We start from the raw sequence: 211629 nt of genomic DNA on the forward strand, positions 1-211629 counted from the left end.
AATTGTTTTTCAGTAAAAATGCCAAAGCTTTCAAAATGATTTGATATCTGGTCTAGCATTATGGCCTTGAATACTTTGGATAGCACTGGTACAATTGATAATGGTCTGAAATTCTTCAAGTTTTTTTTAATGCATTTTTATGTATAAATTTTACCTTAATGTTTTTCAATACACTTGGCAAAATGCCCTTGCAAACCAAACAGTCATTAAAAAGGTACCTAACTGAAAACTTCACATATATAAGTTGCCTTTTTCTTGTTTCAATAGTTTTTCCAGTGTTGTAAATTAGTTATAGATATTATTCGTTATAAAAATTATTCGTTTTTTTCTGTTAATTAGTTTTAATTGGGTATATATAATAGGTAGCTTAATAAGAAACTCATGGAAAAAACATTAAGTGGAAAAACGTTTAGAGGGACTAGAGGGAGCCTCTGCATATATGTGAACAGTTCTGATTGATGTAATAGAATTTTTTCTTTTAATATTATTGATTGTAAGAAGACATATTATTCAAATAAATTAAAAGAGTTGGAGTGGTTGAAAATAGGAAGCAAATTCAACAATATTTTAATAAACTACTTACTGCCTAATGAATTAGCTAACTAACTTATAACTAATTCGAAAAAATATCAAAATAATCAACTGAGTATTTAACAACAATTGAAATGACAATACATTAGTGTGTGACCTTAACATTCAGCTCTCTACGATTGCAGTACACAGAAACACGACAGTAGGTAGTGCAATCTAAAACATTTTTCAGGTTATAATCGCCTGTTTTCGAAGGCTGACCGACCAAACTTGGCCGGTCAGTTTGAACTGGAGTTTTCGAAGTCACGTGACCCTAAACGGGTGTGGTGAAATTCGATTCTGTCAGTTACGGCCAAACAGCAGTTTTCATTTCGTTAAACTGTTGGTTTGGTGTTTGGTGAAATCAGGCCTATGAAGTTCTAATGCTATCTTAGATCTAATAATATTCATATTTACAACACGAAATCAAAATTAGTGGTGATGGATGCTCGTCGTAGGACATACTGAGCAATCAGTTCAGAGCGTTGTTGGCACTCTATAATGTCCAAAAGGTAAAGTGTCTACACCGTTCTCAGCAATATATCTCTTATCGTCATAAGGACTCAAACAGATTTTTGCACATTCAATCTGATACATGGTGTGATTATAGGACCTCATCTTATTAAATTTTTCAATGTGTTCACAACGTTCAATCAGCGATTTCTTATATAAATTAAAATTAAGTTTTCTACATTTCACTCCGGTCTGTACACCCTTTGCTACACATTTATTTACAGGTTCTTCATTCTTGTTACATACTAAATAAGAGTAAACTTTTGATCGAAGCCCTACAAATTTATGGACGGGTTTTGAGGCAGTCTCATCCTTGAACTTTCCTACAACTTTATTTCTCTCCATGGAAAAGCATGGGTGGTAAGGAGGGTAATTACTAGTGTCGAAAAGGTTCAAATTTTCTTTAATCAACTGATACACGTCTTCGACTTTTACGTTTAAAAGAAAACTATCGGTATCGGTCATACAGAGTTCTACGTGATCCCACGGTATAATTTTTTGTAATTTACAATAGAAAAAATCGTACATATGGAATTTACTCAACTCCAGTACGGAAAACCCGGAATAGACAGGCTTGTTCATTTTTAGTTCCAACTTGCGAGAGAAAACCGCGATCACGTTCAGACTAATTATTTGCCAGCATTTGCATAACGGATTTGATAAGTACCTAACCGTTTTTTATCCGTGATAATTTTAACATTGATATGCTTGCGAACAGATTGTATCGTCTTGCCAAAAATCAAATTACAACAGGCCTTAAAGAAGGATATTTCAAATTTATTTTTCGCTTTCTGCCTATTCCGGATATTGAAGTTGATGTAGCTTTTCAGCCAGGGAGATTGGGAAAAGCTAATGACGCTATGTACTTTCGATAATTGCAACCCGAGCTGAAGGTAGAGCTTTAAATTGAGGTAATGGACAATGTACTTTTCACGGTCAAAAAGTGTGTTCATGAGCTTTTTGGTTCCAGTTTGACCGTTCTCATTTGTTTGATAGTTTGACAGCAATTCGTGTGGAGGTGTTTGGTGGAGAGGCGCGAGTGGGAAGCTGGCATGCTTATCATGTAACTCTTTCGGATACTTGAGATCACATTCTATTATATATCCAGTTTCTGAAATGGTGTCCAAATTCGCGAAATCAAGCTTGGAAATTTCTTCCTCTGAGAGGAATTTGAAATTTCCAACAGGTAAGTTTCAGCTCATAGCTTCCGAGTATAAACTGTTTGCATCGATATAAAGGAGATAATTACTTGGTTTTGAAGGGTCGTATGTCTCGGGTAGATGTTTGTTATTCGCCTCACAATAACGTTTACCGATAAATGACACCCCACCCCTCATCACTGCCTCAAACATGAGATGCATATCAGGATGAGTAATCAAGTCTAGTTCGACTTTAGTGTGTTTCAACATACAATTCCAAATTAATGTAAAGGTAACAGACCAGAACAGATCATTTATTGATTTCCGTGGAGATACAATTACAATTAGGTTGCACATATGTGAAAAACAAAAGTAAACATAATGGGTTATCTTGTTTTCAATGCACGTTCGAATAAGATGTGTACACACAATGTCATTAGAGAGACAAACGTGAGAGCGTCAACACCTAAAAACAAACGTGCTTTGTCAGCTAAAAGTGCGAGAATATTAGAAAAGTTAGGTTTTATAGTTGATTGGCGGAATGTTAGGAGGAGGAGCGGCCACAATTAGTGAAATTCTGGACGTGGAGACAGACCTTCAGTTTTATAATGATATAACCAAATTCCAATTTCACACTCATACAGTTTATTCGGGACAGGAAATAAAAAACTCTGACGAGGCATGTATTGGCATAAATTCTTTAGATGTCTATTCTTTACTTTGCAAATCATTTATATTTATTGAGGGAACAGTTAACTGTACAAAACCGGGAACAGAGCCGGCTGATGCACCAGTTGCGGCAGACTATAAATTAAGCAGTAACGTAATCGGCAACCTTTTTGACGAAATATGATATGAATTAGCAGGTCAGCAAATTTCTAAATCAAGGTTGATTGGATTAACATCCACAATTGAAGCTATACTAGTGAAGAATACGCTTGATAAGAACACATATCACTTGGCTGGTTTTGACAGAGCCGGATATGAGCTAACGGATAATAAAATCACTTTCTGTGTACCGCTGAAATTAATCCTCCCGTTTTTTGAACATTTTCAAAGAATAATTTTAAATTTGAAACAGGAACTCGTCTTATTGAGGTCACCGACAGACCTAAATTGTGTTGAGTCCGCAAGTGGAACAAGCGTTAGTGTGAAAATTACAAAACTGCAATGGAGAATGCCTTACATAACTTTAGAAGATCATGTAAGACTGAAATTTTTGAGACTGCTCGATGCTGACACTCCACTGAAATTAGGTTTCCGGCATTGGGAAATTTGTGAATTACCAAATTTGCAAAATTCACTTAACCATTCTTGGGCAGTTCTCACCACATCGAGTTTTGATAGTCCAAAATACGTTATAATTGCATTTCAAACCAATCGTAAGAATAAAATTAAAAAATCAATATCTAATTTCGATAGCTGTGGTATTTACAATGTTAAAGTATATTTGAACAGCGAGTATTATCCATATGAAAATCTGCTAGGTAAAAAGGAGGTATTATACCGGATGTTTTTGGATTTCGCACCCTCGTATTATAATCGTTCAATCAATAGCGAACTCGGAACAGAAATTGACTTTAAAACGTTTTGTGAATCAACACCGCTGATTGTTGTGGACTGTTCGCACCAAGTGACTCATTTGAAATCATCGACAGATGTTCGTATTGAAATGGAATTTAATAGTGCAGTACCTGCAAATACTTCTGCCCATTGCGTTTTAATTAGCGATCATGTGATGGAGTACACACCTCTGACGAGCATGGTGAAAGAAGTTCAGTAATTTTATTGATAGAGCACACCGGCTGCAATATTATATAAGGTGTGCACTCTGACAAATTTGGTTCATTATCAGTTTCACCTTTGAACAGGTAACATCTAAAATGTCCTATTCTTTGTGTTCTGATATTTTGGACAAAGCGCAAACTCAGTCTATTGGTATCCAGTGTGATCTTGATTCCGATAGTTTCTATTATGAACCAAGGTGCAGTACACCGATCCAGAAGCCGCTGCAGGTGGGGGAGGAGCAGAAACGGGAGGAGGAGGAGAGGGAGAAAGACAGAGGATTCGACGAGCCCGCCGAAGAGAAAGAAGTGGACAAGCAAGCGAGTACAAAAATTGCTACAGTTGATCTTCACTGGTTTAAACAAGATTGTAATCAAATTATTGTGAAAGAACTTGCCATAATTGATCAGTTTAATAATTATATTGTATTCCATTTCAAATCACCATTTGCAAAGACAGAATTGAGTGCAAAATTGTATAACGATGTAACATGGTTAGAACGTCACTATCATAAAATAAAATGGGAGGATGGAGATTTAGAATACACTGACTCATTAATACGTGATTACCTTGTAGGTTATGGAAAAAATTTTCACAAAAGGAACTGAGAAAGCAAAGTTTTTAAGAAGATTACATACTAACATTCAATATATACCAGAGGATTTTGTAAAACCCGATTTCAGCTTTTTCACCAGTTCATGGTGTTATGGTGTGTGCAACATTCATAAAAATAGACCAGATGGATGCTGTGCTTTGTTCTCTGCTCAACATTATAATTCTTTGTTGTTTAAAAATATGTATCAAACAAATAATTTCATGTGTGAAAACAATCGAATGAAAGTATGAAAATGGCCGCGATGTACACGAATTCGCAGAAAAGAAACTTTGCTCGTTATGGATTCTTCTACAATGGAAAAGAGATTCAGTGTGTTTATTGCATGCATGCATTGAGACTGCATAAAGCGTGTACATGTTGTCTGTCTGCAATTAATGAAGAAAGACCACTTAATTACTCTATAATAGTGCCAGCCTACACTTAGTTTTGTTCATTCGCTTATCATGGATCCGAGAAAGTGGTTGGTTGCTGACAACGAGTTGGAAGTGAGGTTAAAAAACTGTATTGATTGGTATGATGAGTGTGAAAGTGCAATTAGGAAATCAACTCGTGAAAATTATAGTTTGGCGAAACAATTAAAAGACATTTTTCTAAGCATGGTTAATTCAAATGACATAAGAGACCATCTATGTTATTATCGTCCTCATAATTTGTGTATAGATAAGTTAATTAAAATTGAAGATGAAATTATGAATAGTTGTGGTGGTGAAATGTGTAAATAAACTTTTTCTGTGTTCAAATGATTTTTCATTCCAATATTCCCACTCACTTTTTAGTTTAGTAGCTGGTCAGAGCTAGACCTGTCAACAGCAATGCGTGTGGTGTGATCTTTTTGCTAAGAATATTAAATTTTCAACAGGATGTCAAGATGCTGATTTACCGTTAACAAAAACAGAAAATATACACTTTCCAATTTTATCTGAGATATTCGAACTGCTCGATATACTAGACAGCGGCCATCTAAATTATGATTGTACAAATGATCCACCATTATCTGTTGTTAAAAATTCCGATGAACTTTGGAAATTCTTGTACAATATTGCAGATAAAAAATGTAAAAGAACTTAGATCATTGACCTCTCTCTCTGGATTCACTTTAATCTGACAGTATAGCATTAGGTGTGAGAGAGAGAGAGAGAGAGAGAGAGAGAGAGAGAGAGGGAATTTCTCAATTCACTTTAATATGACAGTATAGATGTAGAGTGATAGGGAATTTCTCAATTCACTTTAATCTGTCAGTATAGATGTAGAGAGAGTCATTGACCTCTCTCTGGATTCACTTTAATCTGACAGTATAGCATTAGATATGAGAGAGAGAGAGAGAGAGAGGGAATTTCTCAATTCACTTTAATATGACAGTATAGATGTAGAGTGATAGGGAATTTCTCAATTCACTTCAATCTGTCAGTATAGCATTAGATGTAGAGAGAAGGATTCACTTTAATCTGTCAGTATAGCAATAGATGTAGAGAGAAGGATTCACTTTAATCTGTCAGTATAGCATTAGGGAATTTTTCCCCCTCAAAGGGAAATTATTTTTTCCCTCACTTTCTTCATCCCCCTCATCTATACTGGGCTAGGTGAAGGGGAAATCTATTTGAGAGAGAGAGATATATATCTTCCTCTCTTTTCATCCCCCTCATCACCACTGGACAAGGGGAAGGGGAAATCTATTTTTAGAAAGAGAGAGAGAAAGAGATATATCTTTTCGAGCAAAAAAGTCAGTCCAAAGTATCATTTTATATCTACTGATGGGTGAGCTCATTAAGCTTACTACATCCTAACAAGAATTTCTTTCCTACTGTAATCACAACTTACAAAATTTCATTCAGTTGGCAGTGTCAAAAGGGAAATCTTTATACAGTTTTTGGATATCTCATATTGTAAGTGGATTTTATTGTAGTAGTTTTTTTCTGTGTTTCTTATATTCTTTTGCAGGTTATTGAACTGAATTAACTTTGATTTTTACCTTGTGTTGAACCTTGAGTTTTTAGTGTGAGAATTGACCATGTTTTTATTGAATTTGCTAACTTGTGGCTTAGTTGTCGAAATTAAAGCAATTTTCATGCATTTTTCAAATGCAGTTTCAATTTCATGTCAGAAAAGCTATTGTATTTGAGAATTGTACAAACGTTGACCCTTCTGCAGCTTTGGCTTTTCCACTGAAAGTAATGCTCAATGCTAGTGGAAGGGGAATAATTTTCAGTGAAAAGGCCACAGTCTGAATTGAGATGTAACCGGAAAAACATCATGTAACGGTGTGCGAGCCTCGGTCCTCTGAATGGGTCAATTTCCCATTCAGAGGGACAAATTGACAAATTTCAGTTATCAGTAATTTTTATCTATTTAAATAGGAAATCAAATTTTATAGATTTAGTAGGAGAAGAATCAGGAAATTATTTGTGCGTGTGAGTTCAAATATAGTGAGTTTTCTTAAATCGTATGTGAGTGTTTCTGAAGAGTCCAAGTTTGAATATTGTTAAAATGATTAGTGCCAACCTCTTTTTGTTCTCTTGTATAGCTCAAAATTCAGTTTCATAGAATGAACGAGGCCCAAACCTACAGTAGTTGCTGCAAGTTAGCAAGTTCCCAAGTATTGAAATAAAAAATTGAATATGCCTTCTTGACCTGAATTGATTGCTGAATATCTTTGTTTTGTTTAAAAATTCGAAATGTGACATGATTTTATTTATTAGTTTTGATTAGTTTAATAAGCCTGAAGTTAAATTTTATTATTATTTCTCATTGTAGTTCCTGGCTCGTAGTTGCTAGTTGCTAAACTAGGTGACAATTGAATAATGATAATAATCTGTGCATTTGAATGAGCAAACCCACTATAAGCTCCCAAACCAATCAAGGATTCAAAAGAGATTTCATAGCAGTATAATTTTAGCAAATATTATTGAAGAGAAGAAACATCCCCTCGATATACCACGCACAGCAGTAATATAATGTCTATCGAACCACATGTATTTTTATATATTTCATATTTTGGAAAATTAACTCATAAAACCCTCCACCAGTTACAAGAAATTTCATATATTAATATTTCATATTCAATATTTAATAATTTCAGCACTTATATGCCTTGTAATGAAGTAATAACAAATTTCATTAAAAGCTTATTATTCCTTGGTATTTTGCTGTTGTTTCTACTCGCTTTTTTCTCCTGTTTCAGTTGAACTGGTTTGTCGCCGCTTCAACGGAACTTGCTATAATACCACACAACCTAGAACATCACCATCTAGTGATGTCCATCACCATCATCATACACCAGGCTCCATCATAGATTACTTCTGCTCAGACTTGGATCACCATGCTATAATAAGTCAATTGATAACATCTCCAATATGTCAATAATCCTCATTTTATAGTAAACCCTTGAGATTGAAGTGCTGAATGAATTACTTGAAAAGGTGACGGTCAACCCGAAAATATGTTTCTTGAATTATCGTTGTCCGGTTGTGAATCACCCAGAATTGTGCATGGGTTTTTGCCAGATCAATGCGAATGAAGTTTACCATGAAAATATTTTAAGGGATGGTTTCCGAGCTCGAGATATAGCTAAGTTCTAGACTTTAAACAGCTGGAGTCACAAAACTGGCTTTCCGAAATGGGGCCTCATTGTAGTCCACGTTTAAATTAAATTTCGAAAAACTAGAAAGTTGAACACAAAGTAAAATAACAAGTGAATTTTGTAAAGCTTCAGCTATTTTAATTATTTAGGAATGCTTCATTTTGTCAAGAAAAAACGTTACCAATATTTTAGAAATGAGAAAATAAATATCTTAAAAACCATGACTATGCTCCATTTCGGAAAGCCAATTTTCTGACTCCAGCTGTTTAAAGTCTAGAGCTTAGCTAATTCCCGAGCTAGAGCTAGTCTAAGCTAAATCTCGAGCTCAGAAGCCGGCCCTATATTATGTCTCCTAGTTGCTTTACTTTCAAGTTACTTAAACATAAATTTGAATTGAACATCTAATAATTTTATTTTATACAGTGATGAAAAATCGTTAGCGATCTATACCAATATTTCCACCAGTCAATAAATGAAATTAATATTCATGTAATAGGAAAAAAGACTTACCACTTCTGAATTAACTTATTGCTAACAAGATAGCTGACAAACAAGGCTATCTGGGCCGCTTTTGGTAAAGTGAGGAAGTTGTTTTTCAAATTCATAATTTCCCATTCTACTGGAAGTGGCTGGAGAGGTATCTACACAAAGAAACTATTATTCTACACATTTCATATACGGTAGTTAAGTTAGTTGAGTTGAAAATGTATTTATACACTGCAGCCTCAAGCTGCAGTGCTTGTAGTTCACCAATAGTACTCGTGAAAAAAGTGAATGGGAAGATCAGATTTTGTATCAACTTCAGGCAACTTAATGGAGTGACACATCGTGATGCATATCCCCTACCAAACATGACGGGTATTTTGGATAGACTCCGCAACGCTTGTTACATCTCTTCATTAGATCTAAAAAGTGGATATTGTATCCAAGTAGGAGTGGGGAGTCACAAAGTAAAATTGTGACGAGAAAATAATAAATAATATTATTGGAAGACGCTCGGCTATCAGCAAAGCTAGCTGACCGCAGAGATAAAGAGGGTACCGATGATGCACAATCTTCCATGCATCGGGAGGATTCTTACTGCCTCTGGTGGCAGCACATCTCCATCCCCTCCACTTTAGGAGAGTATTTAAACGCCGGACGAGCCCCAGACCACAGCATTCCGCTCCCAACCTTCCTGTCCTTGTACAGTGGCCCGTTGGCTGCCATAAGACCCTGACCTCCTGTCCTTGTACAGCGGCCCGTTGGCTGCTGTATGTCCCTGACCTCCTGACCTTGTACAGCGGCCCGTTGGCTGCCATACAAACCTGACCTCCTGTCCTTGTACAGCGGCCCGTTGGCTGCCGTACGTTCCTAACTTTCTATTCTCCACAGGGCACAGCGGACCATTGTCTGCCGTCCCTATCCTTCCATCTCCCCAGGGCACAGTGGACCATCGTCTGCCGTCCCTATCCTTCCATCTCCCCAGGGCACAGCGGACCGTCTTCTGCCGTCCCTATCCTTCCATTTCCCTAGGGCACAGTGGACCATTGTCTGTCATTCCTATCCTTCCATTTCCCCAGGGCACAGCAGACCGTTGTCTGCCATCCCTGTCCTTCCATCTCCCCAGGGCACAGCGGACTGTTGTCTGCCATCCCTATCCTTCTATCCTCTCCGGGCACAGCGGCCCATTGGCTGCCATCCCTCCTGTCCATCCTTCCTCTTCCTACTATACTGGAGTGGAACCGAGGCTGTCAGGCCAATACAAAATTTCCTCAAAGTGGTGTCATCAGAGAAGAGAGTGACTTTCACGCCGTCAGAAGCACCAGGAGGTGCTATCCATGCCAGCTGAGGCACAAAGACGAAAGAAGAGGAACTTCGACTTGCCTCCTTTCCCCGCCCACATTACAACTGAGATTAGTCATCCAGGAGCAACACCTGGGTATCAATCAGCCACCTCTGAAGCTACTCAGGGTGTACGTGATAACAAACAGAACCGAGTGCAGAGACAATTAGGTGGGTATCATAAGATGCTGAATTGTGTAGAAAAACTGTGATGAATGTTTGACATTGTCTTTGTAAGTTACATGCATTGCAAAGAGCAGTCCTGTAGTATCCAGTGAGATGACAATGATCATAAACTTTATTAATTTCAAAAGGCTTTTCGCATGCATCGCAAAATTTTGCATCAGAATGCATTTGCTCTTGTTCTCTGGTTAATGGAAACATTCCAATATGATGTTCATCTATTGATTCTATAATCTGGGTAGCATATTCAGTTAAAGTGGTTAGAAAATGTAAACAATAGAATCTTCCTATGTCTGTGAGTAAATTTTGATAGCAGTCACCTAAAATTCGTTCAGATGTGGGTGTGCTCATTCATGAGGACGAAGAAGAAGAAAGAAGAAAAAGAAAAAAATGCTTTATTGAACAGTATTTTCATACAATGCAATGAAATTTGTAACACACATTTACGGCTTGATACTTTTTGATCGTCAGCCGGAAAGTCGGTAAAATGTTGAAACTAGTGACAATAACAATGAAAATAAATCAATATCAAGCAATAGAGATGACTATAACTTGTAATAATCGAAAACACAACAAAAATCTGAGAAAAAAAGCATAAAATACCTCGAGAAATAAAACAATAAGAAAAATAATAAATTTCAAATAATGCTAGCACTGAACTTATTCTAACAAATAAAATCTAACTTTTTCTTTATTTTGTTAAACTAAATTCAACAGTTTGTTTGCTCTCAAATAAAACCTCTGGAAGGTAGAGGACTCATGAATTTGACCTATTGTAGATAAATATTTTTCCCCAGAGCATGACAAAAATACCCTACCAGTTGAAATCCTGGACTAGTTTTTGCCTATATCTCCAAGCGTCCCTACAATAAGAAGCTAATCTCTTCCAATCTAGGCCATTCATATAAGACATAAATACTTCTCTAGAGAGTACCGCTGCCCCTAACCATTTAATTCTCCATTCCTTCAAAAATGGGCATCGCCCAACAAAGTGGAAAACGTTCTCAATTTCTTTTAAATTACACATTGAACAAGTATAGTTCCTATCTGACACCCATGGCTTATAGTTCAAATCGATCAGCTCGCCTCTCGCTTTAAACTCCCATCTCATCACCCACAAATCACAATTATTCCTCTTTATGTAATTGTTCTCACCCAGTTGTAGGTTCAATGATCTATACAATGAATGGAAATGGCCTGCTTGTGCGTCCTGTAAGAATTTATCCCTGTGAATTATGCCCAAGCCTGAGAGAATTTTCTTAAATTCATTACTCCAATTAATATTGTCATTATAACTTATCCCTATATCATTACACAATTTTCTCCAATCTTAAAACCAGAAGACTCTCTTTTTTATTACTTCTTCCACTAGAAATCTTGGAAGTCGACCTTCTTTCATTTCCATAACTTTTGTAATATAGTTGTAATACAACCTGAGACAGTACTCAAAAAGAGGTGACAGTTCTGTCTCAATAAACAACATGTAGTTTGGGGTGTTTATAGGAAGCGAGAACACTTTCTTAATGACAAATCTCTGAAATTTTTCTACAGTATCATACTGTCTATAGCCCCATACTTGAGCTCCGTAACACAGAACTGCCCTTGCGCAAGCTTTGAACCATTTACATTTAGCTGTGAAATCTATATTATCACTATTTAAAAGACCTCTCCAAGCCAAATTCACCGCAAGTTTAGCCTTATCTGATTTTCCTTTCAAATGAGCTTCAAAATTCAATGTTGGTGTAAGAACTACCCCCAAATATTTGTATCTATTTACACATTCAATCTGCTCATTTTTAAATGTCCATTTCTCACACCCAGCTAGTTTTCCTCCATTCCTAAAGACCATTATTTTTGACTTATCTAGATTTACTTTTAAATTCCACATTTCACAGTACCTTTCTAAATTATTTATCATGTACTGAAGCCCTACTGGAGAGTCAGAAAACAAAGCTATGTCATCAGCGTACAATAAGACCCGAATCCTCTCACCATTTATCAATAGTCCTCCACCCAGTTCATCATTTAAATCATTTAAAAACAAAGAAAATAGCAAGGGACTCATTAAGCAGCCCTGTCTCAATCCTGATTTAGTTTGAAAACGTTGTGAGAGACCACCCTCTCCAGACCGTTGAGTGCACCATACTCTAGCAGAAGTATCCTCATTCAACGCTCTCAAAATAGCCAACATTTTTGTTGAGAGGCCCATATTACTAAGCTTATATAATAGAGATTTTCTGTCTATTGAGTCAAATGCGGCTGAATAATCCACGAAAAAACAGTATAATTTACCTCTTTCTTTAGCTAACTGAAGACTAGCGATAGATGTTAAGGAAAATATATTATCAATAGTAGAGTATCCCCTACGAAATCCCGCCTGAAACTCGTTTAGTACGTTATTTTCCTCCACCCAGTGATTAAGTCTATTTAGTATTAACCCTGCAAAAATTTTGAAGAATGCTGTTAAAAAACTGATACCTCTGTAATTACCTACTACGTTGCTCTCACCTTTTTTAAAAATCGGAAAAATAATGGAAGACTTGAAACTACTTGGGACCCTACCTATTGTAAATATTGTATTGTAAATATTCAGTAATCTATCTAGCATATTGGGCGGCGCATTCTTATAGAACTCAAAGGGAATTTGATCTTCTCCTGGCGCCTCCCTCATCTGCGTTTTGCAACAGTAAATTATTGATTTCATAAAATTCTCTCTCCCAATTATTACAGTTAATGTACACTGGCAATACATTCAAGCAAACGGAATTATACAATTTTACAACAATTACACTCACATTATCAATATTTCTAAAACAAAGTTTTTCTTTAAATGCTGAATTTTTATTAATACCTAATAGCAAACCCCCACTAGCACGACCAAAGTGAGAGTTTTTCTTTGCATAACACCAGACCAGTTCAAAATCAATGAAATAATCACCTATCCACTCTACATCTTCTTGCACTATGTGTGTTTCAGAAATAGAAATGATATCATAATCTTTTAAAAAATTTACAAAATTAAAATTTCTCACCTTGTCTTTCAAACCACACACATTGTAATATAACAACTTAAGGTGTTCATCTCTTTCTCTCACAACTACAGACTGCACATTCGGCTCCTCGAACAGCAGATGCGCAGTGGGAGTTCCCTAGTTGGCTGGCTGCTCCGCTAGACCCGCTAGAAAGCGACTCATATCCACATGTAGCATTGATTTGAGTTTTTCGACGCCATCCTCCGCCCCCGCCATCAACTTGTTATCCGTCGACCAGTGGAAGTGAGTCCCCTCGATTTTTAGAAAGTCGAAACCGAGGTGTACATCAATGTCCGGCACCATTTTTGACAGTTCTTTTTTCAAAGCCAGAAGTTTCCCACGTTTGAATCTCACCTCACGAGAATAGTCTCGATGAATGACAATGTTTGTATTTTTCAGTTTTTTCACATTACCAAAGATTTTATTAATATCTTCATCCCTCGGAATGTGTGCTATTACGGTTTTATTTCCTTTACCAAGAAAATGAGCATAATTCACCAAAATTTCCCCATGTAGGCTATTCCTAAAATATCAGAGCACAGTTTTTTCACTTTAGCAATACAGTCTTCACCACCTAAATTTTCTATTCCCTTGAAAATTAGATTATTTCTGCGAGAGCGACTTTCCAAGTCAATAAGTTTGAGATCATGTTTTTCACTCAGTTTCTCCAACAAATCAACTTTGTCCCTGAGGCATGCATTCTCTATCTCTAATGCACTAACTTTGTCCGAAAGTGATTCGATATCTTTTTTCATAGCCACATTACTTAACTTTGAATCTAGAATCTCACTAAATGAAAGCATTAGTTGTTCTAACAACATATCACCCACTTTCCCAGACATTTTTTCACTATTAAATTTTTTCAAATCACTTTTTTCATCAGGTGATCCTCTAGGTCGTTTTTTATTTGAAAATTCCGAATTATTCATGAGCGAAAAGACTAGCACAGAAACTTTCGACTATTTCGCGTTTGAACAGAGAGCACGATAAGATACGACCGTTCGGCACCGCAGTCAAGCTCCGACTCATTCGTGAGGATGGAAAAAGTCCAGACCACCACCATCTAAAATTCACAAATGATGGTGAATTTAGTGTGTATTTATGAGTGATATATGAGTCCAAGTGGTATAATCGAAAAGTTAATTTTATACAATTGCAATACCAGATTTCACTATCCATGGCTAGAATATGCTCGAAAGAGCATGGAGGTATGTGCAACAATCTAAATGGGAGATACCAACCATTATTAGCAATCCTTTTAGCATTATTCAATGCTAAACTATAAGATGAATAGGTTATTTTCATATTTCTAACTAAATTACACAAACTTTCCATATCTTTTCATAATTTGACACAGGTCCATCATTCATTTGGTGTCATTATTATTTTTTTTTACACTAGAAACAAAAAAATGCTATGATAATATTTACTTTAGTACGTTAGTGTGTGTGTGAACAGTCATTCATACTTCATTTTTTTTCTCTTGTTATCATTATTAGTGTCCACTACCTATAGTGGAAATACATTAGGTTTCTCATAATGTAATCAAAAGTATACTCTTTGGGTTTTCTGACAAATGAACAATATTTTTCCGGGTTAATTTCTCTCAAAATGAATGGATTGATATATCTATTTTTATTTTGAAATTTAAACATTTGCGATGTAATGTCAAAGAATTCCTGACAACGACATTTGTACGTTGGACACAAACTCTGATGGTCTAAACATGATGGGAGATGAAAATCTTTTGTTAAATCTATATGCTGTTGTTTATCAAACGATATGTAATCGGCATCTTCTTCTTCTTCTTCTTCTTCTTCTTCTTGGAAGTCTAGATTTTGCAGATACAATGCTGTAACATCTTCACACGTCAAGTGTTCAGCTGCAATCATGTTCATGAGGTCTTTAATATCGAGTCTTTTGCATATAGCATATAATTTAGAAAGAAGGCTGCTGCTGCTGCTGCTGCTAGTTGTACGTTGTAATTCATGATTTTCACGATATTCTAAAATCTGAGATTGCATTGATTTGGGTATGCTGTACAAATCAGCTCCATAGGAAATTGCATTCATGCTAGCCCCTTTGGATAAAGTCAGTAGGGAGAGTGGTGATTTTAGTTCATTTAAACCCATTTTCTTTTTTGATATGTTTGGCATGTGTCTTCTCTTAGAGGAGAATATCTGCAAATGAAAAAACAAAATATGTTTGTATGTCTCTCTCTCTCTCTCTCTCTCTCTCAATATGAAAGAGGTATTTTAGATTTTTACTTTGAAATTAATTTAATGAAGAAGAAAAAGAAGAAGAAGAAGATAGAAACATAATATGATATAGTAGAGTTGTGAAACATACCTTTGAATTTTGTTAATGGAGAACAATATGTGTGTGTAGAATATTACAACAATATCTCTCTGTGTGTGTGTGTCTGACAAAGTCACCACTTTCAATTGTTATTCTCAATCAATGCGTGTGCGCATGAAGGCTGCTGGAAAATGCTTTTAATGAAGTTTAGAGAGTGAGAAGTGTTTTGTATGAGTTTTCAGGCAGCAATAAACATTCTGGTCAAATTGACCCTGTTTTATGGTGTTTACAAACAGAACAAAGTGTGGGGTGGAGGTAAGTCTCAAATCAACAGAAGGGAGGGAGAAGGGATGATGATAATAATAGGGGTAAGTACTTTGCTTCTTGTCATCATCATCATTATCACATCAATTATTCAAATGTTTGAGTCTTGCATATTTTTTCTGATGATGCAAGAACTCCACCCCCTAGACACAGCGACAACAGACAACTTATTTTGTGGTGTGGAAGGGACGCAAATAACACAGACACACAACAGTTAATTACGGTTGGGCACCAAATTGAAGTGCGTGTGGTGTGTAATTATGTGTTGAGATTTGTGTGGTGCAACAGGCATGTTTTGTGACACTCGATAATTACACACACACAAATTAGGGGGTATTGTTCTCACTACTACTACTACTACTACTACTACTACTACTACTCATGCCTGTGTGTGTGTTGCCATTATTAAAAAAAAATAATTGTAGGTTGTTGACGATATAGTCACCCGCCCAACCCCTGCCCCACAACCCTCTCTGTCACCACCACCACATGCCCCCTCAGCTTAGACAATATTCTATAAAATGGGATAATACTTTGTCACTTGTTCACACAATCGTCTTTTCTCTCTTTGTGTGTAGTACACATTCGTGTGAATTATATTCAGTGAACTCAGACCAGTCTCTCTTGACAAAGTAAGAAAGAGTCGTCTTATTGATTTTTTGTTGCTGGTGAGTAGTAGTAGTTTTTTTTATGTGTTGCACTCTGTTTTTTAATAAATTTCTATCATTGAAAAAAAATGAAAAGACAATTAGATTTTGGCTTTATAGCCTTTTTGGTTTATCATCAAATGGTTATTTCAAACAACATGTGTTGTTTACAGAAAAAACATGAGTGATGAGAATAGTGAGAGAAAAAAGAAATTTCCAAAGAAAATAAAATTATGTGCATGTGTGCGTGCGTGCGTGTGTGCGTGTGTGTGTGTGTGTGTGTGTGTGTGTGTGTGTGTGTGTGTGTGTGTGTGTGTGTGTGTGTGTGTGTGTGTGTGTGTGTGTCTGTGTATGTGTGTGTGTGGGGATAGAACCTTTGTCATTGATAGTGATGAAGTCATTTTTCAGAAATGAGCGGCAGCAGTTTTGACAATCAGGAGCACCCAACTCACCATCCCCCCTATGATGAAGAAATAGATCCCAGACCCTATTCACATCCCCCACCCCCACTATACAGCTTCCAACCATCATCCCTGACACACCCAAACATCTGACCCTCAATCCTTGATATTGATGACACTGATTCACTGCCTTCATCCCCCACATTCGAAAGTAGCAGACCTCAATCCTCAACCCCAGCCCAATCCCCAGCCCCTGACAGCAGCTATGAAGAGAGGAGGATGATGACATTTTTACGGAGCAATGTCCACATCCAGAGACAACTCAACATACAGAACATGAGCCTACAAGTTGATGGCGATGATTACAGTGATGATGATGAAGAGCCAGATCATCGTCATCATCTTGTGAGTGTATGTTCTGTATGCAGAGAACTGCATACTCCTGTCTACTCTTGCCCTGCATGCACCTAGCATGCAAAATATGCATGCAAGGAACAAGAAAATGCAGGTATTGCCGCAGATGGATCAATGGATGGCTTCTGAGTAGATTTTTGCCCACCTCTTTCTCTATCAGAGTTCCCAGTGTCGCTCTGGGCCGGCTAAACTCAGTCGGCAACTGGGGTGGGCCGCAGCAGGGGACAGGAGTCTGGGTGGGGCGTCCGTCAACCACCCTCGTTCAAGTTGGGGGTTGAAACAGGGTTTTTAGTGTTTTGGAGAAATGTTTCCCTCTTTTAGGAAAGAGGGGCCGTGCTTTCGCACTGCCAAACAGGGTTGGTCGCGGAATGAAGGGAATAGGAACCTTGCGGTGTTAGTCGTGAGAAAGGGCTTCGTGCCAGGACTAAGTCTTAGTCCTTGGGCACCGGGTGTCTTCCCGGGGTCCGGGTTGGACGCGGAGCTCTGGTAAAGGCTTTCCCTGGCCTTCCCAGAGGTCCTCTTTCGCTTCCGCACTGGATCAGTGCGCTGCGGCGGCTCGCGCTCTGGACTTCCCTAAGTCCTACTTGCCGGGCACCAGCTGTCCTCCTGGGGTCTGGATCGGCCGCGGAGTTGCGGGAAAGGTCTTTCCACACCTTCCTAGATGTCCTTTCTCGATCCTGCACTGGATTAGTGCGCTGCGGCGGCCAGCACTCTGGACTTTCCTAAGTCCCACTTGCCGGGCACCAGCTGTCCTCCTGGGGTCCGGATCGGCCGCGGAGTTGCGGGAAAGGTTTTTCCACACCTTCCTAGATGTCCTTTCTCGATCCCGCACTGGATTAGTGCGCTGCGGCGGCCGGCACTCTGGACTTTCCTAAGTCCCACTTGCCGGGCACCAGCTGTCCTCCTGGGGTCCGGATCGGCCGCGGAGTCGCGGGAAAGGTTTTTCCACACCTTCCCAGATGTCCTTTCTCGATCCCGCACTGGATTAGTGCGCTGTGGCGGCCAGCACTCTGGACTTTCCTAAGTCCCACTTGCCGGGCACCAGCTGTCCTCCTGGGGTCCGGATCGGCCGCGGAGTCGCGGGAAAGGTTTTTCCACACCTTCCCAGATGTCCTTTCTCGATCCCGCACTGGATTAGTGCGCTGCGGCGGCCAGCACTCTGGACTTTCCTAAGTCCCACTTGCCGGGCACCAGCTGTCCTCCTGGGGTCCGGATCGGCCGCGGAGTTGCGGGAAAGGTTTTTCCACACCTTCCCAGATGTCCTCTTGCGCCTCGATGTCCCACTGGTGGTCTACCAATGGGGAGTCAGGTTTCGACCAAACCTGACGTGTCGCCGTTGGTCGAAACTGGTAGCCCGTCGTCCAAACAGGTTAAATGCCGTTCAACACTCGCCCAAACGAGTGTAGAGCAGTGGAGTTCACCGTGTTGGAGGCTAAACGTCTTTAGCCTCAACACAACTCCCGGTCGCTGAAGAAATCGGAGTTCACTTAGTACAAGACGTACTGTGACGTTGCTAGCTGCTCGCTGCTTCCTTCTCACCTCTCTCGACCGCTCGACTTGGCTCTCCGAACTCAACTGCCACCTGCTGGCCTTTCTCGAGCCTCCCTCAGTGACCGAGAGGGAGGGGAGAGAGGATGCGCAGCATCGCTGAGTGGTAGGCCAGTGGCTGGCTTGAACGTTGACCCCTCAGATTCTATGAAAGATAGCCGAGCGTCAAATAAATGAGCCCTAAATTCAATTCCTTTCTCTAGTTACGATATACATCGTGACAGGCTTAACATCAGGCAATCTCTTCATTAGCTTCCAATTCCTACCCGAACCTAGCCTAGCTTAACCAAACCAAGCCTAATCCATCTTAACCTTTTCTACCAAACACCATTACGTATGCGGCCTGGATGAAGGATTTTCCATCACCATCATAATCATCATGTAATTAAACTAATATACCAATATTATAATCTCACTTTATATAAAATACACACACTCTCACACACACTCTCTCTCTTTACCTCCTTCTACTCACCTACTACTATAACTACTTTCATTCACTGAATAGCTGGTTCGATAAATAAAAAAAAGACAATTAGATTTGGCTTTATAGCCTTTTTTGGTTTTATTAGCAACACAAAGTTACACAATTTTCATTTTTTTTTAGTCACATAGTTTGTGTTTTTCAATATTTCTCAAATCACATTATATTAAATTTAAATAATCTCAAAGTTCTCTTATTTTAATAATCTTCTTCTTTATTACTGTTTTTCTTCTTCTTTGATCATGTCAATTAGACTGGATGAACTGTTCTGGTCAAGGGTCGATACTCCTTGATTACATTGTAGATTATGAGACAATAGGCATGTGTATATTCTGGTATATTTTCATTTGCTTCAAATTTGATCCTAATGTCAATGCTTCTGGTTTTCAGCGTTTCTGTTTGTCATGAACAGTCAAAAACAAATAACGGCAATGTTTGAAGAGCAGATTATTGTTAGTAGCGGAGTTCCGGCATGAGAAATTGGTTCAATTGAAATTGCAGGTGACAGAGATCATGTTGATGATGTATTGTATGTTAAATTTAGTGCTATTGTAATTTCGGATGTGTGGCTGCTGCTGCTGCTGCTGTTGCTGTTATGTGTGACCCTCTTGATCAATTTGGCTATGTCATCCTTACTATATAATTTGTCCAAGATTATAATCTGTGGAAAATAAAGAAAACACTGTTATGATTTTCTTATATCACACATCATATAGGTAAAAAATCACCTTACTTTACTTTCTGCGATGCAATTTCAGCGACTCCCACTCCTCCCCCTATCAAGTGACCTTGGCTCCACCCATCACTGCTCTTAGCCTGGATGACGTCACATTGGATTACAACCTTCTCTGCTCACATTGTACAACATTATGCAGCAATCTAGTATAGTTATGTTTGTGCATTACCTACTGCACCTAGTGCACACCTACTGCAATTAGTGCACACCTACTGCACCTAGTGCACATCCACTGCACTAGTGTCTTACAAGGTGGCTTGGAGTCCACCTAAAATTGTAGGGTCCATGTATCCAATGTCATGGCTCATATGGCAAAGTGGATCCACCTTTAAGGGGCTCTCCACCAATAAAAGCTCTTATGCTTATTATTATTATTGCAGTTACTGCATTACATTTGTCTTAACCTATTCTACAGAAAACTTCCACTCAGCAGCACTGGCTGCTAGATAGGTCTCATGCTGACTTAGCACTCACTCTAGTCACGCGATAGGGGGAGGAGTGGGGGTCACTGAAATTGCATCGCCAAAAGTAAAGTAAGGTGATTTTTTACCTATATGATGGGAAATCTATGGCAGTAATCTTTTAGATAGAAAATTAATTCCATCTAAATGTGTGAATCTTGGAATCTTACCATCTTACCTAGACACAGTTTGAAGTAGTAACTTCAATCCAATAATTATGAGATAAAGAAAAATAGAGGCTCTTCCAGCCTGGATATCATTCAGAGTCATTATTCTGCTCCATTTTTCCAAGATTGGTTATCATAGTTGCGAATTTAACCTTTCATTTGTTTAAAAGATAGAAGGCTGAACACTGACTGAACACTGACTGATCACTCACTGCACTCTCTATCACTCTTTCTCTTCCCCTCTCTCTACTGATCACTCACTGAACAGTCACTGAACACTGATACATCACTCACTGTTCACTCTCTATCACTCTTTCTCTTCCCCTCTCACTACTGATCACTCACTGAAAAGTCACTGAATACTGACACATCACTCACTGTTCACTCTTTATCACTCTTTCTCTCTTCCTCTCACTACTGATTACTCACTGACTGAACACTCACGGTTTACTCTCTATCACTCTTTCTCTCTCTACTGATCACTCACTGAACAGTGACTGAATAGTGACAAATCATTTAGTGAACTTGTAATTGGTAAAAGTCAATCAAAAACGCCAAGTACAAGAGATACAGACTATTACTTGTGTCATTAGAGCCTTAACTGTGTAGCGTGATATTTCCACCAATTCAATAGGAAATATGATTAATTTAAACTGAGAATTACTGACAAAGAGAGTGTAACTCTGCTTGTAGACTTGTACATAATGATCCATTTAACATAGACTGTGACAAGAATTGTAGTAGTAAGAATAATAATATAAATATTAGCTCTGCCAATTTTGATATGGAAGTTGATCAGCCAACTGAATTCAACTTCTTGTCATGGAATGTTCAGAGGTTAGGGAACGAAATTTTTGTCCACATTAAGACTCTTCTAAGAATAGAAAGTGTTTGTACATTTTCAGATCAAAATAGGATTAAGTAAAATTGTTTATATTGCTCTCTCGGATCACATGACTCTAACCCTTGAAGTGAGAATTATTAATAATGAATATGGTGCCAAGAAGAAAAACCGGGGAATACACACTTATTGAGAATGATTAGTGATTATGGTACTTACATTTATTTGTAGCATCACAATATGACATAGAAATTGGTTAGCCGCCACCGTTCATGAATTGTTAGACATTGAAAGGAAACAAAAGTTGTCTCTCTCTTTTCGGATATCTTGAGCCAGTCTTTCTCACACAATAGAGTGGAAGACTTATTGATCTTTGCTGTTGTTGGTGAGTAGAGTAGTAGTTTATGTGTTGCACTTCTTCTTATAGATTTCTACCAGAGTTTGTAAACCTTCTCTCTTTTTAAATTTGATCCAATAACGGTGTGTGTTGGAGTCTGCAATGTTGTCTGCATGTAAAACACACAAAAACATATCCGGTAATAGAAGTTCAAACTGAATATCGCCTTCTGAGTCAGGGTCCACTAATTTTAGCACAATCTTTAAACCCTGTTGACTGAGAATAGTTTTTGCTCTATAAATTCGAAATATCTCCTGTGGCCACCAATTTACTACTAGTGTTAGAGGAAGTGTAAAAATCTCTTATTTAGCTTTCAAGTTGAAAGCTTCCAAACAGAAAGAAGAAGAAGAAGAAGAAGATGTTGTTCCTTGTGAATCCATTTTTCCACCACCCTTCCTATTCTGCAACAATGTGTCTATACACACACAGGTGAGCACACACACACACACACACGCACACACACACACACACTCACAAAAGAACAAGTGCGCAGCAGCTGCAGCTCAGAATGAATAGTTAAGCAAGTGAGTACTGAGTTACATAAGCTTTCCCCCTCCCTCTTTGCCACCACACACACGTGTGTGTGTGTGTGTGTGTGTGTGTGTGTGTGTGTGTGTGTGTGTGTGTGTGTGTGTGTGGTGTGTGTGTGTGTGTGTGTGTGTGTGTGTGTGTGTGTGTGTGTGTGTGTGTGTGTGGTGTGTGTGTGTGTGTGTGTGTGTGTGTGTGTGTGTGTGTGTGTGTGTGTGGTGTGTGTGTGTGTGTCTGTGTGTGTGTGTATGTGTGTGAAAAATACGTTTTAAGAAAATGGTGTTTGACATTCAATCATTCAGTAACAATCATAATAATGGCTTAGAATATAAACATGGCCTGAGGTGGGGAGGTGTTCTAGTTGGTCAACAGCAACTACTACCCTACACTAGTTTTAAAAAAATTATTGTTGACACAATTGGAGCATGATTGTTCAATCCAAACAATAGGCATATGGGTGGAATAACAATATATGTTTATGGGTTTGAAATATTGTCTCTTCTGTACAAACAATTGAGTGATGATTTGTATCTCTCAAACACAATCAATGACTATGTTCAGATTATAGACATTTTGTGTGAATATGCTTCTGACTTTAGCCCACCAAACCTTAATCGCTGCTGAAGAAATGTAGTAGCTCAGTTTCGCAAGTCTATTGTGAAGAACATTATCTAGAGAATCATTATGAAGAGACAGGGGTAGATTATGCAACCTGCTTCACATAATAATTTTTCACTAGCTGAGCATTCCAAAGAGAGACACTCTTCAAAGTTTCATAATTAACTACTATGTTAATAATAGTCTAATATTGCAATATTGTTATAGTTAATGGTGCAATTAGAAAATACCATTAACACTGCCAATTCTCAACTGAACTGTGGTATTCCACTTGTTAGAAGAACAATAGTAGGTTTGTCTAGACAGTAGGCATGCCTGAGGGGTGTTGTGTCAGAGCAATGTAATCTATTGTGCCAGTTACAACTGCTTTGAGGTGTTCCTCTTTCTAGGAGAAAATCAATAGCAAGTTTGTCTTGTCAGTTTTGCGTGCCTACCCCAATGGGTTAGTAGTAGGCCACCAGAGCAATTTAATCTATAGTGTCAATTACAATTGACTGAGATATGCCACCACTCCCTTCATCCCTGCTTGTTAGCCAAGGGGGGGAAATCAATATAATGAATGCTTGACTGGTCAGTAAGTGTGCACCTGTAATATAGTGTCTGAACAATGTACTAAACACTGATACTTAACAACAGAACTGGCGGTTGCTTCACATATGTCTGTAGACAGTAGGCATACTATAAAGTTATAGCCTTGGGCAATGAACTAGTCACTGACAATTATCAACTGAACTGGCGTTTGTTGTTTCTCTCTTTCTAAGAAGGAAAGTCAATATAATGACTGCTTGACTAGGCAGTAAGTGTGCACCTGAAATTGAGTGCCAGAGCAGTGTAATTGATAGTGACAAGTGTCAACTGAACTTACAATTGTTGTTTACCTACTCTTAACACTACAATAATAGATAATAGAGATAATATTAGGAAGAACTACAATAGGGAAGAAAATCAATTCAATTACAATTGAACTAAGCTATGCCACCACCGCCCCCCTCCCTTCCTCCCAGCTTGTTAGCCAAAGGAGAAAAATCAATAGCTCTTATTGTCATGTTAACCCAATCAGGGTAAGCATGTGGCGTCCCTGTCTTCATCATCATTGTTAGGTTTTGATAGACATAACTATAGATGTTCATTGCAGATTGTCCATGCTTTGCATGGCTACATCAAAAAATCAATGTTGAAATTAAATTAATATGAATATGTAATTGATTTATGTAATAACTATCATATATATAAATATACTTTGTGTGTGTGTGTGTGTGTGTGTTTAACCAATATATATTATTTTATTTTCTCTCTCTCTCTCTCTCTCTTCTCTTTTCCTACTCCACCTACTTACCTGTAGAATTTATTAGTATAGTGAGGTCCATGTTATAATGACAGTGGATAAAAATAGAAGAATAGTGATGCCAATTCTCTGCATTAATTAATTATATTTCTACACTGTAAAAAACATAATTGGCATCATTGTGAACCTAGAAAAGGATAGTACCACCGGCTTTGTTGAATAATAGACGAGGATAGCAAAACCAAAGTTGATCAAATACTGTCATTATAGCGTGGACCTCACTATAGCTGGTATTTCTTGATAAAAGAAGCAGGGGTTTGTTTATGCAACCCTGCTTCACATTACCATCATCATATTATAATATTCTCTATCTTAGAATTTCAATAGGAGAGAAGATACTCTCACAAAGTGTTACAAAATTGAATACTAGTCAATGTTGTTTTAATGTCTGAAAACAAAAAACAAATAGAATTTACACTGTCAATTTTGTTTGAACTGTTGCACCCCCCTTACTACTAACTAAGGGTGAGTGTGGTGGAAATCAAATCAATAGTTGGTCGGGGTGGCACCATGCGTGCGCATGCATGCTTGCTTATGGTGGGACGGGAAAAATCAAGTTTGAGGTTAGAAAAAAAGGAGAGCAATTTTGGTGGCGGGAAATTTCGAGGTCAAGTGATGTCACTGATCAGCTTATGACGTCACAAACCAGCTGATACGTGACGTCACAGCTCAGCTAAGAGGTGTGGTGGGGGGGATGATGCTGAGGGGAGGGGGTGGGGTGGTTTGAGATAGATTCAAATCAGCTGATTTGAATCAGGATCTGTCATTTTTATCCTACTTCCTGGCATGTATGATAAATCTAAATTATATTTCAACAGTTTTAATTTCATTCTTTGAAGCCTCACAGATCCAATGTTACTTATATTCTTATTATCCAAAATTGGTAGAAGAGGCTTATGGTCAGTAATAATTTGTATTTTAGTTCTTCCATAAATAAAATCATGATACTTTTTACAAGCAGTGTCAATACTTAGCAATTCCTTCTCTGATTGAGAGTAGTTTTTTCACAGTCAGTTAACCTACAAGATGCAAAACATACTGGTCGCCTATTTTGCAAGAGAAGTCTGCCCAAACCATCTTTAGAAGCATCACACTGAATGGTAATATCCAAACTCTCACTAAAGTTAGCCAAAACAGGTGCAGTTGTTAATGCATTTTTGATGTTATTCAACTCAGTTGTATGGCAAGGCAGCCATAGGAATCCAAGGTAGCCATAGGCAATGACTTTTATTTTAAAACAGGAAGACTAAATGTTGAAGATTCACCCACAACACTCAAAAAAATGCAATTGATATGCACCATGTTTGCACAAGAAGAACCGCTCTCTACTGTTATGAACAAATTTTGGGAAACCGAAGACGTCTGCTCAGATGTGAAAATTTCATCGCCTGCTGATGAACTATGTGAAAGATTGTATAAAGCCACCACCTACCGCAATGATGAAGGAAGATATGTAGTCGCGCTTCCATTCAAACCTGAAGCACCCCCTCTTGCCTCAAACCGCAAACAAGCTTACTGAAGTCATCTTGGTCTGTTGAAGCGTCTGGATAAATCCTTAAAGCTAGAGGAGAAATACTCCAATTTCATGCATGAATATCAAGAACTTGGGCACTTAGCACTTTCTGATTCTGCTGTCAACTATGTAATTCTGCATCACACCATCTTCAAAAACAATGATGCTAGTCAGAAAATTCATGTTGTCTGCTCTCTTGCTCTCTTGCTGCACCACTGATTCACTCGCCTCCAGTGATGAGATCGCTGCCAATCATTGCCTGCTTACCCCTAGGTGGATTGAAAACTGTCTGTTTTCAGGGGGGGGGGGAGTATGTTACCACCAACCAGTTGCAGTAAGTAACCACTACGAGCGCTGCCTCTAGTTCCTACAGAGCTATTTGAACTATCGTTCACCGAGGAACCATTCTTTTTGAAGGAGTCGCTCCCGAGTCATCATTCACTCTGTACACAGTGAAAAGTCGATCCCGCTTCCTGCTACATCTTGTGTTATTTTCCCGCTCCAAGTTACATTCATGTTGATTCTCTACAAGATTAATCCGCTCAAAGTGTTTTATTACTGTGATATCACTTCAATATCAATCTGAGACTTATTATTGTTGAGTATAATTCATAAAGACAGTATAGAACTAAGCAAGTTGTGCTTCCACCTCGTGTAGTGAGATTCCCACCTTTGAAAGACTTTGTTTTACACCGCTTTGTTGTATTGAACTTGATTTATTGGTTTGAGTAATTCATTTGATCAACTTATTGTTGGTCTGGTCCTCCGATTATTAATAAAAATGTATTCGTTTCAATTTGTGTTCACTCAGTCAAACCTGGCTCCACCAGTAGAAGCTACTAAGTAATTTGTTATTGCGCCCACCTCGGTGGCCATAACAAAAATGACTATTTCAACCAGTTTTAAAAACTCAAAAATTGCATGAAACATGCCTTTAAGGGGTGAAGAATGTAGTTGGAAGTTGTAGCTAGGTCATAAAAGTTAGTAAAATTACCATTATTTGTTTTTGATTAGTCAAAACTCTTCTTAAACTCTCCTACATCATTTATCTGAATAGATCAAGATTAATTTGTTATAACTACCTATTAATCACATTAATTCCCGGTTGCAGAGTCAACAAATAGCATCGCCCATAGTTAACAGCACATACCTTGCAGAGACGTTCTGTTAGCTATTGCTCTGCCGATAGGTAACAGCACGCCAACAAACACGTTTTTCCATTGCAGAGACGAAAAACCTACAGACAGATGACGTCATCTAAGGCTACCAATAACTAAAAGTGCTCTTTATTTAAATGCCCAAAATCATGCTTATAAATCCTCTATACATTCGCGCCAAGTGTATTCTAAGTTTATGTTGACTGTTTGCATGTTTAAAAAGACAGACGAAAATGGTCCAAAACATTACATTATTACTATTTGAAACTGTAGATAAAGTGTAAATAAACTGAATCAACTATCATTGACTAATCAAGTAGCTTGAACAAAGATGTAATACAGTTTTTAATAAATTGTATAATTTAATAAATTTGAATAATCAATTATTATTACTATTATTATTAATTTTAATAATAAGCACATAAGCATTTTTAATTATGCAGAGTCAGTAGAAATATATCTTGTAAACTGGCTGCTTTGTTTCCAAGATATATCAAAATGCCAGAAGACAATGAAATCATTCTGGTCAAATTTTTTTTATTAATATTATACAATAAAGCCTTGTACACACGTCCATACAGATTTGCGCAAACAATCGTACACATGCCTTGGCATTCACTGTACGTCCTTGTGGACGCATTCCATGTATGCCTCGGCATTCAAAAAGACACCACGGTACCGTAGATGTAAATTTTCCACATCATGATAACAATGGCATGATTCCATCATTGAAGATAATTATTACAAAATGCAGCTGTATCATTTATTTCAATGACTTGTATAATAAAATTGAAAATAAAACTTAACAAACAATGTTGGTGGGTTGAATGATTGTAGGTTGAAGTAAGGAAATAAATTGCTACATGACATAAGATATGAGATTGTCAATTAAAACTTTATTAGGATGTCAAAACATTATTTTATTAAAATACTGAATCTAATTCAACTAGTAAAGTTATCCAAACAAATGATACCATCATTAGGGAAGCAGTAACTTTACGAGAACGATTGACCCTAACTTTGAGATTCTTGGCATTAGGCGATTCATTTGTTGGTTTCCAATATCTATTCTGAATCTCAAAAAAAAATTTCCATAATAATTCCAGAAGTTTTGATGTCCTAATCAAAGTAATTAACACTGACCTACAAAATTGACAGACTTCCTTAACAAAATTAGCCATAAATTGAATCAAATACTGAATTGCTGCCCATTTTAAACTAACTCTGCTCATACACATGACAAAACAAGATTCTCCTTAACTGTGAACTTATGATTATTTGTTATCCAATGTACTGCAAAGTTAGATTCCCCATTTTGTTTATTCCAATCTCTGATGTGTTCTTTAATTCTACTTTTGAGACTTCTACCAGTCTGACCCACATAGCAAGCATTACAATCATCACATTTAAGTTTGTACACCCCACTTTTATCCCAAATATCAATTTTGTCTTTACTCCAGCTAAATAGACTATTTAAAATCGGTTTTGTCTTGAAAGCAACATGAAATCCATTCCTCTTCAATTACCTACCTATCTTATCAGATACAAGGTCTAAATATGGGATTGTTATCCAAGTCTTCTCCTCACAGTTTGAGCCTACAAAGCTAGAATTGATTGAAATTTGTCTATTAATTTTACTCAATAATCTGTCCACCATACTTTCTTCATACCCATTTGTGACAGCTATCTGTTTAATTTTTGTGATCTCAATATCAAAATCATGGTGGCTCATAGGTATTGTTAGTGATCTATAGACCATGCTATTGAAAGCAGCAAGTTTGTGAGAAATAGGATGACAATCAATAAATCAGTGGTTTTTTGACAATTTCTTAGTCTTTTTCATTCAAGATTAGCTTCAAGATTTACCTTTAAGGAATACTAGTTCAAAGTTTGAATAAATCTCTCTATGGATAGCCTAGCTATCTAAAACATATAATATCATATTGAAGATTACAATTTTAATTACCAACTCTGATTGATAACATAAAACAAACATAAGATGATTTGATAGCCACAGTAAGATAATATGTGAGCTATACTTTTTTGTAGAAACCCTGTAGAGAAGCTATTTTCACTCAAATTATGCAGTTCTAAATTTGTTAATAGAAACATACTCCATGCATGTTTCTATTTAAAAATTTGACAATCCACATATCCTACAAAATTACAAGAATCCTACAATTTACAATTAGTTATTGGATCACAATTTGATTTGTCATTCTTAACCTAATTCATTGGAATTAGGTTATGACGCCTTCAATGTTTACGTTTTGCCTCACCCGTATGGCAAAAACGCGTCCACACGTACATTCAATGCTCGCCCGAGGCACCTTTGAGCACGCAAAAATACCGACAGGGTTCCGGTTCGCACACATGCCTCAGCGAACAGTGTCCAGACGTGCAAATGCAAGCCCATACACGTATGCTCACCCGAGGCAAACGTACGTGTGTACACCGTTTAATAGATACACCGGTCACTTATTTTACTTCTACCTTTGCTTACGAAACTACAAGGCTAGAACCATCAGGTGATCAGCTGTTCAAAAGCGTACACTTCAACCCGTGTTTACATTGAAAACCCTATGTTGAATGGAATTTTTCGTGAATAAACGCTAATAATTCAACTGATATCACTTTTTTGAAATAATGACTTGTTATTTTATTTTTCCAATTCAAATTTTAACCTACATCATAAATTTCAAGGGTAGTAATCATTGAATTATATTGATATTTTTAGTTATTGGTTAACCAATTTTTAGGTTACATGTTTCAAGATAGCTTATTCAAATTCAAACTTACTTCTTTTACAAAAGTATTAAGTTTAGCCGAGTCATGGTTTATAAATAAGAATTATCATGTTATTGATCAACAATAAATTATAAAAACATTGTTGATAAACTAAATTAGTTTCTTTTTAAACGAATTTAAGTACGATGTATTTACGGGTGCGCTCAACTCTATTCTGGAGTTTAAGACTAAATTCATTATTTTTTCAAAACTTTCAAGTAAAAAAGTGTTGATTTTGAATCGTGTAGGATAAATATTACATATATATATATATATATATTATATATATATATATAATATATATATATATATATATATTATCAAAGCTTTTTTAGACTTAATATGATTCATAGCTGGCATACATTTAATAGAGAATGAGTTACAATTTATAAAATAGCGTACCCTGGTAGGTCTACAAAATTAACTGTATAGTTTAACACCGTAATTTTTTTATTGACATTATGACATTTACAATCATGAATAATATTTCAATTGAACTACTGTATATACCTATACTTTCTTCAAAGTTTAGAATCATTAAAACTGCTAGTAGTGTTTTGAATTACGGTATGTGTTTCCTCTGATCCCACAACCATGGCTAATTAATAAAGCAGAAGTTATTAAAGATCGTGCTGTAATTCGAATAGCAGAGCTTCAAAACTGAATGAAGTATAAACATATCAGTTTTTTGACATTATATTTTATATTAATATATATTAGGTAGAAGTAAAATGACACTCATTCTTTTACCCATTAATCTATTTACTCACCCAGATAAGTAAGAAAGTCGTGTTTCAGTTGATTCGTTGTTGATTATCCATATTTTTTACCAATATTATTACAAATTATATTGTATTTTCATAACTTTAAACTGAAAAAACACATTCTTTTGGTGTAACGACGACCGTTTAGTGCTGGTGTGTTGTACATTCTCAAGCCGAACAGAAACTCGAAACGGTAGTCGCCACACCAAAAGAATATGAGTGTTTTTTCACTTTAAAGTTATCAAAATCAAATATAGTTAATATTCAACCTTCTAGAGGCGCACTAAGACACTACCTCCGTAAACACGGAGGTGTAGTGACTGAGACCGTAATTGAAAAAAAAATCAAAGATGGCCAATACAGTATGCGCTTTTTCAAGAATTGACAGAAAAATGTTGAATACAAGTTCAGTTATAGGGTCTAGAAATTCAAAATAGCTAAACCTTATTGACTTTTATATCGCCCAGAATAGACGATTTTTTTTGCTCTTACCAGCGTTTTCTTAGCTTTTTAAAAATTCAAGAGAGAATTCTTACGTTTGGTACAAAATTTCAGGTAACTTGAGGTGTATTAGTTATGTAGGCTATTGCAGGGCGTAGAAGGTGTGCTAGATATTGGCGTTTCCAGTGTTTATCTGTGTTTTATCAGCATTTTCAAAACCTAATGAGCAGAAAATGTTCAAATTTTATACAATTTTTCAGCATAATATGAAATAACAGTTCAAGGAATGAAATGACAAATTTATAGCAACACTGAATTGGATTATTAATTGTGCTATAATGATACCCCTGCCATTTAGCATATAATCTTAACTCAGCTGGGGGACTCTAGCCTTTGCATGTTAGAAGAGACCATCATAAATATTAATATAATTTGTGCAAGAGTGCGCTTAATTATGTATAACCAAGCTTGCAGATGAGAAACGTACAATATCTGAAAAGAGCAAGAGGAACACTCACACTGTAAGTGTGCACTTGTGCGTGCGTTCAGTGTGAACAGCGTGTTTCAATAGCATTTTTCAAATTTTGTTTTTCGGGTCATGCATGATTCGACGAAAATTTGCACATACCCATTCAATGTGATCATACCCTTATTTTCATGTTTCAGGATATTATTCATATTATTACTTTTGTGACCAAGAATGAATCTTTCAAGTAGTATCCTACCAGAGCGTCAATAAACATAGCATTGGTTCATTAGCACTATTGAAGAATATACATAGATTTTTCATGATACGACATGGTCTTACATATGATATAAATACAAGAACTCTGATATCTCACTCCGCAACAAATTATTATTTACTCTGTATCGATCAGCCATAACCCATAAAGAACACTACTTACCGGTACTTACTTCCGATGAGTAAGATGTATTCCTCACTGTCTTGGATCGGGGAATCGTCAAATTTCAAATTGTGTCAAACTCTGTTAAGAGTAGAAACAGATTAGATAAAAATGATATGTAAGTTACTGGATCAGGCTGAATATTAAAATCCTTTACTGAGTAAGCTAGCAGTATAATCATTGATCACATATTTTCGTTTATAATAATATTGTTAGAAATACCTTACTATATGTTCTGTTTCAATACTAAAGATAACCAACACTGCAAAAGTTTTCTATTTCAAGCTATTCTTGTTATGATTTGAGAAGAATTCTTATTCCAATAGTGAATATAATAAAATGAGTGATAGCCTACCTATTTACCTTTGCAAAAAAATTATGTTTTATCTAAAAACTCCTTAAATCTAATAAAGCTATAAATATTAGCATACTACAAAAGCCGTGATTGTAATTCCTCTCGTAGAAATTGAGCAATACTGTAATCAAAATTGAAAAAACAATAGGTAGACCTAATTCAAAGCTCAAGCAACTCAACTTTACACTATATTTTTTGACAATAATTGAAATACGTGTTTGAATTTGAAAAATCTAATTTAAAACAAGGCTAACCTACAAATTGGTTAACCAATAACTAAGAATATTAAGATAACTCAATCATTACTACCTTTGAAATTCATGATGAAGGACAAAAATTGTATTGGTAAAATAAAATAAGAACCCTTTTTTCGAAAAAGTAGTTATCAGTTGAATTTATTAGCGTTTATTCATGAAAAATTCCACTCGACATAGGGATTTCAATGTAAACACGGGTTGAAGTGTACGCTTTTGAACAGCTGATCGGCTGTATGTTCTGGCCATGTAGATCTTTAGTAGGCACTGCTTCTACCTCTAATTTTATTTTACTTAATTCATTCATTGCTATCAAAAAATCAAACTAACTGAAAATAATTACAAATTAGTTTGCAGTTTACGATCTTGATTCGTAACCTCCAAACATAACACAATAAGCAGACAGCAGTTTTGTGATAGTGATAAAAAAGCGCCATGTTGTGACGTCATCCGACTGGAGGTTTGGAAGAACTGTTCACAGTGATTCTCTTCCCGTTGCCAATACATTAGTTGGATAGAAGCATACCAGGCAAAAAGTGGTATGAGCAGCAGTGTGACTTATCAGAGCCATAGTTAAAACGGGTCTGGCAAACGACTCTGCAACGAACATCTATTTATGGGCGAGTTGTTAACTAATGGCTCTGTTAACTATGGGTGACTTTATGTAGCGACTTTGCAACCGGGCATTAGTGATTACAATATATGTGTAATGCTTACAAGCATTACAGTTCTAGTGTAGATTTGAATTTCGCTCCTTCAGTAAAGGAACAAAATGTCGACTGCGTGTACCTAGTATTTATAGAGCCCTAATCTTGATTTTATACTCCCTAAGTCCCTATAGCTACGTCATCGTATTTTTCTTCATGTGGTTATTGTACACTTCTGTGAACAGCATAGAGAAAGAAATACCTTTACTTTGTGGAGACAGTTTACATTTACAGTGTTTAGTTGTTTTCTTGTTTAGTGTTGAATCGTGGTTCAAATGATGAGTTTTCAAAATTTGTTGTTTAATTTTCATTCACTTGGTGTTCAGTACTTTAGACTTTTTGTCAAGTGTGAGATGATACTATTTAAATGGGTATATTATTTAAATTGAAAAGAAGACGAGTAACTATTATTATGATTAACAAATTTTTACTATACAAAAATCAATAATATTCTGTTCGTGAGTTCGTGATACAACAAGATTGGGCTGAAATGTCTGCACTATTTTCTAGAGCCAAAAGTGATATTAGTGGACATAGAATAGTGGACATTGTTCATTTCATAGAACAATTGAAAAAAGCTGGTGAACATTCTCCACAATTTGGTTGTTCTTTCACCAATTTGAACTTGGTGAATGAAAGCAAGCATGGCTTGAGATCTGGATTTTGGTTTGATTTCAACATGTGTGGCATAAAAAAGACTACCACGGTACTTGGTCTGACAAAATGAATAGCCTACTGTAGTGAACAGCATATGAACATCAATTCTGCAGCAGTGGCAGGTACAATCAACTTAGGAGGAGGATTCAGTAGCCTCGAAAAACTGCTGGGTGCAATGAATAGGTGGTACTCGTTGCATGAGCCAGATAACTTTTGTAAAATACTAAGAAATAATTTCAAAGGCCTGGGATGAGTCATCATTGGTAGAGATGAAGAAAGCTGTCAAAGAGGAAATTGTCTTGGCAATAAGAGCTCGCGGTGATGTGGACAAAGGATGGAGTGCCATTGCTGACCGTGGTTGCAGATGGCAGCTGGGCCAAACGCTCTAACAGAACCAACTACAATTCACTCTCTGAAGTGGTAAGTAAATAACATCAATAAGTTCATATTATGTCACTATTCAACTATGAAACTACACTTATGGAAGTACTTTAGATAGATTACTTTTTTCATAGATGAAGTAGACTGGATAAAGTAGTCAATTTCACTAACATAGTCACATGGAAAACAAGTAAGACGCATGTATTCTGGTCATTTTGTCTTCCATAAAAAGTAGACATTTCAGAAAAAATTAAAGAAACCCCTGCTTTTATGTGATTTAATATGTTTATATTATGTGACTATTCAACTATGAAAGTACTTTAGATAGATACTTATACTCTAAGATAGATTACTTTTTTGAAGTTTTTGCATAGACGAAGTAGACTGGATAAAGTAGCCTAGTCAATTTCACTAGCATAGTCACATGGAAATCAATAAGACGCTTGTATTCTGGTCATATTATCTCCCTTGAGTAGCCTAGGCATTTCAGAAAAAAATTCTAAAAATTAAAGAATTTATGAATTGTAACAATTCTTTATTACCTACATATAGAAATGAATAGAATGAAATGAATATATATATATATATATATATATATATATATATATATATATATATATATATATATATATATTAATTAGCATTTGAAAAAATGCTATTTCTATTCATTTCTATATGTAGGTAATAAAGAATTGTTACAATTCATAAATTCTTTAATTTTTAGAATTTTTTTCTGAAATGCCTGGGCTACTTAAGGGAGATAATATGACCAGAATACAAGCGTCTTATTGGTTTCCATGTGACTATGCTAGTGAAATTGATCAGGCTACTTTATCCAGTCTACTTCGTCTATGCAAAAACTTCAAAAAAAGTAAACTATCTTAAAGTATAAGTATCTATCTAAAGTACTTTCATAGTTGAATAGTCACATAATATAAACATATTAAATCACATAAAAGCAGGGGCTTCTTTAATTTTTTCTGAAATGTCTACTTTTTATGGAAGACAAAATGACCAGAATACATGCATCTTACTTGTTTTCCATGTGACTATGTTAGTGAAATTGACTACTTTATCCAGTCTACTTCATCTATGAAAAAAGTAATCTATCTAAAGTACTTCCATAAGTGTAGTTTCATAGTTGAATAGTGACATAATATGAACTTATTGATGTTATTTACTTACCACTTCAGAGAGTGAATTGTAGTTGGTTCTGTTAGAGCGTTTGGCCCAGCTGCCATCTGCAACCACGGTCAGCAATGGCACTCCATCCTTTGTCCACATCACCGCGAGCTCTTATTGCCAAGACAATTTCCTCTTTGACAGCTTTCTTCATCTCTACCAATGATGACTCATCCCAGGCCTTTGAAATTATTATAAATAAATATATATATATATATATTATATATATATATATATATATATATATATATATTATATATCTATATATTATCTATATATATTATATATATCTATATATTATATATATATATATATTATTACTTTATATATAATAATTATATATATATAATTATTCAACGAGAATCCAAATCGAATGCTTTCAATTCATAGAAATTTCTTCTAGCTTTTGATTCTGTTGTCAATACTTTGCAGAAGCAGAAGCCTTTGTTGTGATTGAAATCATTCAATTTGGTTTTTCGTATGGTAATTATTCTATAATGAATAAAAAAAATCCACTTTAGGTCCTGAAAAGAATAAATGAACTTAAGGTTACATAAGTTTCAAAAGTTACCTATTTGGAAGTAACTGACATGGAAGTGACTCACGCTCACTCAGCATTGTAGCGAAATGCTATCAAGAGAATCATGTATATTCAAAAATCATTCAACTCTCAATTAGGATATCTCATTTTGAAATTCTAAAAATTACATAATTTCAAACTTTTAATAAATCCATATTGGATAGCAAAGCTTCTCCTTTAAAAAAAATGTTTTTTATTGTTTGTTTCAGCAATTGTTGGCTACTACACAAAAAAAAGTTATTTATTTTCTGGTGAAAAATAAATATTGTGTGACCTGTGCACGAACTTCGAATTCACCAAAAGAGCACGTGTGCTTCTTGAACTGGTCGGGCAGCTCCAGCAGCATGGAAGCAAGACCATACAAGAACTTGACTGTGATCAAGATAGAGTGTAGAAATCGTTTGATGAGACACTTTTGTAACAAACTTCGGGAAATTTCAATTAAATAAATCTTAACAATTTATTATAATAATACCAAGACTTCCATAATGACTTCTGTTAAATAAAAAACTTTTTAAATTTAAATGTTTGACTTCAGTTCTCTTGAAGAGTGCAGTCATTATGCAATTATCTTTAATAGTGAATGCAGTGGTTTTATTCTGTGTATAATGCACACGTCAAGTTTTCAGTATGTCAAAATTTCAGTTTGTCATGTTTTTTAGTCTTGTTTTCAGTAGGTACGTCAGGTTTTCAGTTTGCCAATTTTTCAACACGACGATTTTTCAGTTTACAGTTTCACTCTCCCGGAGTAGTTTTCCATCTAATGTTATTTCAAACTTTTTACCATAGGCTAGTGGAACGATTTCTAACTTAACAAGTTAGCAATGTGATACTTGAGTGGTCCTAGATAAAATAGTGTATGCAGTGCAATAGTTTTATTCGGTCTATAAAGCACTCGCAAAGTGTTTAAATAGTCGCTCATGTTTAACTCGCTCATGTTTTAACTTACATCCAACTTAGTACTTTAAAAACCCTCATGATAAAACCGTTGCAAGAACGTTACTATTTGATCACTTTTGTACGTTTTTATAATACATTTGAATAATAAGTAATGGTGAATGTGGGGTGTTAGTAGTGAATACAATTTTTTTTGTAAAAATGTTGGAAATATATTCAAAATTTATCTTAAAACAGTAGGTACTCAATTGACAAGAATTGCAAAAGCGAAATTATTCGTTGTAAAGGTGAAATTTCAAATTGCTATCCACAGATCATCTTATTTAACATTTTTTTTTTTTAGTTTATCAGAGATTGACAATGGTGTAATAACCGAAACCGGTCTTTCTAATTATCAATAAATCAGTGGTTTTTTGACAATTTCTTAGTCTTTTTCATTCATTATTTAACAAATTTCAAATATCACTGGACAAAACACCTTATATGGTATATATATAATATATATATAATACCTTATTGGTATTATATAAACCCAAGTTTCAATCATTCAATAATAGCAATTACTAATACAATCGAATTCCAGTTAAGTATCCACAATTTCTCTCATTAAATACATTACAAATTTCACTAGGCAAAGCAGTTAGGATTCAATTCAAACTGATTTCTATAATGAAATCAGAAATAATCATTAATCCAAATTCCAGTTTGGTATTCAAAATTACTCATATTTTACAGGTTTCAAATTTTACTACAAAGAACAGTTCATATTCAATTCACAATGATTCAAGAATACCGATACATAATTTTCCCTATCTCTAATTGAGTATCAACAATTTCTGATATTTAATAGATTTGAAATTTCACTAGACAATAATCCTGATTTAACTCACACTGATTCAATAATATCAATGAATAATTGGGAAAAATCCCAGTCAGGTATCTGAATACTGATTCTCTGAATATGGTAACAATATTACAAAAGTCTATGGCCAATGAACTAATAAAAATATATACTAAATGAGAAACAATAACTAATAGAACTAGAAACAACAATCCATGAAAACCGATGTCGACATAAATAAGATGATATCCATCAAATCAGCAGGAGTGGCATGTGAAACTCTTGATAGCAAAAATGAACGCACCTGAAATGTGAGAATAGAATAATTTATTTATAAATTTATATAAAGATATCATACAATATCTATACAATAAAGAAAAACAACAAAGATTTTATACAATAGAGTGCAACTGGCAGAATCCTCAGCACTGCACACAAAATAATAGTAAAATCAATACAAAAGAAAGTGTAATAGTAATACAGTAAGTTAAAAAGTTGAAATTAAATTAATATAACAAATTTAAAAGCATTTGTTTAAAAACAATCTCACTTCACCGGCAGAGGTAGATGGAATTTTGAATAGCGATACTGGCTGATAACAGAGTAGTAGTGTAGTAGATAACAGAGAAGTATAGTAGTGAACGCACACCTCCTACTGTGTCTACTACACCGTCTCCCCTACCCTCCAAGAATAGAGCATGAGTCCACTTCGCCAGCTTTCCTGACCTCCGAAACGTCTTCAACCACCTCAATCTCGGGGTCCTCGACCAAGGATCGCATTTACAGACTGCCAGCTGTACTACTGCAGTTGCAGACTAGCAAAATGCTCAACCTCATCCTGTAACCCAGAGGTCTTGGTAACAGGCTGCCTACCATTAAATTCAACTCCGGACCATCTAATCATCTTCAACTGGCAACACACATGTTTGGTGTTCGTCCAGAGTTTCGTAATACAAGTGAATACGAATCATTTGTAAAGTTTTTTTTGACAATGATGTAATTCTGCTCTTGGTGATTTGTGGAAGCATAAACATTAGGAGCGTTCAAGATAGATACAAAAGGTCTCGTGATGCAGCTGAAACTGATGCAGATGAAATCAAGGCTCTACTGGGATTATTATTAATGGCAGAAGTTTTTAGAACATCTCATACCAATTCGAAAGATTTGTGGGGGAAAGAAGGTCCACCAGTTTTAAATTTTTTGCTACGCAACATGAGACTTGACGATATAGAAACTCGCTCTGACAGGAGACTTGATAAATTGGCTCCAATCCGAGATCTGATAACACTGATTATGGTAAGTTTGTTGTACATGCAATTAGCAAGCGCATACATGCATATGGTAAGTGCATATATACATCATGAATATTTGACTATTGATGAGCAGCTTGTTGGCTTTCGTGGTCGATGTTCCTTTCGACAGTATGGACAAAGGTATGGACTGAAAGTTTATGCCATTGTGATGAAAAAACATTTTACCTTCTTGAATTATTTGAGATCTATGTTGGGACTCAAGCCCAAGGACCATACAAGATGAGGAATAGTACTAGTGAAATCTTTCACCGCTTGAATGAACCAGTGAAAAACAGTGGAAGGAACATTACGACAGAGGTACACAAGTACCTCTGGTACACAAGTGTACAGTTAGCCGAATCTTTGCTAAAGAAGTGACTAACTTTGGTTGGGACATTTGCTTTTCAACCTTCATTTCATTCTTCAGTGTTTGGTTTCAAAAAGATAATACTTTGGTTTCGTATGCTTTCTACTCTTCATCACAATGTTGGAATTGACAGCAGCACAGGAGGTGATAAGAAGCCAGAGATTATCACGTACTACAATTCAACAAAAGATGGAGTTGATAGAAGTGACCAATTATGCTCCAACTAGAATACAGGAAGAGAAACCAATAGATGGCATTTGGCTTTGTTCTTCTAACATTTTAAAAATTACTGGCATAAACTCGTATGTGATTCACAAAACAAAAAGTTACATCAGTTTGTACAGAGCTGCGTTTCTTAGAGAGCTAGCTCGCCAGTTTGTGCGAATTCACGTTGTCAGACGCTCTCAAAACACACATATTATTTTGAAACCACTGAGACAAAAAATAAATCCTTATTTGAATGGAGAGCAAGTTGTTATTCTTAAAGTTCCAAATGGTCGTTAAGCAACTGTAGTGCCTCTCACTGTAGGTCCGTGCAAAAAGGGAAAGAGGTGTCATTTTTATACCAATACCAAGGATTTGAAGCATTCACAAGTTAGCTCAAAATGTCAACAAAATATTTGCAAACCGCATTCAAAAATGATCTGTGTGGAGTGCAAAGACTGATTTTTATGTGAGTAATGAATTATATCAATATTCATCTATGATTATATCTTATTTTATATAAATACTAGAAATAATAATGATATGACAGACTGATGAATTGACTGTTGAATTATTCAACATATACATAGTCCAATATTTAGATATTTTATGTATTTGTAATGGTGATAATATTTATAAGAAAAATTATCATGGGTTTGTTTTTTCTTCAAATCAAATCAAATCAAATCGTTTATTGCACAAAAATATATACAGAATACAACTAAAAGGAAATTGACAACTTTGTGCTACACGTCGGCAAAAGAAAACTTGTACGCCGACGTGGAGTCTTAATATAACTTATTCACTTATACATTAATATTAATATATAAAATGATCCCACAATATTATAATATAGGCTAACAGTAATTAACATTCAACCAACTAAATATTCTATTCTAAGAAATAACAATAAATTAAAGATATACATAAAGCTGAATTTAAGATTCATACAACATCAATCAATATTAAACCAAATCATTAATTGAATAAAAATAATTTTCTTTCACCCAGGTATGGAAATCTTTTATTTTAGGCTTCTTTATCAACCATCCTCTTGGAACTTTATTATAGAGTTTATTTCTCAAATATGAAATACTTCTACGGGATAGGGTGCTATCAACTCTTTCAATTGTGATTAAGTTTTGAGCGACTTGTCTAGTTACTCTTTGAAAATTTTGAATATTTTTTAATTTGAGCACATGTTTCTTAATAGTCTTTAAAATGAATAATTGTCTTATAGTGAACAGATTGGAATTTTGAAACAATGTGACACTTGGGAAATCTCTCGGATACCTCATTATTGTTTTGATAACTAACTTTTGTAAAACAAATAGAGGTTTTAAAGTTGAATCAAAAGTTCCTCCCCATATAGAATTACCATACTGAACTAAGGATTGGAATAGAGCAAAATAAACAGATTTTAGTAATTTTAGACTCAAAGATTTACAGTATTTATTGATTGAATTTTTATCGTGAAAATTCATTTTCCTACAGTTACACTTAAAATAGCAATTAAAGCACTGAATTGCGTGCCTAAAATGGTCTATTCCTAAACTACTGTGTGAAGTAATAAATCACAGAGTGTAAATAGTTATTTGTGCAACTAGTGCGCAAAGTGACAGTTTGCTGCACCGAAAGAAACGTTTACGCTCGAGCCGTATGCGAGTTTCTTGAGTGCAGCAAAGGAACTTTGCTCACGCATTTCACATTAAATTTTTCCTACAGTTACCATTGAAAATGAAAAGTGGTTGATTATGGGTAAAATGATGGGTGAAATCCATCAAATGTTTGTCTGTATAATTTTGTTATTAATAACAACTTTAATTTATTTTAAACTTGACAAACCAATTGAAAATTAATAATCGATAATTTATTCAAATTAAAAATTAAATTAATCCCATCAATTTGAAAATTTGAATAATTTTGAGTAAATCTTAATTTCTAAATAATTTTTCAACCAATCAATTTATGAATGAAAAAAATATTATTTAAAATAATGAATAATTAATAATATTCAAAATGTATAATTTAATGAGTTATCATTTTTATTTATTTGAAAATCAGGAAAAATATAGATAGAACAAATTCACATTCAAAATACACGCCAACAATATCAACAGCTGATTGGGATGGCTGCAAGATAATACGCAAAGTAATACTTTGCACACTAGAGCGGAAAAGTGATTCTTTGCGTCTGTAATCAGTGCAGGAATGGTCACTTTTCAAGGTAACTGTAGGAAAATAAATTTTTCTTCCACCTACTGTCTAAAGTACTTACTTTACTTCCTGAAACATAATACTAAAGTGTCACTTTTTCGCAGAAAAACAGAAAAACTCCCTAGGGAGTAAACGTAACTCCATTTAAATAACATGGAAAGCAACTCTATATTAAAAAAATTATTGGACATAGGTTGGACGGTCAAAGCTTAGATGAGAAAACATAATAGAGTTTTCTGTTTTTTTTTTTGAGCCAACTGAATTAATTCAATACCTCAACCAGAAATTTGTTCAATTCATGAAATATATGATTGTATGATATTACATAGGTACTTAATATTAGTAGACGATCAAAATGAATAAATATTTTATTCTATTCAAAATACCAGCCAACAAATATTTGTCATTTGTGATTCAAAACTGAAACCCGATAACTGGAGTCAACCATTGTTGATAGTTGGCCAGCTGATAATTGTTAAAACTTTTACCGATAGACAGCGCAATCGGCAATGCCAGCCAGACGACCGATTTATACTTTTTAGTTTTTAGATTTTAGGTTATGTTGTAAAAGAAAACATTGTCACCAATAACGTGAGTTGTTAAAATTATTTGATTTGCAGTTTCTATAATGTAGGTGGAGGAAAAATGTTGTGTACATCACGAGTGAAAAATGTTTTTTCTCCCTCAGGGAAATTGTATCAAAAACTTTCCCCCCCCCCAGGGAGAAAAATTTTCACTCAGGGAGAGTATTTTTCACTCTAGATATACAAATAACTATTAGCGTGCGTAAAATATTTTACACACTCCAGATTTGGAACATAACACAAAATAGTTGGTTGGCTATATTATAATAGATTCAGTGTGCGAGCATTGAAATTTGTTGGCAAAACTGACTGTGTTTCGATAAGAATAATTCAATGGCTGCATACGATAAGAGCCCCATTAAGCGTTTCCTAAGAGCGTAGCACTGTATTTGTAAGGTAGATGTGGTTGGTGGTTCAAGCCCCAGCAGGCAAGTCACTTTTTTGAGAATTTTCAAGTCTGTATTCATTTCATTTATGTGTTTGATGGAAAATACTTACATATTGTCCCGATTTTTATCCCAGATACAGGAGATGTGCGAAACGTCAAAGCAAAGGTCATTCATTCGGGAAATAGGACACAAAAACGGCATCACCACTCACATTGACTAGACATTGAGCCTGAAACACAAACAAAATACACTACCTGTTTAGTATTCATAGGCCCGATCACACAAAAGCCGGTTAAATTTTAACCATGATTCCACGAGAACCAATCACAGAAGGCGTTTTTGAAAAGATGTTTTCTCATGGAATTAATCACGGTTAAAATTAACCAGCTTTTGTGCAACCGGCACACAGTAAGTTGGATTCAAGTCATTCAATTTAGAATTGTTCAAATGTAACCGCGTCAATTGTCATAAATTTTATGTTAGCTCTTGGAAGCCTTGACTTCTTATCTAGCTAGTACTGTAACTGCTACACCCGGGCATTCACTCACCACCCTCCCCTCGTATTCTCTCACAACCCTCCTCCCAGGCATTCGCTTTGCTTGCTGGAACTCGAGTCGTGTACTTCCATGTCTGCTTTGTTGCAATCCTCAACCCGCTCTAGTTTACCCCGCTATGCTATAAACCTCAACTGAATACCTCTTCTAGTTACCAATTCCCTCAATCTCGATTACTTTCACCCTTGCTCCGTGAAATCGTGAAAGTGCGTCGAAAGCCTCTGGAAAAACATGATGGTTTGGCCACACCTCTACAGGGCGTCATCAACTTGGTTCACTCAATACGGACTATTCCAGGTATTTAATTTATAATTATTATTAAACGAAAATCTAAATTAATTCAGGTATTTAATTTGTTTTTACTAATTTTTTATTGTTATCCCTCAGATCCTCCTTAGTTCGTACAACCTCCCGACTCCTTCATTACCACCCCCTAAACTTCAAAGTACCAATAATATATATTTTTTCAATTGAATAAACTAGTACTCAATTTCTGTGTTATTTTTTAAAGAAAAGACACGTTTCTGCCAATGCCATAAATAGTGACTTTCAAACAAAAGAAAAGAAGTACTTGTTTATTCAATTGGAAAAGTATTGAAACATAAATAATATATATCAAATTAATATCATAATGATAATCTCAAGAATAACAGCGTAGAGTGCAAGAAAAATCCAAGGGCGGATCCAGGAGGCTGTATCAGTATTATGGCGAGACCTATCTGTAACACTAAGGGGGGAGGATAGGATATACCCCTGCACAAAGTTAACTACTACATGTTTCTACAGTAATATTACGAACTATATGAAATTTTACTTTGAACCTAGATTCCTCATTGATTTTGAATACAATATATCAGTACGTCAGTCTGATATAGTACTCCAGATTTGCAGCATGACAACGCAAAATAGTTAGTAGGTTATATGGAGCACCAGTGCAGGAAAATCAAAATTAAGTTGGTAACAATGTCTGTAGTTAGATAAGAATCTTCAATGGATGTATAGCTACATATTTATTATAAAATCCCAATCTAGAAATCCAAAACAATAATAATGTTTATCTAAATCATAATTAAATAATAACTTCTCATCATTTAATAATAAATAATGTTTCTTTTCTATTGACAGTAATAATTATTTCAACTCCAAGCAATGAGAAATGTAGCAAACACACATTATGAAATTCGAATTTTGAGGTTAAATAATTACCGTTTGAAATCCATGTAAATAAAATTAATAAAATAACATTAGAATATACTACAATAAAATATTTTCTGTTGTCTATGTCATTTTATATTTTTTTTAGTTTACTTATAGTATTTTTCGGTAATTCAAGTTAACCATAAGTCTAAATATCTGAATCCTGTTTTTAGCTGGATGAAACAAAGTTAGGTACAATTCTTTCCACTAGGTCGCGCGCTTGTCGGTTCAGCCATTTTGCAGCCATCCCAATCAGCTATCAACATTGTTGTTGACTGTGTATTTTGAATGCGAATTTGTTCTATCTGTTTTCTTTTCTGATTTTTGTATTATTATAAAAAATGAGAATTTTTGCTGAGAATTTTCAACTTCAATAACAATTATTCATGTAATTTTGACAAACTAAATATTTGAAATAAATTATTAAAATTGGAAATTAAAATTTTATGAATTATTAATTGATGAATTAATAATAAATAAATTACTTATTCTTTTCATTTGAAATAATTTATAAAAATATTAAATATTGAAATGAAAATTAATGATAGAATAATTAATAAACCAATTTCATAATTCAATAAATGATGAATAAATAAATTGATATAATGATTTTACTTTGCACATATTACTTAAAATGAATAATTGACGAAAGATTTTCATTTACTTTAGAAAATCGATTTTAATGTCAATTATAATATAAATCTCAATAAATCTTAAACTGTACAAATATGAACATTCAATGATTCTCTCATCAGCTCTGCTGTTAGTTTGATAAACAACATTAGTAAATTATTAACAAGTCATATGGTTCATATGATTAGAAAGAAGAAGCGTGAATGTAGAGCAACCAGCTTCTTACATCTCCCCCCCTTGAACGAGAAACTTCCTCGAAGGTGTCAATTTGCTTGAGTGACAGATGATTGGTTCACTCCCATTGATTCCGCAGGCCACTTCATACATTGAGTTTGATATTCTTCTTATAATGGGGAACGGTCCACTTCTAACTTCATCTAATTTATTTCTATTCAACTTGTTCCCTTTTTCTATATACACTAGTTCTTTTTCCTTGAAACCATATATATTCTTCTGTTCTTATCACATCTCAGTTTGTTCCGTTTGTGGTTTGAATTGGAATTTTTTATTGCTTCTTCTCTGTCTATTTGTAAGTTTCGTTTTTTCCTCAGTTGTGATGGTATTATTTCCAAATCCTCTCCCAATAGCAGATATCTCGGTGTAAATTTAGTAGTGCTATGGATAGTCTTGTTGTATTCTGATGTGCAACTTTCCGCTATTTTCGACCACGTCTGCGTTCTTCCTTCTGGACTATTCACTTTGCATCTAATACCGATTCACCAATGTCTGGTTTAGCCGCTCATTAAGACCATTTGATTGTGGGCAATCTACCGATGTGAACACCATTGTAACACCTTTTTCGAGTAGGTAATCTCTAAACTTTTTTGATTTGATAGACGCATATTGATCAGCTAATAGGATCTTGACAGAATGGTTTTGTAAGATAGGATCTAGCAAACGAATGTATTCTTTAGTAGTTTGACCGCTAGAGCTTGAAGTGAATGCATATCTAGAGAAGTGATCGACCAATATGTGTAGGTATCGTTTTGTTGAGTTGTTTCCACCAAACCCTCCAACAGTATCTATCGACATGATCTCATACGGTTCACTAGCTGGACCCAATTATTGTGAAAGTAATCCTAATGAGCGACCTCTTCTTGTTTTATTCTTCTTACATATATGACACGAATCACAATAGCGCTTGACCATTTCATCCATGTTGGAAAAGTAGTAATGTGGACGTATGTGTAATAGTGTGAGGTGAGTTCCGATATGTCCTAGTTGAAAATGAATTTTCTCAATCAATTCTTTACCCTTTTCTTGAGAAAGGAAGATTCTTTTGTTTCCTTTCATACATTTGTAGAATATTTCCTCTTTATATTCAACATTCCTATTATTCATTATTGCTTCTTTGTTTTTTTCTTGAACGTCTTTTATTTCTTGTATAGATATCAAATTCACAACTGTTAAAATGTCTTCATTTCCTTCAAAGTGCTCTAAAACTGGATTTCTTGATAAAGTATCTGCTTCAACATTTCCTTTTCCTGGGCTATATATCAATGTGAAATCATATTGCGATAGGTAGTATACAAGATCTCCCAATTCTTCATCGGTTCGTGCTTTCACTCTGAGATTCTCCAATGGTTTGTGGTCTGTGATCACTGTAAACTTCCGTCCTATCAACCAATATTGCCAATACACAATTGTCTCTTTTATAGCCATACATTCCAGATAAATAGCTTTTTTCTTCTTTTGAGCAGGGCTCAGTTTTTTTGAAAAATATGCTACTGGATGAAGCTCATTATTTTCTTTTGGTTGTTTCAGTACAGCTCCAAATCCCTCTCCACTGGCATCGGTGAAAATGAATACTGGTTTTTCATAATCATAAATTTGTAATACGGGACTAGAACATAAGTATTTCTTCACGTTTTGGAAAGCTTTATCACATGTCTCTGACCAGATGTCAGGTATGTCCTTCCTCAGTAGATTGTGCTGTAAAGGTTCTAGAACTTTCACTGCATTCTCTATGTATTTATAATAGACATTTATTTTGCCCTTAGACTGGCGTACATTCTTCTTGGTTTTCGGTTGTTTGTCTCTTTTCAATTGTTTTGAGATTGTCAGTGAGTGGACGGACTGAGTTATTTTCAATTATGTGTCCCAAATATTTAATTGAACTCCTTGCAAAGTTACATTTTTCCAATTTCAGCTTGAACCCTTCTTTATAAACCGCATCAAGTACGAGGTTTATATGTTTCAAGTGTTCCTCAAATGTCTTTGAAAATATTAAAATATCATCAATGTAGCAAGTAAAAAAATCAGTCAACTTATTTTTTTGTAAAGTGTTACCCAATATTCTTTGAAAAATTGCAGGCGCGGTCTTCAAACCAAATGGTATCCGTAACCATTGTAATATTACATTTTTCTTCTCACATTTAAATCGAATCTTCAATTCGAGATCTATGGAACTTTATAGTAAATGTCAGAGTTATCAATAGACGGATAAACTTTTTGACGGAGAATTTATTATCGTAAATGTTTGTTGCATTGTTCCATGGTGTCACCGAGGCTGGGTTGACAGAATTAAAAAGATAAATGGTTTAGTTAAATAGAGATGATATATATATAAAAATTTAAAATAACATTTTCAAATTAAAGTTTTATTGAGAACAGATGTAGAATGTGAATTCTAAACTTATAAGTTATAATTTTTTGATGACGTGTCTGTGGAGATCGATATTGAAGAGGGCGTTGGTTTCGTGACTTTCAACTTGGCTTTTCCTGTTCAGCCCTTCCTTCTTCTGAAAAATGGCTTGCTACAAGTATTGTTGTCGTAGAGTTTTGCTCTAAATCATTTTCATTTATTAATGTTTTAAATTGAGTTTTATATAAAATTTTGTGCTGTTTTGGTCAAATTTAGTTGTTAGTGTAGTAAAGCCAATAGCCACTGTGTTTCAACTGTAAACTAGATAAGTATTTTTAGTTCGTAATAACTCTTGAAATAATTAGGATTAAGATATTTTCTCTTTCTGTATTTTGTGTATTTTCATCTGAAGATTATAAGTTAATTTGCTCTGAAAACTGGATTTCTCATTCATAGGCAATAGATCCATTCACAGTTTATCAAGAATCTATTTTATTGGAGCCGACAACTATTCTTAGGTTGATAGGTGTTAAATGCTATTCCAACCGTTTAAGGAAAAATTGGTAGCACGGCAAATGGTACGCCCTGGTGTGGGACTCAAACTACAAAATATATCCCTGGTTATAAAAAATTATTGGTAGGATAGATATCTTGATGAATTGTGAATGGGAGATTCTGCTGAGTGGGAAATCGGTTCAAGAAAGTTCAGGTTCTAATGAGTAAATATTTTTTACGCAGTAGCAAGATGGAGAGCAATAAAAATAATGAAGTTTTATCCAGTGAAAACATTCAAAACTTAGATGAAGAATCACAAGATTTAGACCTAACCTTAAACAATGACTCAAATGATAGTGTAGCTGTAAGTGAAAACGTTTCAAATGTAACAAGTCATGAGAAAGTAGTAGAAATATCAAATGAAACAAGTATGGTAGGAGCTAAAAATGATACAAATCTTATAGCATTCCTAACACAAAGATTTGATAATTTGAAACAAGAGCAAAATGCTAGGTTTGATGAGATGAAGCAAGAATTTGCTAGCATTAGACTAGAGCAGGTTAGTATAAACCTTCTATTGAAAAATGCACATGAAACATTGAGTGAAAATCATAAAGATGAAAGCAAATTGAAGCATGATAATAGTAGTGTTAAGATACAAGATCAACTCATTCAAGTTTCTGACAATGTAGGCCTAGTTACTGTTGTTGAAAAAGTCAACCCTAGTGAGATAGTAGAATTGAATAAAGAAGTAGGTAGGGAGTTGTCTTCACTGAAAGTCAACTATCATGAAAGTAATATTGCTACATTGAAGGTTAGGAAAACTATTAACAAAGTGAATGATTACATGAGACAGGTTTCTGTAGAGGTTAGGAAAAATGTAAACAAAATGAATCTTGCTTTGAGTCAAGTTGATGAGTTCAACTTTCAACTGAGAATTGAAAAGGTGTATGCTATGCATTCTCAAGTGAACATGACCAACTTTTGCAAGCAAAATGGCTTTGTTAAATCAAATGAACCCATGAATAATATCATGTTCTTGAAGAAAACAAAACGCAAAGTCTCCATTGATGTGTTAGTATTCAAAGGTTGTTTCAAGTTGCTTATTTACAAGATGATGACAATGAATCACATGATGAAAGGGTATTCCCCAACACACAATGATTAGGAATCCTGTGTCATGCCGGGATTCAGAATAGCAATGACCGTAAATACTACGTATGGTAAGAGTCCATAATTGTATCTTTTTTCTTTCCTGTAGCCTATTTTCTTGGCCCTTAATCTTTTCAATTTTCGATTCTTTCCTGTCTTTGTGTAATATTCAGTAAATTTCTTCTATGAAGCATATCTTAACCAATCTTGTCCATAGTCATTTAAATTTGTATTTTTTTCTGAAATAATTTTAGAAGTTGAAATAGTAGCTTATTTTCCTAATCTTTAAATTGTTGATAAAACCTAACTTTTCCAAAATCTATCCATTGTTGTGTAAATAATTGTTTGCTTGCGGTATATTTTTTCATCATGTATTACATATTTTAATCATGTCTATTTTTTTTTTAGGTATCATATTAGGTAATTAGGTTTTTCAGAGCAATTTTGTCCCATGTTCTCATCTTTCATTGCATATTGTGCCATAAGCCATATGTAATTAGGTTATAGTTTTCTTCTGGGCTTTTAACCCATTTTGCATTTTATTTTTTCTTTGTGGTCCAATACTTTGGATTTTTGGTAGACAAGTAGGTGTGATTTTTTTTTAGAGGTGTGGGCGTGAACCACATACGGCTGGACTCGATTATCTGACCTACTTGTTTGCGATATAAAAACCTTATGACTGCAACAACAAATGTTTGTAAAACCTTTTGCATACTTTTGTTTTTGTGGTCCGATACTAGAGTCTGCTATCACATTGCCTTACAGACATCTAGGAACTTTCCACCCAGTCACAATAGTCAACACATTTTTTCCTTCACCAGTTGTTTTTGTGGGAGTGATAGCTCACAATTATAACAAATTAGAGTCATACTTGGAATTTACAAAATTCCATAGTAGTATATTTTATTAAATATACTTCCTCATGAAAGTTCAGTACTGACATGTAGGATAGGCTCTAATTAATCTTTCTCTTCTTTGTATTGTTTTAGGGAATTTATTTACCCAGTTTTCTTTTTCTCTTGTTTGTATTTTTTTAGGGAACTTATTTACCCAGTATTTCATCTTGATCATCTTTGTATCATAATCTTGAAATGTTTATACTTATTATACAGTCTTTAAATTTTAAATTATTTTAAAAAATAATTGGTTTAATTTAAAACGTTGTGTTATATTATCAATTGAAATGAGTTAAAGGCTAAAATTTTTCTAAAGTGTTTTGTAATTGATATTTTTTTTTAAATTTTAAAACTGTTTGTTCTATAAATTTTGATATGATTGATTATCGTTTGAAATGGATGCTGGAGTGTATGTAGAATTTTTAGTGGGGTTTGTTGATTAGAATTTTGCTGGTATGTGATTGTTTTTTGAGATGGAAACCCATTATTGCCTAAAGAAGGAATAACAGAGGTTATGACTTAGAGAGGCAGTAATGAGATAATATTTTTTGTGTTGATTACTTATGTTGATTGCCATAGATGCAAAAATAATGATTAATAATGTTGATTGCCATAGATGCAAAATGATGATTAATTATGAATATTGTTTGCCTTTGAAGCAAAATATTATTGATGTTTTGAATGATTTCTTGTTTAATGTTTGATAGTAAAGTTTTGTCATGAAATGTAGTTTGTGTTTAGAACATTGAAGAGTCGAAATAAACTATAGTATCCAACAAACGATGATTAATAATATTAAATAATTTGCTTTTTATACAATTTTTGAACAAAATTAAAACTAAATAATTTTGAAACCCTGAATGATAAATCATAAATGTGAAATGAACATGCTATAAATGAAATGTTATATTAAATAATAATGAAATGCAAATATATTATGAAATGATTGAATAGAAGACCAAATGTCTGAAATTATTGAAATATGTATTGAAATTAAATTTTTGTTGTGTTGTTATGATGTTTGTTTTTTACAATTTTGATAATGATACAGGGTGTTATGAAATTATATTTCTATTTTGAAGAATGGATTAAAATGTTGATATTTGAACAGTGAATAAATGAATGATTTTTTTTAAATTTATCATTGATATGTCCATATTTCACAATTTATGTATTGCTGACTGTATAATAAGATGTTAACAAATTTCAATTTTATATATATTTAAAATTAATTTTATGTGTATTAGATTGTATGGATAGCCTAATCAAGTTTTTCTTCTTAGTTTATAAGCATTTTAAGATAACAGGTACAGCACAGACATTAACATTGAAATAGTTATCATGTGAATCTCGAAATCAGCAACAAGTGAACGCCATGAAGAGTGTTAAGAACATTTGGGTGATTTTCAAACTAGTGTGACATATCTACGCCTAAATCTACGCTGCGGCCTAAACCAATAACTACGCTAATGTCAACGCCAATGTCAACGCCAATAGCTACACCAATGCCTGCGCCAACGCTGATGCCAACAACAAAAATCAATGCCAATGCCTGCGCCAACACTAATAACTACGCCAAAATGCCAAAATCTGCGCCAACGCTGATGCCAACAACAAAAATCAATGCCAAATGCCTGCGCCAACACTAATAACTACGCCAAAATGCCAAAATCTGCGCCAATGCCAACAACAAAAATCAATGCCAATAGCTACGCCAATGCCAAAATCTGCGCCAATGCCAACAACAAAAATCAATGCCAATAGCTACGCCAATGCCTGCGCCAATGCTGATGCCAACACCAAAATCAACGCCGATGCCTGTGCTGATGTCAATAGCTACGCCAACGCCAATGCCAATATCAACGCCGATGCCAAAGCCGACACCAAAGAATACGCCAATAGCAATGCCAACGCCTATTGCTGACCAAGTATCTCAAACTTCAACACTACTGCATTACCTGGAGGTAATTGCCATCCATGTTCACATTCACAACTTTGAATTCAGAAGAACAGTCACAGTATCATGAAAGAATTGATTCAAAAAATCCTCTCCTAAATTATTCCTGTATGCAGAACTCTAAACCTTGAAAGCTGAAAATATCAAAAAACCAAACCTTACCTAAATTAATCCTCACCTAACTTAATCCTGTATGCAGCGTCTATCTCTTTTCCAAAAAATGAATTACATTGTCATTTCAAGCCTGAAATGTACATTGTATAATTACAAATATGATACAAAATTTATGTGACTCTGTATTGAATTTGGTATGCAGCCGTCTACCACAAGCATGAGGCAATGCTAACTGAGATGTCACCTGTATCGAGTTTGATATGCATCAGTCGACTACAAGTATCAGCCCAACACTACGTGCATCCAGATCAGCCCAACACTAACGTCATCACATTGGAGTCACACTTAACTGAAAATCATACTGAGTGCCTTAACGGACTGTTTTCCAAAATGTGCATCAATAAAATCAACTGCGTAAATAGTGAAAGAAATGAACATTTTTTGATTTATTGAAATTTTATGTGAAAATTAAATGTAACAATTCATCAATTCATTTAAAAAAAAAAATAATAATAATAATAATTTTTTTATTCAACATACTAAAATTTTTTTTATGCAATAAAAATTAAATTTTTCTATCTATTAAATTTATGTGCAATTTCAAAAAACTATTCTTTACATATTAAACTTTCTGTTGAGATATTTTTCTTTAAATTATAAAGCTAAATCAAAAGTAATATTGATATTCTATATTTTGAGATATTGTTTGGAAACATATAACAAACGCTATTGATGAATTTTTATAATAATTTTCAATATTTTTGGATGACATGTATTGTTTTTTTTTCTAGAAAAAATTGTTACTGTTCTCAAATTTAAATTTCAACAATTTTCATTGGGGTCAATGTAAATTTTTTCTTTAAATTTTCAAACAGTAAAATTTTTTTTATGTCAAGAGGGGGGTATTTGTAATATTACATTTTTCTTCTCACATTTAAATCGAATCTTCAATTCGAGATCTATGGAACTTTATAGTAAATGTCAGAGTTATCAATAGACGGATAAACTTTTTGACGGAGAATTTATTATCGTAAATGTTTGTTGCATTGTTCCATGGTGTCACCGAGGCTGGGTTGACAGAATTAAAAAGATAAATGGTTTAGTTAAATGGAGATGATATATATATAAAAATTTAAAATAACATTTTCAAATTAAAGTTTTATTGAGAACAGATGTAGAATGTGAATTCTAAACTTATAAGTTATAATTTTTTGATGACATGTCTGTGGAGATCGATATTGAAGAGGGCGTTGGTTTCGTGACTTTCAACTTGGCTTTTCCTGTTCAGCCCTTCCTTCTTCTGAAAAATGGCTTGCTACAAGTATTGTTGTCGTAGAGTTTTGCTCTAAATCATTTTCATTTATTAATGTTTTAAATTGAGTTTTATATAAAATTTTGTGCTGTTTTGGTCAAATTTAGTTGTTAGTGTAGTAAAGCCAATAGCCACTGTGTTTCAACTGTAAACTAGATAAGTATTTTTAGTTCGTAATAACTCTTGAAATAATTAGGATTAAGATATTTTCTCTTTCTGTATTTTGTGTATTTTCATCTGAAGATTATAAGTTAATTTGCTCTGAAAACTGGATTTCTCATTCATAGGCAATAGATCCATTCACAGTTTATCAAGAATCTATTTTATTGGAGCCGACAACTATTCTTAGGTTGATAGGTGTTAAATGCTATTCCAACCGTTTAAGGAAAAATTGGTAGCACGGCACCATTGATAATGGCCTTCGTGGGTCACAAATGCAGTTTTCATTCTGTCTTCTTTTTTTATTGGTATTGTCCAGAATGCTGAATTAACATCAAGTACTGTGTACCATTTACAATTACCAGCCTTCACTGTTATATCTTCTATTCTTGGGAATGGTTGTGGCTCTGGTATTACAATTTTGTTCAGTTCCCGGAAGTCAATACATAGCCGTGATTTTTTTTTCTTCTCGTTTGAAGGCAAGTGTAACAGGAGATGCAAATGGTGAAGTTGAATATTCAATCAATCCTGCCTCTAAAAGTTTTGAAATTTGTTGTTCTATTTCTTTTTTATCTGGGATACACGTTCTGTATGGCTTCTTAATAATATATCTATCTTCTGAAAGTTTGATTACTGCCTCTGCATGTTTTACCTCACCTACATCATATTTGTGTTTTGCAAATAGTGATTCATAACCTTCAATCAGCCTTGTTATTGTTTGTCTCTTTTCAGTATCAAGATAATTCAGATTGCTTTCCATATTTACAGAGAAGACAGATGACTCATAATTCAATCTTTCAACATCTGTTTTGTCATCAACCTTCTGTAAAATTTCTTAATTTTCATTCTGTATCAATTTGAACTTTTTTATTGCATCCAATCCAAGAAGTAAGTCATAAGAGAAATTATTGTTCTTCACAACATATACATCTAATATTTCTTCGATTTTATTGATTTTCATTGGAATTTTGGCCCGGCGATTTGTAAAATTCACACCACTAATAGTTCGAAAAAGGTTATGGTCGTTCATAAGTTTTGTCTTCAGCTCATCAACAATTTTCTGATTTATTAGAGTGATATTTGAGCCACTGTCATAAACCCCTTTTACAATCTTCTTTTTATCAACTAGTACATTAACTGTAATCAATGGAATGAACTTAGATGCCGGCTTATTCAGTTTTTTGAGTTATCAACATCGAGTGTATTTTCCTCACAGGTTGTGAAATTCACTGTTTTATTTTTATTCCTACAGATCTCTGCAGGATGAAAGCGATTTGGTTTTCCCAAGGCTGTACATACAGAACAAGGAGTTTTCTTTCTTCTTATCTCTTCCATCTTGGTTGAGTCTTTTTTCTGGCTATTTATATGACTATGTCCGTTTGAGTTTGTGAATGAATCATATTTTTGAATCTCATTCATCTTCTGTGGTCTTCTGTGGTCTCGATATTTTCCTTATCTAATCTATTCTGAATATGAACTGGTAGTCCCACAACAATATGTGAGATTCTAGATTCATCTGTCATAGTTCTCTCACATTCAAGCAATAATCGTTCCTTCTTCAAAGCATAATCAAGCATAGATCCAAAATTTTCAATGTATTTGAATGAATATGCATATCTCACATTTGACCAGCCTTTATTAGAAAAAGTTTGGAGAAATGTTTTTGACCACAAATTCCAATTTTTCAATCCTAATTTATATTTGTTGGAAGTATACCAATCTTCAAAACTCCCTTCTAAAAATAGTCTTAAACATTTTATTTTTTCTTCATCGTTGTGGATATTGTATTCTTTCTCAAAATCTTTCAGCCAGAATTTTGCATTTTGTCCAATTTTCCCCGAGAATTTTTCCAAAACAAATTTCCTATCAATATCAATTGAAAATTCACTCTTACCTTTTTTCGGCATGTTGAACAAAAAAATCGATTTATAATGATCTTACTTCGCACATATTACTTAAAATGAATAATTGACGAAAGATTTTCATTTACTTTAGAAAATCGATTTTAATGTCAATTATAATATAAATCTCAATAAATCTTAAACTGTACAAATATGAACATTCAATGATTCTCTCATCAGCTCTGCTGTTAGTTTGATAAACAACATTAGTAAATTATTAACAAGTCATATGGTTCATATGATTAGAAAGAAGAAGCGTGAATGTAGAGCAACCAGCTTCTTACATTGATATTATTATAAATACTAATACTGAATATAAAATATTGAAATATATTCAATTATACATTTTGAATTTTATTTATCATTCATTATTTTAGATTATATATTTTTTTATTTATGAATTATTGATTGAAATAAATTTTCAATTGAATTACTAATCATTATAATTTACATGCGCTAAGTTCGTTTGCTGTACTCAAGAAACCTTTATTCCGCACTCACCTACGGCTCGTGCGTAAACGTTTCTTTCGGTGCAGCAAACTGTCACTTTGCGCATTAGTTGCACAAATAACTATTGTTTCAATTTTTTTTATGTAAAAACTGTGATTTGCTGTTTATTTTTGCAGAACATTTTCAAAATGTTGTAATCACAAGACAACAATATATTAGAAACTTGATCCTATCTATTAATAAAGCCAAACACTTACCACAACCCCGTGCACTCAGCTACAATTCAATTTATTTTATTCACGTATCATACAATTTTAACAACACAATTACAATTATAAAATGAATATTAGAACCCACATAGACTATTACGTCCGTGTGTGGGAGCAGTTCTTAAGATTAGCTGTGTTACAATAAAAAATATTGGGCTATAAGCATAAGATACATACGGTAAATGAAATAAAAATATATTATATTTAATATATTTTAGGATTAATTATATAAAAAAAATCAATTTAAATTTGAGAAGGAAGAAAAGATAGATCCATTGGAAGAAAATTAGGCAATCGGCTTGTAATAATACCTATTTTTATAATTTATTAATAATTATCATTTTCATCACACCAGAACAGCCGGAATCGCTTTTTGCAAAATGTATTTGGTAAGAAAAACAAATTAAAATTTGAATTTCAAACATAAGTTGATTTGATTAAATTCTCTGCATCCTGCCATCCAACATGCATTAACCATTCAGAAATTCTGCGCTTTAACACTAGGCTACAGTGACTCGGCCCGCCCCAGCCTCAACTATCTCTGGAGGAAGGTTTCTATACAGCCATTGGGAAATGTAAAAAAATGAATTGTGCCTTTGCAAACTGATACTAATAGTAGGATTAAATAAACGTGACATTGTTTGGTTTCTGGTTAGATGACTGTGTTGAATCTCTCAGAAAAAAGTGTCCTTATTATTGAAAATGTAAATTACTAAAGTTTTTATGAAAATCTGCCTAACATTCATTACTGGAAATAAATTGAATAGTAGATTGGTGGGAAAACGCTGTTTTTTTTGTAATATGGTTTTAATTATCAACCTGTGGGCGACCGACAGAGGCTCCAAGACCGCCAATGATGCACCTCCCCACGCCAGAATGCCATACTGCAGCAAAGACTGCACATACGCAAAGCACACTGTCCTGCAGCGATGCACAGTAAGCACTTGGCCCAGCCGTCAGAAGGCATACATTAATTCTCTCAAACAGTTCTTCAGCCCCTGAACATGAGGGACCCAGCTTAATTCACAATCCACGATGACTCCTAAATATTTATAATGAGTAACCCGTTCAATTATGCCACAGCCGACTGAGGATCGTCACAAGTGTGCATCCTTAACACATAGCGATCACAGTCAACCAATCTTGTCGACCAATAAATGGAATATGTTTGGTTTTTTCAATATTAACTGTAAGAGAGTTATGGTCAAACCAATTTCTAATTTTGGCAAGGTCATGGGATGCGTGCTTGTATGCCTCACCCCACGTGCAGCCCTCAGATACCACAGCCGTATCATCCGCAAACAAGAACAGTTTCCCTTTAATTTTCAATTTGCTTATATTATTAATATAAATCAAGAACAATAGAGGGCCCAATGTACTGTCCTGGACTACTCCGTACGCTATTGGTAATAGTTTGCTAAGAGATCCATTGATTGAGACAATAATAATTTAATAATAATAATTAATAATTTATTTAATAATTTATTTATTCTCAATAAGCTCAATACAAGAAAATGTAAAATACATGCATATAAAAAACAAATAAACAAGTTTATAATATACATAACTGCATAGTAACGAATCAAACCAAATTTAATATTACTTATTGAGAAAAATACAATCCAGCACGTAAGATGCAACTTACGGACCGCTGGAGGGAGTCTAACACACTATTTTACTAAAGCAATAGAATGGACTGAAAAAAAAGAAAAAAGAGAGATAAAAAAAACATTTATGGGCTGTAATCAAAATAGGATATTAGTATTTAATTATTAAAGAGATGATGCTAATTAGAGAAAGCAAAAGAAAATCATTAAAAATAGAGATTCAAATTGTGTGAAAAGATTAATTTATTGATTTATGTTGCAAAAAAAAACGGTAAGAAGAGCAGGGAAAATACAAAAAAATAAAGAGGAGAAAAAATAAAAAGAAAAGCAAGATAACAGAATGGAAAGAAAAATAGACGGATTAAACAATAATTATGAACAAAAACTCTAGAGCTTCGGGAGTGAGTGACAAAAGCCAAATTTTAATTAATCTCTTAATCTTATTTCCACAATTACATGCAGCAATGGCATTCTTGACCTCATGCGGCAAAGCATTATAAAATCTAGGTGCCAGGAAAATGAACGTTTTACGAAAAAGAGTGCAATTGGGTTTAGGACATCTGACTTGGGAAGCCGCAGTCCGCCTGGTCTGTCGAAGTGCGGTAACAGGCTGACAGTAATCAATTGTCACACCTCTATTTCCACTTATATTGAAGAACAATGACAAAACCTTGAATACATATAGGAACCTAACAGGCAAAATTCTAAGATGACAGAACAGTGGAAATGTATGATCATCAAACCTACTGCCCGTTATCAATCTTATAAAAGCTTTTTGAAGTTTAATAATTGGATCCTGGTTAGCGTAATAGGAGCTTCCCCAACATGTGATTCCATATTCAATTTTGGAATGTACAAATGAAAAATAAAGTTCCTTCATTACATTAAAATCGCACAAATATTTGATGCGATGGAAAATCATCAAATAGAACCTTAAAGACTTCTTTAGAGTTTCAATTTGTTGCCTCCAATTCAGATTTTCATCCAGTGAAAGACCCAAATATTTGATAGTCTTTGCTGGACTGATACTGGGACAGTCACAGCTAGAATAGGAACAAACCGGAGAGTGAAAGCGCAGTGGAGCAGGCAAGTCAGCACTTCCAGAGAGACTGAACATCATATAATTAGTTTTGGCTACATTAATTTTAAGTTTGTTACATGTAAACCATAGAGATATTTTGTTCAAGTCAGACTGCATTTTCTGATGTAAATCTTGAAGGTTATTACTTTTATATGAAAGAGCAGTGTCGTCCGCAAAAGCAGTTATCCGTCCATTCAATTCACCATTATACAAATCATTTACAAAAATTAAGAAGAGAATAGGGCCAAGAACCGAACCTTGCGGCACACCACAAGTTATGGGTAATACTTCACTTGCAACGTTTCTGATCCTTACATACTGTTTCCTACCCTGTAGGAAGGACTTAAACCAATCTAGTGGAATTCCCCTTACACCAGCACTCTCCAGCTTGCGGAACAGCAGACTATGATTAACTGTATCGAATGCTTTACTAATATCCAGGAAGATTCCCGCTGTTTTGCCACTACAGCCACTGTTTAATCCTGAATAGACATATTCCAAAAGATGCTGTAAGGCAATTTCTGTACAAAGATTTTCCCTGAAACCGAACTGTCAGGCCGAAAAAAAGTTGCAGCTATTGAGGAATGAAAGTAATCTAGTTTTTATAATTTTTTCAAATAGTTTTGACATGACTGGTAATAATGAGATGGGTCTGTAGTTTTCTTTACTGAGTTTATTTCCTTTTTTGAAGATGGGAACAACAGTAGCCGACTTCAGTATTTCAGGAAAACAACCAGATACCAACGACAAGTTAAACAAATATAAAAGAACTGAAGAAATAGAAGAGAAGTTATCTTTAAGGATTCTAGCAGTCACAACATCGTCACCCGAACTTTTACGAGTAGAAAGAGAGTCAACAAATGTTTTGAGTTCAACAAGTGTAACAGGGCTGAAAAAAATAGATTTATGGCTAGTTTTAATTCTGAAGGACTCTGAAGATTGTGCCTGAATATGGGTGGGTAAAGCAGGAAAAGAATCAGAAAGATTCTTAGGCATTTCAATAAAGTATTTATTCATTACGTCAGAAACTAGGCGGTTGTCATCAATTAAAATACCATTCTCCTGCAACACAATATCCGTATCTTTATTATTGTCTTTTACTGGCAAAAGTGTTTTTATTGTTTTCCATTTTTCTCGGGGGTTATGTTTTTGAATGAGTAACTGTGAAGAGTAAAATAGAAGTTTGGCCTCTTTCACCCATACTTTTATTTTATCTTTCATATTTACGAATTTTCTTTTGAGGATCAAATTGTTTGGATCATTTTTATGCATCTTATGCAATTTGTCTCTTACATAAATGGCATTGGACAAACCAGGAGTCATCCAGGGCTTTAACATTTTTATGTTCTGTTTGTATTTAATATTTTTTTGTGATTCTACAATACAGTTATTTAAGATTTGATAAAAAATATCAAATGCTTTGTTAGTTTCGGGTTCTTCAAAGACAGGTTCCCAATTTTCATATTTTAATAAGGTACTCAAACGCTTGTGGTCCAATTTTTTAAATTCAGACTGCTGAATCCTTCTCTTTTCAATAACTATAGGCAAAATACAAGCCACCGCCCGGTGATCCGTGATTAGGGTTTCAATGACAGCAACTTTGTCAATGACAAAAAGATTTGAACGATATGATAAGTGGTCAATACAGGTTGAAGATGACCCCACTACCCTCGTCCCTATATCTATTAACTGCTGCATACCATTTCCATTGAGACAATTTAGATACGAATCACTATAAACATCCGAAACACTAACATTTAGGTTAACATCCCCTAGACAATATAAATCTGAGCTCCTGGTGGTAGCCAAGAATCTATCAAAACTGGCAATAAATGTATGCCGATCACCTAGGTGAAATCTGTACAAACCTAACACATTAAATAAATAATTCTTGTATTTACAAAAAAGTAACAGTGAGTCACAGTCAGCAATGCAACAATCCTTTTTAGTGGCAGTAATAGAAGAATGAACAAAGATCACAACACCGCCCGCCCTCGTCACAGAACCAGCAGCAGCAAAGCTTTCATATCCGACAATATTATATAAATTTAATTTAATTAATTATATACAATTTGTGAGCGATTCCCTAGATAACTAGTGAACTACTCCAATTCTCTATTTCTCACTCCTATTGTTTCTAGTTTTTTTTGTAAAGCTTTGTCCTATCAATCGCATCAAAAGCTTTCGCTATGTCTAAAAATTTAATCAAAACCTTCTTCTTATTTCCTAATTTTGTAGCTATTTCTTTGGTTAGGTCAAACAAAGCATCTGAGGTGCTTTTCTTGGTAATGAATCCATATTGTTCGTCTGCAATAATATTTTCCCTAACAAGGTATCTTGTGAGCTGAAACACATTTTTCTATTATTTTACTAACAACTGTAAGAAGAGAGATTGGCCTATAATTGCTTATTGTTGACTTTGGTCCTGCTTTGTAGATAGGGATAATTTTTGCTGTTTTTAATGATGTTGGAAATTTTCCTGTATTGATACTCAGGTTTATGATGTGCATTAAGGGTTGTTCTAGTTCATTAAAGTTATTTTTAATAATTTTAGTAGGTATATTATCTAACCCGGGTGATGAGTTACCCCTAATACTGTTTATAACACCATAAAGTTCTTCTGGACTGATCAGCTGTAGCTTGAATACAGACTGAGTAGCATGATCAGCATCATCCAATCATCCACCTCGGCAGGTCCTACTAGGTTCAGAGCCTCCGTCAGTTGTTTTCCCACAGAGGAGAAATATTCGTTAAAAGAGTCGCTTAAAGTTTCGAGCGCTGTGGCAGCCGAATCACCAGTTTTGTGCCCAAAACCCCCCACTGGGAATACATCCTTGCCAACTGGACGCCCTGAAATCCCATTGACGATTTTCCAGAATTTTCTTGGATCGCCAGCTGCGGAATCTATTTTCTTTTTATAAAAGAAAATACTTTTATACATTTTTTATAAATACTCGACCACTAATTACTAGTAGTTCTGTGAACAGTAGACCTCGCGCAGTTATAAACAGCAGCCTCCTCTTATACTGTTCATCAAAGTAAATCCTGTCTGTATGTCGTGTCGGCGAGATATCGGTGTGAAAACGGCTAATGGCTGTTGGGATTGGTGTATCAAAAATTTAACATCAAAAGCTAATCTCCTTCAAGACATACTGTCAACAGGACAGCCCGAGTTCAAAGCACAGAACGTTCGAGAGACAATGCTATGTTATTTTAGTTATTAATTGCATGCGTTATTGCACGCAATCAATAGTTCATTTATTTATTCACAAGGGAGACAACGGGTTTCCCCAAATATGTCTCATTAACAGTAAAAATTGTAGAAATACAAATGAGAAAAGAAAATAATGATAAAAATAATACGAACTTATGCAATAATAAATAATCCAAACAACAAAAATACCACCTAATTCAAAAATGAAAATTACAAAGATTTCAAGACTTATGAAAAAAGTAAAAATAAAACAAATTGAGAATTCAAAATACCAAAACTTATGAAAAAATTAAAGAATATAATAACAAATAATGAACAAAAATTTTATCACTAGAATAAATAACATTTATAAGTGAACGACGTCCCAAACCATATGCACATCCACACTGATACACCAACTATTTATTTGATCAGATCAAGCTTACATAAGATTTAATTATCATATAACGCTTTCCGGAATTTAGCGCGAGAAAACCAGAAGACATCTAGGCGCCCAGACAAGCTGTTATAAGTCCTTTGCATCCTATTTAATAGTGCATAAAAATAGCATTCAATGAGGCATGCAATTTATAGTCTACAGAGCTGCTTAATTTTTACCAAGTAACATTGAGATATTGAATTGCATGCGTCATGGCATGCGTTTTTTAATCTACTCGACAGCTGATTTATGATGAATAATTCTATAGTCTGATTTTCACTCTAATATTGGCGTATGAAGGAGGCTCCTTTTTCCTTTTATATTATCCTTGAAATACAAAATTTCCGGAAACCTTGTATATACGTCGACGCGCAATTTAAAAAAGGAACATACCTGTCAAATTTCATGAAAATCTATTACCGCGTTTCGCTGTAAATGCGCAACATATAAACATTTAATCATTAAGAGAAATGCCAAACCGTGGACTTGAATCTTAGACCTCACTTCGCTCGGTCAACAAATCAATTTATAATATGATTTTCCAGACTCTCAGTAAGTAGAAGGCAATATGATCACAACTGCAATATTCTCATAGATAAAATTCCTAGAAATATGTTAACAAATAAAATAAATAAAAAATGTATTAATCTAATCGATGACTGGGTTAGATCTAACATTTTTTTTCAAAACATCGTTTTAATTTTGTGTTTAAGTAATGTACACAAATTTTTTTAGCAATTTAAATGAAATTGTTTATAGAAAACTAATATAATGAAGATGAAATTTTTTACTTTCTCATCTGTGGTCTAGGGATTTAGAAAATAAAGATGAAAGCTCCATATTAAATGTTGCAAAATGTGAGAACATAATTATTTATTTTTTTGAATATATTACTTTATTATTATTATTATTATTATTATTATTATTTTAATCTCAACTCATTGCTAGCGAACAGACTGTCTATGCTAGCAATGCCATTAAAAAAAATATATAATTGAAAATGAAATAAATTGACATTTCCTCAAATTTTTATGTATGTATTTTAGTTAAGTGCAGTAGCATATACTTATTAATTTTTTGTAAAGTTTTTTGTATTTTGTTTTTTTTTGCAATAAAATTGTTCATTATTCATTATATACTGTATGAAGCAATAAATTATGTTATTTTATGTTAATATAAAACTAAACTAAAATCAAAATCAATAAATCGAAATTATTTATTTGCCAATTATAAAGATAACAATAATGAATAAAACAAATACTTCATACTTATACAGAATAAAAATAAAATTTTAACTTAAAATTTAATTGGCGCTGCCAGCAAAACCAGCAAAAGTTTGTGTGCTAGCAACGAGTACCGGTACCAAAAGATTTCATTAAATTTAACATAAACATAAAAGATGATTAAACATTTTATTTGAATGGTAGTAATAATAAATAAGTTAAATAATAATAATAATTATAGTAATATAATATCTGAAAAAAATTTAACTTAGTGAAAATAATATCAAAGAAAAAAGTTTTTTTTTAATAAAGTAGATTCTAACTGTACATGAGGCGAAAAACATTGTTACTTCTGATCCATCTCTCTATATTTTTAATGGCAGATTTATTAAATCTATCTGAAATTAATTGGTCTGGCAAAATATTCATCAATCTATTACTCATGTATATGACCTGTCTGCGGCATAATGTTAAATTTGTTCTAGGAATGCGGTAATGAGATGATGAACGGAAATTATACGACGGAACGTTAGTTTCACAGAGATTTTTATACTTATGAACGGCTAGAATTAAGTTTTTCACGTAAAGTTGTCTCACTGTTAAAGCTGGAAACTCTGCAAGAAGGCTATGGCTGGGATATCGTCTTGGTCTTCCAAGTGCAGCTTTTAAAATATATCTTTGAATTACGGAGATTTTATTAAAATGGATGTCCAATGCTCCACCCCATACCCTAATACCATATTGCAATATGGACTGGGCATATTGAAGAGTGTATTCTGATACCAGTATTCAGAATATCTCTGGGGAGAGAGCTCACTGCTGGTGAGAATATCATATATAAACTCTTATTGGCATTCAGTGTAAGAATTGTGTTGGTCAAGCCATGATTTAACACGTGTGAGACCAGACTCTGCCAAGCGCTTAGCTTCATCCCAACTTGAACCAGTAAAGACCAATGCCGTGTCATCAGCAAAAGAGATCGAGTGACAACCAGCTATATCAAGTCTCAATAGGTCATTAATAATAATAATAATATCGAGTGACCTGGCTGGCTCAGGTCTGGTGTCAGAGTTTTCAGGTTGCAGCTGATCAATTTCAGGGCCTCTGACATGACCTAACGACTGCTTTTTAGGCAGCCGGGACCGACGGCTTAACGTGTCCATCCGAAACACGGGAGTGGCCCGAGATAAATATCTTGCCCGGGCCGGGATTTGAACCCGGGCCTCTGAATCATAAAGCCAGCATCTGATCCACTCGACTACGGCCACTCCTAATCAGGCCCGGCCCCAGGGGTGGGCGGACCGGGCGGCCGCCCAGGGCGGCAGGTTTTGGGGGCGGCAAATTTTAAGGAACGGAAAATTTCAAAATACAAATAAATAAATTTATAATATCAAATGTGAATGGTAAAATTATATAAGAAGCTTTTCCAACCTCGAGCTAATAAAGACTCTTCTAAGATCAACAATGTCCCAGGAACGTCTGAGTGGTCTAGCGAACATAAAATAGTTCAGTCCCCAGATTTTGAAGAATTGGTGAAGGAATTTTCCCATGCAAAGGTCAGACGAGTTCTACTTAATTAAACAGGTGTGTTAAACAAACTTGTAGAAATTGTAGTTTTAATTACTTAGCAAGTTAAGTATAGGCCTAATAGGCCTACTATGTTGCAGTCTACGTCTTAGGCTAGGGCCACACGAGCGCATAAAGTGCGTCCGTTGGAACTTACTTTTTGACGTCCGTTGTAGAAATACATAGAAGTGAATTGGTGACAACACACGAGGTACGTGCGTACCAAGTAACGGAAGTCGTAACGGACGGTGATTTTTGAACTGCGCAGAAATGCAAAAGTTATTGCTTCGTCTGGTTCCATTGTGTAAAGCCAACTGACTTTGGCGACGTACTTTGTGCGCTCGTGTGGCCCTCGCCTTAAGGCTGTGCAAAGACTATAGATAAACTTTCTTTTACTGGTGATATTTTTCAAAGTTTTTTGATTTGTATATATCACAATGAAGAAGTTTTCTAAAGGTGCGTACAGACTTTCGCTCTGCTCCGCAATCGAACGTCAGTCACTCGAGCAGATCGATTGATGATCGACCGGGGAGCAAGAGTGGAACAAGAGAAGATCTAACATCTCCTGTAACGTTCATGATCGGAGCGATTGCAGAGCGAGTGCGGAGCGTGCGTGGAGCGATTGCGGAGCGAGTGCGGAGCGTGCGGGGAGTGTGTTGGAGGCGCGTATATCTGTACGCACCTTTAGGAAAAAATTTTTTCCGATCCTTTTTGATATATGAACGCATAAAGTTTAAATTTTTGGGACAGAACATTTCAAATTTGGTACGAGATAAATCCATGAAATTCAAAGGATAAATTCTTCATGGTATTGTTGATTGAATAAAACAAGAAAATTTTAAAACATTTTCTGAAAATATCAATTTTTGAGAAAGTTATTCAACTTACAAAAAAACTCAACTAAACGTTATTTTTGGTCATTTTTAGTAAATTGAATAACTTTCTCGAAAATTGATATTCTCAGAAAATGTTTTGTTCTATACCACGGAGAATTTATCCTTTGAATTTCATGGATTTATCTCGTACCGAATTTGAAATTTTCTGTCCCAAAAATTTGAACTTTGAGCGCTCATGTCTCGGAAAGTAATGATTGGGAAAAATGTTTTCTTAAGAAAACTTTTTCATTTTCATAGCATGATCCTTAAGCGATCCTTGATCGTATCCTTAAGCGCGCCTCTCCACTAGGAAATACTGAAATGAAGGGCATCTAACGGGTGATTCTCTTTGAACATAATCTCATGAACTTATGTTCCGTAAATTCCACTGTGAGGACAATATAGATGGTGATGATGGTTGAAGCTAAAAATGAGGTGTTTTTCACAATACAAGGAGCTTTGTTGTCAGGTGTACCTGGAAATCTATATGAGATAGAGCGCTCTACCTAGTCTCAGATTGTAGAGCACAAAATTACGGCCAGAGGGATTTTAAATTTTGAATCTAGATTGTAACAATCGGGATATATTGTTGATCAAATACGAAATATGATCAAAATTGATTTTTTCCTTGAAATATCACTCATTTTTGAAAAATCATAGCTCAGTACTCATTGGAGATAGAGAGTTCCGAATGTTCTCATTCCATTCAGAATTTTATAATCTTAAAAAAGCAGGAGCAAATTATTCTGTCCGATCACTGATTTTGCCGGAAATAGCTGAAAACTGGAAAATAAACCGAAAATACGAGTTTTTTGGGCCACTCTGTATATAGCTCAAGGGAATTTTGCATGAAGTATTTGGTTCTGAACTTCTCTCATGTATCCGATAAAATATTAAAAAATCAGAACTACAATATAAATTGCAAGCATACCCCCTTTTTTATGTCTATATTGACTGGACTTTACTGTTCCCCAATATTTATATTTTTGGTCAAATATTTGTTTAAATGTCAATAAATATTGTTAAACATAATTATTTAGAGTTTACTGAGACTCTATTGTGTGAATGGAGCGATCGCATCACAGCGGAGACACAATAGTAAGGCGATCGCTCAAGGAAGGGGTGGAGCCCGGGATTAAAAATTAGACGGAATACTTGTGGGGGGCGGCGGTTGCCGACCTCGCCCTGGGCGGCAAAGTCCCTAGGGCCGTGCCTGCTCCTAATAGGTCATTAATATAGAGGAGAAATAGAATTGGTGACAGAACCGTTCCCTGTGGAAAGCCGAACTCAGTTAAAGTTAGTTTACTTGTTTTTCCATCTATAGTTAGAATTTGTGATCTGTCTATCAAATAATTCTCAAAAAATTTCAAAACTGTGCCACGAAAACCTATACCCTCCAACTTTCTCAAGAGAAATATGTGAGGAATAGTATCAAAGGCCTTGGCTAAGTCCAAATAGACAGCCAAGGTCCTTTTGTTCATCTGAAAATTATTTGTCACAATCCTCACCAGCTCTGATATTGCATCCTCAGTGCATTTTCCCTTGAAAACCAAATTGATTTTCTGCTATTAAATTATGCCTTTGAAGATATTTCATTATACGTATCTTCATCAATTTTTCAAAAATCTTAGACAGGTTACTTATTAGACTAATAGGGCGGTAATTTTCAGGAGCTTGTCTCTCTCCTGATTTAAATAGTGGAATTATATTTGCAATCTTAAAGTGTGAAGGAAAATGACCTGTTTCGAAACATTTGTTAAACAAAATTGATAGAGGCTGAGATATGTATTCTGATATATTTTTCAAACAAACATTGCTTATATTATCAATACCAGGAGATGAATTAGTTTTTAATGTATTTATCATGGCAGCAACTTCATCGGAATTTGTAGGGAAAATGAAAAACGAATCTCGAAAATGTTGAGTAAGTGGAACTAAAGTTGGTACTGGGTGACTTGAGCTCAAACTATTATTCAGATTTTCTGCATAACTTCTACCTACTTGCGAGAAATAATTATTTAATATTATAGGGTCGATGTCAGAAGCTTTTCTATTTCGTTTTATATCTAAAATTTCCTCTATACAGAGCCACGTCTTTTTGTTGTTCCCTTTACAAGTTGAGATTTTATTTTTAAAGTAGTCTAGTTTAGCTTTCTTAATTAGTGTGTTAAGTAGATTTCTATAGTTTTTGTATCTAACTTTCAATGTAGCATTAAATGGTTGGATTTTCAGTTTTTATGTAGTTTGTCCCTCTCTCTTATGGATTTTATTAGCCCTGAAGTTATCCATTTTTTTAATGGTCTATTTTTATTTGTCATTTTAATTTGTTCGGTAGCAGAATGAATCTGTGGTCCATCAGTCTCTTAAAGAAAGCATTTAGTTTGTCATCCAAATCAAGATTAGCCTCATTAAAAGTAGTTTCATTCTTCCAACTTTCCTGTCTCAACTTGTCCGTAAGGTTCTTATAGTTTATTCGTTTAATAATATTCTCCTTTACATCAATATAGACTGGTTTTGAATTTCCTATGTGTAGTGTAGTACAGAAGTGGTCAATAATACAGGTCCTTTGAACAGAGCTTATTATGTTTTCATATTTAAAATTATAATTTTTATAAAAAATGTGGTCTATGCATGTACCTGTATTGTGTGTTACTCTAGCAGGTATATTAATAAGAGATCTCAGGCCATACATTTGCATTAGACCGCTATATTCGTAACTACTGTTACGTAAGATATCAATGTTTATATCTCCTATTAAAACCGCATTCTCATTCTTATCAATATTTCTCAGGATAACATCTTACTCGTTAAAGAAAACTCCAATATTAGCAGAGGGTGATCTGTACACGGCAATCAACGATACGAAGCAGTCGAATGCTTGTAATCTAATCGAGACGATATCAGCCTCCGAGTTCTCACAATTGACACAGTCAAATTTTATGCCATCCCTCACAAATAAACACAGACCGTTACTTTTGTTCAGCTGGCCTGGATTATCAATAACCGAGTAACCGTCTATTCCGTAATCAAAAGATCTGTTTTCAGTCATCCACGTCTCGGTTAATACTATTAAATCGTACTTAATCTTGCAGTTTTGTACAGTGTAAATGAATTCATCGAAATGTTTACTAATACTGCGGATATTCATGTGTAAAATATTTAGGAAATTTGTATTACCCATCTCATGCCCATCCACATAAACCACTGAATCAAAACCGAAGATATCATCACTTTCAATTGCATTAAAACATTCCAAATCAATCACCTCATCAAAATTATACTCATGAATCATTAATATATATATGCTTAAAAAACAAAACAAAAACAAAAATAACAAATTGAAAAATGTTAGAGACAGAAAAATTGCAAATATATAGAACAAAACAAAATCAAATAACCAGTTCACTGCGCATCGATGAATATTAATTCAGAAATTACGGTTTCTCATAATAATTATTATTCACTTATTATATTCGTCCGAATCATCACACATAATTTTCCTTATTCGCGAATTTTCAGTTTGTTTTACGAAGATCTTGCAATCACGAACCCAGACAAACGCGAGTTTCTTCTTCATTCTCAAGTCCTTAGCTCTACCCAGTAAACGTTTGAAGAATGGAGATAAATGTTGATTGACGTACACCGTTGCGGGTTGCGGTAGGTAGTTTACTGCATATATCGCTGCATTTAATGACTCTCTTCTTTCGCGAAGCTGTGATCCTCTCAATCTTCTTAGATCTTGAAGTAAATTTTGCGACAATTGAAGTAGACCCTTTAGCATTGGGAACTCTATGAACGATGGATAAGTCCTCCTTCTTGAAGCTCACATTTATCGTTTTAGCTACCAATTCCATGATGAGCGGCAAATTCTCTTCTTTAGTTTCGGGAATCCCCACTATTTGCAAGCCCATCTTCGGCCATTGATGAGTGTAACTACGATTTGATCCGGCATAGGGTAGAATAAGATATTTCGGTGGTTGCTGTGCTAACGGGTGGTTGATACCCAGAGCAGACAGTTTATCCCTGGTTTATACATATCATTGTCACATTCGACTATTATATATGAAAGAAAGCTAAGAATCTAATTTACAGCAAACCTATTCCATCTAGTTTGCCAAAGCTATTCTAGGTGATAAAGGGATGAGGGTAGTTGAAAATATCATTTTTTGCCTACACGCTTATATCTTGGAAAGAATGCGTTCAACCGAAATGACTAATACTGAAATGAAGCCTGATAAAAAATTCTCTACAAGTTTTGACCAGTCGAGTTTTTGATATATCCAATAGTTTTCGAGAGGTGTGAAATTAAAAAAAGGTTTTCATCCAACATTTTGCTCTCTTAGAGCCTAAAACTCTCAAACATTGCATCGAAAAATAAATGCTCTAAAACCCTACTATGATTGTCGGCAAAAAGTATGGTTAGCATTTATTTTCTCGATGCATTGTTGGTGAGTTCAAAGCCCGAATATAGCAAATAATTGAATGACTAATATAAAACAAAAATAATTGAACGATTTTTTTTCAATTTCACACTTCAAAGAGCGGATAACTCGAAAACTATCAGAGGTATCACAAAACCCTACTGGACAAAACTTGTACGAATTCAATAATTTCAATCAATCATTATTATTTATCAATACAATTATTAAAATGATCTATTATAATCTGAAAGAGGAAAATTAAGCTTAGCTTGTACTATTAATCTTTCAGATTTTGATGGTAATGAAGTCCAAAAGGTTATGAGTGTGTCACGCACTTCACATTATCTTCTCCTTGAAAATAATTGACAAGTGATAACAATTTTGAATTTTATAGCTAATGTTATTAGAAAGCCGAAAAATCACTTGAAAGCTTAAAAAATTCATCAAGATTTATTTAAGCATCAATCCCCATCTGGATCCGCCACTGGTGAAAGCGCTGCTTGTTTTGTAGAATCACTTTTAAAACCATGCAAATTCTATCAACACCTCAAGATTTTTAAATGATTTTATAGTTTCACAAATACAGTATTTCAAATGAAAATACTTTTTGTATTAAATTTAGCTGAATAGTAATTCTGACATGTTGACATTTATCATGACAATGACACTTCTCTATGTAATGAATTAATAAAAAAAAAACATGAATTTGAAAAAAGCATTCATGAAATAAATCAATAAGAGAAAGAAATGTATTACTTTGTCATAAATATGTAAGTGATGTTCAATATAATTCACGTGAAAATACTCCACAATCAAGTTTTGAACAACAAACCTTTAGCATAGCAGACAGGCACTTTTTTACTGCGCCACTTCAGCCTATTTCATAAATTACATTTTTTAGCATATTCAAGTGAGCTCAAGACACTCTTAACAGCAAAGCAGCTTATACAGGAATTGATGATTCTTCAACCCTTCAATGATATTGTTTGATTGAGGTAAGCAGCAGTTAATCAATTAAAACATAAATGTTTAAACTGTCTTATTTGAAAACTAGTGTTAACGGTTCTTACTTTCGACATAGTGCTCAACCTCATGAACAAGGCTCGTATTACACTAGAACATTAGTGAGACACCAGGAAGAACACAGCCTCACTTCCCCAATATTGGTGCTTCAGCGGTGTTCGTGCTAGTGTCCAGAAATTTGGTGTCTCGACTAGCGACCCTAGCCTAATAAACGCCATGAGGAATAATGCCTAGCGACTCGCTCAGATACAAAGATTGTGTGAGCGAGGCAACGTTCTTCCTCATTCCTAGTGCCTCACTGGTGTCCTATTGTCATACGAGCCTAAGACATTTTCACTCAACATTCTTCTAAAAATAAAACGTAATAAAATACACACAGAGAATCAACTAAAGTGCATTTCATGACTGAATATCTCAAGTCAGCTAGTAATGACATAATACACGATAGCATAAAATTAGATGGCTTTTGTAGTTACATGATTTTTGGCTGGGTAGTTGAGGAGAGTACAGTCAGACATGGTGTAAGCAACCATCGCGTTTCCTCCCAAAGCTGTCACATGAGCTCTCACGATGGCTAATACTTCCGCTAGGAAACTGTGAACGAATCCACTTTGTCCTCCACTCTGCAATACAATCATTAAATCAGTTATTGAAAATCTTATTTAGAAGCTTTACTTGACAATCAAAATTAGAAAACAATAGGGAAAATATAATATTACAACTATTCTCAAGCGAATTTCGATGTTGAATATGTAATGTGAATTCTCATTTTGTGGGAGTAACGAGAAGTTTTATTCAACATTTCAATTCAAACTAATATCAAGGTAGTCACAAAAATGAATAAATTAATAAGTAAAACAATCAATGAAAGATAAGTTTTAAGCTTCACGATATAACTTGAATGAATGATAGAGAACCCCTTAGGAGGGGACTCAAATCACAAATTGGAGGCTGCAAAATGTTTGTAGGATGATTAATAAATGTGTATTTTATATTATTGTTTTAAAAGAAGCAATTGTAGACCTACATCACTTATAAAAGATGGATGAATTCAATTTTTAAAACAATGAAACAGAAAAAAATCAATGGAAAGTGAACTCAGTTACAAGCATTTTTCCTATTTATCAATTTATGTATATCTTCATTTTTGTAGGTGAGATGCAATTTTGATGTGCATTAACTGGAAATGAAGTAAAACAAAATAGAAGGCTACTCCCGTTGGAAAGGTGACCAACCAATTCACTCAGCCAACTCCTCTGAATATTATTCAATGGAAAACTATTTGCCATTTCTTATTTGGATACCACAGGGATATGTTCTCGGACCACTGTTGTTCCTTGTAATGATAAATGATCTTCTCAGGTGTTCAACATCTTCTAAAACCATGTTTGCTGAAGATACTTTTTTTCTAACTCTTGATAGATATTTTCAAAATCTCAAAAGAGTTACTATTGAAACAATAGACAAGGCTACTTTATGGTTCAAGGAAAATGGTTTTCACATATATGAGTCCAAGACGCAAAATGCAATATTTTAATTCAATAGGCATGAGTTGTCAAACAATTTTGTAAAAAAATTGTTAGGTTACAAATGGATTACCATCTGACGTGGAGTGATCATATGATTTATGTTTATGTGCATTAGACTATTTAAGTCCATATATTTGTTGAAGACTCTTAAATATCATATTCCATTCAACTATGTTTCAAATGTGCATAATGCTTCATTTCATTCCAACTTGTGTTACAGTATTATTCTATATGGGAACGCGTCAACTAGTCTCCCCGACAGTAAAACTCCTTTTAAAACCACCTTCGAGGGGATTTACTGACGGCGTCAACTAAGCTCCTGAGAGAGGAGCTTTACTGACGGGGAGACTAGTTGTCGTTAGCGTACGAGGAGCTTAGTTGTCATCTACGGTCCCGACAACTAGTCCTCTCTGAACCAGTAGGGGATTTACTGTCGGGGAGACTAGTTGACTAGTCTCCTTGCTAGCGTGCAAGGAGCTTGGTTGTTGTCACCGAACCCGACAACCAAACTCCTCGCTCGCTCTGAGTGCCGGAGTTTTCGCAAGTAAACTGACATCTATATTTCATGCACTTACTCTATGGATTTCCTCAAATTTATAGCTTTTTTAAGAGTTATATCACATTTTTCAAGAACCAATAGTTCAAACTTCATAATGAGGTTCAGCTTAGGTATTGGTTCATATTTTTATGTTCTTATCCAAGAGCCACATTTCAAAACAACAAGCGAGTGAAGCAAGTTCAAAATACCCTTTTGACTGATATGATGTACAAGAGAGATCCGTTTCAATGTGATCTGCAGGCGAGCGAAGCGAGTCCCATTGACACTGCCGGGGTCCTGGGGGTCATGGAATTACATGCAGTGGCGGATCAAGGAGGATCCAGCAGCAATAATATAAAAAACTGAAGTGAATTGAAAAATTTCAAAGTACAATATTATAGGTTTTATCGATGGAAACTTTTTGAGAATAGTCGGCAGGCACGCTTCGCTCGTCTACATTTTTCATATGGGCATGCTCCTTTCCGTCGAAAAGTCAAAAGAGCTTTTCAGGAACCGTTTGATTCGAATTATGTGATGCCGGATGAAAAAAATCGTGTTTCTATTGGTATGAATAAATATATCTCTGTAGAGACTTTGTTAGGATATTATGAAAATTATTGTATTCAGTGCAGGTCTTTAAAATTGGAAATAGGAATGACGTGGTTAACTTACTCTCTCAAGTATGAATTTTCCGAGAAATGAAGAAAATTTCTTTTTTAATATGCATAGAAAACTAAATGAAAAACTGGAGAAAAGAATCCCTCTGATTTATCACCGCCAATACCTCAAGTTTACACTTTCAAATTCAGTTGTTCCTGAAACCCCTGGAAAAACAACACTTAAGTAGGTGTGTTTAGATACTTTAGACTGACTTTTTTGCTCGAAAACCCCCTCCCCCCTCTCCCCCATCGTCCATCCCGCCTCCCCTTCCCCCCGCCCACAGGGTGGGGGGGTGTTCTAAAAATAGATTTCCCCTTCCCCTTGTCCAGTGGAGATGAGGGGGATGAAAAGAGAGAGATATATCTCTTTCTCTATCTCTCTCTTTCTAAAAATAGATTTCCCCTTCCCCTTGCCCAGTGGTGATGAGGGGGATGAAAAGAGAGAGATATATCTCTTTCTCTCTCTCTCTTTCTAAAAATAGATTTCCCCTTCCCCTTGCCCAGTGGAGATGAGGGGGATGAAAAGAGAGAGATATATCTTTCTCTCTCTCTCTCTTTCTAAAAATAGATTTCCCCTTCCCCCTGCCCAGTGGAGATGAGGGGGATGAAAAGAGAGAAAGATATATCTCTCTCTCTCTCAAATGGATTTTCCCTTCCCCTTGCCCAGTATAGATGAGGGGGATGAAGAAAGTGAGGGAAAAAATAATTTCCCTTTGAGGAGGAAAAATTCCCTAATGCTATACTGACAGATTAAAGTGAATCCTTCTCTCTACATCTATACTGACAGATTAAAGTGAATCCTTCTCTCTACATCTAATGCTATACTGACAGATTAAAGTGAATTGAGAAATTCCCTCTCTCTCTCTCTATTTGGTAGAGAGTTAGTGGGGAGGATATTTTTAATATTCTTCCCAAAGAATGGACATTGATATGTCCAAAGCTCCACCAATTTATGTAGACGCATAACAATATGATTATTATCTATAGTTATTATATTACAAATTGCTTTTTCATATCATATACAGTTCAATAGTTATTTTCCTAGTCTATATTATGTAAATTCATCTATAAGTTTGCTGTATTGTAAGCTATTGTATATAAGTGTATAAGCCAGTATATATTGTAATCTACATAAATAAAGTACTCAATCAATCAATCAATCAATCAATCTCTCTCTCTCATCTAATGCTATACTGACAGATTAAAGTGAATCCAGAGAGAGGTCAATGATCTAAGTCTTTTACATTTTTTATCTGCAATATCGTACAAGAATTTTCAAAGTTCATCGGAATTTTTAACAACAGATAATGGTGAATCATTTGTACAATCATAATGTAGATGGCCGCTGTCTAGTATATCAAGCAATTCGAATATCTCAGATAAAATTGGAAAGTGCACATTTTCTGTTTTTGTTAATGGTAAATCAGCATCTTGACATCCTGTTGAAAATTTAATATTCTTCGCAATTGAATCAAATTTGTTAAATGAAATTCCCATCAAGAGACGAGTTAATTTTTTGAATTTTGAAAAACCATAACACTGCATGTTAACGGCTTCCCAGATGTTTGACATGTGTCTCTGTTCTATAAATTAACAATGTGCACGTGTTGTACCTACAACAGTTGCTTGAAGACAGTCGTGTCTCGCCTGTATAAAAAAGATCACACCACACACGTTGCTGTTGACAGGTCTAGCTCTGACCGAGTACTAAACTAAAAAGTGAGTGGGATATTGGAATGAAAAATCATTTGAACACAGAAAAAGTTTATTTACACATTTCACCACCACAACAACTATTCATAATTTCATCTTCAATTTTAATTAACTTATCTATACACAAATTATGAGGACGATAATAACATAGATAGTCTCTTATGTCATTTAAATTAACCGTGCTTAGAAAAATGTCTTTTAATTGTTTCGCCAAACTATAATTTACACGAGTTGATTTCCTAATTGCACTTTCACACTCATCATACCAATCAATACAGTTTTTTAACCTCACTTCCAACTCGTTGTCAGCAGTCAACCACTTTCTCAGATCCATGATAAGCGAATGAACAAAACTAAGTGTAGGCTGGCACTATTATAGAGTAATTAAGTGGTCTTTCTTCATTAATTGCAGACAGACAACATGTAAGTGCTTTATGCAGTCTCAATGCATGCATGCAATAAACACACTGAATCTCTTTTCCGTTGTAGAAGAATCCATAACGAGCAAAGTTTCTTTTCTGCGAATTCGTGTACATCGCAGCCATTTTCATACTTTGCATTCGATTGTTTTCACACATGAAATTATTTGTTTGATACATATTTTTAAACAACAAAGAATTATAATGTTGGGCAGAGAACAAAGCACAGCGTCCATCTGGTCTATTTTTATGAATGTTACACACACCATAACACCATGAACTAGTGAAAAAGCTGAAATCGGGTTTTGCAAAATCCTCTGGTATACATTGAACGTTATTATGTAATCTTCTTAAAAACTTTGCTTTCTCAGTTCCTTTTGTGAAAATTTTCTCATAACCTACAAGGTAATCATGTATTAATGAGTCAGTGTATTCTAAATCTCCATCCTCCCATTTTATTTTATGATAGTGATGTTCTAACCATGTTACATTGTTATACAATTTTGCACTCAATTCTGTCTTTGCAAATGGTGATTTGAAATGGAATACAATATAATTATTAAACTGATCAATTATGGCAAGTTCTTTCACAATAATTTGATTACAATCTTGTTTAAACCAGTGAAGATCAACTGTAGCAATTTTCGTACTTGCTTGCTTGTCCACTTCTTTCTCTTCGGCAGGCTCGTCGAATCCTCCATCTTTCTCCTCCTCCTCCTCCTCCCGTTTCTGCTCCTCCTCCACCTGCAGCGTCTTCTGGATCGGTGTACTGCACCTTGGTTCATAATAGAAACTATCGGAATCAAGATCACACTGGATACCAATAGACTGAGTTTGCGCTTTGTCCAAAATATCAGAACACAAAGAATAGGACATTTTAGATGTTACCTGTTCAAAGGTGAAACTGATAATGAACCAAATTTGTCAGAGTGCACACCTTATATAATATTGCAGCTGGTGCGCTCTATCAATAAAATTACTGAACTTCTTTCACCATGCTCGTCAGAGGTGTGTACTCCATCACATGATTGCTAATTAAAACACAATAGGCAGAAGTATTTGCAGGTACTGCACTATTAAATTCCATTTCAATACGAACATCTGTCGATGATTTCAAATGAGTCGCTTGGTGTGAACAGTCCACAACAATCAGCGGTGTTGATTCACAAAACGTTTCAAAGTCAATTTCTGTTCCGAGTTCACTATTGATTGAATGATTATAATACGAGGGCGCGAAATCCAAAAACATCTGGTATAATACCTCCTTTTTACCTAGCAGATTTTCATATGGATAATACTCGCTGTTCAAATATACTTTAACATTGTAAATACTGCAGCTATCGGAATTAGATATTGATTTTTTAATTTTATTCTTACGATCAGTTTGAAATGCAATTATAACGTATTTTGGACTATCAAAACTTGATGTGGTGCGAACTGCCCAAGAATGGTTAAGTGAATTTTGCAAATTTGGTAATTCACAAATTTCCCAATGCCGGAAACCTAATTTCAGTAGAGTGTCAGCATCGAGCAGTCTCAAAAATTTCAGTCTTACGTGATCTTCTAAAGTTATGTAGGGCATTCTCCATTGCAGTATTGTAATTTTCACACTAACACTTGTTCCACTTGCGGACTCAACACAATTTAGGTCTGTCGGTGACCTCAATAAGATGAGTTCCTGTTTCAAATTTAAAATTATTCTTTGAATATCTTCAAAAAACGGGAGGATTAATTTCAGCGGTACACAGAAAGTGAATTTATTATCTGTTAGCTCATATCCTGCTCTGTCAAAACCAGCCAAATGATATGTGTTCTTATCTAGCGTATTCTTCACTAGTATAGCTTTAATTGTGGATGTTAATCCAATCAATCTTGATTTAGAAATTTGCTGACCTGCTAATTCATATCGTATTTCGTCAAAAAGGTTCCCGATTATGTTACTGCTTAATTTATAGTCTGCTGTAACTGGTGGATCAGCCAGGTCTGTTCCCGGTTTTGTACAGTTAACTGTTCCCTCAATAAATATAAATGATTTGCAAGGTAAAGAATAGACATCTAAAGAATTTATGCCAATATGTGCCTCGTCAGAGTTTTTTATTTCCTGTCCCGAATAAACTGTATGAGTGTGAAATTGGAATTTGGTTATATCATTATAAAACTGAAGGTCTGTCTCCACGTCCAGAATTTCACTAATTGCGGCTGCTCCTCCTCCTAACATTCCGCCAATCAACTATAAAACCTAACTTTTCTAATATTCTCGCACAATTAGCCGACAAAGCACGTTTGTTTTTAGGTGTTGATGCTCTCACGTTCGTCTCTCTAATGACATTGCGTGTACACGTCTTATTTGAACATGGATTGAAAACAAGATAACCCATTACGTTTACTTTTGTTTTTCATGTATGTTCAACCTAATTGTAATTGTATCTCCACAGAAATCAATAAATGATCCATTCTGGTCTGTTACCTTTACATTAATAGTTTGAATTCTATGCATATTCAAAGGTACATAAATAATCGGCGATGGTACTTCATTTATTAAATAGCCGCAGGGAACCTTTGGTAAAAATTTGTAGATTATATGTTTTTGTTTTCCGTCAGAGTAACTACCACATGCTAAATTACACTCGAGTACAATACTACCAATGATTGTTATGTTAACCAAATGCTGAGAATAATGCCATTTATTTGGTTGCAAAACAACATTATCAAAACCAAGTATCTTACCAATCAAATCAGTATGTGTTAAATCAATGGCTTTATCAGAATGAATTTCAATCTTCATAGTATTTACGTTTGCTCGTATAATAAGTTTATTCTTCTTCTTCTCATCAATATTCAATTTATTCTTTAAAGATTTTATAATATCCTCAACTTCATATGCACCCGTATCCAGCTCAATTAATCTATCACCATATTTGAAGCTGGAATTTGTTCCTTTATTAATGTTTGCAATACTATTGTAGCTACAAAAATTAATCAATCCAATTCCCCATTCACGATTTTTATCAAATTCTATAATTTCTTGTAAATGTTCGTAGAGGTTACTTGTGTTAGATCTTAATGTAATAACAACCATCTTGTAATGTGTGTTCAGCACAAACACTTAATTACAACTGATTTGCAAGAAACAATAATATAAGATGACCACAAAAATTGCTATTTAATGGTTGCATGTGCTTTACATTATAAAATATATTTACTCCAATTTCTTTTTTCCAATATTTGTCCAATTCGTATGGTGGTTGTAAATTTCCAATTGGATCAAAATACCAAACATTGGAGCCGACTTTTTTATATCCAACCCAATGTGTACCATCCTCGCTTTCCCTTGCTAAATTCACAATGGCATTCTCGTTTTTTAGAATTTTTTTGGGTAATGCATCTAACATATATATACCTCTTAGCCGAATCTGTAATAATTTCGACCAATCAATCAAATCATAATTACTCAATTCTCCTTCAATATTCATGTCTTCTTCTTCTTCTTCTTCTTCTTCTTCTTCTTCCTACTCTTCTTTGTTGTTCTACGTTTCTTAACTTGTTTTTGAGGGAATAAACTCACTCCATATGATGATGGGGGTGGTGGAGGGGGTGGAATTAAAACTATCCCCCCACTAGTTATTTGAGGAAAAGGCTTCAAAAAATACCCTTTTCCTGCAATATGCTTTTTCAACTGAGCTATAGCTTTGCATCTAATATCATTACTATAACTTCTCCTCTCATTCTTCTTCTTCTTCTTTCTCAAAGACCCACCAAATGCCGCTTTAGCTTTCATGACGTTTGTAACAAGATAGCTAAGTGCTTTCTCGGCAGGAGGTGTTTGTGGATTTTTGAAAATGTCCCACGCAGCGTTTGCTAGAGCTCTGTCAGCTACCGCTCGAGTTTTATTATCACTATTTTGCATATACGCTATATCATGTACCTTACAGGCTCTATCTAATGAATTTATACCTTGATCACCTCTCTTTAACCTTTCATTAACCTTTGTGCCAGGGCCACACCACTGGTATCTGGGAATATGAATTTCATCTTGCAGATTATCAATTACCTTATTTAGAATAGTTGATGTGACATTACCTGCCAAACCTGACACAACCTTAAAATGTTTTGCCGCTGAACTCAAGATTCCTTTACCTTGTTTCCTCGAACTCTGCTTTCTCCTACATACCATTTTCTTACCTTTCAACTCAATGGTTGAACATTAACTGAGGTTAATTAATTAATTAATCATTACACCAACTTAATCAAAAGAAAATCGAATTGGTTTAATTTTCAATTGAGTTGGAAATGAATTCACACACTATTGCTATGTGCTTATAACATTGCTTGAATGATAAGAATATTATTTCAAATAACAAATAATCTGAAAAGGTGAAGGCAATTTGAAAAGGGGGAAATGACGCCGCCATCGTGCCCACCCACATCTGCAGGAACACGTGCCAAAACAGATGTGGGAGGGAGCGAGTCACCGAAGCCAGAGCTTGGCTGTACGGCTGTGTGTGTGTGTGTGTGTGTGTGTGTGTGTGTGTGTGTGTGTGTGTGTGTGTGTGTGTGTGTGTGTGTGTGTGTGTGTGTGTCTGTGTAGCAGTAAAGACTACTGAGCATGCTCACAACAAACTATAAAAGGGGAGCTCACCTTATTTAAATATCATTCACAACAGAGTGTAAGCAGGTGAACCATTTCTTCTGTGTTTCTACTATTCATTGTGAACTTATCAACAACAGGTAAGAATTGAAAACAATTTTTATAAAAACAATATTACAATTTATTCACTACTAATACTACTTTTACACACACATACATCTATACAATTCGTATCACATAAGTCGACGAATTGTATAGATATAAAAATTGTTAATGCTTAACAATTTTATATCGGTCCCATTCCCCGACTTATGTGTTACCATCATTACAAAATTTTTACAATTAGCGTTAAATTGCTCTATTTTCTCTGTGCTAATGCAGGAAGCAAATCGTTGCGGTAAATATACCTCACTCACAGATTTGCTTCCTGCATTGGTAATTTTTAAAATAACCCGTCGTCCATGCATATTTGTTTGCTCCCTCGCTGCAATAATGGGGAAGGGAGTGTGCTCCTTTAATTCCCTCAGCGGGATCCAGGGTTTGGCTACAGGCTGGTTGATTAGTTGCACAAAGTCCAATTCATCCCCCGCTCGCCGCACCTCCTCTACTAGTGGAACCATGGATGAGTTGTGCTCCATAGCAGCACAGAAAAATATTTGATTAGTGTCTTATTTGTTTCAGATTATCATCATACTAGAGAACTTGATCAATAGATTATTGATCTCTACATCAGATTATTGTCATAATCTCAACTTGACATCATCGGATTGGCATTCTCTGAATAAAGTGAGTAATATCAGTTATTGAAATAATATTTCCTTGCTATCAAATAATTTATGCATGATCGAGTACTTTAAACAATAATATCTCATAATTCAATTTCTAATCACTTCAAATAATATTGTAACAAATTGATGCATGAACGTTCTAATTGGTTCAAATAATATTGGTAACAAATAATTGTTGCATGATCGATTACTTTGAACAATAATATCTCATAATTCAATTTCTAATCACTTCAAATAATATTGTAACAAATAATTGATGCATGAACGTTCTAATTGGTTCAAATAATATTGGTAACGGATAATTGATGCATGAGCGATTACTTTAAACAATAATAATATCTCATAATTCAATTTCTAATCACTTCAAATAATATTTCCTTGCCATCGAATAATTGATGCATGAGTGATTACTTTAATCAATAATATCTCATAATTCAATTTCTAATCAGTTCTAATAATATTGGTAACAAATAATTTATGCATGATCAATTACTTTAATCAATAATATCTCATAATTCAATTTCTAATTAATTCAAATAATATTGGTAACAAATAATTGATGCATGAACGTTCTAATTGGTTCAAATAATATTGGTAACAAATAATTTATGCATGTTCAATTACTTTAATCAATAATATCTCATAATTCAATTTCTAATTAGTTCAAATAATATTGTAACAAATAATTGATGCATGAACGTTCTAATCACTTCAAATAATATTGGTAACGAATAATTGATGCATGAGCAATTACTTTAAACAATAATAATATCTCATAATTCAATGTCTAATCACTTCAAATAATATTTCCTTGCCATCGAATAATTGATGCATGAGCGATTACTTTAATCAATAATATATCATAATTCAATTTCTAATCAGTTCTAATAATATTGGTAACAAATAATTTATGCATGATCAATTACTTTAATCAATAATATCTCATAATTCAATTTCTAATTAGTTCAAATAATATTAGTAACAAATAATTGATGCATGAACGTTCTAATCAGTTCTAATAATATTGGTAACAAATAATTTATGCATGTTCGATTACTTTAATCAATAATATCTCATAATTCAATTTCTAATCAGTTCTAATAATATTGGTAACAAATAATTTATGCATGATCAATTACTTTAATCAATAATATCTCATAATTCAATTTCTAATTAATTCAAATAATATTGGTAACAAATAATTGATGCATGAACGTTCTAATTGGTTCAAATAATATTGGTAACAAATAATTATGCATGTTCAATTACTTTAATCAATAATATCTCATAATTCAATTTCTAATTAGTTCAAATAATATTGTAACAAATAATTGATGCATGAACGTTCTAATCACTTCAAATAATATTGGTAACGAATAATTGATGCATGAGCAATTACTTTAAACAATAATAATATCTCATAATTCAATGTCTAATCACTTCAAATAATATTTCCTTGCCATCGAATAATTGATGCATGAGCGATTACTTTAATCAATATATCTCATAATTCAATTTCTAATCAGTTCTAATAATATTGGTAACAAATAATTTATGCATGATCAATTACTTTAATCAATAATATCTCATAATTCAATTTCTAATTAGTTCAAATAATATTAGTAACAAATAATTGATGCATGAACGTTCTAATCAGTTCTAATAATATTGGTAACAAATAATTTATGCATGTTCGATTACTTTAATCAATAATATCTCATAATTCAATTTCTAATTAGTTCAAATAATATTGTAACAAATAATTGATGCATGAAAGTTCTAATCACTTCAAATAATATTTCCTTGGTATCAAATAATAAAAATAATCAAAGGCTTGTATGTGCACAGATTTTTTTTTTTTTTAACAATCAATCATGGAAAAAATCTGTACACATACAAGTTAATAATATTTGTTGAAACTAACCTTTGTTTGAGAGTAGATTGACTCGTCCTCATCCCCGCTAACTTCAGCCTCCTCCTCAAATGTCAACTTCCTCTTCCCCTGCTTCTGCCTGATGTTGCTTGAGAGGGTGGTTAGCATCGCTCGCCGCGGTGCCCAGGTAGCAGCTGGACCCAGGCATTGAAGAGGGCTGTCCCCCAGCACGATCTTGCCACCCGGTGATGGTGGTTCCACGTTGAGTGGTGAGGGGACGGGTGCAGCAGCGGACGACTCAGCAGCGAAGGTGGCTTTCCGCTGCCAGTAGTTGAGGATGCGCTGGTGTGCTGGTGGGCTATCTGGTAGGATGTATGAAGATGGTGGAGAACTCATCGCGAAGTATACTCAAATCTGGCTCTGATGTAAATGACAATTTTCCTCTCATCACTTCTGTTTATATACCATACGTTTCTCTCTCTGTTCCAGGCTCGTGCGAGTGAGAGCAAAGCATGCTACAAGGCGAAAAAAATTCAAATTTCTCCCCTACAACATGTGCTCCCACATCGTTATCGACATCATTCAGATTTGTAAGTATTCTCTCTCCTATCATAAAAAACTGTCACATTCACTCAAACATTCTATATTTTCGAATAGCATCCTTGTACATGTGTTAGAAGACGAAAAAAATCTCATCTAGAACTCAGCATGGGACGGTGTCTGCTGAGTGACATCCACACGTGCTAGAAGCTGAAAAAAAAAAAATCTCCTCCATGTCTCAACATAGGGCTAACTCAAACAATCTATATTTTGAATAGCATTCTCACCTCTCGTGATGCTTATTGATTTCTAATATTATCAGTTATTAAATATTTCATTGTTTTCACAGCATTTTCTAACCTCTCAACATAGGGCTCACTCAAACAATCTATATTTTGAATAGCATTCCCGCCTCTCGTGATGTTTATTGATTTCTAATATTATCATTATTAAATATTTCATTGTTTTCACAGCATTTTCTCACCTCTCAACACGGCTTCCGAGCTCATAACCAGTCAAGCTCTCGTCAAGGCAACATACCTGAGAGGTTAACGAGCAATTTTAAAGGAAGCATACTCGGTATCTACACCTGTGCAGTCAAGGAGATACCTGTCATTCATGCAGCATCAACCAGTACATGTAAGTACATTTTTACTTTGATTTTATCCTCTGTGGAGGAGAGGAAAATTGTGCTCGGAGGACAATATTTGTCCTCGGAGGACAATTTTTGTCCTCGGAGGGGAGGATTATTGTCATCGGAGGACAGTTTTTGTCCTCGGAGGGAAGGATTTTTGTCCTTGGAGGACAATTTTTGTCCTCCGAAGTCAATTTTTGTCCTTGAAGGATAAAAAACCTTCTACAGCATACTGCATGCATGCAATTTTAGCTCATCTTTACGATGCGGTATATCCGGATAATCCTCTCCTCGCCCTTCTTTCTCACACTCTTCATATAAACAAAACGGTAAATGTATTACTTTTTCAAATGGATTTTCGATAATATATTTGCAATAGACACATTGCAGATAGTATGGATTTTTATGTAAGAAATAACCATTTCTCGCAAAATACTCTGCTTTATCAGATAATGATTTACAATAGTCACAATGTAGATGATGCTTTTCAAAATACTCTCCTTGAACGGATGAATCTTCTACATGATTGAAAGTTAAATATCTTTCTTCATATTGGCATAGAATATTATTATCGAAATTCTCCTCTTCAATTGTTATATTATCTTTCCTTCTCAATGCGCAGTTCGGACTGTACCTTGCATGTTCTATTGCTGGTATGTCACTTTCTTCCCATTTTCCCAAACAAATTGAACAAAATACACAGTGCACAATGTCTGGCTGTAAATCCCTCTTTCGCCATGTTTTCCGCGGACAAATGTGGAGAAGATTTCGTCCATCTTTTATCAAAAGATAATAATCTTAATCTTTCATGCAACATTATGTGATCTTGAGATATCATTTTCACACAGCCTTCTTCTACCAATGCCAATTCACAACTGATTTAAAAACATACAGTTGTACTCTATCACTATTATTATTATTATTATTATTATCATTATTATTATCATTAATCATCCACTGACCACCTATAGAAGGGGTATTCGGATTTGTCAATCAATATTATTCAGAAGAATAAAAAAAAAAAATCATTTAACTTACATAAAACATTACAAACTAATTATTTTGTACCTCATAATAGGTAAGGAATTCTTCAATTGAATATGCACATATATTCAGTAATTCATTTTTCATCAAGGCCCTGAATTTACGGCCTGTCGTTGCTTTAAGGCTGGCAGGTAATTTGTTATAGAGTCAAATCCCAGCACTTTTAACTCCTCTCTCATATAAAGTTGTTCTGTGGGTATCATCTCTTAAATCTTCACGATGTCTAGTTCCGTAACTGTGGAAACGTGCACCAGTTTTAAATTTGTCCTTATTTTGATCAATAAAACATAAAGCCTCTAGAATATACAAACTGGGAAGAGGGAGAATTCTCATCTGTTTGAAGTGTGGTCTACAGCTTGATCGTATTGTCTCTCCAACCATCACTCTTATTGCCCACTTCTGGATTCGAAAGATGTCTATTACTTGAGTTGAGTTTCCCTAGAAAATGATTCCGTAGGCCAGAAGAGAATGAAACATTGCAAAATAGACATCTTTGAGGGTTCTATTGTCTAATAATAATTTCAAATTTCTAAGAACAAACACCACAGAGCTCAACTTGTTTTTTAAAGATTCTATATGAGGTTTCCATGAGATTTCAGAATCCAATACAACTCCTAGAACTTTAATATCATTTACAGACTCCACATTGCTGTCTTCCACTCCCAAAGTTACTTCTCTAGCCGTTCTAAAAGGTAATTGCTTAGTCTTTCCATGATTCAATATCAGCATATTAGCAGTCAGCTCAATAAAATGCTTACGTCATCAGCATATAACACACAGTGTGCCGGTTCCAGATAAGATGGTAATTCTAATTCTATTCTATTCTAATTCTATCACTCTAATTCTATGTCATCCTGATCGTTATTCTTTCGTTTTTCAGAATCTAACATCATGCCAAGGGAAAGAAGACTACACGGCGTCAATTCTGCAGCGGTCCGTCATCGCATAACCATCAACGATCCCGAGGAAATCAGTATTGAAAACGTGCTCGAGAGATCGAAACAGCGCATTTTCGATATAATTAGGGAGCACGCTGCGTGCCATGATGTGAACGTGAAGTGGTTCATTGTGTTGAATGTTTTGTTGTATAAATTAGTGGTGATGGATGATGAGGTTAGCGAGACTGTTTTATCTCTAATAAATCTTCATAGTTATTCCAACATAGCGCTAAACGTGCTTGAGAAATATGAAGATTTTAACGATCATTCCATGTTGGCCGTGAGAAAAATCCTGTCATCTTTTGACAACTTTGTTCGACATGGCAGCGGTTGGGTTTTGAAGAAAATTGAGTCACTGGATGTGAACATGATTAAATTTAATCCAATATTCACATCCAGTTTCATTCAAACACTGCAATTTCTTAAAAACCAACATTGCATTATAAATGTCAAAAATCTGTCTGACGAAAAATGCTTTTTATGGTCAGTCCTCGTGTATTTCCATCAGAAACCAAGGAACTCAAACTTGAGTGTAAAGTATTTGAGCAAGTTTGCTCACACACTTAATACGTGAGGTGTAAATTTTCCGGTGACGACACGCGATATTAAGAAATTTGAAATACTAAATCCGGATATTGCAATTCACGTTATCACGTATGACAACAAAAAGTTTTTCCCCTACTGCACAAGCATTTTCCGCACTCATATAAGCACCAAATTAACCTTTTAATGCTAAAAGCCGATGCAGGAAAAACTCATTTCTGTTTAATTAATACCGCGGACAGGAAAAACGGATTATCACATCTCTTCTCTCACCTTTCAAAACACAAGGGTCAAGTACACATTTGCAATTTCTGTTTCCATAGATTTATATCAAACAAATCTGAAAATTGTGATGGTAAAGCAAATTTGATGAAACATGAACAGCTTTGTTCCAAGTTTAAATCACAGTTTCATATCCTAAACGCGGAGAGACAAATAAATTCAAGAAACTAGGCGCTATGTTGAAGAAAAAGTACACCATTTACGCAGATTTAGAAACTTATGTTGTTAATATCGATAATAATGGAGATGTTGATGAATCAGATTGGGATGAAATCACCCATAGCTATACAAAGAAAACAGCGCGACATATTCCCTGCGGCTATTGTTTTGTTGTTATCGATGTGAACGGGGAAATTGCTTACGGACCTGTACTCCATAGATCGAGTAGTTCAGATGAAAAAACCATGGAGAAATTTCTTCAGGAAATTACAGATCTTGGTGACATTTTGTATGAGGATATGAAACGAGAAATTCCAATGCAACATTTATCTGAAAGTCAAGAGTGCGAATTTCAAAATTCGGTAAACTGCGGGCTTTGTGCTGAACCGATTTTAGACAGCGATATTAAATGTCGTCACCATGCGCATGAAACCGGAAATTACCTATGTGCGGCACACGTTTCTTGTAATTTATCGGCTCGTACTCCGGAGTACATTTCGTGTTATTTTCACAATTTCTCCGGGTTTGATTCACATTTCATTCTGAAAGCGCTCGGTAAATGCAAAAAAGAAATTTCCTGCATCGCAAATACGTCAGAGAGAATTTTGACACTTTCAGTAGGCAAAATTGAATTTTTAGATTCCTACAAGTTTATGAGCGAATCCTTGGAAGTATTGGTGCATAATTTAGTGGAAAGTACAGACATGGAAAAGAAATTTGAACGTTTATTTTTCAGTGTTTCATGAGCCCCCACGCGAACACAGACAACTCTTGTTGAAAAAAGGAATATATCCTTACTCATACATGAGTTGTCCCGAAAAATTCGCGGAAACATCACTTCCTCCCATCGAATGTTTTCATAATGATTTAACTGATACACCTCTGTCTCGCGAAGAATATGAGCATGCGCAAAGAGTGTTCTCGACATTCAAGCTGAAATCGCTCGGTGAATATCACGATTTCTATTTATGTTTGGACGTGATGCTATTAGCGGAAGTTTTTGAATCCATGAGGTCTACGCTTTTTAGCTCATACGGCCTTGATGTCACTCATTTTGTTTCCCTCGCGCACTTTACCTGGAATTATATGTTGAAACACACTAAAGTTGAACTAGAGTTGATTACTCATCCTGACATGCATCTCATTTTTGAGGCAGGGATGAGGGGTGGGGTGTCATTTATCAGTAAACGTTATTGTGAGGCGAATAACAAACATCTACCCGAGACATACTACCCTTCAAAACCGAGTAATTATCTCCTTTATCTCGATGCAAACAGTTTATACTCGGAAGCTATGAGCCGAAACTTACCTGTTGGAAATTTCAAATTCCTCTCAGAGGAAGAAATTTCCAAGCTTGATTTCGCGAATTTGGACAGCAATTCAGAAACTGGATATATAATAGAATGTGATCTCAAGTATCTGAAAGAGTTACATGATAAGCATGCCAGCTTCCCACTCGCGCCTCTCCACCAAACACCTCCGCACAAATTGCTATCAAACTATCAAACAAATGAGAACGGTCAAACTGGAACCAAAAAGCTCATGAACACACTTTTTGACCGTGAAAAGTGCATTATCCATTACCTCAATTTAAAGCTCTACCTTCAGCTCGGCTTGCAATTATCGAAAGTATATCGCGTCATTAGCTTTTCCCAATCTCCCTGGCTGAAAAGCTACATTGACTTCAATATCCGGAATAGACAGAACATGAAAAATAAATTTGAGATATCCTTCTTTAAGGCCTGTTGTAATTTGATTTTTGGCAAGACGATACAATCTGTTCGCAAGCATATCAATGTTAAAATTATCACGGATGAAAAACGGTTAGATAAGTACATTTCAAATCCGTTATGCAAATGCTCGCAAATAATTAGTCCAAACGTGATCGCAGTTTTCTCTCGCAAGTTGGAACTAAAAATGAACAAGCCTGTCTATTCCGGGTTTTCTGTACTGGAGTTGAGTAAATTCCATATGTATGATTTTTTCTATTGCAAATTACAAAAAATTATACCGTGGGATCGCGTTGAACTCTGTATGATTGATACCAATAGTTTTCTTTTAAATGTAAAAGTCAAAGACGTGTATCAGTTGATTAAAGAAAATTTGAACCTTTTCGACACTAGTAATTACCCTCCTTACCACCCATGCTTTTCCATGGAGAGAAATAAAGTTGTAGGAAAGTTCAAGGATGAGACTGCCTCAAAACCCGTCCATAAATTTGTAGGGCTTTGATCAAAAGTTTACTCTTATTTAGTATATAACGAGAATGAAGAACCTGTAAATAAATGTGTAGCAAAGGGTGTACAGACTGGAGTGAAATGTAGAAAACTTAATTTAAATTTATATAAGAAATCGCTGATTGAACGTTGTGAACACATTGAAAAATTTAATATGATGAGGTCCTATAATCACACCATGTATCAGATTGAATGTGCAAAAATCTGTTTGAGTCCTTATGACGATAAGAGATATATTGCTGAGAACAGTGTGGACACTTTACCTTTTGGACATTATAGAGTGCCAACAACGCTCTGAACTGATTGCTCAGTATGTCCCACAACAAGCATCCATCACCACTAATTTTGATTTTGTGTTGTAAATATGAATATTATTAGATCTAAGATAGCATTAGAACTTCATAGTGTACCACGCGTTAACTATCCCACTCGCAAATATGAGTTGAAAAGTGAAAAAGACTTGCTTCAAGCCGATCTCATTGAGATGAGCAGTTTATCACGTTTTAATAAAGGTTATAGGTATATCTTAGCTGTTATTAATTGTTTTTCAAAATTTGCAAATTGTGTACCATTAAAAGACAAGTCAAGTCAATCTGTATTTGATGCACTCGAGCCAATTATTTCTAAAAATAAGGGAGTTAAGTTGTTTCAATCAGATCAGGGAACAGAATTCTTTAATTCAAAAGTATTTAACAGTATTAAACATTACCAGGTTTTTAGCAATAAGAAAGCTTCCATAGTTGAAAGGTTTAATAGAACAATTAAAGCAAAAATTTATAGATATTTAACTGAACGTGGAACCAAAAACTTGATATCACAGCTAGACAGTTTGGTTCGCGATTATAATGCAGCAATGCACACTTCAATTAGAATGAAACCTAAAGATGTGAGGAAAAAAGATCGTAATCGTGTTTTAATGTCTTTGAATTCTGCATTCAATAGACAATATAAATTAAAAAATTCAAAACCAAAATTTAAGCTAGGAGATGTTGTACGAATCTCAAAGAAAAGAGTTTTTTTCGATAAATCTTATAACATAAATTGGAGCGCAGAGTATTTTGTGATTCATTCTATATTCCCTTCTCAACCTGTAACATATAGCTTGCGAGATCTAAACGGAGAAGTAATTAGTGGTAGGTTTTACAGAGAAGAAATTAAAAAAACAGAATTAAACGAATCGGAGAGACAAGTATATCTGATTGAAAAAATATTAAAGCGCGACCAAAAAGGATTGCTTGTTAAGTGGATTGGATTTTCAACACCTAGTTATATTAGTAGAAGTCAACTATTGGATGAAAAATAATCTATTGTAATATGTCATTGTAATACATTCCATTCAGTGTAATATCACATTGTAATACATTCCATTCAGTGTAAATATGACAAAGATTTGGTGTAAATATAATACGTCTTTATCAAAAAATGCTTCTCAGTTTCATTTTAATCTGAAGTTTCATTTTTGTAATTTGCTAAGGCTTAGATAAGGGGGAACACATGCATTCTCGTGAAGAGGGTGAGGGAGAGAGAGGGAACGATATATTGAAGTGAGAAACTTCTATCAGTGCACTGCTGTGAAAGGGGAGAGCAAGCACCTGTTGCCTGCATTCCGATGTCATAAGCTATACACACCCATGTGGTATCTAGCGCACAGCCTCCTCCTCCTCCTTGATAACTTACGAAAAATGATTAGTTCCTTATCAGATCACATGCTGTACACGTGACTAACATGAGTAATATCCCGATTGTGAATTTTGACAATGTTATAAGACAGAAAGAAATGCCAACATGGTGTAAAAATGGTAAGTTGTTACCTCATAATGCAAGGATCCTTATAATAGGCTCTTCAGGCTGTGGCAAGACCAATTTGCTATTTAATTTAATTTTTTCAAAGAATGGGTTGAGATTTAAAACTATATACTTGCATACTAAAAGCGACTATCAAGATAAGTACCTGTTTTTGAGAAAAGTCTTTTCAAAAATGAAAGATATTGAATTTCATATAAACAACAATTCTGAATCTATACCTCATCCAAACATAATATCAGAATATTCTTTAGTTATATTTGACGACTTACAACTTAATCATGTACCTCAAATAAGAGAATATTTTACTATGGGACGACATCGTAATATTGACACTGCATATTTAATTCAGAGTTATGGAGCTACACAGAAACATTTCACTAGGGACAATGCAAATATGATTATAATCTTCAAGATAGATTTATTGAGTCTGAAATTAATTCACAGAGATCATGTTGGAGGAGATATTTCTTATAAAGATTTCACTAAACTTTGTCATAAAGTTTGGAATCGTAAACCTCATAATTTTGTAACTATTATGACCGAGTGTGAATTAATAGCAGCAAGTACTGAGATTCACTCAATACATTTCTTACCATTCTGTAGAGATTAATTCTTTGTGCAGTCATGTTGTCTAAAACACGCAGCAGAAAACTGAATAGAAAGAACGTTGGTTTAATCAATAAGATTAAGAAATTGAGAAAAGTAATCAGCGACAAGCATAAAAGCTTAGTTAATTTTGAAAAATGATCGGAGGAATACAATAGGAAAACGCTCTCACCGTTGATAGAGCCCATAATTGAACTGGGAAAAAACAAATCTAGTTTTCACTCTAATCATGGTGTAAAACCAAAAAAGGAAGAGGTAAAAGAGGAAGAAGAAGAGAGCATGGAGATTGATGATGAGGAGTTGAGTTATGGTAAAAGCTATGGGAGTTCAACAGGCAATCTTTTAAGCTCAACTAAATTTGAAAACAGTTTACTTGGTTCTAGTAAAAACGATGAGGTGCTGTCACAATATCTAAAAACGTTTCATGCGGAAAAATTGAATAATTCAATTAGTTATGGAATTTCATACAATTCTAAAGATGACATGTATTATATTGGAAATCAGCAAGTAATATTCGATAATGGTTATATAGATATTTATAATGAAAGATTTTGTTTAACACATGGTCTACTTGAGTTATTATTCAGTTCAAGACCAAATTCGAATCTTTATAATCAGAGAGATCTGGATAAGTATAAAAAAATCTTAACACTTACAGGCATACATTTAGATCGAAGAGGCTATGTTAAACAAAATCAGGGAATTAAATCGCAAATGATTCAGAAGTTATTTCCCAGTAAAAAAATTAGTAAAAAGAAGGGATGGGGTTTATTGAAATTTGCAAAAAATAATTCTCATGATAGAATTTATCAATACTTTGATAATTTTGACGAATTAGTGGAAAGATTAAATTTACTCTTTTCCTCAAAAGCTTCTGGCAACACTGGACATGATGTTGAGATCGCCTCTATAATTGAAGAGCTAAAAGAAGCAAAACTAATTATTTAGTGTTATGATGACTCTGCATCGATTCGGTCGGATTGATACACCTAGTGCTGGTGGTGGTGGTGGTGGTGGTGGTAATCTTACGTGCAATATTGACTTGATAACACAGAAAATAATCGAATCAATAAATCAACAAGGAATCAGCGAAGCTGTGAAATTTTATTTAGATTCGCAAATAACCAAACTCGTTTCGGAAAATACCAAGAATATCGGAGTGAGCATAATTGAAAGAGAACATATTCTAAGTTCATTTCAAAATTTTAGCACCAATATCGATAAAGTTATTGCAGAGAGAACTCTAACTTTAGAATCTGCTCTAGGAGAAGTGAAAACTTTAACAGACAGCTTTTCATCCCAGTTGAACAGTATTAACAACGATAAAGTTGATAAAGGTTATTTAGATGAGAAATTAAAAGCCATATCAGATAAAATTAAGAATTTGGAGGTGTTGGACAGAAACTATCTCAATACTAAATTAAAACAGCTTAGTACAGAAATTTTTACTAAAGTAAATGAAACACAACCATCGCCAATTGATAAGCAATATTTAGAATCTACTTTGCAGAAATTGACTAGTTCTCCATTAACAAAGGAAGAGTTTGAAAAACGATTATCTGAAATGGTGAGTGCAATAAAAGCTAATATTATGGACGGTATTGAACAATTCATTACAAAAGATGCTATTGCTATTCTGATTAATCAAATTGCAGAAAAGTATGCAACTAAAAATGATATAGAAGATTTTATTAAGAAATACGAGATGGAAGTCGCTGTGAAAAGCATTCGTGATGAAATAGCTGAGGCAATTAAAAATTCGGAAGAGGGCTCTGTTATGAGACTGCAATGTTCGGCTGCATTCATAGATTATCTTAATTTATTCATCCACAGGGTGGCTTACGATATCGTGTCCGGATACGCACGCGTGAGCTTTAATATGAACTGGATAGAAGCTAAGCAACATAACCTTACAGAAAATCAGGTAGCCGTAATTATTACAAGCAAAATGGGTTTAGCACAGTACAAAGGGGTCATATTGACTCCGAAAACATAAAATCTTGTAAAAGGATAACACTTGACATATGAGAGAGAGAGAGAGAAATTTGAAGCACAGTGAACTTTAACGGTTTTCTTGCTAACACATGCTGCTTCAAGATGAAGGCCCCAGTATAAAGGGTTTGGACTCTGAAAACATAAAATCTTGTGAAAGGATAACACTTGACATATTATGTGAGAGAGAAATTTGAAGCATAGTGAACTTTAACGGTTTTCTTGCTAACACATGTCACTTCAACATGATAAATCAGTCTAGACATTTTGTCATGTGTCTATGATTGAATGTAACGGTTTTTCGATACAGGAGTTATTATGAACTCGCTCTTATCTGTAGAAGGGGACCTCACAGGGAGCAGAGCATTGGCGCACGTGTCATTTGTCTGAACAAGGGGAGTGTAGCAGGCACACACAGGCGCGGGCACACGCGTCACTTTAGTCTAAACAGTTGAACCGACAACATGTTGTCTAACTATTTTGATTGGAGAAGTTTCAACGAGTTCTCTGTAGAAGCAAATCCACTAGCCGATTGGGGTTTTGAATTTTATCCTTATGATTGGTTTGTGGTAACAAAGGTAACATTTGCCGATAATGGCGAAATTCACCTTAAAATTATCAATGTTGATAGTGAAGGTGACTTTAAACACACTATTAAGTTGCCGAAAGAATATTCAGTGGTTTTGAATGAGGATAACATCAGAAGTTTTAATTCTTGTTCATGGGAATTGAATGTGAGCGGGAATTGTATATCCTTAAGACAGTTTCATGGTAACTATAGGCATTGAGTATTATTTCCCCCGAGTGAAATAGGTCTGAGAATATGTAAGTATTTTTAGATATGCTAGCTCATTCCAATTATACTTACATATTGTTGGAGAAAACACTTAAACAATAACGAGTGGGATGTTTGTACAGCAAAAGAGCTCAATTTTTTACACATTCATAAACAGTTTGATTGAACTCTTGACTGTCAGTTGGAAACCAAGCATAATATGGACATTATAGAACTTAGATTATTGTAGAGATTCACTTTAATCTGACAGTATAGCAATAGATTATTAAGCAATAGATGTAGAGAGAGTCATTGACCTCTCTCTGGATTCACTTTAATATGACAGTATAGCATTAGATGTAGAGAGAAGGATTCACTTTAATCTGACAGTATAGATGTAGAGTGATAGGGAATTTCTCAATTCACTTTAATCTGTCAGTATAGCATTAGATGTAGAGAGAAGGATTCACTTTAATCTGTCAGTATAGCATTAGGGATTTTTTCCCCCTCAAAGGGAAATTATTTTTTCCCTCACTTTCTTCATCCCCCTCATCTATACTGGGCAAGGGGAAGGGAAAATCTTTTTGAGAGATAGAGAGATATATATATCTTTCTCTCTTTTCATCCCCCTCATCTCCACTGGGCAAGGGGAAGGGGAATCTATTTTTAGAACACCCCCCCACCCTGTGGGCGGGGGGAAGGGGAGGCGGGATGGACGAGGGGGGAGAGGGGGGAGGGGGTTTTCGAGCAAAAAAGTCAGTCTAAAGTATCTAAACACACCTACTCACTTACTCTGAACCTAAAAAAATATTAGACGGACCTGTGGAACAGATTTAAACAATTTCTGTCCATAAATATTAATGAAAAACCGAAAAATATAGAAAAACGTTGGAAAACGTCAGTTTTGAGCATATCTTCGGTTAAATAATATTGGGCACCTCTCAACATAATATTTTTAGACCCTAGCTGAACATTTGTACCTAATTTGAACGTTTTTGTTCTCGAAAAAGCTGAGAAAAAGAAGAAAAACACTTATTTTGGGCTATGTTTTACGTTATTCCACAGCTCTTCTAATAGAACATTTTGTACACCTAAAGCGATACCTACTATTACGGTATCAATACCGCAAGAGGCGGGGCAGCCCATGCATCATCGCCTCAACACATGCATGCATGATCAACTACAACAGTAGTTCTAAATTGTTATACCTACACAAACTCTATCTAATTCCTAACTCCGTCCTAGGTGGTTTTGGTGAGAGAAGTTATATGTTCTTGTTGTAAGCATTAACATTTTATATGAGTTGCACTATTGTTAAATCATTGTTGATCAAGTCAAAAGTGCTTAGAGAAAGTGAAAGCAACGAATACTTGATAATAAGTCAGAAAATGAACACAATATGTTTGGATTTTTTCAATGGAATTTGGAAGGAATAATCCTTTTTGAATTGCACGTCAATCTACAAGTAAGGTTTTTTTCTATTGTATCCTTTGAAAGACGATTTAAGTTCCTTCGTTTTCGTGTGGGGTAACAAATAGGGAGTCTAGCCAATAAGACATTTTGGATAATAGACAATTCTTTCTTATTATTTCTCATCAAAACTTGAAAGTGTATTCTCTCACAAAAACGTCATCAAAGGATGAATTCTAATGAAAAGAAGTTTTATTTCTATCAGAATAAATTTTTAGGAAATTGACTGGCCACGCTCTCCACTGCATTTGACCAGCTCACAATAAATCTTGAACCTTTCAGTCACAGCTACCTCCATTGGCTGGTTGATCTAGGGGTGGATACGTTTCAATCGCTAGTCAGTACTTCTTAAAGTTTTTAGAGAAAAACATCAGCTATCTACAGAGTATGAGAAAAACGTAATCTGAACCACCCATTGAGTCCACCCATCATGATTCGATGTACCAATCGATTGAAAAGGTCAGCTTAAAGTTAAAAGCCAATAAAAAATTGAATCATTAAGTTTGATAATTTTTCAACAATAGAATAGAAACTCATAAACTGAAATAGGTGCTATCGCTATTCTAGTAAAAACTCTTCTTTCATTCTAAAACTATGGAAAAGAAAGAATTTGAATCCGTACCCTTATTATGATAATCTTTGAAGAATAGATCTATATTCGATACATAGGAATTCAATTGAGATTTCTGAATGCTAAGTAGGACAATGAAAAATACTATAAGATTTTCTGTCTCCAGGATGCTTCGTAGTATTTTGCGTTGTCTTCAAGAAAGTTTAAAGAATTTGCAGTGTTGAAAAATGTAAATCATTGTTACCTACATTTCAAGTTGCAATTTATTCCTCTCATTCTCATTTCTTTACTTCTTTGAATATTTTCCATTAGAATGTCTAATCTCTAATACTTGAAAATTATAACTTCGATGGACCTGTAAAGACTACGGAAATGGGAATCTACGAGTAAAAGTATAAGTGTGGGATAACATCACTAAACTTAACAGGATGGGGGCATATGCTTCATTGCACAATGGTCGAGAATGTGCTAAATCTACCTCGCAATTATATTGTTCTCGCTTGACCGGCCCATGCCCCCATTGAGATAGGTTTTACCCGTAATAAGTAAGTAAACAGCTCACCAATTTATTTCCAGAAAGCTTGATTTGTACTATTAGTGGTGATTAATCAATGTACATAATCAGTACAGTAGCAATATTTTTCAACTTCATTCATCAAATTTATTTCACTACTTTTCACACTACTAGGATAAGATTTAACACAACATACTGTAATTTTGTCGGTTACTAAAAAATGGCCAAGAGGATCACCGGGTGAGAACAGTAAGTTGAAAAAGTGTAATAAACAAACCATGGATACAAAGGTGGGCGAGATGACATTGAATCAATTGATGGTGTCGTTCAGCGAAATTCTCGATAGTAAGCTAAGCAACGTAGAGTCCAAGGAGGATATAAAAGAACTATCGGACAAGGTGAGTGCTTTAGAAAGGGAGAACTCTCAGCTGAAGGAAATACTTATTAGGATGGAAAAGGTATGTGAAAAAACTGAACTCAAGCTGATTGATTTAGAAAGCCGCTCAAGAAGGAATAATTTAATTTTTAAAGGAATACAAAGTATACAAGGTGTGGGCTGTGCGACTAAAGTGAAAAACTTTTGTTCTAACATCTTGGGTATAAGTGAAGAAATGTTCGTCAACCGTGCACATTTTCTGGGGAAAGGCACAGAGACAGTTATTGCACATTTTCCAAAAGATGAAGACATTCATAAAATTTTTGGAAATGTTAAAAAACTCAAAAATACCAATATTGTGGTACATAGAGACTATGCTAGTGAGATGCGGGTGAAGCGCAGTAAACTTTTGGCTCTGAAAAAAGAACTTTCAAGGTTGGTGCCGGAAGTCGATGTTCGGCTGGATTTCGATTTCCTGAAAATTCAAGGAGTTTAATTCTATTGGTCTTCGGATTGGAAATTGATGTTAGGAAAGGAGGATGGAATAGCCAAGCTGAAGTCGATGCTGCGTGTGGACCTGGCGAACTTCGCATCTCGTCTAAAGGTGGAGTCAGGCGTATAGGAAATTCCCACTACTCAACCGCTGTGTGACGAGCAGTCCATAGTTGTGAGACAGAGAAATCTTCTAAAAATACTATATTATAATGTATGTGGACTAAAACAAAAGGTTAAAAATTCTGATTTTTTAAATTTCATAACGGATTATGATATTATTTTATTTTCAGAGACTCATATAATAGCGGAGGATGTAGATTATATTAATGGTTATCTTTATGATTTTGAACTAGTATGGTGCTATGGAGAGAAGATCTCTCGTTATGGTCGTGCTAGTGGGGGTATGGTGTTGGGTATCAAAAAGGTTTCCACTTTTAAAAATAAAATAACATTTAAAAATGTAGATGGTAAACATATTGTGCTTGTTGAAATAGTCAATGCTAATTATTTGAACATACTTCCTGTTTATATCAACTGTAATAAGTGGGATGTTGAATTCCTAGAAATTAAGAATTTTTTATTGCAAAATGCGGATGAGGTATTTTTAGTTGTAGGTGATAAGAATGTACATATACGTAAGGAACAAAAAATTTCTGATAAGTCCAACATTGAGCCACACGCAATCAATAGGCTGAATAGAGTGAGAAATTCCAAGGACGTTATCGTCAACAATGGAGGGCGTAAATATTTAGATATGTGCTCTGATCTGGGATATATAATACTGAATGGAAGAATGGATGGGGACAGGGAGGGAGAAATGACATTTGTAGGTGGTATGGGGAATTCTGTCAATGATATTGCAGCGATTTTCATGGATTATTTCAAGTAGATTGTAGATTTTAGAGTGATTTCACAGCCGTTTTCCGATCATTTGCCAATAGAAGTTATATTGGATGTTGAGAACACAGTTATTGAGGATTATCAGTGTTTAACGTTGCTTCCGAAATTGTCATGGGATAGAGCAAGCGAAGAAAAGTACAGAGATAAGATAGGACGGTCGATAAATAACTTGTGTATAGGTGAAGACGTAGAGCTGGCATGCCAAACTGGTACTGAAATAATTCGAGAAGTAGGCCTATCTCTCGGTAACGGTCAAGGTCAAACAAAGTTCAAAAGAAAGCAAGAATGGTTCGACAATGATTGTTGGAGAGCCCGAAACAAAGTGTTATCTCTTTTGAGATTGTATAGGCGTATCAATAATGATTGTGCGAGAGAAATGTATATATGTGAGAAAAATAAATTTAAAAAATGGTGTGAAGAAAAGCGTCAAAGTTATCAAAAAGCTCTTTTGAACACTATCTCGTCAGCCTCAAACTCCAAAGTCTTTTGGCAGGCTATGAATAAATTAAAAAGAAGACCTAGAATAGTAAAAAAACTAAATAAGTCCTCAGGATTGGGTGAACTATTTCAGAGACCTTCTTAACCCTGAATTATTTGCGCTACCACGCTCATACGCAGAACAGAACATTACATTGTAAATAATCGCTTAGACTCAGATTTTATTATGGAAGAGCTGAAAAATGTATTGAGATCAGTTAAAGATAATAAAGCTCCAGGCGAAGATCAAATACCGTTCGAGTATTATAAAAATGCTCCAGACGTCATGTTAGATAAATTACTAGAGTTATTCAATATGATTTTCACATTGGGCAGAGTACCAAGTAGTTTCAAGTTCTCCATAATTTTTCCGTTATTCAAGAAAGGTGCTAGCGATGAAGTGAGCAACTACAGAGGAATTAGTTTTCTTACAACTTTTTTAATATTTTCGCGGGTTTGATATTGAATAGACTCAAACAGTGGGTCGAAGAAAACAAGATTCTAAATGAGTTTCAGACGGGATTCCGTAAAGGCTACTCAACAATGGATAATATATTTTCATTGACATCTATCGCGAGTCTAAGATTAGCTAAAAAAAGAGGTAAATTGTATTGTTTCTTCGTCGATTACTCAGCGGCTTTCGATTCAATTGATAAGAAAGCATTATGTTACAAACTAAGTTGTTTAGGATTATCAACTAAAATGTTAAATATTATTGAAGCATTAAATGATAATTCGAGTACTTCAGCTGGCGTCTGGTGCTCTGAGGGGCTAACTCAAAATTTTGAGACTAGGTCAGGCTTAAGACAGGGTTGTTTATTGAGTCCGTTGCTTTTTTCACTTTTTATGAATGACTTGCATGATGAGCTGGGGGGAGGGTTGTTAATCGCATGTATGAAGATTCAAGTGTTGCTAAATGCGGATGATATTGCCATATTATCGGATTCTCCAACTGGCCTCCAATATATGATAAATAATCTGGAACGATATTGCGAAATGTGGAACTTGAAGGTCAATCTGAATAAATAAAAAATAATGGTTTTCAGAAACGGAGGAAAATTGAGCAGGTACGAAAAATGGTTCTACAAGGGAGAGAGAATCGAATGCGTGAAGGAATATAAATATTTGGGGGTAGTTCTGACACCCACCCTTAGTTTTGAAAAGCATCTGAGTGATAAACTGTCTAAAGCAAAATTAGGTTTGAATCTGGCTTGGGGAGGAATGCTGAATGGTAATGGGGTCGACTTTTCTTCTAAATGTAAATTGTTTAAGGCATGCGCTTGGACAGTCTTATGTTATGGGGCTCAAATATGGGTTTGTAAACAGTACGAAAATATTGAAAAACTGCAGCGCTTCTTCATCAAAAAAGTATTTGCTCTACCCATAAATACACCCAATTATATGCTCTACCCATAAATACACCCAATTGTATGCTCTTCATCGAAACAGGACTGACTCCTCTCTTTGAATACTGCCTCAGGTTGCATTTTAATTACATTTCACAAATCATGAAAATTGAAGATGAAAGACTACCAAAAATTTTAGCTCAGCAAGTAATAAGAGATAAGTGCTTTTGGTTCAGGGAGTGGAAGGTCGTTTGTGATAGGGTAAACTTGAATATTAATCTTTCTTTGGAGAATGTGATAAGTTGGAGGGAGTCTTTCCAAAGCATACTGTCTGTTCTGCAAATGTTTCACAGAAATAAATTTATAGGTGAAGCACGAGCGGGACGGTTTCATGCGTTGTACAGGACTCTCGATTTAGAGCTGAGTGACAAGAAATACATTGGAAAGGACACCCAAATGTGGGTTATGAGGTGGATTTTCAAGGCAAGGGGTGAGCTAATCCATTTGAACTATAAACCTTGGGTAGCTAATAGGAACTATATTTGCTCGATGTGCAATCTGAAGGAGGCTGAGGATGTATTCCATTTCATTGCTCGATTGTTTGAAGGAATGGAGGAAGAAATGGTTTGGTGTTGTTGAACAATCAAGGGAAGAGTTTACTATGTACATGAACGGCAAAGATTGGAAGAAACTAGCCTCTTACTGTAGAGAAGCCTGGAATTACAGACATGTTCTCACCCAGGAATTTAATTGGTAGAGCTATCATTGGCTACTTTGTCGAGGCACTCACTACTTGATTTTTGGTATCACTTGTAATTGTTATTTTCTGCTCTCTTCAACATTCTGTTTATTTTAGTTCAAGCCTTGTTTTTTATTTTTGAGTAGGTTTCAATTTGAGGATTCAACCTTTCTCATTGTATATTCACTCACGTTACTGACTAGATCATTACACTATACATTATATTGCTTACTGTGTTACTACTTGATTCATCATTATTTCGTATAATTTATGTATTTTACTATACACTTGGATCATATTTATGTATTTTCCACAATCGCATGTTTTCCGACTTTCCGGCTGGCGATCGTGTGATCAAGCCGTAAATGTGTGTTCAATTATTGTATATTTATAGTCTAATGGAGAATAAAAGCATTTTTCTATTCTATTCTGTAATTTTGTCAATAACTTCACTATAAATACTATAACAACTCAACTTTCCTATTTTTTAATGTTTTAATTGAAAAAGTGAGTAATTTTCAGTTGAATTTTGCATTTGAATAAAACATTATGTTCAATAAACGACTCACATCTATTCAAACAGTCGAACAGGTTGTCTGGTAGGCGTATACTAATACCGAATACCACATCAATCTTAATTTCCTTATAGTGATTTTTCACAAAATAAGTCGAACCTCTCTAAAACGAAAATCCACTTAACGAAATCCTCTACACAACGAATTTTTATCTTGTCCCATGAATTTTTAGAGTTTTGGCTGCTTATTCAACTATATTTAACGAAGTTCAGACCTATCAACAACAAAGTTTTCTCTCCACTTCAACATACAAAATGTTGTAGTGTGTAGTATAGGAAGCAGACGGTCATTTTCAAGAAATTGTTCAGTTTCAGCAGAAAGGTCGATAGACTGAAAATAATGGCGATTCAGGTAGGAAGAAGATAGGGTGGTAGACAGTCAACAGAGGTTGAAACACATGTCGGAAATTGAATGCAAGTTATTGGAAATAGAATTTTAAGGACTTGTCATTCGTAGACCAGGCAGGTGAACGACTGGACTTTCTCATTTTTGCTTTTGTCACACATTTCAATTCTTAGAACTGACTATGATGATGATTATGATGACTGTGACGAACCTGAGGAGAATAATCCGTCAGATCAAGAAGTTCTAGAAGCTTTCAGAAATATCAGGCAAGGATTAAAACTGTAAAATCGTGTACCAGACAACCTGTTCGACTGTTTGAATAGATGTGAGTCATTTATTGAACATAATGTTTTATTCAAATGCAAAATTCAACTGAAAATTACTCACTTTTTCCAATTAAAACATAAAAAAATAGGAAAGTTGAGTTCTTATAGTATTTATAGTGACGTTATTGACAAAATGTATGTTGTTTTAAATCTTATAGTAGTGTGAAAAGTAGTAAAATAAATTTGATGAATGAAGTTGAAAAATATTGCAACTGTACTGATTATGTACATTGATTAACCCTCCAGTAGGCGCGTGGTTTTTCAGAACATGAATAGGTGCGTGGGGTAAAGTTGTACCCCAAGATTAGTATATTGATTTATCATCCTGTTGGTTGACACTTCATCAAATATCAATAGGTCTTTTATGCAACGTTTCTAAACTACTTTACACGGTTATGACTTGTTTTAAAAAAAATTAGCTGTGACGATATTGTACATAGTTTGAATTAATTTTATGAAAACCCCTTCAATTAATTTGAAAAAATACTATATGTTATACAAATATTTGTATGAAATTATATTTGTTACTTATGAGCCTAGATGTTATAAGTTTAAATTAATTTGGATTTCAACCCAAATTATTGTAATGTTTCATTTCAATACTCTGACATGTCTTATGCAATTTTGTAATTGTTCTGAGACAAATTAATTAGTATTATTAATATTAAGGCCTATTCATGATTCATGAGTTGAAAAGTCGCTTCCCGGTGGTTCGAAACCCACCTAAAACTGTAGGTCCACTCATCTCTCATCGTCATATGAACCATTACCCACGCACAAGCCTAAGGCGTATGTGGGCACCACCCTCAGAAAAAAATGAATAAAAAATCAAATCAAAGAGCTGAACTAATTAATTTATGGATTTATTAGTGGATGAGGTGAATTGTTCACTTACCTCTCTTATACAGGTACTCTCTCGAATGAAGTAGAAGCTCAAATTTCCAAGGTATTTATCAATCCTACCACCAGGAACATAAGAAAGAGGAGTCAGGTCAACTCCATACCTTTCTTTTGGAGGTGTCTGTAACAAAAAATTGATCGTTACATAGAAATTGAACGAGTTGAGTAATTTCAATCACTGAAACTATTCACAATAAATGAGTTTTGCACGAGTTGAAGCTCTTAATATTCTTTTCCTACAGCTACCTCGGAAAGTTGCTGTTCCTAATTTCACTTTTCCGTTCTAGTGCGGAAAATTTTTTTCTGCACTCCAGATTTGCAACATGGCAACGCAAAATAGTAGGTTATATGGAGCACCAGTGCAGGAAAATCAAAATGAAGTTGGTAACTGTGGTATAGTGTTGTGGTGCACGTTATAATAATATTAAGGCAGTGGACAACAGTGGATGACAGCAGTTGAAAGCCACCACATGAGTGACAGCCGCCTTCATTCATCTACTACTACATTATTATTCAATTTTAAATAAATTAAGATTTTTATTAATAATAAAATTACACAGAAAAACATTTGATGGATTTTAGGGAATTTTACCCATAATTACCCACTTTTCATATTCAATGGTAACTGTAGGAAAAATTTAATGTGAAATACGTGCGCAAAGTTCCTCTGCTGCACACAAGAAACCATTCCGCCCTCGCCTACGGCTCGGGCGTAAACGTTTCTTTCGGTGCAGCAAACTGTCACTTTGCGCACTAGTTGCACAAATAACTATTCTGTAACTGTGATTTCACATATCTTGATTTGTAGTGACAGTGATGTTACGGCATGGTATATATCAAAGCGAACTCTTTACTAGACAGTGGAATGGTGAAGCAATAAAAAATAGATGCTTCATTTTTTCATGAAATTAGTGGTTAAGACAATTTCGAGTCATTATTCATTACTCATCATCATTATTACTCGTCACTATTCATTACTCGAGTTTTATTCATTACTCAATGTATTTTAAAAGTGCGAAAGGTGTGTAAATGGATATAGAGCCCAAACAATTCCGTTGATCAATCAATACTTACTTCCTATTAAATTTGCAATAATTTAGCAACTAGTATTCGTTTATTCTGTATTCAGAACTCATATTTATTTTATGATATTGTTTTGCTTGTTTATGAATAATAGATTTTTTGCTGAATACTGATCAACTAATTGCGATTATTGTTTTCGATCAATAAAATTATCGCAAAGCTTGAGTTCTACTTATTGCAAAGCAAGATTTTATTTGTGAGAATAAAAAATCATTTATTTGCATACTATTAATGCTATTGAAAGTTAATACAGAGTGGGTGAAAAGTCCGAGAACGGTTTAATATCTCATACACAAAGGCAATTTGACGGTGAGAATTATTGGGATCCTACTAAAATTGAAAATACTACTTTACTATGACTTCAAAAATCTGGTCCACCATCTTGGATCCGCCATATTGAATGCGATACATGATTTCGATACGGAATTTCAAGAAAAAATGAATGGCGAAAGCCACACATTGATATCTCAAGCTGTTTCGAAGATATTCACATTATTAATCAATACCACTCATCTATTTTCATTCCTGATTTGCATGGTATTTATTTATAATATGAATATCTTCCAAATGGTTCGATATATCAAACCGTTTTGAAGATATTCACATTATTAATCAGTACTATTCAAGGCAGAAAGGGAAGAAAAAAGTATAAGAACGGCTTAGTATCTCATGAAAAAGTGTGATTTTAAGGTGGGAGTGATCGGAGAACCTACTCAAATTAAAAATACTACTTTACTTTGACTTTAAAAATCTGGTACGTCATCTTGGATCCGCCATATTGAATGCGATACATGATTTCGATACGGAATTTTAAGACAAAATGAATGACGAAAACCGCACATTGATATCCTAAGCTGTTAGGATACCACTCAATACCACTTATCTATTTTGATTTATTATCATTCCTGATTTGCATGGTATTGATTTATAATATGAATATCTTCCAAACGGTTCGAGATATCAATGTGCGATATCACCTTCCTATTAAAAAAAAAAAAAAACAAATTTGCATTCAATATGGCGGACCAGATTTTTGAAGTCATGGTAAAGTAGTATTTTCTATTTGAGTAGGATCCCAATCACACCCACCGTCAAATTACCTTTGTGTATGAGATATTTAGCCATTCTCGGACTTTTCACCCATCCTGTATGATAAATTGTTCAGTGTACAGCTTTGTATAACTTTCCTAGTGCTGTACGCCTTCGAGATTTTATTGCCTCATGTCTGATTTTAATTTCATTGAAATATGAGGAAACTTACATGAGTGGATCTACGAATCGGCCTAAGGGGTGAATGAGATCTATGAGCGCCAGTTTTATTAGGATGTAGAGTCGTAGCCGCAGAGGTGGGTGATGGTGCCGTTGAGCCCTTCGATTGTTTTGGTGAACATTCATTCTGGTCTTCCTCAAGGCTAAAGATCATTTCTCCTACACCTTCATCTGGAAATTTGTTTCTCGTCAGAAATACAATTTTTTGAATAAAACTCAAAGAGCTAAAAAAACATCATCTTATACAAATCTGGCTAAAAAATATCACGAGGTCATCAGTGAAATTGATGGGTGACTAATAATAGATAACAAATATTAATTTAGTCATAATATTTCAACGTAACCTATCTTCCAAACAACAAAAGAAGTTGGGAAACAGCTGTTTACAGAATTAACATTTTTCGCGCTGCAGATGGTGTATAAAAAGATATAAATACTTCGGAACTCATACAAAATTACAAAGCCTGTAATGTATCTTTAGGTAAATGCTCGGCTTGCTGATCCCTACACGAATGACCCCAGTTTGTGTGACAGTTCTAGCAGGACAAAAATCAGAGACACAGCATAACAACTTGACTATTCGATCGTACTGATAAGAATCATGATAAGAGAGCTTCAGCAAAAGCGATCTTCCTCTTCGAAAGCTACTGAGCTAGAGCTACTGTCATGATATCACATTCGCTACACCACAAAAATTAATATTTAAATTTTACTGTTTTCTGCTTTATAACAATGAAACCAATTAACGTACAAATATGACTAACAGTACAATAATTGATCAGGCGTCTTGTATAGCACATTTTAAAACGAACCTATACTGTATTTACGTCTAATGAAATAATTTACAAAATTCATGAATAAAAGTGACTTACTTGGAATGGTGTTAGTCTTCTTCTTGTTCTCCTTTTTCCCATGCGATTCAGATTCTGCTAGCCCAAGAGCCATTCCTTCAAAGAAAATTGAACGGAAATTTATTAAGGTATAAATACTATTTTTCATCCTAAAAAGTACTTTCATGCTTCTGGTATTGTAAAAATGGGATAAGAGTATTTACAATAAGAATCAGTTCGAACTGTAACTAAAAAAACAATCGTCATACACTAACTACTGTATAATAAAATTAGAGTTATAATTAACCTACATTTTTAATATAATTACAGTTATACTATATCTATAATTGACCCTCTAATCATACCATAATTGATAACGTGTGAAATCTTCTACACATGTACTCTATAATATTTATTACAAGCGTTAATAACTTTAGTTTGTTAAATTAGTGGGTAAAATAATAGCCGTTCAAACCGAATTTGAATTTTTATTCTCCAAACATCGGTCCGGGATGTAATGTATTGAGAAAATATGTTAATTGGAACGTTGCTATGGATTTAGAATAAATAGTTTAGTTCTTGATCTGGCCTAATGGCATCAAGTTAATTATGTATTTTCTTTTATTCAAGTAAATAAACGAATACTTAACAATGGCGACGAGGAGAAAAAACGAAGAAAAGGAAAGGAATGAAGAGCTTCAAAGAATCGACAAGGATTCGACGGAAGTTCGTTCCCTGAATTTGGTAAAACTACCCGAGTACAATATTCACTCGTAAGATTGGAATATTTATGAAGAACTACTGGAACAATTTTTTGAAGTCAACGCGATTCCGGAGGTTCGTAAAGTTTCTGTTTCAATTACGTTTCTAGGTACTGAGGCATATAAGTATTTAAGGGCTCTATGCGTACCTATCTTACCAAAAAAAACAAGAGCTACCAAGAGCTTTGCGAGATTATGAGAAGCCAGTTTTCACGTAGAGTTTCTGTTTACAGAGAAAGAATCGATTTCTATGATCTAAAACAGCGACCAGAAGATGATTTGAAAGCATGGTACGCTATAATAAAGAAACAGTCTACTATGTATGATTTTGGGTCTAGATTGGAGGAGGTTCTAGCGTTGGTCGACTTATATATCTGGATTTGATTACAAATTTCAACACATAAGCTCAGCATCAAATCTAGCTGATGCTATCTCTAGGATGCCAGTTGAGGATGAAGAAAATGACATTTCTAACGCAGTAGATTATGTAAATTTAGTGGCAGCAGAGATGCCAGTATCAATGAAATTAGTGAGGAGTGAAACACGTACAGATCCAATTCCAAGCAGTGTTGAGATATGTTAAGGAAGGATGTTTCATTCAGTAAATAACCAGAAGTTTGTGAAATGACATCCAGTTCTACAGAAGTAACACTGAGGAAACTGAGAGAGATTTTCGCGCGTTTTGGAGTTCCAAAAACATTGGTGACAGATAATGGAGAAAATTTCACTTCCAGACAATTCGAGGAATTTTGCAGGTTCAATATTAATTATTTTCACACATTACTACTTCTCCGTTCCATCCGGCTAGTAATGGGGCATATGAAAATGCTGTGAAGACATTAAAAAATCGCTATTGAAACAGCTTATGGGGTCAGAGAAAAACAAAAATTTCAACTTCTACAGCCATAAGTAGATATTTTTTTCAATTATCGAATTTCCACCCATTGTACTACAGGAGAAAAGGTATTTTTTCAATTATCGAATTTCCACCCATTGTACTACAGGAGAAAATCCAGCAAAATCAAGGGAAGAAAATCAAACACCAATTGGAAACAAGTGCAGAGAACAGAGAAATCGAACTGAGAGTGAGGGAAGAAGTTTATGAGAGGACTACAGAGAGTCGGGGACGCGTTGGTCGAGAGCCACTATTGAAGCAAGGATTGGGGACAAAATTTATAAGGTCAAACCAGAAGTAACAGAGCTTCGGTGGAAGAGACATAAGGATCAGATTTTGAAAACTTAGGAAGGGAGAGATGTAATGTATTGAGGAAGTCATATGTTAATTGGAACGTTGCTATGGATTTATAATAAATAGTTCAGTTCTTGATCTGTCCTAATGGCATCAAGTTAATTATGTACTTTCTTTTATTTAAGTAAATAAACGAATAAATACAGACTACAGACTTCTGAGTTAACAGGATCCGGGTTAACGACTTTCTACTGCAGTTCAACTCTATACTTAAGGCTGTGCAAAGGCTAAAAATAAACTTTCTTCTGGTGATATTTTTCAACGTTTTTCGATTAACGTTCAACTCAAAAAAAGTTATTTTTGGTAAATTGAATAACTTTATCAAAAATTGATATTCCCAGGAAATTTTTGTTTTATTCAATCATCAATACAATGAAGAATTTATCCACTAAATCTCATGAATTTATTTCTTACCGAATTTGAAATGTTCTGTCCCAAAAATTTGAATGTCATGCCTTTCATGTTTTCGAGTATCATGTTATCAGAAAATTCGTCTATTTTTCTTCAAAATATTTTATTTACCCCTATTTTACACAAATCCCTTACAATCTTTTTGTCCGCTATATGCCGATCACAAGGGAAACCATTCAGTTGGCTAAGTACTGTCGTTGCTCTAGCACTAAACACATTGTTTCAAGTTTTTGTCGTTATTAAAATTTGTGATTTTATTGAGAGTGGATACTCACCAACAGCAGTGATTTGAAGTTCATCTTGTTCAGGAAGATCGATTTTGAAACACATGGATGCTAAGGCACAAGGAGTCATGCGCCTCAATTTGAAATAAACACCCTGAAAACATTAATGTCATTAATTTGTTTATTAGAAACATGGAAAAATACGACATTTCTCCTATTATTTGATTCAATAAGTTTGATGTATGAAATGAGTTTTTTTTTTTTAAATTTGAGTCAATAGTTTTGTGGTACAAGCTAATGAAGACAGTTGTATCAATGTAACGTTTCATTTAATGTTTTATTCTATTGATATATCAATATTCACTAGCTATCTTATTCGAAGTTTGATAAATCTACATATCGATCGTTTTTGAAATGAAATTAAATAAAAAATATTTTATTCATCCAAAAACCAGTACAATAAGAGGAAAATCTGTTTCTTATCATCGAAACATAGAAATGTACAGTAATAATGATGTAACAAAATGATAAGGTTCTTTTATAAGAATGAATAAAACAAAAAACGCCACAAGGCCTAGCCTGTGTGAGGTGGTATGCATAAATCTTAAAACTAGAGCTAAGAACTACGTAGATGAGCAATTTGATGCGACCGACTGGTATCTAAATATTACAAATATACTGCTATTATGAGCTATTAAATATATAAGCTATTACAATAGGATATACAATTCTTAAAATACACTGACTACCAAATTTATCATATAAAATTAACCTCTAACTCTATAAGGGGTATGATGATGAATGATGAAATCATTTCACATTAAGCAATTCCACGGGAAAAACATAAATATACAAATACAAAGTATACGCACAATAATTCAGTGTAAAAAACCATATGCAGATAAAAAGACATTGAATTGCAAAGTACATCAGGTTGAGTTATATCAGGGATATGAAAAATAGTATTAGTATCCTCTAATTGCATAAGGTACTCCTTCACTTCTTTAAGAAAAGGGTGTTTATTATTCAATGATTTTAGTATAATAGGGAGTAAATTATAAAACTTTTAAGCCAAGAAGGAATACATTTTTTTTGAATATAGTTAAATTTGGTCTTGGGATATTCACATCCAATCGATTTCTCAAAATATAATTTAATCCAGGTCTTTCACACCTTCGTTCAGTGCTGGCTCTATCGAAGAAAATCTTTAGTACTTTATAAATATATACATTTCGAAATGGCAATATTCTCATTGCTCTAAACAAAGGCCTTGTACGTTCAACATACCCTGCATTACAAGCCATGCGGATGAATGACTTCTGCAATGTAATCAATGGTTTGAGTGTTGTATGGTACGCTCCTCCCCAAATGGATAACCCATACTGTAATTTTGAGTCAGCAAAAGCATAGTATAACATTCTCATCACATCAGGGGGACATATAGATTTGAGCATATAATATTATTGTGCATTTCATAAGTTTATTTTTCAAATACATGACATGTGACTTCCATTTTAGATTACAATCTAACATAAGCCCTAAATACTTTATTTCTTTAACTTGCTCAATTGAAGGGCAACCGCAATTATTGGCTATACATGAAATTTCGTGATATTTCAAGGGGCTGTAAATGAAAACATTTTTCTTGGATTGAAGATAATATAATTATTTGCACTTGGGACTCATTACCATCCAATTCATAGTAAACCATCCCTTCAATAGGTTAATATCTGATTGCATTTTATTCTTTAAATTTTTGGTCGATATTCGGTGCATCTATGGTATGATAATATTGAGTATAATTGTTAGCATACCTGCAGTAGTCTATGGAAGTGCTTATTGAAGTGAGCCGAAGGCATTTGCGAATAAGATAGCGGCAAACGAGATCTCCACACTAAAGTGAACATCTGAAGATTCCTGACAACTTCCAAATTCTCAACATTTGGCAAACATTCAATAGTCACCACATGAAAACCTTCAGGTGGATGAGGATCAATGAGTAGTGATATGGAATCTGCTTCATGTGTGTCATCAACCTGCGACAAATAAAATCGATCAATTCCAATATACGATCAATTGAATTACATTATTAGAAACATTCTATTTCATAATTTACTTTTTAATTGGGTATAACAAATGTAGTTCAAGTAATATAATACGAAGTTTACATTTTAAAAAAATGTAAAAAGTTTAAAGACAATAATCAAAAATTGAACTGCTGGACTAGAAAGAATGTGTACTGCCATGCCTCCCTGCAGTACCGGCTCACCGCCTGCCAGTGTTGCCCATTCAGGTGTGCCCGCAACTCCTCTTCAGACAGGATACTCTTCCGCAGGTGTCTCGTCCGGATCTCAGCGAGAACAGGGCATATGGCGATGAAGTGAGGCACATCCTCGTCTTCCTTCAAATTGCAGAGGGAACAAGTCTTGACATCACGATCGATGGAGTACTTGTTCAGCAGGATGAGCTCAGTCCTTGCCTTCAGGAACCATTTGACCAGCGTGAAGTCGTCCTGCTGATGAACATAGTCGGAGAAACGTTCAAGCTGTGGGTAGATTGAACACCTCTGGCTCCCCATCAATCTTCTTCTGAAGTTCTCCTGTAGTTTCTCGTCAACTCCGTTCAGATTCGCTTGAACATCGCCCGTCAGGAGACTTGTAGCAGGGACCCCATACACCCTCTCTAGATTGCTCCAATCATTATACATGAAGACTTTTTTCAGCAGCATGTGCGGGTATCTTTGTTCAGGAAGCTCTAGGCATCGACGCGTATACTTGATATGTAGCCTCAATGTATAAACCAGTCCAGTTTCCAGGTACAAACAATAATCTGGGGCCCACATTGGCAGGTTGAAGACCCTCTTAATGAAGAGAAAAATGGCGGATAATCACTAAAAAACCATGTTTTTCACGGTTTTCTCGGAAACGGCTCTAACGATTTTCTTCAAATTTATACCATGGATAGCTATTTATTAGCCCTATCAACTGACATGAGCTTCATTTCTGGGAAAATTTCAGGAGCTCCGTAATATTATTGAGAAAAATGGCGGATAATCACTAAAAAAACATGTGTTTCACGATTTTCTCAAAAATGACTGACCGATTTTTTTCAAATTCATACCCTGTATAGTTATTTATCGGCTTTATTAACTGGAATGAGTCTCCTTTCTGAGAAATCAATGAGGGGTCCACCCCATCCTTGAGAAATGGACTTTGTAGCCTCTTTCTCGTGCATGAGGTAGGTAGGTAGAGCAGTTCATAAAAAGAACACATCGAGATATTTCATCTGTAGAACAGCTGTTTCGACGACTTTTAAAAAATATCGAATTTCACAATTTACACAAAGGAAAAAGTACTCTGAAAACAACTATACACATATACAGAAGTCTGATCGTAGTTTCAAATATGTTGCCGCCAATCGTCATTATGTTATTCCCCTAAATCATTCACGTTTAAGAATGAGGCTTATAGTTAGTTCAATGAGCAAGGAAAGTTGTGTGAGTGTACCACACCAGATTTTTTTTTTTTTGGAAAGCAATACTTTCCTTACCTATGGTAATAGGGCGAGGAAAGTAAAAAGTACTAGGTTGATGAGATTATTTTTTTTGCTCACAAAGGGACAGGCAAAGGTTTTTAGAAGTGTTTGAACACTTAAAAGTTTAGGTCTAAACATGAACATTTTTAAATTCTATTTTTATTTTAAACTTTGAAAAGATGAATTCAAATATGAAATCAGAAAATCAACTATGAATATGAAAAGAGTTGAATATTATGAATTCAACTCTGACTATTTACCTTATCCACCAATATTTTCACCAAATCCACCCACACTCAACAGTGCCTACACTTTGAGAGTTGCCATCCCTACCACATCAAAAGATCCCTCCCACGTTCCCTCTCAATCCGAGGCCAAAATATTTGCAGTGATCCCCACCATCTTGACCAGTATCTCAAAAAACTCCACCAATCCCTCCTGAAATGTAACTACCCTGAACGGTTGTTACAGAAACAAATCTCCAACCACAAAAAATTCCCAAGTCCCACAAACTCCAAAGCTCTGTACCACCTACTTCCCTGGAATTGAAAACCTCAAAACTGTCCTTAAAGATCTGTTCCATGTCGTCTCCTCCAATCCCTCTACCAAACACCTTTTCCAGCAACCACCCACATCATTTATAAGCAACCTCACAACCTCAAGAAAATTTTCAGTAAATACAAATCACTCACCTCTGATGAATCCCAACTCCACCTGGTACCCTACCTTGCAAACGCCCCCGCTGTAAAACCTGCCCTATCACTGATCCTTCCATCTCCTTTACCAGTCCTATCACCAACTACACCCATCAAATCCATCAATCCAGTAATTGCATCTCCAAAAATTGCATCTACCTCCTTTCCTGCAACTTCTGTCCTGCCTTCTACATAGGTGAAACCACCACTACCCTAAACCTCCGGATCAACAATCACAGGGCTTCCTTTAAAAATAATACTTCCCTACCCATCCCCACCCATGGCTCTGAGCACAACAAAAACTTTGACCAATGCTTCATAGTCAAAGTCCTTGCCACCCAGGTTTGTTTCTGTAACAACCGTTCAGGGTAGTTACATTTCAGGAGGGATTGGTGGAGTTTTTTGAGATACTGGTCAAGATGGTGGGGATCACTGCAAATGTTTTGGCCTCGGATTGAGAGGGAAAGTGGGAGGGATCTTTTGATGTGGTAGGGATGGCAACTCTCAAAGTGTAGGAACTGTTGAGTGTGGGTGGATTTGGTGAAAGTATTGGTGGATAAGACATTGTAGTTGGAAAGGATTACGTTGACATCTAGGAAGTTGATGGAGGATTCAGAGATATTCCAGGTGAAGGAGACAGAGTAGTTGGAATTGAGTTGATTGAGGAAGTGGGAGAGGGTATTATGTCCATGAGGCCATATGAGGAATATGTTGTCAATGAAACGGAACCATATCAGGGGGGATAGGGTTTGTTTAGAAAGGAAATCCTGTTCAAGGAGGCCCATGAACAGGTTTGCATAGGATGGTGCCATCCTGGTGCCCATGGCTGTACCCTGAGTCTGAAGATAATATTTATCTTCAAACCTGAAGGCATTCCTTGTGAGCACCAGTTTTGCAAGGTTTACTAGGAAATTGTTTGAAGGGGTGGTGGGTGTGGGACGTGAGGAGAGGAAATGCTCAAGGGATTTTAAGCCTTCAGAATGGGGGATGGATGTGTAGAGGGAGGCCACATCAATGGTAACAAGGAGGAGTTGTTGATCAGTTGGAAGGGTTGTGTTTCTTAGGATATCTATGGAGTGTAAGGAGTCTTTGAGATGAGAGGGTAGGGAGGCAACAATGGGTTGGAGGTGGAAATCAACAAGGGCAGAGATTCGTTCAGTTGGGCTATTTATGCTTGAAACAATGGGACGACCAGGATTGCCTTCTTTATGAATTTTTGGAAGAAGATAGAAGTGTGGTGTGTTGGGAGAGTCTAGCAAAAGGATGTTGATGTCTGAGTCCGAGAGCTTTCACAGCTATCAAATATATTATAAATTTTCAGTAAAAATAAAAATAAAAATTAAAATAAATTTCATTCCAATTCAATTCTATTATTTCATTTTCTAATTTTATTCTACTTCATTTCCGATTTCTAATTTTAAATCTCCTCTTTTCTATCAATTCATAATCTACACCTTTCTTTATCCATCAAATTTGAAATCTCCCGCTTGTAACCCATAATGGCCCACCAATCCCATAATGCTCCTTCAATCAGTGCGACTCCGTTCGTCTGTGCTCCATGGTCTACACAACCTCTCTACCGCGTCTCTGTGGTCACGAGCGTTGGAATGTTCAAATCTGCACCACTTCACTTCCTGTTTGATTGACAAAGGGGGCCCAGCCCCCGAAAATTTTCGTTTAAATGTAAGTTTTCAAGTGTTTTAAATCTATCCGTGCCGTGTGTATCCTGTTAATATTTATATTATAAAACTTTAAAGTGTTTTCTGTTCTGTGCTATATATATATATAATTCATTATATAGAAAAATATATTATATATATATAGAAGACAATTTAAAGTTTGTAATATAAATTAAAAGAGGACACACAAGACATAAATAGATTGAAAACACTTAGAAACTTACATTAGAGACGGAAATTTTCGGAAACTGAGTTTCCTTCCTCAACCGAGCAGTGAGTGGGTACAGTTTGAAATCAAACGGTCGTGACCACAGAGTACGCACGGAGAGTCAATTGTAGCAGCAGAGACCACAGATTACGCGGGCAGACGGATGGAGAGAAAAAGGGTACATATTCAGGGGACATTATGGATTATTTAGGGGGCGGTTACAAACAGGATATTTAAGATTTCAGTGGGTTATGAATAAGGAAAGGTGTAGCTTATAAATTGATAGAAAAGAGAAGATTTAAAATTAGAAATAAAAAAAGAATTAGACTAAAATTGAATAAAGGAATTGTAGAATTGAACTTGAATGAAATTTATTTTTCATTTTTATTGAACATTTAATATATATTTGATAGCTGTGAAATTTATTATGATATGATTAAATTTATTTCAATTTAATTAAACAGTTGGTGTAGAGTTGATAGCTATGGTACTATTGCTGTCTGTTGAGACCTGGACTGGAAGCAGCTCCAAGCACCCAAATAATAGCCAATTTGTTCGTCTTGACATCTATGGAGGGGGCTGTGGGAGGGAGGGTGGCAAGGACTTTGACTTTGAAGCATTGGTCAGAGTTCTTGTTGTGCTCAGAGCCATGGGTAGGGATGGGTAGGGAAGTATTATTTTTAAAGGAAGCCCTATGATTGTTGATCCGGAGGATTAGGGCAGTGGTGGTTCCACCTATGTAGAAGGCAGGACAGAAGTTGCAGGAAAGGAGGTAGATGCAATTTTTGGAGATGCAATTACTGGATTGATGGATTTGATGGGTGTAGTTGGTGATAGGACTGGTAAAGGAGATGGAAGGATCAGTGATAGGGCAGGTTTTACAGCGGGGGCGTTTGCAAGGTAGGGTACCAGGTGGAGTTGGGATTTCATCAGAGGTGAGTGATTTGTATTTACTGAAAATTTTCTTGAGGTTGTGAGGTTGCTTATAAATGAGGGTGGGTGGTTGCCGGAAAAGGTGTTTGGTAGAGGGATTGGAGGAGACGACATGGAACAGATCTTTAAGGACAGGTTTGAGGTTTTCAATTCCAGGGAAGTAGGTGGTACAGAGCTTTGGAGTTTGTGGGATTTGAGAATTTTTTGTGGTTGAATTAGTGTCAGTTTTGGAGGAGATTTGTTTCAGTAACAACATTTCAGGAGGGATTGGTGGAGTTTTTAGAGGTACTGGTCAAGATGGTGGGGATCACTGCAAATTTTTTGGCCTCGGATTGAGAGGGAACGTGGGAGGGATCTTTTAATGTGGTAGGGATGGCGATTCTCAAAGTGTAGGAACTGTTGAGTGTGGGTGGATTTGGTGAAAGTATTGGTGGATAAGGTATTGAAGTTAGAAAGGATTACACTGACATCTAGGAAGTTGATGGAGGATTCAGAAATATTCCAGTTGAAGGAGACAGAGCAATTGGAGTTGAGTCCCACTTCCTCAATCAACTCAACTCCAGTAAGTTTCTAAGTGTTTTCAATCTATTTATGTCTTGTGTCTTTATATTATATATAATATAAATTAAAACAGGAGACACGATATAAATAGATTGAAAACACTTAAAAACTTACATTAGAAATGGGGGAAATTTTCGGAGACTGGGTCTCCTTTCTCAACCGAGAACAGACTGCAGTTTTGAATCCAACGGTCGTGTGACCACAGAGTACGCACGGAAACTCAATTGTAGCAGCACAGACCACAGATTACGCGGTGCTGACGGATGGAGAGAAAAAGGGTACAGATTCAGGGGGCATTATGGGGTATTTAGTGGGCGGTTACAAACGGGATATTTAAGTCTCTTTTCTGTATAGGGCTACTTGTAATATAAATATAAAGAAAATAAAAATCTCAGTACCATTTTTTTGAAATATTTTATCACAACATGTTTCGGACATTTATGCCATTTTCAAGTGATGTGGTGATCATTTTCATCATATCATAATAAATTTCACAGCTATCAAATATATATATATATATTTAATATACATTTAATATATATATATATATATATATATATATATATATATATATATATATATATATATATATATATATATATATATTAAAATTAGAAATCAAAAAAGAATTACACTAAAATTGGAGAAAGGGATTGTAGAATTGAACTTGAATGAAATTTATTTTTCATTTTTATTGAACATTTAATATATATATATATATATATATATAAATGAAAAAAAAATTTCATTCAAGTTCAATTCTACAATCCCTTTCTCCAATTTTAGTGTAATTCTTTTTTGATTTCTAATTTTAAATCTCCTCTTTTCTATCAATTCATAAGCTTCACCTTTCCTTATTCATAACTCACTCAAATCTTAAATATCCCGTTTGTAACCGCCACCTAAATACCCCATTAATGTCCCCTGAATCTGTACCCTTTTTCTCTCCATCCGTCTGCTCCGCGTAATCTGTGGTTTCTGCTGCTACAATTGAGGCTCCGTGCGTACTCTGTGGTCATACGACCGTTGGATTCAAAACTGCAGTCTGTGCTCGGTTGATAAAGGAGACCCAGTTTCCAAAAATTTCCCCCATTTCTAATGTAAGTTTTTAAGTGTTTTTAATCTATTTATATCGTGTCTCCTGTTTTAATTTATATTACAAACTTTAAAGTGTCTTCTGTTATGTGCTATATATATATATATATATATATATATATATATAATATATATATATATATATATATAAAGGATACACACGACACGAATTGATTAAAAACACTTAAAAACTTACATTTACTTACATTTAAACGAGAATTTTCGTTTACATTTACATTTAGACGAGGAAGTCTTCCTGGTTAATTGACAAAGGGGGCCCAGCTCCAGAAAATTCTCGTTTAAATGTAAGTTTTCAAGTGTTTTTAATCCATCCGTGTAGTGTGTATCCTGTTTATATTTATATTATAAAACTTTAAAGTGTTTTCTGTTAAGTGCTATACTTTAATAAATATAAATTAAAGCTATATATAAATTAAAACAGGAGACACAAGATATAAATTTATATTGAAAACACTTAAAAACTTACATTAGAAATGGGGAAATTTTCGGAGACTGAGTCTCCTTCCTCAACCGAGCAGACTGCAGTTCTTAAATCTGGATTCAAATCCAGTGTTATATATGGAAAACACTTTAAATTTTGTAATATAAATTCAAACAGGAGACACAAGACATAAATAGATTGAAAATACTTGAAAACTTACATTATAAACGGAAATTTTTGGGAACTGAGTCCCCTTTCTCAACCGAGCAGAGAGTGGTACAGTTTGAAATCCAATGGTTACGACCACAGAGCAGGGAGAGTCAATTGTAGCAGTAGAGACCACAGATTACGCGGTACAGACGGAGAGAAAAGGGGTACAGATTCATGGGATATTATGGGGGTATTTAGGGGGCGGTTACATACAGGTGATTTACGATTTGAGTGGGTTATGAATTAGGTAAGGTGTAGCTTATGAATTGATAGAAAAGAGGATATTTAAAATTAGAAATCAAAAAACAATTAGACTAAAATTGAATAAAGGAATTGTAGAATTGAACTCGAATGAAATTTATTTTTTATTTTTATTGACAATTTATTATATATTTGATAGCTGTGGAATTCATTATGATATGATGAAATTTATTTCAATTTAATTGAACAGTTGGTGTAGAGTTGATAGTTGGTGCTACTGGACTGATTTACTTGAAATGTTGCATATAAGTTCTTAATTAACCGAGGATTCTTATAGGCCTATTTTCAATTCTTCTAGATTTCATTACGGCAAGTTTTCACTTTGTTAAGTTTTAAAATATACCCTTGCGAAGCACGGGTTACCTGCTAGTAATGAATAAGACAAACAAATTGTCAACCTCTATTTTAGTGGATGACAACATTTCTTTGAGTTGTGGAGGAATACCACAACTACAACATCACTCACAATAAAACTAATGTCACTCAGAACCAAGGAAGTGAGTAATCGAACTTGACAATGAAGAAGGTTACCTCAAGTATAAATGCTTCCTTGTTGCCGTGGAACGGATCTAAATTTGCGTTGTCATCCTCATCAGAGTCTTCGGATTCTGAGCCTTCTCCATTATTTTCTCCTTTGTCTGCTACAGTTTCAGACTGCTCAACTTCCTGAACAAAGCATTTATCACATTGAATAGTCTCAACAATAAATCTTCTAGAATTGGTTTAAATTCAAATGAAAAGCAATTTATTCTATGGTTTTCATCCTAGCTTGAACTTTCATTCAATAATTTATCAAAAAGGTATCCTCTGTGTATCAAGGTATTCCTTGTATGCTGAATATGGGTAACTTGAACTTTCAGTCAATAATCTATCAAGTGATATTCTCTGTGCATCAAGGTATTCCTTGTATCTATATAATAAGAGAGAGTAGGGTTGTGTTTGTTCGTGTGTTCGTTTGTTCGCATCAAAACATGTCAACTTGTGGATTGCATACTGGAAAAACGGGAATGATTTGGATCTCCAAATTTTGATCATAGATTCTAAAAATATCAATCTCGTGCACCTGCAAGCCCAAATTTCAATTTTCCTTCTAGATTTTTCAGAATTAATGTTCAAACTTCATTAATGGTACATACAATTTCATAAAAAAATCACCAAATCATATGGTCGAAATTAAAAAGGAACATCTGTTTCTATTATTGCTTTCTACCTGATACCACTTAACCTCAATAATATTGTTTTGATAATTGATAGATATTTTAAATAATAATGATAATATTTTTATTTTAAATACAATAATAATAGTATTGATTTGATAATTAATAAATATTTTCATTTTCACAAACTCTGTATAATAATATGGTGTATGTGAAACAGCTGCATCAAATTTATCTCAAAAACATCTGTTTAGAAAAAAATTTCCCCCAGTTGCACGTACAACGCGATAAAATGCTATAGTGAGGTCCACGTTATAATGGCAGTGTATGATTTGCAATGGTGTTGCTATCCTTGTCTATCATTCAACAAAGCTGATGGCGCTATCTCTTTCACGCTTTGCAATGTTGCCACATCGTTTAACAACAATGTAGAAATTTAACTAGTTGACAAAATTTTTAATCTCAATCATGAAAATTTATTATTACATCTCTAAAAAATATATTTTCTTGACAAATAAAATATGATTAACTATTTTCAACAATAATGAACAGTTAAATTCATCAGATATGCCAGTATCAGCTGTTTGGGTGGCAAGGCTGAGATCTGGCAACCCTTTTCTCCTATCTTCCTACACTGCCATTATAACGTGGACCTCACTATATACTTTAATTGAAATAAACGCTAACTGATGCATTTTGGTTGCACAAAAAAGAAATTTCAAGCGATAACGCCGAATCGACGTAAAAAATTTTTAACAGGCCATTGACGGGGAATTAAATCCAAATAACGCCGATTAGGTACCTTCTGATAGCTGTCTTCCAAAATTAGTTTTTGGTCAAAAAACTACAGAATTTAAAGTATGAGCTAAATATATGAATGAATTTCATCCGTTAATAAAAAAGAAAAGAGCATTTAGCTGATATTAGCATTCAAAATTAGATTCTAATTTTTGAGGTTAGTTTTCTATCTTCTTTGTTTGCAGATCGCACGACACTGGCGACAGACAGAACATTTTTATGGCGCATGCGTAATGAATAGTAACCGCTTCAATAACACAACCTCACTTTTATGCCATTTGTTTAGAATAATAATTCTAATAACATCATTGTCGGATAAATTACAGTGTTCCGGATTGTGAAACCATTAAAATCTTGGTTAGTTAACCGGAAAACTTAATCGGAATTGAAAACTAACCGATCTCTATGGAACAGAAATGAATCCGTAAAACTAACGCTGATTTGTTAATCGGCGTTAATGTCCATATTTAACAGACGTACGTGCAACTGGCCCATAGTTTGAAACTTCGTTTTCCTGATGCAATGTTTAGGCCTACACGTGGCACGCATTATTAATTTTTCAGCTAGAACAGCTTTTTGAGACAAAGTACTAAATAAACGTCTACAGTAGTTTCATCAATGCTGTATCGGCAATATGAAAACTCATGCAGTTAATATGTCTTTGAATAAAGGTGTTGATATTTACATAAAGAAATTATTCAATTAAATTTTTTTTATTAAATTAAAATTTCAAAATTATTCGAGCCCTGATAGAATGACTGACTCACTGTACAGTCAGTCGAAAATGTTAATATTGGAATGAGGGGTATTTTGGCAAGCTGAGCAAAAAAATAAGGTCATATGCACCTTTTCGTTATATCTTCAAATGAAAAATGAGTTTTGTGGGTTGTCAAAACTCCCTCTGAAAGGGAAACTATTCAAATTATTCTATCTTTTAGTAAAATAACAATGATCATCCATCCATCTATTATCTTCTATACTATAATAAAGGAAAGAACTGGATTATACAAGTATACAGGTGTAAAGTATAGGAAAATTATGTTTGACGCATCATCACGTCTGAACTACTGGACTGATTAATTTGAAATTGTGCTCATAGATTCTTGCTTAACCGAGGATGGTTATAAACCTTTTTCAAATTCTTCAATATTTGATTACATCAAGTTTTCAATTATTTGTCATGCTTTCAATTGTTGTAAGGAAGCAGCAGAACATTTCTCTTAAAAAAGAAATTAGAAGATAGGTATGATTGGGGATCCTTTTCGAATGATAAAAACAGGTTTTCCGTCGCACCCAAATTTTTTCCGCCATTTTGGAACCGCCATTTTGAATCCAAGTTCTTTTTTTAATTGAAAGGTGGTCATATGATACATGATTCCGATACAGGATTTCCAGAGAAAAGGTATGGTGAAAACCGCACATCGATATCTCAAACCTTTCAAAATTTATTCTCATTCATTTCCATTATTATAGAATAGAAGATGATAGATAGATGGATGATATATCCATCTATATATCATCTTCTATACTACTGTATAATAGAGGAAAGAACTGGCTTAAACACGTATACACGTGTAGAGGATGGGAAAATTATGTTTGACGCATCATCACGTCTGAACTATTGGACTGATTTACTTGAAATGCTGCTTATAAATTCTTAATCAACCGAGGATTCCTATAGGCCTATTTTCAATTCTTATGGTTTTCATTACGTCAAGTTTTAAAATAGACCCTTGCGAAGCACAGACTACCTGCTAGTGTTTAATATGGTTAAGTAAGTAATGTACTGTTGTGAAACTGAAAATTGCATTAATCATTATAATATAATGATGGAATATAGTAATTTAGAAAATAATTAATTAAAAAATAAAAATAAAATTTAGTAAAAATAATTACTTCTAAATATTATTAAGAAGTGATTATTTTCTAAATTACTATAGAAAATTTGCACATTGAGAATTAAATTGGATATCATGTAGAATTGTGTAAACTACGTATATTAACAAGAATTATACATTTACCAAACACTACACACCATTTTCTACATGGAGAATTGAAACTGAAATCATTATATAGTATTGTGTGAAATATCAAGTGCTTTTATTTTTCAAATAATTATACACAACTTTCTACATGGGTTGTATAAGATATTAGTAATATGGGTATCCTTGGAATACAAGTCTTTTAATTAGATCAAGTTTATTTATTTATTTACTTATTAGTTCAAGTGCTAGAGAGGACATCACTGTCGAAACTTTGCCATGGCATCAAATAAATAAGTAATTATATTTTATTTTGATTACTGTATGTGGTTTACCTTTTTATTCAGTTTTTTCCAAAGATTTTATTATGTAATGTATAATTGCTAAACTGACCTGATTCCCGACAGATGGTAGTCTCAACTGATAGTAGTCTCGATTCTTCTTGACAGTATCATGCAACATTTGCTGTACTTTGGCAAGTTTGGAGTTGCCCTGGAATGCCTGCCCCGCAGCTACTGAAGGAACACGAGGAACAGGTAGACATGTCACCATGAAAGCTGTGCCCGTCGCGTGGGCTGCTACCATCCTTTCTCCAACTGAAACTTCTATCTGAAAAGTGAATCAAGTTAGAGACCCAGCACATATGAAGCTTTAGTTGGTGAGCAGCAGGTACAAATCGATCGACTAGAAGTTGACTACCCTACACATTTACAGGCTAATTACACATCAGCGGTTTTCAAACAATAGCTGTGACAGCATTCACATTCATTGTCAGTTGTATCGGAACCTGTATTAGTGGAAATACGACAGAAAGTTAAATTTCGCAGTGGGAGAAAATAATTTCTCAACATTCAGTGAAGCAAATAGAATGTGATAGCATTTTGTAAAATCCCTGACTAATATTGATGATCTCGGATGTAATGTTCATTCTAAGTTTATTCAGAGTATAAAGCATTTTTGTTAGACCGTTTAAGATAACAACACAGGAAAAAATCTGAAGGAGTTGAATACTGGTTCAATATTGTTCAATGAGAAACACTCGTTGCTCTTGGCAAAATGACATGCTAGCATTATCGTACACCAAACAATACTGCAGACCTGTTGTAACCTGTACACATTAAATAACTTTACATTTGTTTTTTATTTGTGATGCTATATTACGGCAGACACACACCGAATATAAAAACCCCACTTTTTACAGACATATTTATTCTGATGTGCACGACATAATGAACACTCTGTACAACAATATTGATAAAATTATCCAAGCTGTGGAATACGTTCTTGTGACTGAATTTTTTGTAATAATGATTTGAATAATTTTTATTATTTTGTTCACTATTGTGAACCTTGTAACTATCCGAGGTACCTGGTGTAACTCGTTTGGTGAGGAGTTCAGCACAAGTGTTACTTGGGTAGGATTTAAGTGCTTATTTTATTGATGCATTTTTTGTGTGTTTTAGATTTAAGATTTTTCAGGAGAAAAGACTCTGATATTAGAATACAAATTTCCGTAGTTGGACTTTAGTGGGAAAATATAATTTAGTAAGTAGTATTATTGCAGCGATATTGTGCTAAGTTATGTGTGCACGACTGTGAGAAGCAGCAAATTGAGGGATATTTGGTAGTTGTGACGGATGAGGGGGCTGGCTCCACGAGGCAAGGACACGGCGGATGTGCGGTAGCCTGTAGATATTTTCACAGAGGAATACTGCACACCTGGCTGCAGACCCGCTTGCCCAATCAAGTGACAACCGACTCACTGCTCCATTAGCAGCAGGGCCTTAGGCAGCACCACCACACTCACGTCGAGAGGGGGAACAGTCGTTGAACAACCGAGATAACGAACAGATCAAAACCCATATTGCAAACAGTTAAGTTAGTTTTCCGGTATTATCAGATACATGAGTGACCTGTGTTTTGGGATTACCAGTGGGAGTGATAGCAGTGGGTGAGTGCCAAAATGTCTAGCTCATTATAAAACCTTTTCACTCGACCGAGACCATAATTAGAGATGATCTTGTTGTAGTAAAATTTATAGTTAGCAGAATCTTATCGGCAGGTAGTTTTTGTAGGAATAATTTTTAGATAAAATGTTCTGCATATTTCGTTCTTTAAATTGGCATAACAAATGAGAAATTCTTAAGGTAATAATGTTGTTGTCTATTCAGTTCCCATGACTCCTTTAAAGTAGTTAGATATCTTCTACCCCCATCTGGGGCAGGTTACACAAGTGTTTCCCATGGTAGCGCACCACTTGCACTAAGGGTATGTGCAGACAGAGTGCGGTAAGGCGTTCCTAGTTCCAGCGGTCTTAAAATGTCCTTCTAATAGCGCTCCTACCGCTGACCGCTCTCTGTCTATGCGTACCCTATGTTGGATGGTGAGTGTTCTATTCCAAACGTGACTACAGCGAAAAATTAATACCCCCAATTAACAATGTTTAACCCTGAAACGGGCAATGGCACATCTGAATAATAGTTAGGACCCTATAGAAAATAAATGTTCAAATTTGGTACAGAAGTTTAGCTAAGGTCCAGGAATATTGTCTTGAGAGAGCTTTAGAATAAAGAACACAAGACAAGAATAGGCAGCCCAAAATAGGTCGTTTTACTGCGTTTTCCTAGCATTCCCCGACGTATTTTCTGCGATTTCTCATATTATTCAAGAACTACTTGAGATAGACTGTTTAAATTTGGTACAGAAGTTCAACTAGGGTCTAAAAATTTAGTGTTAGAAGGAGTTCAAAATTTTTCTTGCGTGCTAAGAACTAAGAGGGATTCGCTTGATACCAAAGTTTTCTTGGACTAACTGATAGGAAAATTAGAGTAACGTACAGAGGCTCAGCTAGGGTATAAAAAGTATTTTGTAGAGAGAGCTTCAAAAGTTCGCTAGCGATAAGACGAAAATCGGTGTTTTCCAGCGTTTTTCTGCATTGTCTGAGTCAACTGGTAAGAGCCTGAAAGTCTGTATTTGACGGGAGGAAGCAAGCTCAAATGAAGAATGCAGGCGAGCGAAGCTAGTCTGCAGTTCCCAATTCTGGGGGTCCATGAGGCGGACCCACTCCCCCCCCCCTACATGGATAAGGCGAGCGAAGCGAACCTGCCGGCTAGTAATTGTATATACGCTTTTATTCTGAAAATAGAATAATTGAATTTACTTTCAATCCGAATATGGCATTCATTCCACTGAGCCGCAACTTGCTGACCAACTGTTTGTTAATTTCGAACTCCATGAAAGGCAATCCATCGGAGATTTCCTTGGCATTGGACTCCCCTCGACCTGCGCCCTTCGGTCTCACTTCGAACGCCTGAATGAAGCAGCCACGACCGGCGATCGGCAGCCCTTCTGGTGGCTCAATCGAGGCCAATAGAATGTCCGGCACCATTTTCTTCCTAACAATAAAAACAGTAGATTAGCCTCTTGTAGATTTCCTAAAATTTAATAAAAGGTAACTGAAAATTACACTAAAAACTGAGATAAATGAGTGAGTGAGTGAATGAGTCAGTGCCATTTCGCTTTTATATTTATAGGTAATAAAATAAATGAAAGATTTATTTCCTAAAAACTGATACAATACAAATTCATTGAAAATTATACTAATAAATAAATGAATTTCTTCCAGTAAAAACAATTTATAAAAAAGTGCATTATAGACTGGGAATAAGCTGATCACTTTGAGTGTCATCATTGTACAAAAAAGTTCTTACTGACTTTCGTAGTCCTTTACTACTCCACATGCTATAATATAAATGTGTAACGCATTTCAAGAAAAACATTTTTAGAACTTTAAAAATGAAGAGATTTTGAATTGGCATAGTTTCCGTTGAAAATATAACGGAAAAGAACTATCTCTTGATTTCTTGTGCAATATTTATCTAATTAGGCGATTTTGTGTTTTAAGCAATCTGTTCATAATATAATAATAATAATAATATAATAATAATATAATAATAAATTTGACTTTATTTCTGCGTGAAAAAAATACAAAACATGTGAAAATTAAGAGTTATAGAAAACTAAGCACTTAGTATTATCATTCTGCTCCACTATAGAAATACAATGAGGAAAAAAAACAAAAAAAAAGAAGCAAAAAGAAAAAAAAACAATACAGCTAATGGCTTACTCTACTAGAGCTACACTGCGAACGAAAATACATCAAAAAGACTACTCTACTAGAGATACAATAAAATAACAGTGGACAGCAACTCAAGATAGAGATTCACAAGTTACAAAGATTATAATACATATACAACATGCAGTAATAAGGCATTACTGTATGCAAATGACCTTAAGAGAGAGGTCACGTCCGCATACAGGAGCACCGGACAAAACAAGCGTTGAATTAAACTGTTAGTTCTATGAAAAATATAAACTAAATACATATACATATATATATGTATATATATATATATATATATATATATATATATATATTATATATATATATATCTACCTACACATATATATGTCTCCATAGTAATAGTTTAGATAGATTTACATGGAAATCATTAGATATAATTATCGTATGAGCGTGATATTATGTACATCATTATTGTAATAGTCCATGTGTATATTATATAATTTTGTTCTGCAAGAGGACAGTGTTCCGTACATACAATGTGCATGAAAGTTAGATACATTAGGCAGTGACAGAGTACATGGCTTCCAATCCTTCTGTGCTAATTGAAAGAAGCCATTTTTTCAGATGCAATTTCATTTTTATTATTTTATTGTGGCAGTTGAAAAGGGTTTTCATTGAGGAAGGTAACTGATTGAAAAATTTTGGTGCTAGAAAAAGAAAGGTTTTTTTAAATAAAGTGCTGTTTGGCCTGACACCCCGGACAAACAACCCATCAGCCTGCCTCGTACGATAAGGGCCAGTAACTGAATCACAATAGTCAATAGTTACGCCATCATTCCCGCTCACTAAATAGAAAATTGACAAGACTTTATGCACATACAGATGTGGGGAGGATACCAAGTCTACAGAAAAAGGGGAATGTATGATCGTGGCGACCCACTCCTGCTACAATCCTTAAGAGTGATTTTTGGAGTTTGATTATAGGACTCATAATTGAATAGTAGGTGCCACCTCATAATTATGTAGTTGAATCTTTTGATGTCCCAATCCAGTAAATCAATCCACATTGTATTTATGAATTGAAGCAGCGTTTTCATTAACAATTGATCACAAACATTTCTAAGGAAATAGAACTTACGAATTGATCTTCTAATACTTCCATATAGAGTTTGAATATCACTTTTTGCTGCTATTCGTTATTTTTAATAGCAAAAAGTGATTTAATAATAAGCAGTTCGTGATGGAAAACAACATTGAAGGATTTGAATATGTTTTTTCCAGGACATTTTTTCATTATAGATTATTCCTAAATATTTGAAGTCGTCTACCTTTTCAATCTCTTCAAGATCGCAATTTTCAATTTTACATTTCTGAGAATGCTATAAAACTGGAGCGGAAAAATCAAAAGCCCCAAAGTCGAAATTCATGAAATTTGTTTTAGTTGTATTAACATTTTCTCATAATCACACCATTCTACGACTAAATACATAGGCCTATAAATGGAAGTAAAAAATGTTACCGTATGGATTTTAGGATGTAAAATTGAAAAATGTAAAATGTTGACATTTTTTCAGTCACAAGAAAAAGCTCATTAAGGTGTCTCTACTATAACAAGCAATGTACTGGAGATTTTCAAGTTTTTTTGGCAGATTGGTTATTTGGTAAGTGATAAGTTGAGGTGTGTGACGTGTAAGGGCTAGTTGCACGTCGGTTAACGTTTAAACACGATTAAATACTATACTTTAACCGAGATTAGCGCTAACCGACGCACTTTGGTTGCACAAAGCAGAAATTTCAAGCGATACGATTAAAGTAACCGGTGTAATAGCTATTTATGTATTAAGAGCGTAATGCGCGACTTTATCGCTCGCGCAAAACAGTTATCACGCGACGCGAAGCGGAGCGTGATAATTTTGCAAGAGCGATAAAGAAGCATTACGCGCGAATTACATACAATTTTTTTTCTACAACTGCCCAAATCTGTTAAATTACTTATATCGGCGGAGTTACAATTACCGACTTTTTAGGTTAAGATCTGACCTTTTGGCGAGCTGCTTACGATCAGCTGATCAGCGAGCGTAAAGAAACTCTTCTGCGCATGCGCGAATGATTACCGAGCGTAAAGAAAATCTACTGAGCATGCGCGGATGGTTAGCGAGCGAAAAAGTAGATTCTCTTCAGAAATAAGCTGTTTTACGAGGAGAATTGAGTATGTAAATTCTTTTTTTACGCGCAGTTGTAGAAAAATTGTTTTCATTCTGATTAGTTGGTACCATTTTAACCGCGAGTAGCTGAAACGAAGAAAATTTGGTTGCACAAAGGTAAAAATTAAAAAATAACGCCGGTTAAACTGATAGACGTAAAATATTTTCAACAGGCCTTTCACGGGGAATTAAATGCAACTAGCGTCGGTTAGGTACCTACTGATAGTTGTCTTCTGACAGATGTAGTTTTTTGAAAAAAAACTACAAAATTCAAAGTATGAGCTAAATATATTAATGAATTTCATCCGTTAATGAAATAGAGAAGGGTTTTTAGCTGATATTATCATTCAAGATTAGATTCTCATTATTGAGGTTAGTTTTCGATGTGTAAAGTGAATGTAGTGTTAACAGTGCACTTGACACAGGTGACAGACAGAGCATTTTCATTGCGCATGCCTCTGTAATGAATGGTCACCGCTTCAATATCATAACCTCAATTTTGTGCCATTTGTTCAGAATAATAACATCTGTCCGTTAAATTACAGTGTTGCTGGTTTGTGAAACCGTTGAAATCTTGGTTAGTTAACCGGAAAACTTGAACGGGATTAAAAACTAACCTATCTTTGTTGAACTGGCCCTCAGTGTTGAATGTAAGGTGTGATTGCAACAATGAATTTGATCAAAAATGTAGTTTTTCTATGTTACTTCTTCCTTTCTCAATTGATAAATTCACCTTACTGTATGAAGTGTAGGAATATAGGGATGCTACTATTTTTGTCAATTAAATTGCACGAAACATGGAAAGACTAATAGTCACAATGAAACTTACTTGCAATTAATGCATTTACTCAATTCCATGTGAAATGAAACACTTTTATGGTTGAACGCTACATGACAGATAGAGCATGGAAGAAAAGCATCGCTATCAACATTTTCTGACAAATTTCTCTGTCTAGTTGATCGATTAGCCGCAGCAGCTGAGCCCTGGAAAATAAGCATCAAAATAACAGTAATCACTAAAATAAATAAATACAATCACATAAGAGATATCGCTCATGCAATATTATAACAACTCAAATATTGTGATTTAGAGGCATTCACTTTTTTATTTCTAGGGAATGTTTAGCATCAAATTCAATTCAGAAAATTCATTCAATTGAGAACAACTAAAGAAAAAAAATGGATATTAATGTCGGGGTGGATACTGTGTTAGATAGACTTGCTTTGTCGATGGATCCTAGTAAAGTGTGGTATGCAACGAATCGATTGTCTCTCTATGAAGAAAAGACCAAGAATATACTTTTCACACTTAGGAATAACTTGGATATTGAATACGAAGAATACCTGAAGGCTGTCAAACTATTAGGAATAATGCTAGACAGTAAGCTCACCTGGATTTGTCACGTATGCAAGAAACTAGCTAGAGTAATTTATTTGCTAAGAAAACTAAAAAGCTGTATTAGTACAGAAATATTGATTCTTCCATAATATAGATTACTTCACTCGCACCTTAGTTACGGTCAACGACTATGAGATAACAGTAGTGAAACGAAAAAAGTATTTATCTGGAAAAAAGGCAATGCACTGTATTGTTGGACATAACAGTACTGATTCCTGTAGAAATAGCTTCTCTGAATGAAATATTATGATTCTACTATCAATGTACGTATTTTGTAATTTGAAGAATAATAATATTGTATACGTGAAGAATAACATGAATAGTTTTCAAAGACAGCGTCAACAACATGAATATCTGACCAGACATGGAGAAAACCTAGACAAAACAAATATTTTGCTAAGTAAAACATTAAAAAGTCACAAGTAGCAGCAACACCTACTATTTAATAAATGGCCGCTCACAGTAGTGAGTCTACCGAATAAAAATTTCATTCCAATAGTATCCGCTTGATTGAAAATAATCATAATGATAATCATAATCATAATGAATTTTATAACATTTATGTACATTTTCTTCTTTTTTATTCAATTTTGAAGCAATTTTTAATAACTACTATGATTTTATGAAAATTATTGTAATAACTACTATGGTTTTATTATAATTGTATGTATTTAAGTACCAGTAGGTAATACATATTATTTGGTGACTGATCATGTATGATTTTTCAAATTAATTATTATAGAAAATCTAATAACTGGATCTCTTTTGAGTCCTCACATATTATAAAAAAGACAAAGCCTATTGTAATATTAATGGCCAATAAATGATTCTATTCTGTAACACCTATTTGCGAGTGCTCGCGAATGCACAGTGCAGCATAGCACAAGGTACGAGCATAGTGCAACACCCATTTGCGAGTGCTTACGAATGAATGAATACTTGCATCATGTTCAGAATCAGCTGTCTTTTCGGCAGCAGCTTGAACGGGTGGCTGGGACTGAGCAGGTTTTTTGTGCCAGGTGAGCAAAGGTGGCTGTTCCAGTGGATCAGCAAAAACCACGCTGTTAGGACCCCCACCACCCTCTCCTCTCACCTGGATAACAGCTGCTGTTCCACTCACACTCAGCACACATACATCATCACTGAAATTATTAATAAATAGCAATTAGTCCTTTTCCTTGTTTAATAGAAAAACATATTTTTTATGAATAATTTTTCAGATTAATAAATGCATAGGCTATCACATTTGATCAATTTTGTAGGCTTATTAACCAGACTATAACCATCTATTATTGTTAAACTCAATCGGTTTATTACCAGATAAGAATACCATGTCTCTGTGAGAATTATAATATCAAACTTCAGTTTAAAGTTGTTCAGTACCACCACAAAATCATCAACATTTCTAAAGATATTTCGAATGTTCATTCTAAGAAGATTTAAGCAATTAATTAAATTCGAATCATCCCCATCCATATGCAAATCATAGTTCAAGTAATCATCAATTTCTTCCGTTGCCAACACATTGTTTCCTAAACTCTCACATAGATCGTTGAAATCGTTCATATAAAAGAGAAAACTCAACCGGGTACATAGATTTCACTGTTCATTTTTTCGTTGTGACATCTGTACTGGACATTTGTTGCAATTCCTTCATAGTAATTATCCTTATTGCTCTGGAGTTTTCTTCCTTTCATAAGTAGATTTTCCCGTCTCTTGTCCATGCGAATTCGTATCCATTCTTCCCTATAAATTGTTTGCCTCATATAAGTTTCTTGTTGTGTGGAGATAAATTTTCGTTAATAAACACTGGCCTATCTGCAAGATTCTTATTTATAATGATAGATCGGATATTAGCTTTTGGATCATTTTTTGATCTCTGGAAATTCAGTATATAAAACCTTAGTATAATAGCCAGTATAATATTATTATTTAGCCAGTATTATTCAGTATAATAGCCTTTTTAGTCAGAACTGGACACGGAAATTAACAAATTGAGACATATAGTCGGCCATGTATTTCCATTTTATTTTGACGATATTCAACTCTGTATTTTACTCGTATCGTGCGTTGAATGAATAGATGCATATATAATGGAAGTAATGAACGGATAGGACGACAGTGCGATGAAATAATTTCACGACGGTTGTATTTAATCATCGTACAGTTAATGAGGAGTTATTAAAAATGACAACCAATAATTGAATCAATAACCCTAAGTGATTTAAGGAAATTAACATGCAGCTAAAGAGTGCCAACCATTCGACTAGTCTGACAAAGGTTTTTATCATAATTGCGGTTCTCTGTCCCCTTCTCGACTATTATTGTGATGCAATCATTATAATACTATTATTGTGGCAATTATTATATAGGGTAGAGTCAAGATAAATGGACAGAGAATTGAATTCTCATCAGCTGTTCGTAGCTTTATGTAGACGTCATCATATAACAATGATCAGCTGATTAGTAACCTATCTATCTATGTTGGGGTGAACTTTCTTGACGTTGTCTGAACTGATTGATTGATTCTTTATCACCAAATTATTACTTTATCTAACTCACCAAATGGTAGTGCTTTCAGTGTAATTGAGCACAACATTACATCCGAGGGCTCGGCAATGTGTGCGCACCTCTTTTCTGATTTCAGTCCACCAGCTGTCACGGCAAACAGGCTCCTCCATATTATTCATGCGTTCTATCAGCTTAACTGACCTGGCACCGACCATCCCTCCTGCGAAAACCACATATTCGACATACATAAATCAATGTATAAAAGAACTGTAGTCGTTTAATAAGGAACTAAGCAAAATATGTTGAGAAAATGATTTTCAAATTCAAAGGGAGATGATTTGATTTGAGTGAATTAAATGTGGTACCTTGTAGAAGATTCATTTTTCATTGTGATATTGACTAAATTAAACAGTAGAAATGAATATCTGGTCTACAATAAATCGTCCAGATTTAGAAAATTACGGTTTTTGTGTACGGTACTGAATCCTTTTGACCCTGATTTTTTTCAATTTGGTAACATTCTTAGAATGTGTAAAAGATATTGAAAACAAAACCACTTATGTACGTTTTCACTTTTATGCTCGTTTGAGCGAGTAACCAATACTTTGATAAGTAATGATAGACACAAATACACTATTTCACGAGTTATAAACGTTGGAAATAAGACACAACTTTCCGTAACTTACTGATTCTATCCGTAGCCCGCTATTGGACCAAATGTGAAAGATAGCACTATGAGAATTACGGAGGACCGAGTTTATTAACTATTGAGCAATGACTGTAAATCATAGGAATGAAACTTACGGAAAGTTGAGGTGAGATCGTCACAAAATAGCTATGGTAGCGAGATGACACGAACGATGTGTTGACATGAAGACGTCCGAGCGGGAACTGGCTCCTCACACAAAACCAAGGTCAAGAAAAAGGAAAGGAGAGGGGATGACTTGCGTTTCATAATTGAAGTAGTTTACACAATTACCAGTAGATGGCATGTAATCCTTAACAGAATGTTTCATTTCAAATGTTCAATCATCAATTTCAATTTTACAGAAGCCAGAGGATGTATATGATTGAATCTTTATACTGAATGGCTCAAGCTATTCGAATTTTATATGAAACTACGTTCACATTTTGTTGACTAATGAAACTTCGTTCACATTTTGTTGACTAATGAAACTTCGTTCACATTTTGTTGACTAATGAAACTTCGTTCACATTTTGTTGACTAATGAAACTTCGTTCACATTTTGTTGACTAATGAAACTTCGTTCACATTTTGTTGACTAATGAAACTTCGTTCACATTTTGTTGACTAATGAAACTTCGTTCACATTTTGTTGACTAATGAAACTTCGTTCACATTTTGTTGACTAATAAAACTTCGTTCACATTTTGTTGACTAAACACCCTGCTTTCCAATAAATTGCTGCTCTGCTAGGCAGAATGAAAACACCATAATATGGTTTTATGGTATTTTTCAATCATTGGAAGACTGCAATGTGAACAGTACTCGAAAAGCTATTACTTAGGTACATTACAAAAGGGAACTATAGTCGTCAATCGCGCGAAAATAGTCTAATTGAAATTGGAGCAGATGAGAACCCCCCTCCTAACCCATAGCCGTTGCCAATTCGTCGGGTGCATTACAACAATATCAATCAATTCTCATTTCTAATCAGCTGTGGACAACGTTGATCAAATCTTATTTGGCAATGTTGCACTATCTGTTCCAATTTCCATCGGAATATTTTCGTGCGGTTGACTATAGTATCACTTGAAAATTGAGAAAATAGTCTCCTGTCTAAAAGAACATTAAAATATGTACTAGTTCTTTACGTAACTTTAATTTCAAGTAGCCCTATTGAAATAAATGAAAAACTATTACCCGCATCGTTTATTAATACAATTTTCTAGTTTTCAGAGTTTTAAATGACAAAAATATGATAATAGTAGATATTATATATTGCCTGGTTACACTGGATTGATGCTTATTATAATAAAAAAGGAGGCCAAAAATGCTTTGAATTAATAATTATTCTTTTATTACGCTTTATCTATTACATGGTTTACCACCATGGTTGAATGCGGAGTTTCATCAATTCTTAATTAAAGTCAAATTTAAGTCAATGCTCTTGAACTCAAGTTTTTCTGATTTAATATTTAATAGCCTACGCATGCTTATTCAAATTACTTAAGTATTGAAGGAAATACATTTATTCATTTTATGCTTACCAATATGTATGATGAAACCAGGTGGGTACTTGGACATTGTGAAGAACGGATACTCCAACATTTCTAGATGTTCTTTCAAAATGGTCGCCCTGGGAAATGCTTGATGAAATCCCCTATTACCACCATATAATGATGATTTATCACTACCAGTCAGGCTATTTCCTGCAATCATACTCTTTATTTACAACCATTTCAAGGATTCTGATATTTAATACAAGTGCAACACTCTCTTCACAATGGTTCATATTTATTTTTGTAGTTTAATAACACACAGTGTGTAATAACTTACTGACAAGTCATCAATTTTGAAACAAATATAAAATTAGTTTTAAACAAAAATCGAAGTAAGAAGTTCACTTTTGATACGGTATTGAAATATTAGAAATTGTTTGCAATAGTTATCTTGAAACTGAGTATTTATTATTTACTTGAAATATGATTCACAAAAAACTTCCCTGTTGAGAAATACTGTACTTCCAAATCTGCTACACGTTTTGGAAGGGTGACCACTTTTGAGAATCTGATTAATATCATGTGATTATCGCTTCCCAGTGGTTTGGAACCTTCCTAAAGTTCTAGGTGTATTCATAATCTCTCATCACCATCATCACCCTCGCACGGTCTTTACTTATGTGAGCACCATCATCAGCTAAACTAAATCTAGTTTTTTTAGAGACAATAATTTTGTAAAATGTCATGGGTAACAAAGAAATGTTACGAAAACAACTTCAATTTCTCGAAAAAGTAATGAAAACCAAATTTGAACTCTCATAAACACTATTCTAGAAGAATAACTAAACTTTAGATACACAACAAAGCAAGTTTCTTATCAAATTCGATAGAAATAGCGTTGATGAATATAGAAGCAATTATATATTTTTCGGTAGTAGAAAACTTCCAAAGATTGGAAACGGTCAAATTGATCTACTCCTAGAAGGAATATAGAAGAGTTATAAATTGTTAGATATGATAAAACCACATACAAGGCAAGAAGATTAGATGCCAGCAATTTACAACACATAAAATAAGAACATACATACTGCCTCACAAAAATAAAAACACATAATCACAACAATCCTGAACCCGTTCAAGATGGAGGTCAAAAATATATTAGCATCCATGCAGAAGGAGAAGGAACAGCTGATTGAAGAGACAGAGAAAGGAGGTATTTCTTTGTTAACTTGATTTTACAGTGAATCACTCACTATCTATAAGCCTGATGGTCATGAATTTTATGGCTTGAAATGTAGTCTTTTATTAAAACTTTTCTGAAACATGTGTCAATTTTCTAGTGTCAGGAAACTGTGAACTGAAAATTACTGATAACCTCAAAAAACTGAGGTACTAAGAACCTAACCGATCATGATTGAGGCGTCCTAATTTCACAATAATAAAGTGATTTTGAGTAGGAGACATGATTTTGAGCGAGACAGAAATGGAAAATATAGACAGACGAGCACATTTAGTGAGAGCGAGATAGGAAAATGAGGGTTGCAAGTTACAACACATCAAGTAGAAAGTGAGCCCGTCACTTTATTAGAGAACTCTGCACCAATAAACATTATTGACCAATAATCAAACTGAAATTACCGTATATTAGTATATTGTACCGGTATATTTTTGCTAGCACTTGGTGATTTTCATATGGTTAGCCTTGCTTTTATCTGAGCACTGGTTTTCATTGCAGGTAAACTGATTCTTCAGCTGTTAACAATGCACAATTTATAATTGTAAAACTAATAATAATTAATAGTTTCTATAACAAATAATTATATGTATTATTGTAATTGTAATAATATTTTTTATCATCATGACTGGTTACAATTTTCTAGAAATAAATAAATGCGATTTGTTTGAATTAAAGCTCATACAATGTTACAATAAATTACAAAAAAGTTATCAATAATAATTCGTTTAATGAATAATACAAATAATAATCTAATATTTTATATCCTTCCTACTTTGAAAATTAAAATTAAGAACATAAAATTACTTGAAAAAGTCACTTCAAGTTGGATTAAAACCCCTCAAAGTAGGTTAGTTTTTACTTAATCAGGGTACCTACGTTCACAATTATACAGAGTGATCCAATTACTAGGCAAACCAGAAGTGATCATAATTCTAAAAAATTAAAGATAACCGGAATAATATCTTCTCCAAAAAATGTATTATTGCAATTTACGTAAAATACACTTATTTCTCAGTGCAAACTAGAAATAGCCTCTTTTTGATACAGAAATCTTTCAACATGTTTTTGCATCTCAGCTGCTACCTCGTTGATGGTTTTATATTACATGCTTGGTTTCCATCTTTGATGCTGAGCTTCAGTCGGTCAATTGTGTTGGGCTACATTTCTAGATGTTTTCCAGATGTTCCCAACGGAAAAAGTCGAGGGACCTACAAATCTGAGCATCTAGGAGAGCACAGTACCCGTGAAATAATGATAGTGTTCAACAATAATCTGCTGCAACATCATAATTGGGCTATTAGCCGTGTGCGCTGTCGTACCATCATATAGGAGTGCAGCCTGTAGTCTCGTTCATCAATTTCTTTTTTCTAACTACTGTATGATCTAGTTCAGCAGTTATAATTCATGTGAAAAAAATTGTGCCTACAATTATTTTGTGTGTCACATCAAACTCCGCATTTCTCCAAATTTAAAGGGTTCTTACTCCAAAATACTGTTCTGGCTACTATATAGGAATACATTTAGATGAAAATATGTATCATCATAATACAAAACATAGTATTAACCATTAGAACACTATATGTGTTCGATCAGAATTAGTAATGTGAAACTATTGACAGTAACAACGTATTTTTTCTCTATTGGGTTCTTGAACCTCTAAAGCTCTTGGAACTTTGTATAGGAGGGACCTTCTAGCATAATATTACATGCTATGCATCTTACAAAATGTTTTCTGACCTGGGTGGACCCTTACATTGCCACCTCCGGTAAACCACATTTCCCACCGCAATATATTTTAGATATGGTTGCGTAGTAAATGGATCACCAGGTATAATTAATTCATTCATAAGAACTGAATTGTTTATATCTATTTCAAAAGGGTGATATAACACTAGAGGGTCACTAGATCATGTATTCAGTAATGGATTGCAGGAAATATACATAAAATAATATTTAATAATAGTTTTTAAATAATTAATTGAAAAATATTCTAATATACTGTACTATCGAATACCTTGAATACTTCTGCAAATGTAATTCACCACATAAAGAATTGTTATAAGGAAAATGAATGTTACAATTAAAAATACTTATCCAAGAGGGAATCTACCTAGGGACCTGGCATCTACTGGTTTTGGAGTCTCTGATCGCCTACTATTTCAGTGACCCAATTACAGGACTCAAGAGGACACTAATAAGCGATTATACAATTATATATTACATAATTGTATGACATATTACAGTGTATATGACATATGAAAATTATGGCATACAATAATGTGAAGTTAACACTAATATTGTATAGCTATAATAATTATAGCTATACAATATTAGTGTTAACTTCACATTATTATATATAAACTATATTATACTAATTTTAGTATGCCATAAATCAGCGAATATATCATAAGCAGAATAGTATAATAATTATACTATTATATAATACTAATTTTAGTATGTCATAAATCAGCGAATATATCATAAGCAGAATAGTATAATTATTAATTATGATATATTCGCTGATTTATGGCATACTAAAATTAGTATAATATAGCGAATATATCATAAGCAGAATAGTATAATAATTATACTATTCTGCTTATGATATATTCGCTGATTTATGGCATACTAAAATTAGTATAATATAGTTTATTCTAACATAGTATATGCTTGACTTTTCAATGCAAGAATTTTATTTCATTTTTTTAGCGTACTGATTGAAATTTCGTTTTTTCATATGTATGTTCATTAGGAATCATATTTATTAGCTAGATAATGTCTAATGCTGATGGAATAAATATCTAATTACTGTAATTATTTAGATTCAACAGATAAGATATAATTAGTGACAGGTTCAATAATCAGTTGAGGAAGAGTCCTCTAATAATACGTAATCAGGCGAATATATAGGAGCACAACACAACAACAACAAACAGCCTGGTCTGTGCACCCAAAATTCCTTTATTATTATTATTATTATCAAATCAAAAGATGAAAAACATACATGTTCCAACACATAACAATGGAAACCTAATACAATAATGATTCACATAGAACACAATGAATTGAATGCAGTCATTGTGATGGCTTTCTTGTTTGTTTTGTTGAGGAAAACACAAACTAATCAGAGTTAAAATGATACTTCAAAGTTAATTTTCAGATAAATTTCAACATTATTTATTATTGTTCATTAGTAAATAAGATATACTTGACTAATACTTTAGAATTATACTATACTTCTTGAATAATACAGTAGAACCTCGCTAATCCGTCACCTACGGGACCGGCAGCATAGTCGGAACAGCAAAAAGGTAGGGTTATCAGAGGAACGCGTTTATTGACATGAAAATCTAGTAAAACTGTATTTTGAACATGAAATATTGTAATAAAAATCATAATCAACGCCTAATACTGTAGTACATTATAAATGGACTTTATTGTGATAATTTGCATATTACAACAAAACAGTACAATCAGTAGGCTATTGCGCAATTATGATAATATACCAAGTCATTAACCATAAAAACTTTAACGTTTAAAATCACAGCTTTCTCAATATTTTACTCAGACAAAAAAAATTGCCTACCAGTAGACAGCTAAATAAATAACAGTGAACGTTATTTACAACACATAAATAGTAGAAAGCTATTAAAATCACTTCGCTTATATGGGCTACTTGATTCAAATAAAACATTTTAGTGCCCTTTTATTAAAAACTCTATAATATATTATAACGAATAGTTTCGATCACTTGAAAATGACCTATGGTCATAACTAGTCGTTATAATATATTTTAAAGTTTTTAATAAAAGGGTACTAAAAGTTTTTATATTATTGTTTTTATTTTTATTAGAAGGCTATTGTATCGTCGGTACGGTCGGACCAAGCGAGGAGTCAGACCATCCGTGGTCGGATTAGCGAGTTTCTACTGTCTTACAATATAGAATTTTGAAATGAATTAAAATAAACTGTCAAAATTTCACCAATTTCATGTGCTAATAATAGGTTCGTGTTGAAAAATCATACACCCTTTTCAGAATGTCAAAATGAAGAACACAACTTAAAATGTGTTAATTTGGTTTTCGGCAAAAGTTTGGAATTTCCTCATCTTATATTGTCAATGAATGTATTTGATAATATTGTCATAAGCTTGGCAGTTTTGCATCTTGACTTGTGTTGATTTCCAATGAATTATGCACGGGCAGGCATGGCCACTATGGAAGTGTTCTTATAATTACCAAATATTCGGTAAAAAATAAACCAGAGCCGCAAGGTCTGAACTTGAAATGTTTTCAGAAAAAATGTTATGAACCACGAAAAGACAGAAAATTAGGGATTAAATATTACAATATCAGTTTAAACCACCTTCAAAATGTAATCCCACATAAAAATCATAGATTATGTACCTCAACAGGTATAAATTACAACCAACTCGATTCTTGAAAAATAATAATATTATGGGGTTAGAAAAAGATGATGTCTGCTAAATCAGCAGACTCAAATCTAAATATACTATTCAAGAACGAAAACGTCTGTTCTAGACGTCAGAGAAATTTAGTTCGTCTCATTCAAAACGGATCACGAAGAAAAAATAGCATTGTATTGATAAGCCTTGAAAGTATGGCAAATTAAACAACATAAGCATTTCGTTTGTCTGTGCTTCAAATGGTTATTTTTTTCTGCCAAGCATCCTGGCAATTAAAAATAAATATGTGAACACTCGACATATAATACTATTTTTCAGCGAGCAGGGCGGGATTCATTGGAAAGCACCACTTGGATTGGATTCATTCTAAGTAAGCAAGAATTTTGAGTGCACCATGGAAAGAGATTAGTGCGCGACATCTACGAGCAACAGCAACTAGCAACAAGTGGAAATATGTCTAACATGATAGATACAAGTATTCACGACATGATACGCCAGGTTTAGATGAGATCAATCATTAAATTTAAACGAAACATCATTATTAAAATATCAATCACAAACCATCCATCATATGACAGCTACTCACTCTTCTTGAAGATGCCTAGTTTTGTGCGAGACCATTCAACAACAATAAACAGAATCAGTTTAAAACCATCACTTAGAAAGGGGTTCAGTGTCCACAGTATCGTGAGACATACAATTATAATTATCAATTTTATAACTTCAAAAATAACATTAATAATTACTTTATGATTGATTGCAAGCGAAATAGTTACACACTAACAGGCAGCGATCAGTATATATTCAGTATAAATATTTCCAATAGATAGATATTCATCTACAGAAGAAAACAATTGAAAAAAAAGGTTGATGTGGTATATTTACACACTAATATTTTTTATATGAGTTCAAAGTGACCCAAAACCTGTATAGATATTTGTATTAATATAATAAAGATCTCTATTACAAATAGAATAGATGTATATTAATTTATTATAGTAAAATAAATTTTCAAAGAAAGGTTGATTAAGTATATTCAAACACTTATATAGTATTTTGCATATGAGCTTTGAGTGTCTCATAATCTGAAAAATGGTAAATTGAAAATCATGCAGCACTGTCATACGTTTCACATTTCTATACTCTAAAGGATCAGCAATTAAACAAAATTGTAAAAAATAAACGAAAAAATCTGTTTTTAGGGAATTTAGGGATGGAAAATGTTTATTAGTTTATAGAACTTAAGAGCCGCATTTAGAAACGATTCTCAAGAACATATTAGGCTGGTTAGGTTTGATTGCCTTTTAAACAAGAATCGGAATCGAAATCATTGTTCCCTGTAATTTTTGCAATAGTATGGTTCATCTGAAATTGTCAGCATTGGTTTAATGAAAGCGATGGTGTTATTTTTAAGGGATGCTGAAATTTTGAAATGAATCGCACTATAGGCAACTAAAACGATATTGGCTGGATTAGTTGATGAGTGCCCTCAAACAATCTCATTTTTGGTTCAGTATTTTAACGATTTCAGGTGACAATGCTTTTATACCTGGTTTTCACAGCTCCAGTAGACGTTATAGATAGTCGAGAAAGGCAACCGGAAGCATGTATCTGTGTGGACAGTTACTTGAGCAGTTTACAGTTCAAGTACGAATCTTAGTAGACTAGCAAAAATTTTAGTAGATTTCAGAGGAGGATTATGTATTGAGAGTATAAAATGATATATTGATTGAAATATTCCACTAGCAGTAATACTCCAGGCTTTGAGACACTTTTTGGACACGTATTTAAGTTGAATTACATAAAATTACGCCACATTCAATCACGTATCCACAACGCTCAAGTCACATGCAACCGGTAACCTGCCTCCAATAACTAGAACCTCTAGTCATCATTCTCAACTCATAATAGCCTCCAATGAGTACGAATTAATGAGGCCTACTAGGCCTACTTCGTATCAGATTGTAATAATAAACCATTGACATCAGCTAATCATGCATTTTATGTACTTGTGAAAAGTTAGTGTTTACTTTAGAAACTGACCTTTAGGAGTAATACTGAGATCCGAGTCGGAAGATCTTCGATGGATGTTTGCAGAGAGAGAGGTGAGACGGGCTGGAGAGTGAGAAGTGGCAGCTGTTTGAGGGGCCTTCGCTGGCTTCGTATCATCTTGCTTACTAGAGGGAGGGACTAAAGGGGTCAGCAAGCTACTAGTGTTTGATGCCAATTCACACAACATTAGTTTAGAATCACTGCAACTCTTAGATAAGGGGCTAACAAAAGGTTCGCCAACATGTTTACTCAAAGCGTTAGACAAACTTAAAAGATTAGACGAGTTAGTAGGATTTATTACAGTGTTACTATCATTATTGGGAATACTTTTTGATTTCTGATCAGAATCTGATGTTTTAGAAGTCTGGCTTATAGTGTCACTATCTAAACTCACCTGTCTTCTCACATTTTTACAAGTTTTATCTTCTCCCAAACTTATTTCTACTGTTTTATTAACAAGCTCTTGGGAGACTGTCGTCGACTCCTTTGATTGCCCTACATCAGCAACAACTAGAGAACTATTGTTATCATCATCAATAGAACCAAGGGACGAGTAAGGCAGGTTAGTATAAGCTGTGAAAGGTTGGAAATCAGTGGAAAATTTCCTATCATCTTCGTAATTGATCACTTGGATCATTTTTTCCTGTTCTTTGGAAGAGGATGGAAAAATTATATCTTGGTCGGTAAACGTAGTTCGAAAATGTTCGTTAATTGCCAGTAGATGTTCATCTAGTTTGATAGTTCGGTCAGTTTTATCATAATTCATAATGAACTTTGGGCTTCCATGTGGTGGAGACTGGCCCAACTTGATCAGAACCCCCTCAGACACATCGTATTTCACAGATTGCTTATCGAAACAATAGCTGTCATCATCGGTTTGCTCAACATCGTAATCGTAGTCCTCATTATTTTCATCATTATAATTGAAACTGATATTATCATCAACCATATCAGAATCTAGAGAAGGCTGGGTAACTGTCAGTTTGAGTCCACCTTCCTTTGAAATTATAGTTTCTTCATAAATGGTTGTATTGTGAGAGCTACTTGTAGAAGACACTGGCACAATAAAATCCATTTCTGACAAGGGAGGAGTTCCTCCATCGATAGGATTGGTGGACGTGGGGGGTCGTCTAAGACGGGGGGTGGAAGGGTCACTAGTTCTTGAACTGTCACTGACACTGCCAGATTCTATAAGTGGTTCTTCATCGGACTTGGATCTCATACTGGTTTGACTAATGACATTAATAGACGAAACGTCTGAAGCATCCTCTAGTTCCGATAAGGAGGAATCAGAAGAAGAAGATGAAAAGTCATCAACAGGAAGCAAATGACCATCATCATACTTCAGTTTTGGAGTGTCATCGAAATATAAATCTGCATGCTCATCCGATTCAGAAACGCGATCTAGAATGGCTCCAGACTCCATTACCGATTTTATAAGAAATGCTATTGTTTCTGGTGGATTTTGTTTTCTAGGTTGTTTGAGCTTGAAGGCTTGCTTCATCTTGGTTTTTGGAAACAAGCTGATGGCTCTGAAAAATTTCTGAGTGCCACTACTTGGTTCCCCTCTCTGGTCTTCTTGGTCCAGGAGTGATTTCAATGTGGAGTTGTCAATTATTTCATCACTCAGACTTTTTGTTGAGCGACAGTATCTGGTTTTTATAGGGCGGTAACTGAAAGGATCTGATGAGTAGCTTCTAGCAGCATTGGGTATTCGGTGGCGATCGACAAATGTCGTTGAACCATGATTGTGTTTCGGTGTTGCAGGACTTATGATCACTTCAAGAGAAGGGAGAGGAGGAGTGGGAGGAGAAAAAGGTACACTCTCACAAGTGCTGTACAAACAGGTGGTGACAACAAAATGATAGCAAACAAACCATTGTTAAGTCCAAACAAGAGAATGGGGAGAGAACAAAAAAAAATCTATTAGACATTTTTTTAGATGAATTCAGTTTTAATTGAATAAATTCATTGGAACAGCTGAGGATTTTGGCAGAAGGTAGGATGAGAATTCACTTGTGTGTATAAAGCGCCGAAAATTGGAAATTCTATCAAATTTTACTAGAGTTGATGAGGTTACTTTCTTTACGAATTGAAAATGCTTGAAGATTGTTTTATGTTCAATTGAATGTAGATTACAGTGTAATTTATGGTTCATTGAAATATGATTTTGAATTGTATTAGTCTGTGATCAAGAATCATCAACGTGCTAAATTCTCAGCGCTATTGGTGATTAGAATATGGACAAAATTCAATTTATATAAGTGTAGGCCTATAATAAAAAGTAGTTCAACCATCCTTAAGCTCTTTTATTTTGTACTTTTAGAATCGATTGCAGAATTATGTTTCATGATATCAATCACAGGACTTCCATAATTCATTAGCTTTTAGTGATTTCCAAAATTCGTTTAACGATTATTTCCAACTACAGATAAAAATAAAGTTATGATGAAGTTACATTATAAGTAGTCCAGTTATATAAAGTAACAGTTGTATATGGTTCTAATAAAATGTAAATAAATATTTCAATTTTAATTTTATGGATATGAATCTCATTTCAAAAAAGCAAACAACTAAGATATTTTTCATATTTTCAGTAAGCTCATCATCTGTCATATCTATTGCTGCCATTACAAATTCACAATTTCCGGAGAAAATTTAGTAGTGAATTGATAATTATTACAGAAGATAAGAATCTTTGGCCGTAACCATACTCTGCAAACTAATTGGAATCTTGAATAAAGATGTTTAGAGCTAGAGCCTGTTTACTCTGTACTATTGTAGATTTAACTAATATGAGTAATGTGTAACAATAGAATATATAAAAAAAACTTACTCTTCAATGGAAGAGACAGCTGGGTGGGCACTTAATGGAGGTTGAAGGTGTAGGGAAGGTCCCTTGGCCAAAGTCACAGCTGTACCAAGACCTCGCACAACTATTCCAGATTCACCTTCAAGGTCGAAGCATTGCTTGTAGCTGTAACAAATCAATGATAAATTGATATCTCAATTGAAATCAAACATCCAAGAACAAGCCTTGAGAAATCAATATGAAGAGTGAATCAAAACTACACACTAATCTCTTGGGAGCTCATTGTTCAACCGCATTTACTTCACCAAACAAATTTTTCCGATCTCGAACAACATTTTGTAGACTCTTAAGGTTCTCAGCCTGTCTTACTTTCTGAATAGCTTTGTCCAGAGTAAGCTGGTTATCCATATAACCTCTCTTATGAAGGCGCTTTTACAGCGTTTTTTCTGCGTTCTATCAGATTTTTGAAGAACTAAATGAAAAAAAGTTTAAATTTGGTGAAGAAGTTCTGCTATGTTAAAGACATTGTTTTCTTTAGAGAACTTCTTAATCATGCCAAAGATACGCCTAAATAACTGAATATTTTTTTTAAATTCTGATGAAAGTTTTTGCAATCCAGCGTACATAATGCAAATAAAACTCGTGATTTAATTGAGTCTGACAGTCTCTTTCAACTTTTTGACGGAAGGAAGCAAGCTCAAATGAAAAATTCAGGCGAGCGAAACGAGCCTATTGATTCTATACCTGGTAGACCCAGCCAGGGGTCCAGACGGCGGATCCCCCTGGCTAGACTTACTTATAAGGCGAGCGAAGCGAGCCTACCGGCTAGTCTTGAAATTTTTTCTATGTATGTTTTTTTAAGGGTGATGCCCACATCAGTTCCAAGCTTGTGCGTGGGGCAATGAGACATGATGAGAGATGAGTGGACCTATACAGCTTTATGTGGATTCCGAACCACCGGGAAGCGATCTTCAAACTCATAAACTATATTAAGATGAATAGGCTTTTAAAGTGGTCACCCATGCAACGAGAGTAGCAGGCGCATGGACCTCAAAGGCCAAGCCATGCTAATTGTTTTTCAGTCGGCACAACAGGACACGAAGCTCTCCGATTGGCTGATTGGGTCGGCGTATTTAGTGAGTTTCCTGTCCTGTCATGTCGACTGAAAAAAACCGGCTCGTGTGGCTTGGCCCTATCTTATGTAATCGATAGCTTATCAGTTTATAACCGCTCCAATGCTAGATGTGAACATACCCGATCACAGCATTCGCTCCGAGATCCAAAACTTTGAGGCCGATTTTGCGCTGCACTTCGCCGGACAGTTTGGCGAAAAGTGTCTGTCGAGACTCGTTGGTGACTCGTGGTGCTCGGATCTTCTCGATCCACTGGTACTCAGGGTCACCAGCAACTATCAGCTCCTCTACAAGACCATGGATGGTCGACACGTCGAATCCATAAGGCACCGTTTCAGCTACAATCCATAATAGTAGTGTAATTGTAATATTGAAAGGAAATATATCAATTATCATTTTTTCAGCGTTTAATTCGAGATTTATTCACGGATTAGAAATTTCAAACAGTAGCCTATAGAATTGAGATTTAATAATAACCTTTTTGTTCAGGCTATTTGTATTTACATAAAGATTAAAAATCAAAGAACCCTTCAACAAATGCACATATATATTGAAAAGGGTAGTACTTTGATTTTTAATGTTTATGTTCAAGTGATGGCTGAATTTTCAGTGTCAATTTTTATCTTGGGGAATCCATGAATATTTTGCCAACTTGCAACCGGGAAGACGGTCAGTTTCTAATTTTATACGGAGTGAAAGTATTCTCTTGGTACTGTACCTCCGTTGGAGATGAAAAATGCTCTAGACTTTGGGAATATTTCAAACGTGCATTTATTTTTCCCATGATGATAATGTAGTTGCAAAGTCCACGGAATTATGCTGTCTCCATGTGGAGCGGTCGTCCTCTTGATGGAGAGGCAACATAATTTGCGTGGAGAGAGCAGTTCCAATCAAAGCGCGAACCAAAACACATTATAAAAAGTATTCGTTAACACTTAGTAAGCGGGATCTATTGTAATGTGAAGTCGATGAAATAAAAACAAACAAGATTTAGCTGATGCTGATGTTTCTCTGATATAAGCAATTGATCTCAAATTTATGAATAACATATTATTTGTAAAAACTTTATGACCCAGTTGCAAGTACGTATTTTTAATTTAACGGCTGATTATTGATGACATCGGATTGTCATCCTCTATTAGTTCATTGGCCTTGTTACATGACGTCACTCAATCACATTTGAATTGAATAGACCAACCAAGAATTTATTTATAAAATTCGGGAATTTTATAAACATTTCATCTCGTTTGAAACAATTCATAGATAGCCGTTTTGGGCTGTGCCTGTTCCTTTCTCAACCATTTCTATGATTTACATATTAATGTATGAACTAGTGAATAAAAAACAAAGGAAATGAAGCTCACAAAAGAAGAACTGCACTCCACAGGACGATTGTCGAAATTTGTTGAAATCAGAGAATAGTTCCACCTTGACGACAACATTCACTTCACCTCGAATTCCATGCATGGTATCATAAACCGGTAGCCAGCCGGACATTGTTGAACCTGGAAATTCATGAAAAAATCCAACATTAGTAGTTTTTATGAAAAAAAACAGCATTATTTTTATAATGAATTGAACAACTTAAATAAGCATAATAATTACTCATACAATAACCTTTTTATTGTAAAAATGCTTCATTTATTAATACAATATGACAATTTGCACTGAGTCTAACAAGACCCTAGTGGTACAAAACAAAATAGCACTGTACATGAATTAACTATAAGTATTAATGTTAAACTAAAATTATAAAAGATGAGCACAGTAAAAATTAATTTAGATTACTACAAAAACAAGATAGAAATAGAAAAAAAAGAAGAAAAAAAGGAAAAAGTCATGCAGTTTGTTAACCCTGCAAAAATCATTATCTACGTTTCTTAAGTAAGTAATTATAAAAAAGAAATACAACTTCTCCTCGCTACCAGCCATAAGTACGTCAATACCCAGAAGCAAGAGCTAGGTGTCGATGCACTCTCTTTTGGAATAGTGATAAGGATGGGGAAAGGATAATATAAAGTGGCAGAGCATTCCATTCACGAGAATCCGTAACACAGAACGAAGCTCCGAAAATTGCCGTTCGGTGTTGGGGTATCTGAAGAAAGAAGCGGTGAGACCGAGTATTCCTTTGATGAATCTCTGTGAAAAGTACAAGTCTTTCTCGCAAATATAGCGGACCAGTACCTCCCACAATCAGTTTGTAGGTTTGGTATAGTATGAAAATGAAATACAATCGTCTCTGTTCTAATTTTAGCCAATCAAGTTCTCTGTACAGGGGTGTTACGTGGTCATTCCATCGAGAATAAATCGCAGAGCATAGTTTAATGCCCTTTGAAGCCTGTCATTGAGCTCTCCAGAAACACCATTGTACACCAATAATCGAAATGAGGAAGAATAAGCGCCTGGACCAGTCTTCCTCACTCCTACCGGCAAAAATCTCCTCGACCTTTTAATTTGATGCATCCCTGCAAACATCTTTCTCACTACAGCATTCACATGAACCTCCGAAGTGAGTGCGTTGTCAATCAGCAGATTGATCCTATCATCATAATTATATGAGTTCCACTCCGTCCAAGGTTACAGAAGGTAAACCAATCGCTCCTTGTCTAATTCGTCTTTGTGAACCAAAGCTTGATGTGAACCATGCTTTGATCAGACAAACAAACTTAAATTATGAAATACAATCTACGACTAGACGGTTTCTGTACTCTAGACCCGCTTTCTAGAGCTCTTATTAAACTTAATCAACCATTAAAGCTGACAACAAATATTTAAAACATTACGTTGAGGTAATTTCTATGATCATTCCTACTTCTATGTCATATTGAATTATAATGTAACCGATTTTGAATTATATTAATAAAATTATATTATTATCGTTTTTAAAGCAAAGAATTTTGCACTTACTTTTCGATGTTATGTCCGCTCCCAATATTAGAAGTTTACTAAATATAGATATAATATATATATTATATTATAAATATATATTTTCATCAAATTGGTTTCTACAGCAAATTCCTTTATTCAACTAATGGACAAACATAGGTCTAATAAATAATTAAATAAACAACAGTTTAATAATATAATAAACAAATAATTTTATAAAATCAACAACTGATTTTCTAGGGCCGTTTTGTTATAAAGAGTACAGCACTGAATCTATATTCATAAAACGACATTTCAGTCAAGTTCACTCCTTCATCTAAGCTATAACTGAAACCGGTATTGAAAGATGAATTAAAACTGTATTTACTCAAAAAGTTGAATGAGTTTTAAATTAAAATAACAAGCAAACGAATTTATAACAATAATTAGTCAGCTCAAAAACTGTACACTGTATGTTACCAGTGCTGCGCTGTACGTCAATGTTTTCGTGGCTCATTCAGGATGACCTCAAAATGTCCATTGCAACATTTATTCAATTTTAAAATAATATCATAAATATTTTATTATATTCAAACAATCAAAATTGATCACCAATAACACATTAACAATAAGTATGATGATAGAAATTACCTCAGATTAATAATGCTTCAGAAATATGATTTAGCTTCAACTATAATCTTCCATTAACAAAATGGTTCATTAAACATTTTAATAAAAGTTCTAGAATCCCGGCAATAGTCTTAGGACTGTATGTAACTTGAGACATTTTAAACAAATGAATTAAAACAATAAAGATAAACAAAATTCACATTACTTTACTGAAACAGAAATAAAAATAAAGATGTCTTCTGGTTTCACTATTAGTAAAGACATGACATCCAGTAGACAAAGTAGATTTATACTCAACTAATCACTATAAGTGATAAACCTGTTTTCCAAACAAGGATTCTTTAGGTTTTCCAACTGAACATAACAACTAGTCACATGTCCCACTGCTTGTTTGTCTGAACATATGGTGACGCAAGGATAAAATCGATTAAAATGAATGTATTTTTGAGTAGAATTTATTTATTGAAAACATTTCAATTCTAACACTAAAAGAATCACCAAAAAAATTCTGACAATTCACTACACAAGAGCTACAACATCAAATCGAAAGGTCAAGTCTTTGCTAATCTGATCTACGATTATGAAATAGTTATTTGTATATCTAGAGTGAAAATTACTGGTTTTCCTCCTTGAAGGGAAAAGTTTGAAGCCCGAGGCGAAGCCGAGGGCAACAATTTTCCTGAAGGAGAAAAAACATTTTTCACTCTGATGTACACAACATTTTTCCTCCACCTACATTTTTATAAAAAATGCAAATAAAATAATGTTTAAAAACTTACGTGACCAGTAAAATGTGTTACAACATAACTTAAAAATTAAACAGCTGTCTTGTAATCACACAGTTCACCGCCGACAGCGCTATCTGTCGGCAAAAGTTGTAACAACAATGGCCGCCGATTCGACTACAACACTATGATGAAGTTCCCGTTTCAAATTTGATTGGTTAATGAGGAATATCCGTTGGTTGGTATTTTGAATAACATGGAATATAAAAAAAAATATTTATACATTTTTATAGTATACTGATATAATGATCTTACTTCGCACATATTACTTAAAATTAATAATTGATGAAAGATTTTCATTTACTTTAGATTTTAATGTCAATTATAATATAAATCTCAATACATCTTAAACTGTACAAATATGAACATTCAATGATTCTCTCATCAGCTCTGCTGTTAGTTTGATAAACAACATTAGTAAATTATTAACAAGTCATATTGTTCATATGATTAGAAAGAAGAAGCGTGAATGTAGAGCAACCAGCTTCTTACATCTCCCCCCCTTGAACGAGAAACTTCCTCGAAGGTGTCAATTTGCTTGAGTGACAGATGATTGGTTCACTCCCATTGATTCCGCAGGCCACTTCATACATTGAGTTTGTGAATGAATCATATTTTTGAATCTCATTCATCAGATCTTCTGTGGTCTCGATATTTTCCTTATCTAATCTATTCTGAATATGAACTGGTAGTCCCACAACAATATGTGAGATTCTAGATTCATCTGTCATAGTTCTCTCACATTCAAGCGATAATCGTTCCTTCTTCAAAGCATAATCAAGCATAGATCCAAAATTTTCAATGTATTTGAATGAATATGCATATCTCACATTTGACCAGCCTTTATTAGAAAAAGTTTGGAGAAATGTTTTTGACCACAAATTCCAATTTTTCAATCCTAATTTATATTTGTTGGAAGTATACCAATCTTCAGAACTCCCTTCTAAAAATAGTCTTAAACATGTTGTTTTTTCTTCATCGTTGTGGATATTGTAACAGATACATTCTTTCTCAAAATCTTCCAGCCAGAATTTTGCATTTTGTCCAATTTTCCCCGAGAATTTTTCCAAAACAAATTTCCTATCAATATCAATTGAAAATTCACTCTTACCTTTTTTCGGCATGTTGAACAAAAAAATCGATTTATAATGATCTTACTTCGCACATATTACTTAAAATGAATAATTGACGAAAGATTTTCATTTACTTTAGAAAATCGATTTTAATGTCAATTATAATATAAATCTCAATAAATCTTAAACTGTACAAATATGAACATTCAATGATTCTCTCATCAGCTCTGCTGTTAGTTTGATGAACAACATTAGTAAATTATTAACAAGTCATATGGTTCATATGATTAGAAAGAAGAAGCGTGAATGTAGAGCAACCAGCTTCTTACACTGATATGAAAGTTGTAATAATTTTAGCATGAAACATATATTTCATATATTGATCAAATGTCTGGTTGAGGTATTGAATTTAGTTGGTTTAATGACTACTCTATATGCTTCCTCACCTGAGCTTAGACCTTCTAACCTATCTCAAATGTAAGTTTTTAAAATAGAGATGCTTCCCATGTTATTTAAATGGAGTTACTTTTACGCTCTAGGGAGTTTTCTGTTTTTTCCTACCGAGAGCGAAAAAGTGACACTTTAGTATTATGTTTCAGGGAGTAAAGTAGGGTCTTTAGACAGTAGGTGGAGGAAAAGTTTTATTATTATTATTATTATTATTATGGTGCTAATGGAGAACAGAGAAGCTAATTAGATCAAGTATAGCCTTCCAATAGCATTGTGTTACAAAATATTATTTAAATATAAACCATAAATTGACTTGGAAATTTTCTTGATTTACTGAATGCTTGCAATCGAATAGACATGTTTAAAAATGTTTTAGGCCTACCTCCAGGCTTTGGATTTGTAGGTGGTCCACTATCACTTGAGGGCGGCAATAATAGAGGATTCAAATTAAGATAGACCTTTCCAATTGAATCATTGGCTGAGTAAGTATCATGATCCATCAAACGGATTTGTAATGGCTCATCCTGCAGCTCAGCATCATCCATCTGTATCAACAACAATATTAAATGTATACATATATAACACATGCATAATACATTTTAAACATACATGTCATATAAATATAAACAATAGCCTAGGTCAATATAATATGGAATATAATAATGATCAATGATTATTATAAAACGAAAATCCAAATTAAATGATGAAATTCATAAGCATTTGAATAATTGCAATATCTCAGTAATTTCCATCCAATAATGATCAATATTAATATATAGGTAGATAACAATATTTTCTCACTACTATCTTTAGATGAAATTTCATGAATTATAAATAATTCCTCTAATATTTCAGCAATATTTTCTTGGAAAGTTAAAAATTGTGAACGCTGTACAGTAGATATATCTGAATGATTATTCAACCAATCAAAATCATTATCAACTATTATGATTGACAGACATCAACAAACATTTTATTGGAAGAAATAATGAATTATTTAATAATTTTATTCAATCTTTTATACAAAAACTCATCATTGAAATGTTTGGGGGTGAAAAACAGCCTGTCAGGTTGGTTGAGTGAACAAAGGAGTTACACACTTCAGTCTGCTAGCACTGCCTAGTCATAGGTTAGAATCCCGCCGGTAAATATGGACGTTTCATCATCCCATTACCCGCGCACAAGCAAAAGCTGAGGTACACAAAATCCGCTATTGAAAAAAATAAACAGGCGACCATATAAAAACAATTAACACAACATAGTCCGAAAGATTGAAACACTTGTCACATTTCAAACAATTTCCATTTTAAAGAATAAATTCTAAAATCATTGATCAACTTTCAAGTTCAAATCAATCGTTATATTATGCGTTTTATACTTTCAATTTATAAAAATATTATGTTTCAGATTTTATATATCTTGTGGTTGGGTAACATTGTAACTGAAAAGGTTGAAATAGAAATAACTCATGAAGAAAATTTGAAGAGCAACAACAAACCTCAAATTTATACCATTCGGAGTTCCATTGAGGATTCAGAGACTTGCGGCAAACATCAGTCTTATAAGTGGTATTTCCTAATTTAATTTCAACATAGGCATCAGTAGTATCACTAGATCTGTCCATTACCGGAAGATTCCTTCCAGCAAGGATTTTTACCTTCACTTTTCCAGGCATATTGATCTGAAAAATTCCAAAAATAATAGACTAGTCAATGAATTCGTCATTTTAAAAAGTGCTCTGTATTGATATCACAGAACTGTGTCAATGGATAACGAAGGAAATCAAAACACTTAACTTATATTTCACTTTCCATGTCGAACTGCTAGTTTCAGGGCATACAGCTCCCCAACAATGCATCGAAAAAATAAATACTAATCGTTGGATTAAGGAGCATTAAATTTTCTATTTATTGTATTATTTCACAACTTTATGCTTCCCTCCAATTATTGTTATAGCAGCTTTTAATGTCGGGGGTTGTATCCAGGAAGCTCATGTACTACTTTGCATTCTCCTAGAGTGTGATGTCATGTGGTATAGTATTGAGCTAATGAGGTTAAAATGATATGCTGCAAATTGCTGCTGCAAAAGATAGCCATAAAAATAGTTAACCTAAGTGTGTGGTGCTGATTGTCTGGAACATTGCAAGCCACTATTTGTGACGGAATGTGTTCTGACGGTCTTCAATCTCTAAATTTTCAGGTCTTTTAAGAAAGCTTTGTCGTGGTCTGGATGACATTTCTATGAGAATCAGAGGGGACTTTCATCAGCATGACAATAGGAACAGACACCGGTTGAACCTCGCATACTGTAGATTGGGATTGGGTAGGAGTTGAAGCAGCTTGACCTACCAGGCCGTCAAACAACAAGTTGTCTTTTTCTGTTAAGAGTCATTATTAATTGTATGTTACGACGCATGCAATTAATTACAAATCAAAATAAGTTGTCAGTTGGATTATTAGTTGCATGTAATAATTAATTATTAATAACACAATGTAAATTGACCTATATTTCTCTTGAATTGCGCTACAACTCTGAGCTGATTGACCGGGCACCCAATAGGTGCAAAGCTGCCTGGGGTATCATCAGGGCCGCTGCGAGTGTGCCAGCTCCTGGTGCTGTTCCGATATCTGCGGATGAACTTCACGACGCGTGGACCAGCTCTATTCGCGGGATCTGCGAGGGGATCCGAGCTTCCCCTGTGGTGGCGGCGGATCTTCTCTCGGTTTCGGTTCGGCCCCCCGCTCTTCGGCTTTTGACCTGGCGCCATATTACTTGTGATGCTGTAACTCGAGTTGTGAACTGTTTGAGCAACTCGGTTAGTAGAGACATTTATGGTATGACCAGTGCTACTATTAAGGGTGTATTAGCTCTTATTGTTGCTCCCCTGACTGCTTGTATTAATCTGTTTCCAGCAGTCTGTATTTCCTTCTCATCTTGAAATTTCTAAGACGGTGCCTGTCTTTAAGAAGGGTGATAGGCATGATCCTACAAATTATAGGCCTATCTCCATCCTGCCTGTTATATGGAAGATATTTGAAATCCTTATTGCTGAGCAACTCCTTGCTTATTGTGACCAGTGCGGCCTGTTTGCGACCACCCAGTTTGGTTTCAGGAAAAATAGATCCACCACTGTTGCAGTAGATTTCCTGCTTTCCAAAATATTTTATTGCTTTGAGGCACGTGGACTTGCTGGGCTCACCTTGTGTGATCTCAGCAAGGCCTTTGATAAAATGGATCATGCTATTCTCATGGACAAGCTTAGGCATTATGGTGTGGGACCGTCTCCTCTCAAACTGATTCAGGCCAACCTGGAGAGTCGCAGACAGGCGGTGCTGGCTAATGGAGTTCTCTCTGAGATCAGGGATTGTGTTGACTGTGGAGTGCCTCAGGGCTCTGTCCTGGGGCCTCTGTTGTTTCTGATTTCAGTTAACGACATAGCTCAGGTGGATGGCAGGTGTGTTGTCTGTTATGCGGACGACACCACCTTCTTCAATGCTGGTCGCGAGATGGGAGAGCTGAGGGCAGCTATGGTGGAGACTGGGGCATTTGCGTCGGACTGGTTCTCTGCCAATCGCTTCCTCCTCAATGAAGACAAAACACAGTCTATTGTGTTCAGTCTCAGAAATGGGAATGAGTACAATTTTGCCCCTGTCAAACTGTTAGGGTTTACCCTTGACAGGAAGCTCTCATGGGGCGAGCACATTGAGACAGTCTGCGCCAGGTTGAGCAGAGTGGTTTTCCTGCTGAGAGATCTTAAATACAGTGTTTCACCTCATTATCTTAAAATGTGCTATTTTGGCTTTTTTCAGAGCGTGATTTTATATGGCCTCCCCCTCTGGGGTGGAGCCACAGATGTCGCCCGAGTTCTTCGTCTCCAGAAGAGGGCCCTGAGGATTATTTGTGGGGCTGGTAGATTAGCCCACTGTCGCCCGCTCTTTATCAAAGAGAGGATCCTGACCGTCTTCTCCCTCTATGTTCTTCATACCCTTCGCAGAACACCTGCAAACGTGGGGTTCCTCGTGACCCGACAGAGCTTCCACCCGTATGAGACTAGGGGTAGACTCAGGCTGGATTTACCCTACCAGAGGCTGAGCAGAACTCGGACTGGTCTGGCTCATATGTCTATCAGCCTCTATAACAGGCTGCCTCTGTTGACCAAGAATCTTCCTGCTGTGCGGTTTCGAGGGGCTATGAGGAGCCTGCTGACCCTCTGTACTCACTCCGTGAGTTCTTTATGTTGGAGAGCAGTGTGGTGAGTGCCTATTTTCTTATTTGATTTCTGCCTCAGGGCAGTTGTTTTTCTTTTACTTTTTTGACGTGTGCCAGTGAGGTTCACTTTAGTGATCCCTTTTATGGACCTATTTAATTAAATATTAAATACTAAAAATTGCTACTGCTTTCAATGAAACAGCTGCAAAATATCAGCGGTATTTTGGGTGAGTTCCCCAGCCTGCTGGGCTCACTACTTAATTTATTATTCCTAACTTAAACTATCTGTCAATTCATTTATGCTCGATGAAACCTGACAAGCATAGGGTTTCCATTATAGAAAGCCATAAGAAGTCGATGATAGAATTCTTAAATTCAGATAATCAACTTAGGAAAACCTCTCAAATTTATTTCGTTGAATCAAATTATTTGAAAAAGCCCATGTAAATGAGTTTCACAACGAAGATCTCAAGATGCAACTATATAAAAAGACTACACACAATACATAGTAGCACTAGCCTACACAGTGTAAAAAATAATTTATTGGTTGGACGACTTTTAAATTGAGTGAAGGACTATAAAATCGACCACAAACCATTGATTAGTATGTACCGTAATTAGTAGTAAATCAACGGACTGAGAACAATGATATTGAAAACAACCTTAAGATAAGTGAAGATTTGAAATGTACACAAAAACTAGGATCAATGATTGAAAGGTCTCACCGTAACTTAGATAATGACAAAAATAAATAAAAAGAGCTCACTTTCAGTACGGTAGCTTACCTAACATTCTTTGAGTAGCATTTAGGGATGAAATATAACGCTAAATACTCTTACTAGAGTCCCTATCTACAAATAAAACAAAACTTACCCAATGATGAATGTTTTCAACACTGCTACTAACAGGGTGAAACCGTTTAGGCTAACAACTAACTTAGCCTACCCTACAGAGGGAATAAGCTACACAGCAAACAATTTACTAGCAGGCGTTCAACATCTGGCCTGGACCTGCTTAAAACTAAAGCACGGACCAGAGAAAATTTTACAAAATGCACTGAATGTAAATTACACCTTGATAAGGATTTCAGGAGGACCCTGTAAGCTGCAAGATAGCAATATTTTTCTCTTCTCTACTCTAATTTCTGTTTTCTGGCTGCAATAGCGGGATGTTCACGAGTGGGTCGACGACAAACTGAGTCGATACACATTTTACACCAACGACAAACTGGGCTAACGACAAATGCGGTCAGCGGCAGAGTGGGTCACATTCCTGAGGTGACCGCATTTGTCGTGTCAAGAGGCGTCAAATGCGGTCGATTTTCATTTCGACATCTCCCGACAAATGCGGTCAGCAACAGAGTGGGTCATTTTTTTATTGATATAACGAAATGTTCGATTTTCACTTCTTCCTATCGATTTCAAAACGTCCTTACATTCACTTCTAGGAATGGCAGCCCTGTTTCTAATCTTTCCTTGCCATATTGTTTGTTGTGAATAATGTTAATAGGGCGATAAAAATAAAATAGGAGTTATTCAATGACTTTGTTTTCTAGTAAGCTGAATTCTGTGTAGGCTAATTTATTTATAAATTATCAATAATTTGTTACTTTTAATGTGTAACGTTAAGTCAATTCAAATGTCTCAAAAATGTATTCAACTTTAGTGAGAATTTAGCCTTGTTTTCCAAATTGTAGGTTATGAATTGGATAGGTTGTTCAATACAAAACACCAAATTTTCATCAATTAACAATAAATATTGTAATATTTGTACTTAATTGATATCGATGAATCTATAAACTTCATGATTGCTCACATTTTTGTACAAATTAAGGGATAAGCAATACAAATTAATGTAATTGTGGGAAAGGAGTTCTTATGTTCAGTTTTGTCCTATTCCCTCATTACATTCATTTTCGCAATTGCTAATAGATAGAGGAATAGATGATGAAGATGAATGTAATGAGGTTTCTTCTTCGTCCTCCTCTTCTTCTTCTTTCAAGCTGAGAATATTGTTACATTTGAAGCTGGGTTTTCGTTTGTGCTTACTTAAATGTCGTCATTGACCACGACAGGGTGAGAATCTCAGATTGGGTAGATTTCAATTTGTCAATGTAAAATTATGTTTTAATGAGTGTGATTAAGTTTATACTTTCAAATGGCAATATGTTGATTATATTAGATAATAATGATGAAAAGTTATTTGGTTAGGTGTTTTAGCACACTTCAAATTTGAAAAAATATGAATGTCAACAATGCTTGTCATCGACTGTGGAAGTTTACACAGTTGTATTTACTGGGCCATACCTTGGACCAGTTATAGAATAGACACGGCCTATTGTATATTCATACTGAATGTTGATGAAGCCAACATCTACTGCCATGTCTGGCAGTATGTTTTAGATAGCTAGGCTATCCATAGAGAGATTTATTCAAACATTGAACTAGTATTCCTTAAAGGTAAATCTTGAAGCTAATCTTTTGGAGAATCTTGTTTTGTCATGTGTATGAGCAGAGTTGGTTTAAAATGGGCAGCAATTCAGTATTTGATTCAATTTATGGCTAATTACATTAAAGAAGACTCAATTTTGTAGGACAGTGTTAAGTGATTTGATTAGGTCATCAAAACTTCTGAAATTATTGTAGATTTTTTTTTTTGAGATTCAGAATAGATATTGGAAACCAACAAATGAATCGCCTAATGTCAAGAATCTCAAAGTTAGGGCCAATCGTTCTTGTAAAGTTATTGCTTCCCTCATGATGGTATCATTTGTTTGGATAGCTAGTTGAATTAGATTCAGTATATTAACAAAATAATGTTTTGACATCCTAATAAAGTTCGAATTGACAATCTCATATCTTATGTCATGTAGCAATTTGTTTCCTTACTTCAACCTACAATCGTTCAACCCACCAAAATCGTTTGTTAAGTTTTATTTTTGATTTTATTATACAAGTCATTGAAATAAATGATACAGCTGCATTTTGTAATAATTATCTTTAATGATGGAATGACGCCATTGTTGTCATGATGTGGAAAATTTACATCTGTCATGTCTTCGTGTCGTCTGCAAATCAGATAGCTTTTTGAATGCCGAGGCATACGTGGAACGCGTCCACAAGGACGTACAGTGAATGACGAGGCATACGTGGAACGCGTCCACAAGGACGTACAGTGAATGCCGAGGCATGTGTATATGCCTTGTGTACGGCCTTGTACACACGTCCGTACAGATTCGCGCGAACAATCGTATGTACATATGCCTTAACATTCACTGTACGTCCTTGTGGACGCGATCCACGTATGCCTCGGCATTCAAAAAGCTATCTGATTTGCAGACGACACGAAGACATGGTAGATGTAGATTTTCCACAACATGACAACAATGGCGTCACTCCATCATTGAAGATAGTTATCACAAATTGCAGCAGTATCATTTTATTTCAATGACTTAAGCTATATAATAAAATCAAAAATAAAACTTGACAAATGATGTTGGTGGGTTGAACGATTGTAGGTTGAAGTAAGGAAATAAATTGCTACATGACATAAGATTGACTATTCAAACTTTATTAGGCTGTCAAGACATTATCTTGTTAATATACTGAATCTAATTCAACTAGTTATCTAAACAATAATGATATCATCATGAGGGAAGCAATAACTCCACAAGAACGATTGGCTCTAACTTTGAGATTCTTGGCATTAGGCGATTCATTTGTTGGTTTCCAATATCTATTCTGAATCTCAAAAAAAGATAATTTCTACAATAATTCCAGAAGTTTTGATGACCTAATCAAAGCACTTAACACTGTCTCACAAAATTGACAGTCTTCTTTAAGGAAATCAGCCATAAATTGAATCAAATACTAAATTGCTGCCCATTTTAAACTAACTCTGCTCATACACATGACAAAACAAGATTCTCCAAAAGTTAGCTTCAAGATTTACCTTTAAGGAATACTAGTTCAAAGTTTGAATAAATCTCTCTATAGATAGCCTAGCTATCTAAAACGTATAATATCATATTGAAGATTACAATCTTAATTAACAACTCTGATTGATAACATGAAACAAACACAAGATGATTTGATAGCCACAGTAAAATAATATTTGAGCTATACTTTCTTGTAGGAACCCTGTGAAGAAGCTTTTTTCACTTAAATTATGCAGTTCTAAATTCATTAATCATGATACAAATTATATACTCCATGCATGTTTCTATTTAAATATTTGACAATCCACATATCCTACAAAATTACAAAAATCCTACAATTTACAATTAGTTATTGGATCACAATTTGATTTGTCATTCATTAACCTAATTCATTGGAATTAGGTTATGACGCCTTCAATGTTTATGTTTTGCCTCACCCGTATGGCAAAATCGCGTCCACACGTACATTCAATGCTCGCCCGAGGCGCCTTTGAGCACGCCAAAATACCGACAAGGTTCCGGTTCGCCCACATGCCTCAGCGAACAGTGTCCAGACGTGCGAATGCAAGCCCATACACGTATGCTCACCCGAGGCAAACATACGTGTGTACACCGTTTTGTTCGCGCGAATCTGTACGGACGTGTGTACAAGGCTTGTACCTTGTTACCTACCATAGCATCGACAAACCATAGCACCGACACGACATAGCACCTTCGACCATTAATATAATAGACACGGCTTGAGCGTAGTCGCTGAAGCAAACATGAATTGGGTGTGTGACGTCACATGAGAGAGCCTTCGAACTACACGCCATAATCAGCCTATGCTAAATGAGCACTTTCATAGCTTCTGAATCAGAATTTGAACTGATTTATTATTCTATTTGAAAAATTAATTATGGAAGTTAATTTATCCATTATTTATTCATATAATTGCATACGTAAAGCCTATGTTTATATTGCCTAGTAAACGTATTTAAACAGATTATGTTGTATTGAGATTTATTTCAGGGCTTTATCAAGCCGATAATAACTTGCTTCTTGAATCTATGAACAAGTATGAATAGACTTATTGAAAATTCAGGAATTACTGTATGTTATGCACACAATCAATAACATAATCTTGAGCCTGTTCAAAAGAATAATATTGACATTGAGTTTGAATTCTCGACCTAGACACAACAGATTTTCTTATCACACATAGAAACACAATAAAATTATTATGGTAAAAAACTGGAATACAAGGATTAGGGATTGGATGATTTGAATGAACATATCAATATTGAAATGAAATATTATTACTACATTATATTATATCAATATAATATAATAATCATGATATAATTTCTTTGTAGAAAATATATCGGCAGGAACAATAATTTATTGCATTCTATGATTGATAGAGTAGTAGTTTACATATGTTAACAGAAGAGTAGATGGAGAGCATGAAAAATTACTTAACAAAATTGAATAGGTACATACGGTAATATTAATAGTAAATAAATAAATAATTAAATAAATAAATAATTTTATTCATGGAGGCAACAGGTAAAAACCCATTTTGCCTCCTTCACACATTACAATCATACACTATACAATCCAAAAATGTATTTTAAGAATTAAGTATGAAGAAATGTTAAAAAACAAGAAATGTAATGTAAGTGAAATAATAAGAAATGGAAATTGAATGAATCAAAAATACTAACAAAAGTATGTCAAATGAATGAGAATGAAATTAAATATAAGATTTTAACAATTTTAGAAAACTTGAAATCAATAATTACTGTATTCAATTAATCAATTATCAATAAACTACAATAAATTAATCAATAGGCCTGAAAAATAATTATGCAATTGATCAATAATTATCAATAAATCACAACAAATAAATCAATATTCATAATGAGAAAATTGCAAATAGTACTAATATATTCAGCTTCATTGAGCTGAAGGAACGCTTAATTCTACAACTTTGTCCATAGAACTTTTTTGAATTATTATTAAGTGCATTAATAAAGGCAGTGACCTGGCTATCTGCTATGATGAATAATATTTTCAAAACTAGAACACTACATATAATTATATTACAATCAGAATTAATATTAGGCCAGCAAAAAGTACATTCTTCATGAAGATTTAGATGAGTAGATGAAGAGCTTAAAGAAACTAGACTAAGTTACTTATAGAAATTAGGCACATAACATTAATAATACAAATCTATATGATAAGTGATAGAGGGAGCTCTTAATTCTAAAACTTCGTTTAGGTATACAACTTTCGTGAATTATTAAGTGCATTAATAGAGGCAGTGATCTTTGCTATCTACTATTATGAATATTTTTTTCAAAAATAAAACTACATAGGCCTTTTATATTACAGAAAGTACATTCTTCATGAAGATTTAGATGAGTAGATGAAGAGCTTAAAAAACTAGACTACTTATAGAAATTAGGCACATAACATTAATAATACAAATCTATATGATAAGTGATAGAGGGAGCTCTTAATTCTACAACTTTCGTGAATTACTAAGTGCAATTATTAGACACAGTGATCTTTGCTATCTACTATTATGAATAATTTTTTCAAAAAAAAAAACAAAAAAAAAACTACATATTATATCACAAAAAGTACATTCTTCATGAAGATTTAGATGAGTAGATGAATAGCTTAAAAAAACTAGACTACTTATAGAAATTAGTTACATAATATTAATAATACTCATCTATATGATAAGTGATAGAGGGAGCTCTTAATTCTACAACTTCTGAGGCAGTGATCTTTGCTATCTACTATTATGAATAATTTTTACAAAAATAAAACTCTACATATTACATTACAAAAAGTACATTCTTCATGAAGATGTATGTCCGGTTCGTCAGACTCTGGTTAGAGTATTCATTGGTTAACTAATCCATCAATGAAATAGGCCCGTGATAAAATTCTATTGGTGGTTAGTTAAATGAAGAATTAACTCGGAGAGTAACGAAGCGGGCAGTAGACTGTTAATCCAAGTAGGTACTCAACTAACAAGCAAATAACTAAATAATGAATATAAGACAAATTTTACTGGTTCTTAACATTGACTTATTGAATGATAACTTGAGCCTAATTTGAAAAGAATGTAACTTAGATACGGTAATTACTTACCTGTGAAAAGAAATCCCACTTCCTTTTTTATCACTCTCCGTGCAGTTATATGCACAGCAACTTCTCACCATTTTTTAAAGAAATCACCATCTGGTAATTGATTAAAATACAAAAATATGATAGCATGCCTATACCGTAAAAGAATATATTATAGCCATTTTGCTCCTTCATTTGACGTCATACGGCTGTTTATGTTTGCTTCTGCCCAATGTATTGTGGAGGTATTGGGAAGCCGTGTCTATTATATTAATGGTCGAAGCATAGCACCGACAAACCGGTGGTAGTAAAATAAAAATTAGGTCTGCCACCACAGCCTCGACACGACATAGCATCGACAAGTCACGTGACACATCTATGGAAATGTGGCCAACCTACTAAATAAACATGCGATAATAATAATTATAATAAATAAAGTTTTTAGTAGAATGATAAATAGAAAACAATCAATCAATTATCAACAACTTTTAAAATGAAATTTTTCATATTTGTTATTTAATAATACATTTTACTTGTCACGTATCTGACGTCCGAATAATTCTGATTTTTTGTGTTGTAGGGCTTGTGTCTTGACCGTTGAAAAACTCCTAACTCCAAACTCCAAACTCCAAAACTGTTCAATTTTATTTATAGGTTACTTGTTGATTGACGATATATTATCACAATTTTGAAAGTTTTTAAATTTCAAAATAAATTGACTTGAAGTTTTATTCTTCTACAAAGTTTATATGTTTATGTAAATTGAATAAGGTAGACCATTTAACTACGAAATGTTCTATAAAGTTTATTTTATACTTCTTTGCCTAGTTACTAGACGATGATTATGATATTCCTAATCTGAGTTTTCCTAACACAAAGCTTTTCCTAACATAAGCTTTCCTAACATAAAGCCTTTCCTAACCTAGAGCTTTTCCTAACCTACAGCTTTTCCTAACCTTAGCTACTTATGGTTGCTACTTATAGGTTAAATGCATGTAGCCTAGTTCTGCTACTTTGAACTTAGTTTATGTTAAAAACAATAGTGAGCGCCGTTTAATTTTTGTGATTTTGTGCTCAAAATAACATACTAAATCGATCCCAACCAAAAATTTGATGACAGGTATGTTGGCACTGGATGTGCACTTTAGCCAGACGATGTCTGGATTGTGTTTCAGGTATGTAAGCTTATGTTATTATTTTGTTTATATAAAGTAGATAAATTCTTATAATTTTTGCTATGGATCTTGTAGCTACTGGTTATAGTTGAAATAATTATGTGATTTTGCTTAATCCGATTCGGGAAGTTTGAAGGAATTTGAGCTAAAGTCTAGCTGGTCAGCTATCACTGTTCACTGTTATCTCAGTTAGGCTATTATTTAAGAATTCGACTCAGTTTTTTAAATGAAACAGGGGTGAAAAAATAAACCGTGCTAGCTTATTTTGATACAATCTAATTCAATTTTAATATTAAAAAAAGCTGTTTCAAAACTAACCTTACTTTGAAGAAACGACAATTCTAAATTATATTGATAACAGTAATTCTTATTACAATTTTCATTAAATTAATTACAATTTTAATTAAATACATAATAATTTCATCCAATTTCAGTTTAACTAATGATCAAATGATGAATTTAGGTTGGAAATAGTTTTTAATCAAGTCTTAGTTGGTAATCAAAACCCAACAGAGTATCAATGTAGCAAGAAGATTCCCTAATAAAAATTACTAATATTATCCATGCTAGAAACAGCAATGCTGTTCAATTTCTCTATATTGATGTAGATTAATGTTATATTCTACTATGGAATGAATAGGCTAAAGCTGCGTTTACACCAAAGTTAATAACAAAATTTCAATTACTTAATCCTAATAGATCCTATTAGATTGAACATAACTTATCATATGTGTTTGTCAAGATTCGTTCAATCTAATAGAATATATAAGGATTAAGTTATTAACATTTTGTTAATAACTTTGGTGTAAACCCAGCTTAATATGCTACCGGTACTAATACATGAAATGAAAGACTTTTGAAAATAAATAGCCTAGTTCCACATAATGTCAAGTACAATGACATCAATACCTATATTATTTTAATTCTACTAATATTATTATATACTCATAATCTTATTATTAGAGTATATGCCGAAGGTACAATTTCTTAGCGACGGCTCTAGCATAGACGCGCGTCTAGAGTCGTCGATTAGGAATTACCTTTCGGCACAAAGTAAAAGAGCTGTACAGAAGCGAGGAATTTTCTGTTAATTTACAAGATGCATTGTATTTTATGGAAAGCACTGTCGAGCGGAATAGACGCGCCTCAGCGGAAAAAATTATGTTTGTAAAGTTTGGACCTAACGCTTGTCTTCTGTACGCCGATCGATTTATACAAGTGGATTACTTCTAATAACAAAGAGGCTAACCATTCTGTAAGTTGAACCTACTTTAAATAGTTTTTCAACAAACGTGGGTTTTTTATTCATCGACGTTTCAACAGCTCTCTAATAGGCTACTACAGTGAATTTCTTAAAAATACGTATTGCAATCAATTTATACGAGGGCGAATCAAATGAAAACCTTAAAACGGTATATATCATTTATTTTGATAACTAAGTGAAACTTATATTTATAATTTTCTGAGATAGTCTCCTTGAAGTGTTATGTGCCTGTAGTCACTCGTGTACCGCGGTTTTCACTTCTTCATCACTTTGGAAATGCTTTCCATTGCATCTGTAAGATTTCCGAACACATGAAAGTCACTAGGGGCGAGGTCTGGAGAATAAGGTGGATGAATGCGGCATTCAAATGTGATATTCTGGATAGTTTGAACCGAGAGACGGACTGTATGAGGTCGGGCGTTGTCATGCTGTAACAAAACACATGAAAGGAGAAGTCCTCGCCATTTACTCCTGATTGCTGGTCGAAAATGATTTTCTAAGAGATTTGAATAAGAATTAATGTTTACTGTCATTCCCCTGTCAATGTAATGCTCCAAAATTACTTCGTTCACATCACAGAAGAGAGTTAGCAAGAGTTTTCCTGCTGATCGCTGATTTCGGAGTTTTTTTTTTTATTTTGGCGATGAGCTATGGCACCATTCCTTTTCGTGTATCTGGTTGATGACAATGTTTGTTTCTGGACAAACATGAATCACCATACTGTACTGTCATCCTGCTATGAATTTCCATTGGTTTGACACCTTCACTGCTCAAGAAACGAGTGACTGATCGCTGATCTAATGCGGTGCATATTGATAATGGGGCGGCCATATTGTAACTGAAGTCACTGCTAATTGTGTGTAGCAAGGTCACTAACGCACCTAGTAGTCATTGTGTGAGCTTCAACGAACATCCCTGCCAACTACCGGATCAATCCTATAACTTATCGAAACTTTACAACACTTTTAAGGTTTTCATTTGATTCACCCTCGTAGTAATAAAAAATTTACAATAAAAATAACACACTGAACTTACTGACTATTCAAGTCACGTGACCGGGAAGTGGCCGTTAGCAGGGAGAGCATGATGTTTTATGCAAGCCCCGAGGATAACGCAAGAAATTCACGGCCAAGTAACGCGCGATATTTTTCGCTTTATTTCGCTTTATCGACGCGGCAACAGCTTTTTCATTAAATTGACTGACAGGAATGTTCATTTTTGAATTGCGCGTCGGTATACGTGTAAGTTTTTTTGAAATTATTTTGCATTCCAAGGATAATATGATAGGAATAGGAATTTTCTCCTTAATTCAATACTAATATTAAATTATTTATTGCTTAATCAATGTATATAAAAATAAGAGGTAGAATTATTTTGTCGTCAACTTGCAGTGATGAGTAATAATTCATCAGTGACCCTCAACTATGGTTATAGTAATATTCATCTACAGTAGAAGTAACCTTGCTGATAATATGCGTAATAATATCGAGCTGGCTGGTTCAGGTCTGGTTCTGCTCGCACCTGATCAATTTCAGGGACTCTGACATGACATGACCTCATGACTGGTTTTGGGCAGCAGGGATCGACGACTTAACGTGTCCATCCGAAAAAGGTAGTTGCCCGAAAAAAATTATTTCCGGATCCAGGATTTAAACCCGGGCATCTGAATTATAAAGCCAGCATCTCATCCACTCGACTATGGCCACTCAACCTTGCTGATAATAATAACAAAATGCTTAACTAGGCCTACTCTTGTGAGAAGCAATGGGTTATCCTTTCAATGAATAGTTGCAAATTCACATTCAAAATTATTTAAATTTTCAAGAAGAAACTTCATAATAGAATATTTCAAATGATATTAGTTGGTTAGTAGTGTAATAGTAAGTTAATGATAATAGCTTCATATAATATTGGGAGACGCAGGGAAACGAGAAGTTTTGAAATTTCTAAGAAACAATATTCATAAAACTAGTAGAATACTAATGGAATGGCATTTATTCATCATGCAATTTATGTTCATACAGTTGAAATGTCCAAATGTATCTCTTTATTTTAAAAAATGGCGTTGGAAAGATTTGTTCACATTCGGGATTTATAGCCTGTTATGGGTGGTGCAAGAAAACTGGAAATTTTGAAATAAAGTCATTAACACTAATAAATTCCATGAAAGAAGTGGATTACCAATGGAATGACATGTATTCATTATGCAATTTATGATCCTCCAATCAAAATGTCCGAAAGTTTCTTTTTGAGATAATTAAAAAAGATATGCTCACAATTAATTGGCTTTCGCAGTCTGTTATGGTATATAGAGCAAGGAACGGGATACTTTGAAATAATGTACTTTCCACCAATAAATTACATACTAGCAAATTACTAATAAAATGGCATATATTCATATTCATCATGCCCTGCATAATCATTTTATTGGAAAGTCTAAAAATGCTTTTTTTAATTTTTAAGATGACATAAGAAAGATGTGGTCTCATTCAGCGTTCACTTGAAAATCTATTTGCTGTGTGATATTTCAGGCAGGCAACCACCGCCCTAGAGCCAGTGGGCAGCCGAGCGACGACCCTGTCACAGTAGTCAAGTGCCCCCTGTAGCTGTCGTCGTCCCCAGGGGCCCGCGAGATGGATGGAGGTGGTGGGAATGCGAAATGAATAACAGACGTGGGCCCGGTGATGGTGAGAATACTGATGCTGGGTGAGTGCAATTTTTGTTCTAGAATGATCAAGTAATTATTAAAATAAACTGAAATTGAATGAATAGTCACGCTCAAGATAGAGGCCAGTATGACGAAACGCGTCCGAAAATAACTTGGTATCTGGACATATAAGTACTGTGAGCATTGAATTTTAGCAGGAAGCATGACTTGATTTCCATTTCATAGATGTTCCATTTGGTGGTGAAAATTGATGGAAAATAACTTGATGATAAGCACTAGCTGCTACTAACTTTCTGTCTATTTTCCTTGCCTATAATTGTTTTGGTTTTCATGACTTCAGTAGACTTTTTATAGTGAGATTCTCAGGTACAAGATGACAAATGGCAAAACAAAGATGTAAGGTAATACATCCAATAACTCTAACAATAAAAATTAATGGGTCTGGTGCAAAATTTAAGAAGCGGTTTGACTTAGTGGTCGCGCTATTAAGCCATCGCTTAGATACGTTGAGAATCATGCGTCTGCTACTCCCGTTGGAAGGGTGACCACTTGAGCCAACTCCTCTGAATATGATTCATGAGTAGGAAAATCGCTTCCTGGTGGTTCGGAACCCTCCTAAAACTGTAGGTCCACTCATCTCTTATTATCATCCGCCTCATTACCCACACACAAGGTAACAGCTCATGTGGGCTTCGCCCTCAGCAAAAAAAAGATGATTCAGGATTGTAAGGTTTTTTCTAATAAAGGTTAATTGTATACCAGAAATCATTTAATGTGAGGGTAAACAGAAAGCGGGAAAATTGAAGGGAAGTTAGGTATGATAGAATATGAGCTTGTGTCATTGTAGTTGAATCTTTTATTTAATTGTAGCACAGGTTCACCTTGCAGATATCCGTTGCTGTTGGCAACTTTTTCTTTGTAGGATGATTAGGATAACAATTAAAAATAGCAATACACTTATATAATAACTGAAATTGTTATCATTCTTATAACTATAATAACTGAAAGAATGTAACCATTTTCTTTTAAATTTATCTAGGCTACTTTTATCTCTCTAAAACCTAATAAGTAATAAAAATCTATGTTGATTTCACATTTTAGTTAAGCAGGAGTCCGTGTTGGTTTCTACGCTATAATCTTATATTTCAAATCTATTCTTATTTCTTATAATTTCAAAGTAATGTAGCAGTTCTTGAAAGAATGTAACCATTTTCTTTTAAATTTATCTAGGCTACTTTTATCTCTCTAAATGTTTGACTGTATTTCGTTGATGCTTTCTTCAATGAACAACAACTCCTTGAAAATATGTCTTACAAACATTCAATCTATGCCGGCGCATTTTAACTCAATGATATCCTCAGCTCCTCTGGATATTGTAGTATTAAGCGAGTCTTGACTCAAACCTAGTTTACAATCGTAAGCTTACGGTATTCTTGAATATTTGCTCTTAGAAACGACCATTAGTAAAGGTGGCGGGGAGTGATTATCTATGTAAAATACTCTTTTCCGGCCCTGAGTGGTAATGTCTCTAAAGCCGCTGCACTCTCATTCTCCCGAATTCCTTTTAGCTTCTACTTGATGTGAGAGTGGGCGCTGAGTCCGTTTTGGTCCTTGGTGTTTATTAGCCGCCAAGAGAAGGAGTCTCTTCACATTAGAGGATGCTTTTGCTAAAGTTATGCAATGATATAACCACATAATTTATTATTACGTAACACCTCATCAGAGAACTTAATATGCTGAAATTAGAACAAAGACTAAAGTACTCAATACTATGTGAAACCTACAAAATAATTGTGGAGGGTACTGGTCCGGAATATTTGAGAAAAAGACTTGTATCTTTCACATAGGTTCATCAGAAGGACACTTGGTCTCACCGCTGCTTTCTCTAGATACCGTTGGATAATCTTTATCAGAGTTGAAAATTCTCAACAAAGGAAAAAAGTGAGTTTGATTGGTCTCGAACCCGCAACCTATGTTTCATTCATGAGTCGCGTGTACTACCAATTACGCTAAAGATTCTCTTGGAGAAAGCTCTGTTTGGATGGACTTTTGTTGATAAATTTGTTTTAATTATTACATTTAAAGTGCTTGATTGAAAACAATGAAAATAAGCCCCTCGGTAAATTCATAATCTGCATGTAAGATTGCAAGTTGATCAGTTCTTCCATTAGTTCATAAGTGGTAATGTGTCAAACGTGTATTTTCCATAATGTACATGTATAAGCCAATTCTTTCCTCTATAATTACTTTGTTATTTTCATGCATATTTTACGTTCTCAAACATATTTCACTTAATCACTGATCGAACAACTGAAGACGTGATTAATATTTCATCTGCACTTATAATATGTAAATTTAATATTTTAATATGTTAATTCAAGGAAGAAATAAATTCATTTATTTATTCTCTATTAATTTTTCATTCTCTTTTTCAGACTGATGAACGTGCCAACTCCACTGATACCTCACCATATTATTTGTTTTAGATAGAGCAATCCAATATTTTTTATACACTTATGAAGTGTTTTATCAATAAACATAATAAATAATAAGAGTATTTGAACAAACGAAATTAACACTTGAAAAGTAATGTTGTCTGTTTATGTAAAGAGTTTGTCACATTTTATACTCTGAAATTGTTTTATATAATTTCATTATAATTCTCATAATGTGTAATAGATTGCATAAAATTGTTATTAAAAACTCTATTCACTAAATACCCTGTCTTGAGCTTCTATAATAATTTTACCTGTGTCCGTTAGGCTGTACGCTCGATGTCGATTTTGTTTCTAAAGATGAGTACAGACTTAAGGTAGGCGCACACAGATCGTCATCGGATGAACGGATGGACGATTAGATTTGATGCATTGTTTTCAATTGGAGTGCGCATACCTATCTGCATCGTATGGGCATGCGCACTCCAATTGAAAACAATGCATCCAATCTAATCGTCCGATACGTGCCGTCCATCCGATGACGATCTGTGTGCGCCTAGCTTAATGCGTCAAAAACAAGAGCATTATTTCACTATATCAGTTTATGCTTATTATGTATGTATCTTACTGTTTCTGTACAAATACAGATATAAGAATAGCATCAGCTGATTAAAAGTGAAATGCGCGTGTTCGTGGCGCATTACTGTACGCACCTTTATAAGTGGTAGATTGTACACCATCAAATATAAATTACTATTATTATTCGTCGCATTATACCGCATTGAATGTTCTCATCAGTGTTCGAAACCATGCCAAATGGTTTTCCCTCCATGAGGAGAAATGGTTCTCGTTCTACAAAGTGTATCTCTCATCATAATAAAATTATGAAATTAATAGTAAATATCTGAATGAGAACCGGAGATAATGTCATAGCACACTCTCAATAAATACGAAAACGGACATGCTTCTTTCAGGGTAACAATGATCTCACCAAGACTGAATATTCTTCATAATGACTATTCTTAAAAATTCACTGCCGCATCCGTTATTTCCCTTATACTGCTGTAATATCCATTGACAATAAATTATTTGCAAATGTAACACTAGACTTCCAGCTCGAACATCCTTCGCTCCTGAATTATTTTTTAGATCATTCTTGTAGAGATAGATGATTATGTTATCAGATGGGCGACAATTAATTGAATCGTCGGTCCCGACTGATAGTAGTGAGGCTCATTGACGACGTGAATTAATTTTTTTTTTTTTTTAAGATTACGTCCTAAAGACTCCAGTCATGGAGTATAAGACAAGTCATGTTATTACATAATAATTCTAACACTAAGTAGTGTAGTTCAACCTAGTTTAGGTTTGAAAGGAATTCTTGTACACTATAAAAAGCTCTATCAACTAAATATTTTTTAATTTGTTTTTTGAAAATCTTCAAATCATCATTACTTTTCAAGATTTGAGGTAGCTTGTTATAAAACTTCCTACCAATATAATCTGGTTTTTGTTCAAATAACCTACTATTGTGACCCATTATATGATAATCTGCTCTGTTTCGCGTATTATACTCATGAACATCTGAATTCTGGATCACACCACTCGTTTTCACATGCATTACAACTTCATATACATACAAAGATGGCACAGTTAATAGACCAAGCTTTTTAAATAAAGGCCTACAAGAGTCTAACCTATTCACTTTCTCTATACATCTGAGTGCCTTCTTTTGAATCTTAAACACCCTGTCCATATTTTGTTGAGATGAATTACCCCATACTAAAATAGCATACCTAATATGAGATAGTATAAGTCCATGGTAAGCAGTTAACAGTAGTTTTTTATCATTCAGCCTAGCAAGCTGCCGCAGGACAAATACTCCAGATGATATCTTATTACATATCCTCTCAATGTAAGGATGCCATGTTAATTTCCTGTCCAATAAAATTCCCAAGAATGCTACTTTCTCTTCTTGGTCTAATTCATTTTCCTCTACAAACACATTTATTTCTCTATCCTCTACTGAATTATATTTACTTTTGAATTGTAGGAATTGACATTTCTTACTATTTATTGTTAATTGCCTTTGCTTCAAGAATTGGACAATTGACTGTACTCCAGTAAAAGCATTTATTTCTAGACTATCTAATAAATAATTGTTAAAGATAAGCGATGTGTCATCAGCAAACAACAGAGCTCTGTGATCTTTTAACTCTTTTGGTAATTGGTTCACATACAACAGAAACAGTAAGGGACCCAGAATTGAGCCTTGAGGTACTCCAGCCTGGACCTCCAGTTTTTGAGATTTAATTTTTACTATTTCATTCCCATCCACCTTGGTAAGCTCAACACACTGGTTTCTACCTATGAGATATGATTCAAACCATTTTAGTTCTATACCATTCACACCTACAGTTTTTAGTATTTCCAATAATATTCTATGGTTCACACAATCAAAAGCTTTGGATAAATCAAGAAATATTGCGGCTGCCTTCTCACCTGAATCTATTATATCTATTAGTCTTTCAACAAGGGATACTATTGCAGTCTTAGTAGATTTCCCTTTCTGGAACCCATGCTGTTCATCACATATGAAGTTAATTTCTTCCAGGTGCATCAATAGCCTATTTAAAACTACTCTTTCAAAAATTTTACTTATTACATTTAGAATACTAATGGGTCTATAATTTTCAACTCTTTCAGAATCACCGCTCTTGAAAATTGGCAAAATTTTTCCTTGTTTCAGATCATCAGGGAAAATACCCTGCTCTAGTGAAGTATTAAGGAGATGCAATAAAGGGTCCAGTAATTCATTTTCACATTCTTTTAAAATTTTGCTTGAGACCCCATCCAATCCTACTGTTTTTTTGTTATTCAAATTTTTTATTATTCTTGACAACTCATCTCTTGATAATGGATGAAATTTAAATACCTTTTCAATTGGCTCAGCATTTAATGTAGTTGTATTATAAGTATTAGTGTTCAGTGACTTTTGGAGATTATATGCAACCTGTTGATAATACTTATTGAAAAAGTTACAAATGTCTATACTATCATCCATATAAATTCCATGTTCATCGATTATCCTAGGGACATTAGTAACTGTATCTTTTTGAGCTGCTCTCCTATTTCTATTAATTACCTCCCAAACAGCAGAGTTAAAATTGGTACTAGTTGTTAATATTTCAGCTGTTTTCTTACACTTAGCTTTCCTCACTTCTTTTGCATAGTTTTTCTTTAGACATTTGTATTTGACTTCACTCGGAACATCCCTCACTAATTTAAATTCCTCATAAGCTTCCCTAACAATATTTCTTTGAGTAAGAATATCTTCAGTTATCCATTCATCTACTTTGTTTAATTTACTTTTTACTTTGACTTTTTTTATTGGACAGCATACACTAATGTGAAATCTTAGAGTATCAATGAATTGCTTATATTTGTAATTTAGGTTACAACTGTTATAAACACTACTCCAATTTTCTTGAAGCAGTTCCTGCTTCAAACAATTTATATTTCCTAGCTCATATTGCTGAATTTCTTTCACAAAAGTTTTTTTTCTGCTGGGATTCTGGCCCTGCAGCTTAACATCTAAAATTTGATAGTTATGATCTGACAGATCTGAGCTACCTAACCTGACATTACAACCTTCTATATTTGTGAGGATATTATCAATAATTGTCTGTGAAGTTCGAGTTACTCTTGTATATTCGTGGACCTTAATTTCTAAATTATTCATATTAATAATATCTCTAATGTCCTCTGTCATTTTATCCTGCCTGGCAAAATCGGTATTGAAATCTCCTACTACTATAACATTTGTGAAACGAGCGGTTGTAATTTCCAAAAGTGTATGGAGCAGCTCACAAAATTTTTGCCAGTCTCCATTTGGTGACCTATAGATACCTAACACTGCTACCTCAAATCGATCATCAATTTTTAACCTTAGTCCCGTCACCTCTAAATCCATCTCAACAGAAAATCTCTTAACAAAATCCAGTTCATAAGTTTGGGTATGTTTAGCATTGCTAGTGAATATACATACACCACCACTTCTATGAGCTATTCTACAAAATTCTGATCTCAGTGAATAGCCTGGAATCCTAACTTGATTTATTTCCTTTATTTTTAAGCCATGCTCTGTGAAAATAACAATGTCAGGATCCTCCTGTTTAAGAAATACTTCTAATCTGTCAATTTTGTTGCGAAGATACTGAATATTTTGATGATAAATACTAAAAACCTTACCATCTTGTGCTACTCTATCTCTAGCATTTGTAGCTATTTCCCTTTCCCTGTTTTGAGCCAATTTACTAAAAAATCGTTATTTGTTTTTTTGACTGTTTTTAAACCAGAGGATTGCAAACGGCTTTCAATCAGCTCTGCCAATCTATTACAAAAGATTACTTTGCCAGATCGATTTAGATGCAACCCATGATTAGTGAAGTTATGTCTTTTCAGCCTTTCATTTAGAAAACAAATCCCCAGTTGTTTAGAATTCTTATTTTTTAGGCTGTTGATTGTATTATGGATTGATTTGTTTGTCGAGTTGATTGCTTCATTTAATTCTGGCCTATCAAACCTATTAGGAATAGTACTTATTATTAAGTTTGTTTTTTTGCTGAGTGGCACAATTTCCTTGATTTTTTCTGTTACTTGAGGAAGATGATTCAAGTTAGGTTCATTTATATTATTTGAGCCACCCATTACAATTAGATAGTCATTTTCATCAAAATCTTTAGTTTGTTCCCTAGCTGACTCTACAACTGCATTAATTGATGCACTTGGCTTGAAAAAACATTGGACATCAAATTTATTTTTTAATCTTATTTTTTAATCAAGGAGATCACTGCAATCACGTCCATGACTGGACGTCAGTAGCAGAACTCTCCCTTTCCTATCTTTATTTCCCTCAGCTATATTTTTGGTTGCTGTCTTCAAAACCTCACTGTATGTTTTATTTCGACCATTTTCAGAGCATTTCCCATCATTTAGGTTAGATTCTATTTTTTTGCATTTGGACGGAGGTTCTATCATACATTTAGTATTATCAAATTTAGATTTTAGTTTCTTTATTTCCTCCGACATTAGACTACATTGATTTTTTAGATTTAGTATTTCTTTTTTATGGTCTTCATCTTGTAATTTTATAATCAGTTCCAAAGATTTAATTTCTTCTACCATCCCTAACCTTTCTTCCTCAGACGTTTTTAAAGTTACTTCTAATTGGTTTTTTAAATTAGTGTGGCTACTTTGTAGTTGAGCAACTTTTTCGGCTAAAGTAGTTTGAAGAACTGGGGTTTTTGGTTTTGGCATTTTTGAATTTTGGTTTTGGGAACGCGTAAGTACTCTCGCTATGTTTACATTTCTATTATTAACCTTCGGTGTTTTACTTGAGCTCATCTTCCTATCTAAGAAATTATATTACTTGCAATAATAATAATTGATTTATAAATGATAGGATTTTAATTTGGTTATAATTTTAGTCAAGTAAACTATCTATGTTTATTTTTAAATCTCGAAAACCTAACCTCAAAATAACCTCTAAACGATGTTTGGCTTATAAAATAGAATTAAGAATTAAAATCTAAAACAAAATGATAAAACGTGATCAAGAAACAATTAATAATGAAATTAATACAAAATTTGTACTTATCCTTGACTATTTATAACACAAAATCTTCCAAAACCCAGGAGCGAAATTATGTATGACTTTCATTCACATCACATCAAGGTCATCCTTTCTATATAAATACCTATTTATGCAAGATGGAACTTCCGTCAGGGATCCCCACCTATAAAGCCATTCGATTATAACTAACTACATTATTCACATAATTTAGGATTTAATACGAAAAAATGATACCATTATTTCTAAATATTATTTGAATTATCCTGCTCCTAATTTCATCTTATTCTCTTATTGACAGGGTTGTATGATGATAAGAATGCAATTTGTTATTGAATGGTACTTCCACAAATCATTTATTAAAACTTTCATTTTAACCTTTTTGTTTGTCCTTCGCAAGATATGGATTTTAATAATTGGGAGTTTTAGTTTATCCTTTGTAATAATCAGAATTATTAGTTGAATTTGGCGCTAACTGAAAAGTCGATCTTTAATATGTTTGAATCAATTATCGATGTTTATCTGATAGTATCGACTATCGATAATACATTCATACAAACAGCTGTTTGAGTTACCAAATATCATAAATTAAATCTAAATTGAAACAGGTTAAAGTAAATAAAAATCACTTCAAAATAAACATAAATAAATTTAATATTGAATTATACAAGTTTTTGAAACAATGTAGAAAGGTTATTGCATTGATAAGTAAATCCACTAGTAAAGTTTGTTAGGTTGGCAATGAAATCTAGGATGAGTTGGAAGTTTTTGCAGGAAGCTAGAATCTCTCTTGGAAAAAATGGTGGATTGTTGGGAGCTAGATACTTTTTTGGTGAGGATTTTCAAGTTTTTGGCCATTGCTATCAAAATTGAGCTCAGAATTGAAATGAAAAATGGAATACATATGGCTATTTTACCAATTGATCAATAAGAACTCGTATAATATGCAATGTATTGTAAGTATGTTACTAAATAGAGGTGAGTGTCAATTATCCTTTTGTATTCTTAAATTTTCACATGAATATTGAACGAACTTCAATAAATCTTGTTGTTTTTCAATTTAAAGAATGTGTGCTTATTGCAATAACTCTGATTTCAAATTGAACAAAAACCGATGTCTTGTCTTTGGGAGAATGGGGCAAATGGTCTTTTAACCGAGCCATTTCAATTGGTAACCACTGCTGGGACAGAATTCATTTGTGGCCACGGAATTTACATTTGTTAACTGCTATTTGGACTAAACCCACAATTATTGCATTTATTACCCTGGTGAGAACGTTTATTAACTTTGGAGGTTCTTTTAACCTATGAAATTCTTGTTAGTTTTTGAAAATTTTGGATTTAGGCTACATTTCTTTGTTCATGGACCTCGTTGTTGTATCAGATATTAAAGTTAACTTTTTCCTATTTTGTAACTTAATTTTGCAAGTTTATTCATGTTATTAATAATCAATTTGAAATTGGAGTGGTTGGAATGCCATATTTTTTGAGAAGTTCAACAATGGCTGATGATAATGTTAGCCTAACCTCAACTGAGGACACAGTTATTTTAAGTGATCAAGAGTCACAAGAATTGAATTTGACATTGCCTAATTCATCTGAAGAGACCACATTGAGTGATAATATAAATATTGAAATGGCTAGTAAAACTAATGAAAAACAATTGATTTATGAAAATTCTCAGCCTATGCAACAGGATACATTTAGTATGTTAGCAAACATGATTACAGATATGAATAAGAATATGACAGATATGAATAAGAATATGAAAGATAGAGACAATAGGCTAGAACAAAATACTTTGGATTTGAAAAGAGAAATTAAATTGCTAAGTACTCAGGTTAATGACAGAATAGAACGTTTCATTGAAAAGTCAGATAATAAAATAGGAGTGATTGAAAAAAGGGCTAATGATTTGGAGGTTAGAGTAGTTGAAATTGAAGAAAAGGTAACAGAAGAAAGTTGTAAACTTAGTGAAGTCGAACATGAAGTTAATGAATACTATTAAAAAACAGGAACAGAATGTACTTTCTCAAATGAAAAAGGTTGATGAAAAAGTTGATAATGAAGCTTCACAAATTGCGTCTTTAGTAATCAAGTTTCATAAACATAAGTCAGAAGTACAAGGAAAATTAGATCAAAGTAATCTTAAAACTAATTGTAACAATCAAATTTTTTATGACAAGTATGAATTTCAAATGAATATCGATAAGAAAAACCCAATGATCCCAGGTAGCACAGAAACGTTGAAATAACGTTACAAACACGTAATACCTTAACGTTGAAAAGACGTTGAAATTCAACGTTGAAAACACGAAAAAATGTCCGCCGATTCCACATTATTTTCAACGTTGAATAATAGTTGAAAAAACATTGTAACAACCATTATTTTCAACTATAAATAGACGTTGAAAGCACGTCGTGACAACCATTATTTTCAACTATAAATAGACGTTGAAAGCACGTCGTGACAACCATTATTTTCAACTATAAATAGACGTTGAAAGCACGTCGTGACAACCATTATTTTCAACTATAAATAGACGTTGAATTAGCCATACTTTTGAACCGGTACCTTATCAATTACATGGTAATATTTCGAAAATCATTTGAAAAGAGATGAAAATACGAAATCATATTTCCATTTATATACATATGATTTCATGTAACAGAAATATTACCGTGCAATGTGGTACATTGGTAAGGTGACATTAAAAACACACAATAAAAACCATATTACTTCATCTCTTTTTCTGTATAGGGCTACTTTTTATAGAACTAGAAAGAAAAATAAAAATCTCAGTACCCTTTTTGAATTATTTAATCACTATTATTAATCATTATTTAAATGATTCAAAAAGGGTACTGAGATTTTTATTTTTCTTTCTATTTCCATATTACTTCAATATTGATCCACAAAAATTAGTATGATAAAAGTTTGTTTAAAAAACTGAGAATGTTACAACCAAATTACCATGGTAATTTAATATACTCTGCCAAGCTCAAAAACATTTTGTCTGTAAGAAACATACTTAACTTAAAACTATTATTTCAAGAATTCAGCAGTTGTTTAAAAATCTTGATTTTTTAGTATGATAATTTCATATGTGGTGAGTAAAAATAGCTCAATTCTTTCTAGCAAATAATATAGATCATCTAAATTTTTACTTGACATTTATGCCAGGTTTAAACTATGCCAATTGGCAAAACAATAATAATTGTCTTCTTAAACCGTCAGCTGATGTTGTCAATCAGTTTTTATTTAGCCATGCTTAGATGATGGTTTTAGAATTAAAAGATTCAATTGATAATTTACACCAGCTGTACATTTCAGAAGACAATTGCCAATTGGCATCATATAAACCCCCCTACATTTTAGTTTTCAGGTATGATGATTGTTTGTGATTTATGCAATAGCCAAACAAATATTTTATTACAGTGTTTCAATAGAAAGGAACTTTCAAAATAACTTTCCACTTTCATTTCATAATACTTTAATATTTTATTAAATATTTGTGTAAAATAAATATAAATATAAACATAAATATTAATGTGTTTAAATATTTTATTTTATACCTTGAAATTTTAAATTACCAACAAAATTAGATTGTTTTTTTTTCTCCACTGAAAATACTCTGACTGTCGCATATTTTAGCCAATCCTTAATAGCGTCTTCAATTTGGGTCTTAATGCGCACAGTCGACCCACAAGATTGTTTGATAGAATCTGAAACATAAGGTAATATAAATTTTAATGAGTAATTCTATAAATATGAAGGCAGATGAAATTTTGCCACCACATAGGAGTTATTATTTGATACAGGTGTTGCATGGTTAAAAGGGACAAAAGGGATAAAGGGTCAAGTACAAAAATTTTTCTCAAGTGCACATCTAATATTTTGTTATACACATTGATATTTTGAATCACAAGGCGAGGTAATAACTGTTTTTTAGATATTCGTTCAAACATTCAAATTGACTAAGAATAAAGTAAGAATATTGGGTTTCCAAATTTTGTAGCATAGACGAATTTTAACTTGAAATACTCCTCTTTCATTAGGCCTATAGAACTAAACAAATAAGGCTCTATATAAATACGGGAAAAAATTTACTTTTTAGATTTATGAGTAAAATGTAATAGTTACTGTAGGTACATACTTAGTTTTATGAAAAAAAAAAAACAGTTGTATGCCGATATTTTAACCATTTTTTATTAGCCTACTAAATTTTGTAAACCTAGACCAAAAGTTAAAATCACAATGAAATTAATCAAAAATATCCTTGACATATGAGTTGTAAACATTCATAAATTAATTGGAAATTAAATTTTAAAATGAACAAGTTTAAGCTAAATTTCGTCACCATGGAATGACAATATTTGGAAAATGTTAATATTTATGAGGTGAACTCCGGGCACCCCGTTTCCAATTTCTTGGATCACCGAGTTAATTACCGGTACTGAACTTGTTAAAAACAATCACTTTGATGTTAGCCTACATAGACAATTTATTAGTGCCATAGCAACAGACTTCCATTGTTTGCAGGTTAAATTGGGTTATGTTTTAAAAATTTATATTATTAATTATATTATTAAGTTTCATTCAATTTCTCAACACAAGCAGTTCTGTGACAAAAACAATACATAGATAGCATAATGAAAATATTTGTGTAGAAATCAAAGTAATTGTAATTTATTTGGAAGTTAAGTAGTAGGCTACATGTACAATACTTAAAACCAAGCTTATTGTATTATATTAATTTTTAATATATTAAATTAGAGCCCACTAATTTAACAAATATACCTAACCCTAACCTCGAATGTAAACAAGTGTAAATAACACACAATATTTGTTTTCAAGTTTAGACAATAAATCACCAAACAATCTCATTTTTTAAATAAAAATAATAAATTAAAGAAACTTACCAAGTCAAAGTGGAATGGTTAGACACTTCTAAAAGAGTTCACAGCTTTCATCAACGTGATGAAAATAATTCTAACATGAAATGGCATCGATAGGTCGTTGACGAAAGTTGCTAGATCCATTTTGTAAGGACTACATACTGTAGCGCTGTGAGTGGTGGAATTGGAAGCTCGTTTTCAACGTGTTTTAATGAGAGATCAACCGTTGAAAACAACGTTGTATTTAAAACGTTGAAAAATTCAACCGCTAACGGTTATTTGACCTCAACAACCAAATTTCAACGTTGGAAACACGTAGGTGTGCTACCTGGGATGTTCATTAAAGGACTAGAAAATTATCTTCAGAGAAACAGTATAAAAGATTGGGTCAAGGTAAAAGCAATCATTGAAAATAACTTTTATGGTAGTAACAAAATTACTTGCAGAAAGATTGGTGGGAATTTGTGAAAGGCAGTATTGATGATTTTGATGTGTTCAAAAATAAATTCATAAATAAGTATTGGTCCAAGGAAATTCAAAAAGGAGCTAGGTCAGACTTACAATTTGGTAGGTACAGAGTAGGCAGTACTTTAAGTCCTAGTGAATATTTCATTGGAAAGTTTAATGTTGCAAAAAATTTCATTCCTTCTATGGAAAATGACATGATTTACGAATTATTAAGAGGTCATTATGATCAGACAATCATTACTGCTGCTGTTGTTAGAAACATAACTTGTGCCGAAGATTTCATAGCATTGCTGGATGAATTTGCTGGTATGGATCAGTATAAGGTTAACAAAAAAGGTAGAGATAATCAGGTAGAGAATCTCGAAAAAATGGTAAGTTCGAATAAAAATGAAAATGAAAAACTTCAGATAGAAAATACTGTTCCATTTCAACAGGCTGGCAATGAATTTGAGAATAACGGTAAAGGTTTTCATAACAATCGAAATATGGGGAAATTCCATAAGAAACCTCATCACAATAATTATTTTAATCAGCTTTTCAATGGACAAAATTTTAGAAATGATTACAACAGAAGTAATCAACAGGATTTTCATCAAAATAGGAATTTTGGAAAGTTTCACAATGGGAATTTTTCACAGTATCAAAACAGGAATCAGATGAATTATTCTAATTATCAAAATGGTTTTAAAGGTAATCAATATAATCAGAATAATTCATATGATCAAAGTGACACTCCTATGCAAGGCCAATCAGTCAACTATTCTAGTTCACAAGTTGCAAATCAAAGGCCTACTAATGCATCAGTTAACTTGATCACTACTACTGCCGACATATCAACCAATGGTAATCAACAATCAGTTCAACCTTTAAACTAATTGGAGAACAACGAAAAATTGATTATCCTGATTGTTCGAATGATAATAGGTTTCCTAACACCAATGAAGAGGATATAGAGTTAAGCATTAAAGATTTGAACAGGATTCTCAGAACATATGTTCCTGAAAGCAAACATCATTTATGGTACAGGTATCTGGACAAGGCAGAGTACATCATTAATCACAACTTTCATGAGACAACGGAGTGTATACCAATCGAACTTATGGAGAGCAAGAAATTGTCCCATATAGTCTTCGATTATATCAAATTTCCAGTGGATAATAAGTTTGAATTGGAAGATGAACTGATAAGAAATAAAAGAATTAGAGCTCGAATTCACAATAAAAGTACTATTAGAAGATTCAAATATAATGCACAAAATAAACCATGTCATGAATATAAAGTTGGAGATTTTGCTTTGATAAAAAATTTTGTGTTATCCAATAAAATAAAAAAGTTTTCAGCTAAGCTGTGTCCAAAATATAAAGGACCTTTTGAAGTTGTGCAAGATCTAAATAAAGGCTGTTATCTTTTAAAAGATTTAAGAAAAAATAAGGTCGTGAAAGTAAATCAATTCATGATGAAACCTTTTTATACTGTAGAGTGATGATGTAGCATAACAACTTGTTTTATTATTGAGTATTTAAATTAGGTGAATGCATATAGTAAGTCATTAATTCTTTTAATTTATAAGTCAGTTCATGTTTCAAGAAAACAATGATTTAAGTATTGGGATCCAGCAAGTAAGCATCAGACAATAAAAAAAAATATTATTATGATATTCAAGGTACCCAAAAATGAGACAAGACATCCTTCCCGATTTTGACCTTTGTATGTATTCTTTATGTAACCAAAATTGGCTTGATCCAAGTTACAAAAAGAACGCATCACTTGTATATATTTTTTTAAAAGGCCATGAGTCTTGGCTGTTTTGCAGACAAGAAATTTTTTTATATATTTTTTTTACTCTGGTCTAGTATAGTTAAATTCTATCTCCAAAAGAGATTAACTTTGAGAATTTAACTTAGTTTTGCTTAATTTTGATGACAATTTCGTGAAAAATAGTAGAAGACTAGCAAACATGCTGTCTATTGTAAATAATAATTTGATTAATTGCAGTATTTTAGTATGAAGAACATGATGTTCTCAATAATTGAATATAAAGTTTGAAATATTTCTTTTTTATTATTATTAATGACTATACTTACCTTTGATAGTATATTATTTTCATATTAATATTCATATTCCAGTAGATGAACAATGATTATAGCAGACAATTTCTATAGTTATGAATTAACAGGTCTATTTTACCTGTGACAGTATTTGAAAATTACATGATTAATATTCTCTTGAACATTATAATAGAGTAAAAATGACTCATTAGTATGATTGTATATGCATCTTATTTACTGATCTGATAAAAGTTATTCACTGAATTTGTTTTTTTTAAGATTAGAATTGAACAAGTATAAAATTTTGATGATGAATAAAGAACATGAAATTGATACTGAACTTGGAATAAATAATTGATTAGAAAACTAAATTGTTGAAATATAAAAAAAAATTTTAACGTTTTGAAAAGGAAGTTGAGAATGCTAGAAATATGTTAGGACAGATGATTAAAATGGATAGTAAAAGAGAATGAATAAACAGTTTGCATATTATGAGTAATTTTCAAAGATTAGAAAAGTATGTTGAATGAAACTTTACATTAATTGAAAGATAGTATTGAGGATTTTATGAGTATTATTATTAAGGTGGAATCTCGTAGCCAAAAGAGCACGGACACCAGATATATGAAGTTTTTTTTTATGAGGATATTTGTGAGAATGTAAAGAGGATAGGAGGTAGGTCATTCAAGACATATGCATCTGATTGATGAAGAATATAAATAATCACTGTAGACTCGGCTGTGACTTTTCTGATACTTGATAGATTAATTTGAAGTCTGATACATAGTACAATCATTTAAAAGTTCCAATCAAAGTATTGAATTGAATTTTTCTCTTGCACATATTGATTAAAATTTGCATTTTTGATTGAAATTTTGAATAATGTGTTGATGCAGTTTGAATATTGAAATAATTCTAAATCAAATTGAATTGTAACTCTTTTAATGATAAAAGTAGTCTATTATTGAAATATTGAAGAAGAGCAAACTGATATAGTTATTGAAGTCTGCATAATCCATAATGTCTGAATAAATTAAAGTCTGCTTATTTTCAAATTTTGAATAAATTAGTTTTAGTATTGGATTGGATTGTAATCCAAATGTAGTTTAGTAATAATTGAACACTCACCTTAGGATAAGAATTTGTTTGTATTATGTATTTGATTATGAAATTTTGTTGTACCTTTTTATAACTTGAATGATGACTCTTTAAAATATTTTGAATTTCTAAAATATTGATTGTATTGGATAATCTTCAAGAACTTCAAACTGTTAATTTAGCCAAAAGCTGGAGGGAGTGTATGAGTGCTACCAACTTACTCTAGGCTTCGAGTTTATCAACAGTTTAGTGAAATGAACTATGAAAATAATCTGTGTCAACGAAAATGATCTGTTAGGGAAGAAAAAAGACTTTCAATTACATTTCTGCGAAAAAAAAAAATACAACCAAGTGAATGAACTTTGCAAATCACATGCCTATTAGGGAAGAACAAGACTTTCAATAAATAGTACTGTGCAAATTGTGACAAAGTGAAAAAAAACAATTGCAACAACTTCGAACTTTGCAAATATTCAGTTTTTTGTTGTTCCTGAACTTTGATATAAATTTGTGAAACGACGAAATGAACCATTTTCGGAAAATAAAATAGCTCAACCAGTTAGATTGAACATTCTACAAATCTTGTGGTGCAAGTGCAAAGCTATTTCATTGTCAACACTTATTCACGACTTTATTGGATAAACTGCCAAGCTGATATAACATCTGGAAATGTAAAAAAGAGTTCTACAGCCTGTTATGATGATGATAACAAGAATCTACAAGCATGAATACATTTTCTATGCTGAGTAACTAAATTATCAGTATTCTTCAAGAACTTCAAATCCAATCAACAATATAAAATTTATTTTGATGTTTTTACAATTTTAAAATTTTTTCACAATTGTATAACCTTATTTTGGAGTCATCATATTAACATATTTCTATGATTATTTGATTTTGATATTTTGATATGACGAAATTTCAAATTTGATATTTTGCAAATGGAAATAAACTAGAATTTACAATTATAAATAATAAAATTAATACAAGAAGTCAAACAATTTAAAAATTTTCCATAGTATATTGATAAAAATTTTTTTAATGATTTGCAAAACCCAAATATGAAATTTCTAGTTTGAAGAGGGGGCATTTGTAATAATCAGAATTATTAGTTGAATTTGGCGCTAACTAAAAAGTCGATCTTTAATATGTTTGAATCAATTATCGATGTTTATCTGATAGTATCGACTATCGATAATACATTCATACAAACAGCTGTTTGAGTTACCAAATATCATAAATTAAATCTAAATTGAAACAGGTTAAAGTAAATAAAAATCACTTCAAAATAAACATAAATAAATTTAATATTGAATTATACAAGTTTTTGAAACAATGTAGAAAGGTTATTGCATTGATAAGTAAATCCACTAGTAAAGTTTGTTAGGTTGGCAATGAAATCTAGGATGAGTTGGAAGTTTTTGCAGGAAGCTAGAATCTCTCTTGGAAAAAATGGTGGATTGTTGGGAGCTAGATACTTTTTTGGTGAGGATTTTCAAGTTTTTGGCCATTGCTATCAAAATTGAGCTCAGAATTGAAATGAAAAATGGAATACATATGGCTATTTTACCAATTGATCAATAAGAACTCGCATAATATGCAATGTATTGTAAGTATGTTACTAAATAGAGGTGAGTGTCAATTATCCTTTTGTATTCTTAAATTTTCACATGAATATTGAACGAACTTCAATAAATCTTGTTGTTTTTCAATTTAAAGAATGTGTGCTTATTCCAATAACTCTGATTTCAAATTGAACAAAAACCGATGTCTTGTCTTTGGGAGAATGGGGCAAATGGTCTTTTAAACGAGCCATTTCACCTTTTATATGTCTTGATTATAAATGTAGGACAATACATTTGGTCAATTTACTAAAAATGACCAAAAATAACTTTCAGTTGAGTTATTTTTGGTAAATTTAATAACTTTCTCAAATATCCATATTTTCATTAGTCTATATTATGTAAATTCATCTATAATTTTGCTTTATTGTAAGCTATTGTATATAAGTGTATAAGCCAGTATATATTGTAATCTACATAAATAAAGTACTTAATTAATCAATGAGTCAATCTCACTTTCTCTAGTCATGCTCCATTCAATCTATAGATAGTCACGGTCTATTTCAATTAGTCTATTACTGACAGATTTAAGTGAAATGACCTTGGAAGTAGAAGATGTACTAAGAAGCTTTTTTACGAGTTTCAGTAATTTCTTGATAGAGTGCAAACTATATAAGTATTGCATTTTTCAAATTCTACTCTTTTGAGGTTTTAGCTTTAATCAGTTAACATCTATAATGTCTTCTGATTCTGAGAAGATAACGTGGTCTATTGGGACACAGTGTGATCTTAATGCCGAACAAGACTTCTTCTGCTATCACTCAAGATGTAGTACACCTAAACCACAGGAGGAGGAGGAGGAGGAGGAGGAGAACGGAGGACAAAGGAGAAGGAGAATGGAGGACAAAGGAGGACAATGGAGGAGGAGAACGGAGGACAAAGGAGGACGATGGAGGAGGACAAAACAGCACAAGAGGAGGAAGAAACTCTCTCATGTAAAAAATTCGCAACAGTTGACATGCATTAGTTCAAGGGGAATTTCAATCAGATTATTTTGAAGGAAATTGCGATTGTAAATAATGACGTAAATAGCTTTGTTGTGTTGCATTTCAAGTCGCCATTTGCAAAGTCCGAATTGAATGATAAATTGTGTAAGCAAGCAACATGGGCAGAGAACAATTATCACAAAATATGCTGGGAAGATGGTCATTTTATTTATACAGACAAATTATTGATATCTTATCTTGAAGGATATGATAAAATCTACACAAAAGGTACAGAGAAAGCTAAGTTTCTTAGAAGGTTACACAAAAATGTATGTTGTTTACCGGATGAAATTGAGAAACCAAATTTTAACTACTTTACAAGTTCTTGGTGTTATAATGCCTGTGAAATTCATCATCGCAATCCGGGGGGCTGATGTGCCCTCTTCGCGGCTGTTCATTATAATTCATTGATAATGAAAAATATGGACTCATCTCCAAATTTCATGTGCGAAAACAATAGAATGCTTAGCATGAAAAAATGTCAATTCTATTCAAATACAGAAAAGAAAAACTTTGCAAGATATGGCTTTATCTATAACGGACAAGAAATTCAATATGTTTATTGTATGCAAGCATTGAAATATCATACTGCTCGTGTATGTTGCATTTGAGGGAAGGGGCAGGAACCATTTAATTTCTCTATATTAGTACCGACATATGTATAGTTTCTTCATTCGCTCATCATGGACCTGTGCAAGTGGATGCAAGCTGATAGTGAATTGGAAATGAGGTTAGAACAGTGTATTGATTGGTATGATGCCTGTGAAATTGCAATTAAACATTCAACTCATGAAAATCATCATTTGGTGAAACAACTAAAAGACATTTTCTTAAACACAGTGAATTTGAACGATATATGTGATTATCATTGCTATTATCAAGCACATAAACTGTCTGTGGGTCATCATCAAAGAGGAAATGTTGAATAATTGTAGTGAATTATGTAAATAAATTTCAAGTGTATACATGAATGATTCCTCATTCCAATAAACCTTCAATTTTCTTACTTCTAAGTATCCACTAAGCGATAAGAAGTGTACATGTGTACCTGCTGTGAACTGAGCAGAACTCTCAAGTCAAGGAACTGTCAGACAAGGAAAGTTTTAATCATTGCTATAGAATTTCATCAAACTTCTTAACAAAAACAGAAAATCCTTACTTGCATATTTTTATCTGAGAATAAAAACAACAGCTGTTGTAGCTATGGTGAAAGTGATATTTTCGAGATCAAAATTTAAGTGATTTTATTCTATATTTCGTGAATATTTGAAGTTTGGTTTTTGTTTTAACGGAAGTTTCATTATCAATTTATCTAAATTTGAAACTCTTTGTTTTATTCTGATTCATAGTTTCAGATTGAAGATTTGGTGTTGAAATTGAAGTGAACATAACCTACATAATATTTGGACAATTTGTGACAAAATCAGGAAATTGAAGAAGTTTTGGGCAATAACCTGTTTTTTCTTTTCCGACTATTGTATTGTTCGCTCTATCTAATAAATAAATAAATAAATAAATAGATGAATAAAGCTGGTGAGAAATTGATTGAGTGCTTTATTCGTGTAGATTACAATATATACTGGTTTTTTACACTTATATACAATACAGCAAATTATAAATGAGTTTACATAATATAGACTGAGAAAATATTTTTTGAAGTGCATATGATATGAAAAAAGCAATTGTCAATAGCTGTAGCTAATATTGTTATGCATCTACATGAATTGGTGGAGCTTTGGAAAGAATATTTGAAACATCCTTGTCACTAACTCTAGAACGAGAAACTTAAAGAGTAATAGGGTTTTAGCACATCTACAAAAGAGTTTCTTATCTATAGTAGTCTGGGATTGATTCACTTTAATCTGTCAGTATAAGTTGAATTGGGTTCTTATATCTTGGAGATTCATGATGCTGATGTTGTCCTTGTAAGCTGTCTGAAGTAAGATGTGCTAATGTCTGACTGAGAGGAGAATTAGAGCATATCTTCCAAGATTGTCTCTCACCACATTGGGATTATCAACAGAATCTCAAAGTGAGTATTATTATTTCTTGCTTTCATATTACAGAATCAAACAGTGATTCAACAAGTTAATATGCAAGTAATGTGCATAACTATTAACTGAATCAGTAATTTCCAACTCTTGTAATGTGAACAGATCTATTAGTATAATTTATCAAATAGTTTCATCAAATAACTAACACTAACCTTTGATTTGCTGTGTCCTCCTCCTTCTCCTCCTCCTCCTCCTCCTCCTCCTCCTCCTCCTCCTCCTCCTCCTCCTCCTTATCCTCCACTCTAACTCTGCTGATTGCTTCTCATGTTATCAGATCATGAAATCATGATGAAAAACAACTCAGTGTTAGATCTCTTTTTTAAGTTGATCATAGTACTATGATACTATATCATAGTATATATCTATATCATAAAATTCAATTTTAGAAATTCGTTACAGAAAATGAAGTTTCTGTTTGTTTGTCAAAACAGTGTAGGAAAAACTATACTATATGCTTTTGCATTTGTTTTCATGAGTTTACTACTGTCAAAGGTGTAAACTTGAGTTCAAAGTGTTAGCAATGCTATTTTCTAAATAAGTCACTTGACTGATACTATTACATCAGTATCTCTTTCCTCATGCATGAATCTTTTCACCCAGCTTGATTCTAATTTTATAAATATATGTTTGGTTTCTCAAAGTCTTTCTTGTTAGTGTGTGTGGCTTCCAAACTATGAAATATCACACTTTCCTTCTCCTCCAAAATGAAGAAATTATCCAACACTGTGAGTGAGAATATTGTACAACAGCTAAAGCCAATGAAATTATAGTGTTTTTTTTTCACTCTTGACTTTTCACTCTAACTTTGAGTGTGGGTTAAGAGTAGTGAGATGAAAAAGCTATTCATACTAATCTGGAGAGTGATCATTTACTGTAATCTAATTCATGTTGAAAACGTACATCTAACTAGACATAGAAGTCTCCTCATAACTTACCAAATCCCTAGACATATTTATTGTTCAACAAAGGATGCTAACAACAAAAAATTTGTACCAAAAATATTCTATTGCTTGAAGCAAAGAGTATCTTACTTACATCATATTGTAATCTTAATTTTCCAGCATTGTGGTGTTATTACAGTATTCCATAAAAGGTTTTCCATGCTTGTGACAGAAACTCAATTGATAGAAAATCTATGTTCCTTATAGCATTTGACACAAATTATTCCTCTTGATAGACAAATCTCCTTCCACAGTGTAAGGGATTGTGATCACAAGTCACTATGATCGAAATACACTCAAGTTTCTCTCTCAAATTTGTATTTCTTTTTCAAATTCTGCTAGTTGCTGTTCCCCAAATGTCTCTGTGGCTTTCAAAAAACTCTACTCATCCAGTTGTAGCTAGATATGCATCTTGCCTGATAGAGGAATCAAATAATCGCTTTGCTTCTCTCAACAATATAATATATAGCCACTTGTGCTTTCACCAACTTAATCTGAATCATGATTCGACTTTCAATTCATTTGACTTGGAAGTAGTATCTTTTGGATACATCATGGTTGTCTTTACATATCTCTTACACTTATCTAAATACCTACTTGCATAATTACTCAAATATAACTATAATCAATAGCTTTCATTCTTTCTTTGATAGAAGAAGTTCCTCATCCTTTGTTCTGTCTAAATCTACTTCCATAATGTTACTACATAAGCAAAGACCAGTCTTAATTTGTTACTCAAATAATCTACTTGCTTTTCATTTTTAACAATCACCTTTAAGTACTTTCTCAGAATAACTTGTCTGTGTTATCTCTTCCTTTGTTCAGCCTTATCTCTAAATAAGTAGTCATTCACTGTCATATCAAAATAAAAAATTATAATATTATTCTTTTCTCCTCATGTTCACTCTCCATGAATGGAGATCTTATACTATTTGATGTCCCTCTAGAATATTATGATTGATCTTGTTGTGCTCTCCCATTCATCATCTTTGCTTCTTGCTAAAATTATAATATTATTCTTTTCTCCTCATGCTCACTCTCCATGAATGGAGATCTTATACTATTTCTTAATGCCAATATTACGATTGATCTTGTTGTGCTCTCTCATTCATCATCATTGCTTCTTGCTATGTGATTTTCAATCATTTGTATTTTCTCTACATTTAACAATCTGTCTATATACAGATTTTATTTGAACTTTTCAACTTCACTGTGTCTAATTTTGCTTCAACTCTGATGCTCCATTTTCTCAATTTTGGTGATGCAGAAAATTGTATAAATTAGTAGGTGTGAAGCTTCATGGGTTTTTCTTATGACTGATCCTTTAAAAACTTTACCACAAATAATGTACATATAGTAAGATCAAATTGAATAAAACAAGATGAATTGAATCTCTTCCATTAGAAGAAGTGAGAAGGAGAGTTAGAATGAGAGAGTAGTGTACTTGATAAGAATGACTCGAGGTTTCCAAGCTTGGCTGTTTGCATAGAGTGAGATTTCAGAATCATTCTTTTCTGTCAGTGTTACTTGAATTGTTTTGAGATTTCCACTTACCATTGCTGCAATGACAAGTCCATAGAGAGGAAGAACAATTCAGTTAAATCTGTCAGTTAGATACATGCCTCAGTTCTGTTATTTCCTTAAGAAAAACCTGTCACTGGAAGTTTCATTTCACCATACAAATGAGATGGTAGACTTGATAAGAATGTCTCGAGGCTTGCTGACTGAAATTTTAGAATCACTCTTCACTGTCAGTATTACTTGAGTTGTTTTTAGATTTCCACTTACCATTGCTGTAATGACAAGTTCATAGAGAGGAATAACGATTCAGTTAAGTCTGTCAGTTAGATACATGCCTCAGTTCTGTTATTTCCTTAAGAAAAAACCTGTCACTGGAAGTTTCATTTCACCATGCAAATAGTATGTGTGTGTGATCTAGAGAAGCAATTAGCATTGTCAAGCTTGACATGTAGAATTTCTTAGTGTGTAGTGGACTGCATTCATAACTTCTTTTTCTTCTTCTTCCTCTCATTCTTCTCTTTGGAAGCTATTGTACATGATGGAATGTGATTATCGTTTCACTTAAATCTGTCAGTTAGACACACTTCTTATTTCTACTTCTTCCTATTCTTCTTCTTCTTCTCCGTTCCTCTACTTCTCCCTCTTTTTGAGAGTGGCTACTTCTTCCTCTTCTTCTCTGTTCTCATACTTCTTCCTCTCTTTGGAAGCTTGTTATTATATCGTTTCACTTAAATCTGACAGTTAGACACACTTCTCCTTTCCTCTACTTCTTCCTCTTTTTGAAAGCAACTACTTCTTCCTCTTCTTCTCTGTTCTCATACTTCTTCCTCTCTTTGGAAGCTTGTTATTATATCGTTTCACTTAAATCTGACAGACACACTTCTCCTTTCCTCTACTTCTTCCTCTTTTTGAAAGCGACTACTTCTTCTCTGTTCTTATACTTCTCTATGATAGCATGATAAATTTTTTAAATGTGATTATTGTTTCACTTAAATCTGTGAGTTAGACAAAGATGAGTTGGTTAAATCTGAGAAACTTGATTCACTTTAATCTGTCAGTAGTAGAGCCATTGAATTTCTCATTCTCCATTCCTCTCCTTCTTCTACTTCCAAACTCGATTCACTTTGTTTGAAAATCACACAGTTAGAAGTAAGATGTTTCAGTTGAATCTGTCAGTAGGAGAGTCTTGGATTTCTCATTCTTCTTCTCCACAGTAAAAATCTCACAGTTGGAAGTAAGATGTTTCAGTTAAATCTGTCAGTAAGATAAGATTTTCGTTTCACTTGCTGATAGTAACCTTTCTCTCCTTTTTCTCATTCTCCTTCCAAACTTGATTCACTTTAATCTGTCAGCAGGAGAGTCATTGGATTTTTCATTCTCCATTCTTCTACATGCAAAATAGATTCACTTTAATCTGTCAGCACTAGAGTCATTGAATTTCTCATTCTCCATTCCTCTCCATCTTCTACTTCCAATGTCATTTCACTTAAATCTGTCAGTAATAGACTAATTGAAATAGACCATGACTATCTATAGATTAAATGGAGCATGACTAGAGAAAGTGAGAGAGAGAGAGCATCATCGTTATCATCTTCTTCTTCTTCTTCTTCTTCTTCTTCTTCTTCTTCTTCTTCTTCTTCTTCTTCTTCTTCTTCATCCTCCTCTCCTTCTTCTGAGAGAGAGAGAGGAGAGAGAGAGAGAGAGAGAGAGAGAGGAGAGAGAGGAGAGAGAGAGAGAGAGAGAGAGAGAGAGAGAGAGAGAGAGAGAGAGAGAGAGAGAGAGAGGAGAGAGAGAGAGAGAGGGAGAGGTTCTTCTAAGGAGCGGGGGAGGGGGCAGGAGAGGTGCGTCAGGAACGGGGGTGGTGAGGGGTATGTAGGATGGGTGCGCGGGGAGGGGGAGGAAAACTCGTAAAAAAGCTTCTTAGTAACCGTAAATAGCATCTACTAGTAGCATTATTTTCAGTAGCAATTTTTCAATTGTGAATCGGATAATTCTGATCAACTAACATTCAAATTGAAAATACAGTACAACTAGTACCAGTACAAGTAAAACTAGTACAAAATATTAGAATTGATAGTTCACCCTCAAAGTGAGATATCTCCTCAAAGTGACACCAGCAGAAGGGTACACACAAATTACAATATTACAATTTTTCTACAATAGCTAAAATTAGGTTAGAGAAACGATAATCTATTTTAACGATGGCTGGAGATACTCAGTATATTCATTTGCGCTTGCTAAGCAGGTGCAGTGGATAGTAGAAACTTTATTTCAGGATTGCCAAAATTACAAAACAATTATTGTCCATTACATCATTTGCAGACTATTAAGGCATTTATTGAAATTAAAATCAATAAAACTCAGTTTTCTAGGAATTTTCAAATTCCTCAGCTTTAGTACATGATCAATAATAATAAGGTACGGTACAGCTTAAGGTGAGTTTTGGTTGGTGCGTAAATGCCAATGCGTATATAAGTGTGTGTATAAGTACCCACATATACCTTTCTGAAAGCTACTGAATGTATCTGAAATGTATTATCTTTTTGAAAGCATCAAATGATACAATAAAGTAGTCAACAGTCCAGGTTCAAAGATTGCTCACCTTGTCACAAAAATAAACTTGAAACACTCTTTGGAGTATGAAATGTGGTACTATAATCATGTAACAACAGAAACAGTTTTGAAGTTTTTACCATAATTCAATGTAAACATACTTTTTGAGCATAATTTTACAAAGTGATGTCTAGTGTACGAAATTTGAACATATTGATATCAGCATGATGAACAGATTCACACGATATTTTCTCTTATTAAACGACCTAGTACAAGTGTATGTTCAAAATACATAAGAATGATAGTTCAGGCACAAATGTCATTGAAAAAGGCACTCCATGGTCATTTTTGGGTGAAAACCGTGGAAGATGTCTCAATTTCTTCGTTGGGACTAGTATAATAATATATTAGGATCACAGTGATGAAATTTAAATCAAAATAACAGGTGAACACCCCGAATATTAAAATGAGAGAGCATGAGAGAAAATGACTTTTTCAGGTGAAATTCGTAGGATACAAATTGTAAAGAAAGGTTCCTTTAAATATTTTCGTCCAATAAACGGTTGAATATCTTTAACGGTTATTGAAATACAAGCGATATAGCATAACCCTCAAAATTTTGGGGGCCATCTTGTGCCCTCTACTATTTTATGCTTTCACCATTTCATGCTTTCCATCAATTGTTATAGCAGCTTTAGTGTTGAGTGTGAAATTCTCAATACTGCAATAATAGATCATTTGACAATGTAATTTGAACACAATATCTGGAACACAATTTTTGACTCTGCAGATTCTTCAAGACTAGTTAGAAGCTGAACATATTGAAAATCCTCATCCCTAAAGCATGAGGATCCTTACCACCTTAGCACCCCTGTGCCAAAGGTGATATACCATCAAGTTGACACTTGTTGCTGTATTGAGAATTTCACAATCAAAACCAAAGCTGCTATAACAATTGATGAAAAGCATAACATGGTAGAATAAGGAATCAAATTGAAGAGAATTGAATCCTCCACAATCCAACGTACAGTATTTATTTTTAAGCCCTCCAAATGCAAAAAGTTGGAAGAAAAGCTGTCTTTTCAAAGATTTTACACTTTTAAAAGTGAATATCTCAAAAAATGAAGGATATATCACACATATCTACTGAAGAAAACTTGTAGGAAATTTATCTAGCTCTATTTTTGTTCAGTTAGTCATCTAGCTGAAATGCATTGTTTCCAAGATACATGCGTGTAAGCCAGAAATGAAAAAACGAAACTTTTAATCCACCCACATCCCTTAATCACAAGGGGTAGTAAATGAGGACTTTTGATATGTTTACCTTCCAACAAGTCCAAACAAAACTGCGAAGTCAAATATTGTGTTCCAAACTTTTCCTCCTAATTTCCCTGTCAATGGTTTTAGTCATCAATCTATAGCTAGGTTTATTGGTTACTCACGTTTAGTGAACAATATCGACTTCAACTCGATACATAAAATAACTGTTGATGATAATGTGATCCCCTACTGCAGCTCAGTGAAAAACCTAGGCATCATTATGGAAAAAAACCTCAACTGGTCAGAGCAAGTCAATAAAACCTGTAGAAAGGTTTTCTCAGCAATGCATTCACTTAAAAAATTACAAGATGTCCTTCCTAGAAGTATACGATTACTACTGGTCCAATCTCTTATTTTTCCACATTTCATGTACTGCAACTCCGTCTTCAATGACATGCAAGTTACACTCAATGATAAAATGCAGCGCTGCCAAAATTATTGTCTACGTTTTGTTTACTCTCTTGAACTCCATGAACACATCACTCCAGCACACAATGCTAGTTCTACCCTGAAGCTTCCCGATCAGAGACGTTTCAGAATAATCAAACTTGTTAGAGATACTTTAAAATATGGCAATCCCAACTATTTCAAAAATGATTTCAAATTTGTTTCCGATGGTAGGAGGATATACGCTTCCCATACTAGAACTGGTGCAAATACTCTCAGGGTACCTAATCATCAACCACTATCTATTACAAATCGTTCCTTGTCAGTGCTTGTCGTGAATGGAATAAACTCCCCAACTCTATTAGATGCATTGAGAGCCGAGTGGGCTTCATCCTGTCTTTGAAAAAGTATCTTATAGAGAAAATGACTGAGTCTGTACAACCCTAGAGCACTGCATGACAAATATTCTAATCTCCCTTCCTTTCCATTCTTCATTCATTCATTTTCCACATCCCATCTCCATTCTATATAATACATATTCATCTTACCATCTCAAGATTTTCTGTTCTTTAGTATTGTATAGAAGTGTCAATATTACTCAATCAATTTCTAAAATTTTAATTTATATCCCACCCTATAACGTTTGTTCCATTTATTCCATTCTAACTATCAATGCAATATTGTATTCAATATTACTCACTCTAATTTCATTCATTCATTCATCCCATAATATTCTAAGATTCAAATCAACTAGTTTTTAACTTATTTAGTAGAGTTTCTTATTTGAACATTACTTCGAATTATAGACTAATTCCCAACAGCTCCAATTCATCACAACCCGGTCATGTGTTAATGGGAAGGATTTTATATCCTTCTTAGAGAATCGATAATTATTTGTTGAAACACCGCCGATTTATGAAGTTACATCTCATTATTATATATTATCGTTATTCTAATTGCATTCAATCTTTATTCTCATTGATTAATTATTTATACTTTGTAAAATTCGTTGAATAACTAGCATTATCAACATTTGATGTAAATTAGTGTATAGGCTAAGCCAGTAAATATTGTAACATACATAAATAAAGAAATCTAATCTAATCTAATCAATTGATCTGTCTTTGTTAAACTAAAGATTTTTCACTCGACACTATAACGGCTGCAACAATCGTAGGGAGATGCGTAGAATGATGAAATATTGCATGGAATTGAAGAGAATATTTAGCTCTATGAGCTTATGATTAGCACGAATTTTTTAAATTAATCGTTGAAAAGGTATAAGGCCAAAAAGATGAAAAATCAGAGCCAGAAGGGGGTTTTCTTCAAATGTGACACCTTCGAGAGCTCATATCTGCAAAACTAAAAGAGATATGGAAAAATGTTATTAATGATACTTGTAGGCTAATTTGTAAGCTTTAATTTTGTATTTGGCAAAAATTTCGAAAGACGCATATTGTTCGAGATATGTGCAAAAAGCCAAAATATGGTACTTTCAAACTACCCCTACCCCCTTAGCATAGGGGGTAGGAGTGAGGACTTCTAATATGTTTACCCCCTTACTATCCTCAACAGTTCTGTGGGGTCAAAAATCTTGTGTTCCAAACGTTTCCCTCTATACCTTTTTTGAGCATTCGTTGCCTGGACTAATAGCTTTGTGATCAATTAGAAATAGTGTTCCATCACAAAACAGGGTACCACGTAAACAGTTTCCAGGGAAAATATTCTTGATTATCAAAGGCGACTGCTGCTTTACAGTTGACTGATATTTTAGTTGTGAATGGGTGCCAATGTATCCCAGTATCATTTAAAGTGAATAATTGGTGACCAAACTCATATTATTAGCGCCTAAACTGTGCTCACAGGGCTGGAATTGAACAGCTTTTGACATGAGTAGATTCGACACTTCACATCAACTTACTCAAACCATTCTACTCACATTATCATTTTGCAGGAGTGTTCCTTCGTAGTTATTATTCTTTCTAATACCTGGATGACTTTTTTTATTTCTATTGGAAAGCTTCAGAACAAATTAGTTTTTTGTGTAAGCCTCGATATTATGGGCAGTCGCTTTATTACACATGTTGAGATTTTTAGTGAGTAATATCTGAAAAGTTACAAAAATGAATGAGAATTAAAATTACTACATACAAATGTAAATACATAATTGAATGAACAAATTAAAATATAAAAAATGTATTAATTTTTCTTATTTTAAAATAATATACCAAGTAGTCTTGACTATCGTCGGATCTAAATCGGCCGCGGGAAGGTAGGATAGAACAGATAATTGATTATACAAACATATACAATTGCTATATAAAAACAATTAAATGTACTAATATATCAACCAGGCCTCTCATCCAATGAGGCGATTGTACTATTATACTATTATGCTATTATACTGAGAAACAGGAGTTGAGTAGTGGAAGCTGAGCAGGACAGTCATGTTTTTGTCTTGTCTCTTTATAGTGCGATAGTGTCAATCAAACTCTTTGTAGCCAGCAGTTGTGTTAGTACAGTACATGATTCACTTTGTAATTCTGTGATTAGTTTTCCAGCTTTTATTCAATTGTAAATTATCGTTGATTATTGTGAAGTGTGAGTGTTATACAGTCTGACATAAAAAGCTATTGTCGCTGTCTCTGTCTAACTAAAGAGTCCGTTCAAAAAAGCTCACCAGAGTCAGAAGAGAACGCAAATAGCAGGAAGAGATCTTCTGCTCCAGAATTGATCATGTATAGTGAAATAAAAAAAAATATATAATTGTAGACCGTATGTCTATAAAGTTCGAAAACCTCTCGAAAGAATTTGTATCGGTTAAAAGTGCGATCGAAAAAGTTTCCACAGAGAACAATGAACTTGAGAATTAAATAATTCCAATAAAGTATTATTAAAACGTGTAGATGTAATAACTTTATCATCAAGGGTTTCAAGTATGATATCAAATCGTTAAACTCTGTGTCGGTTGTGAAGAAATTTTGTGTTAAATACCTGGGTTCAAGGCCGGATATGAGGGTGAATTGAGCCCATCCCCTGGGGGAAGCAAGAAACGGTGGACTGCTGATAGCCCATTCCCCCAATGACAATGCAACACATTCTTAATAATACCCACATACTAAAAGGTACCGGATTTCCGTTCATAAAGACTTTTCCAAAGAGTCAAGGAAGATCAGATCTAGGCTGTTTTCAGTTAGTAATGAAATATGGAAGGTATTTCCACAGCAAAGAGTTCGGATTATTCATAATCGAATCAACATAGGAGGCGTATTGTTGGGAATGGATGAGAGCGGAAACCTAACATTTGGGAACCTGGATGCAGAACAAAAACTTGGAGAGGTGCTGGGAAATGATGCAGAGGGTGCTGAGGGAGCAGCGGCAGCACAGCGATGGGTAGCCATATTTCGATTTATTTAATTATTCATGTGGATTCGATTGTTTTGTTTTGTTTGAGACATTTGTTGAAGAGGGAAGTCATATATATAGTCTATGATAATTTTATTTTAAGGATTTTGATATGAGTTGGGAATTCGCATCTAGAGATGCGCGTTTTGGTAAGGCAAAGAAGGGCCAGCTAGTAGCAACTAGAAAATCTATCTCCTTCTTCTGCTGCCTATCCGTTACCGAATGTTGGCAATCATTCTGGCAATTATAACTTTGTTAACAGCCGCTTTAAAAAGTTCCGGGGTGGACACTACAGACCACGTTCTCGAATTCTTCAACCAGGAAATTTGTCTCCTACCAACACCTCTTCTGCCAAGAACTTTACCTTGTAGCACACATTTTAACAACTGATATTTAGTTCCATTCCTTATAATTTGCCCCAGATACTCCAATTTTCTACTCTTGACAGTGAACATATCTCTGTCTTCTTATTGAATTGTTGAAGAATCCTGTTGTTGGAAATTTTGTCCGTCCATGATATTTTCAGGATAGGATTTTCGTCTATAGGTCTACATCTCGAATGCTTCAAGTTTCTTTGTTGTTGTTTCAGTCAGGGCCAAAGACTCAACTCCATACAACAAAATGAAAAATATATAACAACGGAGGAGTCTAATTTTCAGTTCAAGGGTCAAATTATGCGACTTGAATACTTTTGACATGCTTTTGAATGCCGCTCTCGCCTTTTCAATCAGAGCCCTCACCTCCTGAGGTCCCACTGCTCATTCAAAACTGTACCCATATATGTTGGCACTCTCTCCACTACCCTACCATCAATAGTAAAATGCACATTGTCAACTTTTAGAAAATTAGATTCTTAAATGGTAGATATTTAATAGAGTTTTTAAAGAAATATATTTGTATTGTTCCAGTGTATTATCTTAGCAGGGATTTGCGAACGGAATGGGACTTGGATTGTTGTGCTCTATACGATATTTCAAACACTTGGGAAGATATGAGTAATATTATTGTCATGGGTGATGTGAATGGTAGAGTAGGAAAGTCTCAAAAGTCTCCAACAGAATTAATTTTGGATTATAAGGCAGATATTCCAAAGATAATGAGACTAACGCAATGGGTAAAAAGTAATAGATACATGTGAGGAATATAATTTTTTAATACTAAATGGTAGAGTTATAGGGGATATATCTGGGGAGTATACGTTGATAAATACTAGAGGCGCATCAGTAATAGACATTGCTATGTTAATCTTGGATGCTTAAATTTAATAGTTTATCAAGTACTTTGGAAAATGAAAATTGTAATACTTTGATACTAATCGTTCCCAAGCTAACGGTCAATTGTCTCAATGATGGATTTACAGAAAAGCTGGCTTTTAGTTGTAAGAATGTAAATGATACTCTGTCTAATGACATTAACGAGAATGGTGAACGATTGAAACAATTATTGATTTACAACACTGCCTGCCTGAAACTTTTACGAAAACCAATTCGGTTTCAGAAAGAACCATGCCACTTGCCAGGCGGTGATGTCTTTCATTCAGGATATCCTAACTGGTATGGAAGGGGAAAATTCTGTCGATGCAAAACTATTTGATATATCACGTGCTTTCGACACAGTCTCCCATAACATTTTTCTGACTAGACTGGAAAATTCAGGTTTAAATTCTAGATCTGTAGCACTTATAGGGTCATATTTGAATGATAGATTCCAAGCTGTTTCTTTTAATGAAGACATGTCTAGTTTCAAGCATGTTAAAACTGGAGTGCTGCAAGGTTCAATCTTAGGACCTTTATTATTCATAATTTATATGACCTGCCAGGGAACATTGAGGATGAAAGTACAAAGTGTTACAAGTATGTGGATGATGTATGTCTAAATGTAATTACTGGTAGCAGAATGAGAGAAACTGTTCTAGAAGAGAAGGTGAATCTTGTGTAGAACTAATAAATTTGCTTTAAATTTAGACAAAACACAAGATTTATCTATGTCTTATGGAAATCGGCATTCACCACATTTAGTCAAATTCCTAGGCTTTAACATACAAAGTAATATGAAGTGGAAGAGTCATGTTGATTATACTATCCCAAAAGTCACAAGGGGTACTTTTATGCTCAAGAGACTGGAGGAGATAGTGTCTCAAAAAATCCTAATAACTATTTACTATAGTTATGTACACTCTCATCTTTCCTATGGTACTATATTATGGGGAAACTACAAAAATGCTAATTCTTTGTTTATTTTACAAAAGAGGTCAATAAGAAATATATGTAAAGTTCAGACAGAGGGCAAACACTAGCAATAATAAAATAAATTACAAACTATGAATAATAAATATATTTGAAAGAATAATAAGAGATTTTATTATAATAGTAAATTTTAAAACTAAAGATAGGAAAAAAACAATAATTAAATAAAATAAAAGTGTCAGCTTGACAGCGATTAAAGGGCTGAGTTGGGAGTAATAAAGCTTTATTAGCTTTATGGTACTGTGTGTAATATTTGAATGGTTTTTTGTGTTTAGAACTGGAAATATTCATCTATATGGAGAATGTAGAAGAGCCTCCGCAGCATCTGAACCAATGCAGAGCAGCCACCTGCTCACTCTCCGCTTGTAGACGGCAATGCTAACCCCCTCAGTAGTTGAAATCTCGACCGGTACATTACGGTAAAGCCAATGGGCTAAATGAAAAGAGTTCCCAAGTTAAATTGAATTACTCAAATGGGGAAATTGAATATTTATATGCAATCTGTTTCTAGTGGGATAATAATGTTGAATTTCATTGAAGACAAAGTTACATTTTATAAAGACAAGTAATTTTTTTATAAATAATTGTTTTAGATTTAAAACAGGAAATTCTTGGAAAAGTAAATGTGTTTGATATCTATGATTTTTGGCCAATAGTGTTTCAATAAGTGCTCTCTGTGAGGCCGCAACAGGACACAGGACACCCAAGGAGGCACCGCCCCACGCCAAGATGCCATACTCAAGCAATGTCTGCACATATGCATAGTAGACAGAACGACAGTGTCCAGCACTCAGGACCCTTCCCAGCTGTGCAAAGGCATAATTCATTTTACACAACCACTGCCTGAGGTACTGCACATGGGCCACCCAACTCAACTTGTGGTCGAATATTATGCCAGGATATTTGTGATTTAAGACTTTTTCTATCTCAGGACAGTTACACTCATTGGAGAATGGGTCACCACATGAATGCATCCTTAGCACCCTGGGCCCGGGGCTATTACAGAGGAATATAGGTAGACACTTGGATTTCGAAATATTAATTGACAACACATTGTTGTCAAACCAATTTTTTAGTTTAACGAGATCAGAGGAAGCATTATTGAATGTTTCAGTCCATGTGCAGCCTGTAGAAACAAGTGCTGTGTCATCGGCAAAGATGAATAATTGACCATGTAGGTGCAACCTGGATATGTTATATATGAGGAAAAGTAGAGGACCCAAGGTACTCCCCTGCACCACTCCATAATCAACTGCAATAGAATCACTGTCTGTGCCATTCAATGATATTCTCTGTGTTCTATCTTCAAAGTAGCTTCTAAACCATCTTAAGGTGAGATTCTTAAAGCAAATTGCTTCAAGTTTTGTGAAAAGTGTATTATTCCTATCTATTGAATCGAAGGCCTTGGCTAAATCCAGAAAAGAAATTGAAACTCGTTTATTGCTAGATTGTGTGGTAACATACTTGTTAATTTCAAAAACAGCATCAGATGTGTTTTTAGAGGTTCTAAAGCCATACTCGTTGTTAGAAATGATATTGTTGTTGTCTAAGTAGTTATTGACTTGGATTTTCACACATTCCTAAATCATTTTAGCTAGAGCTATCAGAAGGGAAATTGGCTGAAAGTTACTTATAGTTGATTTTGAGCCAGATTTGTTTGTATATAGGTATAACTTTAGCCAATTTGCAAGACTCCAGAAAACTGCCAGAGGAAATACTGAGATTAATTATGTGTAAAAGCGGAGTTGAATCCCAACCCGGTGCAGAACGCCCACCACCTCATGCAGCCCACCACATTCAGCAATTCATGCTCAGCAACAGGCCGATGCTCAAACACGGCACCGGTAGCGTAGTCGGAGTCCCTCACCTCAGATGGACCAGAGGGTTGGATCACCACAGCCAGACGCGCCCCCACAGAGCCAAAAAATCGATTGAAATCATTAGAAATCTCTAAATTGAACCTGAGAAATGAATATTGTCAGGTTATATGTACAAATCCAGTCATGAGAGTTTTAGGGCGTGTGTAATCAGATTCTTTAACCAATTACCATTAAAAATTAGAGACTTGGCTGTGAAAGATTTTTAATTGAAAATTAAAGATTCTCTAAATAGATACTTCTTTTACAATCTGAATGAATATTTTAGCTTTAATATGAATAATTTATAAATTGTGATAGTATTTGTTTATTATGTACATGTATAACAATGATTGTGATTTTTATGACGTGGCCTCTACTTGTTTTATACTTGTCGTTGGCAATAAATGGATATGATTTGATTTGAAGCCCTTACACTATTACATATAACAGCGATTAAACGCTAATTTATCACACTTACAACATCATCACAAGTCATCTGCTTCTGCAACTGATTCCATCAATTTCAAACAGCTGATCATGCGCATCTATTTCAAACAGCTGATCATATATAACATTTGAAAATTTGATTGGCTCACCATATGAAGCAAGTCAAAACGATAGGAGCATTGGAGCATCAGGGTTTTAAAACTGGGTCCCGTGTGCTTGAAAAAGAGAAAAGAAAAAGAGAGGAAGAGAGAGAAAGAGGATAGAGAGAGAAAACAAGAAAACTGAAATGAGGAACAAAAAGGGAAGAGAAAAAGAGAATGAAATAGAGAAAGTGAAAGAAATAGAGGAAGAGAAAGAAATGGAGAAAAGGAAAGACAGAGGTGGATAAAGAAAAAGAAAAATAAATTAAAAAGGAATATAAAGAAGGAGAACGAGGGAAAGAAATAGAGAAAGTGGAAGAGAAAGAGAAGGGGATAGAAATAATTTGCAGAAAAAAGAGAGGGAGAAAAAAAGAGAAGGGAGAGAAAGAAGAGTCAAACGAGAGAAGAATATATAATGAAAAGAAAAGAGATAAAGTGAAGAAAAAGAGGAATACAAAGAAAGAAAAAGAATAAGAGGAAGAAATAAAAAAAAGAGAAGGGAGAGAGAAATATAAAGAGAAAGAAAAACGAGATACAGATACAGATAGAGATAGAGAAAGAGAAATAATATCTGAAAGAAGAAGAAGAAGAAGAGGGCGAATAAAGAGAAGAAGAAGAAGAAGAAGAAGAAGAAGAAGAAGAAGAAGAAGAAGAAAAAGAAGAGGTAAAAAGAAAAAAGAGTTTAGCCTGATAAAGTCACAAATTCCTGCGATCCAGGATAACCCAGTAGTGCATAGTTTATTCTAAAGTGTTTAACCAATAAGTGCATGATATAGCTGTACCAAAACTTCCTCTGTACATAACTGCTTGAGATAATAAAATGTCCCCATATACATACACGAATAAGTCATTATTTATCTTTTGTACATGATCTGACCAAGTAAACCTATCATCCAATATAATTCCTAGATACTTGACCGTACGGGTTTTCTCAATGATTTCACAGTTACATGCATTATCTATCTCCTGACTACAATCTAATGTATAAAAATATATTTTTCCCAAATTCTGGTCTGAATTTTGGAGATTGAATTTTAAGATATTAGATTCATTCGCGTTGATGACTAATTTATTTTCACAAAACCACCATCTAAGGTGCTTGAGATCTGATTTATTTTTATTTTCAATCTCCTGATTGGTTATTGCTGAGTAAGATATGACCGTAACATCTGCAAACGATGTAATCTTTCCTTGTGAATTAGCATCTGTCAGATCATTGATAAAAACCAGTAATAGAGTATTTTCGATTTGCAACTTTTTTCTTCATCGATGTAAGATGGAATCTTACGTTTTTCAAGAGATTGTGGAAAGTAAATTTCAATCTAACTCCAAATTGTACAATTTCGAGTTCTTTTTCACATTTTCTGAAAACTTCTACTATAGGCCAATCATATGGATATTTTTTTACACCATCAGGAAGTAAGTTTAGAGATTCCAAAATGAAAAATAATAAATCAAATAAAAAATGTTTTCAATATATTACGGTACTAAAAAGTGAAGAATAATTTTTTTTAGCACTTGGAGAGAAAAAGGTGGGGCGCAGGCAATCTAAATAAATGCAATTTAATTATTTACTTCTCCTAAAACTACTCGCCTGCGCCCCACGTTTTTCTCTCAAAGTGCTACAAACAGTTATTTGTAGAGTGAAAAGTACAACTTTTTCTGCCTGTGGGGAAAAGTTTGAAGCCCGAAGTGGAGCCAAGGGCAACGATTTTCCTGAGGGAGAAAAATAATTTTTCGCTCGTGATGTACACAATGTTTTTTCCTCCATATACATTTTTTTATAGAAACTGCAAATCAAATCATTTTAATAACTTATGTTATTGGTGACAATGCTTTCTAACAACATAACCTAAAACCTAAAAACCGGTCGTCTGATTGGCACTGCTGATTGCGCTATCTATTGGCAAAAATTGTAACAATTATCAGCTGGGCAGCTATCAAAAATGGCTGACCCCAGATCACACGTTTCAGATTTGAATTGCAGGTGAAAAATATTTGTTGGCTAGTATTTTAAATAGAATAAAATATTTTAAAATATGTATACATTTTTATTGTCTACTAATATTAAGTATGTAATATCATACAAACATATATTTCATGAGTTAATCAAATTTCTGCTTGTGGTATTGAATTCAGTTGACTCAATGACAGACACCTATATTATGCTTCCTCATCTGAGCTTAGACATTCTAACATATTTCAAATGTGAGTTAATAAATTGAGATGCTTCCCATGTTATTTAAATGGAGTTACTTTTTTGCCCCACTTGGATGTAATGAGCTGGTTTTCGTGCGTCATATGGAGGCCGAAAATTATTGTTTTCTGACCAGGCCGGTAAAATTTTTATGGCCCTAGTGCTGTAAAATAACCTTGAAGTCAGCTGATTCTGATCTAATGTGAACATGTTTACAAAATAGTTTATGAAACGGAATCAGTTTATGCTTCTAGAATTGAATAAAGTATTTTGCAGTAAGATACTATCATTTTATTTAGATGAATGAAATTCAAATAAGATATTATAAACTATTCAAATTAAATTTTCACATTATAATAGAATCTTACCTCTAACCTCATAGTACTGCGTTTATCACAAAACATTGTAAATAATTTTGGAACTACTTGGGCAATATCCTCTGGTGCTGAACGTTTTTACAAATAATTTATACTTCTAGAATTGGATGAAGTATTCTGCAATAAGATATTATCATTTTATTTAGATGTACGAAATACAGATAAGATATATTAAAAACTATACAAATACGATTTTCAAAGTAGGATAGAACTTCTAACCTAAACTTCCGCAGTCGACGACAACAAGCATTGTTGATGTTGACATTCAGATTGGCCAAATTTCAAGTGTACTAAAACCGCTGATCAAAAAACTTTTTATTATTTGTGTTTATTATTCAAGAATCAAAACATTTTATAATAATATCATCTTATTGTCATTTGAAAGAATAAAAAAGTATAAATTGAACCTCCCACATTAAAACATAAATGAACATAATCTTTTAAGTTATTTAGACAAATGAGAATAAAATATAAAAATACTTGGAAAATTTCCTGATATTCAGATCACTCCATATTTGCTAGAGCTATGACCTTCCAGTTTTGCTTTCGGAAGTGCCTAATAAACAATTATTCTCATATATATATATATATATATATATATATATATATATATATATATATATATATATATATATATATGGAAGCAGCTCCAAGCACCCAAATAAAAGCCAATTCTTTTGTCTTGACATCTATGGAGGGGGCAAGCCCCGTGTCTCCATGAGTGAGTGTAGCTGTGACTGCGCTCCGAAGATGTCATTTGGTATAATGGCGAAACGTCAGCAAGTAAGTGAAACTGCTTATCGGATGTACCCGGTTGATAATTTACCATATATATATATATATATATAATATATATATATATATATATATATATATAGTTTTATTTTCCAGTGTGGCAAAAAAATAGCGTTTGTACCACGGGCAAGAATGTGTTTCCAGTTCTCAATCTTTTCTAGTCCTCGGCCTACGGCCTCGGACTTGAAAACCGATTTCGACATCCATTTTTGACCTGTTACAAATTTCAAGTCTTTAGCTCATCAGGAAGTTATTAAAAAATTTACTACTGCTGCCAACTTGTTTATTGATGATGACCAATACTTTTGCAACATTAATCATAGATGTTCTCTTCCTACAGGTAATTACGAAGAGATAGCTACTATTTTCAAGTCTGTATTTTCAAGGAGTCATGAGTTACACGGTTTTCTAATTGTTTAGGTTTATCATATAATGGTAAAAGAAGCGTATTTTGCTGAATATTCTACAGCACTATGACAATTATATTAGTATTCGTTCACTGTAAAAAATTTCAGAGGGTGAATGTAAAATATATTTCCCCAAAAAATAGATTGTAAGTATGTGATGTTATATCACCCCCCCAGATGGCTTAATTGATATGATATCTTTATCAACATTAATAGAATTACGTACAGACGATTTCTTGAAAACCGACATATTTTTTCCGTCATCTTGTTTTTTTATGAAAAACATTTTTTAGTTTGCCATCATGAATATTCTCTCTATTCACATCATTATGAAGAGATTGATACCATTTCCAAGTCTGTTATGAGTTACAAGGAGTCATGAGTTACACGGTTTTCTAATTGTTGAGTTTGGCGTATGGTGGAAAAGCGTGTTTTCCGCTGCAAACTGTACTTTTCTCTCTTTTTCCGATGACGCTGCTGCCATGGAATATGAATTTACAGGGTTGATAGAATTGGCTAACTCGAACTTGCTGACTCCATGTTAATCTTAACTGCACTGATCGGAATTGACTGACTGTGGAAGTCGCTGGTTCTGCCTCGACTGGAATTCGTTGACTGAAAATTCACTGACTCTGCCGCTTTTCAACAGCAGTCAACAGAAATGGCTAAGTCTGGAACTGGCTAACTCAGAATCCACTGATTACTACGTCATTGTCTACTTTGTCTGTTACTCTTCCCTCACATTCGGTACTGTTCACTCTTTTACACTGGGACGGATTGTGGCACACTAAGCACATATATTTTCTGGTATCTTATGTAAAATTTGCTGATAAATCCAATAAAACTAGTTAGAGGTTAGTAACTTTGATGGTTATTGAAACCTCCAGATGTCATTTTGAAGCTTTGGAAATATTCTACAACGCTGCGCCAATAATACTAGTGTATGTCTACTGCAAATATTTACAGAGTGGAAAGTGAAATATTATCCCCGAAAAATGTATGTTTCAAGCTTATAGAATTAAATTATTCTTGAAAAGAGTACTCCAAATGAGACTATTCTCTCTATATTATTTTGGTTGATTCTTAACACTCTGGTGGTAGGATCAATCCGATATCTCTCACAATAACTGAATAGCAAGCGACATAAAACACTGTGCTAAGAGGATGAGGGCGGTTTAAATGTATCATTTTTTGGATTCTCGCATGAAACTCAAAAACTACGTATCTTAAGGACTTGACTGTCATATAACAAATTAAATCTTACATAATTTCCTATAATATTCATACTACAACTTCTTTAATATCTCCTCTAGTTTTTGAGATATCCGCTCTTGAAGGTGTGGCATTTTTGAAAAAAACGCGTTTGCACACCAATTTTTTTTCTATTTATTCTCTTATAACTTTTAAAAAATCGATGGGAAAAATCCATGCTGATGATTATGAGCTTATAGAGCATTACCGTACA

The 211629-nt window shown here is 34.1% G+C and overlaps 2 protein-coding genes across 7 annotated transcripts; both read right to left on the reverse strand.

Annotated features, from left to right (window-relative positions):
* Window positions 1-37215: 37215 nt before the first annotated feature.
* Window positions 37216-159342, reverse strand: LOC111047535 (C2 domain-containing protein 5). 6 transcript variants are annotated; one of them, XM_039441558.1, is made up of 23 exons: window positions 159031-159329; window positions 155446-155628; window positions 154330-154492; window positions 149509-149649; window positions 148266-148482; window positions 147036-147176; window positions 144191-146034; window positions 142734-142748; window positions 136533-136694; window positions 134352-134520; window positions 132733-132931; window positions 131220-131374; window positions 127263-127497; window positions 124496-124711; window positions 120697-120831; window positions 112362-112583; window positions 110599-110701; window positions 107945-108019; window positions 107065-107243; window positions 104716-104841; window positions 72500-72646; window positions 43032-43151; window positions 37216-38173 (listed from the first exon to the last, which is right to left on the reverse strand). In XM_039441558.1, the coding sequence occupies exons 2-22, from the start codon at window positions 155620-155622 to the stop codon at window positions 43089-43091; spliced, it is 4884 nt and encodes a 1627-aa protein (XP_039297492.1). In that variant the 5' UTR covers window positions 155623-155628; window positions 159031-159329; the 3' UTR covers window positions 37216-38173; window positions 43032-43088. The 6 variants fall into 6 exon arrangements, with proteins under 6 accessions (XP_039297492.1, XP_039297494.1, XP_039297495.1 ...); XM_039441560.1 differs by having other exon boundaries at window positions 37272-38173; window positions 144191-144357; window positions 159031-159322; XM_039441561.1 differs by having other exon boundaries at window positions 37272-38173; window positions 144191-144324; window positions 159031-159321.
* On the reverse strand, window positions 81662-85679 carry LOC120354425. The gene is made up of 2 exons (XM_039441565.1): window positions 84182-85679; window positions 81662-82101 (listed from the first exon to the last, which is right to left on the reverse strand). The coding sequence occupies exons 1-2, from the start codon at window positions 84524-84526 to the stop codon at window positions 81703-81705; spliced, it is 744 nt and encodes a 247-aa protein (XP_039297499.1). The 5' UTR covers window positions 84527-85679; the 3' UTR covers window positions 81662-81702.
* Window positions 159343-211629: the final 52287 nt, after the last annotated feature.

This window comes from Nilaparvata lugens, chromosome X (genome assembly GCF_014356525.2).
Source record: "Nilaparvata lugens isolate BPH chromosome X, ASM1435652v1, whole genome shotgun sequence".
Taxonomy (NCBI): domain Eukaryota; kingdom Metazoa; phylum Arthropoda; class Insecta; order Hemiptera; family Delphacidae; genus Nilaparvata; species Nilaparvata lugens.

Bases quoted from the DNA above. Each gene is read 5' to 3' on its own strand.
- LOC111047535 (XM_039441558.1), bottom strand. From the start codon at position 155,622: ATGCCTGGAAAAGTGAAGGTAAAAATCCTTGCTGGAAGGAATCTTCCG. The intron at 134,521-136,532 runs GTAAGCATAAAA...TGGTTTTCGCAG, and splicing joins TGGTTTCATCATACATATTG to GAGGGATGGTCGGTGCCAGG. The intron at 107,244-107,944 runs GTAAGTCACTTT...ACAAATTTCCAG, and splicing joins GAAGACTAACACCATTCCAA to ATGAAGGTGTAGGAGAAATG.
- LOC120354425 (XM_039441565.1), bottom strand. From the start codon at position 84,526: ATGAGTTCTCCACCATCTTCATACATCCTACCAGATAGCCCACCAGCA. The intron at 82,102-84,181 runs GTTAGTTTCAAC...GCTGCTATGGAG, and splicing joins CAATCTACTCTCAAACAAAG to CACAACTCATCCATGGTTCC.